This window comes from Microcaecilia unicolor, chromosome 1 (genome assembly GCF_901765095.1).
Source record: "Microcaecilia unicolor chromosome 1, aMicUni1.1, whole genome shotgun sequence".
In the NCBI taxonomy this organism is placed as follows: Eukaryota; Metazoa; Chordata; class Amphibia; order Gymnophiona; family Siphonopidae; genus Microcaecilia; species Microcaecilia unicolor.
This window is the reverse complement of record NC_044031.1, coordinates 542,286,391-542,557,179: the sequence shown is the minus strand read 5'-3', so window position 1 is coordinate 542,557,179 and position 270,789 is coordinate 542,286,391. Positions and strand designations below refer to the sequence as shown.

General features: G+C 42.6%; 3 protein-coding genes across 3 annotated transcripts in view; 2 read left to right on the top strand and 1 right to left on the bottom strand.

Annotated features, from left to right (window-relative positions):
• The first annotated feature begins 12,464 nt into the window (after positions 1-12,464).
• Positions 12,465-13,179, top strand: LOC115479030 (GSK-3-binding protein-like). The gene is given in 3 exon segments (XM_030216748.1): positions 12,465-12,575; positions 12,577-13,032; positions 13,035-13,179. Coding segments are annotated over 3 exon segments (531 nt in total). The 5' UTR covers positions 12,465-12,545; the 3' UTR covers positions 13,080-13,179.
• Positions 13,180-33,381: 20,202 nt separating this feature from the next.
• Positions 33,382-238,899, bottom strand: ESRP1 (epithelial splicing regulatory protein 1). The gene is given in 17 exon segments (XM_030216735.1): positions 33,382-34,445; positions 48,866-48,984; positions 51,016-51,060; positions 64,566-64,719; positions 78,395-78,563; positions 90,771-90,957; positions 108,041-108,259; positions 117,614-117,915; positions 134,898-134,964; positions 135,056-135,179; positions 141,550-141,660; positions 142,900-142,954; positions 155,349-155,447; positions 206,406-206,520; positions 217,306-217,419; positions 237,814-237,945; positions 238,541-238,899. Coding segments are annotated over 16 exon segments (2,112 nt in total). The 5' UTR covers positions 238,676-238,899; the 3' UTR covers positions 33,382-34,445; positions 48,866-48,900.
• Positions 238,900-264,532: 25,633 nt separating this feature from the next.
• Positions 264,533-270,789, top strand: part of VIRMA (vir like m6A methyltransferase associated) — a 341,503-nt gene continuing 335,246 nt past the window's right edge. The window contains exon 1 of the mRNA XM_030216723.1: positions 264,533-264,606. Coding sequence (XP_030072583.1) covers positions 264,544-264,606 — 63 coding nt within the window. The 5' untranslated portion in view covers positions 264,533-264,543. The remainder of the gene's footprint in view (positions 264,607-270,789) is intronic.

Below are 270,789 nucleotides of genomic sequence, written 5' to 3'. Positions count from 1 at the left end.
TTCCCCAGGGGTCTGTGCTGGGACCGCTGCTTTTTAACATATTTATAAATGACCTAGAGATGAGAGTAACTAGTGAGGTAATTAAATTTGCTGACGACACAAAGTTATTAAAAGTCGTTAAATCACGGGAGGATTGTGAAAAATTACAAGCGGACCTTACGAGACTGGGAGACTGGGCGTCTAAATGGCAGATGACATTTAATGTGAGCAAGTGCAAAGTGATGCACGTGGGAAGGAGGAACCCAAATTATAGCTACATCATGCAAGGTTCCACGTTAGGAGTCACAGACCAAGAAAGGGATCTAGGTGTCGTCATTGATGATACGTTGAAACCTTCTGCTCAGTGTGCTGCTGCGGCTAAGAAAGCAAATAGAATGTTAGGTATTATTAGGAAAGGAATGGAAAACAAAAATGAGGATGTTATAATACCTTTGTATCGCTCCATGGTGCGACCGCACATCGAATATTGTGTTCAATTCTGGTCGCCGCATCTCAAAAAAGATATAGTGGAATTAGAAAAAGTACAGAGAAGGGTGACGAAAATGATAAAGGGAATGGGACGTCTTCCCTATGAGGAAAGGCTAAAGCGGCTAGGGCTCTTCAGCTTGGAGAAAAGGCGGCTGAGAGGAGCTATGATAGAGGTCTATAAAATAATGAGTGGAGTTGAATGGGTAGATGTGAAGTGTCTGTTTACACTTTCCAAAAATACTAGGACTAGGGGGCATGCGATGAAGCTACAATGTAGTAAATTTAAAATGAATCTGAGAAACTTTTTCTTCACTCAATGTGTAATTAAACTCTGGAATTCATTGCCAGAGAATGTGGTAAAGGCAGTTAGCTTAGCGGAGTTTTTAAAAGGTTTGGACGGCTTCCTAAAGGAATAGTCCATAGATCATTATTAAATGGACTTGGGGGAAAATCCACTATTTCTGAGATAAGCAGTATAAAATGTTTTGTACTTTTTTGGGATCTTGCCAGGTATTTGTGACCTGGATTGGCCACTGTTGGAAACAGGATGCTGGGCTTCATGGACCTTTGGTCTTTCCCAGTATGGCAATACTTATATACTTATGAAACGTATTCAATATACATTGAGTTACTGCAGCATATTGACAATAAGTACAATGTCCACAAATCTGATGATCGAAATATTGGGATCTTCTATTATGGAGCAACAATATTTCACCTAAACTTTTAGATCGAGTATAAGCAATCTGTGGTTTATCAATAAAACCTGGTAGCAATTAAGTATCTGCCAGTGATGATAGATTATGGAACTAATATTCTGAGCTTGAGCTGAGAATGGCAAGGCACAGGTGAGTCTAGTAATAGCCTCCCTATCAACATTAGTGGAGGGTTTCTGCAATAGCCAATGGCGGTGTGCCTTCTGCGCTCTCTTATAAGGTGATTTAAATATTGGTCATGGGTATCCTCACTTCAAAACATGATCAAATAATTGGAATGATGTTCAAAATCATCCACTGTACTGCAAAGACGTTTAACCCTAAGAAACTGTCCAACAAATGAAAACTATTATAATGAGGTTGAAGGGGAGCAGACTCAGGAAAGATGTCAGGAAGTATTTTTTCACAGAGAGGGTGGTGGATGCTTGGAATGCCCTCCCGCGGGAGGTGGTGGAGATGAAAACGGTAACGGAATTCAAACATGCGTGGGATATGCATAAAGGAATCCTGTGCAGAAGGAATGGATCCTCAGAAGCTTAGCCGAAATTGGGTGGCGGAGCAGGTGAGGGGAAGAGGGGTTGGTGGTTGGGAGGCGAGGATAGTGGAGGGCAGACTTATACGGTCTGTGCCAGAGCCGGTGATGGGAGGCGGGAAGTACTGCTGGGCAGACTTGTACGGTCTGTGCCCTGAAAAAGGCAGGTACAAATCAAGGTAAGGTATACACATACGAGTTTGTCTTGTTGGGCAGACTGGATCGTGCAGGTCTTTTTCTGCCGTCATCTACTATGTTACTATGTTACTATGAAGAACTGTATTATGATCTGTGCCTTTGCAATAAACTGATGTCTTAAATTTATGTTGTGCCAAGGTAATATGAATATCTAAAAAAAAATCAACCTCAGTGTTATGTGAAATGTAAATGTAATATTTGGGTCGCAAGAATTAACATAATGCAAACAATTCTTCAAAGATACTAGATCTCCCCCCCCCCCCCCCCCCCCACACACATATATACCAATAGAATGCCATCTATAAAACATTTCCAAAGTAAAATCTTGAATGCATAAGTTGAAAGATATATATAGATATATATATATATATTGCTCTTCAAAGCGTGCCATATAAAGACATGCTATAGAATTGACTTTCAAACATAAAATAATTTTTACTAATAACCATAGATGCTATGGCTAACAACAAATCCACTTGATGATTTGAAATAACCGATTAACAAATCCTTCCACTATCTGCATTGCTCCTAACTGGGGCACATTAGAATACAAAGAGTTCACATCCAGGGTCACTAGTATCAAAGAATTATTTAATTCAATTATAGTTTCTAATTGCTGAATTAGATCAGAAGAATCTGTCACATAAGATCATATTTTAAACATTTCTGGTCTCAAAGAAAAATCCATATATTGAGATTATGGTTCAAGAAGAGAATTTCTTCCAGACACTATGGGGCACCCAGGAGGTTTTACTAAACTCTTATGGTTCTTAGGCAAAAAGTATATAAAGGGACGCACAGGAAATTCATGATACAAATATCTAAACTCCTTCATATAGACAGTGCCCACTTCTACTGCCTGAACCAACAAACTATAGACCTCCTTTTGGAATTGATCCGTGAGGTTGTGTTCTAATGGTCAATAGAATCATTCATCTGACAGTTGTCTAATTACCTCTTCAATATAATCTCTTGTATTCAGTATGAGCTTCTAGTATTGTAATCTGCACTGAACTATTTTCTGGAGAGTAGTGGAATATAAGTGTTTTATTGTATTGTATTTCATTCTGGATCTTATGTAGTGACATACCATCTCTTTATAAAGATGTGAAATGTTAAATTTCACAAAATGCTATTTTTTAAAAACCCAATGCAAATTGTAAAAGGTGTTTATTGGATAAACACTGGGAAAATACCACTTCCTACCAGGAGCAGACTTACCATTTTGTCAATAGGGCAGTGCCTGAGGGTCCCCCAACAGTAGGGGGCTCACTGTGCCCTAACTTCTATCTAATTTAATCATTTTTGATACCTGGTTGGAGTCCCATGACCCTTTTTGCCCGAGGGCTCAGATCACAGTCAGTCTGCCCCTGCTTCCTACAGTACTTTCTCACCTCTCCTCTTGCATGTCTTGTATCTTCCACTCAGTTTTTCTGCCTTTTTTGCTCTGACATTGCTTAAGTGATGCACACATACGTATTTGATTCCATCAATAAAGACACCCAGCAATAGTACCTGTAGCACAAAAACACCATTTTTGTACCCTCAAAATTCTTCTCATCTGCTGGAAAATAATAGCTAAATTTACAATTTATAAACATCTGAGAATAGAAGCCCTAATTGTAAGCTGCCAATTACAATGGGTGAGGAGAACCAGTAATAGCAACCAACATAAGATTCTTTGTGATTTGTGATACTTTTTACTGAACCAGCATAAGAATACCGGAAAAAGTATCTACAGGCACTTCTAAGGCTTTATAAGTTCCTTCAGAGCAAGGAAAAAATCCAAACAAAAGTCAAAAGCTGAAAGTGTAATAACCTCTCTCTGACACAAACAAAGACTATATTGGAGGCAAGTGATTTCAGGCACAAGAAAGAATTATCTCTAATGAGAACGGTTCATTCAATCAGATGTGGCTATTTACTAACCAATTTAAAACTAATCACCTTCTTTCCCAAATCATTAGCCTGTAATACCCTTCCTCTATTTAACAATGGATTTAGCTCATTAAAGCAATATTTCATCTTTCAGTCAGTTGACAGAGCTGTATCCCTACTCTTTTTCTTTTTAAGCAAGAAAATCCTCTGTCGGTTGCCAAAAGAATAAAAAGCTATAATATGCTTTCATAGAAACACAGAAACAGAAAATGTCAGCAGAAGAGAACCGCTTGGTCCACCCAGTCTGCTAATTTTTGTCTGCCTAGAATGTTGTCACAGGCCTTCCTCACCTATGCCGTTGAAATAGGTTCAATCAGACTCACCAACTGTGTGAACAAATCCTACAATACAGTCTGAAAAAATGTAAGTAATTTCTACCATATACCCACTTTATATTAGGAGGAAAAGACTTCAGTAGTCACATACATACCGTGCATGACTATTTTTCAAGCCAATTTCAACGGTTGCTATATTGTGACTCCTTTTTCATTCATCGGTCAAGAAAAACCTCCTTCTATTTGGGTATTTTCTATCTAGGTATTTCTTATTATTGTAATTAAAAAGTACTATACCACTGAGCTCATTACTAATGAAAGACACTTATCTTCAAATTAAGTTGTCATGTATATATGTTGGTAGACCACACATCAAGTTGGGTCACACATCCCTATGGTAGCCTGCTGTTTCACTCTCAGGCTTTATCAGTCTCTCTCTATCAATTTTCACTATCCTCCCAATCATCACTTTTCATCCCCAGTTACCATCTAATTGCCTGTGCCTCCATCCCATTTCTTTACATCTTAGTCTTGCAGCCAAAATGAAACTGCTCCTCCCGAGTCCCCACTCAGGCGACAGCCAACCCCCTAGGGTTGCCAACTGACCAGTTTTCAGCCGGGCTGACAGGTACTGCCAGCTGCCAGCAGACTCTTAAAACCGGTAATATAAAAGCCATTTTTTGTCCATGGCCCAGAACTGTCAGCATCTCTCCCTCTCCCTCCACTCCCCGGGTCCATTTGGTGTCTCACCCACTGCCTACCCCTCATTTCCTTGGGTCCATCCAGTGTCTGCCCCTTCCCCACCCCCACAAATCTCCAGTGCTGAAATGATGCCTTACATTCAGCAGCTGCAGCAATTCAAGCAGGCAGCTTCTGACCGCCTCTGAGGTTTTCCTTTCCCCCGGTTGCATTCCGCAGCCTATGATGCAACATCCTGTTGCCATGCAGGCCAGTCACAGCCAAGGGAAGGGGAGGCTCTAGAGTTGTCAGATGTCGCCTGCTTGAATCAGTGCAGCTGCTGAATATAAGGCATTTTTTTGTGGGGGGGGGGGAGGCTGAGACATTGGATGGACCTGGGGGAGAGAGAGAGAGGCAGCAGGCGAGATGTTGGATGGAGACAGAGTGTATTAAACTCGTGGGTGGGGGGAGGATGGAGAGAGAGAGAAATGCTAGATCGGCCTAGGGAGAGGAAGAGATGCTAGATCTTCCTGGGGGGGGGGGGGGAGGAAGAGATACTATGGGAGGAGGAAGAGGCAGAAATGCTGGATGAACCCAGGGAAGTGTGTGAGAGAGGCAGTGGGAACTGGATGGACCCAGTGGTGTGCTGGTAAATGTTTAACAACAGGCTCTCTCCCCGGTCCACCTCTGCGCCCCCCCCCCCCCCGTCCACCTCTGCGCCCCCACCCGTCCAACTCTGCGCCCCTCGTCCACCTCTGCGCCCCCCCCCCCCCCAAATTGCAGAGCTGGCTATAGCCGGGGAGAGAGCCAGGGGGGAGGCAATCTAATTCATGTTTAATATGGGATAAAATGCCATAAATAAGTAATAAACTTTTAATGTTGAGCACCTGATTCTCAAAGTGGACATATTCCAAACACTATAATGAAAATAAAATTATTTTGTTCTACCTTTGTTGTCTGGTGACTTTGTTTTTCTGCTCATGCTGGCCCAGTATCCGATTCTGCTGCTTTCTGTTCTCTTAACTCCGTTTCCAGGGCTTCCTTTCCATTTAGTTCTTTACTTTCCTCCTTTCTTCTTCATTTATGGTCCTCAGCTTCTGCCTATTTTCTTCATCCATGTGCAGTTTTTCTCCTCTCTTCCTTTTCCCTCTTCTCATCTCCTTCCTCACTCTTCCCTCCCCTCCATCCATGTCCAGCATTTCTTCTATCTCCCTTCCCTCTCCTTCATCCATGTCCAGCAACCCTCCTCTCACCCCTGCCCTCCATCCACCCATGTCCAGCAGCAATCCTCCTCTCCCCTGCCCTCCATGCACCCATGTCCAGCAGCAAACCCCCTCTCCCCTGCCCTCCATGCACCCATGTCCAGCAACCCTCCTCTCCCCCCTGCCCTCCATCCACCCATGTCCAGCAACCCTCCTCTCCCCCCCTGCCCTCCATCCACCCATGTCCAGCAACCCTCCTCTCCCCACCTGCCCTCCATCCACCCATGTCCAGCAACCCTCCTCTCCCCCCCTGCCCTCCATCCACCCATGTCCAGCAACCCTCCCTTCCCCTGCCCTCCATCCACCCACCCATGTCCAGCAACCCTCCTCTCCCCTGCCCTCCATCCACCCACCCATGTCCAGCAACCCTTCTCTCTCCTGCCCTCCATCCACCCACCCATGTCCAGCAACCCTCATCTCCCCCCTGCCCTCCTCTCCTCCATCTGCCTTCTTCCAGCCCTCCCCACTCCCCTGGTCGTCCATCTTCCGTCTGCCCTCTGCAGCTCTGCTCCCCAATAGTAGCCCTGGTTTCCTTCTTGCCCCACCGCCCTGCCTTTAAAATTTTTATTTTCCCTCGAGGCGCGCCAGCGTTGAAGCGAAGACAGCAGGCTCAGCTCGGTTCCAGCCTTCGTTCCGTTCCTTCGCATCATGGCTCCACCCTCGCCTGACGTATTTCCTGTTTGCGCGAGGGTGGAGCCATGATGCAAAGGAATGGAACGAAGGCTGGAACCGAGCTGAGCCTGCTGCCTTCGCTTCAATGCTGGCGCGCCTCGAGGGAAAATAAAAATTTTAAAGGCAGGGCGGCGGCGCAAGAAGGAAACCAGGACTAGTATCGGCAGAGCTGCAGAGGGCAGACGGAAGATGGACAAGCGGGGGAGTAGAGGCCAGCCGGCTCGCATGGGCCAACAACCGGCTCGCAAGATGCCAGTAAATTTAACAACCGGCTCTTGCGAGCCGGTGTGAGCCGGCTCCAGCACACCACTGGATGGACCCATGGAAAAGTGTGTGTGTGTGTGTGTGTTGGATGGACCTGGGAGAGAGAAAAGGGCTTAAGAAGCAGGGTGAAACAGTAGGTGTAGCAAGGGACAGGGTGGGGCAAGGGGAGGGGCATGAAGCAGGGCAAGTGTCAGGTTTTTCTTTTATTAAAAAGTTGACAAACCTACCCAGACCTGGACCCATGCCCACTTCCCCTGCAGCAACCCCCTCCTGGGTCTACCTTTTCGCTAAGGGCACAGGATCATTCCCATTCGCTCCTGTGCATGGCCAGCTCCAGGTGAAAATGGCTTCTTTGACTACCGAGGGAGGTCCTGGAAACCATCTTAAGATTAAAACCGGCACAGGTAAGACCGAGTGAGGATTATTCTTGTCCGTGCTGGTTCCAATCTCACAATGGCTTCTGAGACTACCGTGAGAGGTCCCAGCAGACATTTTGAGACCGGAACTGGCATGAGCAAGAGTGATCCTCACTCGCTCATGCCATTTTCAAATCAAGATGGCTTCCGGGACCTCCCACAGCAGTCTCATGAGACTTCCACAGTAAGTCCCAGAAGTCTTTTTCCCCTGGAGGTCAACAATACACAAGAACAAATGGGGATGCTCCTGCACTCACTACCCACCAATAGGCCCAGCTGGGGCTGCCAACGGGGGAGGTGGGCTGAGAGGGAAAAGGTCCAGGTTCGGGGGGCCCATCTTCTGCAGGGGGGAGAGTCGTACATTCACATAACACCCCTTCTCAAGTCACTTCATTTGCTTCCTATCTGTTTCCATATACAGCTAAAACTCTTCTTACTTAATGACAAATGCACTCATTCTGTAGCTCATCAGTATCTCTCCTCTCTTATCTCTCTCTACACCCCTACCTAGGAATTCTGTTCTTGAGGTAAATCACTCATACCTGTACCTTGTCCTCTACTACCAACTCCAAACTTGGTTCCTTCCATCTTGCTGTGCCATACACCTGGAATATAATTCTTGAGTCAGTACATTGTGTTCCATCCTTTACCCTACTCAAATCCAGGCTAGAAGCCTACCTTTTTAAGGCTGCTTTTAACTTTACCCACTTCCTCACCTGTTCAATACCCATGTTGTTTTAATTCTTCCCCATAATAAATGTAACACCCTTATTTGTCTATTTTCAATAAATTATAAGCTTTGTCAAGCAGGGACTGACTTTTACCTGTTTGGATACAGCACTGTATATCTCTAGTAGCACTACAGAAATGATAAGTAAAAGTAGCAGTAGTAGGGTATATCTTACCAGCTCCACATAAAAAACAACTGAGGATGTCCTGTACGGTGATATGAGGAGGGAATTCAAATGTATGCACAGAAGTGCCTCAAATTCTTCCCAAACGTTTTTCAAACTTATCCAAGTGGGTTCCATTGGATGATATCACCCTCAATTGTGAGGACTTGTTATCCTGGTGTCCTCAGAAAAACTCAAGGATACACAACCTTGCTGCCCTGGGTTCATCCTCCTTCTCTAAAGGAAGTGAACTAGTCTCAGCCATTTCCCATACAAAATCTATGAAAGAGATTTTCCAGTGAAGACTTTCTCATTTCCTGTCAAGGAGAGAGGTCTGAAGAGAGATCAATTGAATCTTCCTGTTCTAAACAATCTACTCTCGTTTAATCGATATCTGCATCTAGGCAGCCAGTACCAAAGTTGAAGCATGTCTTAACTTGAATCTCGAGAATGGGCTATCAGACGCTGCATCAATGCCATCAGTTCTGATGCAAGGAATCAAGACAGGCATCAATATAACACACTTTCAATTCTCTTCTCAAAATCCTCTTCAAAAATACTATAGCCGACAACAGGAGTAGAATCATCATCTTGGGTCACTTGCGATAAATTGGTAGCATGAACTAGAACCCTTGGAAGGTGATGCACCTCCCAAGACATTGATGGGGATGAGTGGTTCTCTCAACTGAGGTGCTTTGATGAGTGATGGAAACCAACAATTATGTCCATGTTCTTGGTATCAAGCTCTGATGAGGACTCAGCCAAGTAGTTTCTACCATCAGCCCTATACCTGACATCAGTGTCCTTAAATGCTGATACTGAAAAATTAGAATCCCTCAGTTTCCTCAGAAAGGATTTCCTTAATGGATTACCACAATGGTCTCTATCTGTGCTTGGTCTTGAAGCTGTCCTCTCAATGTCAGTACAATCCCTGCATCCATTCCAGAGCACCTCCTGGATCCATGTTGATCAACGCTTCTGGATCTCCTTCTTATACTCTTCATTACCATGAAATCCTCTATAGCAGTGATTCCCACATCTGATCCTCCAAGATCAGATTTGGGAACCACTGCTCTAAAGAACATAAATGGACCTTATCATACTTAAATATTATGACTGGCCCAATGCACGTCAGACACAATTATGTTTATCAATATCTGACATTGTCCTGGTGCACTGACTGCCCTTCTTGAAGCTGTGGAGTGTTCTTTTCCTTTGGACATTACAGAAAAAAATAGCCAAAATTAAAAAAAAAAAAAGTTAAATGTTTAAAAATTCAAATTAGCTTCACTCTGTGGACCAAGATTATTCCAAGCTGCAGCCATGCAAAACTTTTGAGGAAGCATAGAAACAACTGATAAGCCTATTTAGGGGTGCTAAGAGGAAGGAAGAGGATTTCCAAAGTAATCCCACACAGAAAAATATATTTCCTCATGTGAAGAAAGAACCATAGATTTGAAATGTCCAAAGCGTTCTACAGCATAAAAGAGGAATAGCTTAGTTAGAAAGAAGGTTGAAAACCAGGGAAGCCAGATTTCTAACTACTAGTTTCCCAATGTCACTCCTAATTTTGGAAAACTCACCTCACCCTCCATTGGCTTAGATACAACTTAGATTTTAAGTCCATCTGAACAAAGAAATAACTTTTGTTCACATTTGTAACTTGCCTTGAGCTCAGATTTGGAAAGAGCAACCAGTTTCTAACCCAATCACTTTAGGGCCCATACCAGGGCTGCTCAGTTTATTTTGCTCATGTGGAAGTGTCATAGGCTTTGCTGAAATCTAAATTCAGCACATCTAGAACTCTTCCTTGATCTGTGGGTCATAGAAACAAAGAAAATGATGGCAGATAAACACTACACAGTCTGAATTCTAGGACTCTCACTTCTGAAACAAACCTTCTCCAAGCATGTCTTTTTTTAAAATTCTTTTTAATGGCAAATAGAACACAGTACAACAGCAGCATGTCTTAATACTGAACCACACCATATATGGTGATCACTGGGTGCCAGATGATCACCCCTATAACTACAGAAACACTCTTCTCATCTGTGTCAGGTCCAGTATGGCTCCCATTACTAACTGCGGGAACATTTCTCCCTATAAAGAACTCAAATCTTTTACTTCTAGATGGTACAGCAGCAAGGCTGTCCCAATCAACATATGGCATTTTCAACAGTTTGTAGTGTTTATTCCGTATATTCAGTGCCACTATCCAGGCCTTTTAAAATACTATATAGATAGTAAACAGTATTAAATATACATGGAAAGCAACGGTGGCTATAGGTTTTATGGATAGTTTGTGATATTCAGCAGTTATCCATATTTTTTTGTTGTTGTTACATTTGTACCCCGCACTTCCCCACTCATGGCAGGCTCAATGTGGCTTACATGGGGCAATGGAGGGTTAAGTGACTTGCCCAGAGTCACAAGGAGCTGCCTGTGCTTGAAGTGGAATTGAACTCAGGTCCTCAGTTCCCCAGGACCAAAGTCCACCACCTTAACCATTAGGCCACTCCTCCACTATATATCGTTGTGCAGGACTGACTCAAGGACTGTGGCACCCCAAGCCAGGTTTTTATATCAGTGCCCCCCCCCCCCATCTGGTATCTCTCCTTCCACTCTGTTTTCCCCACTGATGACCTACTAGCTCCTCTTAAGTCCCCCTCCCTCTCCCAACTGATGATAAAAGGTGTCAAATCCTAGTTCAGCATCTCTCTTCCCTCCCTCCTATCCTTGTGGATACTGAACTGCAGGCAGAGGGATAGAGGGAAGGAGAGGACACCAGAACTTTGGCACCCATCACTTAACCCTCCATTGCCTCAGGTACAAACTTAGATTGTGAGCCCTCCTGGGACAGAGAAATATCCAGAGTACCTGATGTAACTCACCTTGAGCTACTACTGAAAAAGATTGTGAGCAAATCTAAATAAATAAATCACTTTCATCCTGGTCCATAAGTACAGCTGGCCCTGTAGCTATGCTATGTGATTTAAATTTGGACAGCCTTTTTGCTGGCCTAAATTTATCCATGACTATATGTAAAGTTAGGTGGAATGCCCACACTTCATCCCAGAGCACTATCCAGAAAATGCCAAGGCAATCTGTAAAAACATTCAGTAACACTATCCAGCTAGTGCTGCTGAATCCTTCCTGACCAATAAAACACTCATCGGCCTAACAGCTGTGGGAGATAAATCCAAATAAATCCAATAATATGTATTCAAATGTTGACCATCCAAACAAGGACAAATGTCAATTTTGTCATCGGTCATTACTATATTGCTTCACTGCAGAAGACCACCCAGTGCCTGAAGTTCACCCATGACCATATGTCAGAAACATTATCCATAGATTAAAAAAAAACAGGTAAATTTTAAAATTTTTGGTTTTTTTTATTTATAGGAAAAACCTTTCATTCTTAAAATAAAAAAAATATACAGGTATTCAAATGTGTAAATGTTTTGGTTTAGTTTAATGTTTGAAACTTTTGCACTTTATAGTTTGAATTGAAATAGAAGGACGTCTGGATCACGTTATAGTTCGGAATTAAAGACTTATTTTATGTTTACACAATTCAGTCCTCCTGGGCACGATTAGCTGCGTTAGGGGACTTGGCTTTCAAACATCTTAAATTTCCATTTTTCACGGATCCCTGCACTCTCCTTTCCCCGTGCTTCTGGAGCATTATAACGGTGGAAAGCAGGGCAGCCATGAGACCCTTTGGCTCTTTCCCCTTCCTTTCTTTTCCCCAAACGCCAAACCAGGCAGTTGCAACTTGCTCTTCAGGCACGCGGACCCGCCCCCGTCCATTTAAAAAAACAGCCATGACATCACCAACGTTCGCTTTCCAAAAGCAAGGAGCAATATACTACACGTGAGGAAGAGGGAAACAGCGGTTTACTATCCCAACGTATTCATTCTGTAGAAATTTATATTCTTGCTGCTGAAGAGTAAATATTTTCCACAGCAGCTACCATAAAAATAGAAACATTGGCATGCGTTTCTCTGAGTTATAAACAGGGGACTCCAGCCAGTGATAGACGAGGATCCCCCTCCTGCCTGCTTGCAATGGTATCTCCCGAATGGAGGTCACGTCATCCTTTGTTTACAAACCAAAAGGGAACGGCGGGGGCTACGCTGACTCGCAGACTGCTAAGCTAGGAGCGCGTGTTGTGAAGGCTGCTCCTCCCTCTCAAGAGCCGTCTCTCGCCGCTTCTCGCCGCGCCGGCCATGCCCTGCTGCAAGGAGGACAGTTTCCTGCCTGCTCGAGCAGTCTGTCACCGTGGGCTCCAAGGACGTGGGACGTGCTGGTGGCCAAGATCGGGGAAAGCCCTGCAGCTCAGCGCCCGGCCGAACGCAGTCCAGCTGCAAACCTCAGCCTCCGCCGCCGCAGCAGCTCCGCGCCGCGCCCTATCCGCTCAGCACCCCGCGAGCACCCCTTGGGCGCCTGCAGCAGCAGCAATACCGGACACTAGCAGCGCCGCCGACTATGGACCAAGCGGCAAGCAAAAGCCGCAGCAAACAGCTGCCCGGCCGGGGCTGGCTGCGCGGCGCTAGGAAACAGCAACGGCAGCAGCCCGGGGAAGAGAATGACGATCCGCACCGGCTGCTACAAGAGCTCATCCTCTCCGGGAATCTCATCAAGGAGGCCGTCCGCCGGCTGCAGATCGCCGCTCGCTCCACAGCCGCCATCAACCTCTCTTCCTCTCTACTCGAGCGGCGGGCAGCAGCGGGGGAGAGCCGGGAGGATCCCAGCAGCAGTGACGTAGGAATCACCGATACACCGGACCGGACGACGTGCAGGAGGAGGAGGAACCTGCCCTCGTCCAAAAGAAATCGGTGGTGGTTGCAAGATCTGCGGTGATTTTACAGTGATCAAAACCATGTATGTGCAATTTCAGAGACACTTGCGATCCGTTTTTTGTCATTCTTTTATTTTATTTTTTTTTCTAGAGCTTTTATATATTATAAAAGGGAATGTATACCATACTTGAAAGCTGTTTCTATATTTTTTGTTTTTTTTTTTAACATGTTTTGTACTTTGGAGGAAGAATAGCTGGAAAAAATAATGCAGAAAAAAAACAAACTTCCCAGCCTGCTGGTGCTAGATACTGGACTCTTATTACAATTCATGTGTTCATTGTAATGTATTTGTAATGTTTAAAAAAAAATCGTCCCAGGAAAGAACTGCGATGTTCATGGCTTGCAATGAATGGGTTTGGGAATGTTTTGTATTAGGGAGGAGGGAGGGGGTGGGATGAGGAGTAATCTTGCCTTTGATTTAATCAAGCGCCTCTGGATCTTGTTTACAGTGTACAGAAGAGAGCTGGCAATGCTTTCCCAGCTTTTTTTGGTTTGGGTTATTGATGAAAGATCCTTGCCCATCCCCACAGCCAGAGGTCATTGCCCCAGTCCCTTTCCCTGCGCCACCCCCCCTAGCCACACAGTAACTGTATCACAGCTTGTTTTGTTTGGACTGTACTGAGCAAAGCGGCCTTTGGCAAGCGCTGGGAAGTAACTTGAGGACGTGCAAGCTGCAGACTGGAGAGGCTCATTGCGTTGGCGCCTTTCCCCCCCTTCCAAGAATCCTGTCACCCCCCTCCGTATCTGTTAATTCTGAGAACTGGGGCTAGCTGCTGCAACCATAATAGCATATACCAGCACTCGTTCATTAACTAAGGTGCTCTGTATGTTAGTAGAGACTGGACTCTCTTAAAGGTTTCACAATTGGCAATAAAACGCTGGGATTTATCCCTTCGTGTCGGACACTTTAAACGTGATATCAAAAAGGGGAGACAGGCGGTGTTTGGTTAAAATGAAATCCTTTTGAGACATTAGTCTCTTAAGAAGTAGCTATTTTTTTTAACTCACATTGCTAAGTTCGTCCTGGTAAGGATGTGGGTGTTGACAGATAATGCCTACACTTCGTATCGAAGTACCTTGACAATAAATGTTCCTGAATTCCAGGATTTGCTGTGTTTATTGATTTGTCTGTATCCAATAAATGTGTTTTGGGGTTTTTTTTTGTTAGTATGACTCCTAGTGTTGTCTTCTTGGCTAATTCAAATAAAAGTGAACACTTCGGAAGCAAGGAACAATTTCAATGGGTTGTTGTTGCCGAGGACGGCCTTGTGTGAAAGGTTTCATGAAGTGGTATACCATTCAAGTGAGGATTTAATAGCAAGCCACATGCTACACAGTACGAGTCTAAACACTTCTGAGGGGCTTAGGATATATACATAAGAATGTAGGAGTTCATTGGTTAGACCTGTGTCAAATGCCTCCTTTTGAGGCCTGATACCGATATTCAATCATGTTTAAAGGTCGTTATCACCAAAATACGTCAACCGTGATACCAGAAAAATACAGTGGAGCTCCCCAAACATGCTATTGTGCTGTGAATCCATTAGGGTCTTAAAGATAGCCGCCAAGTTGTAATGGAAGAGTGTGCTGTAATATGGTCCACGGACAGCTGCTAAAAACACCACGCGTGGGCCATCTTGTCTGCCTAGCAAGCCAATGTGGGTAGATGTTGTACCAGATGCTCTTGTGCACTGCAACACATTTCAGGTGACCCTCCTTTTTACGTTTTGTTTGGGATTGTAGATTTTTCCGCCTTGCAGGTTAATCCCACCTGTTTTATTTTGTTAACATTTCTGTGTGGGCGATGGTGTCAGAATAAAAGTTTTTGTCGATCGCACGCAGTGCTATGTTCTGGACTGCTGTACTCTTTTGAAGGTTAACTAGGAGCAAAAGACCTTGCTGTCAAACCTACAGAGGTTTTTGAATGCATAGCCTACAGCCAGAAACGAAAGTACTTAACTCTGAATAATAAAGGTCTCTCTGACCACTTCTTCCATCATTTGAAACAAAAGCTCGCTCTTCCCGTTTCTAATCCTCTGAGGTGCGCAGTTCTCCTGGATGGGCTATCAATGGTAGGTAGCATAATGGCCCTCATCTCCCTTACAATAGGTATGCAACTGCTCTTATTGCATAGAAAGGGGCAGATGCCGATGCACACGTTAAAGCTCACAAAAAGGGGGAGGGGAGGATTAGCACCTCATCTTCCCTACAAAGCTTGAGAATTCCAAGGTGTTGCTTGTTTCACCCATGTGCCCAGAAAGACTGATCTTATTTCTCCTGTCTCTTTCCCTTCATGATGCCACCACTAGCAATTTAATTTCCATATAGATTAGCACATATTTGAAAAAGAAAAATGTGTGAATGTTTGTGAATGCTGAATGAACCGTGGCAATTATTCATGCACACCAATTTCCAACATGTTGCTTTCTGGAAACCTGAACGGTGGGAATAAAAACAAGTGAAGTGGCATGATGGTACTCATACCAGTTATTTCTAGACATTAGTCAAATCCGCTTAAATAAAAATAAAAGCCTCCTTTGCAGCCAGGAGGAGGAGGAGGAGGTAGATTTGGAGCAGTGCCATACGGTGTCAAACAAAGGTCTCACATGTAACCCAGTGTTTTCAAGTATTATCTGTTGCTTATTGTGTCAGTGGTAGGGCAGTGCTCGTTCTAGATTTTGTTTACGAATGATTTCTGCTGCCTCCCTTAATGTCAGAGGTCACAGCAACAACATGTGGGAAACAACCGCTGAATCAGTTTACATGGCCATGTGATGTTTATGGCACGTTTGCTCTCTGCAGGTCGGCGAGGTAGCCAAAAAAAAGGGGAGGGAGAGAGAAATTAAACAGCTGGCAGCTCCCTCTGGCGTTCATTTGGCGCCAACGTCATCCTCCGCCAGATAACCACCGGGGGTGGTGGGGGGGGGGGGGGGGGGTCCCGTGGTGTTTGAGCTGCCAGGAATCCCAGGACTGGTAACTTCGTTCGCATTCCTGCAGCCCTGAGTCATGCCACTGACAGGAGCAATTTCTCCCATCCAGGAGTAGGCAGAAGCAAACGGAGAACTTCCTTGTTATCATAAGTTTGGCAGTAACTGTAATTCGTTTTTGCTTACACGCCTATGTTTGGCTTCGGAAGGATCTGCGTGTAATGTGCAAAGAACAGAGAGAAATGTTTGTTGCGTGTGTCAGGGGATATGTAGCTGCATGTATCCTTCAGCTCATACCTATAGGTTAGAAAACACAGTCGTCATCATTCCGCCAGAGCTTGCCTTTCTTTTGTGCGGACCTAAAGTAAGAGGCACTGCATCTGTGGAAAACTCGGCTGCTTATGCAGGCTGAAAAGTACACTGTACATTTAAGTTAGGTCCTGTTAAAAATGTTCTGACATTCTACGTTAGTTTACTGCAGCACTCTATTTAAGGAGGTATTTATTCACTTGCAATACCATTCAGGGAGTCGGGCTAGCTATTCACAAATTAATTGTATTTTTTCTTTTTGTTACATTTGTATCCCGCGCTTTTCCCACTCATGGCAGGCTCAATGCGGTCTAATATTGTATCAGGTACTTATTTGTACCTGGGGCAATGGAGGGTTAAGTGGCTTGCCCAGAGTCACAAGAAGCTGCCTGTGCCTGAAGTGGGAATCAAACTCAGTTCCTAATGTTATTTAAGTGGCATAAACTCCACATAAAATCTAAACAACAGGAAACATTACTAAATGTTTGTAGAAAAATAAAGTGTATTTTCCAGTATATTACATTAGGCTGAAGTCTGTGTGGTGGGGGACACAAGTGCATGTCAGCAGATTCAGGGCTGGTATTAAGGGGGGGGGGGGGGGTGCGCAACCAACAAAATTTGCCTTAGGCACATAGGCTATAGAGAGTCTGAAGCTGAAAGCACTGCCACCATTCCCAAATATGTCTACATCAGCCTCTCTAAGGTTTCGCACCATAGATTGGCAAGGGTCACAAATGTACAGCACTGCATACATCTAGTAGCACTATAGAAATGATAAGTAGTAGTGGTATAAATGCTCCTTTCTCCAGCGTTTCTAATCTATATTAGGTTCTACTATTGGCCATAGTGTATCTTATCTTTGCTACTATGGACATGGGTGCTGTTTATAGAGCTGCCAAGTTACCCGTTCCAAAAGGGTCTGTCAGTTTGCCCCTTCTGCCCCCCCCCCCCCCCCCCCCATGGTCTGTCAGCTCTCCCCTTTCCATCCTGCCCCCCCATGATCTGTCAACTGTTTTCCTTCTCCTCCCCCCCCCCCAATGATCTGTTAGCTCTGTCCCTACCCCCACCCCAGTCAGGCACCTATCTCCTTCCCTTTCCTTACTCTTTCCCTTTCACAGTCTGGCATCTCTATCTTTCCCACACCACTGCAATGTGATGGTTCTTTTTTCTTCCCCCCACCCCCCGCCACAATTGCAATGCTTCTTGCTGCCTGAATCCTCTTCCCCTGCAGGATCTGGTACTATTCACTCCCTTTCCACTCCCTGCACTGCTGCCCTCTTTCAAGTTTCTGGGCCACCGCCAACCCCAGAAACTTTCCTTCTGTTGTAGCAGCCCACCCCTGTGGGACAGAAAATTGAAGCAGAGGGAAAGCTTCCGGGTCACCACAGGCAGTATGCTTACTTTATTGACGCATCCGGCGCCCTGGAAAATTGAAGGAGGGCAGTGGTGCAGGGAGTGGGAAGGCAACAAGTAATACCAGATCCCATGGGGAGAAAGGACGGGATTTTTTTTTTTGGGGGGGGGGGGGGGGCAGCAGCGACCTTTAATGATATGTGCCCAAAACACAGGCACTTCATTGTCCACCAGGGTTTGGGGGCAGAGACTGGAATGGGGGGGGGACTGAAGGCCCCCCCCTAACTACACCACTGGCAAAACCAAGGAAGAAGGATTTGGCAAGAGGAATTCAGAAATTGGTTAGGGGAGAAGGAAGAACATAGAGATTAGGGAAGGAAGCAAAGGGGGGGGGGGGGGAGATAGAGGTAAGAGAGCAGGAGGAAGGATGGTGAGAAGAACAAGGACTCAAGTTGCTGTCCAGAAACAACTATCTTATTACTCAAACACCTTAGTAATAGAGACAAATCAAGAAAAATATGTTTGAGAATGATATTTCACAATATAGTTGCAGGGAAAATTTCTAGAAGACTAGACTTCCCACAGCCAAAACTCTGGGACACAATAATAGGAAATGGCTCCTATGCTTTTGAGTAGTTCTAGCCACATCAGGAAATTGCACCTCAAAGGACCAAAAAGTTGAAAGATGATACTTGAAATGCAATTTTAGGAGCCAGTCTCTATCATAATCTAAAGTCATCATGACTATAGAGTTGACGGAATAGCTACCCCTTCCTTAGATGAGTCCAGGAAGGCTGTTATATCCAAACTGTTTTGAAATATAGGTGACAAATGATCCACACCACCTTTACCTTCTTTCCTTTTAGAAAAGGGAAGATAGTCACTGCCTCCCCTATCCAGAATTTTCTGTGATGGCACTTTTCATATTTATTTATAGGATTTATTAACCACCTTTATGAAGAGATTCTCCCAAGGCAGTGTACAGCAGGTACAGTTTAACATAAGCTACAATTTGTTTACCAGTATACCAAATAGTAAAATGACCAAAATAAGCATAAATACAATAAATGAGTTAAACTTGAAAACAGCAAATTAAGACCTAATAAAAGAAATACCATGAAACAGTATCAAAAATATATTTAACAGTACTGAAATTAAAATAACAAAGATATAATGCATGTTAGCATAATACTAATGATATACCTAATAAGCATGCATTAGAACATTCAACTAACAGATACGAAGCTAACATATATATTTTTTAAATATTTCTTCAGGAGAGAGAACAGAATATTAGGCAAGTTAATTAAACAGAGATTCCTCTGCCAAACAGAATTTTCCAATTTTAAGTTCCAAATTAGTTTCTCCCTTTAGTAAAGAAACCTGAAAGGGAGGTCATTGGTCACTGACTTCACTTCTATATCTAAACCTTGAAGAGTTCTGTACAAGCTCCCTGGTGGGCTCACAATTTAATCTTGTACCTGTGACCCAAGATCACAAGGAGTGGCAATGGATTTGCACTGGTGCTGTAACTATTAAGCTACTCATCCGCCAAGGCCACTAAGGTTCCCGCTCAAGGACTATCATTAACCACACCCTCTCCAAAGACATTACACAATATGATACCCACAAATGGCCTTCTCCGGAGTAGCCCCCACACTCTGGAATGCACTGCCTGAAAAGCTCAGCTTAACACAAGACTATCTTACTTCAAGAAGGCGGTTGAAAGTTTGGCTCTTCAAGCAGGCCTTTAATAGAAGAAGTAAACTAATTGTTTTGTCTGACTCAGGCTGCACATACTGCAGCAGGACATGTTTATCCACTCCTACCCTAGATACTATTTTAACCATCTATCTGCCTCATGTGCCCCTTTCATTAAATTAGTTCACCTTACTTTCTAACTCTTCTTACACTCTTATCTATCTATATGTTCCTCTTTGCTTATATCATATTTGTGTGACATTGTAAGTAGTATACTATGCCATACTTTGTATAGTTATTTGAATATTTTTACTGCTGTAATTGTCTATTGCTCATGTTTGATTTATTCTTACTGTACACCACCTTGAGTGAATTCCTTCAAAAGGCGGTAAATAAATCCTAATAAATAATAACTTGAAAGTATTGCTGGTTTTAAACTAGCACTTTATTAAATAGGATGTCTGCATACTGAACAGGCCAGGTGTGAGAGGATTTTCATAGGCATAGGGTAACAGCATGTCTATAAAATAATGAGTGGAGTGGAATGGGGTAGACATGAAGCATCTGTTTACTCTTTCGTAAAAATACTAGGACTAGGGGGCAGCAATAAAGCTACAAAGTAGTAAATTTAAACAAATTGGAGAAACTTTTTCTTCACTCAACATGTAATTAAACTCTGGACTTCATTGCCAGAGAATGTGGTAAAGGAGGTTAGCTTAGTGGGGTTTAAAAAAGGTTTGGACAGCTTCCTAAAGGAAAAGTCCATAGGTCATTATTAAAATGGACTTGAGGAAAATCCACTGCTTGTTTCTGGGTCTAAGAAGCAATTAACTATTTTGTACTTTTTTGGGATCTTGCCATGTATTTGTGAGCTGGATTGGCCACTGTTGGAAACAGGATGCTGGGCTTGATGGACCTTTGGTCTGTCCCAGTATGACAATACTTATGTAAGCTCTTTTTTTGATTCCTGTGAGTCTACACGTTGTTCCAGCACCCCAATCCTAGCAGAATCTTTGGATAACTGAGCAGATAAAGATTGGCCCAGTGCCACAACTGTATTCCAAATTACTTCTATGGAGAAAAAAAGCTGGCCTTATCAGTGCAAAAGAAGGAAAGCTGGAAGTCACCTGCACGCCCACTGCAGAGCCAAACTGTCCTGTGCAGTAGAGCTGTAAAAGATGGCAAATCGCTGCTAGACAAACTTTCTGCTTCTCTCCAGCTGCTGAGCTGACAAACAGCTGCTTTAGCAGGAGGCCATGTTGCCAGAGTAGCAACCACATAAATCAGTGCCTCGATAATCGGCATGGCTCCCTGTGCAGTCCTCTCTGCAGCACTGGATCTAGCAGCTGTACTCAACTCAGGGACAACGAAACACTGCTATCCAGGGGCGGCAAAGCAGATGCCCTTACTTCAACCGCCCACAGCGGATCTCCGGACAATGAACTCACTGCAAAAGCCTCCATCGTAGTTTGTTGCAACTTCGGGTTGAGATAAACACTGCTGGAACAGCTCTCCCACAGCTTTTCTTGGGCATAGTTGAGGTACCGTGAAGGAGCAACTAACTGGTCTAGTCTCGAAGGCACCATCTTGCCTCCACCGATCCCAAGTAATCTTAGTACACAAAAATGTGTGCCAAGCATAGAACACCTTAGTACAATCAATCATGTGAATTTCTAAAGAGATAGCAACCAAGCTAGGTGACTATGATAAGAGGCTAGTTGAAATAAGTAGTCTGGTAGCCAATATGCAAACATATCTCTATCAAGGATAACCTAAATCTGCACAATAAATTGGGAGGTCCTCAAAAAAATCAAGAAATTCCAGCTGTTATTAAGTCTCAAGTGCTGGGACTATTATCCTCCCAGAGTTATTTTAGAAGTATGTAAGAGATGTTCTTAGAGCTCTAAAGAGAGGTCTCTAACAAAATGCCGATCTCTTCATGTGCCAGAAGACTGAAGGAGCATGTGATACTGTGATTACTACGGAAATAATAGATATTTTGACCTTTATAAATTTAATTGTAAAACTTTACAATATACAATCAATTATGCATTTGATACAGAGAAAAATGCTCCTTGTAAGCAAAATATAATACAAAAATTGATATTGAACAAAATACAATAAACACAAAATCAGTAAAATAATCAAGCTTATTCCATCGTCCTCCACCCCTCCCAAAACGGAAAAGGGGCCAAGTGGAAATCAGGGGGCTTAGGAGATACCCCCCACAAAAGGAAATTGGCCAAACAAAAATTTAATAGAATAGCTATCAATTAAAGTGAACATATATTAATCTTTCTTTTCCAGATCAACAGATATAGAAGACATAACCAAAGGTACAAAGGGAGTCCTAGCTAGCTTCCAGAAAATTCTTTAAATGAACAGGGTCTAGTAAACATAAATTTTACTCTGAATCTTAATGATGCATGTACTAGGAAACTGTAGGATAAGATCCTCCTAAGTTCAGATTTATAGGCCACAAAGGCCTTACATCTCAGTTGTGTGGCCCTGGAGAGGTCAGGAAAAACCATCATTTGTTGATCCAATACCCCAAGCTTTAAAATGAAAACACAATCTGAAGAACCCAATGTCAAGACTATTATAATAGATGGTAATCCCTTCGCAACTTCTTTACTCCCTGAATCTCTCCCCCCCCCCCCCCCCCCCCCAGTAAGGATCTAGTAAGTGGTGGAATAGCCTTCTTGTGAATTTGTGAAATCTCTTCAAAATACTGTCCACTGGAGACTTGGAAAGCTAATACATTTCAGATTTAACCAACATTCATAGTTCTATTATTTCCAGCTTCTGATATATTACCATTTTATCTTTAACCAAAGCTGTTTGACCTGAATATAAATGTAAATCTTCCACCATTTGTTCCAACACCATTATCCTGTTCCACCACAATTTTATTAAATAAGAGAGCAGAGACTGCTCTAGATCTCTGATGGTTTCCCAGACTTCCTCTAATCTCATGGGATTTAGTTCTTCCCCACTCATATTTTCAATCAAGCCTTTACCACTGCAAATTTATTCATACATCATGATTGTAATGTCACTCACACCCACTTGTGGCAACATATCAACAGCTTCCCCTCATGGCTCTGGGGTATGCTGTAACCTTGCTGAAGGGGCCCCACCAACCCACAGCAGCAACTATGGCATTTGCTGCATCACCTCACTCCACAGACAAAACTGAGCTTCCAGGTGGGGGGGGGGGGGGGGGGGAGGAATCTAGGGCTTAAGACTTCCATTATACTAAGAACTGAGCCTCCTCCACCAAGCTCTACTGCCTGAGATCCATCACTGGTAGCAGACACAATGAAGCCTGTAAGGATCTGCTGCACAAATATTGGAGACAGAGTACAACTTCTAGCAGGTAAGTGCATACCTTCCCCTTACATTTGACCACGCTGTTCCTGAAAATGCAGCTAGCCACACCAATGACAGAGCTCACAGTGCTGCATCCACTCAAACCACCATATTGGCCTTAGGCTTTTGGCCTTTCTTAGACCTCCTCTAATGCAATTCAAGATTGGGTTATCTTGGTGGGTGCTCATCAATTAGACAAGAATTTAGAGTTTAAAACTGTATTTCAGTCATGAAAATGTTGCTTTTTGTGGAAAGGTGAGACTGTTCCAAGAAGTGGGCCTTATGGAAGAAATGGTTTCTTCAAATGAGGCAGTAGTCAGTTGCTATTGGGGCTATTTTTTTTCTTAGGGCCCTGTTTACTAAGCAGCACTTAGAGCACACCGCAGTTTTAGTGTACACTGAACAGCGTGTGCTAAATGCTAAAGACACCCATAGGAATATATGGGTGTCTCTAGCATTTAGCTCACGCTTAAAACACTAGCGAGTCTTAGTAAACAAGGCCCTTAGTTTGTGAAGATCTTATGTAAGAGCCATTCAGGGAATGAGTTCAATTTTTCTAGACCTCTGCCCAGTTAGAAGTATAAAACAGCATTCTGTATAGTCTCTCTCTCAATATATATTGAGTCATATTGGCAATGGTGGGAGGGATATCCACTGAGGAAGTAGACACAGTGAAGAGTGGTGCAATGGAAGCAGGTGAGCCGAGGCCCTCTTTTACTGCAGCTGGTAAAAGGGAAGTCTCGCCTTCCTGCAGAAATGGCGTGCAGCAAGTAAAGCACTTGCCATATGGCCATTTCAGGGGGGAGCCCTTACACCACCCCATTGAGGTGGTGGTAAGGGCTCCCACATTAACCGGCAGTCACCCTTACAATCCCACCTCCCCCATTAAGGGTTCAGCTACACAGTTAATCCCAGTCAGTTAATCCCTTGCTATCTGGTTAACCATTATCTTCTGTTATCAGTACTCAACAGTCTTCACCCAAATCAGATGAAGCAGCAACAGAACCAAAAAAAAGTGTGAACAATAAATTTTCTTTTATTATCAAATGTAACTATACAAAAAATTACATAGTATTTTCTGCACAAATTGTTTTATTGCTTATATTTTATAAAGTTTTATAAAGCTGCATACATTTTTTTTCTTGAATTTTTACTGGCAGGTAAGAGTTCTTTTATGTAGAGAACCTTTCCTCGGGACAGTGACACTTTTTGGTCACTATAGCCATCTGGTTAAAGAAAATCTGACTGTCCACCCAAATAGCAAGGAATGCTACCAAACAGTTTTCAAAGCAGACTAGAAATCTGCAAAGAAGTAGGGGGAAAAATATTTGCAAGCACAAATACAAAGAAATTGCTGCAGGCTGTTAGTGAAAGCCTCTTCAATGAGGGAACACAACCATTGGATGCATTCTACTGCAAGTACAGCTTGTCCAGTATTGCACTTCTGTATCCTGATACATCTTCCTCGTATCATTTGGGGCCCAATTCATTAAAGGGTGCTAAAATTGAAATGCCAAAAATTTGGGTGCTAACCCCCAGATTCTACATATCATGCCTAGCGTTCTGCGTCAAAATCCAAGCATATTCTATAACATGCATAACTTAATTGGTTTAACAAGCTAGTCAGCGTCTTTAACAGCAGTTAACAAGCAAGAATGAGCTCTAATTGGCAATTAGAATTACAAGTATAACTCACTAAGTGTATTCTGTAACACTCAGCACCTAAATTCTAATGCGCGGTGTCAAAAGGGGCGAGGTGTATTCTGTAACACACAGTGCCTAAATTCTAATGCGCGGCATCAAAAAGGGGCGAGGTTATGGGTGGGAAAATTGGCATTTTGTGGCCATTACAACATTTACGTGCACTGTTATAGAATATGCCCCTCCGTGCCTAAATCTATGCACCAGTATTTACACCATATTTCCCTTGGCACATAGTTTTAGGTGCTGGGATATCAACTAAGTGTATTCTTTTATACGCACCTAAATCTAGGCATGGCTTACAGAATGTGTACACAGAAATTTATTCTGCGTGGATTTTCCAGGTGCCACATATAGAATTTAGCTCTAAGTGTCAATTGAAGCGTTTATTTCCAAAACCCAGTAAGTCCAATGTGGACGCAGCAGGTTTTGGAAATAAACCTTTCAATTCTATAATGGCAATATCACGCATAGTTGCCATTCTAGAATACTACCATAAGTCCACATTTGGCACCTAACTCTAGGTGCAAGAATTTATGCTATGTCGGGGCTGGTGTCAATATTCACGCCCAAGTACCAACCTTAACACCTAATTGCTTGGCACGCTCAGCCCCTCCATATCCATGCCCCCCTTGGAGTTGCACATCGTAGAAAGTAGGCGCAAGTCATTTACACATCTAATTATAAAAGTGTTTGTTGATGTCAATTAGTATTTAATGCCAATTTAGCACCAATTAGCTAATTCAGGGTCTCTTACAAAGCCGCATTAGCGATTCCTGTGCGGTAAATGAGAGGAAGCCCATAGGAACTGAATGGACTTCCTCTCATTTACCACACAGGAATCACTTGCATGGCCCTTGTAAAAGAAGCCCTTAGTTATGCACATAAGCGACTCTTGTGCACTCAATTTTTAGCACCATTTATAGAATTTGGGGGCTGTAGTGCTAATGAGTGTTAATGATTATTTTGATATAATTCATGTCACCAGCTGTCTCTCCTCCTGAACAATTCAGTACACAATATTATTATTCTATTACTTATCAGCTAACTACATATTTCTTACACTAAAAATACATTTTTATGGCTATGCCAACATTTAAAAGTTTCCTATGCTGCTTTCAGCAAAATGATTTTTTTAGTCCACAGTGGTCACAAAAAAAAAACAACATTTGATACCCACCATGTGAAAAAAGCAATATACAATGGGACTTTATTGATTTTTTTTTTTTTTTTTGCAAGGCACAGAGCAAGCATGTCTTTTCTGCATAAGGCCCAATGTGTTATAAAGCAATGTAATTCAGGAAATGAAAATCTACAAAGTAGGGAAAATCATTGTAAGTCAGAACTTTGCTAAAACCTCAGAAATGACATGATCGTAATAGCATCTACTTATTTTTGGCCCCAAAGAGTTTGTTAACTTATTAACATATAGAACACTCTATATACAAAACAGCTGCATCATAGTTAATACAATTCTTTTTTACAATATTATATAAGACGTTTTGTCAAGACCCTTTTCCAGTACCACGGATCTGGGCCCTAACCTGAATCTGATGTACGTGGAAAGTCTGGGAGGTCAGAGGTATTGAAGGGTTTCTTCCTTTGTTCTCTCTATGGAAATAATCTTAGTAGATCTAGCCCTAAGGTAGGAATGGGAAACTAAGGCCCAGAAGCTGCTCTGAATACAGTAGTCTCGATGATCTGATATAAACACAACCAACAGGTTGTTGGATAATCGAAAAGTTGGATAATAAAGAAAAAGTGGATGAGAGATAAAATAGAAAGCATGTTTCAAATGAGGAAGCAGTAAAATAGAGTTTAAAACTTAATGTGCCCAAGAATCTTACCTAGCACTGCTGTCTTAACTAAACATGATGCCAGGAAAGAGAAAGAGAAACCAGCATGCATCTCAATGACAATGCAGCAAGTCAGAGGTATGTTGGATAATTCAGAATGTCGATAAACAAGACTACTGTACATAAACTATTACTTTGGTGCACAGTGTAGTTTATTTATTTGTTACATTTGTAGCCCACATTTTCCCACCTATTGTAGGCTCAATGTGGCTTACATAGTACCGGAGAGGCCTTGCAGGCTCCTGTGTGAACAAATACAGGGTGGTGATGTGGTAAGATCAAGTTCATGTGGCACAGCCACATTCGGGAATCGGAGAACGGAAGAGTTGTGTTATGTCCATTACGTGCTTTAAGACCCAAGACAGTTAACACATTTGGTTTCAAAACCAGGACCCTTTGCAGTTCAATGACTGGAGCCGTCTACTTCTAAACAACAGGGCACAAATTGAATAAAATCATGCTACATCATGCTTACCAAAGAGTTCCAGTTTTAGGTGATTATTTTTTTCCTGATCAAAAAAAAAAAAAAGAATGCTTTATGTCCAGGTCACTCATATCTGTCCATCTGTCTGTGACTCTCTCCTATCTGCAGTGGTCTGTAGTCCCACTTCTTCAGTTACTGTGACTGTCTCCTTGCCCACTATCAGTATGCCATTGTTAAATGTAACAGTATGATACTTTCAAGGCCTGTTTTATGTAGACAATGATGGGATTAGATGGAAGCCATGGACAACAACAGGAAGCAAGAAAATTGAAATCTTGTTACTTGTTTGGTGGGTGGGTAAAGGAAGGTTGGGATACGTTTGTGCAGAGTTGGAGATGGCGATGGGCTGCTACAGGCTAAGCTTTCCAAAGTCCCACATGGAAAGAACACCAGCACTCCTGCATGCATTCCCTTTGGGTTTGAATCTTTCCAATTTGTTAACAATTTTGTACAGTTCACTGTAATGTGATGGAGCCCAGATCAATGGTTCTCACAACCTGTTCTGGGAACCACCAGCCAGTCAGGTTTTCTGGTATATCTTAATATACATGAGACAGATTTGTATACCCTTCATCTCCATTATATGCAAATCTCTCTTATCCATATTCATTAGGATATCCTGAAACCCAACTGGCCTGGCGATCTCCCAGGACAGGTTTGAGAACCGCTGACCTAGATGAACCGTGCTAAAGCTGTAACATTATTTTCTAAAACTTGAAAGATAATTAGGCCAGTATTCATTTTAGCATTGTTTTAATTTTCCACATCATTTATAAATTTAGAGAGAATTAGAACATGAGACCTTGATTTTCTTCTAAAAAAGTAATTTTCCTCAGCACTACTCGCCAACTCCCTCACTTTAATAGTTACTCTGAAACAGAAAAATATAGACATCAGAAATCCTTTAACAAATGCCTACATATAATTTTTCTATAAATGAAAATGTTTAACAATGGCAGCGCAATCCCTGACCTAGACAAACTGGATTTAAATGTCACAGTCTCTTCAACATGTATGTAGCAGACATCTCGTGAACCAGAGGAAAGGCAGTTTTGACCAACGGAGATTTGTGTAAAACTTCAATGCAATGTTATTCACATATGGCACTGAAAGCACAGAGATGCACATAATACTACAAACGCAATTCAAAAAGTTCTTACTTGGCAGAACTTGCAAGCATAATTTCTTTCATATATGGACACATGGCAACTGTTTCTGAAGCTCCTATCTCTGTCATTCAGCCTACTTGGGTAATAACATATTGCAGGGCTTCTTAACTCAAGTATACCCACTCTGTCAAATTTTCAGGATATCCACAATGAATATGTATGAGATTGCCTCCTTGGTATGCAAATCTATCTCGTGCATATTCATTGTGGATATCCTAAAAACCTGATGCGGGTGGGCCCAGGACTGGGTTGAGAAGCCCTGATAAATTGTACAGGCTGACAAATTAAACTGTCTTCAACACTAGTTGAGAGCACTAGATTATCACAGTGAACTGATCTATCAAACCTCTTTAGACCACTGTAGTAAATGGCCAGAAAGTAATGTAGGAAGCAGCTAGATTTGGGCTAGACTTTATAAAAAGTAATCCAGCTCTCAAAAGACTGAATACTACTACGTTTATGCCAAAATACATCAGTCTGTTCTCTCATGGCATGAGCCACCAGCTCCCACAGAGTCAGATGTTAATAGTTGCAGAATGGAGGACATATGTCTCACACTGGAATTAAAAAACAAACTTTTTATTGGGACAGCTCAGCTGTCTCAGTTTTCAGTCTCAAATTCATTAGTATTTGTTTTTGTCTTTTTGGGGGGAGGGGGCAGGAAGATACTAGCAGCAGTTTATTTTCAAAGCTGAAACAGTACTTGTGAAAGGGAGAGACAAGTGAGAGCAGATATCTATGTAACTTTTCCTTTGCAATTACTGTTAACATCTAACATCTAAAACAAATCAATGAATTTTTCCAAATGACCTACTGGAGCAAGGCCTCTCCTTCAAACTAGCTGCAGCTGGGGTAGATACATGGGTACATGCAGACTGCACTAGATAAACTCCGCAGATCAGTAAGACTGGGTTCCACTCCCATCTACCAATGCTCTGGTAGAAATGTATCTCTGAACAGGTGAAGAGGAGAGGAATGCATTGGGAAATCACAGTAGTAAGTCAAAGTAAGTCCTCCTTCCCCAAGCAAAACAAAGCATCTACAAACAACATCCTCTTACTACATTTGACATAAAATATACACAGGAGACATCTCTGTATGAACATATGAGATTGGAAATACTGGGATAATCAACAAGCTATTCTCAGACCAATATTTGTCCAATATGCTTCAAGTTCTTTCTTCCACTGCAAAATATTTCAAAAGTGGCACATAATCATGTTCATCCTGCACTGCCAAGGAGCTGATGTAGTAACTTGAGTTAGAACTGTGCGCTTACCCTTAGTGCAGTTTCATAACACAAGCCTAACACAAACTTTTATCTCACCCAATCAGCACATAGCATACGACTTACTGCTCCATTAAAAAGTGTACTGTATCAGAAAAACCAGCACACCATTCCATGGCAACATGCAGCCAGTTGCTGTAAACATCTCCCTTCCTATCAGTGCAAGAGTGGGAGACTGGCTCAGACACTGACAGGGGAGATGTTAAACTCCAGGTATCTCCCTCTGGGTCCCCCTCCATCCAACATCTCCCTCCAAAATACCTGTCATCTGGTGTACCCTTCCCAATCTCTCAACCCAAGAAATGACCTCCTCCTCCTCCTCAGACAGCTTTAAAAAAATCCTTGAAGGTCCAATGGACCCGCTCGATCCCGAATCCCCCATCTCCTCCCAGCTCAAAAGAAATCCCTAGTAGCCTGATGAACTCTGACCACCCCAAGAGCCGCCCCCCCCCCCAGCCTCACCCATGTACCACTAAGTCATAAGGCAAGAGAAATGCTCACTCACCCCTGCTTCCCATTGATGGCATCACCTGATATGATTTGCATATACATTTTTCTTTTACTACACATTATATGTTTTAAAACATATACCTGTACTGTTTTCTGGATTATGCTTCCCTTCTTGACTTTCTTGGAGTATATATTTCTGCTATCTGCTCTTTCTATTCTGTTACTATTGCTTCCTATATATATATATATATATATATATATATATATATACACACAGAATTGGTTATTGATTATAGTTTGCAGCCTTTCTGAAAATGCTTGTACAATTTATAATGTTAATTGTTTGATGTATTTTTGATCTGCTGCACTGTTATTATTCTGGTTATTATGATAATAAATAAAATTATTTGAAAAAAAAAAACTGGTTAAAAGATAGAAAACAGAGTAGGTTTAAATGGTCAGTATTTTTAATGGAGAAGAGTTGATAGTGGGTTTCCCCTGGGGTCTGTGCTGGAACTGCTGCTTTTTAACATATTTATAAATGATCTAGAGATGGAATAACTAGTGAGGTAATTAAATTTGCGAAGACACAAAGTTAAAGTTATAAAATTGCAAGAGGACCTTACAAGACTGGGAGAATGGGCATCCAAATGACAGATGTCTTTTAATGTGAGCAAGTGCAAAGTGATGCATGTGGGAAAGAGGAATCCAAACCAAAGTTACATGATGCAAGGTTCCACATTAGGAGTCACTACCCAGGAAAAGGATCTAGGTGTTGATATGTTAAAACCTTCTGCTGTGTGTGCAGTGGCAGCAAAAGAAAGCAAATAGAATGTTAGGAATTATTAGGAAAGGAATAGAAAACAAAACTGAGAATGTTACAATGCCTTTGTATTGCTCCATGGTGCGACTTCACCTCAAATACTGTGTGCAGTTCTGGTTACCGCATCTCAAAAAAGATATAGTGGAATTAGAAGAGGTACAGAGAAGGGCAATGCAAATGATGAAGGGGATGGGACGACTTCCTTATGAGGAAAGGCTAAAGCAGCTAGGGTTCTTCAGCTTGGAGAAGAGATGGCTGAGGGGAGATATGATAGAGGTCTATAAAATACTGAGTGGTCCTATTTGTTGGGGTAGAAGTACTGTGTGTTAGTTTAGTCACATGGGGGGAAAATATCAGACATTCATACGTGATGATGTTAACTTTTCTTCTTAAGTTTTGAATAAAAATGATTGAAACATAAAATACTGAGTGGAGTGGAACAGATAGATGTGAATCACTTGTTTACTCTTTCCAAAAATACTAGGACTAGGGGGTACACAAAGAAGCTACTAAGTAGTACATTTAAAAAAAAATCAGAGAAAATATTTCTTCACTCAATGAGTAATTAAACTCTGGAATTCATTGCCAGAAAATGTGGTAAACAGTTAAATTTAGCAGGGTTTTAAAAAGATTTGGATAATTTCCTAAAACAAAAGTCCATAAGCCATTATTAAGATGGACTTGGGAAAATCCACTGCACATTCTGGGATCTTATCAGCTACTTGTGACCTGGATTGGCCACTGTTGTAAACAGGATACTGGGCTTGATGGACCTTTGGCAGTCTGTCCTAATATGGCAATGCTATGTTCTTATGGAATCACGCACTGCCATTTTGAAAGGTGGCTATGTGGAGGCAGGAAAGATATGAAGGGGGGGGGGGAATCCGGGAGATGGGGCAGGCAAGGTCCACCAGAGCAGTGGTTCTCAAACAAGTTCGGGGGGGGGGGGGGGGGGGATACCAAGCAGTCGGGTTTTCAGGATATCCCTAATGAATATGTTATGAGGCAGATCTGCATATCTGCCACCTCCATTATATGCAAATAGCTGTCCCAGCACTATGCCACCAGGGACTTTTTTTTTTTTTGGGGGGGGGGGGGGGTGTGAAGGCAGTGTCAGCTGGAACTGGCTAATTCACTATTCAGAGCAGATGCAGAGAAGTGTGCTGAAGAGCACAATAGTGGGGCTTTGACACCAAATCACAGCAGCCTGGCTTTGGTGATTTGAGATGAAGAGCGGTATTTCACTTCAGATCACCAAAGCCAGGCTGCTGAGTAAAATCTATATAATTCAAATGGTATTGTCTTGAATCTTGTCTTATCTAGCATTATAGAAGATAACATACAAGAACTCCTGGTGACCATATTAAATTAAGGCAGTTCCCTTATTCTTACACATTGGCCTTATGACATCAGCCATGGTGAAAGCTGCTCTGCAGCTATTGGCTGATGAACTATAAAATGAGCCGAATTTGACTCATTTTGTAATCTATGGCATAAGCGAAAATTTCTTACTTTAGGCTAGTCATATTAAAAGTATGCAGACAAAAGTATTTTCTAAATATTCAGAATATGCACACATGTTTATACACAGGCATGCATCCATGCTAGATGCTAGGCAGATGTAGGCTCAAGCATCAGAGACCTTTGATCTAGAAACCATCAGAAACCACTACCAAGTATTTCATGCACATTCAGACTCTGAAGTGAGCTTCTGGAGATAGAGGTTACTATGCACAAATGGGATTTTCATGTTGGCCAAATGAGGCAGTTTAATATTCCAGATTCACTTCTAACACATTCTGAACTCTCCAATTAAAATATTAGGATTCTGGTGCGTCACTTAGGAAGTGACATTGTTTGACACCACCACCTTTTTTGCCTGATAAAGGCTGCTTTTGAATGACATGTTCCAGAAATCTGCATTGCAGCAAAATTACCTCTGTACACCAGAAGGCCACATCAGCTGATGTCACAGAATAAACGATTCCTAAACCAAGAGTCAATCCCCTAAAAAAAATATATGGGCATATGCCAGAAACGTGAACCACACAAAATAGAATTTTTAATTAATAATTTGTGAAGGGGCACACAGAGGTCAGTATAGGCTGTATCCACAACCGAGCCGATTTTCAGTGAGTCTAGCCGCAAAAGCGTCTCACTACCAGGCTCTATACATCATAATATACTCTCTTCAAAGTGTTACCCCAATTTTTGTGTGTGAATACACCACTACAAACTTAAAGTGAATAAATAATGAAAAATTGTAATACCCGCTTTTGGCATGTGTCCAAAATGATACGTAAGGAGAGTACTCCTCTGAACTAACAAAAACAACTCAGATGGCTCAACTTTTGAACCTATTCGGTTGTAACAAAGTCTGTTACAAAATTCTATTTCACGTGGTTCATGTTTCCGGCATATGCCCTTGGATCCCTTGTTATGGGAGATATATATATATATATATATTTTTTTTTTTAGGGGATTGACTCTTGGTTTAGGAGTTTTGATAGTGTCTTTCCCTCGGATTTCTCCTTACACAGAATAAACAATGACATCAAAGGCACTAACATCGAAGTCACACTTCATCCTTCAGTAGCTATATTCAATGTTAAATTACCTTTTCCAAATAAAATGTCATTCACGGCTAAAACAGCACAACATCTAGACGATGCCCTAACTGGCACTTAGGATCTGATTCACTAAAGGCTTTTCATATTCTGTATCTTAAAGTGTGTGTGTGTGTGTGTGTGGGGGGGGGGGGGGGGGGGGAGTAAATTAGGCCCTGAGCTCTCCATTTGGTTAATGTTTCTTTCTTTCAAAAGCACCACGTTAACCACATACTCTGATTGAAGGAGAGTATGATTTAGTCACTACCAATGTGTATATTGAACAACCACTGGCAGAATCCTGAATTCCATCATTTTAGACACAATCCAGTATAAGTTGCTTATTATCCACTCCAATTGGCACCTCATTAGGAGACCCCCTTCCATTACACATCTTGGAAAATGTTTACACACAGGACCTACTTCTGCTTATAGTCACAAAGTTCTCAATTGCTTTAACAACAAACTTATCATATAGAGCACTTTTCACTCAAACTGGATCCATGTCTTGTTTACTAACTGAGAAATAGCTGCAGCCACCTCAGGCAGAAATACAGGCTTCTGGAGCCCAGAGTCAGACGAAACCTTCCAAAACAAGCTGAGGGGAGAAAAATCCTGGAAAGACGGCCTTGCAGCACACTTAGAAGTACATATTTTAATTTATTTTCTCATACTGTGCAGCTGCTCTGTCTTTACAGCCATGTCCGTTTAGTGCCTGACAAGAAGCTAGCTTCAAACAACCAGGCAGCTATTTCTAGATGCTATAAGACAGGCTTGGTTGAATTGGAGTTAAAGGGTATATATATATTTTTACATTAAAGAAAAAGTACAGAAAAATATATATAAAAGTTGGCAAAAGCACTAAAAAGGTCCAAATGTTTTTGAAACAAAAATTATCTTGTGCATGTCTCATGGAACTGCTGGTACTATTTTGGCACTATTGTGCATTTTACTTATTTTCAAAAACACAGCCATTTTCAGCAAGTACAAAAGCACCAGAGCCTACAAGATGTAAGGTTAACAGTCTTCTGAGCACAATTTTCCCAGCACACCATAAGTGGGAAAATGAGGAGCAGCTCTGAGGTCCAACGCTGGATTTTCAGCAAAAGGGCAATCTCTGGTTCTTGACTCAGGTCAGAAAGTAGGCTTCCAAGGTGCTTCCAGTTGCTCTTTGCTTGGATGAGTGTTGGGACAGGAGTGGGATCAACACACCCTCATCTGGCTGCCTGTAAAGTTTTTAGAAGCATTAGAGGGGTCAGAGAGAAGAAAGGACAAAGTGGACATATAATCCGAGATACTGTTTTTGCTGCTTCAGTACAAAGAATTCCTACTGAGACTCAAACAAGTAAAACGTGATAAGATGAAATACTAATGAAAACAAATGATCACCTTGATGTTCAACATCATGTTCTCGGTAATATAAGTTCACTTTTCCTAATTAATCCACTACACTGGTTGTTTACATCACAGAGAGGCATATTTTCAAAGCACTTAGCCTTCCAAAGTTCCATAGGTTTCTATAGAACTTTGGAAGGCTAAGTGCTTTGAAAATATGCCTCAAAGGCACTGCTAAATGTTAACCAACCGGAAGCACTAGGGGGACATTTAATATTCTTTTCAACAAAATGCCATTTGTTTATGACATAAATAGAATCCATATTTATGCATGAAATAAGGTGTTTATTTTCACTTGTCACTCAGTAATGCTTTCCAGAGTTATCTGGGGGCCTTGCCATCCATGGAGTTCACCTCAGCTCTTCTGCTCATTCACAAAATTATAGCACCTGCAATGAACTAACCATTAACCCTCCCTCCCCCAGCGTTTTCAAAAGATGCTGACCGTCACCAACAAACTTTGACTCAGAGATTCAGTACTGGACCTAATTCAGGCACTGGCACTGCATATCCAGGTCAAAGGTGGCTACTATGATTTATCCAGCTTCCTGCAATATTCAGACTGGTATCTAGGTATGTTTTCAGCATTTATCTCCCACATCATCTTGGTGCCTCGCAAGTTCCACCTCCCGATGAGCTAAGGCGAAACAAGGCATCCTGGTCGAGGTCTCCTATGCTGGAGAGTTGTGTAAATTAACTCCTGGGCTACTTTTTCCAGAATTTTGAAGTTTATACCACAAGGAAGGGACCTTTGGAGAAACTGTCACCATCGCAGTTTGCTTGGGATGCTCTGCACAACACTGGAGTGAATTCAGGACTACATTTTCTGATTTGCTGTACAGTTTGAGTTCTTTTGCAGAACCTTTTTAGATTCTGGCTGGCTCTAATGCTCCCTGCACCTTTTGCAAATTTTGTTTGTGCCTGGTTTTTTGGGCAACAAGGGGTTTTCTCTGTGAAGTGCAATGTTAAAGCCAGGGAGTTTTTTTTCCAGTGTGTTCCTTTTTTTCAGGCTAAAAACTGTGATAATACTGAGACTGCACTAAGGATGGTAAATATGATATATACTTACAGCCTGGAGCTTTGAAGTTTCTTTTTTTTCAATGCTGTTATATATAGTGATGCAGGGGTCACTTGCAGTTAGCTGAACATTACACAATTTTGTTGATTAATTTTGTCAGTGTTTACTACCCTGTTGATATATTTCTGAATCCAGGTAAGTGGTCAGATCAAATTAGGTCAGGCTTTTTACTATTTTAACTTTATCCAGGCACTTACTTGGTTAGTGGACCAGGTACGTGCCAATTCTGTCCCTGGACCATCTCAGCACTAAATGGATAGTGGTCACACTGTGTGGTTAAGTGGTATTAAAAATCCAGGGATGGCCCGTTCACCATGATTTATCTGGGGAGGTGCCTCTCCCACCTGGTTAAATTGTTTTAAATAGCTACACACAAAACTACCAGATGTTATTCAAAAATTATATCTTGACTTGGATAAACTCAAATATCAAAACTATAAAACATACGAGTATGAAATAATAGTTTTTAGTTTTTTTTTTATTATCCACTAAGAATTAACTTTATTTCTTTATGCATTCTTTTATAAATTGTCATCAATATTAGATTTTTAATTTAAATATTTTTAAATTTTGAGTGCTCAGAAATAAAAAAAATTGCACATATATCAAAAACTAATAAATCCTTTGTCTATCACAGCACTTCTTTCAATCTCAGTTGCGAATTGTCCATCTCTAGTATAACAATATCACTCCAAGCATAGAAAGTTGGCAACAGCAACTTATCTGTCCATGAATTTATCCATTAACTGGATCTCTTCAGTGAGCCAAACTCCACAGGCTGTGTGGACTTCCTCTAGTGAGGGTGACAAACGCATCAATTTAAAAATCCCAAAAGGAAGACTGGTTTCACTATAGGCTTCATCAGGGGCTAAATCAGCAATAAATTGGAGCTGGGTGGGAATCACTCTGCTTATTGCTAGTTTACCCTAATCAGTCAATTATTCTAATTAGAACAAGAGCAACTGGTCCGACAAGAGGGGGAGCTATTTTAGATCTAGTCGTTAGTGGAATGCAGGGCATGGTATGAGGTAACAGTGTTGGATACACTGAAAAACAGTGATCATAACTTGATCAAATTTGAGCTGATATTTGGAGTAAAGTCACTAAAGAAATCTACTGTAACAGCAATTAATTTTCAAAAGGAACTATGACAAAAAAAAGGAAAATGGTTAAAAAGAAGCTAAAAGGGTTGGCAGCAAAGGCTAGAATTTTAAATCAGTTGTGAACGTTGTTTAAAAATATCAACTTGGAAGCCCAGACCAGATGTATTAAAATGTGAAGTGAAAGAGGCTATTAGAGCCAAAAGAGCATCCTTCAAAGAATGGAAAAAGGAACTGAATGAAGAAGATAAGAAGCAACATAAGCACTGTGAAGCTTGAGTCAAAGCATTGATCATGTTGGCTAAAACTGAATATGAAGAAAAACTTGCCGCGGAGACAAAATCTCATAGTAACACATCAAAAGCAGAAAGCTTGTGAGAGAATCTGTGGGACCGTTAGATCATGAAGGAGCAATAGGGGCAAGGCCATAGTGGAGAGACTGAATGAATTCTTTGCTTCAGTCTTTACGGAAGAAGATATAAGACATCTACCTGTACCGGAAATGATTTTCAAGGGTGACGATGCGGAGGAACTGAAAGAAATCTCTATGAACCTGAAAGATGTACAGAGCCAAATAGACAAGTTAAAGGGTGATAAATCACCTGGACTAGATGGTACACACCCCAGGGTACTGAAAGAACTCAACATGAAATTGTTGTTGTTAGTGATCTGTAACTTGTCTGTAGTACCTGAAGATTGGAGTGTGGCCAATGTAACGCTGATTTTTAAAAAGGATTCCAGGGGTGATCCTGGAAATTACAGACTGGTATGCCTGACTTCAGTGTCGGGGAAAATAGTGGAAATTATTATACAGAAGATGAAAATTACAGAACACAGACAAACATGGCTTAATGAGACAGAATCAGCATGGGTTCAGCCAAGGGAAGCCTTGCCTCACCAATCTGCTTCATTTCTTAGAAGGCGTAAATAAGCATGTGGATAAAGGTGAGCTGGCTGATACAGTGTATCTAGATTTTCAGAAAGCTTTTGACAAAGTTCCTCATGAGAGACTCCTCAGAAAATTAAAAAGTTATAAGATAGGACGAAATGTCCTTCTGTGGAATAGGAATTGGTTTTTGGACAGAAAACAGAGGGTATGGTTAAATGGCCATTTCTCTAAATGGAGGAAGGTGACTAGAGGACAGCTGCATGGATCTGTACTGGTACCAGTGATATTTAACACTAGTAAAAGAAGCCCGTTTCAGAGCAAATGAAACGGGCGCTAGCAAGGTTTTCGTCGCCAACACCCTCCTCCCTCCCTGGCCAACCCCTTCGTTGTTCTGGCATTGCTCCGCCCCCAACGTCATGATGTCAGATGCGAGGGCGGTGTCCGGAGCGATTTCCCACCCCTGCCTCCCTCCCTCCCTGCCAACCCCTTCATTGTTCTGCCATTGCTCCGCCCTCGAGGGCGGGGCCCGGAGCGATTTTGGTGGCTTCACCACCACGAACCTTCGAACCTTTTTGAAGGAAGTCAGAGCTTGGCTTCACTGACGTCAGTGTCCTCAGAACGTTGAGGGTGAGTTTTATTATAGTAGATATTTATAAATGATCTGGAAAACAGAACCACAAATGAGGTGATTAAATTCGCAGATTACACAAAACTATTCAAAGTTGTAAAAACGCATACGGATTGTGAAAAATTGCAGGGAGACCTTAGGAAACTGGAAGACTGGGCATCCAACTGGCAGATGAAATTTAAGGTGGACAAATGCAAAGTAATGCACATTGGGAAGAATTACCTGAATCATAGTTACCAGATGCTGGGGTCCACCTTAGGAGTCAGCACGCAAGAAAAAGATCTAGGTGTCATTGTAGACAATACATTGAAATCTTCTGCCCAGTGTGTGGTGGCTACCAAAAAAGCCAACAGTATGCTAGGAATTATTAGGAAAGGGATGCAAAGTAAAACCAAGATTATTATAATGCCTCTGTATCACTCTATGGTGCAACCTCACCTCGAGTATTGCGTTCAATTCTGGTCCCTGTACCTAAAAAAAGATATAGCGGAATAAGGGGAGGATCAAAAAGTGTGACCAAAATGATAAAAGGGATGGAACTCCTCCCATATAAGGAAAGGCTAAAGAGGTTAGGACTCTTCAGCTTGGAAAAGAGACGGCTGAAGGGGGATATGACTGAGGTCCATAAAATCCTGAGTTGTGTAGAAGGGTGGGTAAAAGTGAATCGATTTTTCACTCTTTCAAAAAGTACAGACTAGGGAACACTCAATGAAATTACATGGAAATACTTTTAAAACAAATAGGAGGAATTATTTTTCATGCAAAGAATAGTTAAGCTCTGGAACTCGCCGCTAGAGGATGTGGTAATGGCAATTAACATATCTGGGTTTAAAAAAAATTTGGACAAGTTGCTGGAGGAAAAGTCCACAGTCTGCTTTTGAGACAGACATGGGGGAAGCCACTGTTTGCTCTGGGATTGGTAGCATGGAAGGTTGCAGCAATTTGGGTTTCTGTCAGGTACTTGTGATGTGGATTGGTCACTGCTGAAAGCAGGATATTGGGCTAGATGGACCATTGGTCTGACCCAGTATGGCTATTCTTATGTTCTTATGGATGTTTTATATTTTTAAATACGTACCCCTAAATAATTTTTCCAATCAGCTACCCTATTTGAATGGAACACAACCATCAATATGTTCTCTTTCCTGAGCAGGGAACACTACACCCTGAGAAAACTCCATATCTGACAGGGTTTCTATAAAAATGATATTCACAGGCGTGGAATAAACACCGAAACCTTCCCAAATTTTTTTTATTAACAATGCTTCCCTCCAGTTCAACGGAGCAATAATTCAACACTTATGGCATCAGATCCCAGGGCTCTATATAGCACATCCAGTGGTGGCTCTCTCAATACTACCTGGCTAACAATGGTTTAGAGACTTTTCCTCCAGGAACCTTTTCTAATTATCTGATTGGTTCACACAGCTATAGCACTATATCCTGGTTTCAGGCAAGATAAGGCTATCAGAGGAGATGAACACATGCGTACAAGCTTAGGCATGCCAAGAATCAATGACAATGTCTGATTATAGACATGATATTAAAAGTTAAATTATGAACAGGCTATACTGGTTAATATACCTTTTAGAGAACCAGGAGTTCTCAACACAGTCCTTAGGCCACACCCAGTCAGGTTTTTGAGATTTTCTTAGGACATGCATTATGCATGTATTCCTTTCATTTTAAGGAAATCTCTCTCTTGAAAACCCGACTGGTGGGGGTGCTCCAAAGACAGAGTTGAAAACCCCTGTATTGAGCCAATTAAAAAAAAAAGTGCAAATGGGAAATTTGTGACTCAGGCTGGCAAAAATCCCTGAAGTTCCTTTGGCAACTCTTCCTATATAAGGGGCCCTTTTACTAAAGGGTTGCCGCGCGGCTGCCTGTGGTAGTTCTGCCTCCACCATGTGCCATTTCCGGCACTGCTGGATTTTTAAAAGAAATATACCACCAGGGTAGAACGGTAGCCCTTACCCTCACACCTCAATGAGTGCAAGCTTACTGCATGGCCATATGATTTCTCTGGCTTTTTACCCACTGCAGTAAAAGGCTCTGGCGCATGGCAAAAAAAAAAAAAAAACAGCCACCGCCGCTACCACAGGGCCCTTTTTATCACGGCTTGGTAAAATGACTCCTTAGTGAAGCACTACAATCACTTCCGGTCTCTCTCATATTATATAGCTACTTAGTACGTTTGGCATACCACCCTTCATTACAGGACATCAAGGTGGTTTACACTAGAACAGTCAGGTGATATTCAACACGACAACAGGAACAAAAGTTATAACTGAATGCTACAGAGAGGGCAGAAACAAAAGGGACAGACAGGGGGTATCAACAGCAACTACGATCCAGATCCTCATCCTCCACAAAACGCAAGGCAGAATAGACCAGTTGTCACCTGTTTTCAAAGAGTAACTGAGCTCTGCATTTCTCAAACTTATGCTTTGCTCAGTGAAATTAGATAATAATGTATAAAGAAATCACAAAAATACCCATCCAGGGCTTTCTACCTGGCAGTATGTGGCAGCACTTACTCTGACACTTTTCCCCTCAGGCTGCCTGCCAAATTGCCTCCCAATACTGACCCCCAGATCTAAACCTGAGGGCCTGGCACCCCTTTCTCCAGTATTCTGTCACCAGGGCTGGCTTAGAAAGAGAGGGAGGTAGAAGGGCGAGGGAAGAGAGAAAGCAACCAGGCACCCCAGAACTCTGCAGCTACAAGGGGGCCTGCTTCCCCTTGCATGACATTCATCTTTCTGGTCATGTGGTTGGGCAACAGTACAGAACAAAAGCTTGAAAATGGGAGAAGCACATGCTAGGCTGTGCCTGTCCAAATATGGTAAACAATCTATGAGCAAATGCTGCCATGCTTAGACAGGCCCAAGGCACTTAACCAGAGACCCTTTCTGTTCCACCTCCAACCCCCCCCCCCCCCACCCTTCATATGTTTGCCTGCTCCAATCCCAGTGCACAGGAAGGCAGGAAGAGAGACTGGTAGCAACAAGTGATGCTTACAAGACGCTGTTCTCACCTGCAAATAGCCATAGCCTACTCTCTTTCATCACCAATTAGAAAAGGTGCAGAGAAGGGCGATGAAAATGATAAAGGGGATGGGACAACTTCCCTATGAGGAAAGGCTAAAGTGGCTAGGGCTCTTCAGCTTTGAGAAAAGACGGCTGTGGGAAGATATGATAGAGGTCTATAAAATAATGAGTGGAGTGGAACGGGTAGATGCGAGACGTCTGTTTACTCTTTCCAAAAATACTAGGACTAGGGGGCATTCAATGAAGCTACAAAGTAATAAATTTAAAACAAATTGGAGAAAATGTTTCTTTACTCAACGTGTAATTAAACTCTGGAATTCCAAATTCGTTGCCAGAGAATGTGGTTAAAGGTGGTTAGCTTAGTGGGGGTTTAAAAAAGGTTTGGACAGCTTCCTAAAGGAAAAGTCCATAGACAATTATTAAAATGGACTTGGGGGAAATCCACTGCTTATTTCTGGGATAAGCAGCATAAAATGTTTTGTACTTATTTGGATCTTTCCAGGTATTTGTGACCTGGATTGGCCACTGTTGGAAACAGGATGTTGGGCACAATGTACAATTCCCCAGAACTAAAGAAAAGACCCAGCAGCCCAGGAAGCTCGCTCCAGGGGCACTGGAACAGGAATTGCCTCTGGTAAGGCAGCACTTCTGGCTCTGATTACAAAAGCAGCCTACCGCCTAGAAGTGAAGGGGAGGAGGGTTGTAGTGGGGATTTCGGGATCCTAAAGGAGAGGAGGAATGCTGGCTGGGAGTGGAGAAGAGGATGGGGTGAGGGAAGTGAATAGGGAAACTGCTGGACAGGAAAAAGGAGAGAGCAGTAGAGGATACTGCTACAGCTGTCTGGTTAGGGAAGGGGAATGCTGTATCCAGAGTTGGAAGCTCTGCTATTCTTGGGGGGAGGGGGGGGGAGGGGGGCAGAGATGTTGCATTAGGGTCCAAAATGTCCAGACAATAAAGGTAGTAAGCAGCTAGAATGTGTCAGCTTCAGGAATGCAAATGTACTTCTCTGATATCTTCGTATTTTGCACAGCACAGGTCATACATTTCTCTTTATTTCTATAGTTCTGAACTGTATACGCAGCCTGGCTTCTTGGGGTTTCCGGCTCAGTTTTTGTAGTAATTAATATGTAAAATTTTATGTATGTAACAGCTGTAACCCACCAAGAATTGTGGGACAGAAATTGTTTAAATAAGTATTTCTAATTTACGATCATGTAATCTGTATTCAGTGATATGTACTCTTGATACGTGACTGAGCGAAGGAATTTGGCTAGTGTATAGTTTGTTTCAAGGACCCATAGCAGTCCAAGTTATTTTGCTTTTCCAATAGGTGTTTGCTATACTTCTAAACAAATGGTAAAACACATAAAACAGAAAGGAACTTGCTCATATGTAGGTTCTATGGCCAGTTGCAGGGGCCAGGGCTACCAAGGGGGATGGGGCCCTGGGCAGTCATCCCAATTTCCCCAGAGAAAGTCTACATCCAAATACTGGCACCACCCTGCCCCCAGGAAGAAAACCATTCACGCCATCTAATCAAACAAAATGATCTTAATATATAAGCATCGAATAGCCATTATGTTAAAAAGCACAGTATTATCAAAGTCATGTAACTGTTTAAAGTTGGCTTTTTCATCAGTTAAAGCAATCTGTTTTAAGTTTTTATTCTCTAGATCTTTTATATTTTCCGCAGTTCATTTGTGGAATGATTTACCTGCAGATTTGTGTTTGTTATCAAATTTATTTGCTTTTAGAAAGGTTTTAAAAGCACATTTGTTTTCCAATTAACTAGCTAAGCTAATACTAGTTTTATTTTTTTAAGTTTATTGTTACATCCTGGTGAAATGCATCAGTATCTCTTTATGTTATCCAGTGGCGTTCCGTGGTTGGCTGACACCCGGGGCGGATCGCCGCTGCGCGCGCCCCCCCCCCCCCCGGGTGCAGTGCAACACGGCGGCACCCCCCCCCCTGGTGTGAAGCCCCCAGCACAGCGCCTCTCACTCCCCCCCCCCCTCGACAGTCCCCACCTGCCTACCAGCTGAGCTCCGTACACCCGGCACCTCAAATCTGCAGCGCTGCTGACTGTAAAAGAAGAAAATTGTCTCGTCGTTGGCCCTTCCCTCAAACTGTGTCCTGTCCTCTGATGTAACTTCCTATTTCCTCGAGGGCGGGACACAGTGAGGGAAGGGCCAACGACGAGACAATTTTCTTCTTTTACAGTCAGCAGCGCTGCAGATTTGAGGTGCCGGGTGCACGGAACTCAGCTAATAGGCAGGTGGGGACTGTCGGATGGGGGGGGGGAATGAGAGGCACTGCGCTGGGGGAGTCCACACCAGGGGGGGTTCTCTGCCACACCGGGGGGGTGGACTGAACACCCCCCACCCGTTGATACCCAGGGCGGACCGCCCCCACCACCCCGCCCTTGCTACGCCACTGATGTTATCTTGCCTCAAATTCTGTAATTGAAGATTTGGTGGGTTATAAATCCCATATAACATAATATTTTACTCAGGGTATGTGTAAAGGAATTACAGCAGGCATTTCATACATTTGTATACCATGACCATCATACAGGACCATACCAAGGGCTATGTGAGTAGTGTGGCTACATAGGATCCAAATATGAAGGTGAACACTGTCTCCTCTCATTGGTGTTGGCAAAGCGGAAAAGGCAGGGGAACACCAGTGGGCCAGACATATAGGGTACAACTATAGCTTGAGACAGTCCTGCCGTCATATTTTATGTTATTGCATCTCACTTTGATTGGATTGGATAATGCTTGGAGGCAAATCCAGAGCTGTTTAGACAGCAGGCAAAAAGCAGAGTTGCTTACCTGTATTGGGGGCTCTCTGTGGACAGCAGGGGAACTGAATCACAGGTTAGGTTTGTTTGATCTGGGTGATGTCATCCTATGTTGTCCAATACAGATTGGCAGCCCTCCTGAGAAGCTTGGAAGAAAACATGTGTGAGGGTTCATGACTTACTAATGGCTACCTCCTATCCTCAGTCTGTGGCATCACTTGAGAAATGTTCAGTCTGAAGGAAAATGGGTGAGAGACTGTGAAGCTCCATTCCTGTGCTGCCCAAGAAGAATCCTCAGGTAAACGACTCTGTGGACGAGGATGGAGCCACAGGCTGGATGATTCCAAAGCCAAGGGTCAGTGTATTTGATGACCGAGTAGAGCGGGTATAGGTGGAAGGTAGTTTTGAATGAGGATACCCTAGCTGAAAGGGTCCGAGCAAAAAATTCAGGTAATCAGATTTTTCAGCAGTAGCTGTCCACACACTGACTGTATGGGAAATCGAGTCCAAGCTATATTTAATAAAATTATGAAAGATAACCAAATGGCTGCTTTGCAAACATCCGCTCAGATTCACCACAGTAGTAGCCTTAGTCCAAAGGTGGTGAATATAAGTGTGCCCTGGCATCTCTTCACATGCCTGATAACAGAAGTCAGTACAATCTGAAATCCATCTGGATAAAGTCTATTGTTACTGCATGGCCTGGTGCACTGGAATCACATAAGGAACAATAGGGAATCCCTCCTAATCTTGTGGGTAGCTTTCAAATTACTAAAGGAGTGCTGGTCTTTAGTCCAGCATATGCATGGTAGTTTCAGCTGGATCAGTCTGTGGTTTCAGACGGAAGATTGTTAAGGTAGAAGTCAGAGACTACCTTTGGCAAGAAATTGAGATGTGTAAAAACAATTTTGTCAGGGAAAAACAAGTGTAAGGATAATGGTATATGAGGGCTAGCAACTCGCCAACCTGCCTAGGAGAGGTGAAGGTTATCAGAAACGCTTTCTAGGAGAGAAAGCAGAGGGAAGCGTTGGCTAGGGGTTCCAAAGGAGCTTGAGTAAGCTGAGTAAGTACTAAATTTATGTGGGTGGAGGGGTTTTGCTAGATTTTATATGAAATTTTCCTCTCAGAAATTTTGAGTAAAAGATGAATGGAGACCAACTTCCAATCCATGGGTTTGTGAGAAGCTAAAATAGCTGAAAAGTGCAAATGTACGGAGTTTACTTTTAGGTCTGAAGTACAGGAAGTAATTCATGAGGAACAAAATTGGACAGGTCAGATGAGTATACCAGAAGACAAAGTACTTCAGTTTACATCTATAAAATCCTCTCATTGATGGTTTCCTTGAAGCACCTATTTTGACACCAGTAAAGAGGACATTAGCCTGCTTTTAATTCCCATGCAGTCAGAGATAAAGCTTCTAGGTTGGGATGAAGGAGGTGACTCCAACCTGCTGAGTCACGAGAGATGGATTAGCGCCCAGATCAAGAGGATTTTGCTCAGTGTCAGCAGCCCTGTAAATCACAGTTGACAAGGCCAGAAGGGAACTATGAGGATATGTCCTATCTTGAAGGAGGATATGCTGCATGATTTGACAGAAGTGGAATGGGAGGAAAAGCATAGAGGTGTTCTTGACTCCATGGGATGCTGAAAACTCATGAGATAGTCCATGTTTGGCTGATCTCCTGCAGTACTGTAGTGAACAATCAATAGTTTGCCCCAGCTTTGGAAAATGCTATATACCACTGCATTCCCATAAGACCACTTCTACGGGTCTGACAGCCAAATCTGTCTGTTCATTGGTATGCTGCTTGTAGGTTGGCCGCCATGGAATTGATAAGATTCTGTATGTTGACCGCTTTGACAAAGAGCCCAAACCTCCCTGTTTGTTGTATTTGGTCAGTATTGATACAGATTACTTTGCTCTGAATCCACTGTGGAATGTCCTCTAAGGTCATGAAAAATGACATGGAGATCTATTAAACTGAAGTAAAGTTTGCATTCTTGAGACAGAGGTGGAGATGTGCTCCCAACCCTGTTGAAGCAGCATTGGTGATTAGACGATTGTAAGGGTCCTGCTGGAAAGAACAATCATTCTGCAGATTTTCATGTGAGCTCTACCCATTGTAACGCCTTCTTCATTTCTGGTGCTACTTTCAGTTTCTTAGTCAGTGGCAGGCACGGTTGGTTCCACTCTAGTTTTAAATGCCATTGTAGAGGATGCATATGCAATCTTGCCAAGGGTAGAATATGCACAGAGGCTGCTATGTAGCCAAGAGCTCTGGAGCTAACTGCATTCAAGACAACCGAAAGGACAAAGTGGCTGAAGTAATTGGCAGATATGCTTGGTCTTGCTGAGTCATAAGACATGCACCTATAAACAAACTTTTGCAAGGAGGATAGAAGGATTTCTGCAGATTTAACACCAAGCCCAACTTCAGCATGAGGGCCTTGATAATTTGACAGGACTTGTGTGCATCCTGAGGGGATCTGGCTGAGATGAAAATGTCATTAAGGCAAGAAAAGATGGAGGCTCCCATTTAAAAATACACCAAAGTTGGGGCCAGACATTTTGTGAAAACTCTGGGAGCCAAAGAAGGATCCGAAGGGAAGAACTTTGGATTGATAATGCTTGCCTCTCATCAGCAAGAATTTCCAACAGCAGGGATGAATAGGGGATGTAGGTGTATGCATCCAATAGATCCAAGGGAGGGGAGGCAGAAGAGGCTATGGCCTATTTTATTTCTCATAGCCTCTGTTTTTGTATGTATGGTTGTCAACGACTAATGCTGCACTTAGCTTCTACTAATATAAAGAGACTGGAGAAACTGGAGGTGGATATTTCTTCCCATCAAATCTCCATTGTACCTTACTAGTTTTTCTACGTCAGTAAAGACAGCTCACATGCTGAAAAACTATGGTGTTTGTTAAGAGATGGTATCCTTTACATCATCTGTGAAGTTTTGTCTCTGAGGCATGGAGCTTCCACAGGTTAGGTATGTAGATCCTCCTGAAGTCCTCCTGACACACAAAGCCAAGCTGCTCTTCATGCTCCTATGATTCTGGCAGCTGTAGGAGATGCTGTGTCATAAGCATCAAATGTGGCGTGTAGGAGGTGATACTGGAGATTTTGCAGTACAGGAAACAGATACTGAGTGAATGCTGGGCAATGAGTTTTTGCAGTTGGTACATGGTATCACAGAAATTTAGTATATAACTGCAATAGACCTTTCATCCTACTGTGTCCAGGTAAGTCTTTTTGAGTCACTTCCACTAGAACTGATTGATGAGGTATTGAGAGAATGCATGACTCAGGGCTGCCTGTACTTTGTAGTTAAAATCTAGTTTTTGGACATGTTAGATATTGATACAGGCGTTTGCCAAACCTTCAGTTGAAGATCATAAATTTCTGGTGAACTGAAGTGGTTAATGATTCTCTAGGTGCATCAAATGACTATAGAATGGAGTTAAAGACTTCCTGATTATGCAGAATGCCTGCAAAGATATGGCTACAGCTTTTATTAATTTGTGAAGGAACTCTGGATACAAGTTCTCTTCCTGTTGCCCCTCTGTACTTAGGGCACAGGATATGTCACCTTCCTTAGTGGTGAGGGGGTCATTTATACCTGCATGATTCAATTCCCTGGGCTCTAAGGTCTCCCTGGTCATCTAATTCAGAAAGGAAGTCAGAAAGATGCGGTCTAGAGAGTCACAACCAGCACACAAGAGCGTGGGTGAAGGTGGATGGAAGAGTGTGCCCAGGTGATGGTAGCACTTGATTTGACTGAGGTGCTGGCAGGTGCAACAGAGGAGGCATAGGATATGATGCATTCTGTAGCAGCGCTGTGTGTTGTAGGAAATTTGCATGAGTTGGAGGATTGTGGTATTGCCATATTGTCCCAGGAGAGAAGGAAGGAGTCTGTTCTCTAATGAGGGCTAGCATGGAAGTTCCCAGACTCAAAGCAGGTTTTGCAGGGGGTTATACAATATCACCTATAGCCTACTTTTGCTTATGAGTACTGGCTCGGACAGCAAGATCTGCCTGGTTAATGCAGTGTTTATTTTTCTGTTTCTTTTTGTGTTCTTTTGTAGAGGAATTTTGAGTGTCTGGCTCTTTAGCAAGTACCAAAGGAGGAGACACCAGCTACGCAAAATCCCCATGGGACAAGGAGGCATGGCTGCTGCGCTTACTGGGGTTTCCAGCACTGTGGTACAGGATTGTGATAGAGAGGACAGTCACCTCACGGGTCTCTGGCTCAGGTTCCCGAGGAGAGCATTAAATGTCAGCACTCCCATCTATACATATCTACAAGTGCCTGAGATCAGCCTGCTGGGAAACATTATAGTACAGATTTTTTTTTTCAATCTAGTTTATTTGTCATCAGAGCTGTAGTGCACATCTGTTGGGTCTGGCAGATGATATACACGGAGGAAAGAAGGAAACTGATAGCAATGCAGGAGCTCCAATGCACACTCATGGGGACTTTTAAGACTCTTCTGAGCTTTTGACGAGAGCTGTCAATCCAGACCAGGTGATGTGGATGACATCAGCCAAAGAAACCAACCTAACCTGTAGCTCCATTCACAGCATGTCCATGGAGAACCCATCATCTAATATTTCAAGAACATTTAAAGGAGAGAGAAGTTAATGCACTTGAAACTAACATACAGCATTTTGCCCATCACTATTTGACCTCATCTGAGCCTTACCTTTTCCCCCACAGAAATTCTTCCTGTTGAGGGCCTTTAAATACAAACCCATTCTTTAGGGTGGGAGAGCAATGTTCTGGCCTGGTCTTGTGTGGGTACTAGTCCATCCTCAGCAGCATACTATGGTACAAGTTTAAAACACACACAATCAGACAGTATATAACTGGTTTCTTATTACTTCATGAAATCTATTTTCAAGATAAGAAAAAAAAGAAAGCCATATCCCTGCCCTAGGATCTACAGCAGTTCAGTGGCATTAGCTGATGTTACTACAGCACCTCAACCATGGGGAATCACCCTAAGGATTGCGCTACAAAAAGTATTCCAAACATTCCCTACAAAAGGAATTGAGGAAGACTCGGTTAGCAGCCAGTAGTGTGTACATAATGCAGCATGTGGTAATAATGGTGTTTGATAAAAAGATTTAACAGTTTAGAGCCTTGGCATGAACAGTTAATATCAAAATAGGACATCAGAATGTTCACAGAGAATATGCTAAGTTTTTTGAGGTTTTAATATGTAGGATATGCAGATGCATATGTTGTGCCTAGTTTATAAAAGTAATGTATGGGTCTATGTGCCTAAAAGAGCATGACAAAAGCTCCTGTACAAAGGTACCTCCACACTCGGGCGTATATTTGCTGGGAATCTGTGCATAGGCCTGTTATTTATTACATTTGTATCCCGCTCTTTCCCACATACAGCAGGTCCAGTGCAGCTTACATAGTAAAAGAAAGCATCTTGCATGGTAAAGAATACAGTAAAAACAAGGAAATGTAGGAACAGTATTATAAATTGTGATGATCACAACTACTTCCATCGTGTCTCCTCCCTTCTCTCTCTCTTCCCCTTCCATCTACTACCTCCCCTCTCTGTCTCTTCCCCTTCAATCCACCGCCTCCCCTCTCTGTCTCTTCCCCTTCCATCCACTGCCTCCCCTCTCTCTCTCTTCCCCTTCCATCCATAGTTTAATTGACAAAAACATGACCGTGAAGAGTTTTATTTCTTTGTAATACATTTTTATTTCTTGTGTCTTACTGCCTTTTTTTTTTGTATCTTATTCATTAGGCATAGCCTGAAACATGACTTGTTTGTGGTCCTCGAGGACTAGATGTGAATACTAGTGTCACCAGGGAAAAAAAAAAAAAAAACCAAATCTCTAAGGTTTGCTTTTATCAAGAGATTTTTTGCTATTTTAAAGCTTATCAGAAAAATCCCATCAATAACCGGGCTCTAACTACTCCATGTTTGCAAAAATACTAGAAAACAGATCAAGAAAGAACACATGTGGAGCTAGAAAAAGTTTTGCCACATGTGAATTTTCACCTCTACAAAGATGCAGAATGTTTGCTCCCCTTCATCACTCCACAGAGGGAATCATAACTATAATACAAGTTTTATTTTTGGTTAACTCCTTTTCCCTTCAAATTTAGGTAAAATCCCACTTAGGGATGAAGTTCTAATACTGCACATTTTAAACACAGACACGTACAGGACTAGATTCTACAAAATCAGCGTTGAAACCAAATATGCCTAGGCATGTTCTATAAATAGAAGCAGCCTAAATTTCTGCACGGTTTATGGAATACACTGAACACCCGTCCTCGCAACTACATTTAGTTGCAGGCAGTTACACCAAGTAAAACTTAGTGAAAATGCTGACACCTAAAGTACACGCGGACTGGGCCAGGTGTATTCTATAACGATGAGCGTAGATTTTAGAAACACCCACGACCCGCCCATTCCACGCCCCATTTTCAACTATGCGACTTAGAACTTTCCACGCATCACGATATAGAATACGCTTAGACACTTCTGCGCTTAAATTCTAATTAATGCCAATTAGTGTCAATTGCTTAAGTGGCAATTGTCAGCACCAATTGGCTTGTTAACTAATTAAGTTGTGTGTGAAAATCCAGAATATGACTGGATTTGTGTGCACAACTTAAGTTGAGCTATATAGAATCCAGGGGACAGAATGAACAGACAAAAAGTGAGTACCTCAAAGGAAAGTACACGGGAAAGAGAATGTGGAAAAGTCCATTAGGTGAATAAAAATCTGAAAAATCAGACTAAAGTATGGATTGGGGGGGGGGGGTAGGAAAATCCTTGGCTGCAATAATCACATCTAATAGGACAAACAGCAATTACCTGAACTGTGTTTCTGTGCCTACTGGAAGCGGAATCTGGCACAGCCTGGTAAGAAAGCAAAAATGAGAGTAGGTAAATGATGGTAAGCACCCTGAGAACACAGACAGGAGTCTTTGTGACATCTCTCTGCACACTTGGGGCCAGATTCAGTAAATGGCACCTAGAATTAGGCGCTGTTTATTTATTTATTTTATTTGGATTTTGCTCACACCTTTTTCAGTAGTAGCTCAAGGTGAGTTACAGTCAGGTACACTGGATATTTCTCTGTCCCAGGAGGGCTCACAATCTAAGTTTGTACCTGAGGCAATGGAGGGTTAAGTGACTTGCCCAAGATCACAAGGAGCAGCAGAGGGATTTGAACCAGCCACCTCTGGATGTCAAGACAGGTGCTCTAACCACTAGGCCACTTCTCCACTCCGCTGTTACAATCCACGCTAATCTAATACTCTGTAAAGGGCACTCTTGCCCAGAGCACCCTTCACGGATTAGCTTAGTGTGATTCTTGCACCTAACTTTGGGTGTGAGAATTTACGCCTGCCAAAATCTGGTGTAAATGCTCGCACCCAACTGAAAGCAGTTCGTGAAAATGCAAATATTCTATAATATTGGGTCTAATTTCTGGGAATGCCCCTGACCTGCCCATGCCCCCTTTTGAGTTGTGCACTATAAAATTTAGGGGCACAGGGCAAATCCATGCCTGCCATTTAAGTGCTTGTTAACCCCAATAATTGTTAGCACCTAATTGACTAGTTGTTTATATGTGGACTTGGGATCCAGGCAACCTCCGCAGAATCCAGGGATTACTGCTTAGTGATGTCACAGATCTACATGCAACATATAGGAAAACAATTCAATGGACTGAGTTCCAGGAACAAAGCTGCAAGTTCTTTTTTTGTACCCAGTTCAAACTCAAAAGACAACCATTCAATAACACAGATACACAAATACTGGGCAAACACAACAAAAGCAGGCTTATATAATGAAAGCCAGGGCTTTCTTTTAGGTGCTATTCAGTACTGGCACCTTTTCCAGTTCAAAAGTGCTCACACAACTGAGAACTGCAAGACAGAAGTAAAAGTAAAGAGCAGTTTGAGGCCAGTGTTTGTGGGTTCAGCATCTGAAAGTCCTGCCTCCTTCAAACTTAGGAAGTCTGCACAGTGGGGGAGGGACCAATAGATACTTAGCACACACACAGGCTCCAGGGCAAGTGTTGCCAGGTGGACGGTTTTCCCGCCCAATTGCGACCGCTGCGGGGTTGATGATGTCAGAGGCAGGGGCTGATGACGTCAGAGGGGGAGGGCTGATGACGTCAGAGGGGGGCGTGCAGTTTGGGGATGGTTTTGGCGGGGAAAAGTTTTTAAAGCTGGCAACACTGCTCTTTCACTTCTACTGCAGACCTGGGAGGATGGCAGCAGCAGCAGCAAGTCAATGGACTGCAGAGGAAAGGAATCATTGAGGAAATGAGCTGGTGATGGTGTACAGAGCAAAAGGAAGAGAAGGGGAGATAGTGGACAGTGAAGGGAGAAGGAAATAGAGGGAGAGATTCTGGGCAGGTGGAAAGTGAAGAAGAGATGCCCGATGTAGACTCGGGGTGAGGGAAGAGAAGACAGAAGGGAGATGCTGGACATGGATGGAGCTTCTTGGAATTCCCATTCCAGTTTCTCTGTGCACATTTTACTTCTAATTTATGGTTACTTAAGAACATAAGAATAGCCATACTGGGTCAGACCAATGGTCCATCTAGCCCGGCTTCCTGCTACCAGCAGTAGCCAATTCAGGTCACAAGTACCTGGCAGAAACCCAAATAGCAGCAACATTCCATGCTACCAATCCCAGGGCAAGCAGTAGCTTCCCCCATGTATCTCTCAATAGCAGACTATACATTAACCGCGGTTACCACATTCTCTGGCAGGGAATTCCAGAGCTTAACTATTCTTTTCCCAATAAGAGGTGTGCTGGGTTTTTAAAGACTGGTGTGATATTTGCAGTGCTGCTTTTTCAGATACTCTGCATCTGGTTGCAGGGGATGTGGCTACTGTGGGCGAGAAGTCACAGTCACCCCCACTTCCTAAAGCTCATCCTATATATAAGCACTGGCATCTTTTTTTCTAGAAAAAAAAAAAAGCGCAACAATCAGTTACAGCACAATACCTATAAACTTCTATTGGGGGAGGGAGGGGGTTGAATGCTGCTGTTTTAGGTTAAAATATATGTACTGAATTTGTGTGATTGATTTAGGACAAGTCGTTCAAAAATAAATTAAAAATAAAACCTTTTTTGCCATTTAGTTTTCCTGTTTCTAGCTCTTCAAAATAATAAAACACACAAAAGATAATGAAGCGGCTGAAAACAACTTCCAGTAGGATATTTAAAATGTATTTGTTTGTTTAGATTTGACTCATGACTTTTTCAGTTGTAGCTCAAGGCAAGTTACATTAAAGGATAGTAGGTATTTCTCCCTGTCCTTGGAGTGCACACAGTCTTAAGTCTGGACCTGAGGCAACGGAGGATTAAGGAGTCACAGTAAGCATCTCTGGTTTTCAGCCTGCCAATCTAACCATTAGGCTACTCCTTCATCCCTTGAAGAGACAGCAAGGTAAAACACTGCTTAGCCTAAAGCTCTCTGCTCTCTCCTCGCGGGAGGTGGTGGAGAGGAAAACGGTAACGGAATTCAAACATGCGTGGGATAAACATAAAGGAATCCTGCTCAGAAGGAAGGGATCCCCAGAAGCTTAGCCGGTGGTGAAAGGCGGGGCTGGTGGTTGGGAGGTGGGGATAGTGCTGGGCAGACTTATACGGTCTGTGCCCTGAAAAAGACAGGTACAAATCAAGGTAAGGTATACACAAAAATGGCACGTGTCAAGCACTACCATTTACAGGCACAGACCCATACAAAACTACCCTTCCAAGAACAACTGGATTAGGAAATAAAGCTCTACAAAATAAGTAAATAAGGGGAATAGCTTTTAATACTTTCTTCATGAAGTCAGAGCGAGATGATCTGTGCCTTTACAGCTATACATTTAAGTGGGCTGAACCTGGCATTGATACTATTATACGCAGGGCAGAATGTTTATTCAAACATAATAAAGGCATCTCATTTTTGCCCTACCCCCATCTCGAAGTAGTTTCCTAAAACAAACTGGCAAAGAATTGCTGAGACCAGCAAAACTAACTCTAGCACTTCATGGAACAGCCCCTAGCGCTATAAGAAATAATTCCAGCTGAAGTCAAGCATTGCTAGCATTTGAAGCTTTCTAGGTGAAGAGATGGACAAAACCAGCAGTTCTTATGAAAAATGATTTAATGCCATGTGCAATGAACCCCAAGGACAGGAACACGAAGTTCTCTTAAGAAGATTCTTCAAACAGCTTAGCCCTCAAGGAGGAAACAAAGTGGGCTACTGAAGGTCATTTGGGTATAACCTTGAGGTGCCAGAGCCATGAAAACTGAAGACAAAGCATTTTATTCTAGGATCACAACATTATATAAGCTAACAACAATACAGAATGACAGTGGCAGAAAACCAACCAGCCTTTCCAGTCTGCCCAGTTATTTGTTTCCAATCTGCCAAAGACATCTCTCAGTTGCCAGTTTAAGATTATGACCACTTGTAAGAAAGAAAACTCTCCTTATCTGGAACAGTCTCTGGTTTGCACTGTACCATCTCAGGCAGATTAACAGAACCCCTGTTTAGATTGCACCCAGCAACCCTCTTTCCATATTTAACCACACTGCTTAGTTATAACCTAAACAGCTACCAAAACATTCTGCCTTCTAGGTCCTCTGAGTAGCCTGTCATACACTCAGGCCCTGATGCTCAGAAGCAAATGCGGGCGCTAGAGGCCATTAGCACCAGATTAGCTACTGCAAAATGTTCAGAGCCGGCGAGCATGCGACATAACGAGATTTATTTTTTGTTACATTTGTACCCTCCGCTTCGCTGACTCTGAACACAAACAGCATGCAAATGCATGCTAAACAGGGTTATTAGTATTCCTCCCCAATGCTCAGCCAAACAAGAGCAATGCTCACGCAGCAAACCTTATGCCAGCTCCAAGCTGGCATTAGGGTTTGCCAGGGCACTGGGAAGGAATGGGGAGACCAGGCCCCCTCACCACCCCCCCAAACACAAGGGCCTGGACCTCCAGACCCCCCAACTCCCCAAACATAAGCCCCTCCCCCACCGACAATATTTAAAAAAATGGTGGTCTAGTGGAACCTTTACTCAGTGGCGTAGGAAGGGGGGGGCGGTCAGCCCCGGGTGCACTCCGCTGGGGGGGGGGGGGGGCGGCTCTGCTGGTTCCCTGCTCCCTCTGCCCTGGAACAGGTTACTTCCTGTTCTGGGGCACAGAGAGCAGGGAACCAGCAGAGCCGACGCAGCTCCCAGTGACGTGCACTCGGGGCGGATCGGCCCTCCCGCCCGCTCCCCGCTTTCCTATGCCAGTAAGAAAGTGCTCCGGGGGGGGGGGGGGGGTGTGCAGCGGCGACCCACCCCGGGTGTCAGCCGCCCTCGCTACGGCACTGCATTTACTAGATCCCCCCCCTCCACCCACCCAAGGGGCTAGCCTGGTGGTCTAGTGATGGGACCGCCCTCCCAAAGCCCCCATACCTCAACACAGGAGGAGGGACTAGCACTCCTTCCCTCCTCCTGTGGGTGTCACCTTAAAATGGAAGTACCCTGCTCTGCCCAATGCATCCTGGGATGTGCTGGGTGAGGCTTGACAACCATATAAGGGAGAAACTCCCTTATATGATAGTTACTTTATAGAATAAGCCTAAATTACCATGCGGTTTACAGAATATGCCGAGCGCCCATCCAAACAACTAAATTTAGCCGTGGGAAGTTAAGCCAAGTAAAACTTGGTATAAAGACTGATGCGCCACCCTGGCATTATCTGCACAGTACAGAGGCAGTCTAAAGCACCCAGAGACACTATTTGGATAGTGCTTCTGAGGAGGGAAGTTGTCTACGGTGATGCCCCAGGTTATATGATTGACTTGATAGATATTCCGACCAGAAACAGAATCAGAGCATCACGTACCTATATGAACCTCCACTATCCAAGCTGCATTGGACTCAGATACAAATCAACAAATCAACATATGAATCGGATTTTTCTTACTTAAGTACACAAATGTGGAATGTACTACCAAAGAGTGTGAAAACGATTCACGACCATCAAAACGTCAGGTGATCATTAAAGACCTGTTTTGCAAGGCCTATCCTACTGGCCCCTACTTAAATACCTCAACTCTGCAATTCATCAATACCATACATCGCATTGGACATTATACATTCCGTTATTTCATTTACAGTATAATGTAAGCCACATTGAGCCTGCTAATGGGTGGGAAAATGTGGGATACAAATGTTACAAATAAATAAATAAATAGCATGAGTTGTGGTACAATAACCCATTTTAATTGCAGCCACACTGATAATTTCCCCCTTGAATATCCCAAGTCAGCAGATACCAGATGCTGTAATCTGGTCTGCTTTTGAATACCGACTCTTCAGACAGCAGATAAAGATTACGGCGTTCATTTTAAAAGCATATGGACGTCTGAAAAGGCCGAAAGGGACGTCCATGTGCTTGAAATGCCCAAATCCTGATTCTGCAAAAGCAAAATAGGGATGTACAACACTGCAATATGTCCAAATAGCAAGGGGGCATGTTCTGGGTGGGACTAGAAGGGCCTGAAATCTGGGCATCCAGAGCGATTACCAAAGGGGAAGAAATGTCCATGTCTAAAAAGGACATCCTTATTTAGACCGAGTACTTAGAATGTCTAGGTTACATAAAAGTGCTCTGATTGAGCATCTATCCATTGGAGGGATTAAGGCATGGGATTAAGGCATGACACCTCCTTAGTCCCTCAGTGGTTGCTGTCCCCCTCCCTCTCCTCTGAAAGTGAAACCGGAAGGGATACCAGGCTCTATGACAGCTTCAGGTGTTATGGGCATTCTTGATAAAAAGTTTGAGGAGCAGCCTAGTGGGTATTTTTCTGTTCCTAGAGGGCTCACAATTACAAAAACAAAGATTTAAAGTTAGATTTGAACCTGGACCCTTGGTTTACAGTCCACTGCACTAACCACTAGGCTGACCCTCTGTTCTGCATGGATGTCTGTGTGGTCTTTTTCTAAGAATGCTGCTATGCAGATGTTCATATCCCTTGTTTTCCTTCATTCAAAATCTGGACTTTTCAGTGTGTAAAATGGATGTTTATGCTGAACGTTTTTAGCGCACAGACATCCATCTCACGTTATTTTTGAACAGGTTGTATCCTGTTTGAAAATACATGTGAGATGGACATCCATTTCAGACATTCTGACTTGGACATCCTTTTGAAAATGCCCTCTACATGGCCTACTAGCACGTGGTTGTGGTACTATGTTTCAAGACTGTGTGATCTGTAACTGCCTATACGTGGTTGGTATGATGGAGAATTGCCGACTGCCCTGTTTGTGGTATCAGTGTTTAATCATGAAGGAGTGTAACCTCCACGGAGTGGAGGGTGAGGTTCTGGCCACCTTGTTGGGCAGACAGTGGACTGTGCAGATCAGTCCTCATTTACTATGTTCCCATGTAAGTTTACCCATCCATACTTACTACTAAGCTCTACAATCCTTTCTCTCAGAGATCCACTGTGCTTGTTTCATGCTTTCTTAAACACTTGCCTCTACTGGGAGACTATTCCACACATTCATCACCCTCTCTGTATAGATATATTTCCTTAGACTACTCTTGAGTCTTTCCTCTTTCACTTTCATCCTACAGCCCCTCATCCCAACACTTCTTTTCAGTTGAAGGAAGCTCACTTCCTCAATATTTGTGCTATGGAGATATTTAAGTTTCTCATAAGGACATAAGAATAGCCATACTGGGTCAGACCAATGATCCATCCAACCCAGTATCCTGTTTCCAACAGTGGCCAATCCAGGTCACAAGTACCTGGCATAAACCCAAATAGTAACACTCCATGCTACCAATCCCAGGGCAAGCAGTGGCTTCCCAATGTCTATCTCAATAGCAGACTATGGACTTTTTCTCCAGGAACTTGTCCAAACCTTTTTTAAACCCAGGTACACTAACCACTGTTACAACATCCTCTGGCAACGAGTTCCCGAGCTTTGTATCGCTCCATGCTGTGTCTACACCTTGAATACTGTATGAAATTCTGGTTACTGCATCTCAAAAACTATATAGTGGAATTAGAAAAGGTATAGAGAAGGGCAATGAAAATGATAAAAGGGATGGAACGACTTCCCTATGAGGAAAGGAGAGACGGCTAAGAGGAGAGGAGATATGATAGAGGTCTATAAAATACTGAGTGGAGTGGCATGGGGTGACGTGAATTGCATGTTTACTCTTTCCAAAAATACTAGAACTAGGGGGCACGCAATGAAGCTACTAATTAGTAAATTTAAAACACACCAGAGGAAATATTTATTTACTCAAGGTATAATTAAACTCTGGAATTCATTGCCAGAAAATGTGGTAAAAGCAGTTAGCAAGCAGGGTTTATAAAAAGGTTAGAATAATTTCCTAAAAGACAAGTCCTTAAGCCATTATTAAATGGACTCAGGGAAAATCCAATGCTTATTTCTAAGATACAATACAATAACTAGTAGACAAGCAATGTGTACAGCTACTGTGTTGTAGGGAAAGTCTCATACAGTCGTCAGGGTTATTTGTATCACCTTTCTCAGTAACTCCCTTGGTTTTGCGACACTTTGCAATCATCGACAGTCCCTTCCTCCAACCTCAATTTTGTTATGGGTGTTCAATGCCTTGTTTTCTTTTTTTCTTTATTTCTTCTTTCGTTATCTATACACTGTATTGTTTAGGAGGTGTCACCTTAATTCATATCAAAATCCCAGCATACACATTGTGAACTTTTGTGCTGAGTATTTACGGCTAGGCTGCATTTATATAAGGTGTTAAATCTTTACTTAACTTAAAACTCCAGGTGCTCATGTTGCCCCTTCTAAGATAAGCAGCATGAAATACGTTTTACTCTTTTGGGATCTTTTGGGATTGGCCACAGTTAGAAACAGGATACTGGGCTTGATGGACTTTTGGTCTGTCCTAGTATGGCAAACACTTATGTTTTTATACTGTAGCATTGCCTTAGGTTTTTGCAGCCCAAAAGCAGGGCTGTGCATTTTTTTGCATTTTTTTTTGTTACATTTGTACCCCGCGCTTTCCCACTCATGGCAGGCTCAATGCGGCTTACATGGGGCAATGGAGGGTTAAGTGACTTGCCCAGGGTCACAAGGAGCTGCATTAAAACTTAGCTGCCATTTTTCATTTTTTTGCTAGATCCTTCCTCATGTTATGTACAGTGGGGGAAATAAGTATTTGATCCCTTGCTGATTTTGTAAGTTTGCCCACTGACAAAGACATGAGCAGCCCATAATTGAAGGGTAGGTTATTGGTAACAGTGAGAGATAGCACATCACAAATTAAATCCGGAAAATCACTTTGTGGAAATTATATGAATTTATTTGCATTCTGCAGAGGGAAATAAGTATTTAATCCCTCTGGCAAACAAGACCTAATACTTGGTGGCAAAACCCTTGTTGGCAAGCACAGCGGTCAGACGTCTTCTGTAGTTGATGATGAGGTTTGCACACATGTCAGGAGGAATTTTGGTCCACTCCTCTTTGCAGATCATCTCTAAATCATTAAGAGTTCTGGGCTGTCGCTTGGCAACTCGCAGCTTCAGCTCCCTCCATAAGTTTTCAATGGGATTAAGGTCTGGTGACTGGCTAGGCCACTCCATGACCCTAATGTGCTTCTTCCTGAGCCACTCCTTTGTTGCCTTGGCTGTATGTTTTGGGTCATTGTCGTGCTGGAAGACCCAGCCACGACCCATTTTTAAGGCCCTGGCGGAGGGAAGGAGGTTGTCACTCAGAATTGTACGGTACATGGCCCCATCCATTCTCCCATTGATGCGGTGAAGTAGTCCTGTGCCCTTAGCAGAGAAACACCCCCAAAACATAACATTTCCACCTCCATGCTTGACAGTGGGGACGGTGTTCTTTGGGTCATAGGCAGCATTTCTCTTCCTCCAAACACGGCGAGTTGAGTTCATGCCAAAGAGCTCAATTTTTGTCTCATCTGACCACAGCACCTTCTCCCAATCACTCTCGGCATCATCCAGGTGTTCACTGGCAAACGTCAGACGGGCCGTCACATGTGCCTTCCGGAGCAGGGGGACCTTGCGGGCACTGCAGGATTGCAATCCGTTATGTCGTAATGTGTTACCAATGGTTTTCGTGGTGACAGTGGTCCCAGCTGCCTTGAGATCATTGACAAGTTCCCCCCTTGTAGTTGTAGGCTGATTTCTAACCTTCCTCATGATCAAGGATACCCCACGAGGTGAGATTTTGCGTGGAGCCCCAGATCTTTGTCGATTGACAGTCATTTTGTACTTCTTCCATTTTCTTACTATGGCACCAACAGTTGTCTCCTTCTTGCCCAGCGTCTTACTGATGGTTTTGTAGCCCATTCCAGCCTTGTGCAGGTGTATGATCTTGTCCCTGACATCCTTAGACAGCTCCTTGCTCTTGGCCATTTTGTAGAGGTTAGAGTCTGACTGATTCACTGAGTCTGTGGACAGGTGTCTTTCATACAGGTGACCATTGCCGACAGCTGTCTGTCATGCAGGTAACGAGTTGATTTGGAGCATCTACCTGGTCTGTAGGGGCCAGATCTCTTACTGGTTGGTGGGGGATCAAATACTTATTTCCCTCTGCAGAATGCAAATAAATTCATATACTTTCCACAATGTGATTTCTGGATTTAATTTGTGATGTGCTATCTCTCACTGTTACCAATAACCTACCCTTCAATTATGGGCTGCTCATGTCTTTGTCAGTGGGCAAACTTACAAAATCAGCAAGGGATCAAATACTTATTTCCCCCACTGTACATCTTCTAGGTGTCTACCCCTATTGAAGATTTTGTCGTCATCTGCAAAGAAGCAACCTTATCCAACTATCCTTCTACAGAATCACTCACAAACATATTTAAAAGAACTGATCCAAGGACCAATTTCTGTGGCACACCTCTAATATTGCTCTTACCCTCAGAGTGGACACCATTTACCACTAACCTTTGTTGCCTCTCACTCAACCTGTTACTATTCCAGTCATTTTAGGGCCCATACCTGGGCAGTGTGTTTATGCATAACTGTGACAAAGGCTTTGAGGAAATCTAAGTACATCACATGTAGCATTCTCCCTTAATCCAGCTCTGTTCTCCCAGTCAAAGAAGTTAATCCCACTGCTGCTCCTTGTGATCTTGGGCAAGTCACTTACCCCTCCATTGCCTCAGGTACAAACTTAGATTGTGAGCCCTCCTGGGACAGAGAAATATCCAGTGTACCTGAATGTAACTCACCTTGAGCTACTACTGAAAAAGGTGTCAGCAAAATCTTTAAAAAATAATAAAATCAGATTTGTCTGATAAGCGCCATCTCTAATAGAACCAAGCTGTCTCGGATCCTGAAACCCACAGGATTTCAGAAACTGCACTATCCTCTGTTTTAGCAGGGTTTCCTTTAATTTACTCAGCACAGAGATCAGACTAACCAGCATGTATTTCTCAACCTACTCATTACTTTTGTTTTTGTGGAGAGGAACATCTATCTTTTTTCCAGTCTTCCAGGACCACTCCTGACACTTAAGCATTGAAAAGATCAGATAGTGTCGCTGCTGGAACTTCCCTAAGTTCCTTGAACTCCCTTGGATATATCCCATTCAGCCTAATTGTTTTGTATACTTTTGGTTTGTTTTCTGTGGTCCTAGCCCTTCATCTGTGAACATAGAACTATCTGGTAAACAAGTCAGCTGCATGTGACCTGGACCCTACAGTTCTCTGTTGAATACTGAATACTGGGTTTGATGGATTTAGGTTTGACTCAAAAACAGCTTTTTTTTTTAATGTTTCAATGTGGATTGAGGCCAGGGGCAACCTCAACAGAGAGTTACTCCAAGTGATGCTTTTGGAAATCTTAGGCGATACAAAAATGTCTGGGAGATCCATGAATGCAGAGCTGAGTACAGCTTTGAAAAGTCTGTCAGGTTCCTCTGGCATTGATCAGCATTTTACACTAGTTGGCCTGTTGATAACTCTGGGATCTGGGACACAGCCAATAGCACCAAAAGGTCTGTCCCAACTAATGTTTCTGAAAATTCCAGCTATTCATTCTCTGAAGGACTTACCATTCAATCTGACAGCCCCAAGGCTTGTCATCAACCACCTGCTCTCTCAATTATTTTATACCTAAAGATCCTGGTTATCCCACGCTTACTGGTATTTTACCATAGATCACCTTCTCTAGCAAAGCATTTCATAATCCACCACCCTTTCTCTTACGTTCTTTGACGTTACTCCAGAGTCTACCCTCTTGGAGCTTCATATCATGTTCACTTGCTCCAGAACTTCCTTTCCCTTGAAACAAGTTTGTTTCTTGTGCATTAATACCTATCTTATGTCCAGTCTCTTGTCTCCTCTTGAGATTTAAGAATACAAATATATAAATAGCCATCTCAAAGGGTTAAAAAACAAAACAAAACCGCATGACCTGCAATAACATTTTCAAAGGAAAACGCCCCCGTATAGCTTCTCTTGAATAATGCCAGGCCAGCCATTTCCAAGGATACTTCAGGATTTTATACCAATTTTACAAGATTTGCGTAATCAGAAGTGCATTTCATCCCCTCCCATCTTCTCTTCCCTGCTTCCTCCTCCACTTTCCCAAGTAGATCCCTCTCTTCATCTCAACATTTCATTCCCTCCCTCCCTCCTCCAAAGTCAGCAGCTTAGACCAGAGAAATTTAGAGCATGTGCAGTGCTGCTGATCCCTGCAGCCCCTCCCTCCAATCCATAGCTTCCACTTTGAAGCAAGCAGTGAAGGAACAGGTACAAAATTAGACTAAAAGCCGTCTGGGGACAGGGAAATACCTAGTGTACCTAAATGTAACTCACCTTGAGCTACTAATGAAAACAGTGTGAGCTAAGCCCATCCCTCATTCAATGTAGGGGAGCGCAAGTATACTCGTTACTCCTTTCAAGCCTGTCATGCTGCTATGTTCAATTCTGGTCGCCGCATCTCAAGAAAGATATAGTAGAATTGGAAAAGGTGCAGCGAAGGGCGACTAAAATGATAGCGGGGATGGGACGACTTCCCTATGAAGAAAGACTAAGGAGGCTAGGGCTATACAGCTTGGAGAAGAGACGGCTGAGGGGAGACATGATAGAGGTATATAAAATAATGAGTGGAGTGGAACAGGTGGATGTGAAGCGTCTGTTCACGCTTTCCAAAAATACTAGGACTAGGGGGCATGCGATGAAACTACAGTGTAGTAAATTTAAAACAAATCGGAGAAAATTTTTCTTCACCCAACGTGTAATTAAACTCTGGAATTCGTTGCCGGAGAAAGTGGTGAAGGCGGTTAGCTTAGCAGAGTTTAAAAAGGGGTTGGACGGTTTCCTAAAGGACAAGTCCATAAACCACTACTAAACGGACTTGGAAAAATCCACAATTCCAGGAATAACATGTATAGAATGTTTGTACATTTGTGAAGTTTGCCAGGTGCCCTTGGCCTGGATTGGCCGCTGTCGTGGACAGGATGCTGGGCTCGATGGACCCTTGGTCTTTTCCCAGTATGGCATTACTTATGTACTTATATGTACTTTTGAGCTCTGCAGATACAGGAGTTTAGAGGGGAAGGAAGTACAGCTACCACCCCCCACAAAAAAACTTTGCCTATGGTGCCTATAAATCACCCTCATAGGCATCTTCACATGAACTACCTAATAAAAAAACAAATCCCCCCACCTGCGTTCCACTACAGAATATTTTTACAAAAGACATTCAATCGGCAGACATGTGTATAGCATCATTCTTAAATGGATCACCATAACGATTTCTATTGTACATATCAGGTACATTCAGCACTGCAGACACACATCACAAAAAGCCTTAGATCTCTGAGGATACTGATTATCATCAAATACAGTGATGATGGCGTCAAATATTCCTAGATCACAGACTGGTTGTAAAACAATTTTTTCTCATAACTTCTGTTTCCCCCACAACCACTAATCAGAAATATCAGTAAAATACTCATGTAAAAGTATTCAATTTGGGAGAAATTTTATATCTGTGTACTCAGGTAGACGGTATGTGCATACTCTTCTCTATACAAAGTTAACCAAATTTTCAAAGTGAAAGTAAGCATATACTTCCACTTTGCATTTTTAAAATTATATGCTCATGCAAACCCTTCTTCAGTCTTGCACCCCCAAAATGCCTTTGATCAGTCCAAGTTAACTTAGACACATACAGGCTTTACATGCATAAATTTAGCCACATACTGGGCAGATTTATTAAAGCCTTTTTCAGCAGTCGTACTCATGAAAACACTTTCAAAAAAATCAAGTTCCCTAGGTCTTCAATTTTTCATTGAAATGTTAAAATAAGATGAACAACAAATCTGGAAACGCATTACATCAATTCCTTTGACTACTAACCTGATAGCCTTGGAATATGTTTAGAATCTCCTTGACACCTGCATTGTAGGCCAAGCCGTGCATTCTAACCACTGTTGCTCCACTGTGTGGAGGGATGCCACCAACATTTGTAGCTGTAGGGAAGTAGCCAAGACTACTAGGTGAACCTGAGGGACTAAAGGACAGAAATAATGAGAATCACTCCTCTCAAATCATGAGTGAACATATTTTAAATTTATGAATTGCCAACTGAACTGGGGGGGGGGGGGGGGAAGAGTCATCTTTTGCTTTGGGCAGATGAGAAACATTCGGGTGTCAAAGGGGATAGGCATTGCTACTAAAATATTGCATAGGTAAATTACAAGAGCTAAGTCTGAAAGTCCAATAAAAGCCTTCTTTTAAGATTACATCTACTTATTTAGCACTTTCGCTAGAAGTAGGCTCTTTAGCACAGTAAACTTCATCATCCCTTGATGCTGCTTCCTGTACTAGCATAAAATATTTTTGAGGCAGGGTTATACAAAAAGGGGTGGGGTTTGGGGCAAGGCTATGTAAAAGGGGCAGGACTGATGTCATACCTGATGATTTTCTCAAAGGGGATGGGCGTGGGCAGGGTGGGGCTTGTGAATGTCCTTACTTCTGATTGGTTGTTAGGACTGGAAGGGGGCATGGCCACCTGTTAAAATATGCAAATTAGCTGTGACAAATGGCAGCTGTGACAAATCTGTCATCTATCACATCACTCCTTGCCCTCCTTTCCTCTAGAGTATACATATGCAGATTTATTTATTTCAGCACTTGGTATACCACAAGTGATGCCTGAGGTGGTTCTCAAGTCTCTTATGTCTTGTGGCATACATCATTCTCATTACTTTTCTCTGAATCACTTCAAGTCTTTTTAACTCCTTAGGAAGATAGGGCCTCCAACATGGAATACAATATTCCCTCTTTCTTGGTACAGTGTTTTGCCGCCTTGAAATCCTCAAACACTATCAGCCCAAGGTCCCTTTCCAGAAATGTGTTTATCGGTCTATTTCATAAATCTAGTTTAGATTTCTGCCCCTCCCCCAACATCACGCTGCATTTCACTTTACTTTGAATTTAACTAACAGACCTTTGATCATTCTTCTAATTTTTGGAGATCTCATGTTTTCTGTGCCCTCTAGAGGAATATCCAAGCTGTTGACAATCTTTATGTCATCTGTAAAAAGGCAAATGTTTCCTTCTTGCCCCTTGGCAACACCGCTCACAAGTATACGCTGACGGGCAGGGAGAGTAAGAGCATGACTTGTGACTTGCTGGGCAGCATGCACATCTCCCCAGAAATCGGGCTCGTATAGTCTATGTCCGTCTCCGGCTCTGCTAGGCTCACTGCCACCTCCTTCCAGCCAAAAGGAGACAGGTTCCGAGAGGCTCAGATCAAAGCAGTAGCCTCTGGTTTCTACCTCCAACATAGACACAGCTCCCAGGGTTGCGGAGTCTCTGTGCCCTGGGCAATGCATCCGATCACCAGACCGTGAGTAAAGTGCCTAATATATTTCAAGATATTGAGACTTTACAACTGACAAGGCTTGAAAGGCCGACAGTAAAAACCAAAGAAAGAACTGAATAACTGATAGTGAACCGAAGACACCTTCAACAGGATGGGCGTGCCTGAGAAGGAGCCTTTTACAATGCATTTGACCAACCGGAGTAGTCAGGCTTGTGAGGAGAACAGATTGGGGCAAGCCGATGAAACCAGAAAGGAAAAAGTTATCTTGTAACTTTGGCAGAATCACCCTGAACGCTAATTGGTCTGAGAAGCAGTAACTCTGAATAAGGTAAAGAACTAGAGTTCAACAACTGGAATATGGGAAGGAAATATCACAGTGAGGCCACCACCTTGTTTAAAACCCTAGAAGTGGAAATAAAATCGAAGCCAGGTGGGAGCGACTCAATCAGATAATGGTCCTCACCCTGCCTCAACCAAGTTCCAGTGTGAAAAAGAAATTTGGCTTTAGAGTGTAATAAAAAGTCCTTGACAAGTGAGGACTTCGATCTAAGAGAGCGGCAATTAAGTACTCTTAGTACAATTATACTTCCAAAGAAGTTGAACTTAACATAAATTGTACATAATGTTGCTGAATAAAATGGTACATACTAGATATCAAGACCCTTTTCTGTACCCTGTTTGACTTCTTCCCACATCCCTTGGGGGTGAAGGCACCGCTGGTTAAGAACCCCCTGCCCTAAATGGAATTGGAATAGTCCAGTTTGGTTTTGTAGTGCTTGAGCCTGACTATTCTAAAATCATCAGATGCCAGCTTTAGAAATGTTGAGTAGTAGTAGTAGCAGCTTTGTTTGATTTGTAGATGATTGTATGATTTGCAATTCATATTTATACTTATCTGCATGCCGAAGAAAATTATACAGATCGCTATTTAAACTACCAATGTCCTATCCATGTCATTACATTTTCACCTAAAAGGTAAATTGTAAGCCACTGAGCCAAAACTTGTTTTTGGATAACAGTGGGATACAAGAATGAATGAATAAATAAATAAAAAGGTATGACTAGGGATCACGTGGTGCCATGGAAGTGAGCAGTCACTGAAAAGCGAAGCTCCCAAATCTCCTGATAATCAAACTCGCTAAACTCGCCTGTAGTAGCTCGTTTTGACACGGAGACCTAGCTGGAACAGCGGGGAAAGGTGTAGTAGCGAAAGACAGCGCTTACCCGACTAAAATTATACATTATGGCATCCAAAACGCAGAAGAAAGAAAAGGACAAAAACAAAGGTGCCGAGCCCAAGATGGCGGACAAAACAACAGCAATGCTCCTCAGTATGCTCCGTATGGACAGCTGAGATAACCGCCGCAGTAGAAGCTGCATTAGACAAAAGCTGCAAGCTCTGTATGACAGAGTGGAAGAAGCCCACGAACGTCTAGATGGCTTCCACCTAGATTTAGATTACATGGAGCAGAGAATCAGCAATGTTGAAGATAGAAATACGGAAACGGCGGGACCTAAAGAGGCGCTGGAGAAAAAAGTAGCTGACTTGGAACAAAAGCTGGACGATCTAGAAAATCGATCGATATGCAATAATCTTCGTCTCATAGGCCTGCCGGAGCACCTGAGAGATTCTGAACTGGTCGAACTATTAGAACGCTGGCTTCCACAGGCCTTACAACTCAGCGCTGCATTGGGGCCCCTAAGAATTGAAAGAGCCCACCGGATAGGGCCGAAAAGATCTGCAACTAACCGACCGAGAGCAGTGATTTTGAAGGTATTAAATTATGGGCATAAACAAGCAATCATGCGAGCGCTACAATCGGGCCAAAAACTCCAATACGAAGGGAACAACATACTCTGTTTCCAAGATTATTCGGCGAGAGTGGTGGCGGCGGCGAGAAAGGCATTCAAGCTGGCATGCGCTGAACTGCACAATCGGAAGATTCGATTCGCATTGGTTTACCCTGCCAAATTGCATGTCTCTCATGATGAACAGAGAGAACCTTCGAAGCGGTGGAAAAGGCTCAAGAATTTATTAATACCTTACCGTCCAAAACAACGGAATGAGGAGATTAATGGATGCAAATGTTTTGGAAATCAATGTCGGGGAGCAGAAGTCAGGAACGATACTTAGACATTATGATATCAAGCACTTGGGCCTGAAATGGCGCTCTACAGAGAAGAGCTTGGAACTGATTAATGAGACCCTGTTGGCTGAGAAACAGACTACTGAGTATTATAATCTTTACAAACTCGACCTTCTTATGCCAATAAATAGGATTTATCCAAGATATGGACACCTATTTTGAACGACAAAAAGGGGCCAACAGTGAAGACAAGCACTGACACGAAGGACATAATGGACAAGTACTTAATAAGTAAGGATATAATGAGAGGTCTTGCTGTTTTGTTAATGGTTAAATGGTTTGCCGGCTGGCTGAATATGTACTGCTACAATTTGCTAGCATAGGACTATGTTTCCAGTTGAGGGGAAAGGAGGGGAGACAGAGGAAAAAGTGTTCTGTTTTTGCTTATGTTCTCACTTCTCTCTCTCTCTCTTAAGTAGAAAATGACTAACTGAGGGGAGGTGGGGTGCCATTACGTGAGCAGTTCAATTTGAACTCAAAAGGGCAGTTGTGGGAAGGAAAGAGGGAGGGAAGGAGAGGGAGAGGGCAGAGGGATGAGGGTGATGGAAGGGGAGGGATAGGGATGGGGGGAGGGGGATCTCATAAGGTCAAGACTTGAATAGATCTGTACTTAAAGCGAGGGACTAGACTGTTGCACAGTAGGATGGGGGAGGGTGGTAAGCTGGGATCTCTCTCTCCTGCAAGAATATACAATCAAATTGAGTTACTGATAGCTGAAAGACTAAAGGTAGAATAACGGTAAAGATTGTTTCATGGAATGTGGGGGGTATAAACTTTACTTCAGGAAACACACCTAAGTACACTGGAGCATAGCAAATTACGTTGGTGGTGGGTTGGTGAGATAGTGGATAGTCCAGCATTGAATAAAAAAGCAGGCGTGGTCATATTGATTCGTAAAGGACTACAGTGTGTGTTGAACAATAGGATTGTTGACTCACAGGGCCGATATATAATACAACACATCACACTATACAATAGGCCGCTTTTGTTGGTAAACGTATATGCTCCAAATCAATATGATACAAAATTTATCCAGACCCTGATTAAACAAGTGAAGAGTTTTGGCCAACCCCCAATAATTATGGGAGGGGACTTCAATATGGTTTTCAACCCATTGATGGACAGCACGGGCCCCTCATGAGTTAGACCAGTGAATTATAGCAGAGGCGTGCCATGGATATGCTCGAACTTAGATTTGGTGGACTCTTGGAGGTTACTACATCCGGGAGAGAGGGACTATACCCATCTCTCTAGAGCCCATGGAACGCAATCCTGGATAGATTACTTATTAACATCACAGAATAGTACGTTTCTTACGCAGGCAGAGATAGGCCCTACACAAGTGTCAGATCACGCTATGATTTGGATTACATTAGAATGGAGCAGTGATCCAGACCGACCATTTTATTGGAGATTTCTGACAGCGCTGTACTATGACACAACGTTCCACTCCTTCATAAAGGATAAATGGAAGGATTATGCTAAGGTCTTCAACTCACATGTTCTTAGAGGAGAACTACCAAACTCGTTGAGAACAGCGCAGATAATTGTGCTATTAAAACCAAGGAAAGATCCGAATCGGGCAGAATCTTATAGGCCCATCTCCCTGATATCTTTTGAAGCTAAATTGCTTGCAAAGATCTTGGCCAATAGGTTAGCTAGGTTTCTTCCACAATTGATATTAGACCTGCAGGTGGGATTTGTCCGGGAACGCTCCGTGGCAAAGAATTTAAGGAAAATACTACTAGCATTGGAACAGATCAAACATATGAATACCCCCTCACTCCTTATTAGTTTTGATGCACATAAAGCATTTGATAGAGTGAGGTGGGACTTTATGTTTGGAGTTCTGGAGGCATACGGAGTTAGAGGATTTTTTTACAAAGGCCATACAAACTTTATATAAGAACCCGGTGGCAGAGGTATCAGTGAATGGAGTGATCTCGCAGCAGTTTCCAATAGCCAGAGGTACTAGACAGGGCTGTCCTCTCTCGCCTCTTCTGTTTGTAATGGTATTAGACCTCTTAATCAGAGATATGGGCTCCGCGGAAGTATAAGGAGTATGTTTAGGAACTGAGCAATTCAAAGTCTCTGCCTTTGCGGACGACCTACTGGTCGTACTTCAGAGTCCGGGGGATTCACTACCAGCTATTTTGGAAATATTTAAGGAATATGGTGATTTCTCTGGATTCTGCTTGAATTTAGATAAATCTGAGGTCCAGCCCTTGTGGATGTCTGAAGAGGAATGGGCGCGGCTATGTTGTACCTTTAAGAGAACAGATGGCTCCTTTACATATCTTGGCATATAGTTGCCAGGAGACCCAGCACAATTGTACCAATTAAATATAGCCCAATTATTTGAACAAACGAAACAGATGTTAGGGAGGTGGGCTAACCTACCAATATCTCTATCAGGGAGAATTTCTCTGTTCAATATATTATTCCCAAGGTGGCTTTATTGTTTTCAGATCTTGCCAATTTATCTGACTAAAAGAGATTGGAAAAAGTTGATGGGCCTGCTCTCCAAATATTTTTGGAATAAAAGACGCCCACAAATCAGATGGCAAAATCTGCTGGATCCGTGGAATAGAGGGGGGTTTTAGACCTACATCGCTATAACAGGGCATGTTTGCTACGACATATAGGGGACTGGCTCTTGGGAACCGCACACTATACCCCCAGGACAATGGAAGAAGAGTGGGTACACCTCTTGAAATTCCATTATGTGCTGCAGGCAAAGTTAACTGTATTACCAGCACATCTACGGAGGAATATAGTGATCCGACCCCTTCGACTGGTTTGGCAAGATTTGGGCCGGATTTGGAAGTTTGATGAGCACCATAGCACACTCTTACCGATAGTTGGGAATGGAGAGTTTCTCCCGGGTATAGAAGGTCCGAGATTTAAAAGATGGCAACAAAAGGGGCTTATTCTCCTACAGGATATTGTTGAGTCTGATGGTAGCACCAAAAAACTGGAGTCTTTGGGAATTGGAGATATAATGTGGATGAATAAATTTGCATATCAGCAGATATCCCATTATATTGCCAGCCTCCCACGCCAATCTCTTGCTATTGACGTACCTAACATGATAGAAAAACTGTTTGACATGCCTACTGAGGAACCCATATCTATTTCCTTAATACATAAATGGCTTATGCACAGTACTATACATAGAACACTACCGCACCTGCTGGAAAAGTGTACAGCAGATTTACAAAAAACATTACTGCACAAAGGTTATTGAGCAGCATGCGACAAATTCCATAGAAAATAAGTAATGCAGATCTGAGAGAGTGTCAGGGCAGAGTGTTGTTTCGAGCATATACCTCCAAATTTAGATTGTATAAAATGGGAGGAGTAGACTCTCCACAATGTGGAAAGTGCGGAGGGCCACAATGTACATACTTCCATGCCATATGGGACTGTCCAGTGATAAAACAATTTTGGGCAAGGATATGTAATTTCAGGGCACACACATAATGAATCAATATGTATCATTGGGTCCAGAACATGTATTGTTGGGAGGGGAGACATTGAGGGGTACTGGTGCTGTCCATCATAATCTCTTGCTATATAGAGCATTTTTAATAGGGAAAAAAATGCATTCAACTGGGTCCACCAAGAGGCGTAATAGACTGCATGCGTTATTATTAATGGAGCTTCGAGAAGTGCAATGGAAATTCAAAAGACAAAGAGAGTTTTATTTAGTATGGAAACCTTACATACAAACATTGGCTCCACGAGCACGCAGTTTTGTCCTCAACCGGTTAAGGGGCCTTTAATGAAAGGGGGAGTGATATCCGCTACAAGTTGGTGACAGTCAATCTCAGTATATAGGAATCTTGACCTTTTTTTTTGGGGGGGGGGGGGGAGGGAAGGGAGAGGAAGGATGGGTAGGAGAGAGGTGAGGGAGGGCAATAGGGGAGGGGGAAGGAAGAAATTGTTAATAAAGAATGACATACACGTATCTACTTAATGTAAAAAGAGGGATTAATTCTGGGTCTAGGACCACCTTCATTCATATGGCTGCTATGTAATTATTATGGCGAAGGGAGTTATCTTGAATCTGTTAATATACAAGAAGAAATGATGCTGTTAATATAAGCAAGGGTGAGACAAAATGTAATGAGAGGAGGGAGGAGAAAGGAGGGGGGAGAAAAATGAATAATTCACACAAACTTATGGTTGTAACGTTTTATTGAATGTTCAATAAAAAATTGTTTTAAACTAAAAAGGTATGGCTTGTAGCAGAGCAGCATCCCGTAAATCTTTCAAAGGTGTTTCTACAAATGAAGACAGCCTCTATGTGTCTGTGTGCTGTGCTTGCCAGAACAGAAGCTGCTCTGTTTTCTGGCCCTCGTCCTGTACTCTGATTTTAAGAAAGAAAATTGGACAGCGTTTTGCACTTTGAAGTTGCCTTAGTAGCTGGAAGCTTCCTTCCTGTGCTAAGCGTTTCCAGCCCTGGTGTTTCTCGCACCAAACAATAGCCTAGTTAAGGTCAAGACTGGAAGTTTTTCTTCAATTATGTAATCATAAATATAGGAACCCCATCAGATTTTGTAGAAAAGATATTTATAGTTCTACATTTGCAAATTGTTTTCTTTTCCTGGTCAAAGCAGTTAGCAGTTATTTCTTTCTCTGTGGTTCTGGAGTGATGTGGAAGGGAGGAGGGTTAAAATGGATAGAGCTATCAATGTCCTTTTTTAATCAGAATACAGTTATGGAGATATTTTTGCACCGTTTTTTTCTCTCTCATATATCAGGTAGTCAGTCTTTAATTAGTATTGTTTCAGACTGAGCTTGTTTCAACCTACTCAAAAACATGCAGTGGGAATCTGAAACAGAACTTCATTTAGTATGTTGGGCTTTTCATTTTACAGCATTTTCTTATAAAAAGCGTCTTTAAGAACAGTCACGGAACAGAAAGCAACACATAGTACAGTGCAAGAAAGAAGGGGCAGTAGAAGAAACTATTCTTCTCCTTTTATTTGAACTGATTAAACACAGCAGTGCTACCCAGTGACCTTACAACAGATTGCAGGCTTTAACTTATGGTTTCTGTTTGAAAACAAATAACTGTTGAGATAATTATGAAGGGTGGAGGCAGTGCCGTAGTGAGGGCTAATGGCACCCGGGGCGGCTCGCCGCTGCGCACACTCCCCCCAGGTGCAGCACGGTGCGACCCCCCTTCTGCGGCGCACCCCCTCCCCGGAGCGCATTCTTACCTGCGGGAGGGAGGAAGTAACCTGTTCCGGGGCAGAGAGAGCAGGGAACCAGCGGGGCCGGCACCCCCCGAGCGCGTGCACCCGGGGCGGACCGCCCCTCTCGCCCCCCAATTCCTTCGCCACTGGGTGGAGGAATGAGGGATAAGATGTAATTTTGAGTGGTGGTTTTGAAGTCAAACATGTTTCTCCTTTCTTGTATGCATTATTTTTGTTAGCAAAATTAGACATATGGGCCAGCCTGGTGGCTCAGAAAGACTTTGGTGCGATTCCATGTTGTTCAGTTGGGGTGCCAGTATTCACTTTTGAACACCTATGTCTTCTGTAAGTCCTCCAAAAGAATAGCAGCAGTTGGAGATGGAATACTAAAATGATTCAGAACCTGCAATGCAAACCCTATACAAAGAAGCTCTGTGAGCTCAACGTGATTTCACTAGAGGGGAAAGGGGAATGTGATAGAAGCATTAAAAATAAGTTATCAGGTTTGGGAGATAATAGACTTGAGGACAAGGAATTACAATATGAAATGGAGAGAAGAAAACCAAGAGGAATTATGACTTTGAATACAAAAAAATATTTGGGTTAGTAGTCCCTTCCGTGAACGGTGCTATATCCGCTGAGAATGGAGCGGATATAGCACCATTCACGGAAGCGAGTGTGTATGAACAACTTGAAAATCTAAAAGGTGGACAAAGCCATGGGACATGACGGGATCCACCCCAGGATATTGAGGGAGCTCAGAGAGGTTCTAGAGGGTCCTCTTAAAGATTTGTTTAATAAATCCTTGGAGACGGGAGAGGTTCCGTTGGATTGGAGAACAGCGGATGTGGTCCCTCTTCACAAAAGTGGTGATAGGGAAGAAGCTGGAAACTATAGGCCGGTAAGCCTCGCTTCAGTTATTGGAAAAGTAATGGAAGCGATGCTGAAGGAAAGGATAGTGAATTTCCTGGAAATCAATAAATTGCAAGATCCGAGACAACATGGTTTTACCAAAGGTAAATTGTGCCAAACGAATCTCATTGCCTTCTTTGATTGGGTGACCACAGAATTGAATCAGGAATGTGCTATAGGTGTAATCTACTTAGATTTCAGCAAAGCTTTTGACACGGTTCCCCCCGGGAGGCTCTTGAATAAACTTGACAGGCTGAAGATAGGACCCGACGAAGTGAACTGGATTAGGAACTGGTTGACGGACAGACGCCAGAGGGTGGTGGTAAATAGAATTCACTCGGATGAGGGAAAGGTGAGTAGTGGAGTGCCTCAGGGATCGGTGCTAGGGCCTATTCTGTTCAATATATTTGTGAATGACATTGCTGAAGGTTTAGAAGGTGAAGTTTGCCTTTTTGCGGATGACACCAAGATTTGTAACAGAGTGGACACCATGGAGGGAGTGGAAAACATTAAAAAGATCTGCAGAAGCGAGAAGAATGGTCTAATGTTTGGCAATTAAAATTCAATGCAAAGTGATGCACTAGAAATCCACAGGAGATGTATGTGTTAGGCGGTGAGAGTCTGATATGTACAGACAGGGAGAGGGATCTTGGGGTGATAGTATCTGAGGATCTGAAGGCGACAAAATAGTGTGACAAGGCGGTGGCCATAGCCAGAAGGTTGCTAGGCTGTATGGAGAGAGGTGTGACCAGCAGAAGAAAGAAAGTGTTGATGCCCCTGTACAAGTCATTGGTGAGGCCCCACCTGGAGTAGTGTGTTCAGTTTTGGAGGCAGTATCTTGCTAAGGATGTAAAAAAAAAAAAAAAAAATGAAGTGGTGCAAAGAAAAGCTACAAAAATGGTATAGGATTTGTGTTACAAAACGTATGAGGAGAGACTTGCTGACCTGAACACATATACCCTGGAGGAAAGCAGAAACAGGGGTGATATGATACAGATGTTCAAATATTTGAAAGGTATTAATCTGCAAACAAACCTTTTCCGTAAATGGGAAGGCGGTAGAACGAGAGGACATGAAATGAGATTGAAGGGGGGCAGACTCAAGAAAAATGTCAGGAAGTATTTTTTCACGGAGAGAGTGGTGGATGCTTGGAATGCCCTCCCGCGGGAGGTGGTGGAGATGAAAACAGTAACGGAATTCAAACATGCGTGGGATAAACAAAGGAATCCTGGTCAGAAGGAATGGATCCTCAGAAACTTAGACGAGATTGGATGGCAGAGCCGTGGGGGGAGGCGGGGCTAGTGCTGGGCAGACTTCTACAGTCCGTGCCCTGAAAATGGCAGATACAAATCAAGGTCAGGTATGCACATAAAGTAGCACATATGAGTTATCTTGTTGGGCAGACTGGATGGGCCGTGCAGGTCTTTCTCTGCCATCATCTACTATGTTACTATGTTTAGACTCTCAGACTGCAAGCCTTCAATGCTATCCTGTCAGAAGCATTCGATTCTGCTGCTTCACTTAGCTTTCATTCGCCTTTTGTGTTCTCATAAACCTTGGTATAAAAATGAACAGCATCTGTTAAAACGCTGAGTTCGAAGAGCCGAAAGGACTCCTGATTGCCTTTTATTATGTCGCCAACTTTGTTGGGAATTTCATTACTACCTAAACAAGGCTACATTCTATTATAGTCATCGTATTACCACAGCCTCCTGCCCTTCCAGAAAACTTACCATTTATAGATCTGACTTCATCTACACATCCCTCTCACTTACTCCTCAAACCATCCTCAGATGCATTAGCTCAATATTTCTGTATTTTAATGACTCTGTTGAATACTATGCAAAACTCACTCAGTCAAAAAGCCGCTATCTAGTTTTCTCAAAACCGCTGCTAATGGACTGAGTGAGTTTTGGAAAAGTGTCCTTCAATTCTGCAACTAGATTACCTATGGATGTGCCACACATATGCCTCATCTTCAAACCTTGCATTGGCTACCAATTCACTGGCTATCTAAACTGCTGATAGATTGTGCCAACAATGGTATATCAAGCCACAATAAACTAAACTGCGGCACCTGTATGTAATGGGTAAACTGGTTTGGTTGTATCACAGTCGGTATATCAAAAATCTCAAACAGAAACACTGTAGGATTAAGTTTAACATCTTATTGTGGATCTACAAGGATTTTCAGAATGATGTTCTATACTATCTGACTTCTGTTTTACAAAATGTATAAGCCAGTGGTTCCCAAGCCTGTCCTGAGGGAACCCCAGCCATTCAGGTTTTCCAGATATCCACACTGAAAATGCATGAGAGAAATCTGCATGCAATGGAAGCAGTGTATGTGAATCAATCTCATGAATATTTACTGCAGATATCCTAAAAAAAACTGACTGGCTGGGGTTCCTCGTACGAATAACTGTTTACTCCCTCTGTGTGAGAGGTTCATTTTTCAAAGGATAGAAGCTGCTCCTTTTCTATTGCTGGCAAGCTGAAACTGCTTATCAAATTTAGGTTCATGTCATATATGGCCACTTAAGCAGTGGAAAGCTTTTCTGTTCTCACAGACTGTTGCACCATCCTCATGATTTTCTTATTGTCTTGGTGCTGTGGCAAGATTGGGTGCGTTGGTTGGTTATATTTTATAAATACACGTGATTCATTTAGGTTTTAAGCTTGCTTTTATTTCATGTTATGTTACCTGACTTATTTTGCAGTTTTTTTGTCTGTTTACAGGTAAAATCTATAAATGGGGCCTAAAAACCCCCTCTGAAGTGGTAATTCTATAAGCCATACCTAAAGTTCAGTACGGTTTATAGAATATACGCTTAAGCAGAGAGTCACGTGTAAATTTAGGTGCGACCATTTGTACCAATAAAAACGTAGTGCAAATGCCTGTGCCTAAATTTACGTACATAGCACCATTATTCTGTAATTACACACAACTCGAAGCCACATCCCCATTCCACCCTGAAACGCCCATGACACTTCCATTTCCGCATCCCATTTTTTGGAATGTACGTAAATTTTAGGTGCGGATCCCACGCCTAACTTTACGTGCATTGGTCCCAATTAAATCTAATTAGTGCCAATAATTGCTTGTTAAAAATCTAATTATTGGAATTGGCTTGTTATACAATTGAGTGTGCAAATCAGGAATGCGCCTACATTTGCATACGCAATTTTTGATGCCCTTTACAGAATCAGGGGGCTAATGTATGGTTTATGTCTATTTAGGATGTACTCCATTCTTATAACGGCTGGATTATGTTAAATGAATCAATGTGTCCCTCCCCACCAAGATTTATTTATTTATTTGTTGCATTTGTATCCCACATTTTCCCACCTATTTGCAGGCTCAATGTGGCATACATTGTGCCGGAGTGGCAATCGCCGTTTCTGGGTTGCGAAACACAAAGTGATATTGTATTAGAATTCATAAATGATAAGGTAAATTTTCATCGTCCTTCTCTGTACTTTTAATTCCACTATATCTTTTTTGAGATACGGTGACCAGAATTGCATACAATATTTGAGGTGCGGTCACACCATGGATCAATACAAAAGCATTATAACATCCTCATTTTTGTTTTCCATTCCTTTCCTAATAATACCTAACATTCTATTTGCTTTCTTAGCCACAGCCGCACACTGAGCAGAGGGTTTCAACGTATAAACAACGACGCCTAGAACCCTTTCCTGGTTGGTGACTCCTAATGTGGAGCCTTGTATTACGTAGCTATAGTTCAGGTTCCTGTTTCCCACATGCATCACTTTGCACTTGCTCACATTAAACATCATCTGCCACTTGGATTCCCAGTCTCCCAGTCTTGTAAGGTCCTCTTGTAATTTTTCACAACCCTCTTGCAATTTAAGATATATTTGTTACTGCTTTAACACGCTTACCCACCTAAGAAACACTTCCATATTACAATAGTTTTCTCAGCATGAAGGAATAGGCGTATTAAATCACTCTGTATGTCCCTAATAACGTTCTATTTGTGTCCTCTCAAATATATTAAGAGCATTTTCCTCTGTGTATTGTTCATGCTGGAGCCTCATGTTCCTGGCCCCATTCCCCATCCTCTTTACCTGGGATAGTACGCCGTGTAGTTCATGAAGAGCTGAGTCCCCGCTGGATAGTATGCTGCTGTAGGCTGCAGCGCCCGTGCATTCAGCAGCATGGAGGGTTGATAGAGCGCAGCTTCTGATGGTATAACTGCTGCCGGGGCTGGAAATGTATACGATGGAGGAGACAGGCCTGGTGTATATAAAGGCAAAGAAGGGTATAATGATGGAAATTTGGAAGATTGCAAGATTACTAGTATGCCTTCATCAACTACAATTTGATATGCTTATATCCAAATCTACACAGATCATATATGGATCGAATATACTCAGATATTTAGGTTTCCTTGTCCCTTTCCTGCATACATGTTCCCGCCTCTGGTCTTTCCTCTAATTAATCCAACCCTGCACACAGAAGACTCTCAAAAATTGTATACTAGGGGCACATACTGCAGATTTATCATTTTACTTCCTTTTCTATTTCATTTTAGAAAACAAACAAAAACAAAACAAAAAAAGTCTAATTTCTCTGCCCCTCTTTCCCTCCCTCCATGGCTGCCACAAAAGTTAATAAAATATCACCCATTCACTTACTATCTTGGCCACTATGGATAGGAGCCAATTTCCTGTTGCTTCTGCCCTGCTATTGCTGTTTTTAGTCTAAATAATTTTTATTGAACAAGCCAACATAGCAACAGCCAAAGCAACAAACTTCAAGTCGTTCAGTAATTTACAATATATGTCAACCTCCTTGCCCACTCTCCCCCTCTATTAATATCTATTCATAAGCATGTCGATTAAATTACAAACATTAAACTAATATTCAATCCTTAGAGCACTAATAGAATAAGCTTTGAGTCAGCTGAAATTGCAACCAATATCACAACCGAAAGGGGAAAAAAGGCCTTTACTCTAATGACCTCCTCCCATCTGCCTTAGTGCTCCATGACCTAAACCAACTAAATCACCCCACCTGTCTTCTTTGAGGAACAGGAAATAAAAACAAACAAACAAAAAAAAAAAACCATGCCAGGACCTAGACAGAATTGAGGATACCACTACGAGCCCTATGAGGGAGTGACTGGATGTAATCCTTCCAATACAGACAGGAATAATTTCCTACATTTTGGTGATATCTTGGCCTGATTACTTTCAAAAAGCATTCAAATATGAAATTTATTATGCCATGCCCAAAAAGAAGGTGTATCTGGAACCGTCCAGACTCCTAAAATAGTCTTTTTGCCCAAGATACTTGCCTTCCTAAGTAATTGGCTCCCCCCTCTCCCCAGCAGCGCAAAAACTTCCAACTGATCCAGCAAAATTCCTGTTAGAGACAAGGGAATGGGGAACCCCAAAATATCTCCCATATATATTACCACCGCTTTCCAAAACAGTTGCACAACTGGGCAAGACCAAAACACATTGAAAAAATTGCTCTCTGTGGTATGACAACACCCACAAATTGGGAAGTCCACTTTACCCATTTTGAACAACTGTTCTTTTGTTATATAAGCACGATTTAATATTCTATTCTGAATTGACATTCCCGTAAAATCTACACTGATCATAAAGCCAGGTATTCTCCCAACTAGGATTGTAAAATTAAGAGAATCAGCAGGTCTATTTAAATCTGCACTCCATCTGCACCCCAAACCTGCATAATTTGTTTCTGGGCAAAGCTGTAAAAGGGCCTTGTGAAGTGACGATACTGAAATCTGATCTTCCCCTGCCTTAAAGAAATCGCGAACCTTCTCAGTATGTCCCCTACGTAAGGCTTCCAAGTCTAAAGAAGACACATAGTGAGACAACTGTCTGTATGCAAACACATTGCCCACAGAGAGCTGAGTCTTCCCCAAACAACTGGGCCACTGGCTTAAGTCTCCCAAGAGACAAACATGTGAGACAAGTATTTAATACCTTTGTTTACCCAGTCCTGAAAATCTTTGTTGGACATACCCGGTTCAAACTCGACATTTCCTCGAATTGGCAACATGTCAGACACCCTCTCCGATATCTTCCAATAGCCCATGCACGCCCACCATATGGCCCGCAATAGTCATAGTAAAACACTTTGTCGTAAATTCCCAGGAATAGTAGTTATGGATGCATGTAAAAGGTATCGGAAATGCCAAGGTTGAAAATAGCTTCTTTCCAATGACAACAAAGCAAAGTTTTCTGTCTCTAATAGCCAATCTCCCAGATATCTGAGCAAGTATGCCCTATTATAAAAACTTAATATCTAGGATACCCATGCCACCCTCCTATACAAGCTCCCAAAAGTCTCTAAAAAGGTAGCTTTGCCTTAATCCCAAGCCCAGCAAAACCTACTAAGTAATTGAGACTACAAATGTCCTTAGTTAATAATTTTAGGGGCAACATCTGCAGGATGTACAACCATCGTGGAAATTCTGTCATTTTTAATAATTGGGCCCATCCATGTAAACTAAGAGGCAGATAACGCCAGCCCTGCAATGTAGCAGATGTATGGCGAAGCAAGAGAACAACATTAATTTGGTAAAGTTGAGAAGTATGCAGTGCTAATTGTATTCCCAGACACCTAAAAGACAGTGTTCCACCTACTGAAGGTAAAACTCCCCCCCCACAACACCCAGCTAATACCAGGCTGTGAAGCTAATACCAGTGACTTGCCCTGAATGATCTCCATATTCTGTAAAAGTCTCAAGCAAAGCTGGCAGCGATTCATACAAAAGCTAAGAAAATCTGGAAAAGCAGAGATAGCTAGTACAATAAAACTGGGGGACAGGACATTTTTAAACAAATGATAGGAGGATGTGTCAAAATGGCATACTGAGTCTCAAAGGTGACGGGGAGGAATATTTATTTATGACATTTATATCCCACATTATCCCAAACAAGTTTAAGTTCAATGTGGTTTACAATAAACAGTATTGGATACATAACAAAAAATAATGAGTAAGAAAGTAATTTGTTGTAAGAATCCAATTTTACAGTACAGTATCATAAACCTACTGTGATAGCTATGGATGTTTATCATTTTAAAAATCTATTATGAATGAGAACTTGTGCATGAAGGAAACAGAGAGTTAATGATAAATAGAGTAATAACTAATTCAGGTAATAATTAATTGTTTAAGATATGGTTGTTCTTTGTGAGGTTTTGTTTAAAAAGGAACGATTTAAGGATATTACCCTCATTACAAGGTTATACCTTATCCTCAAGCAGCACAACATACTACTCGATTGTATTTGACAGTGGTATAGATAAGAGTGAATGGGCCCTGGGCAGACAGATGGGCCCCTCCTTTCCCTCCTTCGTGCACCAGCACTGCAGCAGCACTGAAACTGAGCCAGGCGGCAGCCCCTGTTGCATGTGGTCTAGCATTTTGATGGACTCGCTTTTATTGTGGCTACGCCCCTGGTATTAGGTAAGTGTACAACCATTTTTTATTTTTATTTTTTTTTTTAATATCACTCCTCCAGCATGTTCACTAATTATTCCAAACTTAGATATTTTGATAATCAATTTTTGTTTATTATTTTTTCCTTTTAAAGAGTCTCTCCCCTTTCATTTTTCTTGAAATTTTGAGGCCAGGAAGTTCGTTACATTTTTATTGAACTATTTGCTTACTTAATTGATTATGCTACTTTCCTGTCCTAATGTCTAAATATTTATTTATTATATTTGTATCCCACACTTTCTCACTAAAAGCAGGCTCAATGCGGCTTACATAGTAACAGGTTAACACAGAATTTTGTTATGTAAAGTAGGAAATTAAGTATAACATAATAGAAGGATGGATGGGTAGTAAATGGATGGGTAGGTAGGTAGAGACAGGTGATAGAGAGAGGAGGGTAAGGTGGGAATAGATTCTGGGTCAATGTCGTTTTCTCTTCAGTATATGTATATGTAAGGTAGATTTGCTATTGTAAATTAAATATCATTAAATTTAAAAAATGAGATATTTGACATATTAGTATATTTGAGACAATCCTGCTTATAATTGAACGAGAAAAACGCCCAAGTTCCGACCTAAATCGGGAGATGGACGTTTATCTCACAAAAACGAATAACGCGGTATAATCGAAAGCCGAACTTGGATGTTTTCAACTGCACTCCATCGCGGAAGCGTACAAAGTTGATGGGGGCGTGTCGGAGGCATGGTGAAGGCGGGACTGGGGCATGGTTATCACCCGAACAGAGATGGGTGCCTTTCGCCGATAATGGAAAAAAAGTATGCGTTTGTAGCTAGAATTTAGGGCACTTTTCCTGGACCCTGTTTTTTCACGAATAAGGCCCCAAAAAGTGCCCTAAATGACCAGATTACCCCCAGAGGGTATCGACCTCCCCTGACTCCCCCAGTGGTCACTAACCCCCTCCCACCACAAAAAAATGATGTTTCACAACTTTTATTTTCACCATCAAATGTCATACCCACCTCCCTGGCAGCAGTATGCAGGTCCCTGGAGCAGTTGTTAGGGGGTGCAGTGGACTTCAGGCAGGTGGACCCAGGCCAATCCCCCCCCCCTACCTGTTACAATTGTGCTGCTTAATGCTTATTAGTCGTCCAACCCCCCAAACCCACTGTACCCACATGTAGGTGCCCCCCCTTCACCCCTTAGGGCTATAGTAATGGTGTAGACTTGTGGGCAGTGGGTTTTGAGGGAGCTCAACACACAAGGGAAGGGTGCTATGCACCTGGGAGCTCTTTTACCTTTTTTTTTTTTGTTTTTGTAAAAGTGCCCCCTAGGGTGCCCAGTTGGTGTCCTGGCATGTGAGGGGGACCAGTGCTCTACGAATCCTGGCCCCTCCCACGAACAAATGCCTTGGATTTATTCGTTTTTGAGCTGGGCGCTTTCACTTTCCATTATCGCTGAAAAACAAAAACGCCCAGCTCACAAATTGTCGAATAAAACATGGACGTCTATTATTTTTTTTCACGGACCCGTTCTCGGAGATAAACGCCCATGGAGATAGACGTTTTCGTTCGATTATGCCCCTCAATGTCATTTTAACATTGTTGGGCCAATATTCAAACAGAACCCCAGCAGCCGGTGAACATGTAACTTTGCTGTGTATTTTTAGAAATTATACCAATGGTGTTAAGACGAAAATACAACTACCCTTATAATATGGGGCTGTGTTTGGGGTGCAATGAGAGCAAGCTTTCAAATTATCAGTTTGGGACTGCTGAACAGTGCTAGCGCAGTGGTCACAATACATGTATATGAAGTGCTGAAATATAATATATTACACGCACATAATTTTTAAATTTAAGGCCCAGCACTTAAAAGGTTCCCATGCCCAAGCAGCCATCTATCTGGCTTATGCCTTCACCTTATCTATCTCTTTGGTCACCCTCAGAACCCGCTCTTCACCCTCTATAGTGCACCATTCCTTTGGGCTTTTTAAAAATGGTAGTAAAATCCATAAATCTTTATTGCAGTTTCAGTTCAGTGGTTACAAGTAGAATAAGTCTGACTCACACCTAAATTAAAGAAATTGTTGGTTTCCTGTTCAAGACCCTCATAGGCGCCCCGTATAGGAGGCTTGGGGAGGCTAAGCGTCCCCAGCCCAATTGTGGACTTCCGACTTCCCTTGGCTGCTGCAGTGCTGCCCTCACAAGCGCAGCGCTTTTGCCAGGCAGCTCCGGACTGGCACTGGCTCTCCCTCCTTCCTTGGTTCCCGCTTTCGGCTCCCCGATCGGCAGCCCCCCCCCCCCCCCCCCCCCCGCGCGTTTTATCCTTTACTTTCCGTGGTAGCGACATCAATCAATGCAGAAAAAGGCACTACAGGCTCGCTTCCAGCTTCTCTCTTCACACAGTGTCCCGCCTTCAGCAATGATGCATTTCCTGTTTCCGCGAGGGCGGGACACTGTGTGAAGAGAGAAGCTGGAAGTGAGCCTGTAGTGCCTTTTTCTTCATTGATTGATGTCGCTGCCACAGAAAAAGTAAAGGTTAAAATGCGCGGGGGGGGGGGGGGGGGGGGAAGGAAATTAGATTAAAGAGGCCCTGCAGCATCTCAAGATCTGAAAGGGATTTTGAATTCTTTTAACATGACTTCAAGTTCTGATTTCTGGTTGCGCTGTACATAGGAGCCAACTTTTCAAAATTATTGGGGGTGCTAAGCCAAATGGATATAACTCCTCCCTGGACACACACAAGGAATTTTCTCAATATTGGGGGTGCTCAAGCACCCACAGCGTCGGCCCCAATGGCGCTGTACATCCAGTAGTCTAGGAGAAAGGGGATGAAAAGTGATGGCGTCCTTTTCCCTCGACCTTGCAAAATTAGGGTTTAGTAGTTTATCTACATTAAATGGGAATATTTATTTAAGAAGTTTTTGAGCTGAGTTGAAGCTCAGAGAAGATGAATCCCTGCAGCTCATAACCTTGGGGTAATCTTCGACTCCTCCCTCTCCTTCTCTGCACATATTCAGCAGACTGCTAAAACCTGTCGTTTCTTTCCCTATATTATCACCAAAATTCACCCTTTCCTTTCTGAGCACACTACCAGAACCCTCAGCCACACTTTTTTTTTTTTTATTATGAAATATCTTTATTGTCCAGTGCAATAAGAAAAACACACAATATGCAAAACCTCATGTAAAAAACAAACAGGCCGATCAAGTAGAAATACAGCCAAAAGGACAATACATTTTATCGTTGACTCCCACCCCCATTTTCTATTCCTCCCCCCCAATCTAACCCACCTCCCCATAACAACTGAATAGCCCAACAGCTCAGGGGCGCAAAACATAAAATCCCCCCACAAATCCTGCCCTCGCAGGGGCTCCGGAAAAACATTCTGCACCCTGCATAACTTTATAACAACCTCTTAACATACCACACTTCTTATATAGACATATACTCACTTCCACCCACCCTTCCCCTTTAAACCCTTACATCAACTTACCCTCCCCCCTTATCCCTCCACCCCTTAATCCTCCCCCTTACCCTTTTGAGCCCCCTACCCCCCACCCCCATCCTACTCCCTCCCAACCCCCCCATCCCCTTATAACTCTATTATCCTTATATATGTAACAAACCCTTTTGAAATCTATCCCACCCCCTTTTACATCTCAACTCGCCATCTCTATGATATGCCGTGAGATGCTCCATATGTATTAGCTGGCCCATATTAATCTTCCAATCCTCCACTGATGGAGCTTCTGCTCTCTTCCAGAACCTCATCCACACTCTTATCACCTCTCACTTAGACTACTGCAACTTGCTTCTCACAGGTCTCTCACCTAGCCATCTCTCTCCTCTTCAATCTGTTCAAAATTCTGCTGCACGACTAATACTCCGCCAGTGTCATTATGCTCATATTACCCCTCTCCTCAAGTCACTTCACTGGCTCCCTATCCATTTCCGCATACAGCTCAAACTCCTCTTATTGACCTATAAGTGCATTCACTCTGCAGCTCCTCAGTACCTCTCCACTCTCATCTCTCCCTACATTCCTCCCCGGGAACTCCGTTCACTGGGTAAATCTCTCTTATCTGCACCCTTCTCCTCCACTGTTAACTCCAGATTCCGTTCCTTTTATCTTGCTGCACCATATGCCTGGAATAGACTTCCTGAGCCGGTACGTCAAGCTCCATCTCTGGCCGTCTTCAAATCTAAGCTAAAAGCCCACCTTTTTGATGCTACTTTTAACTCCTAACCCTTATTCACTTGTTAAGAACCCTTAGTTTAGCATCCTCACCTTAATACTCCCTTATCTCTTGTTTGTCTGTCCTAATTAGATTGTAAGCTCTGTCAAGCAGGGACTGTCTCTTCATATTCAAGTGTACAGTGCTGCGTACGTCTAGTAGTGCTTTAGAAGTGATAAGTAGTAGTAAGTAGTAGTAGTAGGATGCGTGGAATGGCCTCCTGGTGGAGGTGGAGGAGTCGAGGACTGTGTCTGCATTTAAGAAAGTATGAACAGGCACGTGGGATCTCTTAAAGAAAGGAGGAGATGGTGGTTGCTGTGGTTGGTGTGGATGGGCAAATTGGATGGCCATTTGGTTCTTATCTGCCGTCATGTTTTACTGTTTCTCCCCATTTCCATTTCTAGGCACACGCTCTGCCGATGGCAGAATCTTTTTCATGGCTTCATGAGGGGGGGGGGGGGGAAGGGTATGTACCCTAGGTTAGCAAAGGGGGTGCTTAGCAACAGATGAACATACATTTATTCCCAAGGGAGTCCTGAAGGCCAGAGAGCCCAGAAATCTTCATTACAAATTGGGGGTTTTTTGTGTATTTTTTTAAATGGAATATAACCCGATGAAGTGTCTAGAAGCAAATGTCTTCCTCTCCACACTCCTCTCCATTTCAAAGAGCTGCCCAAGCTGTAGTGCAGAGTATTGACCAGCAGCATCCAAAGACCATGTCACTCAATCACAAGACGGATAACGTATGCAAGAGAAGAGCAAACAAATACTGCTTCATAATTGTCTATGATCTGTTTTATTGAGAACTAGATGACCCCTGATGTCAGGCCACACGCTGAAACTTAGCCAAGTTGGTTTCTCTCTCAAGAAATCTGAATTGGTGACAACTTTGGCACCTCTTCTGGAGGCTGTGAAAACTGCCTCTGAAGCATGTGTGGCCCCGATAAGTCCAAAAACAGAAAAACACTGCCTCTGAGGTAGCCCAACACCAAGTTTTCACATGACTAACATTCTATTGAGCCATGCTCATCTTGGAAATATGGAGACACTAGTGCGATGAAGGTGAACACAAACTTTTTTTTTTTTCCTACTGTTTAATCAGATTCATACTTTCCTTTTTATTTATTCATTCGCATATTTATAGCCCACTTAGACTAAGTGGATTACAAGATAACATCCATAAGTAAAATCAACGAAGCAAACAAAAAACAATATTCTATTTGTTTCTGTGATTAAAAGAAAGTTTTACCTTCAAATAAAATATATACTTTCACAGAGATGGATAATTACAAGAAGGTATTAGATGCTCATTACAAGGTATCTACATTAGCATGTAATTTCTTTACAAAGAGAAATGAAAAGTAGTTATAAAGAGCTTTCCCAGAAGCCAACAGAGAATGTGTGTTTTTGTAGAAAATAAAAATAGAATCTTTCTTCCTACCTCAGATACAAAAAAAAGAGAACAAATACTGTGCATAAAAAAAAGGCAGCCATATATGCATATTTTGCCTTGCTGTCCTGAACAACCCTCTCCCCCCATCACCATTCTTTCATGGATTGCCTTTAAATCCTCTACTCACTTCCTTTTTGTCCCTTGGCCTGCTAATAGCTAAGTGCTACAATGGGCACCATACAATAATAGTATGGGGGTTGTAACCCTGCTAAGTGAGAAAGGGATGACGAAGCATCTCTTAGACATGCACTGGGTTTCAGATCAGGAGAGCAGAGAGTGGAGGGAGTGGCCTAGTGGTTAGAGTGGTGGACTTTGGTCCTGGGGAACTGGGTTCGATTCCCACTGCAGGCACAGGCAGCTCCTTGTGCCTCTGGGCAAGTCACTTAACCCTCCATTGCCCCAGGTACAAATAAGTACCTAAGCCGCATTGAGCCTGACATGAGTGGGAAAGAACAGGGTACAAATAAAAAAAGAAATGCTGATCAGGAGATGGGGGAGGGTGGGTGGGTGGGTGGTGTGGGGGGGGGGGGGGGAGTGATGCTTGCTGATTGGATTCTTTTTTTTTTTTTTTTTTACACACAAGGCCATCTGTAATGCATTGCCAGATAGCTGGATGCACCTAGCATCTGCTGATGCATTTACTGTGCAGTACACAGTTGGCCTGTGTGGTAACTGCAGGACCAACTGCGGCCAAACCCCCAAATTATTGCACATTAATATTTGCTAATAATCAGTGATATAATCACACGGGGAGGGGGAGGCAACATTCTTCCCTCCCCATGCACTAACCACATCTTTGCTGATGGGGAAGCAGAGGCCCTGCCTGCCAGCCAAATACAGAGCGCCTCTGCTCCTCTGCTTCTGAGCTGCTTCCTTCCTGCAGATGTCCCGGAGCCACTGACGTCTACAGGAAGGAAGTAGCCAAGAAGGTGGGGAGCAGAACCACTGTATTTGGCTGGCTGGCAGGCAGGGCCTCTGCATCCCTGTCAGCAAAGATACGGTTAAGCACACGCTCACACGGGGAGGGAAAATATGCTGCCCCTATCCACCCGCAAAATTGGAGGGCTGGCTACACCTCTGCTACTAATGCATGGTAACTGCAAAACTTTACTGCACTATAGTAAAGAGATCCCTAAATCTATAAAAGGCTGAAAAGGGAATGTTTATCTAATTTTACTTAGTTGAAGAAAGGATTTACTTCAACCTTGTAGTCTCAGGTCCGTGCAATGCCACATGGAACCTAACATGACCTCCAAATCTCACACAGGCTGTCTTTTCTCACAGGAAGCCCTGCACTTCAAATCTAAACTTTGGATTGTGGAGGAGCAGCCTAGTGGTTAGTGCAGTGGACTTTGATCCTGGGGAACTGAGTTCGATTCCCACTGCAGTTCCTTGTGACTCTGGGCAAGTCACTTAACCCGCCATTGCCCCTGGTACAAAATAAGTACCTGAATATATGTAAACCCCTTTGAATGTAGTTGCAAAAACCTCAGAAAGGCAGTATATCAAGTTCCATTTTCCTTTCCCTTCTACCCACATGACATCTTTTTCTGCATTCAACCTTAACTGAAGTTCACACTCCTGAGCCACCGTCTACACACAGACGTATCCTCTCTAGTTCCTGAACTGCATGCTTCCCCCCCACCCTCCGCAAAAAGGAATGCCAATTGTAAATCGTCAAATTATTACACATCCACTGACTTAAGGAGTTCAGGTAAAGGCTGAACAGAAATACTCTTGTAGAACGCCACACAACAGGGGCCACTCCAAGAAAGTAAAGAGCCCTACATAATTATAATCTGCATTAGAGACATGCATGGAAAAAATTCTATTCCTTTCTGGATCATTTTGATGGGTCTTTTGGTTGATTTAAGGACATTTTTATGTCTAAAATGAATGTGAGTAATATTTGACTACAACGTGTAAATGAAGTTTCCATACAATAATTATGAAGTTTTATACTTGTAAAACAGATTCAGTGTACATTCTTTACGAGCATAACATCCTGAAGCGAAAGTACATCCCTAATCTGCATTTGACCTTGAAGAAAAGGTAAATCACCTCAGCACCCTGTGTCCTACCACTAAAATTCTTCAACAAGTCAAGCAAATTATGGTTGACTGTGTCAAAGGCTGAAATAAGATCTAGTAAGATCACTATTGTGCCCCCTCTATCATCCACAAGGGAAATTACCAGTAGTATTTCTGTGCTATGCTAGAAACAGAATCTTGCCCAATCTGTGTGTGGAGCATCAAGAAAGTAATTTGTTAACAGCACTGCCATCACCTTTTCTATAAAAGAAAACAAACCCTCAGCTCATGTTTTTAATACCATTGTACTGTTTTGGATACTGTTGATTCAATAAACCTCTTCAAAGTAAAAGAACACAAAAACAAAAAAACCCCACAAAACCCTCAGCTCAAAAATCAAATTACAGCAAGAGTCTTAAAATATTAATATTTTTATATACGCATAAATCTGCTAAAAGGGCCCATCCTTCTAACAACTCAATTTTAGTCTGAAAATAGTCTGCAAACTGATTACACAAAATTCCTGAAGCCCCCTGCCACATTGCTGGGTTAGAAATGAAGTGTTTATTCAAGACACAGAGAGGAGCAATTCTGCAATACGTATAGCCCTTTAAAAGCAGTCTTACTTTCCACTTGTATCAATACTCAAACGAGCTTAAAGATCAAAAAGGAACCAGAAAATGGCAGTTAAAAATAGGGCTGTACTGAATATTCGTATTTGATTAGGCCGCAAATAGAGCCCCAAATACATTATTTGTATTCAGCCGAATAGTATTTTAAAATTCGAATACGAATAATCCAGGGCTCTACTGTGTTAAATCCTACTGAAACAAACATTTGATCTCTGATTTCACGCTGCTTCTTTTGTTATTTATGTTAAAACTCAATGCCCATTATTTGTATTCGGCCGAATAGTAAAATACACTATTCAGTATAGCTCTAATTAAAAACTTAAAATGAAACAGTGAGCAATGAGAGCAGGCAGGGGGAGGGATGCCAAAGGCTTCCCTCTTTCTATTGCACCAATATAAAGAACAAATTACATCAATCACCAGGAAAAGCAAGCAATATATATTTTTTAAAGTAGCTGTTCTTCAGCCATAAAACCAAGTAAACCATACCGCTGATTACTGATGATTGGAGATGGGGAAAGACTTGAACAACCACCCACGCACCTCCCAAAGAACCCGCAATACCAAGAGCACAGAAAGAAGCTTCAGCACCTACCAGCACACCGGAAAGCAGCGCCAAGAGCCCAGAAAAACTTACATGGTAACTTACATGGCGGTGGGGACAAGCCATTGCGATTTAAAGTTCCCCCCATTAATACAAAATTCATATCCTCTGCAGAGCACTGGAACACTTCCACGTATCTGTCCTTCATTGTCCTCTTGTGGCACTTCTGAGCTGCAAGGAAGGCTCGATCAGAAGATTTCATCTGAATGAAAGCATCCCCTGAAGGACGGCCCTGGGAATCAAAGCAAGACAAACAGCACTCAGCCTGTAGAGAATCAGAACCTGGCACTGGGCCAGAACAGGAACCACCCACGTAAGTGAAATGTTTCAAGCAAAAAATCTCTACATAACTACCTGTATACATGTAATGGAAACAGAAAAAGCAAATACCTGCCACTATTTGAACAAAGAGGTGGTGGTGGTGGGGGGATATTTAGATAGCTGCCGAGGTGAACCCAAACACAGACAGTATTTTTTTTTTATTTAAACAATTCATAACCTGCGACCTATTCTCAATAAAACAATCATACATCTGTAAACAATATGGTCATCACCATCAAACAGATAAAAGTAGACAGGCTCCTGGATAGCATGGAAGTCCAGAAAGCCAGAATACAATTTTTAAATGTCAAGAAAAAAATATATATCATGCTGTTTAGAAGCCTGCCTTGCTTTCTTAACTTCGCTTTGCATTTAAGATCCCATGCACTGCAATTCAATTTCCTTACCTATATATTACCGCAAATCTGATACAGCTATCCTGGGAGGTTCCATTACATATAAAGAGATTCTCCATTAACTCCGCCCCAGGGCCACCAAGGTTGGGGGGGGGGGGGTGCAAAATTCCCCAGGCCCGGCATCGCCAAGCTTCATCCTGCATGCCTGCTTTTGGGTCTCTCTCCTGCGTGCCAGGACCCGGAAGATTGCATTAACTCAATAACCCAGGTGACCCTGGGTTATCGTGTTAATGCAATCATTCGGGTCCCGGCACACAGGAGCAAGAGACGACAGACTGAGGGAGGCGCAGTCAGACACAGGAAGGTAAGGGGTGGGCGGGGGCCCATGTGTGGAGGGGGGCAGTGCCAGTGAGGCGGCAGCCCAGGTTGGGGAGGGGGTCAGTCCTACCTCGGGCCTGGCTGTCTCTCTCATTGGCCCTGCTCCTCCCCTTTCTCTCAGCAGCCTGAATTAGGCTTTCACTCTCTGCATGCTGGCTGAACTGGATAACATGGCAGCTATGTAGTAATCTGCTGAGAACAAGGGTAGATGGGCAAAATCACTTTCTCCCTCCATTACCCCTGGTACAGACCAGAGATGCCAAGGGTAGATGCCACAAACAGCAATGTTTCCTCTAAGAAGTGGCCTGGTGTGTGCGAGCAACATGCTTAAAAAAACAAAAAAAACAAAAAAAAATTTTGAGTGCCAGTATTAGCAATGCATTTCTTTATATAGCACCAAAAAAAGTTTTTGTTTTTTTTTTGGTGAGAAACCATGTAAAATCTGTGAGCAACGCTCCTAAAATGTGTGAGCAGTTGCTCATGCCCTCCACTTAGAGGGAAAATTGCCAAACAGTGAAATTTATAGGCAATGAATTTGAGGTATATATTTACAAAGCCTTACATGTGAAAAAGCTTCACAAATAGAAGCAGCAAAATATATTTAGCTTTGTTTTGTGCTTCTGAAAAGACGCAGACAGAATGGAGTAAGTATTTGGGCAGTTTTGAAAGGAGTTTTCCCTAATAGCTTGAGTAGAGATGTGTGGTAGCCGTGTTAGTCCACTTTTAAAGGTAATCAATAGAAATAAAACAAAATAAAACATGGAAAAGAAAATACCTTTTTTATTGGACATAACTTAATACATTTCTTGATTAGCTTTCGAAGGTTACCCTTCTTCGTCAGATGGGAAAAAAGCAAATGTTGGTAGTTGACAATATATATAAGTGAAATTTATTTTAACTCAACTATTTCCGCTTTAACAAATGATATCTATCTACAAATAATGGGCACTGCAATGGGCACCAGGACAGCATCCCAATATGCCAACCTCTTTTTGGCTGAGCTGGAATTGTATTTCTGAATACATACCAGACCAAACCCCTAAAATACTACCGGTACATCGATGGCATTTTTATGATTTGAACTGAGGGGGAAGAAACTCTGAAACAATTTTACAATTCCTTCAATACATACCATCCTACAATCAGATTCAAAATTGACTACTCCCCAGAAAAAAATCAATTTTTTTGGACACCACAGTCTCAATCAGCAATGGATAGATACAAACATCCATATACAAGAAACCCACAGACAAATGCAGCTACCTCCACAACTGCAGCTTTCACCCTTCACATACAAAGAGATCCATTATTTACAGCCAGGGGACAGAGACAGACACCTTGAAACCCTGACTGCATCCTTTGAACAGAAAGGCTACAACCCCAAAATAATTTCCAAGAATATTGCCTCCTCCCTCAAAACACCCAGGGAAAATCTGCTACAGTACAAAGGAAAAAAAGCCAGACAGAATTTTTTTTTTTTTGTTACATTTGTACCCCGCGCTTTCCCACTCATGGCAGGCTCAATGCGGCTTACATGGGGCAATGGAGGGTTAAGTGACTTGCCCAGAGTCACAAGGAGCTGCCTGTGCCGGGAATTGAACTCAGTTCCTCAGTTCCCCAGGACCAAAATCCACCACCCAAAGTCCACCACCCTAACCACTAGGCCACTCCCCCTTATAGTGACATACAACCCAGAGCTGGAAAAATTAAGAAAAATCATAAAAGATCTGCAGCCTCTACTCCAGGAAAGAGATATTCCCATCCTCACCAGTGCTGGCCTTCCGACAGCCACCCAACTTAAAACACAAGCTAATTAGAAGTAAGCTCCCAACACAGACTCAAAAAGAAAAGAATGGAACACACCCTTGCAATATATCCAGCTGCAAACTATGCCAAAACATTTCGCAGGACCCCACGGTCATTCACAAAGGAAAAATATTCAACATTAAGGAATCTTTCACATGCTCATCTTCCAATGTGGTATATATCATTCAGTGTAAAAAAATGCACAGAAGGCTGCTACATTGGAGAAACCAGTCAGATGCTAAAGAAGAGATTTAATTTACATAGACACCATATGAAAAATGCCAGTACTAATAGAGATGTCACGCCTGTGGGGCAGCACTTTACAAAACCAGAACACTGTACCAGTGACTTCATGGTAAGAATCTTAAAAGGGAACTTTAAAACAATACAGGAACTTAAGACCTTTGAAGTAAGAATGATTAAATATTTTGACACCCACTGGACAGGACTTAAAGATCCGGGTTTTCTAGCTCATTATAAACCATAAAATTGTACTGCTTTGTCACCCTTCTGTCTCCATGCATATCTCCCTGTCCCTCTTCCTATCTCTCACCTATCCACCCCCATCCTGTTAGACTATCACTGGAATGCTTTGATGTTTCACTTATATATACTGTCATCTACCAACATTTGCTTATTTCCGATCTGATGAAGGGCAACCTTCGAAAGCTAATCAAGAAATGTATTAAGTTATGTCCAATAAAAAAGGTATCTTAGTTTCTTTTCCATGTTTTATTTCTATTGATTACCCTAATAGCTAGCTGGATAAAATTTCCTTAGCTAAAAACTTCCCTTCACACTCTAGCTTGTTTTCAAAGCGAAGCTCCACTTGTATGAGACTGTCCCCACCAGAGACACAACCCATGCAATCTGTCACACTTCAGATATAGGCACAGCAAACAAGAACCTCCACAAGAAAGCAGCACAGACTGGAGAAAGTGGAGGTTGACCAAAAGACAACCCCACCACAGGAGATGTTGCTTCTTATACTTCACTCACATCACCAGTAGAAGGACATGACAGTCCGTGTTTTGGCAGGACAACCCGACTGCCTCAGGGGTCACAATTAAAATCTCTACAGGAAAGAAAGGTATGTAAAATGCTGGTGTAAAATGATTGTGAAACACAGGAAAGCAAGGAAATAAATATGCACTGGTCAAGCAGCTGCCTGAAGACAAGCCACCTTGTCATTTAGAAAAGCTGATGTGAATAAGTGCGATTATGCAACACCTCCTGTGGTGGATCGTCTTTCGGCCAGCCTCGACACCTCAGACATACACATATGCACAGGCTTCATCCCCCCCCCCGAAACACAAACCCAATCACACACAATCTCTCTTACTGGTGCAGTGTTGCTGCTTATCTGATCAGTGCCACCCACCCCTACGCCCCCAGAAGCTCTGCACATCATGTAAAATTCTTGCTTTTGTCGCTAATTTTTTTTCTCCGCCTACAACAGTCCCTTCTCATTTCTAGCCCTTGTCAACAACCCCCATTCACCCTCATCAAGACACTCCCTTGTTTCACTAGCTCCTTCCAAGGCCCTGACAGAACTCAACTTCCTCCACAGCCTTTGCAGCTGTATATAATGAACCTTACTAGGCCCTTCCAAAAACAGGTGGTTCAGAGGCCTGACGCTGTCAGCCTGACTTAATAACTCTGTCCTCTGTGTAACCCAGAGGCTCACAAGCTCTTGTGACAGGCTTACAGAAAAGATAACATGAAGCAATTTTCCATGAAAGGTGTTTATGAAAGAATGTAGTTTAGGGGCTCTGTTATCAGGGCTGGAACAAAGATAAAAGGTTGCTGGTGAAATGGACCAAGCTACTGGAACATAGATAAATGATCGCTGGCGAAATGGAACATGCTGATCAGGATGATGTTGCTTTAGCCCTGTCTAATAATCATGATCAGTGTGGTCGAAACTAATAATTATCTACATTGTGGTTGAAACTAATGCTAACGAAATGTTAGAGCTGTATAATGGTAGAAGAGTATAAAATGCGATAGATGACAAGACAAAATTGGAGAAGTACTCAGAGACAGCACCTCTGTCCAGCTTTGTTGTAGCTCTCTCATGAGAAAAGAAACAGTCTGTATTCTTGCTTGGTAAGTAATAAAGGGAATATTTTATCATCTCTGTGTGGCTTTCACTTCTTCTCTCCCTAACTGTATGAGTGTGTGGAACATTCTATTGGGTTGGGGAGGGCAGAAGATTTAACACAGCTCAGCCCCTCCCTTCCTGTGTCTATAACAGCCTTCATATTGGCTGGATCTTACCAAAGCCTCTGCATAGGAAGGGCAGAGCACTGGAGAGTTGTAGAGTGCTAAACACTGAAAAATATCCAGACACTTTAGACATCATTCTGGCCTCAAGAGAGTTATAGTAGTCAAATCCTGAAAGCATTGACATTTGGTAATCCTAATGTGACCCCCATCTCCAAGAGCTAACCATTTGCTCTATGGTACCCATAGGTGTCACAGTACCTATTACCTCAAGCAAGGATCTCACAAAATTAAACTAACCACATCCTGAAATTTCTAAAACAGGAGGAAATTAAAATAAAAATGGATTTTTGACTCAAAGAACAAATGCTACACTTCTTGAGGTATAACAATTAATTTAACTTACTAATATGGTTAAATAAAATAGTCATGAGTTGTTAAGATGGAGGCACTTTTTGTCCATTGTATCTTATGCAACAATTGTTTGGATATTGTGCTGTTTTACTTTGCTTTGTATGACGTTGATTAAATACAAAATAAAAAATAAAAAAAATAGTTTGTAATTTATTTTACCATAATTAAAGTATTTTAAACTTCTGTTAAACCCAGTGCTTTTTTTGTGCCGGTACGCAACGGTACGGCGTACCGGCACCTTTTTTTTTTGCTCCCCCCGCCCCGTGAGTCCATGTCCCGCACGCAGTGCCAGCCCCCATTTCCGGCCGCTGCTGCTTCTCCTGTTGAGCAGCAGCGGCCGCTACACAAAGAAAAAGATTTTTTTAAAAACTTCAAACCTGGCTGAAACGCGGCACCCCGGCACTGTAGACAGCCATTAGGCATTGGCTGTTGCCCCGCAGCCGCTCCTCCTCTTGTCTCTACGTCACTGCGCTCCTCCGGGGTCTTCCTCCGGGGGCAGTGACGTAGAGGCAAGAGGAGGAGCGGCTGCGGGGCAACAGCCAATGCCTAATGGCTGTCTACAGTGCCGGGGTGCCGCGTTTCAGCCAGGTTTCAAATTTTTTTTAAATCTTCTTTTTCTTTGTGTAGCAGCCGCTGCTGCTCAACTGGAGAAGCAGCAGCGGCCGGAAATAGGGGCTGGTGCCGCCTGCATCGCGATTTCGCGCCGTTCGCGGGAAACTTGGCAGGGAGAGGGAAACCAACAGAGGGAAGGATTGGAGAGAGAGGGGAAAACAGATGGAAGGATGGGGAGAGAGAGGGAAAACAGATGGAAGGATTGGGGAGAGAGGGGAAAAACAGATGGAAGGATGGGGAGAGAGAGGGGAAAACAGATGGAAGGATGGGGAGAGAGAGGGAAAAACATGGAAGGATTGGGGAGAGTGGGGAAAAACAGATGGAAGGATGGGGAGAAAGAGAAAGAGGGAAAACAACAGAGGGAAGGATTGGGGAGAGAAGGGAAAAACAGATGGAAGGATGGGGAGAGAGAGAGAGTGAAAACAACAGAGGGAAGGATTGGGGAGAGAGAGGGGAAAACAGATGGAAGGATTGGGGAGAGAAGGGAAAAACAGATGGAAGGATGGGGAGAGAGAGAAAGAGTGAAAACAACAGAGGGAAGGATTGGGGAGAGAGAGGGGAAAACAGATGGAAGGATGGGGAGAGAGAGAAAGAGTGAAAACAACAGAGGGAAGGATTGGGGAGAGAGAGGGGAAAACAGATGGAAGGATGGGGAGAGAGAGGGAAAACAGATGGAAGGATTGGGAGAGAGAGGGAAAACAGATGGAAGGATTGGGAGAGAGAGGGAAAAACAGATGGAAGGATTGGGGAGAGAGGGGAAAACAGATGGAAGGATGGGGAGAGAGGGGAAAACAGATGGAAGGATGGGGAGAGAGGGGAAAACAGATGGAAGGATGGGGAGAGAGGGGAAAACAGATGGAAGGATGGGGAGAGAGAGGAAAACAGATGGAAGGATTGGGGAGAAAGAGAGGGAAAACGGAAGGACAGGGAGAGAAAGAGGGAAGACGCTGGATGGAAGAATGCAGAAAGAAATAGGGGAGACACTGGAAGGATGGGGAGAGAAAGCAGAGCTGCTGGATGGAAAAGGGGAATAGAGAAAGACTGGAGAATAAGAGGAAGGGCATGGGGAGAACAAGGGTGAGGAAAAGATGAAAAGCCACAGGTAGATGAAGGAAATTAAAGAATGGATAGTAAGAATGAATTAAATCTGGACAGAGAGAGAGCCTGAAAAATATTGAAGAAAGCAAAGAAAAAGGAGACAAAAATGACAAATGGCACAGAAGAGTTAAGCGAAAACAAAGGAAAACAGAATCACAGACTGGGACCAATATGGAAAGAAAAACAGTCACCAGACAACAAAGGTAGAAAAAAATCATTTTATTTTCATTTTAGTGTTTGTAATATGTCCAATTTGAGAATTTACATTGGCTGTCTTATTTTGAACTGGGTATACTGGAGCTGTAAGAGCTTACAGAGATTATTTATAATGAAAAAAAATCACGTTATTTTTTTCTCCTATAGTACTATAATATTTTCAATGATGTCTGTTTATATGCGCCATGGCTGGTATAGGGGGTGTGGTTAATGTGGGTGTGGCTATCATAGGGGTGGATCCATATGTGGTGACCCCGCCCATAATGAGTACCGGCACCTTTTTTTCTACAAAAAAAGCACTGGTTAAACCATTTAGAAAATATTCATCAAAACTAACAATTTATAAATTTCTCTATGGGAAACAAGATCAACTGGATCACCACTCAAGAACACACAAAATCAGATACATAAAGCATATTTGTTCCTACAGTATATAATATTTGATATACAGCTACTTAGGCTTATGTGTATGTTCATTTCCTTTGGGATTCGGGGGGGGGGGGGGGGTTGTTTTTTGTTTTTGTTTTTTAATCACTGTACATCTCTGTTTCTCAAACTGGCCCTGGAGTACGACAAAACCAATCTGGTTTTCAGGATAACCACAGTGAATATGCACAAAACAGATTTGCATGCAGCATATCAATGCATGCAAATCTCTCATATGCATATTCATTATGGTGGTGTTCCGAGACCAGCTTGAGAATCACTGCTATTTATTTCTTGCAGCTGAGGCAATAAATGAAGTCCAAATAAAGAAAGCAAACCTCCTGTGTACTTGTAATTAAAGAGCCACTGTGCTATTCAATTAACTTTTGAATGGGTAAATCACCCTAAGGGTATTTACTAATAAATTCCATGCATTTCTTTAAAGTAAAAAGGTCATCCTGCAGGCCAGACTGGCATGCTCAGCCATAACTTCACTCAGAGCAAAAGAGTGGAATGTATCCAATTTTGAGTTAAGATTTTAGCTTATGCCCCTGTACCAGCAAGATATTACTGTACTGCAACAGGTAGAAGGTGAGAGGTCACGCTATTCTAGCGCTGTATTCATGCCTGACAATTTGAAATGCTGTTGTGTATGTAAACACAATTTACAGAATAGGGGCTTCACTGCCTGAGAGGTCTCTCTGTACACAAGACGCCCTTATGAACTTTCCTCCACATTCAGAACAACTCAACAGAAGAGTGACCTGCATGGACCAGCAGGTAACATTATACCTGCTATGGATCTACAAGTCAGAATGGAACAATACATTTTCCTAGATTAAATATTTCCCTCGTTAAGTTACTGCCTAGGGCTGGTTTCCAGTAGTATAAATCTTGCACAAAGTTTTCCCGTTTTCTAGATCAGATGTTGAAATGCCCTATCTTGGTTTTGAAGAGACTCCCCCCCACCCCCAGCTTTGGCCTCTCAGGTGACGCTGCCAGACAGGTAACCTATTAGTGAAATTTTGATTATAAATTTAGGCACTCTGCTCCCATAAATTTTCCTACAATTTAGGAGTATAACTCAAAATTAAGCTCATAAATCCTTTGACTATTGGGCCCCTAGAGTTTTTATGGGTGAAATTATTATCTGCATCTCAAATGCCTATATATATATATATATATATATATATATATATATACACACACACACACACACAAATATACACATAAAATACTGCATATATTGTTATAAAAAGGACTTAGTAAGCCCATCTCCAGGTTAACCTCATTGTTCAGTGTACTGTAGCAGAGGCATAGGAGCAATTATTTTTATTTATTATTATTATTTTTTTAACAGGGGGTGCCCCCTTTCCCAACACACATTAGAATCACTTGCTCCACTACAGTCTTCACCCAGGCAGCAGCCCTCATAGGTGGTTTGAAGAAACAGTGTGTATTAAACCTGTAAAATGTATTGGATATTTTCCTGTCTTAAATATGTCTGACGTATATGTCACCTGTTTGGCCGCCAGATGGTGGCATGTTTATGCTTAAAGCTGTTACAGAGGACTGACTTTTTCTTTTAGTTGGCACACAGATAATAGGAAGTGCCTTTAGTGATGGCACCAGTTTTTATTTGAAACTTGACTGTTCTGGGCTCTGATTGGCCTGGAGTTTGAAGTTACCCAGCAAATGCTGGCGGCAGTGTGAGAGAGTGAGAGAGAGAGAGAGTGTGAGTGAGTGAGTGAGTGAGAGAGTGAGATCTCTTTGCTGAAGCTCTGTGAACAGATATATACCCTGATCTCCCCAGGTACTTTCTAGGAAGTAAGCAAACATTTAGTTAGTTTTATAATTGATCCATATTTCAGTTACCTGTTACTTATTTTGCTGATTGCACATTTTTTGTTCGCACATTTTTTGTTCATTGTTTAATTTTTAATACAATAAATAATTGGTTTATTGCCTCTGCCTGTCTTAAGAATCCTGGTGGTTTGTGTGTTGGGTCTGTGAGTGCTTCCTGGGAACTGTGGGACCATTGGGAGTGTGGCTCCAGTAACCTAGAAATCACTGGGGAATAAATGGAGAGCGGGAGGGTCGCCCAGAGGCGGTTGTGACCCAGTTGGTGGGAGGAGGGTGCTAATGTAGAGTACAGGTGCAGGCAGACCTGAGCTGTGCTGGGGATAGACCCTCTAAGTGGCCGCAGGGTAACCCCAGGCAGGTGGCTAGGCATTTCGTGACAGGCGGCCTGCACTGGGGCTCTCTCTGTGAATGGTGCTGTCCTTCACAAAACAGGAAGTTGCATCAGACGGGGCAGAATGGTTCACAGAAAGTCTCAGTGCAGGCCACAGGTAGCCTACGAGTGCTGCTGCCTAGGCAAAGAGTAGAGGAAGATAATTTTAAGGTATAAGCGGGGTGGGGGCGGTCTGACAAGAGGGGTACATACATAACACACGCATCTGGAATAAATACTCCATTGTATTGCACTGACGTTTTGTCATCTTGCTGGTATTACACTGGTAGTACAATTTAAGTTATATATTTCAAGCTATACTTACTGTACACCACCTTAGGTTAATCCCTTCATAAAGGTGGTTTATAAATCACATGTTTAGGTTTCAACATTTTTATTGATGACAGTGCGAAAAGGACATAGCAAACAGTGTAGAAGTACAAAAATTCAAGGAACAAATCAAACAATAATAAAACAGAAAAGCTCAATCTGTCAAACTTAACATTTCCAACCCAATCCCTAAATCCTCCCACCCTCAAGTAGACTACAGCCAATGGGACTAAGGGGAAACTGGAACCATGAACACCTGAATCACAGTCCACGACCTGGCCAGCAAACCCACTAAGGGAGTGATATGGCACAACAGCAAGAAAAAAAAAATGTCTCGACAATCCCCACCCCACCCCCAACTACCCTTAGTGTACTGAAGGTATAGCAACATGGAAACTGCAAACCCCTCCCCGCCCGAAACACTAATCTTCTCAGAGGTGGCATCAAAAAAGGCCCTCAGTTTCACTCCCATGTGCTGTTGAAGCATATTTGCCTCCAAGGAGGTCATGTAATGCTTGACCCGACAGTATGCAAACCGGTTCCCCCATTCCATCCCATTTTTTGCTCAAGCACCTCATAGGAAATAAGAGTACTCTCCTCCCCCAATAACTGTTCCAATCTACTCACCTCCTAATGTCCCCAGGATTGAAAGACAACTTGTTACTCATCCTCACCAATCCTCAGCCATCTTTATTGGTGACGACTGAATTGATGGAAAAATATGGCTTCTTATCTGGCTTTACACTGAATCTGGATAAACCCTTTGCCTTGCCAGCACTTCCATCTGTTCAACTGAATTGCCAGGGCCACTTTTCGTTACAGTGGGTGGAGGGCAGCATTAAGGATCTGGGGGTACACATTCCAGTGGAAAGGTGTCACGATTATACTCTCTTAATATGGGTCCCCTATTAGCTGAAACCAAGGCCAAGCTCCAGGCATGGCAGGCCTATCCTTTGTCTCCTCTTGGGGAGAATTAGTTTAATGTGTTTCTTGCCCCATGTTGGCTGCATCTTTTTCAAATGTTACCTTTCTATTTGAGAACCAAGGAAGAGAGACTGTTGAACTCTGCCCTCCAGCACTATCTTTGGAGGGGAAGGCGTCCTAGGTTGCTGTTGTTCTTCGAGAGCAGGGAGGTCTGGGTCTTCTCAGCATGCGATATTTAACCATCAGTTGTAGAATGCGGCACATTAATAACTTGTTCCGGAAGACCGAGTATTTCACTTGTACCTTGTTAGAGACCTTGTTCATAGTAGCTTCATCTACCTGTGCAAACTTCCCAGCTCCCAGGTTTACCCAGGGATTTTATTGAACTGCCGCCCTCTTTGGGCTACCTGGCATTGGCTTAGCAAATTTCTTGGTTTTAACTCTCAGATCAGGCCAGTGCTGCCTTTGAGCCATAATCCAGTGTTTCCACCTGGAATGGATTCACCATTCCTTGCTCACTGGGAGTCAAAAGGGATGGTCTTTTGTATTCTTAAGTGGTCCATGCTGATATCACAGGTGATCTTGACTCACGCAGCAACACTGGAGAACAGACATGATCCATGTACTTACAATGGAACACTGGTGAATCTTGCAATGGACCTCTCCAGCTGGTCGACAGTTCCAGGCAAACTGGGAGCCTTTTCAGGGAGTGCCATATGATGGGCAACAGTTTGGTTTTCTTTGACCTTGTGGGAGTGGGGGGAGGGGAGGGTGACATTTTTCTTTAAAACTAGAGTGCTTAAACTAATTGCATTGTGTTGTTGGAGGAGTAGCCTAGTGGTTAGTGCAGTGGACTTTGATCCTGGGTAACTGAGTTCGATTCCCACTGTAGCTCCTTGTGACTCTGGGCAAATCACTTAACCCTCCATTGCCCCTGGTACAAAATAAGTACCTGAATAAATATAAACTGCTTTGAATGTAGTTGCAAAAACCTCAGAAAGGCGGTATATCAAGTCCCATTTCCATTTCCCTTTTCCCTTGTTGGAGTTTTTCTGTTTTTGGTACATTTGGCTTCTTCTGTTGTGTAGAGTTTGCTTTTGTTCTGCTGTCCATAAAAATGATTTAAATATAAAACAACCATCTATTTCAAATACCAAGGTACTGATGAAAACAAATATTGGTATACTTGTATCAAAACTTTATACTGCATCCGAAATATAACTAGTAACCAATTTAGCTGTGAGCATCATATCTATGTTATTTGAATGCTCTAATACTTACCTATTATGGTATGTCATTTGCATTCTGCTGACATTATGTTTATAGGAAACTAGAGTAAAAGGATGAATCTTCCACACTAGATACTCATACACTGGTAGGTTCTCAAAAGCAATCTTTATTGGTAACAGCTAAGACCCAACAAGGGACAGTGGTTCAGCTAAAAGAAGCCTGCTGTAAGAAGTCAGAAAAAAACTCTTCCAAAACCAAAATAATATTCAAGAAAGGCATCTAAGAGTATGCTTCTCACTCTCATTGGATGCCTCACTCTCACTGGATGCCAGTACTCAGATGCCTTTCTAGATTATTTTGCATTTGGTATTGGAAGAATGTTTTCAGACTTCACTCACAGCAGACCCCAGAGACAGGCTTCTTTGAAACAAAAGTCCCATGTCTGGTCTTAGCTGTTTTCAATAAAAACCGCCTTTGAGAACCTACCAGTGTTCGAATGTCTAGTGCTGGAAGCCTCATCCTTTCACCATACTTTACTACTGACTATGTGCATTCCACATGGGTTCCTTTGTTCCTTCACCTTGGTGGCTATTCCCCTGTACTGACACTATGTTTATCATCTGTTATATGAATGTTCCTCTATGCTACTTAAGAGTGGCATACCAAGACAGGGCAGTTGGGGCAGTCTGCCCCGTGTGCAAATCAAAAGGGGGTGCTCCGCTCCCGCTGCTCCAGTCCCTCTATTCGGAATGCAGCTACTGCCTCTCCTCTGGCCAATCCTACGTTTTCCTCAAGCCTCCACCCCTGCTGGGCCACTGCTGCTGCCTTCTACTCTGGCTGGTACCGTGCCTTCTTCCAGCTGCCACCACTGGTACTTCTCCCGCAGACTAGCAGCAGTGGTGACAAACAAATAAAATCAGAAGATTACGGGGTCTGCACTACCCATGTCTACAGATCCCGCCCTTTTAATGTCACTTCCAGTTCCATTCCAGAGCACAGCTAGCAGCCACGGGTAGGTAAGGCCCCGCAATTCTTGACATTTTTTAGCCTTTTTTTTTTTTGCTGCTAGTTTGGCATAGAAGTGGGAGCAGCAGCATGGGGGGGTTGCATCAGGTAAAAAAAGAGGGGGCAGACGCTGGATGGGAGAGGCAGGGACAGAGGGGGCAGACACTGGATGGAAGAGGCAGAACATAAGAGTAGCCATAATGGGTCAGATCAATGATCCACCTTGACGAGTAACCTGTTTCCAACAGTGGCCAAGCCAGGTCATAAGTACCTGGTAGAAACCCAAATCGTGACAACATTTCATGCTAGCAATCCTAGGGCAAGCAGTTGATTCCTCAAGTCTGTTTCAATAGCAGACTATGGACTTTTCCTCCAGGAACTTTTCCAAACCTTTTTATACTCAGACACGCTAACCGCAGTTAATACATCCTCCGGCAAAGAATTCCAGATCTTAACTATTTGTTGAGTGAAAAAATATTTCCTCCTATTTGTTTTAAGAATATTTCCATGTAACTTGCTTGAGTGTCCCCTAGTCTTTGTGCTTTTGGAATGAGTAAAAATAAAAAATTACTTCTACTCATTCTACACCACTCAGGATTTTGTAGTCCTCAAATTCTCTCTCCCCTCATCTGTCTCTTTTCCAAGCTAAAGAGCCCTAACCCCTTTGAGAGTTCCATCCCCTTTATCATTCTGGTTGCTCTTCTTTGAACCTTTTCTAATTTTGCTATATCATTTTTGAGATACAGCGACCAGAACTGAATGCAATACTCAAGGTAAGGTCACATGATGGAGTGATACAGAGGCAGTATAGTATTTTCGGTCTTATTAACCATTCCTTTCCTAATAATTCCTAGCATACTGTTTGCCTTTTTGGTCACCGCCGCGCACTGAGCAGAAGATTTCAGCGTATTATCTACACAGATATTTTGGAATGAGCTAGTGGCATATTTTTCATCTGTTTTGGATGTGGGTGGTAAAAAAAAAAAAAAAAAAAAAAGGCTTAGGAAGAATCTAAAAAAGTATTCATTCACGGAATGGGTGGTGGAAGAGTGGAATGGCCTCCCGGTGGAGGTCAGAATTTAAGAAAGCATGGCACAGACACGTGGGATCCCTTAGGAAAAGGAAGAAATAGTGGTTATAGAGAATGGGCCAGTGGTGTAGCCAAGGGTAGGCCAGGCCCACCCACTTTGGGCTCAGGCCCACCCAGTAGCAGCATACCTATGCTGATTCCCTAGCCCCACCAGCTGAAAACTCCCAACAACTGTCCCTCCTGCATACCTTGTAAATAGCAGATGAGACAAGGAGAGATCAAATCACCTGTGGGACAGGGAGGGGTTCTTCTGCCCACCCATCTTGAGTCCAGGCCCACCCAAAGTTGGATGTCTGGCTACGCCCCTAGGATGGGCAGACTGGATGAGCCATTTGGCCTTTATCTGCCGTCATGTTGCTATGTTTCTATGATCGACAATCTGTACTATTCTGGCTTGTTTAGTTTTACAATATGTGGTACTGATGTTCTAGTGCTCACAGCAATGTTTAAGATGCTGCCTTTTCCTAGGTACACCCTTGTGTGATTGGTAGACGTTACTGCTAATATGATGGAATTGCTCTGTAGGTCCTGAGTGACATTTGTTGTGTTTTATATTCTCAGTATACCTAGTACTGGATTTTAGAGGGGGTGTTAAAAAAAAAAAAAATGACCGGCATCACTGAGTGACAAATACCCAAGGTACACCACTGCTACCTACCATGATATATCATTTGAACCCTGCTTACAGTTATATTTCTGTTATAGGATTGTTCTACTGTGCTGTTTTACCCAGGGCTTAATATGTAGACAAAAAGGAAGTGGAACTGAGGAAGTGGAGGGGGCAGGTAGGTGGGCCATGGGCAGAAGCAACTGGAGAAGAGGGGCTGGCTTATGGATTAGAGTGTCTGATCTCTGCTCCAGGCTTACCCCTTTGCTTCCTTTGTAGGCTGCCTTGAAGGGACAGACTGGAGCAAAACACCTCTGCTGATTTGGAGTCTGAAAAGGAGTGATGGAACTGTGTTGCAGGCCGTTACCCTAGAAATTAAGCCCTGGTTTTAATGTATACATTTCTGACACTAATCATGTGATTCCTATTATTAGGGTTTATAGTAACACAGTAATAGACATCATATAAAGAAAAACACGGTCCATCTAGTCTGCCCAGCAAGGTAATACAGCTGTACCTGTCACTCTGTGGAGAACGTGCAGATTACCTCCTCTGTGACTTTTGTTTAGGCTTGTACTTGCCATTCCTGTGCAGGTTACACCCCCTCTGTAGTCATTTGTTTTCCTTTGATCCTCTATTTATCCCAGCCTTTATGAATTCTGTCACTGTTTTTGTCTCAACCACCTCCACCGAGAGGGCACTCCAGGCATCCATCACCATTTTGGTGAAAAAGATTCAATTTGCCTGTCTCCAAATTTACCTCATTAATTATATTTATTTATTCTTACATTTGGACATTTTACTGCTGTCAAAATTTTAAGTTTTATGCAAATTATCCCCGTCAACTTCTAAGCATCTTGTAGATGCAAGTAAAAAACACAATTTGAAGTGTGTCTATACTAATGCTAGAAACCTACAAAATAAGGGAGATTAGATAGCACTAAATGAAGAGGCAGATATAATAGGCATCTCACAGACCTGGTGGAAGGATGACTATCATTGGGATACTTATCATGGTACAAATTATATCACAATGATAAAAGTGGAGGGGTGGGGGGGTTGTGCTATATGTTAAAGAAAGAATTAAATCAAAGAAAACAAACATTCTATAGAAGGAAGGGATCCTCAGAAGCTTAGCCGAGATTGGGTGGCAGTATAGTGCTGCGCGAGTCTGGTAGCGCTTTGGAAATGTTGAGTAGTAGTAGTAGTAGTAGTAGTAGAAGAGCCGGTGGAGGGAGGCGGGGCTGGTGGTTGGGCAGACTTATGCGGTCTGTGCCCTGACAATGGCAGATACAAATCAAGGTAAGATATATACAAAACATAGCACATATGAGTTTATCTTGTTGGGCAGACTGGATGGACCGTGCAGGTCTTTTTCTGTCGTCATCTACTATGTTACTATGAAACAGCAACACAAAATCCTTATAGATAGAAATTCCATGTGTGAAGGGAAGGAGTATACTTGTAGGGCTGTACTACTATCTGCCAGGACAGAACGAACAGACAAATGAAGAAATGTTTACAGAAATTAGTAAAGCTGGAAAACTGGGCAACACTATAATGGGTGATTTCAATTAACCCAATATTGACTGGAAAAAATATTACTTCAGGGAGCCAATGGGAACAAACTCCTAGATGTAATCAATAACTGCTTCTTGGGGCAACTGGTCCAGGGACCGACAAGAGGAGGAGCTATTATAGATCTAGTCCTTAGTAGAATGTAGGGCATAGTATGAGAATTAACGGTGTTGGGTCCACTGGGAAACGGTGATCATAACACGATCAAATGTGAACCAACAGCTGGAGTGAAGTCACTAAGGAAATCTACTGTGGCAGCACTTAATTTACAAGGAGGGTTTAAAGGAGGAATTGTAGGCTAGTGTTAGGCAAAATAAAAATATAAAAAGCAAATTTTATCAACTAATCTCCATAGTCTTATCCACTTAGTTTTAAAAACTTTGTACCACAGCATTAACAGATAGAATCTAAGAATCTAACAGGCACTGCAGGATCTAGTTTAGTAAGAGCATATCCCCTGCCTACCTGATGGTTTAATACCATGTGAACTCCGTGTGTTCGGATATCGGTAGAAAACTCCCCCAGGAACTCCAGGATGTGCTCAATAGTAGCAGCGTATGGAAGTCCTCGCAGGCGGACACAGTCCCTGACGTTGGCCGCAGGCAGAAATGGCTGAGGTAGTACAGGAATGATTGGAGGGGTTGGTAGAGGAATCAGAGGGGTAGAAGAGTATCTGTTCAACACCTGCACAAAAATAAAAAAGAGAACATGAGGACCTGAAATCCCATAATTCTCTCACTGTAGACAAGCAAACAAAATGTTGAGTTATTAAATCAGCAGTTGAGCTGCTACACTACACATACAAAGTGTGTGTCTATAAGCAACTTTATATATGCAAAACACCAATCTCATCTTTGCTGAATCAATATGTAACAGAAAAACTGCATAAATATTTATATTTATTTCACAATATAGCAGTAACTAAAAAATAATCTCAACGAGCCTTCAGGAGTAGCCCCCACTGGAATGTAGTCTGAGGGGCTACATGTAGCTTGAGACTACCTCTATGGGAAGCAGGTGAAAGCCTGGCTCTTCTCCCTTTAATACATAGGGTGACTGACTATACACTCATTCACCACCTGGACTAGCTTGCTATACATACGGTAACTTAGCTCAGTTCCTTATCTCTTGCTTACCTATAGAAAGAACTTGCCTTGAGTTTAGCTAACCATCAAATTATCCCAACTGACTCTGTACCACGCATCTTGTTCCCATCATATATCTGCTATTTGGTATGCTGTATTGTAGAAAATCTTTACCATAATATCTGTTAGTTGAATGTTCTAATGCTTGCTTATTAGGTGTATCATTAGTATTATGCTAACATTGTATTATGTCTCTGGTATTTGAATTCAAGTGCTAGTAAAGGTTTCAATTTACTGTTTTCAAGTTTACCTCATTTACTGTATTTGTTTATTCTTGGTCATTTTACTATTATGCTAACAAAATTTTAAGCTTTGTTAAACTGTATCTGCTGTACAGCGCCTTGGGTGAATCTCTTCATAAAGGCAGTTAATAAATCCCAATAAATAAAACTGCTTTATCTACTCTCAGCCTATTCTGTTATATCACCTATGCTGTTTTCAAATACGGTTCTTCTATCCCTAGATCAGCGGTTCTCAAATCAGTCCTCGGGGCACACTCAACCAGTAGGATTTTCAGGATATCCACAATGACTATGCACAAAATTAATCTGCATGAACTGCTTTCTTGACATGAAAATCTCTCTCATACATAGTAACATAGTAGATGACGGCAGAAAAAGACCTGCATGGTCCATCCAGTCTGCCCAACAAGATAAACTCATGTGTATACCTTACCTTGATTTGAACCTGCCTTTTTCAGGGCACAGACCGTACAAGTCTGCCCAGCAGTATTTCCCGCCTCCCATCACTGGCTCTGGTACAGACTGTATAAGTCTGCCCTCCACTATCCTCGCCTCCCAACCACCAACCCCTCTTCCCCTCACCTGCTCCGCCACCCAATTTCGGCTAAGCTTCTGAGGATCCATTCCTTCTGCACAGGATTCCTTTATGCATATCCCACGCATGTTTGAATTCCGTTATCGTTTTCATCTCCACCACCTCCCGCGGGAGGGCATTCCAAGCATCCACCACCCTCTCTGTGAAAAAATACTTCCTGACATCTTTCCTGAGTCTGCCCCCCCCCCCCTTCAATCTCATTTCATGTCCTCTCGTTCTACAGCCTTCCCATCTCTGGAAAAGATTTGTTTGCGGATTAATACCTTTCAAGTATTTGAACGTCTGTATCATATCACCCCTGTTCCTCCTTTCCTCCAGGGTATACATGTTCAGGTCAGCAAGTCTCTGCTCATATGATCCTGAAAACTCAATGGCTGGGTGTGTCCCAAGGACAGGGTTGAGAACCATCGTCCTAGATTACACATTAGGGTATGTAAACTGGCAAGTGAGAATTTGGTTGTTAGAGAAATAACTACAGAAATAGCTCTATCAGTAATATGAGTGACACTGATTTATTTTTATCTATGTATGTTGTCTCCTTTATGTGTTCTTTAAATTTGTGCATGTTGTCTCCTTTATGTGTTCTTTAAATTTGTGTTAGGTATTATGCATACAATCGCAAAAACAAAAGAGGTCCAAAAATTTCCACAAAAATCCAACACAGAAAAGAAACAGGTGGAAAAACAACTTCAAGGGATCAATCCAAGACAAGGGGTGAGATGCTCAATAAAGTTTTTTTGGAGCATCTCACCCCTTGTCTTGGATTGATCCCTTGAAGTTGTTTTTCCACCTGTTTCTTTTCTGTATTATGCATACAATGTCATCTGCTTAATGCCTTAGCTGAACATTATTTATCTTTGAAATTATGAAGGTATACGACACTGATGGAGTGATTTTTTTGTACAGTTCTTTGGAATAATTTACGTACACTTGGTTAATTTTAGAGCATTTTTTTTGTGGGGCTTTTTTTTTTGTGATTTTTTTGAACACTTCATATGGACTTCATTTTTAAATTTGAGAATATGCTTTTTTTTGTTCTTACTTGCAAAACCTCTCTGCACAGTTTATGTGAATTTCGGAACGTTGCTTTTGTTCTCCAAGAAGGGTGGTGATCAATACCTCTCCTACTTTGATGAGTGGACCCCTTCTCTTCCATATAATGTATGTTGTGCCATACATATTGTGGATCACTGTTTAAGTATTGATTGAATGGGTGAAATCATTTTTCCTATAAAAATTCCTTTTGATCCACTGGATGTTAAACTTATTGGTTGAGGCAATTGCTGCATTTTTTTTTAAAAATTATATCATGTGCAACTGAAACAAGTTACCCTAAAAATAGCACTAGTGGTCATTATATACAGCCATGTACTTATGAAACGGCGAGTCAGCATAAGGACATACCCTAAACACATAGGAACAGTTAATTTTACATTTCAAAACAATCACTTAATTGTACAAGGCAATAATATTTGCACAAAATTACATCAGCAAATTTCAGGCAATTCTGCAATAACCATGACAGCAAAAGGAATTTTGAAGATTATGTAGCTGTGGGAATCTGATGGTGGGCCTAACAACTGGTCTGGTAACTGCTATCTGCTAAATCTTTTTTATGCAGTTTGGGTTCGGTGGTCTCGTTTATACATTCTGAGCACTCCTCGGGAAGAAATACAAGACTACCTGTCAGATCTGTTCATCCCAACTGAACTTATGACCCGGCCTGGACTTTGCAGGACAGTGGTGCAATGCAATTTTTGCACAAGACAGCAATATGCACCCACACCGTTTACCAGAAATGGAAACCAGGCATGCTTTTGCGCAAGTGTGGTCAGTTGGGCAACTGTAGAAGCGAACATTTCACAAGGGGTACTGATGGAAAGCATCTACTTTTTGTGAAAAGAGAAGAGAGAGTCCAGAAAACAAAAAAAGTACCAGGAGCCTTCACAAGTGGGGCAAAGTCTTTAATTACTACTACTACTACTATTAAACATTTCTATAGCGCTACTAGACTTACGCAGCGCTGTACAAATTAACATGAAAAGACCGTCCCTGCTCAACAGAGCTTACAATCTAAATTGGACAGACGAACAGACAGCTAGGGGTGGGGAAATTGCAGTGGTAGGGGTGATAAGTGAGGGTGTTGAGTAAGAGAGTCATGGTTAGGAGTCGAAAGCAGTAGCAAAGAGGTGGGCTTTAAGCCTAGACTTGAAGACAGCCAGAGACTGAGCCTGATGTACTGGCTCAGGGAGTCTATTCCAGGCATAGGGAGCTGCGAGATAGAAGGAACGGAGCCGGGAGTTAGCAGTAGGGGAGAAGGGGGACGACAGGAGACATTTACCCAGCGAACGGAGTTCACGGGGAGGAGTGTAGGGAGAGATGAGAGCGGAAAGATACTGAGGAGCTGCGGAGTGGATGCACTTGTAGGTCAAAAGGAGAAGTTTGAACCGTATGCGGATAGGGAGTCAGTGAAGCGACTTTAATTGTACGTCATTTATCATTGACCCGAGACGAGCCGTGTTTTGGCATAAAGCGCCTGCGTCAGGGGTCTATATAAAAACAAATATAATTATAAATCATGTATTAAAAACAATAAAAATATAAAAAGACTTCTAAAGGAGCCAATACATATATACTGTGAATATACATAACTAATTATAAAATGTACATGCATCACAGTGTTACCAGTGTTTCAACAAATACATATGTATTATGAACATAAAAAATAACCAGTTCTAAAATGTAAATATACCAGTGTCATCAGAAGTTATAGAAGTAATCAAAAAATAATACAACATATCCAACTTTAAAAAAATAGTGATTATATGTTGATAGTGATGAAGTGATGTAAAGATTTTTATTTTGAAAGGTGATACAAATGGGGCTGCAAAAAGCTCACCGTTTGTTCTTAATCCTCTGAAATGAAGAGAATAGCTGAAGGCTGTGTTCACATCAACCGTGGCTAAAATCACTTTTCAAAATAAAAATCTTTACATCACTTCATCACTATCGACATAATATAATCACTACTTTGTTTTGGTTTTTTTTAAGTTGGCTATGTTTTACTATTTTTTTGATTACTTCAATAACATAGCTCCACAGGAAGACTAATATACCGAAAATCGATAAAATCTAAGCCGTTCACAAATTCAAGTAAACTATTGGTTAGAAAAAGGAAAAAAAGGGGAATGGAGTAAGAGAAATTAACCCTAAACAAAACATAAGGGAGGGAGTGGTAAGAGAATACACAAAAGTTACACAATAGCTTCCCCTCTTTCAGTTCCTAAACTAGCTACTCCACAAAGTAGTCATTTATTTTTATTTAGAGATGTCAACTGCTAGCATGTCCTAAAGTAATAGTTACCTAATCGATATTCAGATAGTTGAAATACCTACTTATTGTAACCAGCCCAGGGCCTACAAAATAAGGGCTTCATGACTAACAGCAAGGAAATCCTTGGGGCAATCTTAAGTGGTGATAAAAGCCTTAAGAAAGAAATGTATTTTCAAGTTGCTCCCCCCCCCCCCCCCCCCCAGTCCAGCATATCCCCTTCCCTTTACTCTAGGACAATACACATTGACACCCCCCCCCTTCTTCTCCTCCCTGGTAGTCTGATATCTCCCACTTGGTCCTCCACCTCCCACCCCCCCACCCCCAAGTTGTCCAGTATATCCCACTCCATTCCCCTCCACCCCCCCAGGAGGTCCACTGTCTTTCCTGTCACTCATCCTAACATTGAATGGGCCAGGAAAAACAACTGCAAATCAGCAGGAAGGCCACCAGTTAAAACAAGAAACAGCACAGGGCCTGCGCTTAAGGTAGGCTATGTCACGGCCCAATATAACAGGAAGTCTGTGTGGAGTGGGTGGGGACATTGCTTACCTTCAGCACAGAAGCTGAGTCCCCCCCCCCCCCCCCCAAGCATTACTGGCTTTCCTGCTATGCTTCGCTGCCACTGCCCGCCATAATTACATGGGACTTGCCAGCTGCAGAGTCCCAATACTGGGTTCCTAAGTCTCCCCTCCATTGCTACATGCTTGGCCCAGCAGCTGGTTGAGCTGAAGATGTAACCCTGCTACCCATCATGGGTCACAGCCTCAGAGGTACCTCTTCCTTCCCTTCCACAGCTGCCAGGCCTGCGAGACTGAAACCTGTGTTTGAACCACAGTTTCAAGTCCCACGAGACTTCATGAATCTCCTCACCATATGGCTGAAATACAGAGCCCAATCGTTGTGCAGAGCTGGGAAGAGAAGCTTCTGAACCAGAACTGTGAAAGAAGAAAAACATTTGGGGGGTATGAAATCCCAGGTGCCAGGGTGCAGTTTCGAGGAGCCATGCAGACCTAACATCCAGGATTTGGCGAACCCTGCCTTAAGAACTAGGTCTAAAATAGCTTCCCCTCCTTGTCAGTTCCTGAACCAGCTACTCCATGAAGTAGTCATTTATTTTTATCTAGAGATGTCACCTGCTACCATGTCCTAAAATAATAGTTACCTAGTCAATATTCAGATAGTTGAAATAACTACTTATTGTGTTGCCAAATTGGTTAGCTTCCCTAATTTCTGATAGCATTTTATCATCCATCTGGTCCCACCACTATCGTATTCCCCCTCACATATGGAATTTCTATCAAAGACTCCACACTATTTATGTTTCATGCAGAGCTTTTATCCTGCTGAAATCAATGCCATTTTTACTTATAGCACTACCTCTCCACCAATCTGATCCATTCTATCATAGCAATATAATCTGTAACCTGGCATTCCATTGGTTATCCTCCTTCCACTAGGGTCTCAGAAAGATGCATATAATATCTCTCTCTTCCTTCAGGGCTACACATTCTAACACTCTTTATTTTTAATATCTATTTGCATACAGACATTCCAAAGTTTGTTTTCACTTTGTATTTATGAGCTGTCTAGCAGCTGGCAGGGATAATTTGGTATCTTTCAATTATCTGCTCTACTTTAAAAGGCAATTAAGTTACTTTTGCCTTTATCTGGATACTCCAAACTTACCTTTTTTGTTAGTATTCTTTGAAAGTATCTCATATGGTACTAAATGACTGGTGGCTTCTCCATGTTCTCATTTAAAAGTTCTCTCCTCCCTTTTAGGTGGGCATGGCAGTCTTTCACTTATTTGGACATACAGCTGGCAATAAAAGTAGGGTCCTTATACCATTTAAATATTTCCCACTTATTAGAAAATACTACAGAATGTTTGAAGCATTGGAGGGCTCTTCCTCTCTCCCTTCATGGAAGAACACATTTTGCATGGTAGAATTTCCAAGGTGGCTGTATGTTCTTCAAATGCTGCCCTTACGTATTCTGGCAAAGGATTTGGTTTTATTGCATAGACAGTTGAGAACTTTTCTTTGGGGAGGAGTAAACCTAAAATGCTGTTACAGTTCATGTTAGGTTCTTGGAAAGAAGGTGGTTTAGGCATTCCCAACCTGCGTCGTTTTAATCAAGCTTGCGTGTTTCGTCACTTGGGGGATTGGTTGCTAGATAAACAGGATTATACTCCTTGAGAGTTGGAAATGGAACATTTTCGACCCCGTCACCTATATTTTTTTTACTGCAGGTTCCTAGTCAGAGGATGCCTTCCTCTTTTAGAGCAAGTGTCTTGCTACGTTCCTTGAGGGAGGTTTAGAAGGACTTGAATAGATACTGGGGTGTAACGTCGGAAGTCTCTGATTTGATGCCTATTCAGGGTAATTTATTATTTTCCCCAGGTATAGACAACCCTGTGTTTCGAAGATGGGGGGCCATGGGTATCACTAGATTAGCAGTCTGCTGCACTGAAATGTCATAGAAGCGCTGAACGCACCAAATGCATCCGACCCCAAGCTAAGTCTCATATATACTAGTCTCAGGGACTCTTTAAGAGATAGAGAACCAGCAGAGTGGGAGGGCAGTGCAATGATGTATAACATAGTATACATTGTGCAGTAGACCAGCCAAAGCATGATGGTATGTCACTGAGCACTCATATATCGCTATAGGATAGTAGGGGTGTATAAATATTTAAGTGGATTGCACATAAGTTTATGCACAGAGCACAGCATAAGGGAAAAAAAAACTGCTCATATTTGAAAAACGGTTTCTATAGTTTAAATGCTATCACTAGATTAGAACATGTTCTGACTGTGAATGGGTCGATGTTGAACCTTCGGGCTCTAGGGGTGGGTACTGATTCTAGTAATCTCTTTGCGCATAACCAGTTAGCTCATTATATTCGTGAGCAAGCGGGCGAGGAGTTGGGAGTTAGACACGGCAAACGAGCGAGGGATTTCTTTGGTAACATACATAGTAGATGACGGCAGAAAAAGACCTGCACGGTCCATCTAGTCTGCCCAACAAGATCAACTCATATGTGCTACTTTTTGTGTATACCCTACCTTGATTTGTACCTGTGCTCTTCAGGGCACAGACCATATAAGTCTGCCCAGCACTATCCCTGCCTCCCAACCACCATGGTCATGGGAGACCGTCTTTCGATCTCTGGATTATATAAGGCGCTTAAGAGAATAGCTCCTTAAAAAATAAGAACATTAGGCACCGGTGGGCTCTAGATTTAGGGAGACCGGATCTTGTTTTAGATTTTGATCAGCTATCGGCCGAAGTGCTCACATTGTTGGTAAATGCGGACATACGTGAATGCCAATTTCGTATTTTGCATTGAGTGTATATGGCAAAAATTCAATTTTTCAATATGGGAAGGGTGGCGGACCCCCCCCTGTGCTTGAAATGTGGCAGTCAGATGGGTTCATTCTTTCACTTTCTATGGGAGAATCCGAGGATACAGATCTTCTGGTCTAGACTGATGGGTTTTTTGCAGGCGTTGCTGGGGATGAAAATCTCCTATACCTCGTTGGGAATAATTTTAGATAATAAAATTATTTGCGGCAGCCAAAAAGGGGGCTCTACTATTGATACACAAGGCCTGTGTTCTGGGCAAGCGGCTCATTCTTGGGGCGTGGAAGAGTGCAGCACCGCCAGAATTTTGGCATTGGCGCAATAAACTGCATAAGCTTTTGTTATTGGAACGTAGGATGGTGGGGATATCCCCACGAAGGAGAAAGGTTTTTTGTCAATTTGGGGCCCGTACAATCTTTGTCCCCAAGGGCATGTAGTTTTGTGCTCAATTCTTTGTAAAGGCACAGTTATCCCTGGATATGTGGGGGGGGGGGTTTTTTGTTTTTTTTGTTTCTTTGGGGGGGAGGGGGTTGATTGGATGTGTGTTTTAGTAAGAGGTCTTGTTTTGTGATGTCAGCTTTGAGGTTAAGGTTAGTGGGTTTGCTACATAAGGAGGGATAGGGGAAGCTTTAACTAAAGCTAGTGAAAAGCTTGATAGGAATTTTTGGTGGGGGTTCTATTGTGTTCAGTTACAGTTGTGAACATTTGTAAACCTGGATAAGTTTGCGTGTATATGTTTGAGTGGTCATTCATAAAAAAACTTTGAAACAAATTCTGTAGCAAAGGGATTTTTAGATTCACAAGCTGGATAAAGCACAATATTTCGATGGGATTGCTCTTCCCTCTTTTTTTTCCCCCGTACAGCAGACAAAATTAGGGAATAACTACTACTGAGGTGTTCAAATTATTAAAGATTTACTGGGTGATAAAAGTCCTAGGTGTGGAATGGGGGAGCTGTAAGTTAAGGGGGTAGTATCTTGTTTACGTGGAATTTCAATTGAATCTATTGTAATTTTCATTAGTCAAGACCATAGAATTGCAAGCTAAAACCTTGCGGGTGGTGAGAACAAATTGTTAAAACTTTGATGACAACACTTACCTTGTTTTTGATCAGTTTATTCAGATTGTGGTGTAAAAAAAAATGTTTTCTGCATATTGTGCCTATTGACTGTTTAATTCTGGTGAATCATCAATAAAATTGTTGAAACATAAAAGTTCTCTCCTGTTAAAGAGGAGGTACAGCAAAAACAGAACACCCAGATTTTCTCCAAGACTTGCTCCCTAACTTTTGTACGGAAGTCACTGTGGATTTTGTTCCTATGTTGGGGTCCAAGAGGCTGAATGCATTTTACTAACCTGCTGAACCTCAGCTGCTGTGCTCCTGAACAGTTCAATATATCTCTTGCCCAGCAAGTCTTTATGCTTCTTCAGGGCATTCTGTGCATATTCCTCACAGGAGAACAGCACAAACGCATCACCCGTAGGCCTGCCATCTGGGTATGTGACAAACAGGATACCTTCCTTCCCTCCTGTGATGGGGCAGTGAGGTCCAAAAAATACCAGTACTTCTTCCACGGTGGCAGTGAAAGGTAAGCCACGCATACGCACAATCACTTGGTTTTCTTTTGAGAGAAACTGTGCAACTTCATTGGAAGTACCTTGGGGAGGGAACAAAAAGGTTTTAGCTAAGAGCACTTAAAGAAGGACTACAGCAAAGATTTCACCTGACTAATGCTGTGAGCTGCCTTAATTGAAAGGTTTTTTTTTTTTTAATTAAATGTAATTTTCTAATATAATACATTTCTACTCCGCAAGATACCAATAAGCTCAAGGCGGATTATAATGAGAAGAAGCTGGAAAAAAAACCAGGAAGAGAACATGCCTTGAAATCATAAAATAAACTAACCACCACATGTAATACACAAAATCAATCAAAGTTTTTCCTGTAAAGAAATCGTATAGTCTTTTAGCTTCTTTCGAAAAAAAGATAATCTGTCAAAATACACAGGCTACCAGGAAGGACATTCCAAAGTTTCACCATCTGATATGGATCTCACAGATAGCATCCCATATTTTATCCTCTTTGGATTAGGGAAGTAGAACCTCTTAGAAAGTCTCAAAGTTCTCTTTCCCTAACCCAACAATGGGGGCAAGAGTGAGACCATGTAAGAAGGTGTCTGGCCATACAATGACTTAAGTCATTGTCAGTGTTTTAAACATCACTCTTTCCTTAATGGGAAGCCAGAACAAATTGTATATCAATGGAGTAACTCTTTCATATCTTGCGGCACAATTCTGTATCATTTTAGGTCTCTTAATCAAAGACTGAACAGCCTCGATAGATATTACAATCATCTAGCTGCATTAATAGTAAAACCTGTAACAATATCCTGAATTGTTCAAAACAAGAATAAAAGCATTTACTTAAGTTCTCAGTGTCATGAACGCTTTCCTTACTACATCGTTTACCTCAGTAAGGGTAACGTAGAATCAATAAGGATACAAATAAGGATACCAATCTTCAATGATAGTTCTATTTGAAAGTTTAGCCCATTTAACATAATGGAGTTACAAGGGGTATTGATCTTAGGAGGTGTTAGCCATAAAAACTAAACAAGACGACCATTATCCCAGTGGCGTAGCCACAGGTGGGCCTGGGTGGGCCGGGGCCCACCAACATTCAGTTTTATCTAAGAGAGAACTTAATATAGTTTCAATATCAGGCATTAAGTCTAGTAAAGAGAGTACGAGTAACGCTGTCAGCATAAATGAAGATTTCCACTCCTTCCTCCTCTAATTTGCTGCCCAAGAAACTCATAACATTAGAGTGGGATTTAGTGGGGGATCCTTGAGGAACCCCACAGGACATTCTCCATTTTTCCAATAGTACACTCTATATATTCCTAATCTTAAAAAAAAAAACCTTCACTCATCTCAGCACCCTACCAGATATTACCAAATTTGTTTAACTCCTGCAGCTGTAAAGCATGGTCAATCAAATCAAATGCTGTGGATAAATCAAATTGTAATACTATAGCTTGTTTTCTTTTATTCAATATAATCTAGCCTAATCTAGTTTTTCTATACCGCCTTCTCCCCCAAATGGTCCAAAGCGGTTTACAAAAATAACTACAAAAATCACACTATAGTATTTAAGATTATTAAAACAATTAAAAAAAATACCCAGCATAAGTCAAGAATTTTTGGATTGGATTTATTCAATTTTGTATACCACTTTATGTGGTTTACAATGTTTAAAAACGACAAAACATACCAACTACGTACATAAATAGCAATTACATCAGAATTAAAAAAAAAAAATTAACAGTCACAGCAGATAAAGTCTGTTCAAAGTACTGATGGAACATCCAAGTTTTTAAGACTCTTACGAAAAGCGTAAGATAGCTGTCTTGTAGCAAGAGAGATTATTCCACGTTTCAACTACCTTATAGGAAAATGACATTAAAATCTTTTTATATCTTACAGCTTTAAAAGAAGAAAAATAAATATTCCCCCCCCCCAATTCTATAAAAGCCACCAAAAGTTTTGCATGCCCCCAATTTGTGCATGCAGTTTAATATTAACAAGTCAATTAGTGCCAATTGGCTTAACAAGCAATTATTGGCACCAATTAGATTTCATTGGGATTTACCCACATAAAGATAGGCACAGGATCCGTGCCTAAAGTTTGTGTGGGTCCCAAAAAAGGTGGCATGGAAATGGGAGTGTCACAGGTGTTTGTGGAGCAGACTAGGGGTGTGGTTTTGAGTTGCGCATGTAATTGTAGAATATGGGAGTTCCACACGTACATTTAGGTGCAGGCATTTGCACCACTTTTTCATTGGTGCAAATGGTGGAATCTAAATTACAAGCAAACTCTCTATTTAAGCATTAATTCTATAAACCACGACAAATTTTAGGCACGGCTTATGTAAGTGATATTCTATGATTTTTTTCAGCTCCAAATTTTAGGCACCATATATAAAATCTAGCTTTATGTGAGTAGTTTTCAACTTAGGTTCTTCTCTAAATGGAAGATACGGAATTAGGTCAATCAAACCTTCATGAGCTAGACCATATAATATTTTAAACAAACATGCCAGTTTGTACTTTACACATGCTTTGACAGGGAGCCAATTAACTGCGACTAAAAAAAAAAGGAGTAACATGCTCAAACCAGGACTTCCTGAAAAATCAACTTTACTGCTGTATTCTGCAAAAATTATAATTTGTTCATCACAGTATCTGAAATTCCAGAGTATAATGCATTAGCATAATTCTGTTGAGAAATGAACAAAGCTTGCACTAAGACTGTAAATTGGCTCTCCTAAAAATAAGGGCAAATTGTCTTCAGTTGTTTTAACTTAAAATTTTGGATATTTTAGATTTAATTACTCACCACTTTCCAAATCCAAGCTCAGAGTTATAAACAGTTACACAAATTATCTCCCTATCCAAGTGGATTTACAATCTAAGTGATACCTGAAGCAATGGAGGGTGAAACAACTTGACCCAAATCACAAGGAATGCCAGTGAGAGAAGCAGGATTTGACCCCCCCCAGCTTCCATGGCTATCAAATTGCTGCTCCAATAACTACATTAGTCCTCCACTCAATTTCTTAAAGCCCCATATTCAAAAACAAGCTGAGCTCCTAAACCTATGCTCTTCAGTTAGGCTCCTAAATATGGGTCCTATCTTCAGTAAAACTTAGGAGCATAAGTTCTCAGCTGAAAATTAATTTATGAGCTTAAAATTTATGCTTAAATGTTATGCTTATAAATTTAGGCGTGCCATTCTTTTGCCTAGACTTATGAACCTACAGTAGTGTTGAAAAAAAAAATCAGTGCTAAGCTTCTAGAGGGCAATTCTATAAACTGGTGCCAAGTCATAGCGGGGTACGCTTAGTGCCAATTCTATAATGGCAGTTAGACATGCTAAAGCCATTACAGAATACTAGCCCAAAGCTGTGCTGGTGCACCAAAATGTAAAGCGCCCACCTACAGTGGCGTTCCTAGGGTGGCTGACACCCGAGGCGGATCCCCAATGCGCCCCCCCCCCCCCGGCAAAACGACAGACACCCCCCCCCCCGGGTGCATCTTTACCTGCTGGGGGGGGGGGGGGTGCCGCGCGTCTGTCGGCAACGCTCGTTCCCTGCTCCCTCTGCCCCGGAACGGGTTACTTCCTGTTCCGGGACAGAGGGAGCAGGGAACGAGCGTTGCCGACAGACGCGTGGCACCCCCCCCCCCCCAGTGGCGAAATGACGGACACCTCCCCCCAGCAAAACGACACCCCCCGGTGCATCTTTACCTGCTGGGGGGGGGGGGGGGTGCCGCGTGCCTGTCGACTTCGCTCGTTCCCTGCTCCCTCTGCCCCGGAACAGGAAGTAACCCATTCCAGGACAGAGGGAGCAGGGAACAAGCGTTGCTGACACGCACCCCCCCCCAGCGGCGTGCACCTGGGGCAGACCCACCCCCACCCCTTGGTACGCTACTGCTCACCTATGGCAAGTCAATGGCTGGCAAACGCTGGTGCGCCTTAGTACACCATGCAACATGTGCAACTAATAGCACTCTTTCAGTTGCATACGTCACTTGGCGACACACCATAGTCCACACAGACTCTGCCCAAATGTACACTGCCCTCGCAGTTACATACTAAGTTACTTTAGCACATAATTTAGAATAGCACCTAGGCACTTATGGACATAAATACCAGCATTCTGTAACATAAGTGCATATTTGGTGCCTAACACTAGGCGCCAGCTTATTGAATTGCTCCATCACTGCTGCCACCCAATTTTTATATTCCTAAATTTAGTGACTTTTTAGTATAAAGTTATGAATTCAGACCTAGTAAACTTACTAAGAGGCCAATTTATGTACATAACTCCCAAAGTTAGGAGCATAAATCCTTTGACTATATGGTCCTTAATTTTTAGACATTCCCTACAAATAAATCACTGCTCAGTGTACAGAGATCCAGACACTATAAAAATATCATTCAATTTAAAATGCCAGACAGGAAGTAATGTCAGCACCAGCAATGGCAGCCTAGCTTCAGAGTTCTGAGCAGACCCCTCATTATAAGCTTTATATTCATCTTCCCAGGCACTGTGGAGCTGCATAAACTGCATTTATAAAAGTGGAGGAGATTCTGAAACTATTGGTATGAGCGCTTCTGGCAAGACTGTTACCTATCTGGCTTTGATTACTGTGGAGCGGTGGGGCCATGCAACATACAATGGAATATAAATAGAAGGCATAATTTGCGCTTCTATGAACTGAGACACCTACGTATGCAGATTGTGAGAGAATGGTGCGGGGAATCACAGGTGCTCTACTAGATTGGGACAGTACCACCATCTTGATGACAGAACCCATAGAATGCTGGGAGCACCCTGAAATAAGCAGCCTAGATATATTGTGGTTTGTTTCAGTACTATAAAGATAAAGAGCAAATACGGCAGGTGGCTAGAAAAGCAGTGTCTGCTTATTTCTTTTGGGGCACATCACATTGAGGTTTATCAAGACTTGTCTGTGGCAACATTGAAACGCTGTATGAACTGAAGCCACTCACACCACAGCTCTGGCAACTGGTATTCAGTATAAAATGGCGGCATTCCTTTGCCTTAGTGTTTTTATAAAGATGGGAAACTTCACCAGATCCACACAGTGGCGAAGGCGCAGATCTTTCCTGAAGCCGACCCCTCATCAGCGTCATCCTCATTCACTGCGGCACCATTGTCAAGAACTGCAGATCTCGGCTTGGTTTACATGGTCCACCTAAGTGGCAATGAGTAGCTAAGGGCACTGGGTGGCGAAACGTCAATCTGGGAACAACGTGGCTGCCATCTCACATACCTGATATGATAATGCGTGGTGACATGCTTCTAGCCCTGGATGCTATGGAAGGTAGCAATTGGCACTTGTCCTGTGCTAATTCTGGACTGATGTATGTGGGATTAAATGAGTGTTGGTTTGATGCTGTTCTGTTGATACCTGTGCAAGAGGTTGCTTGGGGGACTGAATTTTGGCTGGGGGCATCATGAACTGTATTAGTGGGCTTTTTACTCTAGCATGTTGGAGAGTCAGGAGTAGTATACCTTGTGGTTCATGCTTCCTCTGACAGCCTCTGGTTGTTACAATTATATTTAGGAGGGGGGGTGGTAGGAGGTGAGATAATGGATTGTGGGAACCTAAGGTTGGGGAGGGTGTTAGATGGGAATACAAGAGAGCAATATGGGGGGGGGGGGGCTGATTGCTAAGGGGAGGACAACTAGCATGGTGGTGAGCTATAGGCCATTCGAGGGAGGGCTCCAACCTCTTTGTTGTGTGCTATGGAGGCTATTACATTTTTAAGTTACCATGCCAGATGCCTAAATTCTCCCAGAAAATGACTATTGTTTTGAGAATTGGAGAGCATGAAGCACAGTAGCCTTTGCTTCAAATTCCTGAAAAATATTGTATTCAAAGTACACTAATACATATTATGTGACTAATACTATTCAGAGGAAAACTAAAGGGGTACTTATAGCACACTCTGATCAATTCTCCTGGTCTACTCGAAAGATCATACGAGATGAAGGTGGCAGATATTTTTGGTGGTGACCTTGGGCCCCATGGTTTATACGTTGATGAATGTTTATTATCCTAATGAGGGCCAGGGGATTTTTCTGCAGGGCTTGGGAAAAGCGTTATTACAGAATGCGGAGGGTAGAATGTTATTAGGAGGAGATTTCAATTTAACTTTGAATCTGACATTAGATAGCATAATGCACCCCTTGTGAGGAGTTAAGCATAAGTCTTGACATCAAGAGGTGGCTGGTTCAATTCCCACTGCTGCTCCTTGTGATCCTGGGCAAGTCACTTAACCCTCCATTGCCTCAGGTACAAACTTAGATTGTGAGCTTTCCTGGGACAGAGAAATACCCAGTGTACCTGAACGTAACTCACCTTGAGCTAATGAAAATGGTGTGAGAAAAATCTAACTAAATAAATAAATGGCACATAGCTGAATTAAAGAGTTTTTTTTTTGTTTTTTTAAGCTAGATGGGGTTTAGTGGGTCTGTGGAGGGCTTATTCCAGAATAGATTATTGGTTTGGGGAGCTGGGGAATTCATCCTCAAACTCTGCGAGTACAAATCCATACTTGAACCTGGTCTGACCATTCCCTGTTGCAGCTAGACTTGTCAGTTTGAGTGGACCTGGGGGGGTGCACAGATATTGGTATCTTCATGATCAGAGCCAGCAGGTCACCCAGCTGGAAAAGGACCTTTTGGAATATATTAAATTTAATGATACAGAGGATGTCAATGATACTATGGGAGGGGCATAAAGCTGTGATGATTGCTCTACAGGCAAACATGACTAAAACCAAAACTAATAAGGAATATTAACTTAAGAGAACAGATAGATGCTCTGGAAGAAGAAAAAAAAAAGGGATACAGAGGAGCACTTAAAGGAAATTCGTTGCCAGAGAATGTGGTTAAGGCGGTTAGCTTAGCGGAGTTTAAAAAAAGGTTTGGATGGCTTCCTAAAGGAAAAGTCCATAGACCGTTATTAAATGGACTGGGAAAGTCCACTATTTCTGGGATAAGCAGTATAAAATGTTTTGTACATTTTTGGGATCTTGCCAGGTATTTGTGACCTGGATTGGCCACTGCTTGAAACAGGATGCTGGGCTCGACGGACCTTTGGTCTTTCCCGTTATGGCAATACTTATGTACTTATGACTTGCATGCCTTACATATGCAACTTTATAAGCTTCAATTAGCGCAAGACAATCAAAACAGAAAAAGCCTTACCAAGCAACAAAAAGTCTTCAACTGCTTCCTAAACATAGGCAAGGAAGAAATTTGACGCAAAGACAAGTGTCAGAGCAGCTACAGAAAGTGCAGCAGACATTTTGAATTTGACAATAAGGCCAGTCATCTTTTGGCTTCTAAACTGAAAAAAACAAACAAATGGGACATACTCAGATTTCTGCCATTTGCGATGAACAGGGGACTTTGTGTACCTTCACTAAAGTTATCTGTGAGATATTATCAGCAACTGCACACCCCTGATATTTCCCCTACTGAGGAAGAGAAAGAGATATTTAGATACAATTTAACTGTCTCATTTGTGCATAGCTAACAGTGAAGTGCTAGCTCATCCAATAGAGTTGGAGGAGGTACAGTGGGCCATAAAGAACCTGCCACAGGGTAAAGCCCCAGAGAGTCTGATGGCTTTACTATGCTGAATTGACATAAAATGTAGAAAATCTATATCAGGCTAAATTTACACCAAATATGAACACGCTTTTTGGCAAACTGGATCATAGGAGGGGCTTAATTTGTCCTGGGTGGGAAAATCCATGTGGTCAAGTTGATACTTCTGACAAAGCTGTTATATCTATATATAGCTTTTCTCCTACCTATTCCTCTGATACTTTTTGTGAAGCTTAAAGAGGAGGATGTTTAGATATATTTGGAATAAGCGTCCACCTAGAGTCAGGGCCTGAGCTTTGTGCCATCTGAAATGAAAGGAATGGCTATACCAGATTTTTTTTCAATACTATCGAGCGGCCCAGCTTCGGGTTGTGACTGAGTGGGTTGCGCATTTGAGAAAGGTCTGGGTCTGCATAGAACAGAAGAGGGTAGATCCCCCCCGTTGAGGACTGTTCTGTGGCTTCCTGCCCCCCACCTTTTGGTTTGTATTAAAGCGAGTTCCTGTAGGTATTTGAGGTCCCTTGAGGACTTGGTATACAGTACAGAAAACCCTTTTATCAGATAGAGCGCAGCAAACAGCCATCCATTTTGCATAGGGCTTTGTACCGAGTCATATGGATAATGTGTTCTCTCAATGGGAACCTAAAGGGTTACATAGTCTGGTCAGATCTGGGAGGAGGAGGTTATTGTATCTTTTGGAACTTGAGGAGGAATATAGTTTAACTGCCCACCATAGTTGTTTTCGTTATCCACAAATTAGGAATTATATTTCTAAAATAGCTCAAGCAGACCTTAGTCTGGAGCAGAAAGGGCAATGAGGGTGATGAGGGTAGAGGGTATATATCCTGACTTATCAGGCTTTGATATCTTATTTTCCTAAGACTATTACGTTGAGAAGTGGGAGGGGGGACCTTCAGATGATATGAAAAGGCGATGGGAATTAAGTTTCAAGTAGAAGGTTGCTAGGCTGTATAGAGAGGGGAGTGACCAGCAGAAGAAAAGAGGTGTTAATGCCCCTGTACAAATCGTTGGTGAGGCCCCACCTGGAGTATTGTGTTCAGTTTTGGAGGCCGTATCTTGCTAAGGATGTAAAAAGAATTGAAGCGGTGCAAAGAAAAGCTACAAAAATGGTATGGGATTTGCGTTACAAGACGTATGAGGAGAGACTTGCTGACCTGAACATGTATACCCTGGAGGAAAGGAGAAATAGGGGTGATATGATACAGACGTTCAAATATTTGAAAGGTATTAATCGGCAAACAAACCTTTTCCGGAGATGGGAAGGCGGCAGAACTAGAGGGCATGAAATGAGATGAAATGTCAGGAAGTATTTTTTTTCACGGAGAGAGTAGTGGATGCTTGGAATGCCCTCCCGTGGGAGATGGTGGAGAGGAAAACGGTAACGGAATTCAAACATGCGTGGGATAAACAAAGGAATCCTGTTCAGAAGAAATGGATCCTCAGGAACTTAGCAGAGATTGGGTGGCAGAGCTGGTGGTGGGAGGCGGGGATAGTGCTGGCCAGACTTATACGGTCTGTGCCCTGAAAATGACAGTTACAAATCAAGGTAAGATATACACAAAAAGTAGCACATATGAGTTTGTCTTGTTGGGCAGACTGGATGGACCGTACAGGTCTTTTTCTGCCGTCATCTACGTTACTATGTTCTTGAAAGCATCAGTAAGCAGCTCTTTGATGGAGAATGCATACAAAACGCTCTCTCGCTGGTACTATACCCCATGAAACTTAAAAGCTTTTCACTATGGAACCGGACAATGCTGGAAGAACCTGTGGTACGGAGGGTGACATGTACTTATTCAGTGATATCCAACCATATTGGCAATCAGTTATTTAGCTTGTTCAACAGATTTTGGGCCTCTCATATCCACTGAAAGCAAAACATTGTTTACTATATCTTCAGCCCGTTTGGATTAAACCACAACATAAATTTGCATCTCATATTTTCACTGTAGCTCAGCTGGTTCTGGTGGCTGCTTAGAAAACAGCCAGGAGCACCGGCAGTGGCAATGCTTTTACGCAAATTGCATTATATTTCTTTGATGTCAGAATTAACAGCCATAAATAATGGACTATTGGCGCCTTATCAAAAGGTCTGAGCTAATTACCTGAGTTGAAAAACACACAACAGTGACTGCTCTACATTTTAGAAAAAAAATGATTCGGACTTATCATGCATTGATACCTCGGGGGGGGGGGGGGGGGGGGGTTGTGCTACTATAGGGTTGAGGTTGATTCTTTGTGCATGGGTAGGGTGGGGGAGGTAGGGGAATGGGATATTTGTTTTCTGGTTGGTTTGTTATATTTTGCCATGCTGCATTGCTTGTATTTAGCCTGGTTTTTTTTAATAAAGAGTTAGAGTTTAAAAAATGAAATAAAATGCTGATGTGCCTATAGAATTTCTTACAAAGCATGTTAAATATTTAAATATATCATATTTTACTAGTATTACAAAATAATAAAATCTGATTTTAACACAAGCAGCCATGTTACTGTATGCTATATAAGGCTTGCTATAATATAACTATAGCTCCATGTACAGAGCTAAACTCTGCTACAACGAATTTCAGGCAATACATTAAAGAGAAAATATAAATTGTACAGTACATGCTATGAACTCCACAAAAGGTGCGTTCCATTTGACTAAGTGGGTGAAGTGAACTAAGTGTTTAAAAGGGTGTTCCTTAAGTGTAGCTGGGTCTGCACAAGGGAGGAGTATGGAATGTGGCAGCCATTTTGAAAGCAGAGCCAGCATGGGCCGGAAAGACTGAGGATCACTTTACCACCAGTGACTATAAGGTAGACCCCAGGGTGTGTGGGGGGGAGGGGTTGCCTATGAGAGTGTGGAGGCTGCATTTGGGGGAGGCTTATCCCATTTGGGAGAGGCAGAGCCCAGATACTCTCTCAAATAATCTGGATCATCAGATAACTTGCAGGGGTACGGGTGTCTGGCCTCTAAACTAATATATCTCTGGCTTCATCCTGACTTTATAACTCTAAAATTAACTCAAAGTAATACTTGACAAGACATTTTGTAAGACTAAGTTGTATGAAGTATTGTTTAGAACTGTGAAAAACAACAATATTACAACGTTCTTATAGGGCAGGAAGAGTGGGACCCGGTGCTATGATGGTATAAGGTTGAAGTGCTATATACTGGTATTCGGTGGTTTGGTACTTTATATACACTGAACACTATTCACAAAATTTAAAAAATAATTTTAGAGTTATAACTGGTATGAAATTTGGGCAAATGTAATATTATATATGAAACCAGATAGAAATAACTAGAACCCTAAGGTTTGTTTAGAGCTACAATATATGGAGCAATATGGCTACAGGGTGGGCGTCAAAATCTGGTTTGTCTGAGGAGCGAATTCAAGAATTAATGTCTAGTAGTAGACTATTCACCACAGCAGAGGAAAGTTTGATAGTGGACTGATTGGAAATCCAGAAACTTAAGATACTGATTAGAAATGAATATTATGACCCTTATAGAATATTTAAATCACTTATGGAGCACAATAAAAGATATTTATACTCCTCAGGTTAATCATTTACTAGAATCCTTTTCTCTTATAACAGCGTGATAATTGTGACTTGTAGTCATAAAGACATGGAGGAAAAGCCTCAAGTGTCGTGACGTAGCTCCGATCTACATAGTTCAAATGTCATTCACTTTAAGGAGTACTCACTTGCATCATCAGCATAAAAACCTCCACCATTTATTGCTTTAATATGTCCTAATCAAAGTCTTTCAACGGTTCTGTAAGATAATCAGTAACCTGTAACTTATCTTCGCAGTGGCACAGTCTTGTTTCCATCCACAGACAAATAAATTCAGTACCCTCAGTATGGGCCCTAAAGTGACTGACTGGGTTAGGAACTGGTTGAGTGAACGGCAATAGAGGGTGGTTGAGTGAACGGCAATAGAGGGTAGTGATAAAATGGAACTCACTCTAGGGAAACGGGTATTACCAGTTATGTGCCGCTAGGTTCAGTTTTTAGACCAGTTCTTAACATTTTGAAAGCAGTATTGCTGAAGGGCTGTCCGGTAAGGTTTGTCTCTCTGCAGATGCAATAGACATCCCTTATGGTGTGGATAACATGAGGAAGGACCTAGCAAAGCTTGAAGAATGCTCTGGAATTCGATAGCTAAGATTTAATGCTAAAAACAAAATGCAGGGTCATGCATTTGGGCTGCAAAAACACAAGGGAACGGTACAGTTTAGGGGGTGAAGAACTTATGAGCACAAAAGAGGACTGGGACTTGGGTGTGTTCGTTATGTGATGATCTTAAGATGGCCAAACAGATAGAAAAGATTTGGTGAAAGCTAGAAGGATGCTTGGGTGCATAGGAAGAGGAATGGCCAGTAAGAAAAAGAAGGTGACGATACCCCTGTATGAAACTCTGGTGAGACCTCATTTAGAATACTGTGTACAATTCTGGGGACCACACCTCCAATAAGATATAACACAGGATGGAGTCAATCCAGAAAGTGGCTACTAGAACAGTCAGTGGTCTTTGGCATAGCCACCTTAGGAATCACTTGAAGTATATCAAGTGCCATAAAAAAATAAAATAAACCCTCTAATTCTATTAAAGTTGCCAAAAATCATGCATACAAATGAGCTAGATTTGTAGTTAACACACAACTTCATGGAACACTGGGGATTAATAGCAGAAGGTAAAAATAATCATAATAGCATTAGGGGTATGTTTACTATGGTGCATTAGCGTTTTTAGCATGTATGGACACCTACATAGTTAGCACACACTAAAAGCGCTAGCGCACCCTTAGCGCTGCTTAGTAAACAGGGGCGTTAAGTCATCAGTTAAAGCCTCCTAGCCTAAAAAGAAAGCCTGCTCTAGGTTTCAGGAATAGGCAAAGGCAAAAAAAAAAAGTGTTTTCAATTTCAGATGAGTGTTTTGGTTTTTTTTTTTAAAAGATCATTCCACACATTTAGTTTAATAAAATTATTTAATGTATATTAGAACTTAATATGTGCACATCCACTTGCAGTCAAATTCTATAAAAGGCACCAAAAATTCAGCACCAATAAAATCCAGCACTAAGCACTATTATAAAAAATGCGCTTTGAATTAGGCGCCGTTTATATAGCACCACCATAGTGCCAGGATCCGCACCCAACCTTGGGTACGAGGATTTACACCAACTGAAACCTGGCATAAATCCTCATGCCTAAATTAGGTGCAGATCTGCCGTATTTTAACACACTGCGTGCAAATTCTAGGAACGCCCCTCACCTGCCCATGCCCCTCCCATGGCTACCCCCCTCCTTTTTTTAGATCCACATGTAAAACTTTACACACACATCTTTATAAAATATAGACTACAAAGAGGCATGTGTAAATTCAAATTGTTGCTAATTAGTAATGATTGTTAGTATCCAATTATTGGAGCTAATTGGCTCCTTATTCTATTAAATTGTGTGCATGCAATTTTGAGCACATGTTGAATTTACTAATGTGTTATTTCATAGGTAAACGTATGTTACATCAATTCTGCAAATATTAAAATGCATCTCTCTAATAGCTTAATCTCTCAAATTACACATTAAGCCCAAGTCCCTTTTTACCACACAAGTGCGTTTACATGTAAGATTTCTCTAGTTATCATATGATATCCTGGAATCCCACTGCTGTATGTGGCACATTTCAACCCTCAGTGAACATACAAGAAGAGAACAGAAAGAAGGAACAGCTCTGTTCTAATTCAGTTGTTTAGGCTCATTTTCGAAAGAGGACGTCCATCTTTTGACATAAATCGGAAGATGGACGTCCGTCTCCCAGAGATGTCCAAATCGGTATAATGGAAACCGATTTTGGACATCTCCAACTGCAGTCCGTCGCAAGGACATCCAAATTTCAAGGAGGCGTGTCGGAGGCGGGACTTCGGTGTGCCTAATACTTGGACGTCTTTGACCTATAAATCGAAAAAAGCAAGGACGCCCATGACGAACACTTGGATGTTTTCATCTGGACGTGTTTTTTTTTTTTTTTTTACGAATAAGGCACAAAAAGGTGCCCGAAATGACCAGATGAAAACCGGAGGGAATCGGGGATGACCTTCCATTACTCCCCCCCAGTGGTCACTAACCCCCTCCCACCCTCAAAAAACATCTTTAAAAATATTTCGTGCCAGCCTCTATGCCAACCTCAGATGTCATACTTGGGTCCATGACAGCGCATGAAGGTATCTGGAGCAGTTTTAGTGGGTACTGCAGTGCACTTCAGACAGGCGGACCCAGGTCCATACACCCCCTACCTGTTACATTTGTGGAGGAAACAGAAAGCTCTCCAAAACCCACTGTACCCATATCTAGGTGCCCCCCTTAACCCATAAGGGCTATGGTAGTGGTGTACAGTTGTGGGTATTGGGGTGGGGGTTTGGGGGGGTTCAGCACACAAGGTAAGGGAGCTATGTTCCAGGGAGCATTTTATGAAGTCCACTGCAGTGCCCCATAGGGTGCCCGGTTGGTGTCCTGGAATGTCAGGGGGACCAGTGCACTAGAAATGCTGGCCCCTCCCACATCCAAATGGCTAGCATTTGGACATTTTTGACTTGGACGCCTTTGGTTTCGAAAATCGTCGAAAGTCAGACATCCAAATTTAAGCATGACCTTGGATTTGGACGTCTCTGACGGTATTTTCAAAACAAAAGATGGACGTCCATCTTTTTTCGAAAATACTGTTTTCCCCGCCCCCAGATTTGGATGTTTTACAAAGACGTCCAAATCACAACTTGGACGTTTCTTTCAAAAATGCCCCTCTATGCACATCAGGGATGACTGGAAAGTAGTACTGTGCTCTCTTACATTGAAGGCCCACATTCAACTCCTGAGCCTTGCCAGAATGCCATTGAAAGAGCTGGAGTAGGGAGCAGAGAGGGAGTCTCGGCTCTCCCATAGGGGGTAATTCTCTAAAGTAGCCACTAACATTTACACAAGAACATAAGCGTTGCCATACTAAGACAGACAGAAGGCCCATCAAGCCCAGTATCCTGTTTCCAACAGTAGCCAAGCCAAGTCACAAGTACCTGGCAAGATCCCAAAAGAGTAAAACAGATTTTATGCTGATCATCCTAGAAATAAGCAGTGGACTTTCCCAAGTCCATCTTAATAATGGCTTATAGTCTTTTCTTTTAGGAAATTATCCAAACCTTTTTTAAACCCTGTTAAGCTAACTGCTTTTACCACTTTCTCTGGCAACAAATTTCAGAGTTTAATTGCATGTTGAATGAAGAAATATTTTCTCCGATGTGTTTTAAATTTACTATTCAGTAGCTTCATTGCATGCCCTCTAGTCCTTGTATTTTTGAAAAGACTAAACAAGCAATTCACATCTACCCATTCCACTCTACTCAGTAATCATTTTTGTTGTCCTTCTCTGTACCTTTTCTAATTCTGCTATGGGGCTCATTTTCAAAGCACTTAGACTTTAAAAATATGCCTCTATAGTGGAGTAGTGCAGCAGACTGATTCTAGGGAACAGGGTTCGATTCCCACGCAGGGGCATAGGCAGACACCCAATTTTGGGTGGGCCTGGGCCCAAGATGGGCGGACAGAAGAACTCTGCCCTATCCCACAAGTGCTTTGGTCTCTCCCTCTCTCACCTTTATACCATATGGTCTCTCAGACATCCCCCTAACCTTTTAAATAGCAGATTTTCACCGGCAGCGAGCAGCAACTAACCCACACTGCTCATGTTGGCCCCACAGCCTTCCCTCTGATGCAACTTCCTGTTTCTGTATAGGTGGGAATACATCAGAAGGAAGGCTGTGGGGCTGGTGTGAGCAGTACGTATCAGTTGCTGCTCGCTGCAGGCGAAGGTCTGCTATTTACAAGGTATGCAGGAGGGATAGTTGGGAGTTTTCGGCTGGTGGGGCTTAGAGATCCCTGCCAGCCCCATCATAGGTGTGCTGCTACTGGGTGGGCCTAAGCCCAAAAGTGGATGGGCCTGGGCCCACCCTCGGCTACGCCACTGTTCCCACGGCTGCTCCTTGTGAGACTCTGGACAAGTCACTTAACCTTCCATTGCTCCAAGTACAAAATATGTACCTGTATATGGTATGTAAACTGCTTTGATTGTAACCACAGAAAGGCAGTATATCAAGTCCCCTTTCCTCTTATCTTTTTTGATATGTGGTGACCAGAATTGCACACAGCATTTGAGGTGCAGTCACACCATGCAATGATATAAAGGCATTACAACATTCTCAATTTTGTTTCCATTCCTTTCCTAATAATTCCTATATGGTTTCTTAGACAACACTACACACTGAGCAGAGGGTTTCAATGTATCAGCGATGACACCTAGATCCTTTTCCTGGGTGGTGGCTCCTAATATTGAACATTGCATCACATAGCTATAAATTTGGTTCCACTTTACCACATTCATCACTTTGCACTTGCTCAGTCTTGTAAGGTCCTCTTGCAATTTTTCACAATCCTCTTGCAATTTAAGAACTTTGAATAACTTTGCAGGAGCAGCAAATGTAATTACCTCACTAGTTATTCCCATCTAGATTATTTATAAACATGTTAAAAAGCGGCGATCCCAGCACAGAACCCTGGGGAACCCCACTATCTACCGTTCACCATTGAGAATACTGACCATTTAACCCTACTCTGTTTTCTATTTTTTTAACCAGTTTTTTGTCCACAATAGGACATTACCTCACGAAAGACTGATGAGGAAATTAGAAGGTCACAGGATAGGAGGTACTTTGTCAAATGCCTTTTGAAAATCCAGATACACAATATCGACCGGCTCACCTTTATCCACGTTTATTCACCCCTTCACGTCAAAGAAATACAGCAGATTGGTGAGGTAAGATTTCACTTGAGTAAATCCATATTGGCTTTGTCTCATTAATCCATGCCAATTACACATGTAAATGTTTAGAAAACTAGCATATATATGTGTAAACGCTGAACACATACCTAAGCACTATTCTCTAAAGAGGAGCCATCTTACACAGCATGTATAGTTAGGTATATGGATAGGAAGAATCTGTGGGAAGCACTCAAACTTAGGCATGTAAATCTCCAGCAGTATATACTCAAGTTATGCTAATATTCTATTAGGGTCAAGGCAGTGCCTACTTGGAAGAGAACAGGCTTCTTAAATGTAGGCTCACCATTACAGAATTACCCCCCATAGCGGCCAGTTCCAGGATATAGGCATGATGGTTTCTGAACACTGCCATGGTCCATAGCCCTGGTTAAGAACTGCCACAACTGAGCATAAAGGGTTCATGGCTCTGTAGCCCAGTGGACATTGGTTCTGATTGAACAGGAAGCTAAAAGCAGCAATATAACTAAATTTGTAAAAAAAAATGCGATCTGCTGAAAAGACAAAGAGGAGCTGTCAGGCAAAAAGAAATTACCTCCTGCGATTTTGAGAAAATCACCACCAGTAGCTTTGTAGACCTACAAAAGAATGAAATTATTATACTTGCCAACAGCTTAGAAACAGCAAAAGCTGTTTATTTATGCGCGAGGTCCTCAGCTGTCTGCCTGCCTGTGATGACTCACCTCTATGTACCCGATTACCCATGTGGTGCTTGTGCCTCTGCAGTGCCAGATGCCTGTGCTCTTCACTTACAAACCGAACTAAGGCTTCCCCGTTCCTCCTGCCTTGGGCATTGAGGCAGAGCGCTGCTCCTCCCCTTCATATCAAAGAGGCAAAGTAAATATATAGATTAGAGAGAGAAGCGAACAGAGGCACAATCATACACACAGCTGGTTTGGTAGGTATATATGCTTTATTTTTAATAAAACTTCTGATATGGGAAAAAAAATTTTAAACATCATATGAATGATTATATGTTACATACCATGTCTTTATGTACTCTTTTGTACTGAAGAAACAAACAAAACAGGAGACAACCCGCTGAAGTATCCAAGCAGACAGTACAACAGCAACAATAATTCAAGGACGGATGAGACAGCAAAAGTTCACTCAAATGTAGCTTTAATGGAAAGCGGAGGAGTGGCCTAGTGGTTAGGGTGGTGGACTTTGGTCCTGGGGAACTGAGTTTGATTCCCACCTCAGGCACAGGCAAGCTCCTTGTGACTCTGGGCAAGTCACTTAACCCTCCATTGCCCCATGTAAGCTGCATTGAGCCTGCCATGAGTGGGAAAGCGCGGGGTACAAATGTAACAAAAAAAAAAAAAAAAAAAACCTGGCCAAGTTTCAGACTGGTTTCTCCTGTGAAGAAGAAATGCAGAGAGGCTGTCCTTGCAGTATATATTGGCTACTTATGCATTTACCAGTGAATATATTTGGAAGCCAGTGTGACCCCCTGAAGGTGGTTATCTGAAACCTGGCCAGATTAAAGTTACATTTGAGTGAACTTTTGCTGTCTCATCCTTCCTTGGATCGCTGCTGCCGTTTGTACTGTCTGCCTGAAGAAATGCACAAAATGTTTGGTTTTTGTTGTTTTATCTGCACTGAAATTTCCATCTTGGTTTGGATGTGTGGTGGGTGGGGGAGGGTGGCACAATAACGGATTCCATAAATGCTTTTTTTTAATATATATAAAGAAAAACTAAGAATGGAGTGAGCCACCCAGGGCCATGACCCAACCAGCGTTTTCCCTCATACATCAACAACTAGGGAGCTTTGAAGGCAGGAGCAGAGATTGGTTTGCCCCTCCCCTAAAACTAGAAAGGTGTTCTGTTCACCCCTGCTTAAAAAGGCTGGTTTATATGAGGTCCAGTGCCATTCTTCATTTAGCAAACTGGAACCCCAATAACCATAGGCGGTTGGTGGCCCAACTGTTTGGGGAGGCTAAAGGGGGCGGGGTTAGGGGTGGGGCCAGGGGTAGAGCTTAAATCCATAATTTTCTGATAACACAGAAAAAAATAATTAAGTCACAATTAATACCTTTTATTAAATGTAGATATTAGATATGTATCATATGTCAAAGAATAAAGTGGTTGCTCAAAGCATATTCTAAGCACAATCGCTCAACTGCAAAACACTATGCACAACTTTGTGCAAAAACACACTCAGAACCTTACTGTACCATAATTACTACACTGGGCAGAACCTAATACACCAATATACCACCCATACGGAAAATGCAGACCGTCAACAATATGAAACAAGGGATCATATCATCACAATTCTCATGTAGAGCCACAAAACACCCTAATTCATGTTTAATGTGGGATAAAATGCCATAAATAAGTAAATAAATATAACTTTTATTGTTGAGCACCTGATTCTCAAAGTGGACATATTCCAAACACTATAATGAAAATAAAATGATCTTTTCTACCTTTGTTGTCTGGTGACTTTTTCTGATCATGCTGGCCCAGTATCCAATTCTGCTGCTATCTGTTCTCAGTGCATGTCAGGAAGTCATCCTCGTTAAATATCTCCCTGGCAACCCAGGACACCTCCAGTCAACCCCCCCCCCCCTCTCCCAGCAGTAAGGTAAACAATTAAACCATAAACCAATTTCTACAACTGGTTATACAAGGCTAGAGGGCTTTCACTGCAACTCCTGCTGTGAGGATGGAGGTAAATCAATAATTATTATTATTTTTTTTTAATTTCTTTATTTATAAATTTTTTTTTACATCTACATCTATAAAAACATAAATGTTACAGAAATTTGGAAATTAAATATTATTAGGTAATACATATTACCGAAAAATCATTAAAGGAAAATATTTTATAACTTTGTCCACAAATCTTTGAGTCAAGATCTAAGAAATTTAACATAGGTAACATAATTTAATATTAAACAGCGGAAGGGTGAAACGTATTACCACAGCCAAATATTAACAGCATTCTCTTGGTTACGGGTTCGCCTCCAGAGGCGAAACACTCCTTTCTTTTGATTCAATAAAATCTAACAACTTCATAGAGTTAAAGAAGAGGTAATTAACCGAATTAAAGGTAATACAACACCTACAAGGAAATTTCAAAATAAAGGTTCCCCCTAACTTTAAAACTCTAGGTTTATAAATCAAAAATTCTTTTCTTTTCTTCTGAGTGGCACGAGCCATATCAGGAAAAACTTGTATCTTATGTCCCAGAAATAAATCATTTATATGTCTAAAATATGATCGCAGAATATTATTGCGATCAGGTTCAAGCACGAATGTTACCAATAATGTTGTTCTTTCAGAGATGAATTCAAGTGAGGTTTCCAGGAACTCAGTTAAATTCAATTCAGCAGGAGGAGCAGCTTGAGATTTATCTTTAGGTAATCCAGGTCTTCCCGTGATGTACTGGGTTCTCGTTATAGGCGGATATGCCTCCTCCGGAATCCCCAGTACATCCTTAAAATATCTTCTAAGCATATCCACTGCATTTATCAGAGGAGATTTCGGGAAATTTAAAAATCTCAAATTGTTCCTTCGACCACAGTTTTCAAGATATTCAAGCTTTCTGTCCTGGATATCTCTTTCCTTAATTAAGGCTTCTGTGAGATTATGCAACTTCTGAATTTCTCCTTGATTTGTTAAAATCTTAGCATTCTGTGCTTGAATTTGCTCAGAAAATATCTGGTTAGATTTTTTTTAATCAGTTATTTCATTATTGACTGAAGTATTCATTTGAATCAGAGTGCTATTCACTCCCTGGATAGCGTCCCATAACATACTCATAGTAACTACCGCTGGTTTTTTTATTCCTCCGGTACTCCACGGTCCGATCTCCTGGGCAGTTGAGGCTGATTCACAAACGGCATCCTGCGACGCTGTTTCTCTGCCTGGTGGTAGAAGTCCTCATGGGTCCCCTTCAGACGCTGGGGGTCCAGGAATTTCCGTGGCCTCCAAGCGATATGACCCCATGAGTAACACAATCATCTCCGGGTCGCGGAGGTGCGGTATGAGAGGGAGGACTCAACGTAACTCCCTCTATGCTGCACTCGGTCCTCTGAAGGGCGGGTCATTCGAGGTGGATGTACGCTCACCAGGAACCAAAACTCTGAAACTATCCAAAGTCGTTCTGGCGTGAGGCAGGAGTTAACTGCGGGACCATGGAGGTAGGGACCGCTGCTTTTCCCCTTTCTCTTTCCCATCGCCTAGGTCGGAGAAAGTTGCCCTTCGGCAAGGCGTTTTGAGACAAGTTCGAGAGCTTCAAGTCCCGACTTCGCTCTTGTCCGCCATCTTGACTCCCGTCGTAAATCAATAATTTAAACCCCTCAGAGCACAGCAGGGGAGGCTTAGCCTCTCCAAGCCTCTTATACCAGGCGCCTATGCCCAGTACGTTGTGACTTAGAGAACACAAAGAGGCTGCAGTAAAGAAATTCCTCTCAACACAAAGTTGTATAGTAAAGTTCCCCAGGGAAGGATTTTGAGTAGTGACTGGATTACAGTCTGAATTATTTGCAGAAAAGGTCAGAAAATGACCAGTGTGCTATGGGGGAACCACACTGGGAGTGGAAGCGAGTGACATTTCAAACCTAATGTCTCAGGGTCAGTTCACCATGTCTAACATTTAATACATGAATATATGGATTTTAGGGTCCTTTTTTTTCCTGTGTGTGTTAAAGATATAATTTTAAGTACTAATATAGGGTAAACTCAGATAAAGTTCTCAACCTACCAGGATTTCAATTTCATATAAGAACAATATGGCCATAATGTTTTACAAGTATAAGTGCCTCTTAGCTGGTCTGTAGCTAAGAAACAACTGTTTGAGGAATAACTGAAGACCTGTATCCTAACTGTGGACATATGGTGGTTTTGTGGTTTTGCCACCCTCTCTGCCAACTGATTGGCATTTAGGAATAAGGCACAGCAGCTCTACTATAGCCCAGAATAGCTGAGAAGCTGCAGAGCAGGGGCTGGTTGGGTAGCTATAGAAGGAGGTGTGGGAGAGACGCTAATGAACACAAACACCTGCAGGCTACAGAGGATTATTATTTTTTTGTCTAGAAGAAAGACACCGACAAGTATCTGCCAGCACTTAAAGGAAAATGAAGGAGCTCCTAGTCTCTCTGTGAAACTTAATGAACAAGGGAACCTTCCAGAGAAAAGGGAAAACCTAAACAGAAATGTAACTAATTTGAGATGGTTGTGGGGTAAATGCAGAAAACACACTATTGGGGGCATACAGTGACAGTATATTCTATAAAGACACCTGGGCATCCAGACATGGTGTAGTCAGGAGGTTTTTTTTTGTTTGTTTGTTTTTTTTATAACATGCAGCACATCTCCTGTGCCCCTCCCCTTCACCTTAAAATCACCTCCACTCCAGTCTTCTCCAGGCCAGCGGCACTCATAGGCTGCCTTGGCCTGTACTGGGACTCTCTCTCTCTCTAAACCGTCCCACTACCTTCCAATGAAACTTCCTGTTTTGTGAAGGGTGGGGCAGTTCAGAGAGAAGTCCTGGTACAGGCCACAGGCAGCGTATGAGTGCCACTGCCCAGGTGGAGTGGAAATGATTTTAAGGTACTGGTGGTGGTGGGGGGCAGGTCTGACAGGGGGTACACGTATGCAACACACGTACCCTTGTATAGCTACACCACTGCACCCAGATTCCATTACAGAATCGTAGATTAACCTGGAATTGGCACTTCTTACATTTAAATAATACTCCACACAGATCAATTCTACTGCAATAATGGTGATAATCTCAAAAAACCACACTCGCAGTGAAAGTGTCTATACTGGATAGGGGGGGAAAAGTCTCAACGAACTGTGGCAAAAACTCAATGGATGATTGCCCACAGTAAAAAGTCCTCAGAGACTAAAAAAAACCCTCTTTTTTATTTTTAGTCTCTTTTATATATGCGTCTTGAAAAGCAAGTCTTTATGACATCTATGTTCCTCCAAATCTTATAGCGTCAAAAAAAGATAAATTTAACTAGACTAATCTTTACAATGTCAACTCAGCTTGCGTGTAATTCACGTTGCGGTCCCGAATTAACACACAAGCTGGAGTCGGCACTGTAAAGATTAGTCTAGTTAAATTTTATCTTTATCTTTACAATGTCGACTCCAGCTTGTGTGTTAATTCACGTGCGGTCCATTGAGGTTTTGCCACAGTTCGTCGAGACTTTTTCCCCCTATCCAGTATAGACACTGTTTCACTGAGAGTGTGGTTTTTTGTGACTTCTTACATTTAGACACCCCCAGTTATACCAGGCATAGACAGTGAGAGTGCAGGTGCCCAATATGGCAAGGACACATAATGTACAGTATCCTGTAAGCTGTACATGTAAGTGGCAGCTTCGCCCATTGCCCCTCCCCATTTTACGGGCTGTGTCACTTACGCACACCCTTACAGAAAATATTTAGGTGTTTTGTGGCCAAATACGCATTTGAGTACATACCTGTGAAAGTGACAGTATTCTGTACACTCACACACTCAGGGGTGAATTCTATAAATGGTGCCTAAAACAAAAACCCCTGCTTAAGTGGTATTCTATAAGCCGGGTCTAAAGTTCAACATGGTTTATAGAACACCACTTAAGCAGAGAGATCACGTGTAAATTTAAGCACTGCCATTTGCGCCAACGAAAATGTGGTGCAAATGCCTACACCTAAATTTATGCACAGGGCAAGTATGCACTTAACTGAAAACCACATTCCCTATCTGCCCCAAAATGCTCATGGACCTGTGCCTAAATTTTAGGTGCGGATCCCGCGTGTTTAAGTCCCAATTAAAACTAATTAGTGCCAATAACTGCTTGTTAAAAAGCCAATTATTGGTACTAATTGGCTTGTTAATCTATTAAATTGCACGCACAAATCAGGAATGTGCCTAAATTTGCACATGCAATTTTTGGTGACCTTTATAGAATCAGGGGGTCAATAAGCGTGTAAATGGGAGTCATTATAAAATTGCCCTTTATACCCCTGGCAGCCATGCTCTGTTCCCATCACAGCTAAACGGTGTGTTCCCTACCTAGGTTCAACCCGACTGCCCACTTAAGGTGAGTCTCTACCATGCTGTGTATATAGACAATCCTATTACACCAGATGTCAATATTTACACTAACAGTAAAACGTGTCTTTCCATTAGTTTTTTTTCTTAAATTATTATTTTCAGTGGTGCATCTGAAAACTAACTTTGCAATATTTAGGCCTTTGAAGAATCTAGCTATGTCCTGATCAGAAGACTGCCAGGGTAATCCTCTTGCACGGATTATTGTGTTATCATCAATGATCTCCATCTTGCTGCTGTAGATTAAAAAAATAAAAAAAAAGCAGCATTAAGATTTCAAAATGAAATGTGTTCATCCACTATCACAACCATATAATAGCCATCTAGAAAAGGGAAAAAAAAAAAAAAAAAAGAGGGGGGTGAGAGACAAGGTTTTGATACTAACTGAACTGCTCCACATACCCGATGTGTGTGCTTACTTGTTCGGTGGGGTTCGACAATTACTACACTTTTTGCAAGTGCACATTAGGCTGCTGCAACTAGGAGTACACACCCATAGGCCAATCCCTGCCCAGAAACCCAAGCTCGGAGAACAGGTTCCAACTCCCTCCCATTGCCTGTAACCCTTAAGTCATAACCAGTTATGACCATGGGAATAATGCTTGGCTATATCCTGATTGCAAGAGCATTGCTTCCACAGAGCCAAGAAATGAGCTCTAAAGTAGTCAACAGTACTTCTTGGAAACTGGTTTTGGAAAGCAGACATACAACAAACCAACTAGAGCAGTGGATATTGGTGTTAATAGCACAAGTGTTGCCGTACTGGAACAGGCCGAAGGGCCATCAAGCCCAGTATCCTGTTTCCAACAGTGGCCAATCCAAGTCATAAGTACCTGGCAAGATCCCAGAACAGTAAAACAGATTTTATGCTGCTTATCCTTGAAATAAATAGTAGATTTGACAAGTCCATCTTAATAGCTTATGGACTTTTCTTGTAGAAAATTATCCAAAACATTTTAAAACCCTGCTAACTGCCTTTACCACATTCTCCAGAAAACAAATTCCCAGAGTTTAATTACATGTTGAGTAAAGAAGTATTTTCTCTGGTTTATTTTAAATTTACTGCTTAGTAGCTTCATTGTGTGCCCCCTAGTCCTAGCATTTTTGTGAAGAGTAAACAAGTGATTCACCTCTACCCATTCTACTCCACTCAGTATCATAGTCCTATCATATCTCCCCTCAGCCGTGTCTTCTCAAAGCTGAAGAGCCTTAGTTGACCCTATGAATGCAACCAAAATGATTTGTGTGACCCCCTCCTCCCTCGGAGGTGCAGAATGATGATGCGCCTATGGAGAGCCCACCTAGGTCATGACCCCACACCCAGATTTTAACACCCCATTTGGGGTCCTGTCCCACAATTTGGGATGCTCTGAACTAGAGAGAATGATCATTCCCAACACATTAACCTCCTAAACACTCTGCAATTCCTATTGGCCCAACTTGGGGGGAAATAGAATAGTTCCATGATCACTTACCAGGTACCACTCTCAAATTTGTAATTTACCCTTTCTGGCTCTGAAAACCTGTGATCTACAAAACAAAACAATAAAAAAACAAAAAAAACACACACTACTTTATACTACTTACAGCGCAGTACATTCAAGCAAGAAATACAAGCAGATTTACACATGGGTGCTTTATAGGTTCTGGCAACCTACAGAAGGTGTATCATGTTGTACACTACAAGTACACCTTTCCTCACATAATGGCTTAATGGTTTGTGCATCAGGCTTTGATCCTGGCATCCTGGGTTCAATTCCAACTGCAGCTCCTTGTGAACCTGGGCAAGTCAGTTAACCCTCCATTGCCTCAGGTACCAAAAAAAAAAATGAGATGAGAAAGTACCTGCTTATAATGCACAATTATCCTGTATCTTGAACTTGATGGTTAAGTGGATTAAAAATGCCAGAATTAGATTAAATGAAAAACATTGAAAAACAAAATGGGAGAGAAAATTAGCAAGGCTGAATTTTGTTCTGTGGCCCAGCCAAAAGAGTGAATGCAACTTGTTCCACTAGCATTTCACCAAACAGCCCACAACTGCAAAACTACACAGGCGTTATCTCAAGTACAGCTTTTCTGCAAATTTTTAGAGAAATCACAGGCGCATTAAACAAATCCACATAGATTGCACCTGCTATTTGTGCAGGTACTAGGGCAAAATAACATGCATATATATGAAAGTCAGATGCATGCTGTTTCTCTCTCAGAAACTGAACACATCCATGGGAATGCCTTTTTTTTTTTTTTTTTTTAACCAGCTAGAAGGAAGTCATATATGAAATCCAGTTCTTTTATCCACATTCAAGGGACTAAACTTTCAGTCAAGCCATTTATAAATTACTCAGTAAATGGAAACTGGGTTGGACCAGTAGCTTACAGAGTCAAAAAAATGTGAAATCATTTGAAAAGCTAGGCACCCACATTTACATTGTATTCTTCTGCAGTGGATATATGAGGAGCCCCTAACCCAATGGCTCCAAGTTACTGTGCATGGAGCATTTGTCAGTGGAATCAAAGAGCATAAAAAACAAAAGATTCTTTCACCTCGGGTCCCCATATACCAACACTCCAGCCCCTCGAGTTCGCTCGGCAATTCTGAGTACCTTAACCCTGTAATTGCTGTCTGTATATAGTGTTTGTCCTAGCAGAAATATATTTGTATCTTTGACTTGGCCACATGGGAGTGGGTTGTTTTGGACGGGGGTGGTTAACGCTTTGTGTTCTGTCTATCCTATATGTTTATGCGACAAGTTTCAATTTCAATAAATATATATTTCCCATAAAAAGCTAGGCACCCATATTTAAATATTTGTAAATATATAGAATAGCAATGGTTATACGGGTAAATGTACAGGTATCCGAAAAAGTGCTAGCAGGGCACCTAAGCACTATTCTGTAATGGTGCTGTAACTTCCAGGGCATAAAGGCAAAAGGGGTACACATGTGGGTGGAGCCTCCAATTACACCCCCCCCCCCACCTTACAGAATACTATAAAATTTACAAACATTCCTGCTACATTTAAACACTCACAATTATAGCAGGTCTATGTCAGGGAAATGGGACAGGATTTGATGTACCATATTTCTGTGGTTACAATCAAAAGTGGTTTACATATTATATACAGGTAATTACTTTTTTCTGGGGCTATGGAGGCTTAAGTGACTTGCCAAGAGCCACAAGCAGCTGCAGTAGGAATTGAATCCGGTTCGCCTGGCTCTCAGGCCACAGCACTAACCATTAGGCTGGTGTTAACTTGGTGTGTGTTAGCTGTGGCAATACTACACCTGCATATTAGTGTAATCCAGTAATAGAATAGGCTCCTTCCACGTCTCAGGATGCCTAAATAGAGGCGCCAGGTTATAGAATAGCCCCCTTAACATATTTTACTCAAATAGTGTCTATAATATACAGTTATAGAAACTCATGGACCTACATGTAGAAACACCTAATATATCCTTAAAATAAAAATATACACCGCACAAATTAAAATATGTGCCATAAAATGTGAAGTGCTTTTTATTTATTTATTGGGATTTATTAACTGCCTTTATGAAGAGGTTCACCCAAGGCAGTGTATAGCAGGTACAGTTTAACAAAGCCTTAACATTTTGTTAACAGCATAATAGTAAAATGACCAAGAATAAACAAATACAGTAATGAGGTAACTTGAAAACAGTAAATAGAAACCTTTACCAGCACTTGAATTCAAAGTGATATAATACAATGTTAGCATAATACTGATACACCTAATAAGCAAGCATTAGAACATTCAACTAACAGATATTATGCTAAAGATTTTCTACAATACAGCAGATATATGATGGGAACAAGATGCGTGGTACAGAGTCAGTTGGGATAATTTGATGGTTAGCTAAACTCAAGGCAAGTTCTTTCTATAGGTAAGCAAGAGATAAGGAACTGATCTAAGTTACCGTATGTGTAGCAAGCTAGTCCAGGTGCTGAATGAGTGTATAGTCAGTCACCCTATGTATTAAAGGCTTGGGAGAAAAGCCAGGCTTTCATCTACTTCCCACAGAGGTAGTCTCAAGCTACATGTAGCCCCTCAGACTACATTCCAGTGGGGGCTACTCCTGAAGGCTCGCTGGCATCACATCGTACAATTTCTTTTGATGAGGGTACAGATAGTGATGATCCTTGAGAGGACCTTAGAGGTCCTTAAATGTGTGTAAAGAGCTAGCTTATTCTTCAAGTACTCTGGCCCATTTTGTCTGACTACCATGAAAATTAAACATTTTTAAATTTAGCCAGTGTAGCTGGAGCCGATACAAATTTTTTGGTTTGGCCAGTGTACAGGGCATTACAGCAGTCTAGTCACGATGTTATAATGGCATGTACCACTGTGGTCAGACTCGTCTTTTCAATATATGGAGAGAGATTTTGTAGCTGCCGTAGGTGATGAGATGATTTTTGAAGGTTATTTGAATTTGTGGGATTAGAGTGAGTGATGAGTCTAGCAGTATCCCAAGATACCTGACCTGTGATTTTAGGGGGCAATTCATACTTCCCAAAAGGTATTTTGAAGTTGGGTACTTGTTCAATTGTGTTTGGTACCCATACATTCACTGGCTCTGGCACTCTGCTGAACAGTGAATTGTGATCTTCAATAGAAAGCTCAGCATCCCAGTCTCAACTCTTTCAACAATAAAAGATTAAGAGGTTTTTCTATGTCCACGGGAAAACAACAGATGATTAATCCACACGCAACCTTCCACTGGAGAAATGGCGCGCTTAAAAAGAAGAATAAATTAGGACACCAACCCACCCACACTTTTTTTTTTTTTTTACATAAACAGTGTAAGAACTTACAGAATTATTGGTTTGTCTGAAGGTCCCTATAGCAGTGGTTCATTCTCATACAAAAGGTGGCCGTTTGATCTGTGGTGGGTGTAATACATGTGATTTTTTTTTTGTTCACAATAAATATAGGGAACCTCAGAGGACAGCTTATGTCTAACTCAAAAATAATCCTCTTCCAATGAGTACTACTGAATTTATGTGTTTTTCTCACTTTATCAATTTTTCTAAAAATAGGGAGGAAAAGTCTTAACAGACCCAATCAGTTATAGGAGTACTTACTATCATCAGACTAAAAATCCTCCCAAAATTTGATTTAAACAAACTTTCTACTTAGGCTCATGAGGCCGTGGACTTCAGGAGGAGTCTGTGCATCCTCATGAGCTAAGTAGAAAATTTGTTTGGACTTTTTTTTTTTTTAAATCAAATTTTGGGAGTTTTTTTAGGCTCTGATAACAGTAAGTATCCCTATAATTGATTGGCTCCGTTACCATGAAAGAGTCTATTGAGGCTTTTCCTCCCTATTTTTAGAAAAATTGATAAAAAGTTAGAAAAGCAAATTCAGTAGTACTCATTGGAAGAGGATTATTTTTGAGATTTTTTTTTTGTTCATCCTGATATATATATATATATATACACACACACACATATATATATACATACATATACTAGTGGAAAAGGCCCGTTTTGAAAACAAATGAAACGGGCGCTAGCATGTAGTTTGTTTTTCTGTTATTTTTGTCTCTTGATATTAAAGAGGAAGGAAGTGAATGAAATGAATGAGTGCAGATGAGTAGAAGCAGAGGAAAGCAGTATGTTCGTTCGGTGGATGCTTTATTCTGAATTGCGGACACAGAAAGCAGCAAGAAGCAGAGGGTGAATTGCGGACACAGAAAAAAATGTCCCAGCATAGCAGAGGGGGAAATTTGGACACAGAAAGCAGGAAGAAGCAGAGGGGGAATTGTGGTCACAGAAAAGAGCAAGAAGTCGGTAATACGTTGTTGTAATTTTTGAAAAGTAAGTCCGTGTAGATGAGTAGAAGCAGAGGAAAGCAGTATTTTCGTTCGGTGGACGCTTTATTGTGGGCACTAATGTCCCGGCATAGCAGAGGGGGAATTGCGGACACAGAAAACAGGAAGAAGTTGGTAATATGTTTTTGAAAAGTAAGTCCGTGTTACCTTTGTTGGAAGAAAGTAAAGGAAAGCAATGTTGTTTTTCCAGCGTTGTTCGGCTCGTGCTACCCAGAGAAGGAGTGACCCCTTTGGCGTCTAATGCTCCTCCTTTCTTGTGTAGCAGTTGGCTGTGATAGGTCCATCATCTGTCCTTACATTCCGTTGCTTGGCAACGATGGAGGCGCACGCAATGAGTGAGCCGTTCGCGTGTAAGGCACCCCCCTTCTTCTTTTTGAGTTGTTTGATAGGTGCATGAGGCGTGATTGCATTCCGTTGCGTGGCAACGGTGCAGTCGTAGAAAATGACTCCTCCCGACTGACGCCTTCGCCTCAGACGCTCCTCCCTTGTTCTATTCCTATTGGTGTGACGCTCATCCGTGTGTGTTGCAGCTGTGACGCTCGTCCAGGTCATGGCGGCGCACAGATGTACTGTGCTTAAAAGTGGTTACAGAGCTTCGAACATACGAACTATTGAAGCCTCAGAGTGTGGTTCAGAACGTTCAGGGTGCTTTTTATGTCCAGTTGGGGCGTGGCGTAGGTTGCAGATGGGGCGTGGCTCAGGGCGGTGGTGAGTAGTCCAAATAGCCTTCCCTACCAGGAGGACTACAGCAGTTCAGGGCTTCACTGCCACAGTTGGAGGGAGCTTCAGAACGTTCAAGGTGGGATTTATTTATATAGATATATATACACACACACATACATATATGCTCCTACCACATGTAATCTACTGTAAACTATTTAATCTTAGGCCTATGTTTTATGGATGTAAGCAAGTAAAACTTCACGGCCAGTCAACACACAAATTATACAACAGAGGAAGTAAGAACCTACTATTGGTTATGGGAGTGCATTTAAAAGTAGATTGAGGATTGGTTTTACTCTAAACATACCGTGTGGAATTTGTGTTTTTAGATTTTACAGAAAATCAAGAAAGTTGTAAAATCAAGACACTGCTACTGAAAGGTGGATTTTAAATTTGATTGGTATAGCCCTTATGATTTAAACCAAATGACTGACTGGAAAGTGCTCCTTTAAGTCTGACATTATGCTGTGACTGGATATTTAAGTTTTAATTGGGGGGGGGGGGGGGGGGGTTCAGGTATATATAAAATGAGTATATGACGAGTCAGATGCTCATTGATTCAAGAGGGCAGTGTATGTTTTGTGAGACTTTGGCAAGTCCTTCAAGTATTTTGTATTAATCTTTTATTAGATGAAAAAGTCTGAACTGTATGTTTTGATTTCTTTATAGAATATGACTTATGGGCATATGAGAATTCCCTGAAGAAAATCTTGCTGGGTAAAACATGATCCCTGTCTCAGATGGGGTTGAATAGAATGATAGGATGAAATATCCCCTATATTTGTTCAGGGCACCATCTCTCCATTGGATTTTTATGGCTATAAAAGGCTGTGTGTTGCTTTTAAGTATCATCAGATATTTTATCTTCCTGGGTCCACAAGGGAGTAAGGAATTTTTAATCTATTTGATCTTCTTTGAAAAATGTTTAACTTAGATGTTGAACTTTTCTCTTCAAGATCAGTATTCAGTCCTCAGCACACTTTTACTGCAAGTGAATTTATATACATGAAATCCCTTGGGACCTGGGCCAGCATGCTGCCATTAGGCAAACTAGATGGCTGCTTAGAGGACCACACTTTGTGAGCCAGCAGAAAGTGTCCCCAAGACTGACTTGTAGTGGCAATAAAAGAAAAAGCAGCACTATGCAGGGCATCTGAATCCTAGCACACTGCACTCAAAGTTTAACTAGGTTTTGACCCCCAACCCACTGCTGTGTGAACAGGAAGTCTGCTTTGGAGGATGACAGGACATAGCTGGACATTCAACATGTCCATGGGTTTGAAGGCACAACTGAAAGGAAGTCAGCGTGGTATGGCTCCGGCAGTGACAAATCTGACAGCATCAGCAGGCGAAGCAGTAAGGGCATGGGCAGGAGGAAAGATGCTGGATGGGGAGAGGGCACAAAAAAGATTCACCAAATGCACCTATTTTCACTCTGGCCCTCCATTGTGGGACATATGGGGGGGGGGGGGGTTGATGTTCAGCCGGTGGACTCAGCATTTTGCTGACCACTGCCGGTGTTATACCTGGAAATTTGATGATGGATCATCTCCAGGCTTCAGCACTGAATTTCTGGTTTTTCAGATCTGGTGAAACCAGAGCCGGTTAAGTGCAACATTCAGCACTTAACCACCTATTGCAAATTGCATGAAGATGAAAACTAACTTTTATGCAGTTACCATGTCTGGTTAAGACCTAACAACATAAGAATAGCAATACTAGGTCAGACCAATGGTCCATCTAGCCCAGTAACCTCCTTCCAACAAAGGCCAATTCAGGTCAAGTACCTAACAAAATACCAAATAGTAGCATGACTCGTGCTACTGATCCCAGGGACAAAGCAGTGGCATTCCCCATGTGTTTCAATAGCAGACTATGGACCTTTTCTTCAGGAACTTGTCCAAACCTTTTTTAAATCCAGACACACTAATCACTGATACCACATCCTCTGGCAAAGACTTCCAGAGCTAAAGTATTTGAGTGAAAAAAAAAAAATTTCCTCCTGTTCATTTTAATAGTAGTACCATGTATTTCGAGTGTCCCCTGGTCTTTGCACTTTTTAAAAGACTAAAAAACTGATTTAGGTTTACCCATTTTACACCACTCAGTATTTTGTAGACCTCTGTCATATCTCAACCCCCTCCCCCCCCCCACCAGCCGTCACTTTTCCAAGCTGAGGAGTCCTAACTTCTTAAGCCTTTCCTCATACAAGAGGAGTTCCATCCCCTTAATCATTTTGGTAGCTCTTCTTTGAACCTTTTCTAATTCTGCTATATGTAGGAAATGGCAACCATAACTGCACACAATACTCAAGGTGTGGCCATACCAACAAGCAATACAAGGGCATTACAATATTCTGTGTCTTATTTTCTATCCCTTTCCAAATAACACCTAGCATTCCATTTGCTTTTCTGGCTGCCGCCACACAAGATTTAAGCATATTGTCAACACTGACACCTAGATCTTTTTCTTGGGTGCTGCCTCCTAGGGTGGAACCTAGCATCATAACTTTGATTTGGATTATTCTTTCCAATGTGCATCACTTTGCACTTGTCCACATTAAATCTCATCTGCCATTTGGACACGCAGTCTTCCAACTTACTAAGGTCTTCCTGCAATATTTCACAATCTGCATGCATTTTCACAACTTTTAATAGTTGTATCATCTGCAAATTTAATCACTTCACTTGTTGTTCCCATTTACAGATCATTAATACGTTAAATAGCATCGGTCCCAGTACAGATTCCTGCGGCACTTCACTATTTACCCTCCTCCACTGAGAAAATTGGCCATTTAACCATACCCTTTGTTTTCTATCCATCATTCAATTCCTAATCCACAACAAAACATTGCCTCCTATCCCATGGGTTTTTAATATTCTCAAGAGTGTCTCATGAGGAACTTTTATTTATTTAAATTTTGCTCACACCTTTTTCAGTAGTAGCTCAAGGTGAGTTACATTCAGATACACTGGATATTTCTCTGTCCCAGGAGGGCTCCCAATCTAAGTTTGTACCTGAGGTGACTTGCCCAAGATCACAAGGAGCATCAGTGGGATTTGAACCGGCCACCGCTGGACTGCAAGACCGGTGCTCTAACCACTAGGCCACTCCTCCAAAGCTTTCTGAAAATTTAAATATACTACATCAACCAGTTCACCTTTATCACTTTTATTCACGCCTTCTAAGAAATTAAACAACTAGTGAGGCAAGGCTTCCTTTGGTTGAATCCATGGCGACTCTACCCCATTAAACCATGTTTCCCTGTGTGTTCAGTGATTTTATTCTTTATAATAGTTTCCACTATTTTGCCTAGCACCGACATCAGGCTAACCAGTCTAATTTCCCTATCACCTCTAGATCCTTTAAAAAAAAAAAAAAAGGATAGGCATTACGTTGTCCACCTTGCAATCTTCAGGTACTACGGACAATTTTAACAGGTTACAGATCACAAATAGCAGATCTGCAGTTTCATATTTGAGTTCTTTCAGTACCCTGGGGTATATACCATCCTGTCCAGGTGATTTACTACTATTTAATTTATCGATTTGCCTCATTACATCTTCCAAGTTCAATGAGATTTCTTGCAGTTTCTCTCCATTGTCACCCTTGAAAACCATTTCTGGTACAAGTAGATCTCTTACATCATCTTCAGTAAAGACCAAGGCAAAATAATTCATTCAGCTTCTCTGCTATGGAACTGGTTATTGGACAGAACACAGAGGGTAGGGCTAAATGGTCATTTCTCTCAGTGGAGGAGGGTGAACAGTGGAGTACCACAGGTACGGGGACCAGTGCTATTTAACATATTTATAAATTATATGAAAATCGGAATGAGTGAGGTGATTAAATTTGCAGATGACACAAAACTATTCAAGGTTGTGAAAACGCATACGGACTGTGAAATATTGCAGGAAGACCTTAGGAAATTGGAAGACTGGGCATCCAAATGGCAGATGAAATTTAATGTGAACAAATGCAAGGTGATGCACATTGGAAAGAATAACCCTAATCATAGTTACCCGATACTAGCGTCCACTTTGGGGGTCAGCAACCAAGAAAAAAAGATCTAGTTGTAATTGTAGATAAGATGACATCTTCTGCTCAGTGTGTGGTGGCGGCCAAAAAAAAGCACAACAGGATGCTAGGAATTAGGAAAGGGTTGGTGAACAAGACCGAAAAATACTATAATGTCTCTGTATTCTTGCATGGTGCAACCACACCTTGAGTATTGCGTTCAGTTCTGGTCACTGTATCAAAAAAGACATAGCAGAATTAGAAAAGGTTCAAAGAACGGCCAAAATTATAAAGGGGATGGAACTCCTCTCGTATGAGGAAAGGCTAAAGAGATTATCTCTTCAGCTTGGAAAAGAGACGGATGAGGGTGTAGAACGAGTAGAAGTAAATCAAGTGGTGTAGAATGAGTAGAAGTAAATCAAATTTTTACTCGTTCCAAAAGTACAAAGACTAGGGGACACTCAAGGAAGTTACACTGAAATAGTTACACATAGGAGGAAATATTTTTTCACTCAACGAATAGTTATGTTCTGGAACTCTTTGCTGTATGATGTGGTAACAGCAGTTAGTGTATCTGTGTTTAAAAAAGGTTTGGATAAGTTCCTGGAGGAAAAGTCCATAGTCTGCTATTGAGACAGACATGGGGAAGCAACTGCTTGCCCTGGGAGTTGTCGCATGGAATGTTGCCACCATTTGGGTTTCTGTCAGGTACTTGTGACCTGGATTAGCCAATGTTGGAAACAGGATACTAAGCTAGATGGACCATTGGTCTGATCCAGTATGGCTACTCTTATGTTCTGTCAAAGCATTTCACTTCATCCTTTAACCATGCTAGCCGTCATTTGCTCTTGTTTCCACCTTTATTACTAAATGGAATATATCTGATCTAGGCTTCCAAAATGGTATTTATAAACAACGTCCATGCCTGATTAAAGTTCTAACCTTTGCATCTGAGCCTTTCAGCTTTTTTTTTTAAACCATTTTCCTCATTAAATCATAGTTACCCTTTTGAAAATTAAATGCTGCTACAGTAGATTTCCTTAGTGACTTCACTCCAGTTAAGTTAAATTTGATGTTATGATCACTGTTTCCCAGTGGACCCAACACCGTTACCTCTTATACTAAGTGCTGCATTCCTTTTAAGGGCTAAATCTAAAAAAACTCCCCCTCTGGTCAGTTTCTGGACTAGATTCTCAGGAAACAGTCATTTATTACCTGTAGGAGTTTCACCTCCTTAGCACTCCCTGATGCAGTATTTAACCAGCCAGTACTGGGGTAACTGAAATCATCCTTTTATACTGCTGCCAAATTTGCTAGCTTTTCTAATTTCTGTTTTAAAATATCTTCATCTGTCTGATTATTCTAGCCTGGATAGTATAGCCTGACTGTATATTCTTTCCCTTCACACTTGGAATTTCTAGCCATAAGGACTCCACATTGCTGTATGTTTCATGCAGATTTTTTATTTTATTTTGACTTAATTCCCTCTAATATGTAGTGCAATCCTCCCACCTCCAATTTGATCCACCCTATCATTGCAATATAATTTATATGCTGGTAACACACTTTCCTATTCATTGTCCTCCTTCCATCAGGTTTCTGAGATACATATTATACCTACCTCTTCATTTAGTGCTATATACTCTTAACTCTCCCATCTTTTTTTTTTTAGGCTCCTAGCATCTGTATACAGACATTTTGGTGTTTTTTTTTTTTTTATCTTGCATCTACAAGCTGCTAAGTAGTTGACAGGGATAATGTCCAACCTTTGCTCTAAACACTCCTGGCTTTCTTCCACCTTTGTTGAAAACTCTCTTTTGGGATTCCCTAAATGTCCTGTTATATCATCCTTTAAGGATACCTCAATCCAAACCATGTGCTCCTGAGCAACTGTTGGCTCCTTCCTCCCTTGTTCTCATTTAAAAGCTGCTGCTCTCTCCTTTTAAAAAAAGTTAGTGCCAGCAGTCTGGTTCCATCCTGGTTAAGGTAGAATCCTTTCTTCTGAATAGGCTCCCCCTGCCCCAGAATATTGCCCAGTTCCTAACAAATCTAAATCCCTCCTCCCTGTATCAATGTCTCATCTACACATTGAGACTTTAGAGCTCCGCCTGCCTCTCGAGTCTTGCGAGTATCTGGAACAGGAAGCACTTCTGAAAATGCTACCCTAGAGATTCTGGATTTTAGCTTTCTACCCAAGAGCCTAAATTTGGCTTCCAGAACCTCCCTCCAACATTTTGCTATGTCATTGACACCCACATGTACGACGACAGCCGGCTCCTCCCCAACATGGTCTAAAACCTTATCTAGGCGATGTGTGAGGTCTGCCACCTTCACACCATGAAGGCAAGTAACCAAGTGATCCTCACGCCCACCAGCCACCCAGCTATCTATGTGCCCACTGATTGAATCCTAACCCTTCCCTCCTGGACAGGGAATATTGACACTCTCCCTGGAACACCCCCAAAATAGCCAGTGTTGAGTTGGGTATTAACCATTTTCAGTGGCACTAACCAGTTAAGTGCTGCTGAATATGACTGGTTAGCCAGCCAGGAGCCGGTTCTGGCCAGTTAAATCTCTTTGAATATCAACCCTATAGTTTGGAGGTTTGTGTATTTTTTGTTTCTTATTTGTAAGGGTTTATTTGGTGATTTCTAGTGTATTCTCAAGTTTTGATAAAATCATGGATACTATTTTGAAGAAGTCAAATGCTTTATGGTTGAAACATTTTGGCCATTAAACATTTTGATGGTTATATGCTATATAATTATTCAAGCGACCTGGGTTCACTTCCCAGTCCAAGGACTCTGCGCCTTGAATGAGACTAGGGATGGAAATAGGGATGTTACAGATGCAGCATGCACAGAATCTGGGTGAAAAACTTCAAACACTGCTCAATGACAACACTTAACCTAGACCTAAAGTCTGGACTCTTAAGCAGGTTGCAGATAAGCCAGCAGCTCGTAGTATGAGTTAATGGCCATCACTATGACAATGAGCCAAGTTGCAAAAAAAAAGACATAACAGGGGACAAAAATGATTTCGGGTGAATGAAGATTGACACCATAACCTAAAATCAAGGTCAGAGCAGGGAGATACCACCAGACCCCAACCCACCAACAAAACCCCTCAAAAATATTGTTTGTGTGCTATGGACCTCTGTTCTCGAAGATCTAAGGATTTGTTGATATGTGGATGGTGTTGATATATATGACTGAGCCTACTGGGAATCCAGTCAACTCTTCATCGTTGGACTGTGCAGAGTGCACTGAAAAGAGGTGCAATACATCACTCAAGAATACAGAGAAGGAAATAAAGTGCATCATTGAACACTTACTGTAGGGTTCCGAAATCAGGGTTAGAACAACATTTCCCATATCTTCAACTTCAGAAATTCCAAATCGATACAATGAACCATCTTTTGCAAGACCTAAATCTGTACATCTTGGTTAAGAAAAGGGGTTAAAAACTGAGCAGATAACATTTTTATGAATATCAAAAAGGTTCAGCTTGGTACAGGTGATGCATATTCTAGAGGAACCTTGAGGGGAAGAGCAGCCTACTGGACCATGAACAGGAAAACAAGGGTTCATATTCTACTTATCGTCACTAATGCTCTTTGAAGACCTTCATACAAGTCACTTTACCCACCGATCCAGACTTAGGAACTGATTCACTAAGCTGTGCAAGTCAATAAGATGGAAAATATATGTAAAAAGTGAATAGCCTTCCTAGAATAAATTGGGATATGTGACAATTGACATTCTTCTTGGAGGAGAAATATTTACTATATCCAGGGTGCTGAGCGACAGGGAGACACCACTGGGAGCCCCCAAGCTGGGTCTGCTACCAGAGGAAAGGTGTGCATGAATCACAAGATAACATCCATCCCTCACTCCCTTCCAAGCTGATACCCTGCTGTCAGTGTGAAATAGGTACTCACCCCAAAATAGCCTACAGCCTTTTCTGCCTTCCCACTGTTGCTATTAATCCTTTCAGGTTACCAGTTCCACCTTCAAAGAAATAGCTGACACCAACTTTGGGTGGTGGGGAACAGATGCCAATATTCCTGTTCAAGGCAGCACCTCCACAAGAGCCACATCTGACTGTACCCAAAAGTAACTTGCATTGAACACAAATTCAGAAAGACAATTCAATCCAAAATTTGGAAAAGAGGACAAAGATGATGTGATAGATAGATAGATAGATAGATAGATAGATAGATAGATAGATAGATAGATAGATAGATAGATAGATAGATAGATAGATAGATAGATAGATAGATAGATAGATAGATAGATAGATAGATAGATAGATAGATAGATATAATCTGAAAAAATGTACATACCTATATTTTCACATATATACAGACCAGAAAAAGGCAAGTGTGGTGGTCAAATTTGGAAAAGAATGGGATTAATAGAACTAGTCATCCAAACAGCAGGTGTTGCTACTGGGAAAACCAGTGCTCACCAGGCCCAGTCAATCAGTGATATTATCCAGATACTGCCACAAAGTATCATGTCCGACTGCCTCATAACTGTCCAGGTAGTGCTGGGGTGGCAAGTTACCCCAGTACTATATTCAATGCCACTACCTGGATAGCTGTCCTAACTTGTCCAATGAGTATCTGGATTCTGGCATTGAATAATCAACAGCACCTTGATAACTTCAACGGCTGCTCAATACGTGGATTTTCACTACCAGTATCCGGATACAGCCCAGCACCGAATATCTGGGTATAAAAAAGTAAAAACTGTGGTGGCCAACATTTTTTAAAATGCTGACCAAAGGTTAAAATGTTACTCCCCCCCCCCCCCCAACATGACCACCAAGTGTGGAAACACACACTTGCTCATTGTTCACCGTTACACCACAAGCTCCATTTCTTTCTAAAACAGAGGGTTTTCGGCACAGGAGCGATTCAAACATGCTGCCTTCGGTCTCTTCGGCACTCTTCTTCTGCCGCCGCAGTCCACCCAGGCGGAAACAGGAAGTTGCGTGTGCTTCACAGGTGGGGCGGACCGCATAGCAGAGGAAGAGTGCCGAGGAGGCTGAAGGCAGCAGGTTTGAATCGCTCCCATGCCAGAAACCCCTTGTTTAAAAAAAAAAAACATTAAGTTAGACCAGGTGAGGGAGACGCAACGGAACATCTGCTAACAGGTGCAGGTAATAGCACTTTATAGCCCTGGGGGAGGGCAGGAGAATGGGGGAGGGAGAAAAGAAAAAGGAGACAATGGAACAGGGTGGGAGCGCCAGCTGAATGGTGCGGGGCACCAGAGTCCCTAGCACCGGCCCTGGTGAATGCCAAAGTAACTATGAAGAAATCCTCTGTGATCCATGCCATCTGTGAACAACATACAGACATCTTTGGAATAAATTAAATCTGGCTAGATAAAACCCAGGGTTTACCACAGTCTAACTATGCCCAACAGGTTTGGACATCTAACATCAACCAAGGGCAGGAAGACGGGGTGGCAAGATAGCAGTCCTGAGTCAGGACACAATCAAACTTTGCAGAATCCCCCATTTAAATGAATCAGAATCCCTTTTAATCTGGCTAGAAAAGGAGAACTATCTGGCTGCTCATGGCGAGCCTGCAAAAAGGTGGGATAATGTGGGGTACAAATGCAATAAATAAATAAATATCAACAACTTTGTAACATTATCTGTGCTAGAATTCCTTGATCTGATTACTGAAGTGACCTTGAGATCCCCTAGCTTGGTGATCATGGGATATCAATTTACTCCAAACCCCTGATGCTACCATAGCTGTCTTTCTAAACACAACAGCATTCAAATTCACACAGATGATCAGTTCTCCAACCCATAAAAAGTATCACATACTAGACTTGGTATTCTACAAGGAGGTTAACATGTCCGAATACCAAGATAGAGGTGGTATTTTAATACTACCATCATGGACAAAACACTTTTTTGTTTCAATGTCTTTATTGAAAGGTTCACGTACAAAATATAGTGTAAAAGGGGGGGGGGGGGGGGGGGGGGGGGGAAACAGCTTCAACCCTATCTTGGGCTAAATATTTTCACAGATAATCAGATAAAAATACATAAGGGACTCAATTTGAACAGTACAATACAAACCTAAATGCTTCCAGCAATCCTTTATTCTCAGGGAGAAACTGCTTATTTCCAGCATCGCTTCCTGATACTTCCTATACAAACAAACCATATTCTACCAATCATATATAAAGTATATGCGTGTTTCCCAACAAGTACAAAACACAATGCTGCTGTTAGAAGTCAAACAAACTTGCACCCTCATCAGAAAGCCACACATCTAAAGCTAAGGAATTCCATATTACTACCTTAGGGGAGAGGGATGTTTGGATCTTCATTACTACAATTATGTACCATATTTGTGCCCAGAAACTCAAACTCAAGAAAACTGGGCCATGATAAAGCATATGCAACAAGGTACCTATATTCATCCTACATCAATGAGCCTGTTTTATCAGGCATCTGTTTCACCATACATAGACTGTTACAGAAGCACTAAGGGTGGTACAGGCCATTTTCCCCCCAATATAAATTTCTATTGACTCAGGACTGAACCCTGCAAATCCTCATACCCCTAATCACACTGTCACCAAAGGGCATCACACAATGTAACACCCACCAAGAAGTCTACTCCAGAGTACCTCCCACTACTCTCTAGAACACATCCCCCTGAAAGCCTTCACTCAATATAAGACTATCTCCATTTAATGAAGTAGGTAAAAGCTTAGCTCTTCTCCCAAGCCTTTAATGGAAGGAGCCACTAACTAGCTAGTCACACTCACATAAGGACAACCCTAAATAAACATAGTACAGGAGGAGTTGCTTATCCACTTGAACCCCAAGATCATATTCATACACCTTCTGACTTCACATGCAACTTTAAATTAGTGGACTATCGTTTGGCCAGGATGTTTCACTCGGGATCAGCTCTGTGCTGGCACCAATGTGGATTAGAGGAGGATGTGTTTGTCCATATGCACAAATGTTTTGGACTATGGTTTTGCAGTTTATCTTTAGTGTAACTGCAGTTCAATATCCTATGAAGATGGACCACTGCCTTCTGCACCTTCAGGCCTTGGGGAGTTTAAAAAAAAAAAAAAAATCTATTCACTGTTTTGCCATGCAGGTGTTCGTGGCAAGTAAGCTGGTCCCAGCGTAGGCGTGGAAAAGCTCTACACTCCCTGGTCTTCAAGCTGTTCTACACGTTGGACTACATTCATTTGATGTCTAAATTAACAGCCATGCGCACAAGTCAACAGTTGGCCTATCAAGATTTGGGACTTACATGTTCAATGGACTTCGCATCTGACCGCCTCCTAATTTACTTATGTTTCACAGTACAGAGTTTTTCTTTGGGGGAGGTGGGGAGGAAGATACAAATTGTTCAGGCATTTGTTCTGGGATCTTTTTATGGCAAGATGACTTTTGTTATCCAGATGTTTGAGGTGCTTGTTTTTGCTGGTTTTTTTTTTTTTTTCAATAAATAAAATAAACAATTTAAAAAAATTAGTGGACTAACTCCTGTTTAGGCTGTAAACAGAGGTGGAACATATAGACAGATAAGACAATTTTATTCTAAGTAGCACACTATGACATTTATTATTTTGAATATTTTTTCTGCTAGACTGTCTACTGCCTATGTCTGGATTGTTCTTGCGATACACTGCCTTTAGTGAATTTTTTCAAAAGTAGCTACATAAATTCTAAAAAACATTCATTAATCTCTCAACCAGAGCACAGTTTCTGCAGTCCCAGTTCAGCACAGCATACCCTCACCTGTGACCATTACAGTACAAGGTGCAAAATGCATAACTCCACAACTTCAGCACCATTGCTTTAAAATCCAAAGGGAAAGGAAATGGGACTTGATATACTGCCATTCTGTATTTTTTGCAACTACATTCAAAGCAGTTCACATAGTATATACAGGTACTTTTTGTCATGCCTCTTCCAAAACACTACTCGATTTATCTACCAACTGAAATCACAAAAGCAACACTGCAACATTACATTTAAGGATCAAAATGTAGAGCCTGTTAACCATTCCAGTTTAACGCTGCAGCTGAGACTGAAGTTGATATGTTCTCCTCAACATTCTCAGCTTCAATCTCAACTTTCTTCAGTTACAAAAGGTATTTTAGATATGGAGGGGCATTTTTTGTGTGTCTAAATCCAATTTTGGACGTTTTGTGAAAAATGTCCAAAAATCCAGTAGTGAACATGGTCATTTTAAACCAGAAAATTTTCCAACTTTATTTCAAAAATGATCATTTGCTACACATTTTTGTGCTCAATATGTCTATCTTTTAGGACCATTTTTGAAAAAAGAAAAAGTCCAAGGGAAAACATACACAAAAAACAAGGCACTGGGATGCATTGGGGAGGGGTGCATTCTTAGTACACTGGCCAGCAGAGCAGTGGAGCCCCCGGTACACATCTCACTGTTATCCCCTTATACTGTAAGATAAGCCCTCCAAAACCCAAAAGCCTACTGTACCTACATGACACAAGGGCTACTGCAGTGGTGTACAGTTGGATACAGTAGGTTTTTGGTGGGTTTTGGAGGACTCACCTTTGGGCCTAGGTCCCTTTCTCTACAGTCCACTGCACTGACCACTAGGCTACTCCAGGAACTTACCTGCTACTCTAATAGGACTGGCTGTAACATCTAGAGCTATCATAGAGACTGCTATATACAGTTTCTTTAACATCTTTGGGGAGTTTGGGGGGGGGGGGAGTCATGCTTTAATCCTTTCAGTGGTTACCTGGTCATTTAGGGCACCTTTTTGTGACTTAGGTGTGATTGAAACAGGTCCAGAATAAAATGTGGAACTTTTAGCCTCGGATGTTTCTGCTTTGTTCCTAGTGCTGCTGGAAGAACCTATTCTATGCTAGAAGCAGGCAGGGAGAGATGCCAAGACCTTCCCTGTCATTGTGTGAAATGGGGCTTTGTGACATTGCTGGACTGATCTGGCATAAGAGGGTATTCACATCCTCTTATGCCAGATCTTACGTAAGACTTCACAAACACCAACCTTAAACCAGAAAAAGTTGAGATTTGCAGAGCAAGTCATAAAAGCACTCCCCCTCCATATTTTTTTCCTTCTTTTTTTCAGTTTTGGGCTAGACCTATACATTATCTAGGAAAACATTTTTTTCCAACTTTACTGTTGAACCTATAACACAGTGACAAGATAAGGAAGCCAACATGTTTATAAGCAATGTATTTGAAATATTTTTAAATGCAGATTTGTTCACATTTTTAGATATAGAACAATATTTTCAAAAAGAAGAAGGTTTTCAACATAGAATCATCTACACAACCAGAAGCACAACAACACTCCAACAGATCTCATGCTAGACTGGTCTATTAGGATTCAAGGAGAGGAAATTAGCAGGTAAGAACAGATTTCACCTTCCTTATCATCCTGCTAGACCAATTCAGATCAATAGGATGTACCAAAGCTATATCAGTCGAGGCAGGAGGAAACAAGGTCTCCTCCATAACTGCCTTGCCAAAGACACTATCTGCCTAGGCCAAAATATCAATTCTGTAGTGTTTAATGCAGGAATGCAGCAATTACCATATTGTCATCTTGAAGATATCTTCCAGAGAGACTACTCTAGCTTTCATGCAGAAAGCTATTTGTGATTTTTTTTTAAAAGTGCTTCAAAACTTTCCAGAATCGCTCTGTGATTGAAATATATGCGGACTTAATTGCAGCCTTAATCCACCAAGCAATAGTTGACTTGGCTACTGCTTGCCCCTTTTATGCATCACCAAAGAGAACAAATAGTCTGATCTTCTAAATCCATTGGTATCCTCTAGGTAGTGGAAAACAGCTCTGCAAACATCCAGCTTAATATGACATACTCTCCTAGACACCTCCCTTCTTGTTCACCTTGAATGGCAAGAAAAAGACAGTCTATTAAAATGGAACAGCGACAGCAACTTTGGCAAAAAGGACTGAACTGTACAAATGGAAATAGAGTCTCTGGAAAATGTAAGAATAGATCCAAACATGAAAGGGCTTGCAAAAAAAAAAAAAAGACCCCATGAGCTGAAAACCACTATCGGGGGGAAAAAACCCATGCACTTGGGTGAGAGTTCTCATACCAATGCCCTGCAAAATGGCTTGAAGGGCAGTTCAGCAAATGCTCTGAAAGCCAAGTTCAGGTTCCACAGGTAACTACTGGACACTTCAGGGGATGAACGTGCTTAACCTAGTTCTTGGGACACACCTAGCCAATCAGGTTCTCAGGATACCCACAATGAACATGCATGAGATATTTTGCATGCACTACCTCCATTGTATGCAAATCTCTCATGCATTTTGAGTGTGGGTATCCTAATAACCTAACCGATTAGGTGCCGTCATTGAGGGGAGATAATGTTTCACAAATACTGCTACGGCGAGAACAGCAATTGATTTACAAATGGAACATTTCTGTAGAAAAATAGGCCCTAGTATGCCTCAATTTCCACAATGTTTTAAATGTATTTTGTTTATGGCTGCTACTTGAAGTTCAAATGTTGTTATAAATTATAACTATCAGAACTTTTTTTTTTGTTACATTTGTACCCTGCGCTTTCCCACTCATGGCAGGCTCAATGCGGCTTACATGGGGCAATAGAGGGTTAAGTGACTTGCCCAGAGTCACAAGAAGCTGCCTGTGCCTGAAGTGGGAATTGAACTCAGTTCCCCAGGACCAAAGTCCACCATCCTAACCACTAGGCCACTCCTCCACTTACAGGCTGGGCGTCCTTTGGCAGTTAGTCTCTGGTAGGACCTCTGTGCTGTTCCAACCTGTGAGCTGGATAGATGTTAAAAGAAATTTTAAAGATTTTTTATTAAAAGGAGAATGTTTTAAAATTATTTGTTTTGTGCAGAATATTGTAGAATCCCTGATGAAGCTGGACACTGTGAAACTGGGACCCCAACTGGAACAAATCTTAACAGTGAAGGTTTATCGTGCCTAGTGTTCTGTGCCGAAATCCAAGCGTATTTTATAACAACGAATGTAACTTAATTGGCTTAACAAGTCAATTAGCATTTTTAACAGCACTTATCAAGCAATAGAGCACTAATTGTCAATTAGAATTTGTGCACACAACTAAGCATATTCTAATGCACAGAACCAAAAGGGGTGTGGTTATAGGTGGGGAAATGGGTGTTTCGTGGGTATTCCAAAATTTAGGCACACTGTTATAGAATATGGCCCTCTGCACCTAAATCTACATGCCAGTTATCACACCATTTTTTTTGTGGTGTAAATGGATGCACGTAGTTCTAGGCCCTGGCATATCAACTAAGTGTATTCTATATACCATGCCTAAATCTAGGTGCTGCTTATAGAATACACTGTTTATTCCATGCAGATTTTTCAGGCGCCATATATAGATTCTAGCTCATTTTCCTTATGTGTTTCTAATTTGTCAAAGGATAACTATTGTTGTGCAATCCCAAATTCGTTCTTTTTTGTGCTAGTTTAGTTTTGTTTCTTAATGTTTAATGTTCGGTTACTTTAGTTTAAACCGCCTTGATGTTAAATGAAAGGGGGTATACCAAATTTTACAAAATAAAAGGTTCCCCCACATCACTGTCTAATTTTTTTCCTTGTCAAAAGAGCCTCTGTTTACACCAGGGGTTCTCAACTGTATATTATCATCATAGCTAAGAGCTTTGGTTCAAGTCCTGACTTTGGTTCAGGATCTAAAAATTGCAGAGAAGCTTACAGGCCTGTAACTCTAATCTAAACTCTAGAGTTACAGTATAACTCATGAGCTGTTGTGACACCCTCATGCAGCAAAATAAGGAAGGGGCTAGGGTGCAAAAAACCTCAACAGGATGGTATGACCTACCAACAGGGCAAGGTCAGATACACCCAAGTAGATATGGTCAGAATGCAGAACTGAGTGGTCTCACAGGGAGATAACTAAGCTAAGTAATGCTAAAAAAAGGCCAAGCACGTACAGTACAATTCTAAGAAATATTAACCATTATTCAATAAGGTGTAATTACTGTCATATTACCTGTATCCTGAATGGACGTATAAAAATGAGTGTACTTCCTACTTCAATGGAGAATCTGGACAGCCAGTACTTTTGTATGGGCAGCTAGTCTCTCAAAAGCAATTGACCATTGTATTTATACTTGGTGAGTAAAGAGAATAAAATTGCTTTTCTGATGCAACCTTGGGTGACTTATTTCTTCCTAGGTATTGGTGGGTGGACCACTATATTGGGAGAGATAAATACACCCAAAATTACACAGCCTAGTCCCTCAGGATGCCCACAATAAAATACAAATGAGAGATCTGATTGCAATGGAGGTAGTGTATGCAAATTTATCTCATGCATATTTGTTGTAGATATCCTGAAAGCCTGAGTGGCACAGTGTGACATTAGGACTTGGTTAAGAACCTCTGGTTTACACATAATGGTAAGAAAATCAGATAAAGACAAGATCTGAATTGTACAAAACTGACTAAGCACTGTAAAACTGAATTGTGGAAAGGCTACAATGGGCATTAAAAAAAAAAGTTCACACACTGGAGGAAATTTTATAAAAGTAAGCGCTTACATTTACACCCCAGTTACGCACACATATGGGTATACCTGCTGAATATGCACCTATGTGCTGTTCCATAAATATGCGCATATATTACAGGTGGGCAGGCACATGGGTAGACTGTGCAATGCATGGGTAGAGAGAACACTTACACATATCCCTGGATTCAATATAGGGCACCCAATTGTGGGCATGGGCCCAGATGCATGTGCAACTGGGTGCCACTGGGTTTGAGCAACCAATTATTCATGTTAATTGGCATTAATTTGGATTTCCGCATGCATCTGCTTATGTACTATTCTATTTTCAAAGCAAGTTCCACAGGTTACTATGTAACTTTGTGCTTTGAAAATAAGCCTCCATATGTATTCCCTTTAGAAAAATGACATTAGTAATATATTGGCAGTTATTAAACAGGGGCTATAGACACCAGAATTATGGGCTGCAGCATTTTAGCAAAATAGGGATAAAACTAAATTTCTGATAGTCAGCAGCCATCATCAATCTGTTAGAAGTGCCACTTATGACTGATAATACTACCTATAAATTGGAAACCAGCCTTGAGTGGAGGAGTGGCCTAGTGGTTAGGGTGGTGGACTTTGGTCCTGGGGAACTGAGTTCAATTCCCACTTCAGGCACAGGCAGCTTCTTGTGACTCTGGGCAAGTCACTTAACCCTCCATTGCCCCATGTAAGCCGCATTGAGCCTGCCATGAGTGGGAAAGCGCAGGGTACAAATGTAACAAAAAAAAAGTTCCGATAGTTATAATTTATAACAACATTTGAACTTCAAGTAGCAGCCATAAACAAAATACATTTAAAACATTGTGGAAATTGAGGCATACTACGGCCTATTTTTCTACTGAAATGTTCTATTAATTTTGGCATTAGCACAGTCTAACATCGATTACTAACATCATATGCGTTGGCTGCAAAGAGGCAGTGTTAAAAGGAGTCCAAGATAGCTCAAAACACTGCAGCACATTTAATCAGTGTCTCTAGATATGAGAAAGCTTTGTTGATCTGATTGCATTGGCAGCCAGTTGAGATGCCTCTGTTCGCTAGTCAAATTAGATTTGGAACTGCCCCAAGTTACATTTTACTTCCTACTGCATTTAGGGAAATGGTTGTTTATAAAGTTATCCATTCATCTCAGCTTTCCTAGCAGGCTGCCAAATGGTGAAATCAATTGCCTTTAGAAAGCAGGCATCAGGAAAGTCGCTGTTATTGTAACTCTTCTAGACTGCTGCTTTCCAGTAGAGTTCAACGTTGTGTATAAAAGTGAAGTAGTCAGAGAAGTTACAATAGATTTCTAAAAGTATGGCATACAAAATAGCAAAGAAGCAAGCTCAGCATCTCTCCAAATCAACTATATGGCAATTATGTTTGATCAAACAAATATGTCTTTAGTTATATACTGTTTCGCAAAGTGTTGAAAACTTTTGTTTTGTAAAATTCGTTGATGTCCTCCCAGTATATTGAGCCTGCAAATAGGTGAGATAATGTGGGATACAAATGCAATAAACAAACATATTTCTTTTTAACTTTTGGTTTCCTACACTATTTAATTGAATCAATTCTGTACACTATATTATTTTCATCTGACTGTAAGCCACATTGAACTTCACAATTAATGTGGGATACAAATGTCTATTAATGTAGCCTTTCAAAATGATTGAGGGTGCCACACCCAAATTACCCCTCCCTGAATACAGTGAAGCTTGCTCAGTACCCATTGGCCATTAGTGCATGGAAAACAACGGAGATATCGAAAGAAATTCATGGCCAACAACTGGAGGAATAAAACCAGTAGAAATTCAACACATGACAAAGACTCAGTGAATCCATGGCAGCACTGAAGCAAAGATGTTCTTTTGAAACTTTGTCAGAATAAATTTTCCCCAAAATTAAGCACTCAAGTGCCAAAATACAGTACTATTCCTGGAATGTGTGACTTTTTGGAATTTTCAAGTAAGTTCTCTATGTATGGCTGTGGATTTTCTGACTTTAAAGAGTAAAACAGCAGCCTAATGCTTACAGCAGTGGGTTGAAAACCAGAGAAACCAGGGTTCAGATCCCACTGGTGCACCATGTGAGCTTGAGGAAGTCTCAACTCTTTTTTGCCTCAGGTATAGACCAGTGGCGTAGCCAGAAGTCAATTTTTGGGTGGGCCAACAGGTTGGATGGGTGGGCACTAGACAGTGGTGTGCTGGTAAATGTTTAACAACAGGCTCTCTCCCCGGTCCACCTCTGCGCCCCCCGTCCACCTCCCCTCAAAATTGCAGAGCTGGCTATAGCCGGGGAGAGAGCCTTGGGGGGGGGGGGCAATGCATTACTGTCTCCAGGAAAAAAAAAATTAAATGATCCCAGGTTCCAATTCAATTCATGTTTAATGTGGGATAAAATGCCATAAATAAGTAAATAAATATAAACTTTTAATGTTGAGCACCTGATTCTCAAAGTGGACATATTCCAAACACTATAATGAAAATAAAATGATTTTTTTCTACCTTTGTTGTCTGGTGACTGTTTTTCTGATCATGCTGGCCCAGTATCCGATTCTGCTGCTATCTGTCCTCTTAACTCCATTTCCAGGGCTTCCTTTCCATTTATTTCTTTACTTTCCTCCTTTCTTCTTCATTTCTTGCTCTATATCCATAAGTAAAAGCTGGGTCCTCTGCAGACTTGACTGTCTAGTGGATCCAGCTTCTGCCTATTTTCTTCATCCATGTGCAGTTTTTCTCCTCTCTTCCTTTTCCCTCATCTCATCTCCTACCTCATTCTTCCATCCCCTCCATCCATGTCCAGCATTTCTTCTCTCTCCCTTCCCTCTCTTCCATCCATGTCCAGCAACCCTCCTCTCCCCTTCCCTCCATCCAGCAACCCTCCTCCCCCCTTCTTCCACCATGTCCAGCAACTCTCCTCTCCCCTTCCCTCCATCCAGCAACCCTCCTCTCCCCTCTCCTCTCCCCTTCTTCCACCATGTCCAGCAACCCTCCTCTCCCCTTCCCTCCATCCAGCAACCCTCCTCTCCCCTTCTTCCACCATGTCCAGCAACTCTCCTCTCCCCTTCCCTCCATCCAGCAACCCTCCTCTCCCCTTCTTCCACCATGTCCAGCAACCCTCCTCTTCCCTCCATCCAGCAACCCTCCTCTCCCCTTCTTCCACCATGTGCAGCAACCCTCCTCTTCCCTTCTTCCACCATGTCCAGCAACCCTCCTCTCCCCTTCCCTCCATCCACCCATGTCCAGCAACCCTCCTCTCCCCTGCCCTCTCCTCTCCCCTTCTTCCACCATGTCCAGCAACCCTCCTCTCCCCTTCCCTCCATCCAGCAACCCTCCTCTCCCCTGCCCTCTCCTCTCCCCTTCTTCCACCATGTCCGGCAACCCTCCTCTCCCCTTCTTCCACCATGTCCAGCAACCCTCCTCTCCCCTTCCCTCCATCCAGCAACCCTCCTCTCCCCTGCCCTCTCCTCTCCCCTTCTTCCACCATGTCCAGCAACCCTCCTCTCCCCTTCTTCCACCATGTCCAGCAACCCTCCTCTCCCCTGCCCTCTCCTCTCCCCTTCTTCCACCATGTCCAGCAACCCTCCTCTCCCCTTCCCTCCATCCAGCAACCCTCCTCTCCCCTGCCCTCTCCTCTCCCCTTCTTCCACCATGTCCAGCAACCCTCCTCTCCACTTCCCTCCATCCAGCAACCCTCCTCTCCCCTTCTTCCACCATGTGCAGCAACCCTCCTCTCCCGTCTGCCCTGTTTCCTTCCTGCCCCCCCCCCCCGGTACCTTTAAATATTACAGTTTTGCTGGAGTCGCGGGCAGCCGGCATTGAAGCCATCGGCAGGCTTACGCCGGTTCCAGCAGCCTTCCCTTCCCTCGTTGCAAGTCGGATGATGGCTCCGCCCTCGTAGAAACAGGAAATACGTCAGAAGAGGGCGGAGCCATCATCCGACTTGCAACGAGGGAAGGGAAGGCTGCTGGAACCGGCGTAAGCCTGCCGATGTCTTCAATGCCGGCTGCCCGCGACTCCAGCAAAACTGTAATATTTAAAGGTACGGCGGCGGCGGGGCAATGGCGAGCTGGGGAGGCAGATGCGGAATCGGAGCTCAGCCTGCTCCCTCCGCTCCGCTGCCTCCACTGCTGGGTGGGCCTGAACCAAAACTGGGTGGGCCTGGGCCCACCCAGGCCAACCCGTGGCTACGCCCCTGCTATAGACAGACTAAACCCTCTGGAAACAAGAAAATGTAGACTGTATCTGAATGCAACACCTTGAATTACTAGTGAAAAGGGTACTAGTTAAATTGGGGGGGGGGGGGGAATCCCTAGGAGCAGGAGTTTGGAGGGAGGAGGAGAAATTGAAGTCCCCTCTAGAAGGTTCAGAATCAGGAAGAAAGGGGAGGGCCTTCTTAAGGTACAATAAAATCAGTGGGCTGTTACTGCTCCTCCTCCCCCTACGGGTGACTCTCCTCACCCACCCCCTTGACAGGTACCTCCTCTGCCTAATGGAAAATCCAGTTTGGTCCAATAAGATGACCCTGAAAGTCTACTGCTTTCTTCCCATTGCTTTTAAATTCATACACAGTGTCCAGAAAAAAACAGGACCCCTTATGCAGTTTACAAATAATTTGCAATTGTTTTTAAAAGCATTTAGTATGACCTTTGAAAACACATTGGTATAATGGGCTTTTTCCTTAGTTAATTCATAATTTGTGTTCAAAGTGTCCTCCTTCAACCTGACACGTTCACAAAATCTGACACCACTCTGAGCTGCTGGCTCAATGAATTCTGGGGTTTCATTAAGAGCTCAACGTGCTGAAGCTCCATCCTGTTGAAAAATAAAGTACTCACGAATGTCTCAAATTTTAATCACAAGTCTCTGCTGCAGTAGGACATTCTTGGATTACTTGGAAAAAATGTTAGGGAGTCCCATTTTTCCCCAAACACTGTGGAAAAGGATTGTTTGGGCTTTCATTGCTTCCTTAGCTTCTCTTTTGGTCATGTCCCTTAGTGCCTGCACTGCCTGCTTCATGGACACTGGAATGTTACACAGCATTTTTAATAATACAGATGGACTTCAAAAAGGTTGGGAAGCCCTGTCAGACACAACCCCATGTCTCCTGTTGATGAAATCCCCAATGTAAAGGCTTTACAAGTCCTTCTTTTCTCTACTGGAGTCAGAAGGAATGGGTTACCCCCAATGCTTTTTAAAGCTTATCCCAGACATTATCAACTGACTGAAAGAAAACAGCCAAGCATGCAGTAAGATTTCCACCAAGAGTGTTTTCAGGCAGATCTCACCCACACTTGCAACATTTCAAGAAGAGGCAGTGTACAGGTATAGGCTCACAACCCAGATCTTTAGCCTTGGGCCCCCCTCAGTTATATTTCACAGCCCTCTAAGCCTTTCCCTCTTGAAATTCTGGTAATTAAACTCAAGTTATGAAAACTGTAACACAACCTCCTCCAGAATGATCCTAAAAAAATAAAAATAAAAATTATGCATAAATTAGGTGTTATACTTTTAAATCAAACTTAAGACATGAAAATTTCCACACAGTTAGTTGCCTCAGCAAACTGCCTATTTGAAAAATTGCCCACCCTCCTTCCAAGTATGGGACAATTCTTTATCCTGTTTTGTGATCAGACTATTGTTTTGGTTTGAGTGCAGTTGGTTTTTGTAACAACCCCCCCCCCCCCAACACGCACTATTATCTCTTTTAAATATGAAGAAAATGTGTCTTGCCTAATAATTCTCTTTGCTTTAGTCAGCATCACTATCCTGAACCAGCAGGTGTTATCCCTTCCCACCAGCAGATGGAGGTAGAGAAAACTGAAGGTCAACCAGTGACACCACCAGTTATCTGCGGTGCTCTCTAGCACAATCCAGCATACATCTGCACATGCAGCAGCTAGTCCCTTTCTGTACTGCACCCAGCCCCATCAACCACTGCAGCTGCAATAAGCAAGTGAGCCAGACACGAGAGTAGCACCCGCTACCCTGCATATGCCAGGGAATAGCCAAATCACACAAACTCCGTATGGCTGACAATTAGAACGCAGATCTTACTCTTCAACTACTTCCAATAAGAAAAACAGATCATACCCAGAACCCTAGGCCAAGGCCTTCCGAGAGCAGGAATTCAGAGCAGTGACATAAGAACATTACAAAAAAAAAAAAAAAAAAGAAGAGTTGCCATACTGGGACAGACTGAAGGTCCATAAAGTCCCGAAACCTCTTTCCAACAGTGGCCAATCCAGGTCACAAGTACCTGGCAAGATCTCAGAACAGTAAAACAGATTTCAAGTTTATTAAGAATTTACTATCCTGTCCATTATACTGCAATATCTGGACAGCTTACAGTCTAAAAAGAAGAAAAGAAAGGGTGGAAAAGAAACAACATGGGGAGGGGGAGATTGGACATGAGAGAAGGACGGGGATGAACTACAATATTAAGAAAGATGGGATAATACATTTTATGCTGTTTATCCTAAAAATAAGGATTTCCCAAGTCCATCTAAATGGCAGCTTGTGGACTTTCAAGGAAGTTATCCAAACCTTTTTTAAACCCTAAGCTAACTGTTTTACCACATTCTCTGGCATTGAATTCCCAAGTTTAATTAAACCAGAGAAAATATTTCTTCACTCAACGTGTATTTTAAAATTACTGCTTAGTAGTTTTGTGTGTCCCCTAGTCTTAGTATTTTTGGAAAGAGTAGAACAAGTAATTCACCTCTACCCATTTTAATAAAGAAGAAAACTATCAGGTAAGAATTTCTCCTCTCTTAGGATCACCTTACACTGAACCAGCAGGATGCACCTAAGCAGACCTAATGGGTGGGGGAAGACAAGGCTCTTCAAATGACTACTCTGCCATAGTCTGAGCAACCCTGGCCAGAACACCAAATCAGTGGTGCTTAAAGAAGGAATGAGAAGCCCATGTCACAGCCCTGCAAATCTCCTCAGGCAAACAGCCCAGTCCTCTGTACAAGATGTCACTTAAGCCCTGGTCGAGTGGGCCTTCAGTCCTTGAGGCACTGAACAACCCATACTGAAGGTGGTGCATGGAAGAGCTGCCTTAATCCACATTCTAACAGACGCCTTGGAGGACCGCCTAACCCTCCTGAGGGCTATGAAAGAGCACAAATAGGTGATCAGAGACACGGAACTCATTCATCTCCTCCAGGTACTGGAGAAGCGCCCTTCAGACATCTAGTTTGTGGAGCCTTCAGTTGGCATAAGAACCTCCTACCCTGGAGGAGGGAAGCTCCTCCTGATTCACATGGAACAGAGACACCACCTTTGGCAGAAAGGATGGGACCATACGCAAGGACACCAAATCATCCACAAAGGACAGATACAGGTCCTGGCATGATATCAGAGACCCTCCGAGCGGAGGTGATCGTTACCAGTAATGCCGCCTTGTGAGAGGTCCTTAATGGAAGCCGAGCACAAGAGCTCGATCAGCGCCCCCGACAATACGTGGAGAACCAAACTGAGGTCCCATGAAGGGAAGGAAGGATGAGCAAGTGCACCACTGTCTTGCAAGGCCGCCGCTGGAAGTCTTGGCAGCCATTTTAAAGAAGATGCAGCAGCAAGAGGGTCAGCGGCAGTGGGCAGGAAAGACAGGGGAACTTTCCTGACCTAAAGAATCCACCAGACCAAAAGGGTGGCTTGAGGTATGTTGGGAGGGTACCCTGTGGCTGTGGCTCAGGGGAAGGAGGTCTGGAATGTGTGTGTGGGGGGGAGGTACTGTTTAAAAAAAAAAAAAAAAGCTGTTTCCCCTTCCTCGCACAGCTGGATCCCTGTGCACTCAAAACAAAGCCAAGCAAACCTATGACTAGTAAATTTGTTATAAATCATAATCAAGTGTGTCATTTGGAGAGGCTGGTTACAGGGACACCGTAGTACTGCTATATTTGTGCCCGATAAAAGGCCACTAAACAGACATGTTATGAGAATCAGGTGCTCAACATTCAGACTTGCTATTTGCTTATTTATGGCATTTATATCCCACATTAAACATGAATTAGGTTGAAATCTGGGAGAATTAAAAAAAAACATTCCTGTGCCTACATCAAAAGAAAAAAAGATGGCATGTTGGAACTTGCTCCTTTTGCTTTGTGTAATGCACTTCTTTTTTTTTTTTATTACGACTATTTCACAGAAAAGGTAATGAATGAGGGAAGGGTTTCTTTTGTGCAAAACTGTCCAGAGTCAGTCTAAATGTGCCACAATTGTGCAGTTCAGCACACTATTAGCCATCAAGTTCATACTGCATTAATTATGTTCAGTGGAAAATAAATATGTTGGCTCAGGCTGCTGCTTGCTATATGAATATTCAACCACTGTTTCATTATTGCTATCAAGTATTACCTATTAAGGGCATTTGTTTTAATTCATTTATCCAGTCCTTACATGCACATAGTTTTACTTTTTAAACCCAAAAGTTTCCTATGATAGCAAATGTGCTTATTTGAATTAGTTTTTCTGTACAAGCTATAAACATTTTTAAAACACATCTTGTCAACAAGGGGCAGGGCTCCCACCAAACTGGTCTGTACAGGGTCCCGCAATTGCTAAGACCGGCCCTGCCAAGGAGGCTCACATCTGTGGTCATCAGCAGCAGAGTGGCCACTACAGCCTGTTGCTTCACAGCTGAACCACAGGGTGAGGTCATTAAGGTAGAGAACACCGGATGGGCTAACTCCAGAAAACACCCCTTGCCAACCACCTCCAGCACCCACTGATCTAAGGTAAGATGGGCCCTCTCATGTCAAAAGTGAGATGGCTTCCTCCCACCAGCACCAACGAGGGGCCTGGCACACCCTCATTGGACAGAATGGGGAGCCATAGCTCCACTGGAGGTGCCAGCTCTTTGGGGGCCTCAAAAGAAACCTGCCTGAAGGACCTAACCTGGCCAACCTTGAGATGTAGAGCAGCAGGTGAGCCAAAACCACCCTGACCCTCTAGCGCAGGGTTTCCCAAGTCCAGTCCTGGAGTACCCCTTGCCAGTCAGGTTTTCAGGATATCCACAATGAATATGCAAGAACTTGAATTGCATAGACTGCCTCCACTATATGCAAATCTTTCATGCACATTCATTGTGGATATTTTCAGAACCTGACTGACAAGGTGTACTCCAGGACCGTACTTGGGAAACGCTGCTCTAGCACAACCCTTGAAAATGGAGAAATGCTGAAAGCCTTTCTGCCGCAGCTCAGGATGCTGGAGAGGTTGTGTCTCCCCCATATCCTTCACCAGCTTCTCCGGGTCCTCTCCAAACAGCAACTGCCCCCCTAAAGGGCAGCAGACAACAGCTTTTTTGAAGCCACACCTGCCACCTAGTGGAAAAGCCACACTGGCATCACACCACCGAAGTAGCCACTGAGCAGAAATCTAAGCAGACCAGATAATATAGAATGTCCGCCCATGACCACCGTGATCAGAGTGCTCACCTTAGAAAAAGACCAATACCTTTCAACCTCCTGCGGAGCGAAGCTACAAAGGTGATCCACAGTCCTGGCACCTTCAAGGGGACCATCTGTATTTTCCCACTCCATCATGCATATAAAAGCCTTCTGCAGAGAAAAGTGCTTAGGGGGCCCTGCGAGCCCCTCCAGCAGTGTATCCCTCTCAATGGGGTCTGCAGTCTAAGTTCATAGCACAGAAAAGTGCCTTAGTAACCTCGTGAGTAAGATGAGACAACGCCTCTCGCCAAAAGACGGGTCACATGGGCTCGATCCTCATCAGTTTCCTGAGACAGAGGAGCCTCAAACTCAGAATCCTTTGTGGTCTGGGAGTCCAAAAAGCCCTCAGAGTCCTCCCCCACCTCCTCTGAGGAATCAGTGCCTCAGGCACCCTTCCTCTCAGTCCTATACTGCTTAGAACCCAAACCAGGGCCCTAAGGGGCCCCACCAGAGTGGGTTCCAACTGCTGTTGGAGCAACTGTGCCAAGCTCTGGAGCCACAAAGGTCCAGGGGCCCCATCAGGACCTCCACCCAAATGGACCAGAGGTAGGTCCAAACCCGCCTCAACCCAAAGAACAGAATGTTGTTCTGTACCGGGCTCTCTGGGGATGCAAATTAAGGCAATTCCCTTAATTACAGGGAAATCCCTCAGTTGTGAGGTAGGAAATTTCTAGGTTTAGGGCCATTCTGCTTTTTAATTTTTTCCTCTTAAAGTGACAGGAGAAACGAACAAAAAAAAAAGCCTTATTCCCTAAAACAGGAAAGAGGTTGTTGCCCAAGGTAATTGGGGGGGGGATTTAAGCACCTAGGAACTACAAAGGGAGCCCATGGGAGACACACACATAACCGGGTGAATGGGCAAGAATGGTGGGGGGGACAAGAACCTACACCCCTCTGGAGAGATCCCTCAGGACCAAGAAAAGCCTCACCCGGAGGCACTAAGGTGTGCAACTGGGGCCTGCTGAGCCAAGCTCAGAGCTCAACCAAGTATGGTTCTGAAACTGGTCACCACAGCACAACCAACCACCTGCTGGAAGTTAGAGAAAAAAAATACCGGATTGTTTCAGACAGCACCACAGATTATAACTGGTGATGTCAATGGTTGAATTCTGTTTTCTCTACCTCAACCTGCTAGTGAAAAGGGATAAAACTTGCAGGTTCAGAACAGCATAAGCCGACACCAAGAAATATTTGTAAACCACTTCGCTATCTTAGACCACCTCTTGTACATCAAGAACCATAAACCATGCCATAGGCAAACAATTGGACTGCCTATGGTAAAGCCAGCCTGTTTCTAAGGTCCTGACGGGAAGAGCATATGGGGAAAGTGCAACATCTGGATCAGAAGAAGAGTGTGACAACCTCATGAACACTTTTTGCCAAAGTTGGAAAAGGAGGTGGTTTCAACTTTAAGAAAAACACTGCTCTACTGAGAAAGTACTTAGTGAATACCTAACAACAAAGAGTTGGTAGTTACTGAAATGAAGGCCACAAGTACATTGGGGACAACAACAAAAGGTCATTGGCAAGGACTAGGTGTGGCAACAACAGATAGGACAAGTGGATAGCAGGTCAGGGCTTCCTAACCGATAAAATGTTATACTGATGTCATGAGCTGAGTAGGTATAGATGGGCATCACTCTCTGGCCTAAAGGGAAAGGAGTAAAGAAAAATGTCAGATTACATATGAGCTGGTGGAGGGGTACTCCAACTTGCCAGTGCTCAGCTGGTTGTGAAGCCAGGGTAGGGACAGTTCAAGAAATGAAACAGAATCTTCAAGGAAAATATAAAAATAAATAATTTATTCTCAAGTTAAAGCAGCCATGAAAAGTTTTTTCTGGTGAATACCGTTTAAGAACTGCCTGTATCCACAGAGAGGGACTAAGTTGCAAGTAATAACATACAGACTATTATCCTAGTAGAATTCCTTATGCATAGAAGCATTTTCAAAGGTCACCTTGATTGAAACATGGAAAAAAAAAAAGCCACCACCACACACACACTAAATATCTTTTCTAATTCTCTGAGATGGATAACACTATGCATTTCAGAGGCAGTCAACACTCCAACAGAAAGCAGAAGCTAAGTCAATCCCATCCAAGTAAAGCCCTTACACTCCAGAACCACAGATAAAACTTTCTTTACCATCAGGGACAGCAACAACAGGGAAAAGGAAGCAAATTCGAAAAAGGTTCCACGTCAATAAGCCGGTACAAAGTCACAGTGTTTCTCAAACCAGTCCTGGAGTATCCTCTCAGTCTGGCTTTTGTGAAATCCACAATGAACATGCAAGAGATCATGTCTCATGGACTGTCTCCAATCTCATTCCAGGATTGGCTTGAGAAACACTGTTCCAGAAGAAATAAAAAAAAAATCGAAGTCTAACCATGGAATAACTGTACTATTTTTGCACACCCTTTTACCCCCCCGATAATGAATGTTTTGCAGATGCGAGAGATAGGCACTTTTACAATGTGAGAAAAAAAAAGGTTTTCACACAGACCAGTGACAGCTCTTCTCACACAGTGAATGAGAGATTCTTGCTAGCTCAAATGATATGCTGGGTTTTAAATTATTCTCTTGGTTTATAGCAAATTAGGTTGCAGATGTGTTTTCTGTGAACAGAGGGCTCCTGTACAGCATCTCCTTGTATTCTATTTAAACCTTAATTGACAGAGAAGAGGAAAAACAAAACTGGGGGGGGGGGGAGAAAGACTTCACACTTAGTATCTTTAAAGTTTAATGCTGGTCAGTTGTAATCAATTTAAAGAATACAAGTAACCAGTCCATGTTATCCAAAACTTAACTGTGCATAACAGACCATTGCTTTTAAAGCTATCCCCTTTTCTTCCCCAGGTAACAGTTACTGTATGTGACATCCTAAAGCAATATCACTGCACAGAGAACCAGTAACAACTAAAACTATCAGGAAAAAGGGCAACTAGGCCCAGGATGCTGTGCTCTCACTTGTCCTTGGAGACCTATTAGAGAACTGAACAACTCTAGGCTCAGCAAGGTTGGACTGGATATCAACCCACGACCTAAACAGTTTAAAGTGAACACATTTGCTTAATGTTATTTTTAGTTTTTCAAGCATTATTTGTTTTAAAATTGCTAAGCCACCTTATCAGTAAAAGCTGAAGACGGAGTAGAATTATTAGACAAGGTCCAGGGTGGCAATTATAGTTGAGCTAGTTCCCTGATAAGCTGTTGTGCATCACCTTCTTTATTCAGTGTTTTGCAATACTTCACCATGCTCCATTTTAATACCGGATTTGGGCATTTAGTTTTTCCAATTTTATCATGCACTAAAACAAAATGAAAAAACAGTCACCTAGGATTGGAAAATTTTGTCATCATCTCCTCACAGTAAAGGGAAAGCAGCGGGTTCTCACAAGTCCTTCAACCACTCATTCTGCATACAGTTAAAATCCGATGTTGGAAAGATAAGTCATAAAACCACAAATTTTAAAATATTCGTACAAAAAAAGTGGTATATATTTCTGCTGTACAATCTGCCTCTTCTATCATTGCTGCAGAAATCAAACCTTTTAGGCCCTGAGAACTAATCTGCAACAATCAAGTATCAGAAATTACAAACTATCCCTTAACTTCTTTTATCAAACCCTGGTACCCAACAAGCAAGAAACTGTCCATCCAGCTACTAATGTTACTACACGTCTGAATACTGAAACATAAGTTATGATGGTAAAAGATGCCATATTAGTTTGCTTTCTCCTGACTTTACACCTTTCAGTCTCATCTTATGCCCACTTGTTTGTTATACATCAGACAGAAATTTGAATGTCTTATCATACTGCCCTCCTATGGTAGATCTTCTTTAAATCTTGCTTCATAGGGTTTATGGTGCAGCAAGTTCTGCATAATTTTAGTAGCCTGACTGCATGTAAGCTTTTGGGAGATGTAGCATACGGAACTATATGCTCCAAATAAAGTCTCAATAGTGATTTGTACATAGGTATCGGGGTGAAAAATACATAAATTGCTGCTACTGGAACACCCAGGCAACCATAATTTAATACTTAATACCCAAGTCACAAAGAAAACTAGGTTATTTCCCAATCCTCGGAGAGCTTACAACCTAAGGGGGTGTTTTACTAAAAAGATTAGCCCAAGGTATCTGCAGCAGGGCCCATAGGAATAAAATTGGACCTGCTGCAGATAACTTGAGCTAACCTTTAATAAAAGACCCCCTAAATTTGTACTTGAGACAATAGAGGGTTGGTTAAGTGACTTGCTCAAGTTCACAAGCAGCTGCAATGGGATTTGAACCCTGGCTGTCCCAGTTCTCAGCCTGTTGCTCTATTAGGCTACTCCTCCACTGGAATCAGGTTGTGAAGAGAAGCGTCACCTTTGAAGCAAGGTATAGCCCAGTTAGCCCATATGGGGGGGGGGGGGGGGGGAAGTACATAGCTGGCCCCTTACCAGACTCTCAGGAATCACAAAAACAGTAATTTTTTTTTTTTTTGGGGGGGGAAGGGGGGAAAGAAAGATTAGGTGAGAAAAAAAAAAAAAGAATCCCCTACTGCCTTCTCCAAAAAAAGGTACAAAAAAGTGCCCCCCCAATTAAAAAAAGACACACACAAATGAGAATCAAGAATCAAACAAAAAATTACTGTAAAATATTTTCTTTTGATGCATTTTTTAAAGCTTATTATTGTTTTGCTTAAGAATAGAATATTTAAAAATCTATGGCATTGGGAGGAAGATGGGTTGGTATATTTCTGCAAGACTGAAGATTCTGTTGTATTGCTTGTTTCCTTTATATTCTATTCTCAATAAAAAATATGTTTAAAAATAAAAACGCATGATATTTTACATACCTTTTATTTTTAACACCAAGTTAAAGTTAAAATAAAAATCATTTAAGACAGCTCCTAAAAAGCCAACTGGAAAATCTTCACATCCCAAACACATTCATGAAAGATAATAGGACCCTAATGAAATTGAAGGAATAATTCCAACGTAGCTGAATGAAGGGCTCAAGTTTACACTGAGCCGGATCTGTGCCTGTGTAAAAACCTTAATAGACCCAACTGGAAAGAATAAAGTGATTTGATTGAAATGTATTTGTCAAAATGATCTGCCAAATATTTTGGCAATCCCCTACAGGCACATTTGTACACCATACAGCGCATCTTAAATTTGCATCTTGATTCCACTAGAAGCCAGTGCAGTCTAAAAATAATTAAGCAGCATACATCTTCACTTTTTGCTGTTTCTGTTCTTTGTGGAACATTTTTTGTTAATTCACCTGTTTTCTTTCTGGATGGGCAAGCATACCTCCCTGTCATAAGTTTTTTATGCTTGATTTATGATGGTTTTTTTATACGTATATGTTTTTACACTTAAATGGACAAATGGTTTGAAGCTCTGTATAAATACATATAAATTGTTACAGAATATATATTTTAATGCTTGGACCCTGAACACAGGCATTCAATGAAACATGGCCATGTCGGGTAAGCAATTAATAACCCAAGTGTGGTTCCAGTGACATTATCTCCCTAGCCATCTCTGCTTTCTGCAACCATATTTTGGCACAATAATAAAAACTCAACTTAAATCTAGGATAATCCCAAATACAGTGAGTAACAGTAATCTAAAAGAAGAAAGCAGTAACCAGAGACTGGGACCACCACAATTAGAAATTAAATAGCCTGACAGCAAAAGTAGAAAAAATAATTTTTATATATATTGGACTATACACATTTTTTGACAAACTTTCAGAGACCAAAAACTACTTCAGGTCGGGACAGCATACTGCTGTAATAGTATGCTTGTTCTGACTTAAGGTTTTCACATCCAAAAACTACTCAAAAAAATGTTTTAAAAAAAAAAGCTATTCCAATAAAAATATCACTATTTTCTGTTTTTGTTAATCGAATATGTACAGTTTTGAAATTTACATCTGCTCTCTTTATATTTTGCACAGTACAAAGGGACAGGGCCGCCGAGAGACTGGGCCAGGCCCGGGACAAGGCCACCCCCCCGGGACCCCCCCCCCCCACCGAGGTCGCCACTACTCCCCCACCACCCGTCCCCCCTCCACGTACCAGTGGGCCCCTGCATTGAAATTACAGTGCCTCTCACCTCCATGTGAAGGCACTGCAGGCAGCAGCAGATTGTCTCCCTCCTTCGGGCCTCCTTCCCTCCCTGTGTCCTGCCCTCATCTGACGTAACTTCCATGAGGGCGGAACAAAGAGAGAGGGAAGGAAGCCCGAAGGGAGGCGATCTGCTGCTGCCTGCAGCGCTTTCACACGGAGGTGAGAGGCGCTGTGATTTCAATGCAGGGGGCCCGGCCTGGTGGCAGACGGTTGACGACGGACAGGGCCGGTCTTAGCAACTGCAGGGAGCTGTGCAGACCAGTTCTCAGAGCCCACCCACCCCTCCCCAGTATACCCAAAATGACAGAAACCAAATTAGCATACAGATTCTGCATGCAGCACAATACCAGAAAAACAGAACATTGCTATACATTGCAAAATAAGACAGCAGATGTAGATTCTCAAATTGGACATATTCCAAACACTATAATGAAAATAAAATGATTTTTTTCTACCTTTGTTGTCTTGTGACTGTATTTCAGATCATGTTGGTCCCAGTCTCTGATTCTGTTGCTCTCTATCTGCTCCCTTAACTCAACTTCCAGGGTTTCCTTTCCATTTATTTCTTTACTTTCTTCCTTTCTTCTTAATTTCTTGCCCTACATCCATAGGTAAAAGCTGGGTCCTCCGCAGACTTGACTGGAAGAGGTACAGTGAGGGAAATAAGTATTTGATCCCTTGCTGATTTTGTAAGTTTGCCCACTGACAAAGACATGAGCAGCCCATAATTGAAGGGTAGGTTATTGGTAACAGTGAGAGATAGCACATCACAAATTAAATCCGGAAAATCACATTGTGGAAAGTATATGAATTTATTTGCATTCTGCAGAGGGAAATAAGTATTTGATCCCCCACCAACCAGTAAGAGATCTGGCCCCTACAGACCAGGTAGATGCTCCAAATCAACTCGTTACCTGCATGACAGACAGCTGTCGGCAATGGTCACCTGTATGAAAGACACCTGTCCACAGACTCAGTGAATCAGTCAGACTCTAACCTCTACAAAATGGCCAAGAGCAAGGAGCTGTCTAAGGATGTCAGGGACAAGATCATACACCTGCACAAGGCTGGAATGGGCTACAAAACCATCAGTAAGACGCTGGGCGAGAAGGAGACAACTGTTGGTGCCATAGTAAGAAAATGGAAGAAGTACAAAATGACTGTCAATCGACAAAGATCTGGGGCTCCACGCAAAATCTCACCTCGTGGGGTATCCTTGATCATGAGGAAGGTTAGAAATCAGCCTACAACTACAAGGGGGGAACTTGTCAATGATCTCAAGGCAGCTGGGACCACTGTCACCACGAAAACCATTGGTAACACATTACGACATAACGGATTGCAATCCTGCAGTGCCCGCAAGGTCCCCCTGCTCCGGAAGGCACATGTGACGGCCCGTCTGAAGTTTGCCAGTGAACACCTGGATGATGCCGAGAGTGATTGGGAGAAGGTGCTGTGGTCAGATGAGACAAAAATTGAGCTCTTTGGCATGAACTCAACTCGCCGTGTTTGGAGGAAGAGAAATGCTGCCTATGACCCAAAGAACACCGTCCCCACTGTCAAGCATGGAGGTGGAAATGTTATGTTTTGGGGGTGTTTCTCTGCTAAGGGCACAGGACTACTTCACCGCATCAATGGGAGAATGGATGGGGCCATGTAGCGTACAATTCTGAGTGACAACCTCCTTCCCTCCGCCAGGGCCTTAAAAATGGGTCGTGGCTGGGTCTTCCAGCACGACAATGACCCAAAACATACAGCCAAGGCAACAAAGGAGTGGCTCAGGAAGAAGCACATTAGGGTCATGGAGTGGCCTAGCCAGTCACCAGACCTTAATCCCATTGAAAACTTATGGAGGGAGCTGAAGCTGCGAGTTGCCAAGCGACAGCCCAGAACTCTTAATGATTTAGAGATGATCTGCAAAGAGGAGTGGACCAAAATTCCTCCTGACATGTGTGCAAACCTCATCATCAACTACAGAAGACGTCTGACCGCTGTGCTTGCCAACAAGGGTTTTGCCACCAAGTATTAGGTCTTGTTTGCCAGAGGGATTAAATACTTATTTCCCTCTGCAGAATGCAAATAAATTCATATACTTTCCACAATGTGATTTTCCGGATTTAATTTGTGATGTGCTATCTCTCACTGTTACCAATAACCTACCCTTCAATTATGGGCTGCTCATGTCTTTGTCAGTGGGCAAACTTACAAAATCAGCAAGGGATCAAATACTTATTTCCCCCACTGTAGGTATAGAGTGGATCCAGCTTTTGCCTATTTTCTCCAGCCATGTGCAGTTTTTCTCCTCTTTTTCCCTTTCCCTCATCTCCATCAGGATGCATCTCCTTCCTCTCTCTTCCCTCTCCTCCATCCATGTCCAGCATTTATCCTCTCTCTCCTCCCCTCCATCCATGTTCATCTCATGTCCTCTCTTCCCTCCCCTGCATCCATATCCAGTATTTCAACTCTCCCCTCTCCTCCATCCATATCCAGAATTTCTTCTCTCTCCTCCATCCATATGCATCTCCTTCCTGTCTTCCCTCACTTCCATGTCCATCATTTCTCCTACCCTCCCCTCCATCCATCGCAACTCTCCTCGCTCCCCCCCTGCCCTCCCTACTCATCCCCAGTGATTCTCCTTTGCTCCCTGTCCTCCCTCCCTTCCCCTCCATGTCCAGTGACTTGCCCCAACTTACCCCCCTTTTCACCCCCCTCCCCCGAGTTTCAGTTCCCAGCCCCAGCTATGCCCTCAGGTTTCCAGCACATAAGTGTCATAAATAAGTAAATAACCATGCAGATAAAAACTCTAAGTGTTGAGCACCTGATTCTCATAAATGATGTCTGTTTTAGTGACCCTTTACCAGGAGGAAAAAAAATGTCTGCACGAATACAACACGTGCTAGGGAGTCCCTATAAACAGCCCCTCCAAATGACAAATTACTACCAAAAGTTATTCCGTTATTATACTTCCCCTGTGTACATTCCTATGCTGCACAAGCCGGCACATTTGAAAATATAAGTGAGAATAAATAAAAATGCTACCTACAAGGCTACAAATGAAGAGAACGAGGGCAGCCCTTCCTTCCTTCCAGGCCAGCCGCCCCACATTTAAAAAGTTGCAGCGGCGGCGGCGAAAACGCAGGCTCGCCTCTTCTTTAAGCCCTTCCCCTTCTCTCTCAGCGTGCACTGTGCCGCCTTCACGGAAACCGGAAATTGCATCAGTGCACGCTGAAAGAGAAGGGGAAGGGCTTAAAGGCGTTCTCAATATAATCCATAACCATATTGTAACCAATGTAATTCCATGACTCACAATGTATTGTAAGCCACACTGAACCCGCAAATAGGTGGGAAAATGTGGGATACAAATGCAATAAATAAATAAATAATAAATAAAGAAGAGGTGAGCCTGCGTTTTCGCTGCCGCCGCTGCAACTTTTTAAATGCAGGGCGGCTGGAAAAAATGAAGCTGAGAGCGTCGCAAGGAAGCGTCGGAAGGGAGCGCCAGGAAGCGCCGCAGGGCCCCAGGAGGTGCGAGGTCCTGATGACGGAGGGCGGAGTGGGACTCCGGCGCCGGGCCCCCCTGGAGGCCCGGGGAATTTTGTCCCCCCTGTCCCCCCCTCTCGGCGGCCCTGCAAAGGGACATGTCACTGTTTGTTTCTTGTTTTGCACTGTATGCACAGTATGGCTTCTTGGGGGTTGAGTTTATTTTTTTTTTGTCTACATTTCTATTTTTAGTTTGTGGTTATTTATTCTATACTTCATGAGGGGCTACCTCTGTTCATGTAAGAAAAGGGCTGGATATTCTGTTAGCATCAAGTGTCTGTGTAGAACTAATCTGTACTAATCCAGCTTGTTCTGTTTTCCAAACCATGTATTAAATGTTCTTCTGCAATGCTCAGGGTGCTTTTTTTCCCCCTAGGAAGGACCCTGTATGACCCCCCTGGACATTTGATTGTAACATTCCAGATTTTATGGTCCAACCTAAGAATACTTTTTACTTTGTAGTACAAAAAAACAGTTTTAAGAGCTGTACTTCATTACTTTTACTTGCGTAATTTTTTGGATAAGACTTGCTACTTTTATTTCATATTTAAGTACTTTTAAAAAAGTTAAAAAAAAAACATCTCCAATGAAAAGACATTAAGAGGTCAGTTTCCAACATCATCTCCTAAGTAATAACAGAATGTATCAATGTGACCAGGACATCCTCAATTTCTGGCATCATAGAAAGGGGGATTTTTTTTTGTGCAAATACCAAAATTACTAATATTTGTTAGGATTTAACTTGATCTATTGTTGAAATACCCAGCATAATATAGACAGTGAGACCTGATTTAGGGTAATCACAGCCGAGACCTGATCTTGAGACAAATAACTAAATGATTATCAAGAAAAGAAAAATAGATGTCAACTTTAAACTTTTCCATTCCCATAGCTATTGGAGCAAAGCAGACTGAAGAGAACCAGAAATAGCAGATACCTGCAGAACTCATCTGGGCAAAAATCAGAATTCAAGTCAGTATATAACCCTAAAAGCAGCTTGAACCCTCCCCCTCCAGAAAGGTCTTCAGTCATTTCAAAGCTGTATCCTTGTGAAAGCATAGCAAAACAAATCCTTCATGTATGTACACTTGTCTTCCTTCTCAGGCTGGCAGTTGGCAGTCAATTGGTAGGCTTGTTAAGGACCAGGCCTCTTATCTTTATGTTGACTCCAAAAGAAGTTCCCTAGCGGACTCTGCCCCATAGAGAAGCCTTGCATAGTGTAATGCTTCAAACATCTCTTCTTAAACACTCCTTAGTAGTCTCTCAGCTATTGCTAGCAAGGTTTGGACACTTTCTTCAGCTACTCCTGGGGCCTCTAACATTCCCTTATTCAGAAATTTTATCATTCTTAATCTGGGCCGTACTCTCCTACCTAGGCTTCCTAGTCTTTAGCTGTTAAAATGGCCCAAGGAGATATGTTTTAAGGGGAACTAGGGTTTGCCTAGACACATCCTCCCAGTCCCACCTTAAGTCACCTAGCTGCCTTATTAGCGGCACATGGTATTAAATGTTATCTGAAAAACATACCATAGAGCATTGCCACAAATACTGTGTCAGTGCTGTGGTAGGAACAAAAGCCATAATGCACCTGGTGAAAAGCTGTGGTAGTACTAAGACTAAAATGTTCATATCACTTTTCAACAGATTTAGCCAGAAAACGCAGATGTAACTCCCTCAAATATTTCCACCAATCAAGATGAAATCCAAGGGACTTGATGTCTCACATCACCACCAAAGATTTGTCCATTTCAAAGAACAGGGCTAACCACACTAACTCTCAAAAGATGGCTTAATTTGTGCTAGAAATAAATGGCCTCCGCATCTGCTTCCTTGTCTCTTCTCCAAACCTCAGCTGAAACTACCCAAAAATATCAGTTTGGCAACCTGAAGGTTGTGTCCAAGGGACCATCCCTGTGTCCAATGTTTTCATGAGTTCCCTCAATTCCATTTCCTTAGCGGCAGATTATTTCTCTCTTTCCTATGCGGACATCTTTACTTTAGTTCCCGTTTCATCAGATCTAGAGGTATCCCAATTCCAAAATAGCTACTTACATTACTAAAGCAAAAATTTGGAGTGGCCTAGTGGTTAGAGAACCAGTCTTGAAATCCTGAGGTGCCCAGTTCAAATTCCACTGCTGCTCCTTGTGACCTTGGGCAAGTCACTTAATCCTCCATTGCCTCAGGTACAAACTTAGATTGTGAGGGGACAGGGAACCCATCTAGTGTACCTGAATGTAACTCACCTTGAGCTACTACTAAAAAAGTCCAAATAAATCCAAAATGGGCTTTATCTCAACTATTAAAACTAAATACAGCCAAAACCAAAAAGTACTTTGGTTTAGTACACAAAGATAAGTTAATAGTAGAGAATTCAACCAAGGTCCTCGGCATAATTTTAGACTACGCTTATCAATGGAGTTGTAAGTAAATCACTTATTTAAAAAATCCATTTTAGAAAAACAATTAAGAACACTTTGTCCATATTTTCAATAGGAGCCATTTTTCCTTCTTGCATCAGAGTTTAATCTCATCTCAGTTGGATTACTACGTTTTATAATCTTGGTATTTCGGAAAGACTACAAAATAGACTTTCAAACTGTTAAACACAGCAGCTCGTCTGATCTTTAAAGCAAACAAGTTTGACCATATATCACTTTTACTGTTAAAGCTTCACTAGTTTCCACTTAAAGCTTGTATTTTATTTAAATCTTGTTTTATTTTTGAGTTAAGTGATGTGGTAGCTATGTTAGTCCGCCTTTAAATGTAAAAAATAGAAATAAATCAAAACATAGAAAAGAAAAGATAAGTCCAAATACTTTTTTTATTGGACTATTTGGACTAACTTAACTTTTCTTTTCTATGTTTTGATTTGTTTTATTTTTGAGATCTTACATACTACGACTTTTCATACTACTAAATTGATTTATCCTCTATCCAGTTCTAAAATTATACAAGCAAAAGACTTAGGTTTCCATTCATTGTAAGGAGATCATTTTAAGAGACAATTAGAGGGCTCTTTTTCATACCAAACTCTCTCTTTTTGGAATGACTTACTACTAGATGTAAGGCAACATTCATCTTATCTATTGTTTCGTAAATGTTTAACACACAATGAATAGTTAATCTAACTCTATATACATTGCTATTGTCACTTATTTTATAATTTTTATTGTACACCACTTTGGACCTTTTGAAGGATCAAGCAGGTTATAAAAGTCAAGAATACATCAGTCAGACTTTCCAAGTGATTTGTAATCAGCTAAATAAAACCTGCTGCAAGTTAAGTTTCCTGAACAATTCCAGCCTTTGTCCTGTCAACTGAGTAGGGTGACTCTCCTTCATGTTTCCTTAAATTATTTTAAAACTAATTTATTGATAGTAGTGTACCCTAATCCAAGGTTATGCCACCAAGTTCTATGTTTGGTAAACTGCAGGACATTTTTTTTTCTCTAATGCATTCTCATTCAATTGCTATTGGATCTAGAAGAATTTTTTTTCTCTTTGTCCCAACTCCCATCCTTTGCCATAGCCACCTTAGCTTCAGATCTTTATCCAGATTTACAGTTTTGACATCCGATATTTGTATTTTGCATACAGAGCTGACAACCATTAAACAGACTAGAAAGTGGCCAAGAGCAGAAGTTTCTTCGGGGGGGGGGGGGGGTGCAGAAAAGAGCAACTGCAGTGCCTACATCTACACAAAATCTCAATGAGAATGCAGTTTTACCAGCAGAAATGAGCACTTTAGGAATAGCCTACTTATCTGGGTAAAGAACAATTGAATAGTGCCCTCGTTTATTTATTGGGATTTATTAAGCACCTTTATTAAGAGATTCACTTAAGGCAGTGTATAGAATACAAAGGAGGTAGGGCATGCAAATATATCTCATGATATTCAATGCCCTGCCCAAGATACCGTAAGGCGAAACGCATTAGGCGAAAGATCTAGAGGGCGAGTGCACATTTTGTGCATTGGAGCAGTTGAAGATCTATATTGATTAACCCCTGCAGGTAGAGAGAACAATAAGGCACACGGAGATTGCTGAGACATAATTGGATTTTTCAGCATGTTTGACACGCTGTTGAAAGTTGTGCTAGCGCTCTGGCACGGTTTGATGACGTCTACAGCTATCTGTGGCTGGCAGCACTGTTGAGCGAACTTGCTGAACGGTTCAAGCTCACAGGATAAAATCATTGTTTTTCATTTGGAGACATACGGACTGAAGTTTACATGCAAGTAATTAACATCTGAGGACTATGGTAGCAGTGCTCATTTTGAATAAGCACTGGAAGCATATATAAGGATTGATGCAGTACAATGTACAGCACGTATTAGTAAGGCATTGTTTATGTGAACTTTTATAGATAATTTTTCAGTGATTGTTCCACAGTGCAATATTTTGTAGGATGTATGTGTGAGTGTGTGGTGTGCATGGTATCTTGGGCAGGGCATTGCAAATTAAGGTGTTTATAATGATAATAAATAATAATTTTTTGACTATATTAGAGAGTATTTATAAAGCTGTGGTACTGTTATCAATAAGTATAGGATTAAGAAATATCATAACAGGATTAATATTTTCACTCTAAGGGTAGGAATAATATTCAATGCAGATATCCTGAAAACCTGACTGGGTAGGTGTGTCCCCTGGACTAAGTTGAGACCCCTGGACTAGGCCCTCACAAGCAGAACACAACCCTACAGCACGTGTGTCCAACCTCGTAAGTACATAAGCGTTGCCATACTGGGACAGACCAAAGGTCCATCAAGCCCAGCATCCTGTTTCCAATCCAGGTCACAAGTACCTGGAAAGATCACAAAACAGTACAATACATTTTATGCTGCTTGCTTTTCCCCAAGTTCATCTCAGTGATGGCTTATGGATTTTACTTTTAGGAAGCTATCCAAACCTTTTTTAAACCCCACTAAGCTAACTGCTTTTACCACATTCTCTGGCAATGAATTCCAGAGTTTAATTACAGATTGAGTGAAGAAATATTTTCTCCAATTTGTTTTAAGTTTACTAATTTGTAGCTTCATTGTGTGCCTCCTAGTCCCAGTGGCGTAGCCAGGGGGGGGGAGGGGGTGCCAGGGAAGCGGCCGCTCCCCCAAATGGAGTTCTGCCAGCTCCGGCACCTATTTTTTTCTCAATGTGTTGCATTGAAAATATGCGCCAGCACCGGCAGAAGTCCGCTTTTGCTCCCCCCGCGTGGTCAACCTGGCTCCGCTTCTGCCTAGTCCTAGTATTTTTGGAAAAAAAGAGTAAACAACCTTCCCCCCTCAATCTGTACATTTGAATAACCAGCATGGAGGTCTTTCAAAAACTCCATGTTTTGAATAGTTAGACTTTTGCTTCAAAATTTGTTTCATGCAGCAGCAACAGCTGCTACTGTGACTGGTCAAAGGTGAGCTATATATAATTACTTATGGGCCTCATTAAAGCAAAATTTGAAAACTGAGCTGCTTAGTTTTCAATTAAAGTGTCTGAAAGTTTATATAGTCAAGATGTTTTGGTTTCTTATTTGTAACTTTTTGAATATATCAATTAAAGTGTGTTTTCACATTGAAAGTGTAGCACACGTGTGCTGTGAATCAAGTTGAACCCTTGCTTTATGTATTTTGAATTGTATTTGACAGCAGAATGTGAAAAATGTACAAGAACATGAAATTTCTTCACTGTAGAGATTAGGGCATCAGAAAATCTTGTCTTACAGCTCATTCCACTTCAACCTGTTTTGTATAACCGTACAAATACCATCCAAATATTGAGGGCACCCTCTGTTCTCCAGTTTGCTACAATTTATTGCAGATAACCTTGTTGCGTGCTCTCTCAAAAGCTACAGACCACTAAAGGAGTCCTTTTATTAAGGTGCATTAATGGATTTAGCGTACTCTAAATGCTGTATAATCCACTCTATACCTATGGGCTTCATGGCACTTAACACACACTAATTTATTAGCACACGCTAAATCCGTTGGCCCACCTAAGTAAAAGGACCCCTAAATGCATTTCCAAATGTATTTTTTTCAGTTATTTTATTGCAAACAACTTGTCTGCACACGTTATATTTAGGGGTCAGATCTCCCTAGGAAATGTCCTTGTTTTGTTTTTTAGATAGGCTCCCATCTTGGCTAGTATCTGACCTAAGGTAACAGCTTGGTATTCTGGTCCCCAACTCTGCAACAAAATCTGCAGAGGTGGCAGGCGAGTTAGGAGGGTAATACTTCATCATTTAAAAAAAAAAAAAGTTTTTATTCTTCTAATGGAAGCACATTATGCATTCAGTCTTTAAAAAAAAAACCTTGCTCTATATTTTTTATTCTGTAGATAAGCTGATGTCTCTACAGTATTGGTTTTTTTTTTTTTTTCAAACAAAAAAAACCACCAGAAACATTTTGTACCAATAATGCAAAAGTACCATAATGGAGTCAAACAAAAAAAAAAAATAAATAAATAAAGGCTGCTCCATAAATGTACCACATTCTTAATAAACCCTTCATAAACTAGTAATTAAGATGGATAGATGCTGAAACCATGAAAAATGTAAGCTTAAATCAACTAGGAGGTGGTCTTAATATTAGTCTAGACCAGTGGTTCCCAAATCTTTCATGGGGGAATCCCAAGCCAGTCAGGTTTTCAGGATATCCACAATGAATATTCATGAGTTAGATTTGCATGCAAAGGAGGAAGGTGCATTCAAATCTAACTCATTCATTGTAGGTATCTAGAAAACCCGACTGGCTGGGGTTCCCCCAGGATAACTTTGGGAGCCACTCGTTCTCAGTCCAGTCCTCTGGACAAACCCTGCTAGTCTGGTTTTCAGGATATTCTCAATGAATATGTGGGAGAGAAATCTACGTATAATGAAGGCAATAACAGAAAGTCTCTCATGCCATGCACATCCATTCTGGATATCCTGAAAACCTGACTGGCAGGGTGTGTCCCAAAGACTAAGATGAGTACCCCTGGTCTATAGTTTTCACAGCAATAATCACTTTTAAGACAATGCTTCTCAACCTTCTGAGGGCACACCTTGCCAGTCAGGTTTTCAAGCATCACCTCAACAAATATGCATGAGATAGAGTCTCATTGTATGCAAATCTATGTGGAAGTTTTTCTTCTGCAGTTTCATTGTGATGATCCTGAAAACCCAACTGGTTAGGTATGCCTACAAGAGAGAATTGAGGAGGACTGCTTGTTCTCTTTTTTTTTTTTTTAACCCCTTCCCACCCGGTTTACCTTTTTTCAATTTGCAATAAGTCTTCAGCCCTGCAGCAGCACAAGCCCTGCTGAAGAGCTCTGGGCAGCCTGCACCAGGCCTTCCCTCTGACCCATCCTGCCCCCTGCTAGCACAACTTCCTATGTGGGATGGGTTGGGTCAGAGGGAAGGCCCAGTGCAGGCAGCTCATATGGCTGCCGAAGACTTACTACAAATTAAAAAAAGGTAAGCCAGATGGAAAAGGAGGAAAGAGCAGTCTGGGAGGGGAGGGATATATGCCAGTCCACTCTCATGTGGGGGAGAGACAGTGGTGTGCTGGAGCCGGCTCACTCCAGCTCGCAAGATCCGGTTGTTAAATTTTGGCCGGACTTGCGAGCCGGTTGTTGGAAAGGGCGAGCCGGCTCTCCCTCCCTCCGCCCTCCGGATCCGGTCCCTCACAGATCCTACCTTGACTATCGAATTCTTCGGGGCAGGCAGTGTTGCCTGCCCGCTGCTATCGCTGACTTTCCTCCGCCGCCTGTTTGCGCTTTCAAAATGGCCGCCGAGACTTCCAGAGGCAGTCTCGGCGGCCATTTTGAAGCGCGATCGGGCGGCGGAGGAAAGTCAGCGATGGCAGCGGGCAGGCAACACTGCCTGCCCCGAAGAATTTGATGGCCAAGGTAGGGTCGGTGAGGGACCGGATCTGGAGGGAGGAAGCAGGAGAATTTGTGAAACAAGTCGGGAGGGGGTGGCAGGGGAGAGAAGGGAGCTGCTGGGCATGGGTGGATGGAGGGGGAGAGGAGGGGAGAGAGAATAAATGCTGGACATGGATGGAGGGGAGGGAAGAGTGAGGAAGGAGATAAGATAAGGGAAAAGGAAGAGAGGAGAAAAACTGCACACGGATGAAGAAAATAGGCAGAAGCTGAGGACCAGAAATGAAGAAGAAAGGAGGAAAGGAAAGAAATAAATGGAAAGGAAGCCCTGGAAACGGAGTTAAGAGGACAGATGGCAGCAGAATCGGATACTGGGCCAGCATGATCAGAAAAACAGTCACCAGACAACAAAGGTAGAAAAAATCATTTTATTTTCATTATAGTGTTTGGAATATGTTCCCTTTGAGAATCAGGTGCTCAACATTAAAAGTTTATATTTATTTACTGTATTTTTCGGACTATAAGACGCGCTTTTTTCCCCCAAAATTTGGGAGGAAAATGGGGGGTGCGTCTTATAGTCCGAAGGTAGCGATTCCGGATCGCCCTCCCCCCCTCACGTCAGCGATGTTCCCTGGTGGTCTAGTGACGTCGGGGCAGGAAAGAGCCCCCTCTTTCCTGCCCAGCGCACTGCTCTCCGTCCTCCTGTATGCTGCCCGACGGTCTCAGCGAGATTCAAAATGGCCGCCGAGACTCTCGGCGGCCATTTTGAATCTCGCCGAGACCGTCAGGCAGCATACAGGAGGACGGAGGAGGACGGAGAGCAGCGCGTTGGGCAGGAAAGAGGGGGCTCTTTCCTGCCCCGACGTCACTAGACCACCAGGGAACATCGCTGACGTGAGGGGGGGAGGGCGATCCCGAACTCGGACAAGACGCACCAGAGCACCTAGGTTTTAGAGGAGGGAAAAAGGAAAAAAAAATTTTTTCCTATTTCCCTCCTCTAAAACCTAGGTGCGTCTTATAGTCCGAAAAATACGGTACTTATTTATGGCATTTTATCCCACATTAAACATGAATTAGATTGGAACCTGGGATCATTTAATTTTTTTTTCCTGGAGAGAGTAATGCATTGTCCCCCCACCCACTGGCTATAGCCAGCTCTGCAATTTTAGGGGGGGGCGTGCCAAATTGGACCGGGGAGAGAGCCTGTTAAAAATTTACCAGCACATCACTGGGGAGAGAGGTAAATTATTAATAATGATTAAATTTTTTAATTGTGATTAGTAATTAACACATTAATCATGGCATTAACAGCAATTAACATGCAACCTTACTTTTAAAGACATTCCAATGAATTGAGGATGGATAGTGTTCTAAACTTTCAACAATTTAGCAAATGTAATCAAAACCTTTGAAACAAATTCCGTATTTCCAAAATTCCACGTCACCTAGCCCAGTAGGTTTCATAACTGTACTTCTTCCATATTTAATGTTTACATGAGGAATTGCTATACTTCTGTTTTTTTTGTAAACCTATTTGGAATGTATCCGAGGAAAGCTGTACAGAAATCTAACATACATTTCTAATCAGATAGGAGAATATGTTATATATTCTTTAGAACTTACTCTCTTTTTCTGCTTTGTTGTTTCTTCTCTTTTATTTTTGCGAGACTGCTTGGGCTGATTTTGAACTTTTTGGGGGGGGGGGGAGGAAGAGGAGGAGACAGCAAATTTACTTTTGGAACACCTTACTCTCCCAAGCTCTCTTCACTAGTTTTCCCCAAGGTGGTCTCTACTTGTAAAATAACATGTCTTTAATGTGGGAACTAGAACCTTTGCTGGACAAAGCAGCCTGCCCCCTGGTGTACAGGGATGGGTCCTAGGACCTATAGTACAACTGATCCAGCAGCACACTTCAAGTCGACCTTAAGAGTCTGCAGTCTCTCATTCATTCTTTCAGTCCTTCTTGCACAGCTGCCAAAGCAGCCCAATATTTGGGAGGGATATTTTAGCACTCACCCCCCAGCCCTATCCCATTCTGCTGCAGCCCAACCCAGTCCCCTCCACCTCCTGGCACACCTCAAATCTACCACCATTCCAGAAAATACTTTATTTACACCAGTGACGATAAGGATTATGAGAAATACAAATCTATTTCCTCTTTTCTTCCCGTCATCGCCTCTCACAACTCTTAGAGGCCCTTCTACTAAAATGTGTAGAGTTTTGGGTTTAATGCACTATAACATAGAATTTTAATGAGCGGCAAGCCCAAAATTAAACGCAGCATCAAGGCGGTGATAAGTGGTCCAGCATTAACTCTGCGTTTGCACAAAGTATAACATGGTAGCTGGCTAACGCCCATGCCACTGCCCCAAAATAAAAATTCTGAAAACACGCAGCTTATCATGCAAACTCCCTCAATATGGTCACACGGTGATCTGTTTCTACACATTAATTACTTGTAGAGTGTTTAATGCCCTTTATTTGAAGGGCCCCTTAGCTTCCGTATCAGTTACTTTCCTGGTCTTAGTATGTAGGACAACAAAAACAAGAGTAGGAGTAGCACACAGACCTTCCAACAGTGACAGAGCACCAGAAGGTCCAAATATTCAATGCCAGTTACAATAAACAGTCCAGAATTGAATATCTGGTCTAGAGAGCTGCAAAGGAACAGGGTTAGCGGGAATCCCACGGAGATGGTCACAGGTCCTGTGGGGTTCCTGCGGAAGTGTAGTGCCAGACCAGCTTACCTATCCTTTCCTTGTGCCACTGCAATTATAATAGCACTAAAAAAATTAAATGGATACGGTTGATAGCATTGAAATTCTCATAAGCAATGAGAGGTGAAGCTATCAATGTGGGCTACTGTTGAGTTATTTTACCACAAATCAGGTTATTTTAGCACAGGGGATGGGTGAGGATGGAGAAGGTTCCAGTGGAGACGGGTGAAGTTTCTGTCCCTGTGCAACTCCCTAATCCGTTCTCATAGCCGACAGCAGGAATTAGCCGGGCTGCCTCCTGCGGTCTGAATAATCGCCCCCTTTGTCTTTTCAGTATTAAGTATCAATTTGTGCACAGACATCCACTGCTCTAAAATAGTTATACCAGCATTTACCACCACAGTTTCTAAAGAGACAGTAGTCACTAGAAGAATTGTTATATCTGCATAAGTAAACAGAATCCTCTGCTTCTCAAACATATAGCCAAATGAGGATAAATATAAAATTAGATTTAACAAAAAATTAGGGATAACAGGGAACCCTGAGGGACTCCACATGGATTACACCGTCCCTCTGAAAAACCTAATCATCTTAACTCTATACACACTACTTTTCAGAAAACCCTAAAACCAAGAATACATAGAAACCTGTAATCCCAATACTATCTAATATTTGCAACAGAATATCATGATCCACTAAATCGAAAGCACTAGACAAATCGAACTGCAGAATTAGTGATTTTTTACCCTCGCTCAACCAGGACTGAACTATGTCTAATAACGATACCAATATTGTTTCCATACTATGGTTAGATCTGAAACCTGATCAAGAAAAAACAGAATACGTTATGACAAGCTAAATTTGTAATTTGGGAGGCTTTGAAAATAAAAGGAATAGATGCTACTGATCAAGCCCCATGACTCCTTTGAATCTTTCAATATTAGAGTAACTATCTCATCCAGTTCAGCAGGAAACACAGCTAAAGAAACCATCGTTGCAAGTCAATCAAGTAGCTGACATTGAAACTAAACTTCAAAGATACAAACCTCAAAATACCAGGAAGTCAGTTACCCAAAAGGCAATAAAATCTAACATATTTCTTATACAAAACATCCATCTGAGACCCATCCAGGAAAACAAACTCAAGACCAAAAGGTCTACCAGGATTGAAGACAACTCTAAAGAAAAAAGTCCTCTGGAGGATAACTAACACTTCCATCCAACAGTGTTCTAATAGACATTACCTTAGAATGAAAATAATCCGCCAAGCATTCAGCCGAAGGTGCAGAAACCTGGAACAAATAGGAACCAATATCCAACAACTCATGAAAAGTTAAATAAAACTCTAGTTATCAGTAATACTGCTTTCTAAGCCCTCAGCCTTCTAATCCTTCACATAATCTCTCCACATCCCCTTCTAAACACATTTTTCCCTTTGCTCCGTCACACTGGAGGCTCTTCTCTCCAGGCCCTCTCTCTCATCCACTGGGCCCTCTCCCCTTCTAAAAATGCTTTTCCTCTGTTCACCCTCCCCCTCTCTCCATCTTGCTCTTCCTTCTAAATTTTGCTCCCTCCTTCCACCCTCCCCTCACTAAAGACTTTGTTCCCCCACTTGAGACTTGAGACAATTTTCCCTATTCTTGCCCCCACTCACTCACTCACTCACCCAATGCTTTCTCCCCCATTCTCACCACCAACTACTCACTGCAAACTCATTCTCCCTCCCTCCAACAGACTAGCAGTAGAACCCACCCACTAAAGAGGTTCTCCCTTCTCCAATTCTTCCCAGCACCATCACATTGCCTGTCGGCTGCAGTAGACACATTAAAATATCTCCTGTTGCTACGGGGCCAGTCTCAGGATAATACATGTGAGATTTTGCAGTTTTTAATCCCAAAACTGGTCCTGCAGGAGGAGATTATGTTTTAAACGTGCCTTCTGCTGCCAGCTAAGGAAGGAGCTGCTGCACCATACCAAACGCACCAGTGGGAATGTGTGTCCTTCAATGAGGTGCGGATGACCAATGAAAATGGAGTCTCCTGCTGAATGCAGGAGACATGACAGGTTATGTTCTTGCCTCACAATCTCCATCTCACTCTTTCCCTCACACTTTTTCCAGTCCATCTTCCCTAGCACACTTCCCCACCCCTCCTCTTTTTCACACTCCCCCCCCCCCAATCCTATCCCAACCTATCTCAATTCCCACAAACCAGTCAGACTCCCACCATGCTGTTCCTAGCCCCAAACCTTCAAGCCAGCTCTTCCAAGTTTGTTATCCCTCTCCTGATGCTTATTGCCAGAATGTTATTAGCATGGGAAACTTTGGCAACCACATGGCTTAAAGTCATACATGCAAACAGAAAACAGTTGCTCTATAAGCTAGCAGCCGGCCTCTGGATGAAGATTTGGGGGGGGGGGGGGAGAGAGGAATGGAAAGTACCAAAAATCAGGGAACTAGGCTTCAGGTCACTATTTTATAAATATGCATCTTTTCTATGCCACATTCCAATGAGATGGGGGGGGGGGGGGAAGGGAGTATAAATACTTGAACTACCATCTCATCAAACCTGGAAAATAGACAACAAAAAACTGAACTCAGATATAGACACGGTTAACGTGCAACATGTGCAATCGGCCATATATGTCACCTATGAATATTTCTTTGCAAGCATTACATGTCATTGGCAAATAAAAGAAACAATTTTTTTTGTCATGTTCCATCAAGTATGTTTACACTTTCCCTGATGGTTCACACATGTATACAATTTGCAAATAGTATGCATTCTTCATGTCATTGCTCCTGTGACGACAGATTGAAATTTTGAATGTTATAAGAATGTTTCCTGGAATTTTTTGCAGCTCATAACATAAGTAGCTAGCTATTTCTAGGAATTTACAAAATGAGAACAAATAGTTAATGTCTAGCAATTTTCATAATTATTTAAATCAGACAGCAAAAGAAGTTGGACAGTCTCCGATATTTTCTAAAGGTACATTTTTAGCCATTTATGGCTCTCACGCCAGAGAATTCCTGCTTCACCACATTATGTAGATATTATTCTAGTTGAAAAAGTCTGGAATTAAGAATTTGGGAGTCTGGTTAGACAAAAGAAAGATTTGAATTTTGTCAGACAAATTTCATCAGTAGTACAGGCTGTTCTTGGAATTTTTAGATTACACTCCCTTCTTGATAAAGACCTTGCTTGCCCTTTTAATACATGCCTATGTAACTTCCAGAATTGACCATTGTAATGGGTTATATTGTGGCTGAACAGAATATCTAGAAAGGTGGGAGATTCTGTAAGTAGAATATTGGCGTGTCGGACTATGACACTTATTATATAAACCCAGGGTTTTTTGTGGGGGTACTGAGTACTGGCACCTTTTCCATTGTCTGCTAAAATTGACCCAAGGATCCCAAGTTTTAATGAAAGAACTCAGGCTCTACACACCAATTCTGCCTTGTCATAGGTTCTGTGACTGGTTGCAGGGTCCTGGCTATTGTGGGGTGGATCCCTCAGTGATCACCCCACCCTTGAAGGGTGGCCTAGCGTTTCAGTACCGGCACCTTTTTTGCTAGAAAAGATGCACTGTATAAACCGCTCCGGTGTTTCAGAGGAAAAGGCCTCAAGAAGCTCCCAGCTCAAATTTTTAGCTTTAGGGGCAGGACTGCTTCATTATTGGTGTATGATGAAGCAGTCCTGCTCCTAAAGCTAAAAATTTGAGCTGGGGGCTTCTTGAGGCCTTTTCCTCTGAAACACCGGAGCAGTTTATATAATAAGTATAGTCTGACACGCCAATATTCTACTTATAGAATCTCCCACCTTTCTAGATATTCTGTTAACTAATTGTGGAGATCACTCCCTGTTGGATGGGAAAATTAGGTTCTTACCGTGATAATTTTCTTTCCTTTAGTCATAGCAGAGATGCAGCCATTACAGATGGGTTGTTTCCATCAACCAGCAGAGGGAGATAGAGCGCACACTTTTTTCAGTGCCTCATACCAGCTTGCTCCACTGCCTCTCTTCAGTATTTGAAGCTTCCAAAGCAGTATGGCAAACCGCAATGGGAATAACATGAGGTTTCCTCACAGCAAACGATGGCCCTACAACAAAGGGCATTAACTCAGAATGGAGGGAATGAAACATCCTCCCGGAGGGCATAAACTCATCCTCCACTGAGACATAACTGGAGGGAATAAACTCATCCTCCAAAACATGAAACTGGAGGGAATTAAGTCATCCTCCTTTAATTGAACAAGAATCCTGAAGACTGTTTTCTGACTTTCTCCCAAGGACGGAATCTCCAGGAAACACAAACAGAACCTGAAATAGATTTACAGCAGATAGCATCAGACAGGGAGGGATCATGGCTGCATCTGCTATGACTAAAGGAAAGAAAATTATCACGGTAAGAACCTAATTTTCCCTTCCTTGTCATCAAGCAGATGCAGCCATTACAGATGGGATGTATCAAAGCAATCCCTAGATAGGGTGGGAACAAGCCACACCACGCGCCAGCACTTGCACTCCAAAATGTGCGTCCCTCCTGGCAGCCACATCCAGCCTGTAATGTCGGGCAAAAGAGAACTTAGAAGCCCATGTTGCTGCACTACAAATCTCTTGAAGAGAGAGTGCTCCAGTTTCAGCCCAAGAAGAGGAAATTCCTCTAGTGAATGCGCCTTAAAGGCATCAGGCGGAGGCCGGCCGGTAAGCAAATAAGCTGAAAAGATAGATTCTTTAAACCAGCGGGCAATAGTGGCTTTAGATGCTGGAGACCCTCTGCGAGGACCTGATAGCAAAACAAACAGATCATAGATCCTGAAAGAGATAGTAACTCGCAGATACTGCAGCAGAGTCCTGAGCACGTCCAACAGGTGCAATTGCCCAAAAGATTCTGGAAACTCCTCCTCGACAAAGGAGGGCAAGAAAATAGGTTGGTTTAGGTGAAACGCTGAAACCACCTTAGGCAAGAAGGAAGGCACGGTCTGAACCGTGACCCCGGACTCTGAAAACTGCAGAAAAGGGTCTCTACAGGACAGCGCCTGGAGCTCTGACACCCGTCTTGCCGAAGTAATGGCCACTAACAAGACGGCCTTCAGTGTCAAATCTTTCTCTGAAGCACGCCGAAGAGGTTCAAAGGGAGCACCCTGAAGGGCCTTCAGCACTAGCCCCAGGTTCCAAGCTGGACAAGGTGCACGCACGGGAGGACGGAGCCGAAGCACCCCTCTAAGAAACCGTGCCACATCCGGATGAGCAGCTAAAGACATGCCTTCAACCTTGCCACGCAGGGAGGCCAACGCTGCCACTTGCACCCACAGGGAATAGGCCAAGCCTTTTTGTACACCATCCTGCAAAAAGTCCAGAATCGGTGAGACAGGAGCCCGCAGGGGTGTGATCTCTCTGGAAGCACACCAGACTTCAAACTGGCGCCAAATCCTGGCATAAGCCACGGAAATGGAACGCTTGCGGGCTTGCAGGAGAGTGGTAATTACTTTATTGGAATAGCCTCTGCCTCTCAATTGCGCCCTCTCAATCGCCAGGCCATAAGACCAAATCGGCCGGCGTCCTCCATGGTCACCGGACCCTGTGAAAACAGGTTGGGAACCAGAGGTAACTGAAGGGGATCCTCTATGAGCATCTGTCAGAGGTCCGCATACCAAGGCCTCCTTGGCCAATCCGGGGCGACGAGAACCACTTCTCCTGGATGCAGCCGAATCCGCAGGAGCACTCGCCCTCTCAAGGGCCACGGAGGGAACACATACAGTAGGCCCGGAGGCCAGGGTTGAGCCAAGGCATCCAACCCCGCCACGCGAGGATCTCTCTGTCTGCTGAAGAAGCACGGGACTTTGGCATTGGTGCTTGTCGCCATTAGATCGATCACGGGCTTGCCCCACTTGGCACAGATCTGCAGAAACACTTCGTCTGCAAGTTCCCACTCTGCTGGATCGATCTGATGCCTGCTTAGATAATCGGCTTGCACGTTGCTCTGACCTGCAATGTGAGCTGCCGACAGAAACTGTAGATGCAGCTCAGCCCAGTGGCAAATTTGTTCGGCCTGCGCGGCTAGAGCTCCGCACTGAGTGCCGCCTTGTCGATTTATGTAGGCCACTGCTGTCGTGTTGTCTGACATCACTCTGACAGCCAATCCTTCCAGGGTCACTTGAAAGGCCAGAAGCGCCTGAAACACCGCTTTCAACTCTAGGCGGTTGATGGACCACTCCGACTCCTCGGGTGTCCATAGACCCTGGGCATGCTTCCCCTTGCAATGTGCGCCCCAGCCTTTCAGACTGGCATCTGTCACCACTAGGCACCAATCGGGGAGCGCCAGCGGCATTCCTCGCCGCAGCATGCTGTCTAAGAGCCACCACTCCATGCTGAGTCGGGCCGCAGGGAGCCAAGAGAGTCTGCATTGGTAATCCTGAGATACTGGAGACCATCTTTGGAGTAGAGCATACTGTAGAGTTCTCAGGTGCGCTCTCGCCCAGGGCACCAGTTACATGGTGGCCGTCATCGATCCAAGCAGCTGGACAATGTCCCAAGCTCGCTGGCGGGGCATCCTCAGGAGCAGACGGACCTGATTCTGAAGCTTGCACCGCCTTTGCTCGGGTAGGTACACATACCCCGAGGCTGTGTCGAACCTGGCCCCCAAATATTCTAGAGACTGCGAGGGGGGTCAGGTGACTTTTGGCCAAATTGACGACCCAGCCCAGAGATTGAAGTACTGAGACCACTCTGGCTGTTACATGCTGACTCTCTGCAGCAGAGTTTGCTCGAATGAGCCAGTCGTCCAGGTACGGGTGAACCCGAATACCCTCTCGCCTTAGAAAGGCAGCTACTACCACCATAACTTTCGAAAAGGTGTGGGGAGCTGTGGCAAGGCCAAAAGGCAAGGCCCGGAACTGGAAATGCTTTCCCATCACCGCAAACCTCAGAAACTTCTGGTGCGGGGGACAAATTGGAATGTGCAAGTAAGCTTCTTTCAGGTCCAGAGACGTGAGAAACTCTCCTGGCTGTACCGCCGCAATGACGGAGCGCAGGGTTTCCATGTGAAAATGCCGCACTCTCAGGGACTTGTTTAATTCTTTTAAGTCCAGAATAGGGCGAAAAGACCCTCCTTTTCGCGGCACCACAAAGTAGATGGAGTAGCGTGTTTGGCGGGAGGTACCGGGGACACGGCCCCTATCTGAATCACACCTTGTAAAGTCTCCTCTACCGCCGCCCGTTTGGCGGCAGAACCGCATCGGGACTCCCACAAACACATCTCTTACAGGGGCGTCGAATTCTATTCTGTAACCGTCTCTGATCAGGTCCAAGACCCACTGACCTGAGGAAATGTTGGCCCACTCCTCGGCAAAGAGAGAAAGACGTCCTCCGATGACAGGACTCGAGGAGAGGGCCGGCACACCATCATTGAGAGGGTCGCCCCTGAACTCCAGGTCTTGAGCCAGCGGCTGTGGAACGTTTGTCCGAGCGAAAGGAGTTCCTCTGCTGAAAACGGGCACGAGAAGTGAACCCAGCAGAACGCCCCGGGCGGTACCTTCGAGCTTCACGGAAGCGAGGTCTGTAAGAGGAGTGGACCGCCGCACCCTTAGAGGAAGGCCTCGGCCTATCTTCGGACAAGCGCTGGGGTTTAGCCTCACCCAGGCCCTTCACAATTTTCTCCAACTCCTCACCAAACAGGAGAAGGCCTTGAAAGGGCAACTTCACCAACCTTTGCTTAGAGGCCATGTCCGCCGCCCAATGCCGTAGCCAAAGAAGACGGCGAGCCGCCACTGCTACTGCCATTGAAGCTCTGACAATATCATAAAGGGCGTCAGCAAGAAAGGACAAGGCCGACTCCATCCGCAGAGCCACATCTGAAAAGGGCTCCGCTCCATCACCCGGCTGTTCCACTGCCTGTTGCAACCAAGCCAGGCAGGCTCTAGCAGCATAACAACTGCATGCAGACGCCCGAATAGTGAGACCTGCAATTTCAAATGACCGTTTAAGTGCTAGTAGCTCCTATATCAGCCTCACTCCGAGGCCTCCCCCCGGGCTCAGGACTCTCCGTCTCAGCGGAGGTCGCGCCATGTGGTAAATTCAAAATGGCGCCCGCTGCCAGCTCATAGCGCAAAGAATCATCGCTCGCCATGCTCGGGCTGGCTCTAACGTCTGTATAGCACGATTTACAGAGCCCCGCTGCTGATCTGCGCTTGCCACAATTGGAACAGCGCTTTACTGTCTCCGCAGCCATCGCCGAAAACGGCGGTAAAATTCAAAATGGCGGTTCGCGCCAAAATCGCCCCGATCGCGGGCCCATCCCGGAGGAGTCAGAAAACACTCTTACCTCACTGGACCGAGTATCACAGCTCCGGTCCCACAGAAAAAGGCAAGGAAAAACCTGTTCCTTTTTTTTTTTTTTTTTTTTTTTAACGCTATGAGAAAAGCAGAGGTAAATAGAACTCCGGAGGCTCAGGTGAGTGGGAAAGGCAGGGAAAGGGCGAACCTATGTGTCTGCATCCACTGTTGGTGGGGAAGGACAGGGAAAGCTAAGCAATGTGTCCACATCCACGGAGGTATGGGTAAGGCAGGGAAAGGGCGAACCTACGTGCCTTTAAAGTGAAGCTGCTATAGCCTCCAACACCCCTGCTAACAACTGGCAAAAACACAGGAGCAACCTCCAGGCAGATTTTAGATGGAGTTCGAAGAAGCTGCAGCCACTCTGCTAGGGGAGATAGAGAATACTGAAGAGAGGCAGTGGAGCAAGCTGGTATGAGGCACTGAAAAAAGTGTGCTCTCTATCTCCCTCTGTTGGTTGATGGACACAACCCATCTGTAATGGCTGCATCTGCTTGATGACAAGGAAATATAATTATATTGTGGCTTACCAGGATACCAGATAAAGATTGCAGTTACACTGCAGCACAGTTGTTAATGAAGAAAGCTGAGCATGCTATACCACTTTAAACTAAATTACATTGGCTGCTTATGTCCCATCACAGGGAAAAAGGAAACCCCAGTCCCAGTTAGGCCCTCTCAAGGCCCGCTATAAGCCGACTACTTGGGTACAGTCCATCCTTGGTTGATAAGGGTGAACAACTACCTGCAAAAGAGCTTTAGAAATACAAGGTCTGAGACTGCAGAATGCTCTACCTTTGGATCTTCGTCGGATCAAAATTTAAGAAATATTTAAAAGCTTGGTTTTATATGATGTATTTTAAAGGACAAGGCTAAGATACACCATTTTAGGTTTAGATTTTATTGACATTTATGTGTCTTTTAAATTGTTAAAACTGTAATTTGCTTTGGCTTTTTTTTTTTTTGTGAAAAAAATAACCAAATAGTGTAAAGTACAATTACTAAATTATATTCTGACCTTATAAAACATTCCATTCTTTTGCTGCTAAAATACAGAAAGCAGCAAGAAAAAAATCATTAGAACAGATACTTTATGAGAGCCAAAACAAAACCCACAACCTGGCTTTTATTGTCAATGGAGTCTCTAACAATGGTACTACTCTGATGTATCTTCAGGCCCGCCATATCATCCTAGCCACAGAGTTTTGCGGTATCTGCAGCTTCCTTATAATTCTACCTTTAAAGATCACATTGTGTCATCTAAATGAAATACTATGCATGCCTATATTCAAAATACTTATGAATTTGATGTAACCATCTTAATTTTATGAACGCTTCTTAAAATTACTGTATCAGGGAGCATTTCCAAGGTTAGTCTTATAGGACCTCTAAAATTCTTAACTAAGTTTCTAATGTGAAACCCATCCCAGTAACATTTATACGATATGGTCACCCCTAAGACTTCAGTTTCATATTTAATTTAGTAAATGAGAAGTTACCCAGTTTCCCACCTTCACAAAACTGTCATGAATCAACAACTGACCAACCACTTAACTACTAAATAATGGAATACAGAGGTATCATCTGCAAAACTATAGATTTTAACGGCACAGTTAATTACCTAATGTTTTCAATAGAACATCCGTGAGGAACGCCACACTTGGGGGACCCAAGCATCTGATAAATTACCTATCTCAACTCATCTTCTAGCAATAGAAAAGCCCTCAAATCAATTAATGACATTTACAGTGATTCCAGCATTACTAAGCAAAGGAAAAAGGGAGTTATTGGCTAGGGTTGTCAGGTTATTTTAACAGAATCCAATTTTATGCAATAGAACCCTGTAATAAAATAATCCAATTTAACAGTAGCCCACACCGATAACCTCCCCACTTAATGATCAGAAAAATAGGCTATGATCCACCAAATCAAATGTAGCCAATAAATTAAAGTGCATTATGACAACTTGATGTTCTTTACATAATGGTAGATCAGATATCAGGATTCCAATCAAAGGTCCCATGCTGAATCCTCTTCTGAAGTTAGATTGAAAATATTGTTTTGCTCTAGTTTGGTATAGGTGCTAAGAAAATCCTCCTTAAATAGATGGGGAAGATCAACGTTTGCAATGAACCCTCCAAACACTGCACTAAGCAGTCTAAGGTTAGAGAGATGTTTCACAATGTTTCACTAATTCTACAGGATGTTGATCTAACTTGCAATGCGATGATGTGCTCTTCACGATCAAAACATTGTTGTTGCCTAGTTCAGGAGATCAAATTTATCCCAAAGACATTCTACTGGGACCCCCAACTTAGCTTACAAGGCTCTATGGTAGAATGAACCACCTCCAACAATCTGCCATTTTCTAGAATAAAGTTGTGTGACAGTAAGTTCTACTGTACTAGGAGAATGAAGTTAAGCGACACAACCTAAACAATAATATGATACATATTACTAAGATCTTCCTATTAAGGAGCATTAGTACTCTTTCTTAGTTTAATTGCATATGTGTATTCTTTAACAGGTTTTGTCCATACTTTTCTGGCTGGACATCCCTAATAAGTATTCACCTACTTAAACATGTAACACAAAAGTAGAAAAAGGGTAGTACCCTGTTTTCTGCACCCAATAGATGGCAGAAAAAAAAATGATGATTCACCTATACTCTTTAGTCAAGGGATGATAGCCACAAATTTGCATATAAATTGAAAAAAAATAAACAAAACCTGAGGAGAAATCAGTGTCTACAGCATACAACACACCTGGCTGAGCAACAACTTTAAAACACAAAGGAATCATCCACTTGTAGTTACACCTCCTTATTTCCAATTTTATCCCTAGCCTAAAAATAGTTACAGCAACCATAGAAGCTCACACCTATCTGGAATGGTAGGGACCAGTCTTGTTCCAGAGAGTGAATTATTCTGGATAATGGGTGTTCCCTGAACAAGGAATTTTAGATAATGGGCATTCTTACAAACAGAACATATGAAGCCAACCAATTTAGGGAATAAGAGAAAATGATCCATTACCTGGAACATAGGCCTACAGTCACGATCTACTTCTAATTGGGAGTGTATTTAATTAATTCTTTGAACAACAATGTATTCTACTGTATACATTAGTTTGTTCTCCCTAAAACATTGAGAGTTTTATGTACAAGGACTACCTAAGAAGGAACTACACTAAGTTTTGATCATGGATTTATGCAGCCCTTTTAGTTACCAACAAAGTAGCTTCAATAAAAGTCATAGTTAAAAAAAACCAAACAGGAATTCCTAAACTTGAGCCATAGAGAAATAAAGCAACTTGCCTAGGGTCAGTGTCTGAGGCAGCAAGGGGTCAAACTCATGGGCCAGGTCCACCCATAATGCAAAGCTACAATCACTAGACCACTCTTTCTCCCCAGCCACTATTAACCCTCATCACAAGAAAACCTGACTTCACCATCTAGAGGGAGTGGTGTAGCATTTCAATTAATGGTTTGAAAAACCAAAAAGGTCCATGTTGAAGTTACTACCACTCACTTTAATCTTGGGCAAGTGACATTACTCCCAGTTGCCTCAGGCAATGACAGATGGTAAGCTCTTTTGGAGATGGAAGGCTTTGTAGCTGTATATAATTTGTAGTACAACATTGTGAAGTGTGAAAATAAATCTACTAGCATATTAGTGGAAAAATGTTTTTATGGGCACATTGGTCATAAATCCTGTCTCACTGTATTGTGCTGCCACAGGTGCTTCTTTTTTGGAAGGATACAATCTACCATTGCTGCAATATCCAGTTCATTAACGTCAGCTGATCCAGGGCACCCCTTCTTGAACTCTTTCCGAAGGTCGAAAAAGGAATAGAAGCATTCGGGCAACAGGATGCTCTGTCGGAGGACAAGGCAGCAGGTGTTATCCAAGCCTACTGATCATGCCACGTACACAGCATAGACAAGGCTCAGAAAAGAAGAGCAGCTGTACACAATGAATCCCTTTTTGGTGTAAAAAAAAAAAAAATCAGGTGTGCCAGAATTCCAGCTAATATAACCCTTTTGGCAAGAATAAGTCCCATTATATCTTACATAGTCTCATTTGTTTATAATCATAGCCTTTCATAGGTGCCATGCCCTCCGCTGTACTCCCCTCCCCCAAAAGGTTTGACGGCATTAAAATGCTTTCCTTGCAGGTTATGGTTATAAAAACTAAAGCTCAAAATGAAGTAGGCAATCTTTCTATGAACCAATTTAATCTGTTATTAGCTCATTTTGCAGTGACCTAACAAAAAGAGCACATCTCTATGTGTACCCTTCCTTCAATCCTGGAAACAAATTTCTTCTTTCAGATCCTGACATTCACATCAAGTAAATCTAGAGGACAATATTTATCATAACTTACAATGCTGGCAGGAAAATAAAGTTCTTCAGAAAATATTAAAATGAGGCTGTTTCTATTGTCAAAAATAAACCAACCACAAAAAAAAAATACATAAAACAGAAAAAGCATGTTCAACAAAATATGACTTTTCTATTGTTAATATGAAAATTAGTGGCACAGTTAACACACGACCTTGCTGCCCAGAAGGTCATTTACAGATATGAACTGCCCAAAGGTTTATAGGCACTGCTATGAGGTGCCAACATACAGGGCTGACATTAGGGGGTAGCAAACAGGGCAAATCCTCACAAGAGACTCCCGAGAAAACTGGGATAGGAAGCAATGATCTGGTGTGGATTACGAATTGGTTATTGGACAGAAAACAGAGGGTAGGGTTAAATGGTCATGTCTCTCAGTGAAGGAGGGTGAACAATGGAGTGCCACAGGGACCAGTACTATTTAACATTTATAAGTGATATGGAAATCAGAACGACAAGTGAGGCGATTAAATTTGCAGATGACAGAAAACGATTCAATGCTGCTACAACACATGCGGTCTATGAAATATTCCAGGAAGACCTTAGGAAATTGGAAGACTGGACACTCCAATGGCAGATGAAATTTAATGTGGACAAATGCAAGGTGATACACATTGGGAAGAAGAATAATCCAAATCAATTACCTGATGCTAAGGTCCACCTCGGGGGGAGGGGGGGGGTCAGCTTCCCCTCCCCCCGCATTGAAATGACAGCTTCCCGCAGCCACGGCCTCCCCGCCATCCTCCGAACCCCTGAGGCACCGCCCACCTTGAGGTCGTCGTCGCCGCCGCTCCCTCCCTCCATCCGCCCTCCTCCGTCTGCCACCAGGCCGGGCCCTCACAGTGCCTCTCACCTCCGTGTGAAGGCGCTGGAGCAAGCAACAACTGATCGCTTCCCTTCGGACTTCCCTCCTTTCCTCCCTGGCCCACCCTCGTCTGACGTAAGACGAGGGCGAGCCAGGGAGGAAACGAGGGAAGTCCGAAGGGAGGCGATCAGCTGTTGCCTGCTGCAGCGCTTTCACACAGTGAGAGGTGCTGTGAGGGCCCGGTGGCAGACGGAGGGGGGGGGGGCGGAGGACGTCCATAGGCACAGCTCGTTTTTTTTTTAAATATATATATATATAGTGAAGGATGACCTCGGGGGGGGGGGGGGGGGCTGAGCTAAACACGCTCAACTGAGTGAAGCACGTCCATAAAGGACGTCCCTAACGAGTACTTTTTTTCCCCAATTTATTTTTTGTAACATTTATAGATGTTTTTCAATCCCGTGCAGCCCCGACAGGTACAGACCTTTCATTAGATTTTCTAGCGTTAAGGCAATGAAAAGGTTAGTGCATCTCATTACAACAGGGTTTCTACACAATTTGCTCATCTGCATTCCGTTTTCGTTAGCTGCTACCATTGTCAGAAAATGGCTCGGAGAAGTCTTTAGTGCATGCCAGGGTTTACTACTTGCTCGTTAATGGCTAGTTTAGTGCCTTGTTTATTTAGGGGCTAATGCTCAGAACCAAATATGGGCGCTCAAAGTGAACTAGCACCTGCATTAGTAAGCTCAGATTGCCTCAGAGACTCTACTGTGAGAGAACATGCATATCAAAGATATGTGCCAACAGCATGCAAATGAGGTCCTTTCCTATTCCCTCCCAATGCTCAGAGAACAGCGCAGAAAACAAAACTGCCTCATCGCTGAAAAAAAAAAAAAAAAAAAACCAGCTCAGAGCAGGCGTTAGGGTTTTTGAAGAGAGCAGCTCACGATTTTCTCTATAAAAATCTGTCAGTTTATATTTGAAAGTATTAGGAAGCCCGTGCAAGCCCCTAAGCGCTGGCAGTGAGAGGCCAGTGTGCGCGTCAGAGGAAACCCAAAAGTGAAAGAACATTGGCGCCCAATTCCTGCATTTAAATATAAGCCTTCCAAGTAAAAAAAAAAATTGAAATGCTTATATTTTGAAAGGCTTAGAAAACAAACACCAATGTGTGTTTTCACTTTTGGGTTTGCCAGGCACATGCGCACAGGACCTGAGCGTACCATGACAGACTTCCACCCCCTTGCTTTCACTTTTACAGCACGCACATAATTTAAATACCATTTCCTCTGAGCATTGGCGAGCTAGGTTTCTGTGCTGTTCTAGCAACACGGCTTCTGCACTGTTGGTTTACCACGGAAGCTCTGAGCATTGACCCATTACTCTTAATAAGTACACAAGGATTGCCCTACTGGAAGGTCCATCAAGCCCAGCATCTTGTTTCCAACAGTGGCCAATCCAGGTCACAAGTGCCTGGCAAATCCTAAAACAGTACAATACAGTTTATGCTGCTTATTCTAGAAATAAAGCAGTGGATTTTCCCCAAGTCCATTTTAATAATGGTCTATGGACTTTTCCTTTAGGAAGTCATCTAAACCTTTTTTAAACCCCGCTAAGCTAACTGCCTTTACTACATTCTCTGGCAACAAACTGCAGAGTTTAATTATACATTGAGTGAAGAAATACTTCTGTATCCTTCCTATTAATACCTAATTGTTTTATATAGACAGCTAGGTATGCAATACGCAGGATGTTTGCTTGAATGTTCACTATATATTAAGATCTGTTTAAATACAGACTATTTCCACAATACAAAACCAGGTTACTGATCAAGAAAAAGCTTGAAAATAGTGTTTTTTTTACGCTAATCATGTTGAAGGTCTGCGCCATATGTTTTGAAAGTTGATCCAGAGTAAAAATCATGACAATTTTGATTCTAGACCCCGAACGCCTTTACGGTACTATGTAAGCTACATTGAGCCTGCAAATAGGTGGGAAAATGTGGGATACAAATGTAACAAACAAACAAATAAGTAGGTCGATATGAACCTGGCCTTGGCAACACCACAGGTACTCAATGTCTTAATGGAGTCCGTGTACAAAGAATATCCTAAATTAAAACAAATCAGTTGTTAATATAAATTTTACTGCCTGATAACTAAATTCCTACCAAAAGGGGGGGGGGGGGGAGTCTAGTGTATGTGGCTACAGAATGACACTGGGACATCCCTGTGTCATTTTCTACTCTGAAGCCTGTTAAAGAACTGGACTGTTATGTTTGAGTGATGCCTACAACGATATTCTGATTTTTTGGAACAACAAGCAAACATGCTGGCCACAACTAGAAAAGTTTACATGAAGGATCCCATACATCCTGCCAGCAGCACATCTTCTATTGCAGGAATGATTGTGGAAGACAGTAAAAGCTAGACAATGCTGAAATTGCTGATCACCTTATTCATCCACAGGATTTAAAAAAAATCATAACAGTGCTTCATAGGGGCATATTTCTCCCCTCTAGGGCATACAGAACAGGTTGTATTTTGTATCCCTGGACATTTTAACAGGGTGGATTAGGATTCCTTGGGTAGCAGAAATCAGCTATTGTTGGGGTTAGAAGGGTACAGGGTGGTGGTAGGGAGGAGGGTTATTATAGCTGCTCATTGTTTTATATTTGTAATTTACACACTACAGTTGCACAGCATATTGTTCCTTTTTATACTTTAATACAAAGATTTTAAATATAAAATCATAAGTGTTCGAGGCTTCTGCAGATGAGGACAGAGCCCATACGGACAGGGTAGGACCAGAGACAGAACCCGTGGGAACAAACTTTGTCCCCCGTATCATTCTCTATATATGGTATCCAAAGCATTAGAAATAATTTGGGGTTTTTTTTTTAATATTACTTATCTAATATTTCTATATTGATAAGGTAATTATCACATTAACAGCAACCAAGATGGAGGCCACATCAGTGCATTTTGGCCTACACTTTAGGAGTTTCCAGCTATAAACATAAGAACTTTGCGAATATACTTTGACAGAACACACCAGGATATACTACAGCATCCAAAAAGAATATAAGAATAGCCATACTGGGTTAGACCAATGGTCCATGTAGACCAGTATCCTGCTTCTAACAGTGGCCAATCCAGGTCAGAAGTACCTGGCAAAAACCCAATTAGTAGCAACATTTCATGCTACCAATCCAGTGGCAAACAGTGGCTTCCCCCATTTCCTTCTCAATAAAAGACATTGGACATTTCCTCCATAAACTTCTTCAAACCTTTTTTAAAACCAGATATACTAACCACCGTTACCATATCCTCTGGCAACAAGTTCCAGAGCTTAACTATTTGCCGAGTGAAATATTTCCTTCTATTTGTTTTAAAAATATTTCCATGTGATCTCAGTCTTCCACTTCAATTTCGGGAATCCATAAGGCCTTGTGGAATTTGGGCACTTATAGGGATCTGGAGGATATCAGAAATTGCTGGGAATCTGACACGGGATTGAACTTGAGATCGAGATATGCTCTCCACTATATGGAATATTCCAAGACTAACCAGTAGTGCTTCATATAGAAAGTGCTATTTTCGAGTCCTTCTGAAGGCCTATTTTACTAGGGTCCAAGTGGTCCATGCAGGGCCTGTCCTCTTCAATGTGTCCCAAATGCAGTAAGTCAGATAATACCTTTTCCCATGCTTTTTGGACTTGTGAAACAGTCAACTGCTTTTGGGATCGGATTATTGTGTACCTATTGTCGATTAGTTGGTGCCGGGTGGTACGGTCCCAGTCTTTTTTGCTGCTAGACCGCCCTGGATTGGGAGGGGGGAGCAGTTGAGGGCTAAGGGTTAATGCTTCGGAAAGCCTACTTGCTGGCACATAAATGTATTCTACAGACTTGGGTTTCGGATGCACCCCCTGAGTATTGGCACTGGCGTAATCAACTGCATCAATTGGTAACATGGGAGGCAAGGGAGACAAAAGGTTCACATAAGCATAAAATTCACTTTCTGAAGCTCTGGGGACCTTGTCTTCTTTGTCTCCCAGGAGAAGTTTAGTGATTGGCTGGATGAGTGGCTTGCTACATGAGTTCCGACTACATATGGGATCCTTAATTAATCATAGGTACCTGGGGGGGGGGTTAGGGTAAGGGAGAATGAAGCTATGACTTTCCCTGTTCCGGTGTCTTGAGGGGTCATAAGGAACCAGACCTTTCGAGACCTGGAGGGGGATTTGTGTTGTTCTAGTATTTGGGGATAGGTGGGAAAGGGAAGGTTAGGAGGGTTAGGGGGTGTTAAGGGAGGTGGGGTTTGTTACTATGATTATTGTTGATTTGAAGTTATTCAGCCCAGGGGTGGGACATGGGTGAAGGGAGTTAAATAAGAAATTATTAAAACAGGCCAACAATTATTTCTAATTTCTGTGCATTTCTGTGCTCTATTTGAATGGTCAAATACACTTTGTGATGAAACAATTGTATTTGTATTGGTTATGTTTGAGTCAACAATAAAAACTGATGAAATTAAAAACTATTCCCATGTAATTTAATTGAGTGTCCCCTGGTCTTTGTACTTTTTTGAAAGAGTGAAAAAACAATTCACTTTTACCTGTTCTACACCACACAGGATTTAGAACTCAAATGTATCCCCCCCATCAGCCATCTCTTTTCCAAGCGGAAGAGCCCTAACCTCTTTAGCTTTTCCTCATATGGGAGCAGTTCCATCCCCCTGATCATTTGGTAGCTTTTCTTTGAACCTTTTTAAATGTCAATGCATCTTTTTTGAGGTAGACAGTACTGAACACAATACTAAAGGTGATGTCATACAGAGACGTTATAATATTCTTATTTTGCATCCCTTTCCTAATAATTCCTAGCATCCTAGTTGCTTTTTTTGGCTGCCGTCACACACTGAGCAGAAGATTTCAGCGTTTGGTCTATATCGTAACCTAGATCTTTTTCTTGGGCTGATCCCCAAGGAGGACCCTAGCATCAGGTAACTATGATTCAGATTATTCTTCCCAATTTGCATCACTTTGCATTTGTCCACTTTAAATTTCATCTGCCATTTAGATGTCCAGTCTTCCAGTTTCTTAAGTCTTCCTGCCTTTTTATTTTTACAATCTGAATGTATTTTGACATTTAATCACTTCACTCATCATGCCAATTTCCAGATCATTTATAAGTATATTAAATAGCACCAGTACAGATCTCTATGGAACGCCACTGTTCACTCTCCTCCATTGAGAGAAATAACACATTGGTGAGGCAATATTTCCCTTGGCTGAATTCATGCTGCTCTTCCCATTAAGCTATGTTTAACTATGTGTTCCATAATTTTATTCTTTATAATAGTTTCCACTATTTTGCCTGGCACTGAAGTCAGACTTACGAGTCTGTAATTTCCCAGATCACCCCCCGGAACCCTTTTTAAAAAATTGGTGTTAAAACATTGGCCACTCTCCAATCTTCAGGTACTACTGCCAATTTTAACCACAGGTAACAGATCACTAGTAGCAGATCAGCAATTTCATAATTGCGTTCTTTGAGTACCCTGGTGTGTATACCATCTGGTCCAGGTGATTTATCACTAACTTGTTGATTTGGCTCTGTAAAAAAACAGGGGCCTTTATTAAGGATATTTTGTAGAGAACATAGGTACATATGAGCCATTATAAAATAGACTGTCAGAACAGGGTCGCCGAGACACAAAGCTAGGCTCGGGGCAAATAATGTTAAGGGGTCAGTTGCTGCTAACCCCCCCCCCCCAGTCCTCTACTTGCCTGGAATCATTGAATCAAGAGAGATGGCTCTGCAAGCCACGGGTCCTCCTTCCTGCCGTGTCCCACCTATGTGAAAACAGAAGTTAGTTCACAGGAGGCGGGAAGAAGGACCTGTGGCTGGAAGAGCAGTCTCACTCGATCGCTGCTCCTACCATCCATTCAAATGACTCCAAGCAAGTAGAGGATAGGGCGGTTGGAAGGGAGAGAAAGACACACTCTCATCTGGGCTGCCATCTCCAGTACTAGGGTTACCATATGTCCGGATTTCCCTGGACATGTCCTCTTTTTGAGGATATGTCCGGGGCGTCCGGCGGGTTTTGCCCGCCCGCTTGTCCGGATTTCTGGACAAACGGGCGGGCAGGCGAGCGGTGCCATGGGTCTCCCCTTCCCTCACTTACTATCTGCCCTGGTGGTCTAGTGACCTCTTCAGGGCAGGAAAGAACCCCCTCTTTCCTGCCCAGAGCGCTGCCTGCCCTTGCCCTGCATCCTTCTCAGTCTCGGGATTCAAAATGGCCGCCGAGAGTTGAAGCAGCCTCGCAAGACCAACTCTCGGCGGCCATTTTGAATCCCAAGCCGAGACCGAGAAAGATGCAGGGCAAGGCAGCGCTCCGGGCAGGAAAGAGGGGGTTCTTTCCTACCCCGAAGAGGTCACTAGACCACAAGGGCAGTAGATAGTAAGTAAGGGGAGGGGAGGGGAATACGTGACAAGGGGGAGGGGAATATGTGACAGGGGGCGGGGCGAGGATCCAAAAGGGACGTATTATGGGCTGGGAAGGGTGTGACATGTGTCCTCTTTTTCAGAGGACAAAATATGTTATCCCTAACCAGTACCCCCTTGGAGGCTAGGCCCAGGGGAATCTTGACCTCCCTGCCCCTACCTCAGAACCAGCCCCTGTTCCCCCCCTAATGCCTGCTCCCATATGTACACTTGCTGCAAAGTCAATGTAAATTTGTGTGTGTACTCTTATCTCCTGGACTCTATAAATGGCACATGGCCCTGAGATCTGCACAGAAATTATGGAGTGGTTATCAATTATTGATGTTAATTGGCTTTAATTTTGATTTGAATGCAGATCTGTCTGTGCGCAAATTCTATAAAGATCCAAAACCTCTCACAATCAAACAAAAGCGGCATGGTATGGGAGGGGCATGGGCAGGGCATTACAAAGAATTATGCACAGTGGGATTTGGGAGCTGTGCACCCAATTGTGCGCCAGGATTTAGTTGGTGTTAAGCACTATTCTAAGAGCACCCTTTATAGAACAGCGCTGAGCACAAGATTTTCCCCAGTTCCTACTTTTCAGTACCATTTACTAAATCTGGCCCTTTATGTATTCTCACATAATTTTATACGCTACTAATATATATCACAACTCCACCACAACCGAGGACATGCACATTTATACACGAGTATTGCATCCTGCAGTTTTATAAAGGGCCTTTTCCATGTGTACAATAGGCTTTACATATGAAAGCACTTTACAAAAATTACCCCTTTATAAGCTGTTCATTTGTTTAAATCAGCAATTTACATCCTTTACCCGATTCTAATTAATTTCCATTTTAATGTAGATTTTATCCTGTAAGCCACCAACTTTGTGCGAATGAAGTGGTATACTAAGTTATTAAACAATAAACAATTCATAGCATGATTCACTTTGCTCCAGCACACCATTACCTTCCTTTATGCCCCACCCCCTACCATCACCATCTTCTCTCCCCTCCCCTTGGGATTCCCTTCAACAAGCAAAAGGAAATCAGGCAAGCAGTGTTATCTGGTTGCTGCCTCCTGAATTCATAGCACAACTCTACTTATGCCAGATCCAATGACCCCAACACAGTTCCAGAGAGAAGCCAGCAGAGGTGATATCACCAGCATGCAGGGTGTGCTCTTTGACTCCCCCTGCTGGTTAGAGGGAGTTGCATAGCAAGGTCAATACTTCATTCCTAAGGTTGAGCCCAGCTAGCCGTCTTGTGGCTTGCCTAACAGCCCTCTGAGAGCCAGATTTGAGATTTGGGGGAGGCAGGGGGGGATCACTTACTAAAAGCACATACTATCAGTAAGTGACTATATAGTTCATTTTCCTTTCAAATATTTAAACCACATCTTGCCCTCTATGTGGTCATCCAAGGGAAAGTGAAAAGCCCGCGTGCATCTGGAACCAGCTTTGCAACAGTGAAAATCTCTTTCATCCCAAACATGTCAATTAGCTTGCTGAATTAGGACAGTGGTTCCCAACCCAGTCCAAGACACACCCAGCAAGTCAAGTTTTCAGGACATCCACAACAAATATGCATGAGACAGATGCATACAATGGAGGCAGTGAATGCAGATCTCTCACATGTATATTCATTACAATGTCCTGAAACACCCAGCCAGTCAAGTTGTCTCAAGGACAGGAGTGTGAGCCATTACCTTTGAATACAGCTACAACCACACTCACCAATATATTGTTCTTCTAAACACTTTGCCAATTAACTTTTGAAACACTTATGACAGTAAAAATTACATACTTCACCACTCTACAGTCAGAGAGGTTTAAACCTTGAAAACTGATATCTCTAAAGCTACAGGTCATGATCCAGCGTTTGGAGCACATTGCCCCATGGCAAAATTACTGGCTACAAAACCATTGAAAGCACCTGCATTCCTGGCACAATTTTTAAAAACATCAATCAAAGCTATTAAAGCACCATCCATTTCCTGTTAACCTGTGCAATGCCAGGGCCACCAAGAGACAGCCGGGGCAGGACCACCCCACCGACCCCCCCTCCCCCAACACACTCGGCCCAGTGCCCCTGCCCTTCTTGTATCTTGTCATCTCCTGCATGCTAGGACCCGGATGATTTCATTCAACACGACAACTCGGTTATCGCGTTAATACAATCATCTGGGTCCTGGCACGCAGGAACAGGGATTTTTTTTTTATTTTATTTATTTATGTTAATTTATATACCGTATCTTATTGCATCTGCAAAACAGAACGGTTTACATATATATAAAAAAATTGGTATATACAAATAAACAGACATAGGAATTCCATTCATGACAGGAAAGCACAGCAATCAAGATAAACTACATAATAAATCAATACAAGATAAAAAGACAGACCTGGGGAAATTTTCCCCCTTTGCCCCCTCCTCTCAGTGGCCCTGGAAATGCCCACTTATATATATATATATAAATAATTTTTCTTTTTTTAAACAGGTTACAGATCACTAATAGCAGATCAGCAATTTCATGATTCATATATATATAGTGGGCATTGCCAGGGCCGCTGAGGGGAGGGGGCAAAGGGGGAAAATTTCCCAGGTCTGGCTTCCAAGGGGGGCCCGGTGCAGGCAAGGTTTGTAGGGACCACTAGAAGCTTCTGCCTGCTTCCAGGTCTGTATATAAAATGAGAAACCTAATATAGTTACAGCTACTAAATCAAATGATGCCCAATTCATTGTTAAAGCAGGATTATAAAATTGTTCTACTCACTCAACCTTTGAAAAATGCTCCAAATCTACCCTCAACACTCTAAGCCAGTCTGCTATAAATCAAGTATTTAAAATGCTGAAGCTGCTATGGAAAAGTGCACAGATTTAAGTAAAAGGGCACAGCTACTTCTTTGTACTTAACAAGCTCCACACTATTTTTGATTTTATAGGTTGCAAGCCCTTACCTTTTTGGAAGCTTCAGGGTGGAGAACCTGTCTGATGTGAAGCTGCCCGTCCGTACAGAGACAGAAAGAGGTACCCACCCCAATGTTTAGCTCGTTGCTCACAGACTGGTTAAACTGCAGGGCAGAAGAGGACAAGAAAATGTTTAAAAAAAAAAAAAAAAAACTCAACAGCCCTCTGCATGCAAGACATAGAAGACTGCATCCACCCCCCAGCATCAGATCTAGTGAAAAGGGCTGAAAAGCCTGACCCAATGTGCATGGTGAACAGCAAAAGCAATCCCACCATAAAAAGGACCTCAAATTAGCATGTATTAAATGAGAAGCTGAAGTGCCAGCTGAGCTCCTACAGCACAATCTCTGCTCTCTGGAGCTCCATGACCAGGAAACGCCTCTACAAAAGGTGATACATTTATTCAGAGTCGCTTTATCCTGCATATCTTTAATTTTTATATAAATACAATTTTTAATTGTACTTAATCACATAATTAGGGGTGGGACATAGCCAGCAATCCATTGAGGGGCATACCCATTTCCTTTCCCCCCACATTAGTTATCATACCTTTGCTGGTGGGGATGCTGACGTCCTACAGTAGAAGAAATCCACTACCAAAGCAGCTCACTTCCTATCCTTGTGCTGCCTCAGGAGCAAGGAAGCCGGCGGACTACCTCCAGCCAGGGAGTGCAGTCATCAGCGAGCAAGGACAATGCGCTTTGGTGCAGCTAGTAGTCCCCCTCACCATAGCATCACGATCACCTGATGCCCCCCCTCTTCCACTAGGAAGAGGAGGAACATCAAGGGTTCATTTGATGACCGAATTTATATAGATTCTATAGGAGTCCCCAGTGGGGTGCCAGATGAATTTAAAGCTCATAACCAAATTGCTGCAGGTTTTGAATCTGCATTATTTTGGTGGTCCACTATTAACAAGACGTTGATTGGATTAACTATATTTATTATAACCAACAGCGTTTTATCAATTACACTCAAGATGCAGTTAAAGGTATCGCCTCTCAATTGGATGCTACCAGCCGGATGGCATGGGAAAACCGGATGGTCCTTGACATATTAGCGGAAAAGGAGGCGTTTGTGTCATGCTTGGAGGACACTGTTGTACTTTTATTCCTAATACTGCACCTGATGAAACTATAACCAAGGCTTTGCAAGGACTTACCACCCTAGCTGATGAGCTTGCTGAGAATTCTGGACAGGGTGCATGGATAATATTTTTGGGATATGGAAAACTTTCATATTATCTAGCTTAACCACATTGATCATCATTATTGCTGTATTTGTATTACTTAGCTGTTGTGTAATACCCTGTATAAGGAGCTTGGTGCAACAGTTAATTGAAACTGCTTTAAGAGAACCTATAGGACATGCATATGTACTGTATGAAAGATTATGCATTAACACTGAGATTGCGAATGTTGAAAATAATGTTTAATTTCTTTGGGACATTCCTTGTTCCGCATCATTATCTTCCTCTAGGATCATTTAGATGGTAAAGCATTGTAAGTAACATAAGGCCCGGGGAAGGTTGAAGGGGGGCAATTTACATCTCACTCTAACCACCTTTTCTTGTTACCTATAGCCCGATACCTGTAAAACACAGTTGACATTGTGACTTATACCCACAATCTCCCTAAGCTTAACATGCATCTGAAAAGGAACACTGCTCCCCTCTGGAATGGACGGGACTACAGCAAAGGTTCAAATGAAGCCCTTACTCTCGAAGGCCTTCAAGGAGGGAGATGTAAATAATGAGCACAGGTCATGCACCATGGAACAGGGCCAAAGGGCAAAAACTGATAAGCATGTGAACCAGAAACTCATGACCTGATAAGACATTCCTGCGTGCAAGCAGGCATGAGAAAGAAGCAATTATGAATAGACAAAAAAATATGGTTTAGCAACAGAGGGGGAAACAGATGGTGTTGAAAGAAAACAGAATGATCTCTGAGGAAGATAACTTCCTAAACCTATGTGAAGTGTTATCTAAAATAAAGGTATATAAGCAGTTGAATCAGAACAATACTTGGAGAGACGGTTACAGATAACACCTATGTGTAGCAGTGCTGTCCTCCCATGAGAAACTATTGATTTTCTCATACGTGGCCTTAGTCTTATCACTCCAAATTGTGAGTGGCTAGTACATAATAATTTTGGAGTGGTGGTAAAAAGACTAGAATATAACAATGCTTAGTTCATGCACAAACTGAGCACGATTGGAGAGTACAAACATTGGTGGCTGGAGGCACTCGCAGACTTCCTCAATCCTGAGGCAGTACGATGAGGAAGGGGGTGACTCGGGCAGTGGATTTCTTCAACTGGTGGGGCTTCAGGTACCCCACCAGTCATTGAATAGGTACTGCAGCTTCAGAGGGGCCCAAGTCTCTAAGGCCCCTCTCCTCTGGCTATGCCACTCATTAAAAGCCCAACATCATCCTTCTCCCATCTCCAAGTCCAACTCTCACTCCCTTCTTCCTCTTTCCCCCCAGGGTCCATTATCCCTAACTCCCAACCCACCCACCCCCGGAAAAACACCTTTCCCTCCACCATCTCCACCTCAGGTACACTACCTCTCTCTCCTTTCCTTCCTCTATCATTTCCTCCCTATTTCCTCCACCACCTTTCTCTTCTTTCTCTCCACCCCACGTCCATTATCTCTCTATCCCCATCTCCAAGCCCAACATCTCTCCCCCCCCCCCCCAGTGCACAGTCCAGCATTTCTCCCTCCTCTTTTGGCCCTGACCACAGTTCTCTCTCAATTCCCTCCCCACTGCTGACCACCTGCCTGAAGGGTCTCTCTCAATTCCAACCCTCCCCCCTAATGGAGGATCGCCAGTGGCTGGCTGGCTCTCCTCTCCTACCCAGTTTACCTGTGGCCTGCACTGGGTCTTCCCCTCAGACCTGTCCCCAACAGGAAGTTGTGTCAGAAGGGGGCAGGACGGTCAGAGGGAAAGACCCAGTGCAGAACACAGGCAGCTTTTCAGTACGGATGCCACAAGGCCAAAGACTTACTGAAATAAAACTGAAAAAGGAAAACTGGGTGAAAGGGGAGGGGAGATGCCAGAGGAAGGCAGAAGGTTAATCATTAATTGTGATTACATTTTTAACCGCAATTAATCACATATTAATTGCAGTGTTAATCACAATTAACATGCAACCCTATGAGTGAGGGACAATACTATCAGATGCCCATGTCAGAAAGTGTATGTGGGCCAGACAGTACCATCCTGTGCCCATGTCGGCCAGACATGTTAGTTCAAAGTCAGAATGTCTGAACATCAGAGTGCTATTCAGAGATTGAAGCAAGAAGTCCCAATGGTAAAGCACTGTGTGGAATTCAATTTTGCATATGAGGGTCTGCATTGTTTTATTTTGGACCATATTCCTATCGAAAACGGAGGTGATCACTGACATTTGTTACAACACAAAGCAAAGGTGGATATTTAATCTGCAGTCAGTTCAACTTCTGGGTCTGAATCATGACATTTGTTCTATTTCTATTGATTTGAAAAATTGCTTTTGATGACAATTGGTGGAAAAGAGTATGACACCATGGGAGTCTGGTGGGGTGAGTTATAAGAATGCAAAGATGCCGGGTTTTTTAAATCAGTGTAAGGAATGCATTAGATGGTCCGTCCACACCCCGAGGAAGCGAGGCAAGAGGTATCTGAAAAACAAGGACCTTTGTCGGTATTGGAATGGACATTCCTGTGCTGAACTGGTAACTTAAGCACCCGTTAGAGGATTGGATGGCAGTCTTAACAGAAGTTTTTTTGTCCTGTTCAAGTTTAGATTGAATTGCACTATAGCAGGTTGCATTAATTATTCTTAAGAACAATGTTTAAAATTTATGAACATTTAAGAATCGTAGTGTTAACCAGAGATGGAGGTTTTTTTATGCCAATGATGGAACAAATGAAGCACATATAAAGTGCTCAAATAAATCCGAGGCTTTTTCCTCCACACTGGTTGATATTGCATTCCACACTGAGGGTTTAAAAAAAAGTGAGGACGGATGTGTTTATATGAATGATTAATTTTTAAACCTGCACAGTCAGCACACCGGCAATACATGAAAACCTAACAAATTTGATAATCACTAGGTTCCTCTGAACTATAATAAGGTAAACCAAAATTATAGAAACAGATTAAAATATTTAACTGCATTATGATGTGTTTGAGGTTTGTGTTTTGTAATAGAAGGGTGTGGTATGGTTTAGAAATGTTGATTTAAATTCAATGCTTTTATCAATAGAAAAGATCACCCTGCCTGCGAGCATATTGTCACCTTCAGAAATCAACAGGTTTTTTTATGCAACCCCACAACAGAGCTGCAACCCAAATTTTGTATTTAATACTAACATACTTGTAATTTGAAACTAGTAACTCAGACAACAACTATTCTATCTTTAAAAGTTGCTCTGAGCAGTAACTGATTACAGGTTTGCTGGGATATTACCACATTACAACATGCAGAGATCGGTTTCAGCTGTCATCCCAAGACCTGTCAAATGTTAGTAAAAACCTCTCCAGTCAACCCCTCCGAAATGACACCATCTTGTTGTGGTAGAGGGTCTTGTGTGTTTCCATGACTCAGAGGGCTTTGCTGTAGGACCACCCATATCAGACAGGCCTCTGAGGAGAAACCAAAGTGTGTCCTAAACCTGCTGGAGGACTAAGATGGTGCCAGAAGAGTTTGTGTTGGACAGAGCTCTGTGATCAGAGTTCCTCTGGTTCTGAAATAGAGATGAGAAGGGAAAACCCCTGACTTACCATTCCATGCCCAAGAACCCTCTACACATTGTCTGGCCAGCGTTTGAGAATTGCTGTGTCCGTTCAGTAATTGAGAGAAAAGTGTGGTTGCTGGCAGTCCCAAGAGGTTGCAGCAGAGCTTGACTGATGTGCAAAGCGCACCGTGGCAACCCGGAATCACTACAGAAGGGAGCTCAAGATAACTCACTATCTGCAGAGGAGTACAGTTTGCTGCTCCCACGGAGGGGATCATTCTGGCTACCTCTTTAGGGGAATGGGAGGAGTGCATGAGTGAAATAATCAGTGTCACTGACCTGGTCACTCGATTCCCTCTGCTGGTTAAGCTGAATCAAGATGTGGGAACATCTGAGATGCCTTTCAGATAGTGGACTCCTCTCTACAGATCGACATCTTTAATCATCTACTTCTTAATTATGATATTACTGCCAATCTCGAGCTGGGTGAGTACAGAGTTTTTATGCCTGGAAGACGGTCAGCATAAAGTGACTCTCTGGATGTGATGGTTTTTCTGAAGAATTCCATGGAGCTAAACTTTCTGCTGGAACCTGAGGTTATGATGTTGGATTATGCACTGGACATGAGAGAAATGTTTTTATGGGAGCATTGTTCAATGCTTTCCCCCCCCCGATTCCTTTTTTGGACCCAACTCTGAAGAAAGAACTTACTGGCCTTAAAACCTTAAAGGGGCCAAGAAAAAAGCAAGGCAAACGATCCGCAAACTCCAAGATGGAAAACAACGAAGCAGATCAGTGGAAAATGTAAACAAACTTTATTAATAGCATATACTCTATATAAAGTTTGTTTACATTTTCCACTGATCTGCTTCATTGTTTTCCATCTTGAAACCTTAAGTCCCAAATTTCCTTGTTTTTGTTTTGTACTTTATGGTGCATAATGGCTTTTTTTTTTCCCCTCGCCCCTAAACAGCATCAGAATTTTTTTTTTCTTTTTTTAAATTATGGAGAAGGTTCACTGTTTTCGCAATTCCTGTAGTTAATCCTTAACCGGTTTGCTATATTTACTCCACTGCCTTTAATATTATTTATTTTGGGGGGAGGGGTGTTCCTATATTGATTTATCATTATATATTGGTATTCTATAACCTTAGCATGCAAATTTCATAGCGCGTAACTGCAAGGGAGTGTGAACAGCTCAGGAGCATACCTAGAATTTATATACTAAGATTATAGAATACCTACAATTACACACACAATTAACATTTAGTCACAGACATTTACACCAGCCACTGACATATTGTAAGTAGCTGTGTCTAAATGTTGACCAACTTACACTAGTATTCTTTAAAAGGGAAAATTAGGTTCTTACCTTGGTAATTTTCTTTCCTTTAGTCATAGCAGATGAAGCCATTACGTATGGGTTGTGTCCATCAACCAGCAGGGGGAAATAGAGAGCACTCAACTTCACAGTGCCTCATGGCCAGCCAGCTCCACTGCCTCTTCAGTATTTGAAGCTTCCAAAGCAGTATGGCAAACTGCAATGGGAATAACATGAACTTTCCTCACAGCGAACGATGGCCTCTTAACAAGGGCATGAACTCAAAAGGAGGGAATGAACACATCCTCCTGGAGGGAATAAACTCGTCCTCCTTATTGTATAACTGGAGGGGATACACGCAACCTCCTGGAGGGAATGGACTCATCCTCCTATAAGTGAACATGAATCCTGAAGACTGTTTTCCAACTTTCTCCCAAGGAAGGAACTTCAGGAAACAAGAACAGAACCTGAAACAGATTCACAGCATACAGACAATCATACAGGGAGGGCTCATGGCTTCATCTGCTATGACTAAAGGAAAGAAAATTACCAAGGTAAGAACCTAATTTTCCCTTCCTTGTCATCAAGCAGATGAAGCCATTACGTATGGGATGTAACAAAGCAATCCCTAAATAGGGTGGGAACAGGTCACACCACGCGCCAGCACTTGTGCTCCAAAACGCGCATCCCTCCTAGCAGCCACATCCAGCCTGTAATGTCGGGCAAAAGAGAGCTTAGAAGCCCATGTTGCTGCACTGCATATCTCTTGACGAGAGAGTGCTCCAGTTTCAGCCCAAGAGGAAGAAATCGCTCTGGTAGAATGCGCCTTAAAGGCTATAGGCGAAGACCGGCCGGCAAGCAGATAAGCTGAAAAGATAGTTTCTTTGAGCCAGCGGGCAATAGTGGCTTTAGACGCTGGAGACCCTCTGCGAGAACCTGATAGCAAAACAAACAGATCATAGATCCTGAAAGAGATAGTAACTCGCAGATACTGCAGCAGAGTCCTGCGCACATCCAACAGGTGCAACTGCCCAAAAGATTCTGGAAACTCCTCCTTATCAAAGGAGGGCAAGAAAATAGGCTGGTTTAGGTGAAACGCTGAAACCACTTTAGGCATGAAGGAAGGCACGGTCCGAACCGTGACCCCGGACTCTGAGAATTGCAGAAATGGGTCTCTACAGGACAGCGCCTGGAGCTCTGACACCCATCTCGGCGAAGTAATGGCCACAAGAAAAAACGGCCTTAAGTGTCAAATCTTTCTCCGATGCTCGCCGAAGCGGCTCAAAAGGAGAAGCCTGCAGGGCCTTCAAAACTAGCCCCAGGTTTCAAGCTGGACAGGGTGCTCGCACGGAAGGCCGGAGTCGAAGCACCCCACTAAGAAACTGTGCCACATCTGGATGAGCAGCTAAAGACACACCTTCAACCTTACCATGAAGGGAGGCCAACGCTGCCACTTGCACCCGCAGGGAATTATAGGCCAAGCCTATTTCTACACCATCCTGCAAAAAAGTCCAGAATCGGCGAGACAGGAGCCCGCATGGGTGTGGTCGCTTTTGAAGAACACCAAGACTCAAACTGGCGCCAAATCCTGGCATAAGCCACGGAAGTGGAACGCTTGTGGGCCTGCAAGAGAGTGGAAATGACTGAGTTTGAATAGCCTTTGTCCCTCAATTGCGCCCTCTCAATCGCCATGCCATAAGACCAAAGCGGCAGGCATCCTCCATGGCTACCGGGCCCTGTGACAACAGGTTCGGTACCAGAGGTAAAGGAAGGGGAGCCTCCACTAGCATCTGTCGGAGGTCTGCATACCAAGGCCTCCTGGGCCAATCTGGGGTGATGAGGACCACTTCTCCTGGGTGCAGCCGAATCCGCAGGAGCACGCACCCTATCAAGGGCCACAGAGGTAACACATATAGTAGGCCCGGAGGCCAGGCCTGAGTCAAGGCATCCAACCCTGCCGAGCGAGGATCTCTCCGTCTGCTGAAGAAGTACGGGACTTTGGCATTTGAACTTGTCGCCATAAGAGCCATCACGGGCTTGCCCCATTTGGCACATATCTGCAGGAATACTTCGTCTGCTAGCTCCCATTCTGCTGGATCGATCTGATGCCTGCTTAGATAATCGGCTTGCACGTTGCTCTGACCTGCAATGTGAGCTGCCAACAGAAACTGAAGATGCAGCTCGGCCCAGTGGCAAATCTGTTCAGCCTGCGAGGCCAGTGCTCTGCACTGAGTGCCGCCTTGTCGATTTATGTAGGCCACTGCTGTCGTGTTGTCCGACATCACTCTTGACAGCCAATCCTTCCAGGGTCACTTGAAAGGCCAGAAGCGCCTGAAACACCGCTTTCAACTCCAGGCGGTTGATGGATCACTCTGACTCCTTGGGTGTCCATAGACCCTGGGCATGCTTCCCCATGCAATGAGCGCCCCAGCCCTTCAGGCTGGCATCTGTCACTACTAGACACCAATCGGGGAACACCAGCGCATTCCTCGCTGCAGCATGCTGAGAGCCACCAACTCCATGCTGAGTCGGGCTGCAGGGAGCCAAGAAAGTCTGCATTGATAATCCTGGGAAACTGGAGACCATCTTTGAAGTAGGGAATACTGTAGAGGTCTCAAGTGCGCTCTCGCCCAGGGCACCACTTCCAATGTGGCTGTCATCGATCCCAGCAGCTGGACAATGTCCCAAGCTCGCGGGCGGGGCATCCTCAGGAGCAGACAGACCTGATTCTGAAGCTTGCACCGCCTTAGCTCGGGTAGGTATACATAGCCCGAGTCTGTGTCGAACCTGGCCCCCAAATATTCTAGAGATTGCGAGGGGGTCAGGTGACTTTTGGCCATATTGACGACCCAGCCTAGAGACTGAAGTACTGAGACCACTCTGGCTGTAGCTTGATAGTTCTCTGTTACAGAGTCTGCTCTGATGAGCCAGTCGTCTAGGTACGGGTGAACCCTGATACCTTCTCGCCTGAGCAAAACAGCTACTACCACCATTACCTTCGAAAAGGTTTGGGGAGCTGTGGCGAGGCCAAAAGGCAAGGCCCGGAACTGGAAATGTTTTACCAACACCGCAAACCTCAGAAACTTCTGGTGCGGGGGCCAAATTGGTATATGCAAGTAAGCTTCTTTCAGGTCTAGAGACGTGAGAAACTCTCCTGGCTGTACCGCAGCAATGATGGAGCGCAGGGTTTCCATGTGGAAATGCAGCACTCTCAGGGACTTGTTTAATTCTTTAAAGTCCAGAATAGGGCGAAAAGACCCACCTTTTCGCGGCACCACAAAGTAGATGGAGTATCGGCCGTAGCTGTGTTCGGCGGGAGGTACCGGGGACACGGCCCCTAACTGAATCAGACCTTGCAAAGTCTCCTCTACCGCCGCCCATTTGGCGGCAGAACCGCATCGGGACTCCACAAACACGTCTCTTACTGAGGCGTTGAATTCTATTCTGTAGCCATCTCTGATCAGGTCCAGAACCCACTGATCTGAGGAAATATTGGCCCACTCCTTGGCAAAGAGGGAAAGACGTCCTCCAATGACAGGAAGCGAGGAGGGGGCCGGCGCACCATCATTGAGAGGGTCGCCCCTGAACTCCAGGCCTAGAGCCGGTGGCTGCGGAACGCTTGACCGAGCGAAAGGAGTTCCCCTGCTGAAAAACGGGCACGAGCAGTGAACCCAGCAGAACGCCCCGGGCGGTAACTTCTAGCTTCACAGAAGCGAGGTCTATAAGAGGAGTGGTCCGCCTGGCCCTTGGAGGAAGGCCTCGGCCTATCTTCGGGCAAGCGCTGGGGTTTAGGATCTCCCAGGCCTTTAACTATTTTTTTTTCCAACTCCTCACCAAATAGGAGAAGGCCTTGAAAGGGCAACTTCACCAACCTTTGCTTAGAGGCCATGTCCGCTGCCCAATGTCGTAGCCAAATAAGACGGCGAGCCGCCACTGCTACTGCCATTTGTTTAGCCGAAGCTCTGACAATATCATAAAGGGCATCAGCCAAAAAGGACAAGACCGACTGCAGCCGCGGAGCCACATCCGAGAAGGGCTCTGCTCCGTCTCCGGGCTGTTCCACTGCCTGTTGCAACCACGCCAGGCAGGCTCTAGCAGCATAACAACTGCATGCAGACGCCCGAACAGTAAGACCTGCAATTTCAAAGGACCGTTTAAGTGCCGCTTCCAGCCTACAGTCTTGTATATCCTTCAGGGCAACTCCTCCTTCCACCGGGAGGGTAGTTCTCTTTGTCACCGCAGTGACTAGGGTATCTACTTTAGGCACTGCAAAGCGAGCCAAATGCTCCTCACGCAGAGGGTATAATTGCCCCATAGCCCTGGAAACTTTCAAAGGTCCCTCGGGGTCAGTCCACTGAGCGGAAATAAGCTCTTGGATGGAGTCATGCAAAGGAAAGGCTCGAGCAGGCTTTTTGGTACTAGCCATCCTAGGATTCATAGAGGAGGCCATGCCACTGTCAGGCTCTTCAATAGAAAGGACCTGTAGGTCATCTGAAATAAGCGTTGGCAGCTCATCACGGTGGAAAATCCTCACCACGGAGGGATCATCCAGATCCTGTGGTAATTCTGCACCTGACTCTGGCTCCTCAGACCACGAAGGCCTGCCAGAACTCTCCGAATCCTCACAGCCCGACCACAGGGGGGAAAAACGGAGGTGCACCACAATCTGAAGGGGAATCAGTCCTTCTACGCTTTTCTTTATGCCAATTATCAGGGAAAATAGCCTCAGCGGGCAGTCCCAGGCCAGAATCCACCGGGGGGGGGGGGGACAATAGAAGGGGCCTCAGACGACCCTTGAGGGAGAGCTCTTTTCAGCATGTATGCTTTATGCAATAACACAAAATCAGGGGAGAAAAACTCGCCCTGGGCACCCAGATCCAGTCCGGGGCTAGCCGCTCCCTGAATAGCCTCAATTCGAGGTCCCCCCCCCCCCCCCCCCCCCGGCTCAGGGCTCTCTGTCTCTACGGAGGCCGCGCCATGCGGATAATTCAAAATGGCGCCCGCTGCCAGCTCTGAGCGGGAAGAATCATCGCTTGCCATGCTCGGGCCGGCTCTTACACCTTTACAGCACGATTTACAGAGCCCTGCTGCTGATTTGCACTTGCCACACCGGGAACAGCGCTTTACATTCTCTGCAGCCATTGCCGAAAACGGCGGGACAATTCAAAAACGCCCCGATCGCGGGCCCACCCCGGAGGAGTTAGAAAACACTCTTACCTCACCGGACCGAGTATCACAGCTCCGGTCCCATAGAAGAATCAAAGGAAAACCTCTGTTCCATTTTTTTTTTTTTTTTTAAACGCTATGAGGAAAGCAGAGGTAATAAGAACTCCGGAGGCTCAGATGAGTGGGAAAGGCAGGGAAAGGCGAACCAATGTGCCTGCATCCACTGAGTGGGGAAGGACAGGGAAAAGCAAGCTAATATGTCCACATCCACGGGGGCATGGGTAAGGCAGGGAAAGGGCTGACCTATGTGCCTTCAAAGTGAAGCTGCTATAGCCTCTAACACCCCAGCTAACAATTAGCAAGCCAGGAGCCACCCCCAGGCAGATTTTTGATGGAGCTCGAAAAAGCTGCAGCCACCCTGCTTGGGGAGATAGAGAATACTGAAGAGGCAGTGGAGCTGGCTGGCCATGAGGCACTGTGAAAAGTTGAGTGCTCTCTATCTCCCTCTGCTGGTTGATGGACACAACCCATACGTAATGGCTTCATCTGCTTGATGACAAGGAAATGTATGATATATTGCAATGCATGCTATGAATTTATCTTATTGGGCTGACTGGATGAACTATGCATGACTATCTGCTGTCATCTACTATGTTTTGATCCAATACGGTTATTTTTGGCAGACATGGTATTTGCACATGGCAAGCTATATGTAGCACTAAATATAAAAAGAGCAGAAGATCATGTGGAAATATTTCTTCTCACCCAAAGCAGTGTCCAATGAGACTCATGAAATATTTGGAGATTAAAAGAAAGGAAAGGTCACATTGAAGCGATTGTTATTTTAATTGAATTATTGATCAAAATTATAATCAAATATAAAGAGTGGTGTGTTCATTTGCAATCAATATTACGTGACTTAAGCCGGTTTAAAATTAATGCTCTAAACCTCACAAACGTGCATCATCTTTGCACTGTCTGCATTAAGTAGGTGCAATATATGCATAATTATAATTGGGGGGGGGGGGGGGAGAGAGAGACAGAAGTACAATCAAAACAAACGAATAGGCTTTCCAGTTCAATCTCTAGGACTAATCCAAGATGCCCTTGCTCAGGTTAAATATTTACACAGAGGCTATTTGGCTATCACGCAAGGTTGCATTTCCTCCCCCCCCTCCCCCCTGCTATTACACAGACTCCAGGTGGGTGTTCCCCTGGATTTATAATTTATCCTTCTGTTAAGTCTTATTACACACAGAACTAAACAGAAAGTAAAGTAGAGCATTCGGTCACTACAAGGAAACAGAGCAGCCAGTCTGTGGAGGTAGAGGGATGACGTAGAGCTACGAGTCTTGCAAAACTTAACAGCTTCACTTCCAGACTCAAGGCCAAGAGATTAGGCCCCGTGGCTCTCCCACTGCAAAAGGTATTAGGCATCATGGTGACATTTTCAGACATACAGCTCTCATCAAGTAATTTTCAGGACACTGGATCCTGCTGCTTTTCCTACCCCTAGATTTTGATAAACAATCACTACCACTCCAACACCTTCAGAATAATCCTGCAAAAATAAGGAGTTAACGTATTTTAATTTTATTTTTCTTTCTATAATATTCCAACTCCTCATAATACAGATATGACAAATATCCATGCAAATCGAGGTAACAGCATTCTTTTTGGAAAGAGGAAAATGCAATAAGTCTCAGCCCACATCAAGAGGAAAAAAATCCAATACAAATCAGGCCAGACCAAACATAATTTTGGATACCACTGCTGCATATTTTAAATACTAACAAGTTTGTTTCATATACATTCCAAAAGCCAACTGAGAAAGACAAACAGTTTTGGAAAATTGCCCCCTCCCCCCCCCCCCCCCCATTATGCAAGTAAATGCACTATGCCGGTGGTATTTTAAACTTTACAGCTGTCAGAGCCTATTGTATTGTTTAGGTTGAAGCTGCTCTTTGCCATCCTAGACAATCACCTAGACTGCTTAATGCCAGCCCTGGACACATACCAGACCATTTCCAGTGGCCCAGAATTCATAAGCCCTTACTTACAAAAAGTAAGACCTCCCCTAACCTGGCCAAATAATTCCACAGACCGAGAGATTTTCAAAATACCAACTATGAAAATGCACGTGAAATACACTGGGGACACATCATACGCCTACATAAGGCCCATCAGGCCTCCAAAAAGACAGGAGACTACTACTGGAGGGTACCTACAATGAATATATATGGAGACAAGAGTTGCATATAATGGAGGTAGTGCATGCAAATTTATCTGACACATTCATTGTGGGTATACTGAAAAGCTGACTGGCTGGGTGTCCTGAGGACTGCGTTGAGAACCCTGCTCTACACCCTGTAATCTTAGTTACTATTTTGTAAATAACTTTTTTTTACCTTGATCACTAAAGGGTCCTTTTACTAAAGCTTAGCATGTGCTAACAGACATTAGTGTGCACTAAGTGTACATGCAGGACAAGCAATTTAGCCTCTATGAAGATATTCACCCAAGGCGGTGAACAGCAGGTAGATTTTAAAGTAAAACTTATGATTTTGTTAACAGCATAACAATAGCAAAATGACCAAATATAAACATTACAAATTAAGTAAACCTGAAAACAGCAAACTGAAACCTAGTAATAGGACTACCATGAAATAGTGTCAAAAATATACACTTCAGCACTGCAGAACAATCATTACAGAAATATGACAAATGTCAGTACAAACAATACAATAGACAGCATGGAAGAACATTCAAACAGATATGTCAGCATAATACCAATGAAACGCCTAATAAGCAAGCGTTAAGAACAATCAAACAACAGATGGAGGAGTAGCCTAGTGGTTAGTGCAGCAGACTTTGATCCTGGAGAACTGGGTTTGATTCCCACTGCAACTCCTTGTGACCTTGCCCCAGGTACCAAAACTTAGATTGTAAGCTCTCTAGGGACAGAAAAAGTACCCGCATATAACGTGTACAGAACTGCATATGTCTAGCAGCGCTATAAAAATTAGTAGTAGTACAATATAGCTTACCATATAACTGAGGGGCCAAGTGTAGATATATTGACGTAAACAAGATGGGTTGTACAAAGACAGTTGGGATAAGTAGATAGGTGGCTAAACTCCATGGACCAACCATTACAACCTAAACCTATCCCCACCGCTTCATAACAGATCTCACATCCCACTTTCAACAGGGTATCTACCCTAAAGAAAAAGGCAACATCCTGCTCACCCCAATACCAAAAGACACCAAGAAAAAAAACAAATGACATTACCAACTACCACCTAGTAGCACCTATCCCATTAGAAGTCAAACTAATGGAAGGACTGGTGACCAAACAACTCGACTACATAAATTCACTATACTACATGAGTCACAATCAGGATTTCAACCCCTACACAGCACCGAAACAGTACTACTCACTCTTCTAACCAAATTCAAGAAGGAAATAGCAATAGGCAAGAGCATTCTCCTCCTCCAATTTGACATGTCAAGTGCGTTCGACATGGTTAACCATAACATATTGCTAAGACTCCTAGAATACTTCGGAATCAATGGTGGCTCTATCAATTGGATTAAGGGTTTTCTAACCACAAGAACATATCAAGTGAAATCAAAAACAAACATATCATCATCGTGGAAACCAGGCTGTGGCATACCGCAAGGATCACCACTATCACCGATGACTCCACTAGCCAAGACCTTAACCCATTTATCTACACTGATGATGTTACATTATACATCCCCTACAAACATGATCTGGTGGAAATCACCAACGAAATCAAGCTAAGCTTAAACCAGTGGCGTACCCAAGGGTGGGCCCAGGCCCACCCACTTTGGGCTCAGGCCCACCTAGTAGCAGCATACCTATGATGTGGCTGGCAGGGTTCCCCAAGCCCCACCAGCAAAAAACTCCCAACAACTGTCCCTCCTGCATACTTTTTAAATAGCAGATCTTCACCTGCAGCGAGCAGCAACTGAGACATAGTGCTCGCACTAGCCCCACAGCCTTTCCTCTAATGTATTCCTTCCTATGTGGAAACAGGAAGTTACAGGAAGTTACATCAGACGGAAGGCTATTGGGCCAACATGAGCAGTAAGTACTCACAGCCAGATTTTTGTGAAAGGCTACGCCCCTGGCAATGGGCAAATGCTTTCCAACTAAAACTCAACACAGAAAAAAAAAAAACACACTGTCTCATCATCTCCTCCCAATACAATACATACAAACCCACAAACATTAACACCTCAGGATACACCCTCCCTATCTCAGACAGCCTGAAAATTCTCAGAGTAACAATCGACCGTAACCTATCACTATCCCAAGCGAAATCCACCATAAAGAAAATGTTTCACTCAATGTGGAAACTCAAACGCGTGAAACCATTCTTCCCGAGGGAAATATTTCATAACATGGTACAGTCAATGGTACTAAGCCATGCAGTTTACTGTAATGGAATCTATGCGGGATGCAAGGATCAAATCATAAAGAAACTTCAGACCGCTCAAAACACAGCAGCCAGGCTTGTATTTGGAAAAACACGTTTTGACAGCGCCAAACCACTCAGAAAAATTGCATTGGCTACCAAAGAACGTATCACTTTCAAAATCTGCATGACTGTTCATAACATTATTTACGGCGAGGCACCAGGATACATGACAGACCTCATCGTCTTACCAACCAAAAACACCACAAAATCTGCACAATCATACCTCAACCTCCACTACCCAAGCAGCAAAGGACTCAAATATAAATCCACCTATGCATCCAGCTTTTCCTACCTAAGTGCACAACTATGGAACGCATTGGCAAAAGCAGTAAAAACTACGCTCGACCACCTAAATTTTCAGAACGCACTAAAGACAGACCTGTTCAGAAGAGCATACCCCACCGACCCAACATAAAAAATACCTGGACACTTGCGACACAATGTAACCAAAGACCGTAACGGACATTACCAGACTCTCCTTCCCTACTTACCCTAAGTTCCCCCCAATTGTACCTACCATACATGTACCTCATTCTACCACAATAACACTTTGTATTCATTCAAACCATGTATTTCTTCAGACCAGAATCGGCTAACGCCGTTAACAGGTATATGTAAGCCACATTGAGCCTGCATAAAGGTGGGAAAATGTGGGATACAAATGTAACAAATAATAATAACTCAAGGCAATTTCTTTGTATAGTTAGTGGTGTGTGAAGCAAGCTAGTCCAGGTGCAGAATGAGTGTATAGTCAGTCACTATATTATATTAAGGGCTTGGGAGAAGAGCCAGGATCTCAACTGCTTCCTGAAATAGAGGTAGTCTTGAGTTAGATGTAGCCCCTCTGAGTGTAAGTTCCAAAGCTTGGGGGCTATTCCTGAGACGGCTTGCTTTTGTTTTTTTTTATTTTTTTGGTTTGTTTGCTGGCAGGTATCACATCATACAATTTTTTTGATGAGGTACAGATAGTGATGCTCCTTGACAGGAGCATAGAGGTCTCAATGTTGCAGTTTACATTTTTATTTTATTAGGAAGGATTTCTTTACCGCCTTCTTTTTGAAGAAAAATCACTCAAGGCTAAATCAAACAATAGACAATTACAGTAGTAATAGGCACTGGAAAGATTAAAGCCTGAAATTTTAGAGGAAGAAACTAGACACTATTCTTCAGAGGAGACTTTTTTTTTAATCTATAGATATTAAGTTTTTTGAAATATAGCATTTTATTCTTTATAGAAAGCTTCAAATACAAAGTTGAAATTTTATACTTATGTCAATAAAATTATCCTAATTTGCTTTCTCTGCTGTATGTGCTCCAGCTTTTCTCATCTTGTCTAGCTTCATGTCAACATTTGGCATGTAGGGAGAACAAGAGGGGAGGAGCTGGGGAAAGAAGGGAGCTGAGCAATTTTTCTTCAATATCCTATTCTACTTTCAGTTCCTCCCTTCTTGATTGGGGGGGGGGGGGGAGAAGGAATATGAACAGGAAGAGAAAAGGGTAGAGCAGACCAGTGGCGTAGCCAGAAGTCAATTTTTGGGTGGGCCAACAGGTTGGATGGGTGGGCACTAGATAGTGGTTTGCTGGTAAATGTTTAACAACAGGCTCTCTCCCCGGTCCACCTCTGCGCCCCCCCCCCCCCCCCCCTCAAAATTGCAGAGCTGGCCGGGGAGAGAGCCTGGGGGGGGGGGGGGGGAGGCAATGCATTACTCTCTCCAGGAAAAAAAAAAATTAAATGATCCCAGGTTCCAATCTAATTCATGTTTAATGTGGGATAATATGCCATAAATAAATATAAACTTTTAATGTTGAGCACCTGATTCTCAAAGTGGACATATTCCAAACACTATAATGAAAATAAAATGATTTTTTTCTACCTTTGTTGTCTGGTGACTTTGTTTTTCTGATCATGCTGGCCCAGTATCCGATTCTGCTGCTATCTGTCCTCTTAACTCCGTTTCCAGAGCTTCCTTTCCATTTATTTCTTTACTTTCCTCCTTCCTTTCTTGCTCTACATCCGTAAGTAAAAGCTGGGTCCTCTGCAGACTTGACTGTCCAGTGGATCCAGCTTCTGCCTATTTTCTCCATCCATGTGCTGTTTTTCTCCTCTCTTCCTTTTCCTTCATATATCCTTCCTCTCTCTTCCCTCCCCTCCATCCATGTCAGCATTTCTTCTCTCTCCCTTTCCCTCCATCCATGTGCATCTCCTTCCTCTGTCTTCCCTCCCCTCCATCCATGTCCAGAATTTCTTCTTCTTTCTCCCCTCCATCCATGTGCATCTCCTTCCTGTCTTCCCTTCCTTTCCCTCCATCCATGTCCAACAATTCTCTCCCTGCCCTCCCCTCCATCCACCCATGTCCAGCAACCATCCTCTCTCCACTGCCCTTCCTTCCATCCATGTCCAGCAACTCTCTTCTACCCTCCCCTCCATCCACCTATGTCCAACAACTCTCCTCTCCCCTGCCCTCCCCTCTATCCACCCTTGTCCAGCAACTCCCCTGCCCTCCATTCATCTATCCATCCATATCCAGAAATTCTCCTCTCTCCCCTGCCCTCCCCTCCATGTCCAGCAATTTCTCCTCTCTCTCTGGTCCTTGTCCTCCCATCCATGTCCATCGATGCCCCTTTCTCCCCTTTGACCACCTCCCTCTCATTCCCTCTCCAGCACTCCCAATCCCCCCCTCTGTCTCTCCCTTACCCAGTCTCCTAAATTCCTCCCCCATCTTTCACCCACTTCATTAGTCCCCCCATTCCCCATACTCTGTACTTACCACCCCCCTCCCAGTCCCATCCGTCTTCTGCGCCTTCCCTCAGCTCACTACCCCTCCCAGTCCCATCCTTCCCTCTGCTCACCACCCTCTGCTGAATAAAGAAGAGAACGTGGATGCAGACAGCACAGCAGCTCACTGGTTTGCTTGCTGTGCTTTAAGTGAATGGCGACGGCTGCGCAGGGGAGTAGAAACAGATTTTTAAAAAATGGCTTCCTTCTGGAGTTGCAGCGGCGAACTGGCGGGCGGCGGCACTAAAAGCATAAAGCAGCGAAGCTCTTCGAGTCCGTTCTTCGCTTTCCGTTTCCTGCCCTCTCAGCGTCCCGCCCGCCCGAAAGGAAATTACATCAAAGGAAGGCGGGACGCTGAGGGGGCAGGAAACGGAAAGCGAAGAACGGACTCGAAGAGCTTCGCTGCTTTATGCTTTTAGTGCCGCTGCCCGCCAGTTCGCCGCTGCTGCAAGTCTGAAGAGATCAGCTGGGTGGGCCTGAGCTGAAATTGGGTGGGCCTGGGCCCACCCAGGCCCACCCGTAGCTACGCCCCTGGAGCAGACCCCTGTCTACTCAGTTGAGGAGGAAGGAGACACCCCAAATAAATCACAGCTCAGATAAGGGAGGAATTTATCAGGAGTCAGAGCAGGTAAATGTTGAAAGAGGATTAAATAGAATGGAAGAATTCTAGAAGGGACTGAGCACAAGAGAGCATGTGTCTTAGAGAATAAAAAATGTTGTTAGAGGGGAAAGGAAGATGTATTGGTTGCTCGTGTGGTTGTTTTCCTGGGTGAGAAAGATGGTGATAACAGAAGGAAGAGGATTTTATATTTAAAGGTAGTAGTAAGGATCCAGAAACCATAATGGCAATGTAGGAGAGGAAGCGAGGATAGGGGAGGATAGGGAGGCGAGGATAGGGGAGGGCAGACTTATACGGTCTGTACCAGAGCCGGTGATGGGAGGCAGGACTGGTGGTTGGGAGGCGGGAAATACTGCTGGGCAGACTTATATGGTCTGTGCCCTGAAAAGGACAGGTACAAATTCAAGGTAAGGTATACACATATGAGTTTGTCATGGGCAGACTGGATGGACCATGCAGGTCTTTTTCTGCCGTCATCTACTATGTTACTATGTTACTATGTAAGCATGCTATTTTGGAACAAAACATTACCTTAAACTTATGTCAAGCATAACAATGACATGTGGTGGTGTGGAAGATTAATTTTTCTGTTGTGTGTGCATTTTGCTGCTTTAACAGCACCAGGCATGGATTTTTGGCTCCTAGAGACACACTGAACAATCATCTTTATAGGCCTACTCTATAGCCTACTCTGGAGGAAATATAGCATAAACAGATTGCTAATTTGTGAAGAATACAAGTCAGTTGCTCCAGAAAACCTGGGGTGGGGGTGCATGCCTCTACTATCTCCCTCTAAAAACTGATCCACACTGGTACTTTAACTCAAGTATTCTCACTGTGGATAACCTGAAAACCAGGCTGCAGTACAGTCTTCAGCACAGCAGTTATAAAGCTGAACTAAGAGATACAAACTGGTATATTCTGAAGTTATATCTGTACTATGTTGTAAATGTTTCTTTTTAACCACTTTACACATGCTTGGTAACACAACAACACAGGAACAAAGTCATCTGAATCGAACAGCCACCATGGCTCACAAAAAGAAGAGAATGCTTATGGGCAGCGGAGTGGGGTGTGCCCCACCATATTTTGCCCAACATAGAATCAGGAGCTAGAGAGGGGGAGATTGGTTTGCTTGTCTAACCAAAAAGTTGTTCTACCTTGGCTTTGCCATTCATACCCAAAGGCTGCCCAGAGTGAGGGAAAGAATCAGGCCACAGGGAAGAGGAGCTGCCACAAAAAGGCGAGCAGGCCGCTAGCCAGCTGCTAGCCAGCTGGCCACGTGCGCCTTGCCGAGCCCGTCTGCTTGTGCAACAGGTTCCGGCTCCCTCCCTCGCAGGCAAGGAAGGGCAAACTGAGGCAGAGGCGTGCTCGGGCTCACCTGTCGCAGGGCCTGCTCCAGTTCCGGCGCCGAGGCCAGACTTTCCGTATCCAGCTTTGTTCTCTCCTTGCACTCTTCTGTCACCTCCACCAAGCGATCGGGTCGGATCCAGACTTCGTGCACGTTCCCCGCCTCCGAGAGAGAGAAAAAAAAAAAAACAAGGGGGAGCAAAGACAGGGCCCGAGTTAGTACCCCTCAGGGCATAGGTTAACCTGCTTATCGTCTACGATCCTGCACAACCATGCAACAGAAAATACAATTGCCAAAATAAACACTCCTTTCTCCCTTCCTTCTTTTGACTTCTAAACATACGGCTATGTCTCTAAATCCATGGGAATGTGCATTTAAACAAAAACCATAAAATAAAGCTGAATCCCAGCAGAAACTAATGTCCTTACAACTTTGGGGTGAATGTTTTACTAGCAGTGGGAAAACAGCTCCACCTCAGCAAACAGACGCCTTACTAGAGCTATTAATTGGTAGACACGTTGCGAGAGAAACAAGCTTCATTTAGCTAGCTTGGAGGACTACCCCTTCAGAAAACAGTAGCGCAAAGTTACACGTAATTCTTATTTTCACCCGAAGAAACTAAACTATTCCGTATTTAGTATTTTCCCACAGGCACACAAGTTCAGTCTATTTGGACCTTTCAATTTAGTCAATTTGCCCACCGTGCACACAAAAGCTTATCACGCAGCTGAATCGAGAAATGTAAAGAGTAAAATACCTTCTTGGTAGCCAGATCTATAACTTGCCACACCAACAGGACGAGTTCCTTCTCATCGGATCCCAGTTTACTCCCATTAGCACCAGCTGTAGCCCCGAACAAAACCACCAAATAATCAGGAGAAGCAGCTGTCATGATGATTATAAAAGGAAAAACTATTCTAAACTTTAAAAAATATGCATAGAAAATAATGCTATAAAGAATCCCTAGAAACACTGTCACCCACCCCGCAAGACACCGGGGCGGGGGGGTTAAGGGAATGAGAACCCACACACCTCTTCCCACCCAAATAAAATGTACACTTTATAAAGAAGCACGTTTGCTAGCCTTTTTTAATATAATTAATTGCGTGAGAGCCTATACTAAAAAGGCAACTCCCCCGCAATGGCTGATGGCTTGTATTTGGGATGTGACTGTACCTGTTGTCCCCTCCCACCACACGTGGTTCTACAGGTAAGAGATACCTGGCCTTGAGCGACTCGGCTGTTCTCGGCACACTTCGGTATCTTTCGGTTCTCTCCGGGACTTTTCGGCCGTCCCCGACTCATAGCCCTCTGTTCTGTTCAGGGCGCTGCAGGCACATTGGTATTTGTCACGTCTTTGGTGGCGATTTGTAGAAGAAATTATCGGTCTAAAGGAAGTTGCCTACAACTTTATGGATCCATTTTTTTTTACCACTCCTGCAACAAGTAACACGGTATCCTCTCCACTTACGAAGTACAGAAGAGATGATCGATCCGCTCCGATTTATAATGCAGAGTGTAATAGTTTGCAATGCTTAAATCTAATTGTTATGTCAGCAAGAGAGAAAACAAACGCCGAGGAACCGGCAAATTATTTACGTTGTTGTTGGGTTTTTTTTTTTTTTGCACTACAATATGATATTTAAATTGAGTTAAAATAACATACAAAAAAAAAACAGAAACAAATCAAGGTCAGGTATACACAAAAAGTAGCACATGTGTGTTTATCTTGTTGGGCAGACTGGATGGACCGTGCAGGTCTTTTTCTGCCGTCATCTACTATGTTACTATGTATGTATGAACTTTATACTGCCTACATACACCTTAAAGTATGTAGGCAGTATAAAGTTCATGCATGTGACACAGATGGTAATAATATACATGAAGAAACATGAAAAAGTACAATGTGCACCTCTCACTTCACATCTTCAAAATAGGATATCAATGGAGCCCATTTTTCTTTATACAAAGCATATCCAGATGTTTTTTAGCAAAATATGTTTCATATTTATAGGTTTGAAACAATAAATTCCACCATTCTTGATAAGTAGCTTGTTGTAAAGCTTTCCAGTGTGTAAAGACTACTTTCAAAGCTAGATTCAACATGGTATTAACAAGCAAACATTCATTAGTCTTTACAATGGGTCTAAAACATTGATCTTTAAGCATCACATACTATTGTTTTAAGAGACTCCTCTAATAAGATGCATGGATCTTGTTAAAGTAATTTAGTGGTTCCTTCTTTGTGCCCTGCTGACTTTAAAGTTAAGCTAACTATACTCAGTATTTTGAACAATTTCGGAGCGGATAGACAGCGCATCTTTCAGACTTCATATATGTATGAGGGTGTGGCATTCTGGGGATATTATAATACAAGAAACACGAGAGCTTGTAAATATTCTTATTTATGTTTTTTAACACAAATTATAATCCAGCGATATGACTGTGGATTGAAATTCCATGTGCAAAGGGGAAAAGGATAGTGATAGGAGTGTACTACCGTCCGCCTGGCCAGGACGAACAGACGGATGCGGAAATGTTAAAGGAAATCAGGGACGCAAACAAACTGGGCAACACAATAATAATGGGGGATTTCAATTACCCGCATATAGACTGGGTTAATGTAACATCTGTACACGCAAGGGACATAAGATTTCTTGATGAAATCAAGGACAGCTTCATGGAACAGCTAGTTCAGGAGCCGACAAGAGAAGGAAAAATACTAGACTTAGTCCTTAGTGGTGCTCATGATCTAGTGCAGGGGGTAACGATACGAGGGCCGCTTGATAACAGTGATCATAATATGATCGGTTTTGATATTGGCATTGAAGGAAGTGAAACTAGGAAATCAAGTACGCTAGCGTTTAACTATAGAAAAGGTGATTACGACAAAATGAGAAAAATGGTGAAAAAAAGACTGAAAGGAGCAGCTCGCAGAGTAAAAAACTTGCATCAGGCGTGGATGCTGTTTAAAAACACCATCCTGGAGATTCAGGACAAATATATTCCACGTATTAGAAAAAAGGGAAAAAAGACTAAACGTCAGCCGGCGTGGCTAAACAGTAAGATAAAGGAAATCATTAGAGCCAAAAAACAATCCTTCAGAAAGTGGAGAAGAGAACCAACTGAAAGTAACAGGATAGATCATAAGGAATGCCAAGCCAAATGCAAAGCGGAGATAAGGAGGGCAAAAAAGGACTTTGAGAAGAAATTAGCGTTGGAAGCAAAAATACATAGTAAAAATTTTTTTAGATACATTAAAAGCAGGAAACCGGCCAAAGAGTCGGTTGGGCCGCTGGACGAAAATGGTGTTAAAGGGGCGATCAAGGAGGACAAAGCCGTAGCGGAGAAATGAAATGAATTCTTTGCTTCGGTCTTCACCGAGGAGGATTTGGGGGGGACACCGGTGCCGGAAAGAATATTTGAAGCGGGGGAGTCGGAGAAACTAAACAAATTCTCTGTAACCTTGGAGGATGTAATGGGTCAGTTCAGCAAGCTGAAGAGTAGTAAATCACCGGGACCTGATGGTATTCATCCCAGAGTATTAATAGAACTAAAAAATGAACTTGCGGAGCTACTGTTAGAAATATGCAATCTGTCCCTAAAATCGAGTGTAGTACCGGAAGACTGGAGGGTAGCCAATGTTACTCCGATTTTTAAGAAGGGTTCCAGAGGAGATCCGGGAAATTATAGACCGGTGAGTCTGACGTCGGTGCCGGGCAAGATGGTGGAGGCTATTATTAAGAATAAAATTGCAGAGCATATACAAAAACATGGACTGATGAGACAAAGTCAGCACGGATTTAGTGAAGGGAAGTCTTGCCTCACCAATCTAATGCATTTTTTTGAGGGGGTAAGCAAACATGTGGACAATGGGGAGCCGGTTGATATTGTATATCTGGATTTTCAGAAGGCGTTTGACAAAGTGCCGCACGAAAGACTCCTGAAGAAATTGCAGAGTCATGGAATCGGAGGTAGGGTATTATTATGGATTAAGAACTGGTTGAAAGATAGGAAGCAGAGAGTAGGATTGCGTGGCCAGTATTCTCAGTGGAGGAGGGTAGTTAGTGGGGTCCCGCAGGGGTCTGTGCTGGGTCCGTTGCTTTTTAATGTATTTATAAATGACCTAGAGATGGGAATAACTAGTGAGGTAATTAAATTCGCCGATGACACAAAATTATTCAGGGTCGTCAAGTCGCAGGAGGAATGTGAACGATTACAGGAGGACCTTGCGAGACTGGGAGAATGGGCGTGCAAGTGGCAGATGAAGTTCAATGTTGACAAGTGCAAAGTGATGCATGTGGGTAAGAGGAACCCGAATTATAGCTACGTCTTGCAAGGTTCCGCGTTAGGAGTTACGGATCAAGAAAGGGATCTGGGTGTCGTCGTCGATGATACGCTGAAACCTTCTGCTCAGTGTGCTGCTGCGGCTAGGAAAGCGAATAGAATGTTGGGTGTTATTAGGAAGGGTATGGAGTCCAGGTGTGCGGATGTTATAATGCCGTTGTATCGCTCCATGGTGCGACCGCACCTGGAGTATTGTGTTCAGTACTGGTCTCCGTATCTCAAAAAAGATATAGTAGAATTGGAAAAAGTACAGCGAAGGGCGACGAAAATGATAGTGGGGATGGGACGACTTTCCTATGAAGAGAGGCTGAGAAGGCTAGGGCTTTTCAGCTTGGAGAAGAGACGGCTGAGGGGAGATATGATAGAAGTGTATAAAATAATGAGTGGAATGGATCGGGTGGATGTGAAGCGACTGTTCACGCTATCCAAAAATACTAGGACTAGAGGGCATGAGTTGAAGCTACAGTGTGGTAAATTTAAAACGAATCGGAGAAAATTTTTCTTCACCCAACGTGTAATTAGACTCTGGAATTCGTTGCCGGAGAACGTGGTACGGGCGGTTAGCTTGACGGAGTTTAAAAAGGGGTTAGATAGATTCCTAAAGGACAAGTCCATAGACCGCTATTAAATGGACTTGGAAAAATTCCGCATTTTTAGGTATAACTTGTCTGGAATGTTTTTACGTTTGGGGAGCGTGCCAGGTGCCCTTGACCTGGATTGGCCACTGTCGGTGACAGGATGCTGGGCTAGATGGACCTTTGGTCTTTCCCAGTATGGCACTACTTATGTACTTATGTACTTATGTAAAAATAAATAAATAAAACCTCTGGATCAAAGGGGAAGTACAATGTCTGATATACCCAAAACAGAGACCTGGGTCATACCTGTACATTTCCTATTTTTAGTTGTAACCTAATATTTTTGGTCTGCCAGATTGGTGTTTCTAGCCATTATACATTCTGATGTACCATCACTGACTGACCGTTGAGGGTGATAAAATCTTGTACTGTATTCAGTACTCATCCACAAGGTTCTTCATAATGGCTCCTCTTCCTATTTTTTTCCCCTTACTTAGTCTTACAAGGACATCATGATGGCCATCTTTACCTGCCACCTGCATGACTCAACTCTACATCAGTGCCTTTTTTTTCACGGCCTCATTGCATTGGAATTTGCTCCTCACATTACTATGAACAGAAGAGTATTTTTTGCCAAATTTAAGAAGACCCTGAAGACCTATCTGTGCCTCATCTGCATGACTTCTGCACTTTAGCTAAATGTTATCCTCTCTTTAGTAGCCTGGATGTGGTTGAATGGTGTTTGTCGTTCTTTGTCTGTTCTTTCTCTTATTCCATTCTGCTATCATTTTTTATGTTGCTTTGTACAGCGTCTTATATCTAATATCTAAGGCCAAAACCTCCTGTCATGGTTGGCCTGTGCCTTCCCCATCCCCAGTTCACTTAGTTCCTCTGCTGGGCATCAGGGTCGGGTCCCGTGGTGCTCTTCATGGCCTCCTGCTGCCTCCACTGCACGATGGCCTGCCAGCATGGGTGCTTCCAGTATCGGAGCCTGCTGCCAGTCAAGTGGATCATCTTCTCACTGGTGTCCTTAGGCATGCATGCTTTTGATGAACCTGTGGCAGGCATTCTGGGAGGCACCCGGTGATGACATCAGAAGCTCAATATTCATTTAAGGGACCGCTGTTCACTGCTTCTTTGCCTTTACAACAGGTCATCTAGTGTTCCTAGCAGCTAGTTGCAGTGCTGACCTCCACCTGGTTTCTTGTCTCTAGCTCCTGCTTCCTCTTCAGTCTTCAGCTTCAGTACGGCCCAGGCACCAGTAACTAGTTCCTGCTCACATCAGCCTTCAGCTTCTGTATGCTTTGCAGTATCCAGTATCTGCTCCCTTCAGCTCCAGAACAAGCCCTGGTTTTCTACAGTCTCCAAGCTGTAGCTCCTGTTCCAGTCTACTCTAGTCGGGGCGATTCACCTGCCACCAGTCAGGACCTGCCTGACCTTCGGGTTAAGTAGGTGACGCAAATCTGACTGCGGCCCAAGAGCTCACCAAACCCAGGTCACAGCACCTTCCTCAAGTATGGATAGTTTACTGACCTGAGGAAGGAAGTTTTAGCCTTCAAAAACTACTAAAAAATGTATTTAGTCCAGTAAAGAAGTATAACCTTTTTTTTTTTTATATAAACTTTTAAAGTGGACTAACATGGGGTCATATGACCAATTAACTTGAAAATAATTAACGAAATAACTAACTTTTGCAAATCTCTGAAAACCTATCTCTTCAACAAGGCCTACTACGAGAATCCTTAGCTTAATTATAACACTCCAACACTCCACCCTTATTCGGAAGTCTTCTTTCTATAACTGTTGTTTAGTTCTTTTATGTCAGCCTTAATCTTTTTGTAACACCAATTGTATCTTTTACCCTGGAATGGCGCTGCCATAACAGGTCTTTTTAAGCCACATTGAGCCTGCAAATAGGTAGGAAAATGTGGGATACAAGTGCAATAAATAAATAAACAAATGATAGGAAGGAGCATTAGCTAAATAGTGAATCTCCTCTGTGTTCCTTTCTTATCAGCTACTAATCTGTTTGAAATTTGGACACTTCTCTTACCCATCACGAGGGCTAACATTGAGAAGATTATCTTTGATAGCAGGCAGATATTGGCAGTACTAGAGCTTACCATTTATTTATTTGTAGCATTTGTATCCCACATTTTCCCACCAATTTGCAGGCTCAATGTGGCTTACATTTGCCGTAATGGCGGTTGCCATTTCCGGGTTACAGAATTACAAATGGTATTGCGTGAAGTTGCATACAGTACATGGTAACATACATGGAAGATAACATACATGGAACAAATCATGGTATAGATATATATCATGTGCATATACATGGTAAGGAAGAATACATTATGGTAATGCAAGAAGGTTTCTGAGTAATAAATTGGATTGTAACATACTTTAGTTCATCGACTGCGGAGAGATCATATTCGACATAAAGATTAAAGTGGTAGTGCTTGATCATTAATAGCAAAGAGCTTAATCAGTCAAGTGATAAGATTTCAATTAAGTCTAGGTCGTATAAAGTCTTATTATTTAGTATTTAAGATGGATGTTTATGGTATGACTTCCAAACCTGTGAAAAAGGATCAAGATAAGCACTGTCTTCAAGAGGTCAAGATGGCGGGCCCGGTCCCTCCATTAGTTCGGCATGGAGCTCCGAAATTACAGCAGAGGTCACTGCAGTGGTTGAGGTGGCTTTACATACTAAAAAAAAAAAAATTCCAGCAGATATTTAGGCAGAGGAAGCTCATGAGCGACTCGATGAATTCAGTTTGGAACCAGATATGCAACTGCAGAAGACCAGGCCCAGACTGTTGTGCAGACGCAATCTCAGCTTGTGAAGTGTGTTGTGGAATTGGAACAGAAAGTGGATGACCTAGAGAATTGCTCTAGTAGGCCTCCCTGAGTCTGTTTTGGAGAGAGAGATGCTTACTTTCTGGAAACCTGGTTACCCCAAACCTTGCAGTTTGGTGAGCACTTGGGCCCTTTCCGGATTGAATGAGCACATAGACTGGGGATCAAACTCCAGGGCATGAATTGCCCTTGGGCAGTCATCTTTCATGTGCTCAACTTTGCTCATAAACATCCTTCTACGTGTTTTAAGATCAGGCAAGGAACTTCACCGCAAAGGAAAGAGAATATTATATTTTCAAGATTATTCTGCCCCAGTGCAAGCCCAGCACAAAACGTTCTCACCCATCTGCACAGCTCTTCATAATAACCAGACTCTAGCGCAGACACAATCTCAGCTAGTGAAGCGGGTTGTGGAATTGGAACAGAAAGTGGACAACCTAGAAAATCGCTCTAGGTGGAATAATTTAAAGCTAGTAGGCCTCCGTGAGTCTGTTTTGGAGAGAGATCTGGAAACCTGGCTACCCCAAACCTGGCAGTTTGGTGAGCACTTGGGTCCTTTCCGGATTGAACAAGCACATAGACTGGGGATGAAACTCCAGGGCATGGATCACTCTCAGGCGGTCATCTTTTGTGTGCTCAACTTTGCTCATAAACATGCCCTTCTACATGTTTTAAGATCAGGCAAGGAACTTCACCGTGAGGGAAAGAATATTATGTTTTCAAGATCATTCTGCCCTAGTACAAGCCCAGCACAAAATGTTCTCACCCATCTGCACAGCTCTTCATAATAAACAGATCAGATTCACGCTTTTCTACCCGGTGAAGCTGAAAATACAACATTAATAGTCACCAGCAGATCTTTTGACACTTTTGCTTCTGCACAAGAGTTTCTTAATGGTTTGAAGGGATAATCCATCGGATTCCTGATTTTATTTCGAGACTTGACTCAATGGCTGGGAGCACCTGTTCCAGTTGGATATAATCCATGGTACCTCACTGTTTTATGAGGATCACAGGGGACTGTGATCCTCAGTCCTTTATGCAGCATATTCTGCCAAGATGACTTCTTATTATAATGAAGATGTTACCCTTATTAAAACATATTTGAAGCACGTCAATTGCTCTATTAATTTACACCACTGTGCCTTGGATTCTACAGATCTACCAGTCGACAGCTTGGTTACCCTTCTTTTAGGGCTTATTTTTATTTCTGTTCACTGGAAACCTGACAGTTATATTGGTCTTAATGCAGATTAATCTTTATAATTTTTCTGCCACCTTTATGCGATTGTTGTCTGTTGAGTTTGGACTGGGTTCAACAATCATACTCCTGGAGCTACTCACCTACTAGCATTCCCTTTGCCTATGCTTTCCTATGATTTCAGGAGTATATGCTGCTTCCTTTCTATAGCTCACCTCCCTGGATATTATGGGGGAGGTTAAGCTGTTAACCTCTTAATGACTATTTATTGTATAACTGCCTCACTAAATTGAGGGTGTTGGTGCAGAACAACACATTTTTGGACTGCCAGTACTGTTTGGGTGAATACCTTAATGGTACTCTACAAACGTTCCAATCTTTGTACCCATGGTTGTTTGAGATGGGAGTAGGGGCCCAGTGTCTTTAGGACCTGGCCTTCTAGGAAGGACTCTAGATGGTAGGGGGGGGGAGGAGTGAGGGGACTGGGGATTTTAGGGGGGTATTAGTGGGGGAGGGGGAGGTTTTCGGTACTTGGTATTACAATGCTGTTTTCTTGATTGGTTTCATGGTACTAGTAGATTGGGGTGTGGGGAGGGAGGGTTGTCCTGGATTATGGGGAGGGTTTAGTCACATGGGGTTCTTACTACTTCTGATTCTCAATTTTTGATTGGGTTCAGGGATAGGTTCCATCTGTTGGAACTGCTCTGGTTGGGATGTTGGAGGCTGGGACAAAATTTCAACCTTATATTTTTCCTGATCTTTTTTACATTTTATTTTTCTACAGGGGGATCGCTTATTGACTGCTAAGGGATGTGGGAGGAATCTCCTCCCCTATTAAACGGAAAAGATTTTACACAGTCTTTATAAGAAAAAAAGCTGCTGTAGATATGCTTCAGTAAACTTCTTTAACAGTAGAAGAACATAGAAAATTAAAATCTTGGTGGCTTGGAGATGACATTGGTGCTCTGGCTAAAGGGGAAAAGGCAGGGGTCATCATTCTGTTTCATAAATCCCTGCAAAATCAGACCATTATTGTTGATCCAGAGGGGAAATACATAATTGCTCAGGTCATCACTGATACAATACCCTTGCTATTGTCTATGCCCCTAATGGCTACAGCAAACAATTTTTTTCCAGAAACTGATTTATCTGGTCCACCCATATGCTGATGAGACTAAGATTATTGTGAGAGGCTTTTAACATAGTAGCTGACCCAGATCTAGACAAAACCTTTTACCCACATAGAGATGTAAATAGCTGCTGGTAGAGAAGGAACAGCAGATTTTCCACATTTCCAGCTGGAGATGGTGACAACAGTGATTGTTGGGGGTTATAGGGAAATAGAAATAGGGACCCGTTAGAGGAATGCCAAGTCCTGACTCTCTACTCCCGTCTAGAGTGGAGTGGAGGTGTAGCCTAGTGGTTAGTGCAGTGGACTTTGATCCTGGGGAACTGAGTTCAAGTTCCACTGCAGCTCCTTGTGACCCTGGGCAAGTCACTTAACCCTCCATTGCCCCTGGTACAAAATAAGTACCTGAATATATGTAAACTGCTTTGAATGTAGTTGCAAAAACCTCAGAAAAGCAGTATATCAAGTCCCATTTCCCTCCCCCCCCCCTAGCCTGCAGGCAAACATAGGTGTTAAAACAGCAAACCTGTGCTTTACTATGGGGCTAATTTTCAAAATAAAAAATTTTAAAAGTGGCATAAAGCAGCATTTGGATGTTTTGTTTGTCCACTTCTACCCTAGCTGAGATAACCTTAAGTCACCTTATTTTCTAACTCCTCTTACCTATCTATATGCTCCTTTTATGCTTATACCCTATGCTATCTATTAAAATGTTCTATTACGTGTTGTGTTGACATTGTAAGTAGTGTACTCTGCATATTTTGTATTGTTATTTTAATATTTTTACTGCTGTAATTTTCTATTGCAATAAATAAATCCTAATAAATAATAGAGATAGAAGGGTGTCAGGCTTCTCCCGGGGACACTGGGTTGTGAGCCCTTGGACCCCTGCCGTGGAGCAGCAGTGGCAGGCAAAATCACCTCCAAACCAGAGACAAGGCAAAACAGGACTGGAACCCCGGACTGGAGTACTGAACTGGAACGCACCGGATTGGAACGCACTGGACCGGAACCCACTGGACAGGACCTAGGCTTCACCTACACTTAGCCGCCGTTCCCCGGGGGTTGAGCCCCCGGGTGCAGGCAGCCGGCAGGGCTTGGAGGAAAACTGGTACTGGAACTAGCAGGCAGGAACACCAGGAATCAGGATTCAGAAGTGCCCACAGGCACCTAGACGAAAGTAAGGCAGACAGGGGTGCAGGGCTATGGCTGGAGCTCCAGTAGCTGAGAAATACAGGCAGAGGACAGGACTATGGCTGAAGCTCCAGTAGCTAGAAATACAGTCAGGGAGCAGGGCTATGGCTGGAGCTCCAGTAGCTGAGAAATACAGGCAGAGGACAGGACTATGGCTGAAGCTTCAGTAGCTAGAAATACCGGCAGGGAGCAGGGTTATGGCTGGAGCTCCAGTAGCTGAGAAATACAGGCAGAGAGCAGGACTAGGACTGAAGCTCCAGTAGCTAGAAATACCGGCAGGGAGCAGGGTTATGGCTGCAGCTCCAGTAGCTGAGAAATACAGGCAGAGAACAGGACTATGGCTGAAGCTCCAGGAGCTAGAAATACAGGCAGGGAGCAGAGCAATACTGAAAGCTTGAAAGCTGCCAATCTGCCACTAAGAAAGAAACCCAAGCCAGGAATTCAGACCAGAGGCAAGACTAGGAAATAAGCAATAGAACCAAAACTAGCTACACACAGACTAACTAGAATCAAGCTACACACAAGCTAACTAGAATCAAGCAAGAAGCTCAGACTAGAACTGGACTAGGCAGAAGGGCACAGCGCACCCCAACATACCAGGGACCTTAGACGGTGCAAAGGCAAACACAGAAGTTTCTAGGTGATTAATAAAGCCCATCAGCACCTGAGGCTCACTGCAGCAATCTCAAGGCAACTAAGGGTGCTGTTCAGGCACAAACAAGAAAGACAAGTCTGGCAGCCTGGAAGATCCAGACCAGACTGTGCTGAAGCCTGGAACGGGTAGGGATAGCAAGACAGTCTATGGCAGCCACCGGTTCTGGTCACCAGAGGGCAAGGGGAGCACAAACCAAGAAGCAGGCAGAAAGCATACTGAAGCATAGAGAGGCTCAACACACACAGGTGCAGTATAGTGGAGTAATTAGAGCCATGCTGGAAGCAGCCAGCACACAGAGACAGAACTAACTCAGAAAGGACAGACAGAAGCCAGCTCAGAAGCTGACCCCCAGAAATAAGGTAAGTCTGAGAGGGGTCACGACCGCAGACGTTACAAAGGGATAGCACTAAAGCTATGCCCTTATTATGTAACATTCTGAATGTGATTGATGTCTGGCGAACCTTACACCCTAGAATTAGAGATTTTACTAATCTTTTTAGGGCTTATATGACCCTCTCCAGAATTGATTATGTATTGTTGGATAGAGGTCTGTTACCGAAAGTGATGGATGCTAATATTGACTCAATTGCAATATCCGATCATGCACCTGTCTGGGTGGAACTCTGAGAGTTAGGCCAGGATGCCCCAGATAAATCTGGGTGGTTTCCTCTAGATTTATATTCTGATACAAAATTTCTGGAATATCCTACATGCCAAGTGGGTAGAGTATAAACACTTTAATTCACAGCACGCTTCGGATCCAATACTGTACTAGGATATGGCTAAGGCTGTCTTACGAGGTGACATAATAGCATATAGAAGTACAAAGAAAAAGCTTAGGGATCAAGCAATATTGTGGCTGGAGATCCAACTGATACGTTTACATCAGTGCTGTGGGCATTTGCCCTACTACACACCTGAAGGCCCAACTTCTAGCGACACAGAGCACTCTGAATTAGTTAATACATGAGTGGGCTAAAAAATCTGCACTTTATTATCAACTAGTAAAAAAGGCCCGTTTCTGACACAAATTAAACGGGTGCTAGCAAGCTTTTCCTCGGAGTGTGTATGTTTGAGAGTGTGTGTGAGAGTGACTCTGTGAGAGAGAGAGAGTGAATGTGCGAGTGTGTGTGTGTGTGACAGAGAGAGAGTGAGACTGGGCGTGAGTGTGTCTGTGAGAGAGATAGTGTGTGTGTGAGAATGAGAGTGTGTGCCAAGGGCCCCCCTCCTCCCTCCCTCTGAGTTCCAGGATCATCCCCTCCCTCCCTCCGAGTTTCAGGGTCCCTCCCTCCGAGTTTCAGGATCTCCCTCCCTCCGAGATTCAAGCTCCCTCCCTCTCTCCAAGTTTCAGGGTCCCCCCTCCCTCCGAGTTCCAGGGTCCCCCCCTCCGAGTTTCAGGGTAATCCATCCCTCCCTGTGAGTGTTCTTCCCGCTGCGCTACTGGTGCCTGATGAGCCGGCGGCGGGTGCGGCTCCTGATCTCCGCAGCCTGGCTGTTGTCGCCTGCCTTGCTCTTTCCCATCGCGATTCCCGCCCCGCCCACTCCCAGGACAGCCCGCCCTCCAGGGGTGTGGCCACAATGGCTACGGTGACGTCAGCCTGTGCTACGGAGCCTCGCAGACCAACTTCGAAGAAGTCACAGATACAGGCAGCAAGACGCATAGAACGTTGGAGGTGAGTATTATTATATAGGATATCAGCTCTATAAATTCAGTCACATCACTGGTAAACTGCTGGCCTGATTGGCTTCCCCTAAGAACCAGTCCTGTAGGGTTTTGACGCTTCGGGGCCCTACTGGTGCTCTGGTTAATCCTGATTGGGAAATTAACTTATTTTCAAAGAGTACTATCAGAAACTTTATAGCCCTGACGAGACTAATGATCTTGACCCAGACTCTTATTTGGACCGTGTTGATTTACCTAGACTTTCTCTACCTCAATCAGCTAAATTGGATGGACAGAGAGAGGAGGATAGGGTGATTTGGGTGGTTCGAATAAGGTGCCTGGCCCAGATGACTATAGAACAGAGTTTTATGAATTATTAATGGATATTGCAAACTCTTTGACTACCATGTTTAATAAGACTATTTCTGATAAATGCTTACCAAAATCCCTGGAGTCTGCATGGATAGTGTTTTTCCTAAACTTGGGAAGGATCATTCTCTCCCAGGGTCTTACAGACCAATCTCTCTCATATGCTATGAAGCCAAACTATTTGCTACAGTTCTAACTGCTTGGAGCAAGTACTTCCAACTACGGTATTACCGCGACCCACAGGTAGGTTTCATATGGGGCCGCCACACAGTGAAAAACATACAGAAACTTCTAGCTTCTCTTTGAAGCAGTATACTCTAGAACTGAAAAATGAGCTTGCGGAGCTACTGTTAGTGATATGCAATTTATCCTTAAAATCGAGCGTGGTACCGGAAGATTGGAGGGTGCCCAATGTAACGCCGATTTTTTAAAAAGGTTCCAGGGGAGATCCAGGAAATTATAGACCGGTGAGTCTGATGTCGGTGCCGGGGGAAATGGTAGAGGCTATTATAAAAAACAAAATTACAGAGCACATCCAAGGACATGGATTACTGAGACCAAGTCAGCAGAGCTTTTGTGTGGGGAAATCTTGCCTGACAAATTTACTTCAATTCTTTGAAGGAGTAAACAAACATGTGGACAAAGGGGAGCCGGTTGATATTGTGTATCTGGATTTTCAAAAGGCATTTTACAAGGTACCTCATGAAAAGCTACAGAGGAAATTGGAGGGTTATGGGATAGGAGGAAATGTCCTATTGTGGATTAAACACTGATTGAAGGATAGGAAACAGAGAGTGGGGTTAAATGGGCAGTATTCACAATGGAGAACGGTAATTAGTGGGGTTCCTCAGGGGTCTGTGCTAGAACCGCTGCTTTTTAATATATTGTGATGACACAAAGAGGCATATTTTCAAAGCACTTAGCCTCCCAAAGTTCCATAGAAACCTATGGAACTTAGCCTCCCAAAGTGCTTTGAAAATATGCCTCAAAGTTATTCAAAGTCGTTAACTCGCGAGAGGATTGTGAAAACTTTCAGAAGGACCTTACGAGACTAGGAGACTGGGCGGCTAAATGGCAGATGATGTTTAATGTGAGCAAGTGCAAGGTGGTGCATGTGGGAAAAAAGAACCCGAATTATAGCTATGTCATGCAAGGTTGCATATTTACTAACATGCATTAATGTAGCTAGGGGCCCTTTTACTAAGGCGTGGTAGGCCTAACACAAGCCTACCACACGCTAAAAGGGCACTACCGTAGATTCACTGAGGCATCCTGCGATAGTTTCCTGCTCAGCGCACACTAATCCCCACTGGAAACTATATTTTTTATTTTTCAGTGCGGGAGATGTGCCATTGGCAGAGAGTAGGCATGCCATCCTGCCCACGCTACCCAATTAGCACAGGCGTGCTATCTGATTAGTGTGAGAGTAGCACGGGAGCCCTTACTACCTCCTAAATAGGTGGCTGTAAGGGCCCCCACATTAATGGCCACATGCTAATGGGAAAATTAGCGTGTGGCCATTAAAAAAAAATGGCGTAGCGCCACTAAAAGTGGCTGCAGCATGTGGAAAACCCATTCGCCGACACCAGCACCAGACACTTTTTAACACGGCATGGTAAAAGGACACCACAGTGCACAGTAAACAGGTTCAATTGATAATAATAGCATTTAGATTATGGAGTATGTGTTAAATCACATGAATGTATTCTTGGTTATTTTACTATTGTTATGCTCTTAACAAACTGGTAAGCTTTTGTTAAACTGTACCTGCTGTACAACACCTTGGGCGAATCTCTTTATAAAGGCAGTTAATAAATCCCAATAAATAAATAAATAATGTGCATTAATACCCAACACATGCTCACAAATTAAACCTTGAGTCACTTTCAACCTTTTCTAACTTTTCTGTCCTTGATATTGACAATTCATGTTATTATAGAGATCTGGGTTTTCTATATTTTTTTCCATAAATACTGTATTAAGCATCCAGTTTAACAACAAGTATCTATTTCTGTATGTTTCTTTTTACAATTGTATTGCTTATATTTTAAGTTTTGCATTCCATCTCAAACTGTTTCCATGAGATAGGTTTTAAAATTTGGGGACCTTTTTTACCAAACAGCGATAAAAAAATTACCTTATCCAGTTCATTCCCGTATCCTAAAACCATTTTTACTGCTGGGGTAAAATGGGCAAAATTGGTATGTTTGGTATTAATGGCCACATGCTGATTTTGGCGTTAATGAGTGCCATTAAAACATTAGCTTGTGAGCCCCTACCACCACCTATTATATAGGTGGTAAGGGCTCATGCTAATTGGTTAGCAACATGGCAACGTAGCTGTGCTAACCAATTAGCACAGAGCATGCCCACTCTCCACACTCCAGACATGCCCCAGTGCCCAAAAAAATCAATTTTGTTAGTGTGTGGGTAGTACGTTCTCATGGCAAAAATTACTGCGGTCTGTCATTTTTTTTGATGTGGTAAGCATGCAATAGTGCTTAATGCAGCTTTGTAAAAGAGCCCCTTGATAAATAAATAAACATCCCATATCATATCCTTACCTTTGTCACACCCATGTCTTGTTCTCTCTTGCTGCTCCATAGAATAGAATAGTGCTGGTCTTTTTTCTATTTTATAAGCCTGCTACGTTCCTGGTACTAATGCACACTGTTGCGGGCACTGGCACTTAAATATTTATCTTGCATACAAGGTCTGAGTTCTCATTTTACAAAACTGGGTTATGCAAGTTAAAAACCCAAGTGGTTGCAAATGTAAAAGGGGGCATGGTCGGGGCATGTTTTGGACTGTACTAGGACATGCCTAGAAGACATGTGTTCAATCCCAGAATAAATGTCAATGTCCTAAGATCAATGTCAGGATTTACAGCTGCTATCAAACACATTTAAGATTTGGCAAACTGATTTGATTGAGCAGCATTGCAGTGGAGGGATTGGGGGGAGATTACCCCCTTAATCCCCCAGTATTTTTTTTCCCTCCAAAAGGCCAAACTGGCAAAAGGGAAGGGAAATGGGACTTTCTGTGGTATTTTTGCAACCACATTCAAAGCAGTTTACATATATTAGTGAAAGGAGAATGACTTAAAACGGAATTGTGAGACAAAAAGATACTGCGAATCGCTATGTGGATAATGATGAAGAAAAAGCAAATTCGCTAAATAGATACTTTTGTTCTGCTTTCACAGAAGAAAATCCTGGAGAAGGACCGCGATTGACTGGCAAAAGTATAAATGAGAATGGAGTGGATATAGCACCGTTCACGGAAGAGAGTGTGTACAAACAACTTAAAAATCTAAAGGTGGACAAAGCAATGGGACTGGACGGGATCCACCCCAGGATATTGAGGGAGCTCAGAGAGGTTCTGGCGGGTCCTCTTAAAAATTTGTTTAATAAATCCTTGCAGACAGGAGATGTTCCGAGGGATTGGAGAACGGCGGATGTGGTCCCTCTTCACAAAAGTGGCGATAGGGAAGAAGCTGGAAACTACAGGCCGGTAATCCTCACCTCGGTTATTGGAAAAGTAATGGAAGCGATGGTGAAGGAAAGGATAGTGAATTTCCTGGAAACCAATAAGTTGCAAGATCCGAGACAACATGGTTTTACCAAAGGGAAATCGTGCCAAACGAATCTCATTGAGTTCTTTGATTGGGTGACAGGAGAACTGAATCAGGGACGAACTATAGACGTAATCTACTTAGATTTCAGCAAAGCTTTTGACACGGTTCCCCACAGGAGGCTCTTAAACTGGACAGGCTGAAGATAGGGCCCGAAGTGGTGAACTGGATTAGGAACTGGTTGACAGACAGATGCCAGAGGGTGGTGGTTAATGGAATTCGCTCGGATGAGGGAAAGATGAGTAGTGGTGTGCCTCAGGGATCGGTGCTGGGGCCGATTCTGTTCAATATATTTGTGAGTGACATTGCCGAAGGGTTAGAAGGTAAAGTTTGCCTATTTGCGGATGATACTAAGATCTGTAACAGAGTGGACACCCGGGAGGGAGTGGAAAACATGAAAAAGGATCTGAGGAAGCTAGCAGAATGGTCTAAGGTTTGGCAATTAAAATTCAATGCAAAGAAATGCAAAGTGATGCACTTAGGGAGTAGAAATCCACGGGAGACGTATGTGTTAGGCGGTGAGAGTCTGATAGGTACAGACAGGGAGAGGGATCTTGGGGTGATAGTATCTGAGGATCTGAAGGCGATGAAACAGTGTGACAAAGCGGTGGCCGTAACTAGAAGGTTGCTAGGCTGTATAGAGAGAGGTGTGACCAGCAGAAGAAAATAGGTTTTAATGCCCCTGTATAAGTCATTCGTGAGGCCCCACCTGGAGTATTGTGTTCAGTTTTGGAGGCCATGTCTTGCTAAGGATGTAAAAAGAATTGAAGCGGTGCAAAGAAAAGCTAAGAGAATGGTATGGGATTTGCGTTACAAGACGTATAAGGAGAGACTTGCGGACCTGAACATGTACACCCTGGAGGAAAGGAGAAACAGAGGTGAAATGATACAGACGTTCAAATATTTGAAAGGTATTAATCCGCAAATGAACCTTTTCCGGAGATGGGAAGGCAGTAGAACTAGAGGACATGAAATGAGATTAAAGGGGGGGCAGACTCAAGAAAAATGTCAGGAAGTATTTTTTCACGGAGAGAGTGGTGGATGCTTGGAATGCCTTCCCGCGGGAGGTGGTGGAGATGAAAACGGTAACGGAATTCAAACATGTGTGGGATAAACATAAAGGAATCCTGTTTGGAAGGAAGGGATCCTCAGGAGCTTAGCGGAGATTGAATGGCAGAGGCGGGGCTGATGGTTGGGAGGCGGGGTTAGTGCTGGGCATACTTATACGGTCTGGGCCCTGAAAAAGACAGATAAAAATCAAGGGGCTGGTGGTTGGGTGGTTGGGAGGTGGGGCTAGTGCTGGGCAGACTTATACAGTCTGTGCCCTGAAAAAGACAGATACAAATCAAGGTAAGGTATACACAAAAAGTAGCACATATGAGTTATCTTGTTGGGCAGACTGGATGGACTGTGCAGGTCTTTTTCTGCCGTCATCTACTATGTTACTATATATATATATATATACAGGTATTTATTTTTTTGTACCTGGGGCAATGGAGGGTTAAGTGACTTGCCCACAGTCTGCACTAAGCACTAGGCTACTCCTCCACTAAGCACTAGGCTACTCCTCCACGACAGTGTCAGTTTAAAAATTTATATTTCTGAACTAGAAAGCACATACCTATTTATCTGCTGGTTTTCAATGTTTATTATTCTAAAATGTTTATTCTGCATGCACTACACACAGTTCATAAGTGTCCATTTGTCCTGTATTTTAGTACAGGCTCTACGCTGTTAGATTCTGTTCTGAAATAATGGTGAAACTTGAGAGACATCCCGCAGTGAACATCTTAATTCTGACTTCTGTGGCCTGAGACAAGCAAAGACTGGATCCTCCATCACAGTTAATGACCTCCAGCCATGGTCCTCACTCTAGTCTGCCTAGCCAGGGATCTGCTTCTCTTTGCTGACCAGGAAACTCCTCAACTTTTCTGCAGACTTTTTCTCTCCAGCTCTTTGTGAGATTTGGATTTAAGATGTTACCTTTCCATATGTAAACTCAAGGTGTGTTTCCAGTGCCTTTTTTCTAGCGAAAAAGGTGCTGGTACTCAAATGCCAGGCTACCCTTCAGGGGTGAGGTGATCACTGAGGGGCCCACACCACAATAGCTAGGCCCCCTGCAACCAGTTACATAATCTATGACAAGACAGAATTTGTGTTTAGAGCATGAGCTCCTTCATTAAAATATGAGGACCATGGGTCAATTTTAGCAGACAATGGAAAAGGTGCCGGTACTCAGTACCCCCTCAAAAAAAGCCCTGTATGCTACATTCGGATGCAGTATTTCCCATTCCCCAAGCATTTACTATCTACTTTTTGAACCTGAGACACTGGTGTGACTGGCGCAAGATCACAAGAAATATTAGTGGAAAAAAACAGGATTTGAATCTAGGCCTCTCTGGCTCAAACTGTTGCACTATTAGGCTTTTTCATTCCTTGCTCTCTGCACATCATTGAAAAATAGCATGTGTCCTGAGAGGCTCCTTCTGATGTCTTTCTCAGTATATCTATTACTAGCATGAAGATGGAGGGACTTAGGCTGAACCTTGCCTTACTCCCACTTCCACAGGAAAACTAGTTCAACCTGCTCAGAATGATTACAGAAATTGGTCATGGCATTTACATGACTCAGAGTAACTTCCAATCCAGTTAGAGTTCCTCCTACCTCAGAAAGCTGTAACTTTGCTGACAAGGCTGCTATTCATGTACAGCACCAATCAAGGAAATCTTTGAGAATAGTTTATTTACATAATCTTAGCTCTGGCCTTTCCATTCACTAAACACTTTACGTTATTTCTGCATCTTGAGTCAATGTGTTTTTGATGACGTTGTAGATTATCTTTCTTCTGTTGCATATCTGCCTGTCCTGTTAAGTTTTATTTATTTATTTATTTATTGCATTTGTACCCCACATTATCCCACCTTTTTGCAGACACTGGTTAATGCACTGGTTTCCAAACCAGGTCCTGGAGGCACAGCAGCCAGTCAGGTTTTTGGGATATCCACAATGAATATTCATGAGAGATATTTCCATGCATTGCCTCTACTGCATTCAAATCTCTCTCGTGAATATTAATTGTGGATATCCCAAAAATCTGAGTGGCTGGGGTGCCTCCAGGATCAGGTTTGGGAACAACTTATTTAATGTAAAACCAGAATTAGTCCTCGACAAGAGTCCCTCTTGTTTCAAACTCTTCTTTAGAAGGAATCCAAGATACACAACTTTCAGCTTAGTAACAAGATGGCAACAGCTAGTTGTCACAATTGTGACTGTTTTCCTTGGCTGTGCTTGCCTCGCCCTCTGGTGGCCGGAGCCAGCTGCCGTGGACTGTCTTGCTGTCTCCCTATACATTTCAGACTTTCTTTCAGGTCCAGTCCAGTCCAGTCCAGATATTGGTTTGAAGTTTGGGAGCTAGTCTCACCCTTAGCTGCCTTGAGATTGCTGCAGTGAGCCTCAGCTGCTGATGGGCTTTATTAACCACCTGGAAACTTTCTGCTTGGCCTTTGTCTGTTTTAGACCCTGTACTTTGAGCCCTGCACCTAGGGAATGGTGGTCAAGCGCAGGTGAAGTCCTGTTCCAGTCACGCTAGTTCCTGATTCCCGCTTGTGTTTCCTGATCCTGGTCCCTGCCAAGCCAAGTCCATTCCGGTTCTGCTTATTCTTGCCTCGTCTGCCTACAGCTTCTACTCCAGTCCTGTTGGTCCAGTCCTGGTTGGAGGGTTTTGCCTGCTGCTGCTGGTCCTCGTCAGCAGCCCAAGGGCTCACGATCCCAGACTACCCTTGAGAACCTGACACTAGTATATAAAACGCTATCCCAAGCTATGCCGCTTTACTGACATCAAACATATCGATGCATACCTAGATTTTAAAGAAACATCAACTTAGTAGAAAGCCTCCTATTCAAGAGGTCTATTCAATCCCCTCGCAACTTAAAAATCCACTTTTGTTGTCTCTGATGTAAAACACATAATATGTCACCATTCTCCACAATTTGATCAATAGCCATATATTGAAGTTGCTCAAAAGTTCTGAAAGTTTGAACTATGCCTAACTATATGCCATCCATTGACTTAGTGGTAAGGTTTCAAATTGTAACCGTGCAGTAAGTGTGTAGCGTGCACCAACTGCCGATTACTGCTGGGTAAGGGCCCCACGGTAGAAAATAGAAAATATTTTCTACTGTGTGTTTTGGGCGCATGCCAAAAATGGCATTACCGCCCGGGGCACATGGAGTGCTAATTTGACATGCGTTGGATGTGCATAGGCACCTATGCGCCTTTGTAAAAGGGCCCCTTAGTAAACTAGCATCTTTCCAGTTGGATAAATCATATGTACTAGAGTACCAGAATATGCTTTACAATGCCAGCAGAGAGTAGTAGGAAGTAGTCCAGCATCATGCAGTTTTCTAGGTGTCCATACACCTCTGTGGTAGAGGAAAAACATTGACTGAGATACGCTTGCTGAGGAAGTGGTTAGAAATCCAGAGATTCTTTTGTTGGGATTGTGAAAGTAATTGCTTTTAGTCCATTTCCCAAATAGACCATAGCGTTTGTCCAAATTTAGAGTTGGATGAAAGTAGGATTTTATAGACTGATGAAGCTACATGACCAGTAGTAAGAAGAGTTGTTGCCAGAGTGATTAAGGATGGAGGTTGGTTTTTAAACGCATCTGCCACTTTAGATTTTTTTAAAGCAGTGATTTAATTGTAGTGAGAGAGTAGTAAGACTGTAGAGTGGTAAAAGGGAGAATGCTCTATAGAGGAAGGCGTCTTTGATAAGGACCTGACCCTGACGCAGCTCCTGCGAAACATGCTGCATGTGTCGGTCTTGTGTATTATTGGTCCCGATAATCCAGCTTAAATTTAGCCAAGATAAGTGCCGATCAACTTAGTTGAAAGAGTGGGTTTAAAGCACATATAAATTATATAAAGCATTTAAATTTTGTGAGTAAAATCTGACCACATATTTTGGAGGTGGATAAAGTTTGGACCTATGAAGAGCTAAGGGTGTGTCAAGAGTTGAGAGCAATCGTGTCTCTTGACAGATGAATTGCCGCTGATGCACTCTTTGTGCTTCTGAGGTCCATTAAATACTTTAATGAAAGACTCGACTAGAGTAAATCTAGATAATAGGGAAGATACTATATGTGCGTGAGTTGGAATGATGGGAGCAGGGTATGATTTGATGTGATTTCTGAGAGATAGTATGCAAATAACAGTTCCAGATAGATATGAAAGCCCTTCACCCCTTTGGGGAACTCCTAGCAGCCCTTGCCTCTCATAACATGAGAGCATGCAATCTGTTTCTCCAGTACCAAAATGAGGGAGGCTCTTCATGTACCCAGTACTTAAGTATGCACTTTTTTCCCAATGCATAAGCTTTACTAAGAAATGGGAATTTTTATCCAAAATCCCATATGCCTTCCATGTATTCAGCAAAACTCCCTTCCAAGAATATACTACACATTTATTTATTTATTTGTTGCATTTGTATCCCACATTTCCCCACCTATTTGCAGGCTCAATGTGGCTTACATAGTACCAGAATGGCAATTGCTGTTACCGGTGTGAACAAATACATTGTGCTGTAGTGGTAGGAAGAAGTTTATATGGCAATGCCATAGAATAGTCCTGATGGGAAGAGTATTGTTTTTCATGTGTAGCCAAGGTCGGTCTTTTAGGTTGGTTTGGGATGGTATTGATCAAATAGAGTCCCTAAATACTGATGAAGCGACCTCCAAAATGCTTGGATGCCACTACATCACCAGAAAGCATGAAATAAAGAATTGTCGTTCCCCCCCCCCCCCCGGGACATTGACCAACAGGCACCTAACCTGCTCTATCAGCCTGATATTGGGATATATAGGCCCTGTGGAGTACTCTGTGTTGAATCTCCTGTAATTCAGCATTCTCAACCTACTTTGGAATAACTTTAATCAATTAAAAAAAAATCCACCCCTTTCAGTTAATGTCCAAGGTCTGTACTCCAAGCCTCCCGAAGAGGACCATACTCCCAGGGAGGAAGAAGAGTGACCAATGTTCTATGTAAACCTGATACTGAACCCTGACCAAAAACATCTCCTTATACAAAATCTAAAATTTTCTGGCCTAACCTCCTAGTCAGAGCCTCATGATCTAAGCTTGAATAATAGTGATGTCTATAAGCAAAATAATCCTTATGAGTCAAGGAAAGCCTCTGTTGTAAGTCTGGAAAGGAATAGAGAACACCGTCCTCACTGAGCAAATGTTCAATCAAAATAATACCCATATCCGACCATCTCTTACACAGACCAGACTCCAGCCCTGGTGGAAAATCAGCATTACCCTTACACGGCAGTAAGCCACTAACATTTGGGTTCTGATTCCAACACTTCAAGAGAACATGCCAAATGCCTCTCAATGGTTGCAGCAAAACACTCCTGTGGAAAAATGATCCAAGTTTTTGGTTTGGGCATGCAGGAGATAATTCAGATGCCAAGGTGTAAACAGGTCCCTTTCCCACCGTATAGAAGTAAATTGTTTAGAACCAAACAACCAATCCCTAATGTGTCACAGAAGGCAAGCCTGATTATAACGCCTAAGGCAAGGTAAACCTAAACCTCCCTGCGTCTAGGAATCATAAAGATATTCTAAACACATTTTTGATTTCCTTCCACCTCACAAAAATTTCCTATACATCTTGTTTAACAATTGTAGATCTTTCCGCAAGAGGCGCAGTGGTAAAACTTAGAGAACATAGAGCTACTGAGGAAAAATAATAATTTAAAAAAGATTTATCCTACCCATCAAAGATAAAGGTAAATGACTCATAAGTACCTTACATACACATGATTTTTTTTTAACCCAAAGGTGAATCCTAAGGTTGTTTGAACAGTAGTTAGGTATAAACTGCGTTGTTTCTGACTTTACTTGTTTTGGAGTGCTTTGGGTCCTACTGGTCTGTACAACTGCTGTCTGGAATTTTGGAAGATGAAAATAAGGAAATAAAAATAAAATTTTGGATGTACTCTGTAGAAGTTGTTGTATGTTGTTGACTTTTGCAATGTGATGGATGCCTGTTCTGGTGTGTGGTTGTGATAATCTTTGAATAACTGTCTATACTTATGGCTATGATTTCTGAACATGTGGTATCATTAAAGGACAAACTTTTAAATGCCCAGTTGGGTATATATGCTAATTTCAACTTTGTTAAATGTTTCAGACACATTTATTTGTTACATTTGTACCCCACATTTCCCACCTTTTTGCAGGCTCAACGTGGCTTACATAGTACCGGGAGGCATTAGCCACCTCTAGTGAAGAAACAAATACAAAGTGATGTTATGGTCGAATGAGATTCATGTGTTACAGACACATTAGAGAATCGTAGGGAAGAAGAGTTATATAGTGTTCATTACATGCTTTGGTTTAGTTGTGTTGCAGGATTCATGCACTTGAGCCTGTCATGAGTGGGAAAGCGCGGGGTACAAATATAACAAAAACTTTAAGTTGGGTCAGTAGGGTATGCCTTTTCAAACAGTTTGGTCTTTAGTGATTTCCATAAGTTAAGGTGGTCGTACGTTGTTTTCATAGCTTTTGGTAGTGCATTCCATAGTTACATGCTTATATAGGAGAAGCTGGTTGCATAAATTGATTTGTACTTCAGACCTTTGCAGCTAGGGTAGTGAAGATTTAAGTATGTTTGTGATGATCCGATTGTGTTTCTGGTTGGCAGGTCTATGAGGTCAGTCATATATCCCGGCGCTTCCCCATAGATAATTTTGTGGACCAGGGTGCAGATTTTGAAAGCAATACGTTATTTGATTGGGAGCCAATGCAGGTTTTCACGAAGGGGTTTGGCGCCTTCGAATCACGATTTTCCAAATATAAGCCATCTATTTGTTCCCACGAAATAACTGTATTCTATTATTCTGTCTCACTGTATTTTCAAATGCAAGCCACATCGAACCAGAGTTTGCTTGGGATGTAAACAAACAAAAATCCTTTATCCTCCACCTTTTAAGACACTGCCTACCTGCTGGATAGTGATGGTACAAGGAAAGCAAGTTTAGACCAGTGCAAACTAACTCAAAATAACCTGTTCTTTAGCTGGGCCCTAGTATTACCATATTGAAGATGTGACCAAACCATACCTCTGTGGTTATGCTCCAGTAATAAGTTAAACAATGAACTGGATTTCTTGAAAGGATTATATAAACTTAGGATACATGACTAGGAGCACAAACATACACTTATTTATTCAATATCACAATTCCTCATGTACAGCAACAAAACAACCTTTTAGGGTGGATAGTGTTCACAACGAGCTCCTTTTATTTTCGATGAGATAGAGATGAGTTTTCAGTTTTTGCACAGTATAAGTCATCACAAGAACAAAATATAAGAAAACCAATGGGCTGCATTAGGGGCTTATAGCCCATTTATGTTTAAACAAAGATCTGCATGAAACAAAATATTTATTTTTATTTTGACTTATAAAACCACTTGTCCCTGATTCCATGTGCCCAAATGAAAGGAGAGTTTAATTCTACTTCCATTTAATTTAAATATATTCCTTCATCTTTATAACACCAGGCTTCCAAAGGCAGATTACAACAACATTTCAGAATTCAGATGGACCCATCAGTAAATAGGATATCCTCACTGAAAATTGGCCATCTGTATTGTACAGAAGAATAGTGAAGAAAAATGACACAAACTACAGAGTTTATAATTTATGTTTCTACTAGCTACAATAATTTTTAAGCTGTTTTAGTGATATTCAATTGTTATTTATTTTCTCCTCCACCTTTTAAGGCACTGCCTATCCATCTGAAACAGCCTTAGACTAGTTACAGATGGACCAACAATAAAGGACGACAACGTGAATGCAGCAGCTCATAAGTTTGCTTGCTTTGTTTTGAGTGTATGACAATGACGGCTGCGCGGGGAAGTGGAAACAGAGATTAACCAAATTGGCTTCCTTGCTTACAGTGGACTAGATAGGCTCACTTCCACTCCTGTCTATTAAACCTCCTTGGGTAGAGTTTAGCCACCTCCGGAAGTGATTGTCTGATGAGCGGAAGTATTGTTGTGGTTCCGCTTTCCGGCCGTCACCCTTCCCCTTGATTCCCCCCCCCCCCTGCGCGAAAGAATGGCGGCAGAGTCGGCTACGGAGTTGCTGTTTGTAGAAACATTTAAGCACCAGAATTCGGAGGTGAGGGTGTGGGTGGAATGCATTTGTTTTCTCGTTTTGTTTATTGTTGGTTTGAAGCCTTTATTGTGTCTCACTTTTTTCGGTTTTATTTTTTCTGCCACTTTTCATCATGAGTAGCTTCCATCTTAGGGTAAATGCATCTGAGCTCGTGAGGTTAGGAAATAAATAGGCAGCAGATTTAGGTTTGCAAGCTGTACATGCAATATCTTTATTTCTTATATATTTTATTCTTTTTTTATTTTTAATGACTTGGTCTTCTTTCTACTTTTGTCTCATTGAATATGTAATAATTTAGCCATCGTATTATCTATGCTGTGCTTTCCCTTCACAACCTTTTCAAATTTGTCACTGCTTCATTTAAATTTTTGTTATCGTTATGATTTACTTTCGATGCTCTGTTTCTCACTTAATTGCTGCTCTACCTTCCCCTTTCTCTCATCCAGACATATCTATATATTTTTTCCTTAGTCTTCCCCTTCATTCTATTAATTCTTGTGTTCTCTCCTCTCATTATTTTCTGTATTTGTGTTCTCCATCAGAGCTCCTGATTTTGATACCCATTGTATTGTTCTCTCCATTATTTTTTGCTACTGTGCTTCCCCCCCCCCAAGTCATCCCTCTTCATTTTATTTTTCTTCCACAGTTTTCTCTCCATTCTCTACTCATGTCTTTATAATTTTGATCTCCCTTGCCACGTGCCAGTTCAGGCCCTTTTTCTATTTTCTGTGTTTTCTCACTTCTCTGGATGTCAGATTCAGATCTGTTCTTGTTATTTTTGGTAAGTCGCTTAATACTCCATTGTCTCAGGTACAAACAAGCTGTGTTAAGCGCTAATGTGCACAAAATAAGTACCAGTATATATAATATGTAAACTACTTTGGTTGTAATCACAGAAAGGTGGTATATCAAAACCCATCCTCTGTACCCCTTTTACTTTCCCATTTAATGCAGCAAAAATAGTCTAATGTGGGACATACTAAGTTCATGGTAATCACTTTTTTGTAATTTTTTTAGGGGTGTATCGGGGGGGGGGGGGGGGGGTAGTGGGTGTTCCTGTGCTAACCAGTTAGTGCATGGGTAACACGGGAGCCTTCGGCACCTAACCTTTATACTTCTATTCAGGAAATTTGATTGACTGCACTTTTTGTCCTTTAGATTGTAAGCTCCTTTGAGTAGGGACTGTCCTCTGTGTTAAATTGTACAGCGCTGCGTAACCCTGTAGCACTTTAGAAATGTTAAGTAGTAGTAGTAGTTTTGCTGGCCACACTAGAAATATGTCACGCCTAAAAAAAATGAAATTCACCTAAGCTCATTCTATAAAGTACACTTTAATTTAGGCGCACTTTATAGAATAAGCCTGAATTTCCGTGTGGCTTATAAAATACGCTGAGCACCTAAATTAGGTATGGGCTGGGCATATTTTATAACAATGCACATAGATTTTAGAACTCCCACGACCCCCACCATTCCATGGCCATGACCATGCTCCCTTTTCAACTATTTATTTATTTGCTGCATTTGTACCCCACATTTTCCCACCTATTTGCAGGCTCAATGTGGCTTACACTATGTTGCAAAAGGTATAATCATAAACAGAGTAATAGGTATGGTCTAATTTAACATAGTAACATTGTAGATGACGGCAGAAAAAGACCTGCACGTTCCATCCAGTCTGCCCAACAAGATAAATTCATATGTGCTACTTTTTGTGTATACTTTACCTTGATTCGTATTTGTCATTTTCAGGGCACAGACCGTATAAGTCTGCCCACCACTATCCCTGCCTCCCAACCACCGGCTCTGGCACAGACCGTATAAGTCTGCCCAGCACTATCCCCGCCTCCCAACCACCGGCTCTGGCACAGACCGTATAAGTCTGCCCAGCACTATCCCCGCCTCCCAACCACCAGCCCCACCTCCCACCACTGGCTCTGCCACCCAATCTCTGCTAAGCTTCTGAGGATCCATTCCCTCGGAACAGGATTCCTTTATGTTTATCCCATGCATGTTTGAATTCCGTTACCGTTTTCCTCTCCACCACCTCCCATGGGAGAGCATTCCAAACATCCACCACTCTCTCCGTGAAAAAATACTTCCTGACATTTTTCTTGAGTCTGCCCCCCTTCAATCTCATAACATGCCCTCTAGTTCTACCACCTTCCCATCTCCGAAAAAAGGTTTGTTTGCGGATTAATACCTTTCAGATATTTGAACGTCTCATATCACCCCTTTCGCCTTTCCTCCAGGGTATACACATTCAGGTCAGCAAGTCTCTCCTCATACGTCTTGTAATGCAAATCCCATACCATCCTCGTAGCTTTTCTTTGCACCACTTCAATTCTTTTTACATATTTTACATATTACTGTGTAAGAAATTAGGTAGATAGGTCAGTAGAATTATTTACATAACACAAAATAAAACAGGTAAGATATAATGACCAATAGTGATAATGCAACTTAAAATTTACATGCAGCACTTTACAGAATATGCACTTTACAGAATATGTCTAGACATTTCTGTGTGTAAATTGCTTGTTAATTGGCAATTATCAAATCTGATTGGCTTGTTAACCAATTAGGTTATGTGTATTGTTATGGAATACGCTTAGATTTCCATTTGGAAATCTCGGCGCGATATATAGAATCTGGCAGTTAGTGAGCGGGAAAGGCCCACATAAGGGCACATTGAGCCCATTTCTTAGCACAGTTTAGTAAAAGGAAAATACCTACTCTACGTGAATGTAAGTTGGCTTGAACTATGGAGAAAAAGAGTAAGCTAAATTCAAATTTCTTTCCTTTTTCTTTTCTGTATTAAAAATGAAGAAGAGATCTGGTGAATTCTCCATTTCTCCCTTCTCTTGATGTGTTTTTTTGTACCTCTTGTGTAACAGTTTCTTAGGGGTATGCCTATGAATTTGTGCAACTTATTGATCTTCAGTTCCAGCCTGGTTTCACTGTTCTGTGTGAGCATTGTGGTAGCCTTTTTCAACCACAAGTTGCAGTGTGATTAATTTCTTCTCGAGCTGTTTTTAAGTGTATGCTGAATGTGTTGTCTTGTTGAAAAAATGTAAGTTCTGTGTTTCATGTGTTCTAAGATCTATTCTGAATCACTATATTGGAGTGCTAGAAAAACATACCTGTGTAATTGCTATTAGTGCTTGGTAACTTAAGGGTGCATTTACAAAGCTGTGGTAGGGCTACTGCGGCAGTGGCTTGCAGCAGATCTGCTCTACTGCCAGGCTACTGCAGGAGACCGGTGGTAGTTCTGGGGTGTGCAGCATGCCATTTCACGTGCTCACAAAAAGTAAGGGCTCCCCCAGGAAATGGCCACATGGCAAATGCTTAACTTACCGCATGCTCATTTCCTTTATGTTTAAACTGTTTTATTAACGATTCTCACAATACAAAGTAGTGTAGAATATGCATATAGCATTGCTTGATATACAAAACAGCATTCTTACAACATATTCAACTTCGCCAAACACTTTTCGTCCCCATTTTTCTCCCCCCTCCCCTCTTAACAATTCCTTGGCCCATGCTAACATTAGGTTTTAAGTGACTTGCTCATTTCCTTTAAAAAAACAACTTTCTTTTACCTGCTTCGGTGAAAGGGAGCCTTGGCGCGCAGCAAACATGCACGCTGATGCCACCGCAGGGGTCCTTTTACTGAAGCTTGGTAAAAGGACCCCTTAGGGATTAATTTTATAAAGGCATTTTCATGCTTAAATGGCCTTTTATAAAATACCAAGCATTTTACAGGTAAATGATATCATGGTGCATACTTTATAGGTATGTACAGGGGTGGAGTTCACATCTATGAACATAAATTATAAAATATGTTCCTTTATACGTGTACTTGAATAGTCTAGGTGTGGCCATTTACACCTGCTCAAGAGTAGCTGTGCCTTACCTTACGGATGAGGACATTTACAATTTCTGTTGTTTAAATTAGTATTTTATAAAGATACAGAGGTGCCTATGTGTGTTTATAAAATAGTGCCTATATAGGTACCTGCTGGCTCTCTTAAACCATGTACCCTGTTATAAAATTACATTCAGGGTAATGCAGTGAATGGCAGAATTCAGTATTCACAGCTTCAAAGTACGGTCCAAAGACCATGTAGTGAATGCAGCATAATTTTCAGGGTTAATATATTTTTCTATGTTCACTTATTGTATTTATACCTAGCCTTATCATACCCAAGAGTTTTCCTAAAGCAGTTTACAGAAAATTAAACATATTTCATAGGATACACTACATAGGTTAAAAAAAAAGTATATAATATATACAAAACAATTTTTTGAAATCTGATTCTAGGGATTCAACAAAAATAATTATAGACTTACCGCTGTACATTTATTTCTCACTCATTATGGAATAGGGCAGTAGTAACCTAAAAATATTACATCATAATTATATGTAAATTTGAAAAATACACCATTTGAAAAGAAGATTGCGTTGGAGGTAAAAACACATAGTAAAAACCTTTTCAGGTATGTTAGAAGCAAGAAGCTAGTAAAAGAATCAGTTGGACTGATAAATGACCGAGGTTTAAAAGGAGCATCCAAGGAAGACAAAGTCACAGTGGAGAGATTAAGGGGTCCTTTTACTATGGCGCGCTAAATGATAAGACACCCATATGAATATAATGTTCGTCTTATCGTTTAGTGTGGGTTAATTTGCTAGTGCTCCTTATTAATAGGACCCCTAAATGAATTAATTGCTTCAGTTTTCACAGAGGAAAATGTGAGAGAGATACTAGTGACAGAAATAGTATTCAGTGCTGATGATTCAGAGAAACTGAAACAAATCTGTGTAAACCTAGAAGATGTAATGGGGCAGTTTGACAAATTGAGTAGAAAATCGCCTAGACCGGAGGGTATACATCCCAGAGTACTGACAGAATTGAAAAATGAACTTATGCAGCTATTGTTAGTAATACGTAATTTGTCTTTAAAATCAAGAAGATTGGAGAGTGACTAATGAAACGCCAATTTTTAAAAAGGGTTCCAGAGGTGATCTGGGGAAATTATAGACCGGTGAGCCTGATGTTGGTGCCAGGCAAAATGGTAGAGACTGTTGTAAAGAACAAAATTGAAAGCATATAGATAAGCATGGATTAATGAAACAAAGCCAACATGGATTTAGTCAAGGGAAATATTGTCTCACATGTATAAAGATGAGCTGGTCAATATTGTGTATCTGGATTTTCAAAAGGAATTTGACACAGTACGTCATGAAAGACTGCAGAGGAAATTGGACAGTCATGGTATAGGAAGTAATGTCCAATTGTGGATGAAAAACCGGTTAAAAGATAGAAAACAGAGAGTAGGGTTAAATTGTCAGTTTTCTCAATAGAGAAGGGTAGATAGTGGGGTTCTCCAGGGGTCTGTGCTGGGACTGCTGCTTTTTTAATGTATTTATAAATGATCTAGAGATTGAAATAACTAGTGAGGTAACTAAATTTGCTAATGACACAAAGTTAAAGTTGTTATGTTTCAACGGTTTTTATTGATGACAGATCAAGAAATACAAATTCACTATAACACAATAATAACATATTTGCTAAAAACACCACAAACACACAACAATGTTGCTAGGCATCAAATTTTACATTTTACCCCTCCCCCTTCAACTAGTGGTGAAGTACATGCTCGGATACCCATGATATACTATAGTCATTCAACCCTATATTTCAACATTGGTATTGATGACAAATAAAATTCTATGCAATTAACAATTAGCCCAAACACCGGGCTCCTTTTCAAACAAGCATAGTAGCAAGAAGACGAAATGATCCGTCATCAACCGTTTTGTAACAATTCCCCCCTCGTACCTAATCCTCCCTCCCTCCTACCCAGTATTGTTATCCTCCACTCCCCCCTCTCCTCTTCCCTCTTCCCCCCTAACCCTCCCAATAAACCGATCCACCCTAGTCCTCCCACCCCCTCCTAGCAGTCCCTTCCCCCCATGCCACGGTCAAAGTGCCCAACTACCTATATTACTTCTGCCAAGGGAGTTTGTTCAGGATTTGACTGCGCGCCCGTGGCGAGATTACATTCAAATATGACCCCCATACTGCCAGAAACCTCCGCTGCCTTCCCGGAGACACACCCGCACCCCTAGCTTCCCAGATCATTAATTCATGCAGTTTATTCCGTCATTGCCAAAAGGAGGGAGGG